This window comes from Excalfactoria chinensis, chromosome 2 (assembly GCF_039878825.1).
Source record: "Excalfactoria chinensis isolate bCotChi1 chromosome 2, bCotChi1.hap2, whole genome shotgun sequence".
Classification (NCBI taxonomy): domain Eukaryota; kingdom Metazoa; phylum Chordata; class Aves; order Galliformes; family Phasianidae; genus Excalfactoria; species Excalfactoria chinensis.
In genome coordinates, this window is record NC_092826.1 from 34298453 (window position 1) to 34586810 (window position 288358).

A 288358-nucleotide genomic window follows, 5' to 3' on the forward strand; every position below is an offset into this window, starting at 1 on the left:
CCGATCATACAGCCACACTGAAACTGTCTGCAAAGAACCTGTGAGCAAGTGCTCTGTGCTGAAAAGATCTCTCATAAGGAAAGCTCTACTGTTTCCAGTTTTTACCAACAGTAGCTATTGTTCACCTATTTCCTGCAGGTGCTTTCAATTTTTCAATTATTTTAAATACAGTTAAGCTTATCTACTTTATTTCTGGAAAGATTAAGTAAGTAAAACCTTCTGAAGGTTGCAGTGTATTTTATATGTTAAATAAACCTGAGTGGTATTTATTTATAACTGAAGATACAAAGTTCATTAGAGAGGATGTAGCAGGTTGACTGGTCAGTGAGTATGTACTGGCCGGCTAAGCCAGAACATGCCAGCCTCAATGCTCTGTGCTAACCAGAAAGCACATGTTATCTGAACACCCCACAGGGATCATCATAGCACTTAGAAGAAGCTGGGAGCTACCGAGGCTGAGGTGGAAGAGGGATTTGAGAGACAAAGGAAAGAAATCTTCAGCAAATTAGGTATCTTGTATTCCACTGCTCCCAGAACATCCTGTTTTGTTTTCCAATGTGCCAAATTCAAGAGATTAGTTTATTAGAAAATGTGAAGGTAAAACAAAGCAAAGTGCCATTTGGGGTAGGCAGCTATGGGTGGTGGCTGATTATAACTTGATTAGAATACTCTGGATCAATTTTGGAAAGCTGCTCAGTCACTCATAGTAAAGCATGTTCCAGCAGGATAACCTATTTATTAAGTGCACTGCTACTTCCGCTCCTATTTGCACATCCTCTAAGAATGATGCCCTAATTTATGAAAAGCATTTCGTTTCTTTCTTTAAAGTGACAGAAAACAAGAAAAAAACAGACACACACGCAAAAAAAAAAATCCAGCACCAGGGCTCCAGATCGACTTTTTTTTTAGTAAAAAAGTTTTAGTAAATGTGATCGTAGGCTAGAAACAAATTTGAAGTTTTGAAGTTCTCGTTACTAAAACTATTAAGTCTCTGGAAAAAGAAGCAGACAGCACACAGGCAGTAAAGTATCTTCTCTTGTTTGTTATTTTTTTTTCTACTATTTTCAGTAATAGGTATGATAGCACATGCTGGTAATAATCAACTAAGCTCCATTCTCCTGCTCACACTGTAATAGGGTTTTTATTTATTATCCAAGATCCTCTAATACTAATGCTGGTTTGTCTTAATATTTACCTGCAGCCAACCTGTGTTTAGCACTAAGTCAGATTTATCGGTTGTTCACAATCCATCTGAAAAGTACTACTTCTAGATTAAGGCTCTTTCAAGGCCAGATTCTGATGATGATTTTGAAAATATATATCATAGGTAACTATTACAGGCATGCAAAGAAACTTTTGCCATGTTCTTCTCAGCTTCTCATGCTACAGGAGTAAAATCCACACACTGGTGCACACTGACATAACAAAAGGCTTCCAAACTGCACTTCAGCAAAGAGCTACATTCCATTTTCACTGTCACTGCTTAGAAAACATTCCAAGTTACATAAGAATCTACAAGTCCATCAATAGGTAATTGTCTTCTATAATACAAACAATATCAAAAATAAAAAAAGATAGGAAAATTCCTCCTTGAGAATTACCTTACCTTAAATATACCCTCCTTTGCTTACAGGTTTATCTGGTGGAAGGATCATTCCAGTCACCATAGTCGTTTATACTCCAATAACTGAGACACTCTATCCTCCCTTTCTTCCCCATCTTCGCAAAACTTCTGCCTCTGGTTTTCTTTAAGAGTTTAGTGAATACTGACAGACAAATTTCTTTAAGAGTTTAGTGAATACTGACATACAAATACAGAGAGGTGGATGTTGCTTCTCTGCATTTCCTGTAACAACATTAAAAACCATACAGATGATCAGCAGATCGTTTGATAAACCAGAAAGCAAACACCAAAAACTTGTGCATCGCCCTCTTTGATCTAAAAGTCAGCTGGCAGAAATATCAACTGACTAGCAAGTTGCTCAGTCAACTTACCACTTAGGAAAAAATTACCATCTGGCCAATCAAAAACCTTAAAATTCTAAATGCCATTGTCTACTATCAGAAATCTTAGACTGTACAAGGCAATTTTTAACATATTAATTTTTAATACATCCTGAAATTTTCCTATATTGAGAATTCTCCAGCACTTTGTACTGCGATGTATTTTCATAAATTCACTTTTTTCCTCTAGCTGGAAAACTGCCTTTCCTTTAATGATTAATTGAAACTATTTATGAGAAATGTACATCGTTCAGTGGATGACTGTAACTCTGTTTGAATGAAAAACATTTGTATAAAATAGCTCAGGATCACCAACAGAATAAAGGCATGTTACCTAAAACTTCAATTAATGTCTTTTTACTTTTTTTTCATAATGGAACATAATGACCTTGTAGAAGAATAACAGATACCTTTATGATACGTTCAGGGATTTTTATAAGAATTTGACAGAAATCATGAATGAAAACAACATGTTCCAGAGCACGTGAGTTAAAATCAGCAAACCACAGCAGCAAGTTTAGCACAGATGATGGTCAATTTAGATTTGTTTTCCGTACCTACGAGAAGTGCAGAATGGTGGGCTAAATTAATGTTTGCTTTAAGCAGGTGTCACATTTTATTTATTTATTTCAAATTAATCATGCCATTTAGCATCTCTCCTCAGTGCTACGGGCCACTTGTATATTTCTGCATCTTTTAGAAACTAGGAAATGAGATACAGAGTCATCCCCTTATGTAATTAGTTCATCGCTGCTTCTACTTATCACCTTGGATGTGCTTCTTTCCATCAAACTGCAGAGTCACGGTTCTGTTGAAGGCATTCGGCCTCAAAACAGCTGTGACAGCATTAATGCGGAAGGATTTATGGAAACTAAACACAAAGGAATAGCAATATCATAATTCGTGTTATGCAGAATGATTTCACTTTATCTGTAGTCTCAATCAGCAGCCAGTTAAGATATTTTGGACTTGAGGTAAATGCAATCCTTGTCAACAGGGAAGGTTTTTTACGTTGTGAGTTAAATGATCCAATTGGAGAAACTCTGACTCACTGCAGCTGCTTAACTTCTGGTTTTGTTCTGATTGTTTTTTTTTTCTCTGCCTTTTTCTTTTCTTTTGCAGATCACTTTACCTTTGCTTTATAAACTTCCTCATTGTTACGCTGTTTTAGTGTCTTGTTTTATCTCCACCTACAAGCACAATATTTATCTTCCTGCGGATTACTGTATTCTATCACCATCTACCAAACATTTAGCTTTAAAAGAAATAAGCAGATTGAAGACTGAGACAAGCCAAACCCACACACATTCACATGCTTGCATTCAGTTTGCTTTCCACTCCATTATCTTTCCTAAACTGACATTTAAAACTTGATCTAATGTGTTACGTTTCAACTGGAATGTAGAAACAGAAGGGATTGTCATATTATTTCTTGCAATGTCACCCCAACAAATTTAAATGAACTGAAGCATTTATGTCTCAAGAATAAGTCATACCAAGCTGTCCCAAACATCTCCGATAGCAAAATATGGACCACATGCTTCCACAATAGGGGAACCAGCACTAATGTTTTCCACTAACTCGATCTGAAAGGCTGTTTATTCCACAGCCATGCTTGATGATCAGTTTAAAGTATGTGATCAGAATTAGGCAAGAACACAAGGAAAGTTCCTCTCATCTCAGCAAGACAGCATCCCCTCATATCTTTTCTCATTTGTTATCTGTGCATTGGAAAGAAAAAGGTTTTCTGATGCTTACAGGAAGCCACCAGAAACCCTTGAACCACAATGTGATGCAGAACGCTGGAGATCAGAACAAAGATACAGCACAGTTCTAAACAGCTGAACCTCCGTGCGTGTGCTTTAATTCTCCAAGAGCCTACTTGGATGCAGGAGGGCACAAGCAGGCACTGACTACATCAGAACCTAAATGCCGGCATCTGCGTACCACTGAAATCACATTTCTGGTGTGATTTACCATCACACCAAAACACTTAAGAAGCATGCCCCAACCCAAAACACTCAGTAACAAGAAACAACCTGATTTCATGTGGGGGAAAAAAAAAAAAAAAAAAAAAAAAAAAAAAAAAAAAAAAGGCTTGTTTACTACAGACTGAAACACTGAAACACTCTTAGGGCTCAGAGACCTGTCTAAGAACACACTCCACACAGGAGTCAAACACAGCCGCCCCCGCCCCTCACAGTAAGACCCCGCCCCCTCCCCGCGCGCTCCCGGCGAAGCCTCGCGAGAGGCTGCCCCGCTTCCATGTTGCCACGTTCAAAACCGCCGGCCACGGGGAGCGTGGCGGACACGCGCAGCCCGCAAGCTGCCGCTCGGCCCGCCCCCTCTGCTTCGCAGCCAATCGGTGCAGGGAGAGGTCACGCCCCGTCGCCCCGAGTGCTTCGCCATTGGCTGGAGGCTGCGAGCGGGAGGGGAGGGGGCGTGCCGGCGCTTGGCTGCGGTGGCTGCCGGAGCTCCCGCACGCAGCGCTCGGACGGCGGTGGCTCCTGACTCATTCCCGGTGTAGCCCCGCCCCGCGTTACCTGACAGGAGGCGCCATGGCCTCCCGCAAGGGCTCCAAGGGCACCGGCGGCGCTCCCGGCCCCGGCTCTAAGCGAGGTGAGTGGGGCTGCGTCTTCTGTAAGTGGGCGCGGTGGGTGGGGGGATGGGGTCCGCCGCTCCGTCCCGGCCTTTCCCCCCTCCTCTGAAGGCGAAACGTGGCCTAGGCGGCTCTGGAGAGGTCCTCTGAATGGATCGGGGCGGGTCTCAGGCGTCGGTGGTCCTATTCCGGAGGCCTGGGGTGGAGCTGAGTTGTCCATTGGGGGATTGCAATGGTGCGTGCGGTCGTCTGTGCTTATTCGGAACATCTTCTTCCACTGCTGCGCTCAGAAGCGGCGGTCTGGGTGTGCTGGGTCTGTTACAGGTGCATCAGCCGACCTGATGGCTCTACAGAGTGCAGCAGGGTAGAACAGTCGTCCTGGAAGCCTGCAAGTAGAAGGCGTTTTGGAGAGAGCTGCACCTTCGACCGTGCTGCACCAAATCTGAGTTAATAAACCGCCCTGCGCTGTGTTGGTGGGTTAGGCAGGGAAAGCCTCGTGTGCACAGGGTTCTTTCAGCACAGCAGTTCGTGCCTGAATGAGGAGAAGGCGGTTTGCTTCCCGAGGCATGGAGAGGAGGTGCTCCTCTGCCGAAGGTTTGAATGCTGTCACTCCATTCTGAGCTTGGCACTCACAGAACCCTGGTGATGGATGGAGTGTGATGAAGATGGTGCTGAAGCAGTCTCTGTTGTTTCTCCTTGAGTACAGCAATAACACAGAAAACAGTATTCACTAAGGGTTGAACTATGTAGGATTAGCTTATCTATCACGTGATGAATTGAGAGAAAAAGATTTCAAGTGCTGTTTAGGCATGAACAAGATGATATACAGTGATAACTGGAGTGGGTGGTTGCTTTTCAATTCATCCTTTTTCAATTCTTGGCATGGGCAATAGGCTCAGCATTACGTTTTTTTTACTTGGAGTGGGGCGACTCGTTGATCATCTGCAGCATTAAGCAAGCAGAAAACATATTTCCAATACTAATGTGTAAAGGTCATGCAGCTCTTGTACAGTTTTGAATACTACAGAGACTAAAGCAGTTCTGTTGTTCTTTTAAATATTGCTTTAAAGATTGGATGATGTTTTCAGAACAGTCTTATCAGGAAATTAAATAAGTATCAAAGCATTCGGTAGGTTTTTTATTTTCAGACTGAGTAAAGTCATATATATATATATTTAATTATTAAAAGCTGTCTGGTTTGTGTAATTGTGCAGGGAATTCTTTATTTACTGTTGTCAGTGAGGGGTGTAGCACTATGAGTAATGTGTTAGGCAGCCTCCTAAGATGTAACCTCTTAAATTTAGACAAATCTTTTGCTAGTTTCAGCTACTACTGGATGAAGTCTTTTGGATAAGAATAGCAATTACAGTTTGAGGCTGATTCCATTTTCATAGGTGGAGCTGAAGAAAGAGGTGGTGAATGGTGAACCCCAGGTGAATAAAAGACCATAGGGAGGAGCAGAATGTTTGCAGCAGGCACAGAGCATTATGCAGTTTTGAGCTGATTGGTAATTGAGACTGTGAGGCATGGAAACCTCAGCCTTGAGGCAGTTCTCTAGTACTCACTTTCACAACAGCTTGTGGGTGAGGATGAGGCTCTTTGCCACGGCATTGCTCATAGCTCTGAAACCACGAAGTTTACAGTGTGTCTTGAAATCTGTGCAGTGCCTGAGTCTGAATGCAGTAATCTGCTTTGAGGTTTCCACATTAGGATGGTAGTGTTATGGATAGATTAGGTCTGATATAGTACTAATTAGAGTGTTCATATAACTGTATTAAGTTTCACTGAGATGTCAGAAATGCAATAAAAGTATCACTTGGTCTTGAATTTAACTCAAATTTCACAAGGCAGGAAATTTGGAAATACCTGGGGCATTAGGAGGTGTCTATAAAGAAGCCTTCCAGTAAGAGTGAGGATCAGCAACATAACTGCTTTCAAAATACAGATGGATGAAAAAGTGTGAGTAATGTTACAGGCCATACTTATTCGTGGAATATAGGGTAGTGCTGCTAAGGCATTTAACTTCATGTGATATGCTGTTATATTTTCTCTTATAGTACTTAAGGGAGTACTTAAATCTAATTCTCGCTGGTCCCATAGTTATGCAGTACTTGGTTCCTGTCTTCTTAATAGTTCAGTGTTTTGGATGGAGGGAAGTTTGACATCAGGACTAAAACCACAATTTCTAATGTATTGCTTCCGTGATGCTAGATTATGTGATGGCGTGTTCAGAATTTTAAGCTCTGTACCTGTTTTGTTTGTAAAATGTGTTTAAATATAATAATTTGCACAGTGCTTGAATGGAAACAGGACCTATATATATACGCTTTTTTTTTTGTTAAAGAAGTCCCTTATTTTTACATCATCCAGGTGTTTCCTCTCCTTAGTTACTTTACCAGTGATTTAGTATCAGTTTTCTGTAATCATACTTAGAATTGCCTCTGGAAGAAGGTGGGAACATATCCCCTCTGGCAGTTGTGATAAAAACTATAAGAAAATCCCTCTAGCTCGTGTTGCTTAGGTTGTGGCAGCTGGCAGCTAAAATGTAAGAAGTCTGTATTCTCTAGAGGAAACTTAACCTTTGTGAGTGCAGCAGAGCTCAAGTGGGAGACTAGTTGTATAGTAAGTCGGACACTGTACCAAAAACACGTTTCTGACTCAAACGTTACCTGCTTCTATAGGTAACTGTATTGTTATTTCCTTGACGCATTAAAAAACAAATTCTCAGGCTTCAAGCTGTAACAGCTTAATCTCTGTAGCAGCAATTAAGACGACCTTTTGACATACCCTACTTTTCCTTGCAAGATCCCAGAAGATGTTTGATTTTTACTTCTCCTTTTTTGAACCATATAGGTTCCTTGTATTTCCAAATGCAAATCTGTTGCCAAGCATTTCACTCCCTTTTATTCATCATTTGGACCTCTGAATGTCCAGAGTCCATTAATCTCATCCTTTCATTGTTTTCTGGATGTATTTTTTACCTTTCTTTTTTTATTATTTGTTTGGTTTCAGTTGACCTGATGTCTTTATCCAAATGCAACTCTGTGTTAATGTTAATTCCCTTTTCAGTTAACAGTATCACTGTTATGAAGACATTTGTACGTATTGATTTTCATGGACTTTGATATTTTATTTAGTCTCTATGCCAAAGACTGCATTATAGTGTGCTTTCTCCGTGAGACTCTTCCTTATAATTCTTTAATCTATCTAAATTGCACAGAAAATTCATCGGCTAAACAGATCACACTTCTTTTTTATTCTGCTCAAGGTTCTTTGCTGTCTGTTTTGGCCATTGTCTTCACAACGTTCCCTCTGAAACCTTAAGTGGCTTTTTCAGTTCAGCACTGTCATCTGTTAGGTCCATCTGTATGAAACTTTCAGTATGCTGTTAGCTGTGGGAAGGTACAGTGACTGACTATGGTCATCACTCTGCAATGGAAAATAATCAATTTGCACACAGTACGCGAGTTGTTTGTCTACACTGGATGATATTTGAATTTCTTGTCTTGTTATGACTGAGTTTTAAAATTGGTACCCAGGTGTACCAGCACTCACATGAAAACACAGTCTTTTACCTTCCCTCTATCTTGTTTTTTCCCTTGAGAAATTATGGAAGATAACTCATCCTGCCTTCTGAGATGCTGCTATGTAATAAAAACATTATTAAAAGTTCTGCCACTTCTGATCTAGTGTAGGTGGAAATCTCAGACTTGCTTTGCTCTGTCTGATGTATATTAGCTGTATGAAGTAAGTCACTGTGGGACAAAAGCTTCTGTTTGTTGTGCTTCAAATATGGAGGAGCTTAGTGCTCTAAATCCATGAAGATGCCTCTCTTGCCCTTCTGGCCACCCCTCATGTGATTTTGCCCAAGGTTCTGTTGGCCTTCTGGGCTGCTGGCTCATGTCTGGCTTTTTGTCCATTGGGACCCCCACGTTCTTCTCAGCAGGGCTGCTCTCGATGAGTTCTTATCCCAGTCTGTTCTCATATCTGGGATTGCCTCTACCCAAGTGCAGCACCTTGTTCTTGGACTTAAATGTGGAACGTGGATAATCTGGTTTGACATGCTGAAGTGATGGTTGGATAATTAAAGACTTATATAAAGAAAAGTTACTAGTAGCAAAAGGCGTGTGTGTTAAAATCATCTTTAATTATGAAGTGAATGAGGTGGTGAGACTTCAGTATTACTGTTTCTTGAAACTGAAAATGCTTTATGGATAACTTTCATAAAACAATAGCAAAGAAACAACTGAACCATTCCTTTTCAGCTGGACCCATTTTAAATCACTTTCATAGCATGTAAAAAGTGTTCCTATGCTGATTCTTACATTGAATTCTTCATTTTAGAGAACTTGTGTGGTGAACTTATTTACCCTGAGAGGTTCTTTCCTGCTGAAGATCACAAACTGGTAATCTGTGTGACAGCCTGCAGCAATATATTTTTTTAACCGCATTGTACAGACGAGCTCTTTGCATGGAAAGTTTTTGAGATATGCTTTGAAGTGTAAATCGTAACTCATAACATTATATGTCTTTAAACAAACTGTAAATGAAGTATGCTGGTATTTATAAACTCAGTTTGAACAGATTGCAGTGCGTGTGGTTCAGCTTCTTAAAGGAAACGAGCTTTACTATCTCCTTCATATGTGATTGCACTGTTACTATGCATGTGCTTAACCAGTATAACAAATGCTACCAAGTTGTTTGAAGACTTCATGTATAAAAACTTCAAAAGCTAGAAGTTTTATAACTATTAAGTAGTGGTTTCCTAATTTTGTAACTTTAATTCCTGAGGTTCTGATTCATTTATAATAAGCAATTACTAAACTTTCTCACTTTACCTCTTTTTTAAAGTAGTGTGTGTTGGTTGTTTTGTTTTGTAGGGGGGGGGCGGGGAGGGGGCTTTTGTTTTTGTTTAAGGAAGTTCAGTTAATGGTTTGTAACTGTGAAACAAATTCTTTCTGCAAGTGAAGGAAACAGTCCTATCTTCTTAAGCAAGGAAGTTTTGAAAATATCATTGCTACTGCAACTGATGTGTTTTAATAACATTGTTTTAAAACTTAGACACACACAAGACTCTATAATGACTGTAGGTTTGAGACACCTACAAATTCTTTTGGACTCCGTAGGAACTGCAGTTGCATTACACCTCTATGATTTAAATATATTTTGAATCAGACTTTAACCTTTGCTAAGTTTCAGACCTTAAAAAGGATTTTAAAATGTGATTTTTGGTTTTTTCCTCTCTATGAACACAGCGCATAGCAGAATTGTAGACTGTAGCCTGGCAGCTAGAGTTTTATTGGGCTATATTTAAAACTCCTTCAAACTATGGAAGAAGTAATTGAGAGAAAACTACATCATCTGGTTTATTTCCTTTGTGTCTTAACTGGGACTCATTGCTAAAACAAATTGATATGACCCACATTACAGAACAGGAAAATGGAACAAGGGAAAAAAAGAAACTAAAATTAATACCAGCATGCTGTATGCAAAGTTAAGAAGTTTCAACTTTATGTAATAGAAACTTTATGTAATGGAAGCCTTTTATAAAGGTCACCACCAGCAGAATTTCTATATTCTGGGCTTAAATACTTCTTGCATTTCCTTCACATTACCTTTCCTGAACTCTGCTCTAAATACAACCAAAGATGTGATACACCTTGTAGGAATATTGGCTACTATATAGGAATATTGGCTACGTTGTACACTTGTAAATCTTTGTTGCTTCTATTTGAATGATCTAATTTAGTTGTCTCCAAATTTTCAATGGGAGAGAGACAATTGATCAAAATATTAAAAATCTTTAATTCTGCTTTTAATTGTACCGATGGCCTAATTTCTTCTAATCACTGTTATAAATAAATACAGCTCAGGTATGTTGAGCCTGTACTGAGATGCTACAGTCTCTTTCTGAGCTTGTACTCTTAACCTTGAGTTGTATTTTAAATATAAAAGAACATTAGGAGTCGACTTGAAAGAGAGAGTAAAATGGGTTTGAAAATGAAACTTGAATCAGTAAGTTAAAAGTTCTGAGCTCAGTTTTGGACTTATATTTTGTGTTTGTATTTGAGGTGTTTTTGAAAAATAGTGTTCAGTGTAGGAAGGTTTTCTTTTCTATTCAAATATATATAGACCAGGTAAATAGATAATAAAATATTTTTGTTACCTTTTATCAAAGATATATATATTTTTTTCTTTTTTCCTGAATTTCTGATTCTCTGGTTCTGCTGATAATAGCTTTGTGGGGAAAAGCTTTAAAAGAAATGCGATGTGATCTGAACTATTCAGTTAGTATGTGGTAGCTGCATTAATTATTGCCTTAGACACATCCTTGTTGGTAGTCAGTATTCATTACCTGACTCAAACTGTAAGCAGTGTCATTACTAGTTACTTTTTTTTTCTCCCCTATGAGGAGAGACTTAGGGAACTGGGTCTGTTTAGCCTTGAGAAAAGAAGGCTGAGAGGGGATTTGATCCAGGTTTATAAATACCTGAGGTGTGGGAGCCATAGTGGTGAGGCTGGTCTCTTTTCAGTAGTGCGTGGGGACAGGACTAGGGGAAATGGGCTGAAACTTCAGCATAGGAAGTTCCACACGGATGTGCGCAAGAACTTCTTTACAGTGAGGGTGATGGAGCACTGGAACAGGCTGCCCAGGGAGGTGGTGGAGTCTCCTTCTCTGGAGATATTCAAGACCCACCTGGACACCTACCTGTGCAACGTGGTGTAGGGAGCCTGCTTTGGCAGGGGGGTTGGACTCAATGATCTCTAGAGGTCCCTTCCAACCCCTACAATTCTGTGATTCTGTGAAGGAGGAGGCAGGGATGCACATCTGTGTGATCAGTTTTAATTGAAGAACTATTCTAAAGAGTCTTTTGAATGTTAGAGTGGAAAAACAAAAGAAAACATGGCCTAAAATTGTCTAGCTTTTGACATTGATAATCATTCTAGAACTTCTAGAGAAGAACAGATTTGGCTTCAGGATTTTTTCTTATTAGCACACATATCTGTATTTATTTTTACCTCTGACTTCAACGTTTATGCATGGTTAAATAGAACTCCCAAGAAAAGTTGCTAACTGCAGCAGCTTTCTATGGTGGCAGACAGCTGGGCTCCCCAAACGTCAGTGAAAAGTGGAGGGTAAGTATTGCAAGTAGAACTCCCTGTTGTGCAATGTTGTCAAAAAGTGCCTTGGAGAAGTTTTAACAAAACTGTACAAGCTCATAGGACATAATTAGTAATTGAGTTTCTTCCTGTATTGAATTTGTGACTGTTTTTTTCTTGGAAAGAAAACCTGCAGTTATTTAAGAAACAAGCAGAAAACCTAAACCCTTTTTCATGGAAGAAACATGAAATAAGAAGTAGATTTATTTCTCAATAATTTTTTTTTGAGTTGTGTATGCCTAAGAAGAAATTACTTAAATATAAAACAATAAGGATTTGTTCGCTGTTCGTAGTAAGATCACGAAGTGGTTGGGATTGGAAGAGGGGACCTTTTAAGATCATGTAGTTCCAACCCCCTGCTGTAGGCAGGGATACCTCCCTCTAGACTTTGTTGCTCACAGCCACAACCAGCCTGGCCTTGAATGCTTCCATAGAGGGGGCATCCACAACCTCATTGGGCAACCTGTTCCAGCATCTCACCACCCTCATAGTAAATAGCTTTTTCTTAATATGTAATCTAAATCTATCCTTCCTCCGGTGTAAAGACACTTCCCCTTGTCCTGTTGCTATGTGTCCTCATGAAAAGTACCTCCTCAGCTTTCCTGTAGGCCCCCTACGGGTCTGGGAAGGCAACTGTAGGATTCCCCCACATCCTTCCATTTTCCAGGCTGAAGAGTTCCAAGTTACTCAGCCTGTCTCTGTAGGGAAGGTGCTCCAGCACAAGATAAATATAACTAAATGGTATTAATAAAAACTAGGAACAAGGTGTGACTTTAATCAGGCAGCTAATGGCCAAAGTCTTGTTTTATATTTGACTTCTTTTTCCCCTGAAGATTAGTTAATTCTTATTCCTTAATAACAAATTGTCTTAGCTTGCAACTTTCCTAAATAACTCCTCCTGTGAATGATAAAGGTAGCTGAAGATATAAAAATGCTAACAGTAACAGCTTTATATTCAGGAATGGACTGACATTTAAGAAATACTGACCATCTCATATTTACAGTTTGATCACTGGGTTCTTCTTTTAGTCTGTTGTTTTTGCATTTTTAATTTTTATTTTTTATTTTATCTTTTATTTTTTACTGTTGCATAGCTTTGATTTCTTTTAATTAAACTCAGCTCTTCACTCAAGATCTTCAGTTGAGGGTTTGGAAAACACGTGGTTCACTTTGAGTTCGATTTTTGTAGTTGCTATTACAGTAAAAACAAATCACACCTACTGCTTATGCTTACCTGTGGTTTCCTATTTCTTTTAATTTCTCTTACTGAATTCTTCTTGTATGTGCTAGTCTGGATGCCCTGTCTTTCTCCAGCTGTGTCCATTTCTGCACTTCTATAAGGAGTTGGTATAGAGCATACAGATAACAAATGAATTTCCCAATGCTTTTGAATAGCAGCACCTTACTCATGTGAGAAGTGGAAGTGTAAATATTTAGAATCTCAAAAGATATCCCATGTCATCTGAATCTGAGATTGGTTAGATTGTATGGTTTACCAACCTAACACTTCTTTTTCACATCGACAGAAGTTTTAGTTTTAACAACGCTGATTATACTCTGTCTCCTCATACCTAAATGGAATTTAAGTTTGCTGATGACATCAAGTTGTAGGGTACAGTCAACACACTGGAGGGATGGGATGCCATCCAGAGGGCCCTAGACAGGCATGAGCAAAGGACTCAGATGAAGTGTGAGGTCTTGCACCTGGGTCAGGGCAACCCTCACTACTAATACAAGCTGGGGGATGAAAGGATCGAGCACAGCCCTGCTGAAAAATACTTTGGGGTACTGGTAGGTGACAAGCTGGACATAAGCCAGAAGTGTGCCCTCACAGCCCAGAAAGCCAACCATATCCTGGACTGCATCAAATGAAGTGCGGCCAGCAGGTCAAAGGAGGTGAACTTTCCCCTCTACTCTTTACTTGTGAGGCCTCACCTGGAGTGATGTGAAGTCCTCAGTACAGAGGAGACATGGACCTGTTGGAGCACATCCAGAGGAAGGCTACACAAATGATGCAAGGGATGAAATACCTCTCCTACGAAGACAGGCTGAGAGAGCTGGGGTTTTTCAGCCTGCAAAAGAAAAGGCTCTGAGGTGACCTCATTGCAGCCATTTAGTATCTACAGGGGAGGTACAGGAAAGAAGGGGACAGACTCTTTAGCAGGGTCTGTGATGACAGAACAAGGGGAAATGGCTTCAAGCTCAAAAAGGGTAGATTTAGGTTGAATATAAATAATAAGTCTTTTAGAGTGAAGGTCAAGAGGCACAGGCACAGGTTGCTCAGGGATGTGGTTGGTGCCCTGTCCCTGGAGACTTTCAAGGCAAGGCTGGATCAGGCCCTGGGCCAAGGTCCTATTTGTCTATTATATATCAATAGTTACAACCTTGGTATACAGGGTGAAGCCTGAAGATTGAAATAAATTTCAACCTCAGTAGAGTACTTGTTATGATGTGAAGATTTGTCAGAGTGTATTAGTTCAATATGTATGTATGCTTATTGAATCTAGATTTTAAAATATTTACACACCAAAAATCATAGTCATAGAATGGTTTGGGTTGAAAGGGACCTTTACGTTCATGTAGTTCCAACTCCACTGCTATAGGTGGGGCTGCAAAATGTGCAAATGTGCATTCATATACATGTATTAAAAACGTGTATAAGTATATATGTTTATATTATGTGCCTGTGTGTATACATAAAAATAGCTCCCCTATCTCACAGAATTGAGATGACAAAGGCATTTTAATAAGATGAGGTATAATAAGAATACAGAGAATGCTGTAAGCTTCTATTTCATAGGTATTTTACTCAAAATACTTACTATAGATCACATTAAAAATAATAGCTGTGTGAAGTAATTAACTGCATTTTATTGTTGAAAATGGTTTGCAAGAATTCTTTTACTTTAAGATGTTAATTGTATTTGAAAAGATAATTTGGCAAAATGTCTAGCAGTACTTGACTTTTCCCTGTACTCAGCACTGGTGAGGCCACAGCTTGAGTATTGTGTTCAGTTTTTGGTCCCTCACTACAAGAAAGACGTTGAGGCCCTGGAACGTGTCCAGAGAAAAGCAACAAAGCTGGTGAGGGGTCTGGAGCACAAGTCTTATGGGGAGCGGCTGAGGGAGCTGGGATTGTTTAGCCTGGAGAAGAGGAGGCTCAGGGGAGACTTCATTGCACTCTACAACTTCCTGAAGGGAGGTTGTGATGAGGAGGGGTTTGGCCTCTTCTCTGAGGCAACAGGACCTGAGGAAATGGCCACAGGTTGTACCAGAAGAGGTTTAGGTTAGACATAAGAAAGAACTTTTTCTGTCAGAGAATGGTCAGGCGCTGGAATGGCTAACCAGGGTGGTGGAGTCGCCATCACTGTCAGTGTTCCAGATGTGTCTGGATGAGGAGCTACGAGATATGGTTTAGTGGTTTGCTGTAGCTACGGTAATGGGAGGATGGTTGGACTGGATGATCTTGTAGGTCCTTTCCAACCTTGTGATTCTATGATTCCTTGAATCAGTTCTTCTAGTGTTTTTGCTTTGAATGGCACAATGTAAAGCTGCGGATACTTGGTTGAAGGTCAGTGTGTGTTTGCCTGCACTTTCTTTACATCTCTTTGAAAAGTGTTAAACTCATTAGTGTTCTGCCTGCAGTTCTTGGGAGTTACATTTGGGATTTAGTTACTGGATCATAGAAACCAAAAAACACGTATGATGGCTTTCCAAGTACTTCGTACCTGTAATGCTTCACTTCTTTATTATTGTATTTTTAAAGAAGGGTGAAAGAGGAAGGACAAAATGCTAAATAGTAAAGCTTTCATCAGGATTGCTGCCGTCAGGACAGGAGTTGATTTCTCCCTCTTCCACCAAAAGGGAGCTGCCTCTTGCTTGAGTGTGAAAAGGGCAGTTTGCTAAAACAGATACAAATTGTATTATTGTGTTGTTAGTTTTTCTTCTTTTCTGGTCCTTGAGAAGAAGGCAGCGTGCTGATCCCTTGTGTTAGTTTTAAACTGAAAAAGTAACATGCATGTTTTCAGAATTTGAAGGAGATGCGATATGAGTTTTGGAAGAAAAAAGGGGAAGAAAGCAAAATCAACACCTTTGGTGCTTTCAATGAATGTGCAGTAGAAATCTTGTCTAGTGTGTGGTGCATTATGCGGAAACAGGCTTTGCTTTGGCAAGATTGACAGAACCCGTTCATTTAGTCTGCTGGAAGCAAATAGCAAGTATTCTGGAGGAACTGTTCTGATCTTAAAATTCCTTGTCAACAACACGCATAATCAATTCAAAGGGACTCTTAGACTCAGCATTACGTTTCAGAAATTGGCTGTCTTTTTGACTGATAAGCCAACTGGAAAAGAGTCAGTCTGCACAGGAGTTTGGGAAGCTTCTAGAGGACTGACAGCGTGGAGAAAGATCCTTGGGTGAGAGCCAGTCTGACAAATGCAAGCAGGCAGGCTTTGTGTCCGGACTTGTGCTCCAGCTTATGCTGGTGGATGTAACGCCCTCAGAGTGCAGGCAGTGAGGCGCTGTGGATGGCAGTAGCGTGCAGCGCAGCGTGCTTGATTTCATTTGCTATGTGTGACGTTGAGAGATTAAGGGGAGGGGAATGGATCAGCTACTAGGGTTCTCTGTTAAGAGGCGCAAGTGAATTTGATTGTCGTCAGAACAGGATTGCCATATGAGTTCTGAAAAGCGTTTGGCAAGTGAAGATAACCGCTCTAAAAATAGATTTTTTGGAGGAGAGTTTTCACTTTGGTCCAGTTTCGGGTTCCAGCTGAGCTAGCTTTACGAAACTCATCAGCTCCTGTTGCAAGACTACAGTAAGGATAAATCGCTTCTTACTCTGCCTTCAGTGTTAACTTTTGGAGATAACAACACACTCACTTGGTGAGAATTGAACATCAGTGTTATGGCTGACAACACAGGTACAATCCTATCTGTTTTTTTGAGCAAACTGAAAATGCATGGTTGCAAATACTGACTCTGTAATCAGCAAAATAAATGGCTTACTGTGGCATGTTGGTACTTTCTAGTCGGTTTACTGTTAGTCTGCATTACTGACTGCCTCTGGTTTGGATTCATTCATTGTTTTCTGAAGTAGAGAATTCTCATGGATTTATGGAGGTTCCTAACTGTAACTTCGTTTCTCTTTGAATAGAGCACAGACAGTTAGCACAAGAGACATTATTCTGTGTGCAGATATCTCACTTGAAAGTTATTTTTGAAGTATGTAAAGTTGCTGAGCACCTTCAAAGCAAGCTAAAGTAAAAGGCAAATGTTTTTAATGTTTTTTGTTTGTTTGTTTTTTTAACATGCTATCCAACCATGACTCTTAATTTGTATGAGTGATACGCAGGGCTTTTAAAAATTTGCCGCTGAGGCATACAGCACAATTTAAGACTTTATGATGTCTGCGTAAAGCCATCTGGTGGTGTAAGCAAAGGCTTGCCAGATATGGAAGGTGACCTACTTTGGCCATGGCTGGCAGCGGGCACAGAGAAGGGACTTGAATGTAGAATTAACTGTCTGGAATGTGCACTAAGCTGGAGGCAGTCTTCTGTAATGGCCTGCAGTTTTTTGTTCTGACTGTGTGTGTTTGGTTGTCTGTTGAGAGCATGCATGAATTTTATGTCGCGTGACTTCCTTAAATGTCAGAGTTACCAGATAAAGTGATAAAGCTGCTGTGGTAGAATTCCCAGCAGATTTTTTTAAGGATTTTGGAAATACTGTGCACAGAAGGAGAGAAAGCAGAGCAGAAACGTGTTTATTTTCACTGTTGTGAAAGATGTTTATATATATAAAATATATCTGTTTTGGAGGAAATTTCGTGAAACAACTCCTAGATTGAAAAAGAAAAGTTACTTTTTTATTATTGCTTTTTTAATTTTTTCTTTTGTTTTCCTGTTCTTCTGCTAACTAAAGCTCTTTTCATTAGCGGTAAATTAGTATGAGATACAGTATGATAATCTTTTCTGCTTTCCTCTCCTAGTACACTGTTTGCTCTAGAACAGAACGGTAACCTGGAGTAATTGAAAATGTTTTTGGCCTAAAGGTTCATTTTTAAAGGTTTTTAAGCACTCAGATACAGCAATAACCACATTCTGCAGTTACATAATTGATTTTAGAATATTACAATTTCCAGTTCAAGGGTGGCTCTCATAATTTTCATACCTATTTGATAACATTTCTGAATGTATTACCATGTACTGCTACCCTCTGTGTTTTCAAGGTATCCATACATCTTCCCATAAGGGAGATGCACATAGCTCAAAAAATTGTGCCTACATAATTGGGTACTATGTATTAGGAAGTGGAACATGCCTGGTGTGAGGCTAAGTTGTCTGTTTCTAAATATGATTGATAGGTTATACCGAGTAAACTGGGTAGTGTAGAAAGCAAGCCAGATATCTAGTATTTGTAATAACAATAATAAAGAAATATATTCTTAAATTAAGTAATGCATCAGTATAAGCTGAAGTGATCCAGTTGTGTTTTTTATAGCTCTCACCCTGGTACATAACAGTATGAATATAATAAAGCTTGTTTATTGCAGCTATGAACCTGATGAAAAGCAGGCTCTGAAAATCCTCCTATATCATATCTATAGCTGGAATAAGCCACCAGTCTTTCATTACTCATCTCTAAAAAGCTACTCCTTATTTATTCTAATGAGGAATCACGGTAATATTCAGGTGTTGGGGGGTATTTTGTATTTATCTGTATGTGGACTAGATCAAAATAGTTGCTTCTAGTAATATTGTTGTAATTTGGGGGAGATTAGGAAGGGTCATACAGAGCTTTTTCTCACTTGAGTCACAGCTATTATTTGTATGTTTTTTAAGGGATATGTTTTTTAACAAAAGATCATTATTTAAATGACTCGACTTGAATGAAGTTTTAATAACTTGAAAAAATTAAGAGAAACGGTGAACTTTGATCTTTGGATTAATTGTGGTGCCAATTCTTGGCCTCTGTACGTGAAACTGGAATGGTTGTTGTTGTTAAAAAGAGTTGAGCACGAACATTTTCATGTATATTTACTTGAGGGCATTTGTTTGATCACCATCATTTGAAGAGTGAAAGAAATATTTTTAATGTGGTCTATTGGCAGTATTCTGGGAGATTTCATTGCTTTCTTTAAGGAGTCCATAAATGCCAGCTGCAGTCTGTTTGTGACTAGGAAATGGATTGCTGGACAAGCAGGACTGAATATGGCTGGATGGGCAAAGGGCAGGGCTTGAAGGGAACAAAAAAGGGCTGGTTGGCCTGAAACTGCAGCCAGTTCTGAAGTGCCAGCCTTGCAGTAGTAAATAACGCGAGGCAGAGGAACAGACCTTGAGCTTTGGCAAAAAGCTGTAGATATCTTTTTAGGTGCACATTTACTACTTCTTTACCTAAAATGATCTGAAACTGGACCAAGCAATTTATGTTTTACATAAACCTCTGCACAGTTCTAAGAAGCTGAAGATGTTTTCAGTTAATACAGAGCCCGAACTTGAAATTTTACAATTGATGAGGTTTAGATTTTTGCTTCTCTGTAGGCTATCTGAATTGCCATGTTGATTTCATAAGTTAACTTAACTTTGCTGTACTAACTAGCTTTGAATCTGTTCGTTGCTCCAGAAGAAACGCTTTTCTTCATTTGTTTCTGCTGGTGGGATTGCCCTCTGGTGGCAGCTTGAGAAGTACTGGCCCAAATGACAAATATCTCAAAAATGTTAAGCTCTGTGCAAACACATACCAAAGAAGAAAAAGGAGGGATTTCCAACTAAATTGTTGAAGCATATTTCGTGTGGTTGCTTTACTATTGGGTTTTGGTGTTTATTTTGGAGGGGGAAGGAGAAGGGATTGTTGTTTGGTGTGTTTGGCCTTTACCACACAGATAATCACAGGGATGTTCATTATAACTCATAGCAAAATGAAACCTCCAAGTCAGAAGAAACCTACAAAATGTATAACTGTATGCTTAATCATAATTTTTTAGCAGTTACACAAATACATTTTTTTTTCTATGTGTGCCTTATTTTAACAGAGAGTAAGCACGGAGGAAACAAGAATGGAAAGAAAGAAGGCCTCTCTGGAAGCTCGTTTTTCACCTGGTTTATGGTAATTGCTTTGCTGGGAGTTTGGACATCAGTAGCAGTTGTCTGGTTTGAACTTGTAGATTATGAAGAAGTTCTAGGTAAGACTTATAAATTTTAATATAATGTAATAAAACTTTTCTAATAATGACTGTGACTTACTTTGTGATGGGTGCAATTTTACCTTTCGGAGTGGAAACCAAAATATTAAACTTCAGTGTAGGTGAAGCAGAGCAGTGCACAGCTAGTTAGCTGAATTGACAGTTGGGGGGGTGCTTGAAAATGACCAACATAAAAATATGCAGTGTAGTTCAAAAAGTAAATTTTAATGCTGAGCTCAATTCTGATGCTAAAATGAGGTTCTCATAAGACTGAAAAAGGCTGTTGAAATACTGCATGCATTTAAAAATTGAAGTAATCTCCCAGGTTTGATCTTTATCTTCTTGTAACGTGTATATAGTAGCTCATTAGGAATTTCATTTTAAGATTTGTTGTTTCAGTTTTCAGTTTTTCTCAGAAACTTAAAGAAGTGATTGGTTGAAAATAGGTGGCTAGTCTTATTATTGGTTCTTTGATGGCCCATGTTAGTAGTAGTATCACATCAAACAACTGTCATTTCATGAATGATCTTTTGAACGACATCAGTTTTAAGTTGACAACATTGTTAATTGTGACTCAGTATGAAAACATTAAGACAGTATTGTTAATGTAATATCTAGGGGTGGGAACTGAAGGGTTCAAATTTCAAGATGTATGTATGTGTGTAGGTAGAATTATTCTTTCTGTCACAGGCCTCAATATGCAGTTTTACAGCTGCTGATTTTGAAAACTGTACAATTTTGCACATCACTTCTTACATTTATATATATATATATTTATTTTTTTTAACATAAACTTATTTAAAGAAAAGTTTCTGGCTTGAAACTTAAGTAGGTCTAGTGATGCAAATAATGGTTTCTGTATTTTTACCATGCATGCAGCCAAAGCAAAGGATTTCCGTTATAACTTGTCAGAGGTACTACAAGGTAGGATACTAGAGAAGTAAGGTTGTTTTACTGTTCCTTGGCTAGAGACTTTGTTTTTGTCTTTAACTTTTAATATGTTACTGTACTTCTATAATGACATGAAACAGTCACTTCTCATCTTTCTCATTCCTCCTGTTTTTGAATATTATATTATTCTTATTTTTGGAATATCATATTTATTCCACTAAACTATTGTATTTAACCAAAAATAAATGAAGATCCTTTCTAAGTGATAGAGTCAGTGCTGTGATGATGGTCTTCTGTCTATTCTCAACCCGAAGCTGAACTTCCTTAAATTTTTCCGTATCATATAAGAGAAATATATTTCATTCATTTTGCTAGCAATCAAGTTCTGCCTCCATTTAGAGAGGACAAAATTCAATAACTAACTGACAAACCACAAAGAGTTAAGAGTCCTTCTGCAGTCAGTGTGCAGAGTTTCTATCTGAAGTTTGGCTTGGATTTTTGAAAATTAATTAGATAGATTAATTAATTACTTACCTGATGATCTTGGGGCACTTCTAATCCTAAACACTGTAATTCTATGCTAAAAACTGTTATTTTAAGTAGAAACCAGATTCTCCTTTTGCTTATATTTCATGCTGGCAGAGTTGTTAACAAATTAAAAGGGAGATGTCTGATGTCACCTATAAAAGGGTAGACAAAGTTTTGCTTACACTGAATGCTATATAGTTGTTCATAAAACTATGAATGTTTATTCCTTTGTCTAGGAAGTAGGTAGCACTGAAGATGAAATTATCTACATATCTATGTTCTGAGAATTTAGAATGACATATAATTTGAAAACAAATTGCAGTTATCGTATTATTTTTGTTTTAATATTTATTTTCCATCCTTAAACATGTTGAACATTTCTTGTGAAGTTACATTTTATTCTGAACAAAACTTGTTGCAAGAAAGTGCTTCATCACCATATCCCATTCAATATTCCAACATCTAAATGGAGCCAACAGGAAAGTTCAAGAGGCACATTTTACTGGGCAGTGTAGTGATGTGAGAAGGAGTAATGGCTTTAAACTAAGAGGGGAGATTTAGATTGGGTATAACGAAAAAATTCTTTACACTGAGGGTAGTGGTGCATTAGAACAGATGTCCAGAGAATTTGTGAAATGCCCCATCCCTTGACATGCTGAAGGCCAGTTTGGATGGGGCTTTGGGCAGCGTGGATCTGTAGTGGTAAGTGGGGTTGGAACTGGATGACCATTAGAATCATAGAATCACAAGATTGGAAAGGACCTATAAGATCATCTAGTCCAACCGTCCTCCCTTTACCATACCTACAGAAAACCCCTAAACCATATCTCCTAGCTCCCTATCCAGATGCTTTAAGGACTCCTTCAACCTAAACCATTTTATGATGTGTTTGTTTTAAATCTATGAGCACTGAAGTTAATGTGTGGGGAAAAGAACTAATCCATATTCAGTCTAAAGTATAGGAAATGAAGACAGGAACTTAAAATATTTGCAATATAAAATGAAAGGTGGTTAAAAAAAGTAGCACTAAATAATCAGTATGGTAGCAGCCTAGCATTGTCAAGTTAACCATCGCACACAGAAAACACTGTTGGAAACAAGTTGCAGAATTCCTAATTCTGTCTCGTTCTTCTCTTTATGTTTTTAGGCAAACTTGGAATATATGATGCTGATGGAGATGGAGATTTTGATGTGGAAGATGCTAAAGTATTGCTAGGCAAGTACAAAATCGGGAGGAAAAATCGACATAATTTATATGTCATATTCATGTTTGTTGTTTTTTCCTAACTGAATAATTTTAATTGATCTGCATTCGTTTTTTTCCTTATGCAAGTTGAAGGAGTGTTTATTCTCCTTATTTATTACTGTTAGTGTAAATCATGTACTTACTTGTAGGACAGTTTTGAAGTTAAGTGGTTGATGCTGCTGTATCCACTGTTACTAGATCATTGTGTTTGTTAATAAATTAATAGGGGAGAGGGCTTAAGATGCTTCAAGAGTTAGAACACTGTTCTTGTAAACATGGTAAGCCAGGTCCATTTTAAAATGAGTGCTAACAAGCCTTTGTATGTGACTGTGAGCACCTGTTTAGCGTATTTTTATACTGTTTTACCACTGTTCTGAGTTCTCCAGGAGTCTGTTTTATTTTCATTTTTGAAATCCTGCATGACTTGAAACATTAGTCTTAAGCACTGGTTTTAAGGAGTATCTGATTAAGTTTCAACTGACAGACATGCTTTGTGGTAGTGCCTTTTTACTTCTGTTTTCTACCATTAGCATCTTCACAATCAAGCATGGGATAAGTACTTATTATAGAAGTGATTTTAGAAAGTTTGTTTTTCTTTAATTGGTTACTTTCAAGTGTAGACCTATTCTGATCACAGAAACAAGTAAAAAGGAGAAAGCAGAGCCTAGCATAGTTAATAATAGCTTGAGCATTATGCAATCTGAGATGTTTCAAACTGGTCAAAGTTATCAGTGTATTAAGATGTTATGTCATACAGTTGGAAGGTCACACTCCATAATAACCAGTTTCTTATCAGTTTATTTTTCCTCATTTGTGTTTGGAGAAATAAGCAAGTCTTTCACGGGCTGTATCTGTTTAATTCCATCACAGCTGAAGAACACTTGTGTAATAAAAATCACTGAACTTGTTTGCAGTGCTGTGAATGTGAGGGGTGTTCTGAATTGCTTCAGAGATACAAATTGGCTATTAATTACAAGTAGTAGATAAAATAACATTTTGCATAATTTAATCCTAACCTTCATTATTTAGGGAAGGTGGATGTTAATTTCTTGTGGGTCATATTAGTTTTATTCAGCCTGCCAGAACCGTGCTGCTGCTTTTTTACATCTGTTTTATGCAATTTGATATAGCTGGGAATTCTGCTAGTACATGATAGTGTTTCTATTACAAGCTTACCTTATCATGTATTTAAACTTTATACTTAAAATGTGACACTAGAAGGTCACGCAGATCAAAAACTGATTTTCATTATTTTTGAACTCTTGCTTAGAAGCAAGATTTCATCTCATTTAAACTTGGGAGTGATTTCAGAAGTACCAAGGAAATTGTAATTTCTAAATTGTTACTGAACATTAACATAAATGTTTACGTTTAGAATTGTATCATCTACTAGAAAAATATAACATTGCTGGAAGCTCCCTGAAACTTACCGTGCTTGTTAGTTAGTATTTAAAAATGTACTAAAACGAACAGCACCATTATTTGTAGAATGCATTTGTTTTTTCAATTGATACAAAATCTGAAAGACTAGATGCCCTCTTGAGGAATTAAGTCATTGGAGTTAGTAAAGAAAAATATTCAGCTGCTTCTGTTTAACTGCATTAGGGTGACTTTCTGTGTAATGAATGCTCATTTCTTTTATTTGTGAGGCTTTTGGTAGTACATGTACTATGTCTGAAGACTTATGACTTTCTTGAATTTTCCTCTGTGTCAGGCTACCATAACAACTTCTCTGCTAAAATTGACTTAAACACAAAACAACAATCTCTTTTAAGTTAGGAATTCTTATGCTTTTTTATTCTCCGTTCTTCAGCTATTACCAGATCTTTGACATCTGCAGTGGTTTAATATTTTCCATTTCCTTCATTTTTCACTATAAATTTAAAGATTTTATTTGCACTTTGTGTTTCAAAGATTGGTTTAGTAGCATTTTCATTTTCTATAAGATTTGGGCACACCTGAGTAGGATCAGCATTTATAATTTTATTTGTTGTATTACTATTTTTTTTTTTTTTGGTGGTTTATTATTTATTTATTTATTTATTTTTCTTTAAACAAGAGGAGCTGTAATGATTAGGATCTGTTTAAGAGATTCTTGCAATTTTGAAGGCTGTGTGTAGGAAGTGTACTCTTCCCTCCCCCAGCCCACTCCAAAAGTAAGAGAGGAGGGAAAAAAGACCTACCTAAAACCTCTCCAGCCAAACAAACTTAAATGTTTATCGAGTTAGTTTTGTTTTTTATTTTTAAATACCCAGAGCTGAAATGCCTATGATTTCCTTATGACAAGGAACCTACCTTGCAAGTTCATCTTAACTAGGAAAGACAAGACAGTTTTTCAGTTTTCAGATAGTCAGGGGGAATGTTATACCTCTTTGCTCACTTTAGTTCTGCGTACAGGAACAGTGGCTTTCTTTTTTTACAAGAAAGGTGCGTGTATAGGGATCACCAACACCTGTCTGAACCCTCAGAGACAATTTTTATACCTCAGTTATTTTTAGTGAATAACAGTCTCCTGAGAATTTCTGATCTGCATACAGTGGTTAGTACAATTTTTGAACCATTCAGGGGGAAGAGATTTGTTGAATCCTAGCTTCCACAATTGAACTTTTCTTCCCCCCCTATCTTACCTATGGGAGAATGAAGAATTTGCAAACAATCATATGAAGATTGCATGTTGAGCAAATCTGTGATGAGGTGGCAGGAGTTGAGATTGGTTTGTTGGTTTTTGGGTGTCTTTTTTCAGGTATGGCTCACTTAATTTAGGATAATTTTCATGTCCTCTCTATTTTTTCCATCTTGTTGAATCTTTAAATGTTGAAGACTGGCATGTGCTCATTATCTTAGAAGAGGTGTGTGCACAAGAAGAAAGGCATATTCTCTTGATAAATAAAGCAGCTGGGTTAGCACTGTTGACTAGATAAAGATTCTGACTGTCTAGATAAGTTGCATTGTTCATACTTCTCCCAGAGTGAAAGTTGTTTCCTGTAAGTTACTGATTTAGCATCACACAGCTGCCTGTTGGGGCAGTTTATTTTTTGTCACTAATTTCAGATACTTTTTACAGTGCTTGTGTATGAGTTTTAGTTTGAAAATCACTTATTCCCAAGTATGTGAATGGAAAACGTAGGCAATTCTTAGCATATCTGCAAGAAGTTAGCTATCTTCATTGAAGACAAAATTAACTCTAATGTGAATTTGTGGTGGTGATATTTCCTTGTTTGTATAGTTCTAAGAGAGGAAAATGAAGATTATGTGTACTAATGTGTTCTTTTCCATAGCTCAGGATGGAGTATTTTTGTATACAGTGGCTTTTAAATCTAAAACAAAATCTTGGATTGATTTAGGATAGAATTAGGAAGAAAGGATTTGGGCTTTGCTATTTTATTGTTGCTGGGGCAAGCGTTTTTGTTTCTAATTTGTAAAATGTTTCCCAGTTGGTTGATCCCTTTTGTGTTCTGATCATTTTCAAAGAGAATGTACTGCTGTAGTCTGTGTTACACTTCATAGAGGCCCAAGAGACTTTGTCTTGAGTTGGGACAATAGGAGCTTCTATATGGTTATCCACCTGTCTACAGAAAAAGCATCTAAAGCCTGTGATTTTAAAATTTTTTTTAAACACCAGTTTTCAAGAGAATAAAGAGATGTTTTATAATTCTGTGTTTATAATTTTGATTTTATTGTTTGTTTGTTTTGTTTTTAATTTGGGTTTTTATTTTTAAAGTAAAATTTCATTCATCACTAAGTAGATTTACTTTGGTAAATACCTTTTGTCTCCTTTTGTCCAAAGTTTGAAAACAAATTAGAATGATGACTGCCTACTATACATAAAGTTTGTAAGTCTATAAAATTTAATTTTTATAGAGTTAAGCCATGGAAGAAGTTGGAGAGGGGTATTTGTAATACCTTGGTTGCTTCCTGGATTCAGTCTATCATTTTAAAACCTTTTGGGCTATCCAGTGAAAAATTAAAGAGAATGGCTGGTCACTCAAGTAAAGGTCTGGACACACAGGTACAAGGATGTGGGGCATCATGGAATTAGAAGTTTCCTCAGAATTATCATTGATATTTTCTCTGTGTGCCGTAAGAAAAATATGTTGCATCACGCTTAACATCTCTGCCATAAGCTTCTCTACCTTGAATGTTTCGTTAACCTGCACTTAATATTGCTTTGTAGTTTGCATGTGCCAGGTGTTCACCTAATTTTTTTGTCTCAACAATCTGTCATCTTAGTCCACTTTTCTGCTGTTCTTTCCAATGCAAACAAAGGTTTGTTCTGGTTAGAAGTGGAGAAAAACATTCCTTTCTCTCCTTCTTTAAAGCTTACTTATTACTGATGTTTATCATTGCTTGATCATTCTGTTGTGCTTTTTCCAGAATGGAAAAGTTGAGATATTATTGTTGTAAAACACTAGATTTTAATAAATAATAGTTAACCTTGACTTTAACCATGACTTTGTATTTGAAGTACTAATTAGATCAATTATCAAATGGCCTAAAATAGCAAGTCCTGGTGTCAAAGTTCAGAAGTGACAAGCTCTGTCTTTGCTGCTCTGGCCATCTGTGTGTCTCTTCTGCTGCTATCTTAAGCCAGCTTTAGACTTTCTATGCAGCAATTCATAAGGATTAAAAAAGAAAAAGAATCAAATCTGTGTTCCATTATATTGGATAGATCTTTTTTTTTATATATTTATTTCTATATATATATAGTCTCTGTATACCCTTCCATTTGGAGTTAATTCCTGAGGATATAGTGTCTGATGTTGAACAAATATAATAGAAAAAATGATTGAGAATCATTTTCCAAAAAACCAAATCAAAAAGCAGCCAAACAAGAAAATCATAAAACCCTCAGCAATCAGTCTAAGTGAAATTAAAATTTAACATAATGCATGATAGAATAACTGTTATGTTTACAGTGTGGCTGTGACAAATGTTGTTTAAATACCGTTTCCTTTTAAACGTTATTCTCAGCTGTCTGATAATGCAAAGCATTCAAATTTCAACATGATGGTTTAAAAAAAAGAACAGAAATTGCATGCGGGAATCATGAGCCTTACTGTTTAAAAACTTTCTAAAAGTAAATGCTACAGTAAGAAAACTGAATATAGGTGGATTTGATTTTAGGATTAGAAAGAAACCAGATGAGAAAGCAAAGCTGCCTTCTGCTTTAAGGTTTTTGCATAGTATCGTGCATGTTTATTGTCCAAATTCTAGCCTATACTTTAAAAAACTGAACTTTCCTAACATCCTTCTATTTCCTAAATAGCTCTCCTGTCAAGACTGCAGTCTGTGACATGAGTTGTCTATCACAGATCCTCTGTTGACAGTTTCCTCTTTCCACCTAACTGCTGTCCTTTTTTTTTCTCTCTTTCCTCTATTCTTGTGTAGGCCTGACCAAAGATGGCAGTAATGAAAATATTGATTCCCTTGAGGAAGTCCTTAATATTTTAGCAGAGGAAAGCTCTGATTGGTTTTATGGCTTTCTCTCATTTCTCTATGATGTATTGACTCCTTTTGAAATACTAGAAGAAGAAGAGAGCGAAGCTGCAGATGATGTTGATGGTACGTCACAGAATGAAGGGGTTCAGGGAAAAAAGACTTGTGTTATTTTGGATTTACAGAACCAATGACTGAGAGACTAATTTGATTGGCTTTCAAAAATGTCCATGAAATCATCAGTCTTAATATGACAGGAATTTCAGGCATTGAGGGGAAACTCCCAAATGGACATTCTAATGATTGTACTAAAGTCAACTGTGCAATACAGTTATGATAGCTGAAAGCTTTTCAGTGACTTTTCCATTTTTGTGACAGGAAGACTAATAACACACAGCTGTGTAAATATGTAGAATAAAACATCTGTCTGCAGTTGTGTAGCTGGTTTCTTTATGTGCTTCAATTTGTGCATTTTGTGCACAAATCCTACAAAACTAAATGTAATAACCTCTACTGTTAACGTTATAACATTTGTCTTTCTACAAAACATTAACTGGAGCGTTTTGTAACAGCTTTAATTGTAAAGTATTCTGGCATGAATGCATTATGTAAATACATATTTGTATGTTAATCCTTAACGTAGACATAACAATGATAATTCTCCTGTGAAATTTAATTTTAATAAATAATTCATCTTATGATTCACTGATTGCTCAGCCAGACACTTTTTACCTGATCAAATAAAAGCACTTTGCTTAAAAGTGCTTGATAGCTTTACAAAGAGATTCAGTTCTTAGCGAACATCATTTTCAGACTGATGTGTCATTTTGTGGTCTATTCCTCCTATCTCTTTTCCAATTAAGGTTTCAGTCCTTATGCCAACTTCCTCCTCCTTTTCGTGTTCTTTTTCTTCTTGCAAGGGCTGTTCTGAATTAAAGTAAATAATAAAATAAAAATAAATAAATAATAAGGTAGACCTCTTGTGGAAGTGGGAAGCTGTGACTGTATATTTCTTATGTAATACTGAATATATTAAAGGTTAATTATAAATTAGAATGTAATGTCTTCTATTCCGTGTTTAATTGAAGAGTGCTGTCTGCTGTCATAAAATTACTGGTATATGAGGGGTAGTTTATAAATGCATTCTGCAATCTGTATCAAATCCTAAAAACTGGAACTGAGCTGTAATTTTGAAACAGGAAGAGTGTACTTAATCAGATTATTATTATTCTTTATTTATGAAGTTATTGTTCAGAGTGTTTTTTGCTACGATTACACTTGTATCTGTTCGCCATATAAAGTTTATACTCTATTGAGCAAGCTGAAATTTCAATGTCTTTTTCAATTGAATGAGTATTCAGTTGCTTTGGCATTGCAATTTTAAAGCTATTTAATTTGCCTGTTTTGAGACTTTACCTTACCATAAAACCATCCAACCAGAAGAAGGTTCTACTCAGTCTTCAAAAAGTAATAAGGTGTTAGAACTTGTTTGTTCTTACTCCTTTTGGTGTAACAATTAAAAATTATCAGTGGTGTGTGTTGATGTCAGAGCTTTCTTGAAGTTCAAGGTAAATTGATTTTAATGAATTGCATAATTTGTTGTGATTGCAAGCAGGACAGGACAGGTGACAGTAGTTTTGATGATTCTTCAATCATGTTTGAAATTAAGAAGAAAATGAAACCTAAACTTTTAGTTTCTTTGATAGTCGTTTACACAGATCTCAGCTGGTAAATTAATTTTCCGACCAAAGTCCAAAAAAGTTCAAAGTAGTTTGGAATTAAAATAATTTTAGAAAGCACAGCTGCTGCTTTTTACCTAGTTTTGGCTTCTAGAACTTTTATTACCAGATTTTAATCCTATTTTAATGTTTTCAATGACAAAAATATACTGTGTAAATGAAAGGAATTTTCCAATTTTTGTAGCTAATGAAGAATGAAAAGTTGGTGATTTACATGAAACTGATAACAGGTTTCATTAGCCACTTTCTTACAGGTCAATTAAATTAAATCGCAAAGAACCACAGAAAGAAATGCCTTTGTCTAAAGCTGTAATCTTCCAATTTGGCCAGTGCTTTTAGAATTATGTAGGATGATTTGTGTTACCCTTTTCCTTGTGCTGGTAAAAGTTTGTTATAAGTGCCAGTCCTCAGAAAAAGCTTACAAGCTTTGAACAAAATACTCCATTAACTTTAGTAGCATAAACTGTTTCTTGCCTTGATATTAATATAAAGAAATTGTAAGGGGGAAAAAAAGACACCTTAATACATGCATGTCTTAGAAGCTGTATAGCTGAGAACACATGGAAAGTTTGAATCCTGTATTTCTGTGACCACCTTAAACAGTATTTAGCTGGAAAGGAAGAGAGGATATTTTACATGCTGGAGGAAAAACATAATGCTCATAGTATATAAAATCACTTAGAAATGAATAAACAGGAAAGCGCTGGCATACCTTTGAAATAATTAGAATAATTCTGATAATAACTTTTGTCTCTGCTATTATGGTGCTTTTTTTTCCCCCCCCAAATATGAGCTTCTTGAGTGCTTTTTCAATATGTTGTTTGAAGGTCAATGAATGAGGCTTACTACCTGTAGCTTTTATTGCATATTAATCTTGCAATACAAGTGGGTCTTTGGTGACTGGCCTTAAAATAAATAAACTTTTTATGAAAGTTTTTCATATGATTTTCAGTTGAATTGAGCGGTAGAAGAATGCAATGAAATGTTAGTAGGATTTTCACGTCAGTTCGTATTAGTTAATGATTAGATGGGAAAAGAAACCACCTGTATGATAAATATGATTTAATAAGCATTTGAGAGCTGCCTGAGGTGGTTGTGGAGTCTGTTTCTATGGAGATATTCAAGACCTGTATGGATGTCTACCTGTGTACCTACCTATTGTAGGGTACCTCCTTTTGCCAGGGGCTGGGCTCAATGATCTCCCGTGATTCTGTGATTTGAAAGCTGTTGTGTTCAGCTGTTACGGACAGATGCATACTATTTTTCTGATTAAATTGCCATCAAATAAGCAGTTACTGTAATGATGGAACAGCAGCATGAAATTCATTAAATGCACTATTTCATGTGGTCAGATGGATGGCTTCTTTCAGATGAACCTTATGAACCTTATAAAAGGCTTGTTGATTTCTAGTAAGAGATGAGAAATCAACAAGTTATGTGACTTCAGAAAATAAACTGCTTTGTGCCCTTTGTTTGTGATTTGAATTTTCCTTCTAAGATCAGGTAGTTAAATAGGTAGAAGGTGGCATGCTCTTGGGAAGGTTACAGCCTTTGGGATGTCTGGCAGTGTGCATGCAGATAATGAGTAGAAGGAATTTATTTTAAGGGTAGGTGTATGATAGCCTTCTTTCAGCTATTTTGTTGGGCAGAAGGCCTTATCTATCCAAATCAGTGTATGCTAAATAATAATTATTATATGTAGATACACATTCAAACGATGATAGCTTTGTCTGACTTTCACTTCTGTAAAAGGAAAAGAGGGGGCGGGGGGAAGAAAAGAGATAGATGTTAGTTTTTGCCTTATAGGTTTATATTTATTCTTTCAGTTCACAGTTGTAACATTTTTGGATAATTTTCTGTATGGTGAGGTAGGCCTTCTGTTTAAAATCAAAAAGCTAGCTAGTGGAGTAGCAAGATTTTATTTTTATTACTTTTTGTTGTTGTTTTTTGTAATGTTCTTAGATTTGACAGGTCCATGGGTGTTATGGGAAGAGTTGGAATGCAAGTCTTAGTAACGCTTGAGCTTGACACTTTCCACTTTGCTGCCCAGGCTTTGTAGAAATGGCAGTAGGGTAGCAAGTTCCTATTTGACAGCTGCTTAGTGCTAAGTATGACCATGAACTTTGTGATGAATGTGACATAACGTTTTCTTTTTAAAATACAAATGGATAATCTACATTTAATCAATTTATAATGCATGTTAGTATAGCTTAAAAGTTTTGTTTTGTTTTGTTTTTTTTTCCGTTTACTTATTGTTTTGAAATTAATTTATAGGAATTTCTGTGTCAAGACTTTTTTGCATAAAAAAATTATCTTAAAATTTTCAGCATCACTAAATGGTTAACATATGCATATGCAGGAAGAAGCTCTCATATGGAATTTGTTCATGAAGAGAAGAAAGTTTTATCATATTTGTAATACCTATAATATATTAAGATTGAAACAATGAATTAAATGAAGATATAAGTTTATCTACAATAATGAACTATTTACAATTAACCACATTGGCAAGATTACTTAAGTAAAACTTACCTTTAGAAGATATGTCTTAGAAGGTAATGGCAACCCTTTCAAATATGCAATTTCTTCATTCCTTTATATGTGTTTAGAAACATCGTTATTTCTTTTATGTTGTCAACATGGGATGTTTATAATGTAGAATTAATTGGAAAACAAAAGGAATTTGAAAACCAGCTCATGAAGATACTTGAAATGCATTTTTAGAATAAAGATCTGTTACTTCAGTTATGTGATTTGTAAAATTCTGCGTATTGGCTTGTATACCCCGAGGCTGTAAGAGCCCCCATCTTTGCTGGTGATTTTACTTAGTTGCCAGGTTTTATCACATGCTCACTGAAATAGCTATTTGACTGGGAAAAGTGAAGTATTGTGATGCATTTCTTGCTTCAGCTGGTTAGATTTCATAAATGAGGTTTTCTGTGCAGTAGTCAATGTGTGTACTTGTATGTGTACGGTCATCCAGTTAGGGTGGAAATGAATATGCCACATGATTTCTGCCTTGTGATTTGTATATAATAGTAAGATTTTGAACATTATTGTTATACATAATCTTTCTGTAAGTGGGTCTATTCATATTATGTTAAAATAGGTTATTTACATCATTATTTCAGGCATTGATAATTCTGTTCAAAGCAGATTTATAGGAATTAAAGCTTGTTTGAATATTTTACAAGTGAGATATTAATGAACAAGGTGTTTTGTAATCTGCTTTTCAGGGTAGCATGTATATTTTCATTTAAAAATCTTTTCAAATGTCTTATATAATGTTTTTAAGTGTGCGAGTCCTTGCAAAATTTTCCACTTTTTCCCTGTGATAACATGCTTGTAAGAATGTTATCTCAGTATCCAGGATCACTTCATTGTGTCATGGTTTTGCAATTTTGTAATTTTGCTATCAGTATTCCACATCATAACATCATGTTAAGCATAGATAATGTACTGTGTACATAGATGAGAGGTTGTTCTTAGATTTAAATACTGGTGTGTGCAGTTTACGTATTAACTGATGCTGTAGTGTAACATAGTCAGAGTCTAGTCTTCTTTCTCTGTGAGGAAGTTGTTTCGGTGTTGCTGAACATCTTGCTTACAGTTCAGAATTAATAAGACCTGAATAACAAATGTGAGTCAGAACACTGTACTTCAGCAACGATGGCAATCCCTGAACTCAGCAAGACCTTCATATCTCAAGTTGAATTTGTGAGGAAACTAATTAGAGTATTTTGTTTGTCTAGCTCAATTTAAAAGAATTTGGGCATAGTGTAAGTGCTCAGTGCTTTGAAAACATGTAAGGGAAATTAGGTGTGACTTCCTTGTCTGTGTAGTGTTTTCCTTGTTTGCTTTTAAGACTAAATATTGAGGTATATTGATGTAGTCCAGGCAATTATGAATTGTTGCTTTTAGGAACCTGAGGTAAATATTCAGATGTCCCATGTAGGCCCCTTATGTGAAGGAGAAGCCTAATGCTGAGACACGAGTATATCTTTACTTGTTTAACAGAACAATGTATAATTTTTATGTATATTTACATTTCTTTAAACTTCAGTTGTTGTTTGGCTAGTAGTTCACATGATTTTTGTTGTTAAAATAGTTGTGTTTATGGGATTTAAGTCACAGTACAGAAGCATGATAATCCAGTTATTTTTGTGACATTGTAAAGACACCAAGGCTACCTATGTTTCATATTTTGGAGAGGCTTTCGCCCAATTTATGTGTGCTTTTTACCAAGTTTCACAAGATGCTGAATGATCTGAATTTCTGTTACATATTTTGGGGAAGTAGGGCAGTCAGCATTTTGTATTTGACTTGGACAGAGCATTAATTTTTTAATAAGTCCTAAGTTTTAAATGATCTTATTAAAGCAGCAAGTAGTTTGACTGAGCTGAAATGACAGCTGTTGTTTGGAATATGAGCAAATCATCATTGTATTACAAAATACATATTTTGCTAATGCTCATATTTCCATTGGATATATTAGCACCCAAACATCTAGAAGAAGAAATGAGAGTAAAATAAACTTAATGTGTATTGTTACTTTTGTGACATCAAAGGTCTAATCTAATCTTTATACGATCTGAAGTTTCTTATTTTGAATTTTATTCATTTTTGCAAAACACAGATCATAATTGTGGGAAAATAAATAAGTTTATATAATGTACATTACGTAGATGCTTGTAGATCCCTTGAGTTAATACATAGTTGAAAAATTGGTCATAATTACATGACACAATGCTTTCCGAGGAGAACTGAAGTAGCTCAAGGAAGCTAAGAACAGCTCAAGTAAGAACAGCTCAAGTAGAGTGCACCTGCTGAATGTGGTACTTTGCTTCAGTTAATTAGCCTTCTATTTCAGCACCTGTTTTGTTCTTACTACAGAAAATGCTTTAGTCTTATTGAGCTAATGGTTGATATTTCTCCGTAGCATTACAGTGTGCTACATAAAGGTAACTTTTTACACGGCAGATTCAACGTTTGTTGAATATCACAGATATGTTCATAACTCATTTCCATTTTACAATAAATCAGGTGAGGAACCAGGAGGGGTAGCCAAGAAAAAAGCTAAAGTGAAAGGTATTTTGAACATTTTTCTGTGTGGAAATTTGTGCAGATGATGTCTGAAATGCATGCATGATGCAAACACAGATTGCAGGTTATAATATCTACTAATATTAGCTGTGTTGATTAAGTGTTGTCTAATGGAGCAACAAACTATTATACCCCCTATTTTGCCACCTATTGTCACTTAATGGCAATGTGAGTGCTTTTCTAACTAGACATTTGTTTTTCTTTTCTTTTTTTTTTTTTTTTAAATTATTTTTTTAACAGCAGTTTTGTTTTTTGGATATTAAGTTTATGTTAAGTTTGTATTCTACGTGTTCTTTAATAAAGTTCTGAAACATACGCAGGTTTTAGTCAGTGTCAGATCTTTGTTATTTTTCATGAATTCATGGTGCTATTACTTTATTGTAGTTGGGCTTGATTTCTTTTAAATTATGGAGTGAATCATAATTCAGTTACTTCATCTCTTTTTTTATGGGAGGAAAATTTAAAATTAGTTGACTTTTCCTTAGATTTGCAGGATCAATTGCAGTGATGGTCTTAAAAGTAGCTTAAAGTAGGATAGCTTACAACTGATGTATGGTGTATCTCTATTCACAATTACATTGCTGTACAAGTAAAAAATAATAGTTCAGAGGTGTTCAGTGCAATAAAGAGACTTTAAAACTTTAAGACTAATGAACTTAAACAAAACTCCAAATTACTAGATGCATTTCAGGTGTTGAACCCTTTTAGGGATGCTCACTTACCTCCACACAGCATGATGATATACAAAAAATAAAGTCTCTTTATTACATTGAAGATGTTTTGAATTTCATGTATGTTGTGGTTTAGGTTTTTTTCCCCATCTGTATGTGAAAAATTCACATTACTTATAATATAAGGTCTCCTTAGAAACAAAATGCATCTGGTGGGTGTAGCTGTCATCCTTACGTGAATACGTCTTAGCATTTTTGCATGCAAGTTTTTTTGTGTTTTTTGTTTTTTTTGGGTTTTTTTTGTTTTGTTTTTTGCATTTGATCCACATTGTGCTTGTTATGACTTACTGGTGAATTGTGTGTTTCCAAGTTCCTAATAAATGTCATTTAACAGCGTATTTCTGTGTTTTGGATTGTTTTCCAAGGGTGCTTGATATGAGAATGAAGGAATGGTGTGATAATTTCTGAATGCTTTATGCCAAAAAAAGGTGCTGGAAGGAAATAGGATGTTCTTCCATTTAGACTGAGCTGTGTGATTCAGTTGTTCGCTTCACAGAAAAGTTATGTAGGTGATAGAGGCAGAGAGAAATGTTACAAGAGACTCTGGTCTCTGTTTAGAAGACTCTAATTTTTCTCAGAAGTCTGAATAAAAATAGAATTATTGTGTTTTATTATAAAATCTTTATTGCTTTTATTTTCCAGTAATGTGGGAGCATTAGTACTTACATTAAATACAATTGAACGCAGAGATTGAATGGAATGATTTCTGAATTCTTTTGAGAGATGGGGAGAAATAAAAAAAAAAGTATTCTGGAGAATGCTGACAATGATTTTCAAAACTGAACAAACTGGAAGTGAATATTAAACATCTCAGTTTTGAGAATGCTGTTCTGACTCTTCAACCAATACATTACCTAGATACTGTGTCACAGCCACGTGTGCTTATTTTCTCTATTTCAATTGTATCACCTGAGATAGAACTCCAAAAATGCACACAAGTAAATAAATCAGTTAAATCAAACCATTGCTGTTAAGACCCCATATGGAAAAGATGTACAAATTGATTTGCTGTTGTTACTTTGATTTCATTGACTGTGGCCAAATGAAGATGGACATCTTTTTTTGAGCTGATGACCAGAATGCTATGTCTTCTACTGAATTATTGTGTACCTGTTTCCCGTATTTCTGAAGTACGTACCTAGGAAACTTTTTTAAGGCTCAGCTTAATCCAAGATAATGTCAGGGATATGATATGGTATGCAATTCTGTTGTAACAACAGTGTCAGTTACTGTTTTTAAAAGTTGATAAAATTGTGGAGAAAATAAACTATGCTGATGTTCTTTGCATTTCTAGACCCTGCTGGAGACACAACATTGCCAAAGATTGAAAATTGATTGGGTCCTTTTCAGACTCGTAGACAAAACTGTTTTTAGCATTCTGCAGCAAGATAATGGAGGCATATTTTTTCCTAGATCAGTGTTTTATTTGGATGCGCTTAAATTAAGCTGAAATTACTGTCTGACTGCATGGTGTGGGATATTGCTAAAAGTCAAAACTAATTTGTTTAAATTGATGTTTGACGTACAAGTGTAATGTGGCAGCTAACAAATATTAAGATGATCAAAGCATTTAGAATTGTTCGTACGGTGTTCTCTGATCTTAGAATGATCTTATTGAACATTTCCTCTTTTTTAATGGAAAAACTAAAAAGTAAAAGAAACAATTGCAGAACCACTCAAGAAATTGAAGGAGAAGGAATCCAAGAAGGAGGAAATGAAAGATGGGGAAGACAAAAAGAAGGCCAGAAAAGGAAAAGATGCTGCTGAGCGAAAGGAGAAGAAAACTGTCGATACGAGTAAATTAAAGAAAGAGTCTGAAAAGGTTAAAAAAGACAGAGGGAAGGAAAAGGAAAAGGTTCTAGACAAAAATGCAAAACCCAAGGAAACACCAAAAAAAGCAGCTGGTGAAAAGGCTGGTACTGCTCAGGTGGGAAAAGAAAAAGAATCAAAAAAGATGGTTAAAAATCCATCTAAAATTTCTGAAAGCTCAGCAAAGGAAGACAAGAAAGAGAAGAAGTAAAGTTCTGATTGTGCTAATTTGGAACAGACTCGAGTATGAGAGATACAGTGTATTTATCAGTGTGGTAAATATGGCAATGAGAAATTAATGCTTTCTGGAAATAAGCGTGAACAAAGGTTATTTTTTTTGAAAACTGTGCTATGTAAACACGAAGCAAAAATGTCTGCTGTGAAACTCAAATGTGTACATATGTTAATATACCTGGCTATTAATGTATGTTGAAAACAGGAATATCCAATTTACGCCAGTTACTTCAAGCAAATTCTAAACCTGATTTATTTTTCTTTCTTTGTATCCATTTATTAAAATGTTGTTTTATTGATTTGGGACTGAAAATGTGTGTCAAATGAAAGTTTAAAAGAAACATTAGGAGGATTATCAGGATACACACAATATGAAAAGTTTGACAAAAACAACCAAGATGAGCATTAATAGGGTGTATTGTCATAAGAATTTAGCAAGTAACTGTAAATTAATTCTCTGCTGAACTTTGCTTCCTGAAGTGGGTGGGGAAGACTGTGTTGTATACAGATACATAATACGTAATCCAACTTCATTTATTATGTATAATTGTTACCTCCATTTTTTTTAACAATTCTGTGATAATATCCTGTTTGTTTCTTCTTTCTTTGCATCTTTTAGATCTGAAAACTTGTTTCATTGTGATTTTTCAGTTAACCCAAGTTTTCCAAGTTGCTGATAATGAATACTTCAAAAATCAGACCTCTTATTTCAGTTTTGATGGCTACTAATGGATTTCTGTTACATTTTAAGAGTAGGGATTTGCTGCTATTATTGTACTCTGGCTTAATTAGAGAACGGTTTGTATCTTTTGCAACTCTTATTATCTTCCAATAACACTTTACAAGTATTCAATACTTCTGTAAGCCATCTCCTGTATTAGTTTGCAGTTATAGCTTCTGTATTCTTATTACCAAGAAATGATTTATCCAGCAGTCTCATTGGAGTAAATGAAGCTAGAAAATGTTTCTTCAGACATCCATTTCCGTATCTTACTGAATCTGTACTTGCTTACAAGCTGATACAAGTAAAGGAATATTTCAAAGTTTTACTAGATAGGCAGTGTTGCCTAGCATGCTGAAATAAGAATTCTTCAATAAAATTGCACAATTTAAACAGAACTTGTAAAGAAATGTGAGAATTTATTATTATGATACTGCAGTATTATTCTAATCTAAAGAAAAAAGCTAAAGAGTGAAGTTGAGCATGATTATATGGTGTAAAATGTTTGAGCATGTTGGTGTGGTGTAAAATTAAAGTCCCAGAGGTTGATTCCTATATTGTGTTCTTCGTTCTGCTTAACTTTTCTGTATCGCTGATGGCAGTACACTTACATCAAACTGTTAATATAGCACATACATGTTTGTAAGATGCTTTTACTCCTACAAGAACAAAAAGTTGTAACAGGGTAAGGTGCAGTCTGATTGATTTTTGAGACAAAAAAGTTTAGAAAGGGGGTGTGTGCGTGCGAAAAGACTTGAAGGCAGATTTTATTGAATGCACTTGCATAATGAGTATTCTTTTTCATGTTTCAGTCAGGATAGAGATGTGTTTATTCATCCTTGATTTATGAGGTTGTAAGAGATATATTTAGTAGTGGAATGCATACTCTAGTATTTTATATGACATGTGAGAAAGTTAACTAAAAGTGAAATGTAAATTCCGGTCTTGACTGCACAGAGGTGGGTTGTTAATTACAGTGCTTTTATATGAAACTTAGTTGACTTAGTTAACTCATGTAATGCAGATTATATTTAAAAAAAAAAAAAAAAAAAGAAAAAAAGAAAAAAAAAAAGTAGAATTAGGTTTTTTGTCTTTGTATTTTTTTTTTAATTATTATTATTTTTTTCATAATTCCATGTTGTATAGAATAATGGAATAAGTACATGTGCTTCTCATGGTGCTAAATAATAAAATCTCTTTCAAATAGACAAAGCTGTGTGGAGGCATATAAGCCTTAATAGAGATATGTTTGACTCTGATAGAGTCATTTTCTCAGTGGCCTTGAGGAAAGATGACTGAGAGGGGATCTAATCCAGGTTAATAAATATCTGAAGTGTGGGGGCCATAGTGGCGAGGCCAGGCTCTTTTCAGTGGTATGTGGAGACAGGACAAGGGGAAATGGACATAAGCTGGAGCATAGGAAGTTCCACACGAATGTGCGCAAGAACTTCTTTACAGTGAGGGTGACGGAGCACTGGAAAAGGCTGCCCAGGGGGGTTGTAGAGTCTCCTTCTCTGGAGATATTCAAGTCCTACTTGGACGCCTACCTGTGCAACCTGGTGTAGGGAGCCTGTTTTGGCAGGGGGGTTGTACATGATGATCTCTAGAGGTGCCTTCCAACCCCTACAATTCTATGATTCTGTGATTATAATATTTCTAAAGCCAAACTGGCTTGAAATAATTCTACTGCACCTAAAGTTACTTTTACTTGGGTGTTAGCAGTGAAGGAATGGTTATTGTACTGTGGTTTCTTATTTATACATCAGAACTTAGAGCTTTTTTTTGTTATTTGTTTTTTTGTTTGTTTGTTTGTTGTTTTATTTTATTTTATTTTTTTTAAGTACAACTCTTTTGAAATTAGCTTGTTTTGGGGAGGCATGTGTGTCTATTTAAGAAAGTGGAGGTGTTCAAGGCCAGGCTGGATGGGGCCCTGGGCAGCCTGGTCTAGTATTAGATATGTAGGTTGGTGGCCCTGCATGGAGCAGGGAGGTTGGAGCTTGATGATCCTGGAGGTCCCTTCCAACCCAAGCCACTCTGTGTTTCTATGATCTAAGATCTCAAATGTGAATCCACAAAAGGCATCATAAGATCATGGGAGAATTCAGTTTTGAAGGTTCCTTAGGAGGTCCTTATTCAAATATCCTGCTCGAAACAGGGTCAACTCAGGGTAAAACCAGCTTACTCTGAGTGTTGCCAAGTGCTGTCTTGAAAAAATCAAAGCATGTGAATGCACATTTCTGCACAGGCTGTTCTGCTGAGTTGACTGTCCTTGTGGAGGAGGGAGTTTTTCCTTGCATTGCATCTCTTATTTCAGTCTTGCTTGAATATTTCCTGGGGAATGATTGAGAGGAGGATTAAGCTAATATCAATACATTATTTCTTGTGGCTGTGTTGTCTTAAAATGTGGCATCATCTTTCCAACTTCTCATTGTAGTTCATGTAACTAGGACTATAAGTTGTAACTAACGAATATCTCATTCTTGTGCAGGCCTTTGTCTGAGTAAGATATGAATAATCTTTCTTTCCATCTCTTACCTTTGTGTTAATCGTTGCTGTTATTGGTTGCTTTTTTTCCCATGGTGTTTGGTCTAGAAAGATTCAGTGGTAGGGGTAGTAAAACACATTGTGGCAAAGCATCATCAGTCATGCTTTTTGTGGAATTACTTAATTGTCAGGAGAAATTAGAGTGACATTGCTATATTTTGAAGAAACTACAATCCTCTTTATCAGATCTTTTAAGTTATGAAAGCATATTCTTATTATGAGCTTCATATCCTGAATTTCAAATTATTTATAAGATATGAAAGTGATCACGTAAAGCAGTTTTTCCCAAGGATTGTGAGGAAAAATCTGATGCCTGTTAATCTTTTGGATACTAAATAGATCTTGACAATAGCACAGCAGTTTGTTTATTTATCCTGAATTAAAGACAGATGCTTAAGTTTTTGTCCATGTTTTTCTCATTGTATGTCTGTCTTTAAACTGTATATTTGTTTATTATCTCAGTATGCTTTGGTCTTTGTGTACACTAAATAACAGTACAGCCCTGCTGTTATGATTGATTGTTTAAACAAATTTACAAGTGTTTAATGTCAGTTGATTTAGTTGCTGCTGATACAATTGAAACAACTTATAAGTCAATCAAACAATAATAATAAAAATGCCTAAAGATAACTTTATAACTGAAAAATGCAGGCCTAAAAGAAAGATCTGTCCCAGAACAGCCAGCATCACCAGTATCCGAGGAGGCCATTCAGCCTGCTGAGCAGTCATTCGTCAGATCAGGTAAGACTTTTCATAAACCACAGAGGAAGCAAAAGAGCCCGTGTTTCAATTGATTTAGTATTCTGTTTCTTCAGTGTACAAACTCATTGTGGTATTTCTTTGGGTAAAAAATCAAATCTTTAATCACTTTTATGTGTTGTTGATACATTGTAACACTTAACTGGAGTGACTGTTAATAACTTTTTGTAAATCAGGAGCCACAGAGTTTATAGCTTACACAAAGTATAGATGCTACTCTCCTCACTTCTCACGATTACTGTTAAAGCATATCACAGGAGAGTGACTTTCTGCTGGTGTATAGTTATGGTCTTCATATGTATTCAACCATGTACACAGTCAGATTAACAGCAGATTGTCCAGATAAAAAATAAAAATTAGATATTGAAATTAGTAGAAATAGTTTTCCTATTTGGGGAAGAGGAAAAAGAAAAATATAGAAGTAGTAGTATGGCAGCTATTCCTTTTAAATATGAATTTTACAGTAAGACTCTTTACAGTTTCTTAAGTAATCTGGCAAGAATAGAAAGGTCTATTGTTTAATTCTAGTAACTTTGCGTTTCTATGTTGTTTTAAACTTAAACTAAAAAATTGAATTGCTTGATAAGATTAATCGAATATTCACTTTTCTACTGAAACTACTAGTGTATAAAAGAGTAAGAACAACTTTTAATATTAGAAAAAAAAATGTCACTTAAATATTTAAAAACCCCTCAAATATTAGTAAAATTTATTAGATTCAAGAGGAATTTAGGGGAAAAAATATTTTAAATGTCAACTTTCAGATATGCAATTTATGTTTTCCTATAATTCACAATATATTTTCACCATATATTGAATATATATATTCACAATATATATTCACCATATATTGAATATATGCCGCTGCCTGCGGCACTGGAGGGCCCGGGTTCGAATCCCCCCTGTGGCGCAGGGGTAGAAGTGCTACTTCGTTACACAGAGGGCTCGAAACCCAGGAGTTGGACTCGATGATCTCTAAGGTCCCTTCCAACTCGCACGATACTATGATACTATGATATGATACTATGATATTTTTTTCCAGTTCCTGGAGGCTTATCATTTTTCATTTTTGTGTATACCAAACAGTAATCCACAAATATGGAGTGTACGGTTAATAAAATGTAATAAAGAATCTGTTTTAAAAGACATGAATTACTTTCCTTAAGTCATTATACCATATATAATTTAGGGATCATTTCCTGTCTCTATCACCCCCATCTTCTTTTACATACATTTTGTTATTTTATTTGAAAATGCATTTGGATTGGTTTTGTGCCATGGAGTTTCTCAGTGCAATTTTTCAGGATATTTATATGAAGGCAACTCAGTACAGAATCCAGTTATGTCATGGGTTGCTGTGTTCGATGATGATTGCTTGTCCCTGGAAATGGTTTCTGATTTATTCTGCTATGCCAGGAGAAGTCCTTGGTGTTGTAATGTTAGTATTTATTTCCCCTTCTAAAACCAACAAAACGCTTCTTCTGCAAATGATATTCTTTTGTCAAAATAGTATGCTAGTGCTGCTACCTAAATCATAGGAAAATAACAGATAAATTCATAGAAGAGAATTCATGGTTTTTACATTCATCTCAAGTTACGAATTATTGCTGTTGGGGAAAAAAAAAAAAAGCAGGAAATCTACTGTAGTATAATTCTTCCAATTCATTTGATGTAGTTGATACAATAATTGCTGTATTGGACAGTAAACAAAATCAAATTATAACTACATGAGTTGCGGAGGTTTATCTGAATTTGTGGAAATAGTTGGAATGGAGTAAGAACTTTATGGAGGCTACTGAAAGCTGCAAGCCTTGCTCTAGTGTTAATAGTTGACATACTTACCTTCACTGTAATTTGTGATCCCTCTAGAGCACAAGGATGTTGATGTAGAACTGGAAGAGGAAATTCAGCCTGTTCTTCATGATGCTCTCCATTCCCAGCCCGGTAATGAATTCACATTTAGAAATCACTGAAGAATTATAACTTGTACTCCTTTTTTGTATTCACTCAAGGTAGTTTTACCTGTGCAAGACGTTCTGATCAAATAGTTTGTGATTTTCCAAGAATATTTTGAAAATTCAGTCAACAAATCTTGAAATGGTAACATTTTAATTCACAGATGTTTGGCAGCAATAGTTCAGGTCAACCAGCGGACAAAAACTTCACAGAAATGCTCTGTACAGTGCAAGAATGGCTAAGCAGGAATTGTTTTTATTTGTGAACAATGAAGACGCTGATCAGTCACTGCAGATACTTAGGATTTATACTAGTGTAAGAGGCAGTCAAGTCGTGTGTCCTCTGTTGTGGAGTAGTAGAAACACATGAAAGTTGTGTTGAAAGCTGAATTTTTTTGATTGTAGTAGAGTTTACCAGTGAATTTGTGTTGTCTAAAAATTTATATGCTTGATTAGGAGAGGGACATGAAGATGTAGATGAAAGCGTAACTGACCAATGGCAAGAGAAGGAAGAAACACATGCGGAAACGTTTGAAGCTCCAGCAACAGATGACGTGCTTAGAGAATTAGAGAATGAAATGACAGAGGACTATGAGATACCAGACTCATTTCAGAAAGGTATTTGAATGATTAAATATATTTAAAAATTAAATGTTCACAAAAATGCAAGCAGACAAATTTAAATGAGTCAAGTGACTTTAATGAGAAATAATTTCTGCTTGCCATAGTCTTGGAAAACACTGGGATGTTTTAAAGATGTTCTGGAATCCAGGTAGCTCTAAATTATAGTGTGCTTACTGCTGTGTTGGCTTTCAGACGATGAAGTTAATCTTTGTTCCAGCAATGCATTTCACCCAAAATAGAAATAGTCCTACAATATCTGAAGTGATATCAGTGAAGAATATCTGAAGATTGAGCTTGCTCCTATACTCAAGGAGTTTCTTACTGATATTCTCAATATACTTCCCATGTAATGTGACACTTTAAGAGAACGTTGTATGTGAGCAATATTCCAAGTCTTGCTAAGAACATGGTATCGTATAAAGAGGATATTCATACCCCACTGCCTTGAGATATCAACAGGGTGTTATAAGCTGTAATATTACAGCAGAATCATATGGTTTGATTCAGAGTTAGGGGAAAGTACGTCTGAATGCTTTTGTCTGAGGTACTGAAAATTGTGCATGTATTTTAAGACCTCTTTTTGAAAAACTCATGTCATGATTGCCATCTGCATGTTCTGATTGCTGAAAATGTGCTGAGATTCTTTCATCACAGCTGAAGTAATTCCTTTCAGTCTTTTACTCTTCCTTGTTTGTTTGTCTTTTGTTCTTCATGGTGTAAGCTAAAGTAGGGAAATTCATTGAATATTCAAATTCCAGTTATTTTAAATCTTGGAGATGATAAATAAGAAGGCAATGTAAATATATTCTTTTTTTCTTTACATTGAATCTTTCATGGAGTCTGATTTTTTCCAACATCAGACTTGACTTTGAGAGATGAAAATTTCTGTAGGGACAGACATCTTTTCTGGAGCAAATATGTTTAGTGTACATGTATTCTCAGTATAACATATACGATTATTATTTCAATCTATTTGAATGTCTTTCTGGTGATAGAATAAATTTATTTACTATTTCTCCTTAGAAATATTACTATTCATGTGCAATATTCTGTTAAAGAATTTCAACAAAAACTGGAATTTATAAATATGTCTATTTCTTAGATGCTGATTTTGTAGAAGATGGTCCTGGAGCAACAGAACCTGAGTCACATGAAGTTCCAGGTATAATGTTCTGTTTCCAAATCCAGTAGTATTAGTTTTGTGATAGAAATGTTAAGAGAAACCAAAATACGAAATGCTAAACTGATTTAGCAATAGATCATTTTCAAAATGTTTATTCTCCAAACTACTGTTTTTGTCTTGTATATTTTTAAATGAGATGACTACATCATATCTGCTATGACAAATGGTTCTTAAAGAGTAGTGTAGAGAACTTGAAGAGTTCATTTGTACTTTATGTATTACTGTCTTGTAATACTCTACATTGCTGAGGTTCTTCTGGACTATTATTTTTGTCTTTAGTCAGGAACTTGTGCTCTCACATGTTTCAAAAGTGTCCAGCTCATAAACTTCTATTCAGAACTATTTGGTGTGTTGCAACAAATCATACTGTCAGAGCCAGTATCTTCCACAGGCTTGGTATGGAACTATCTTTGCACTGCCATTCTTTACAAGCTAATTTATTTTTAAAGCATTCTGAAATGTTACGTGTACTGATATGGTTAGTGTCTAGTCTTCATCATGCTGTGTTTAATCAGGCCTGCATCCTTTTTATGTTGAGGGCCTCAGGTCTGGATGCAGTATTCTACTTGGGGCCTCAAAAGTGCAGAGTAGAGATGGGCAATCACCTCGCTCTGCTGGTCACCGTTCTTGATGCAGTCCAGGATACATTTGGCCTTTCAGACTGCAATCATACACTGCTATCTCTTTTCCAGATTTACATCCTCCAGAACCCATAGATCCTCCTGTACAGGGCTGTTTCTTCTCACTGTTCATATATGTTTGGGATTGCCCTGACCCAGGTTTAGCACCTTGCAGTTTGCCTTGTCAAACCTCATTAGGTTCTTGTGGGCTCACTTCTTGAACTTGTCCAGATCCCTTCAGATGACATCTCTTCCTTCTGTTGTATCAACTACAGTACTTGGTGTCATCCATAAACTTGCTGAAGCTACACTTGATCCTACAGTCTGTGTCATTGACAAAGATGTTAAAGAGCACCAATTCTAAGACAGATCCCTAGGGGACATCACTCGTCTCCAGCCTCTCTCTAGAGAATCCCTATTAACCAGCACTCTGGCTGTAACTGTCCAGTAAAGTCTTTATCCACCAAATAGTCCAGCCTTCAAATCCGTATCTCTCTAGTATAGAGATAAGGATGTGGTGTGGTAATCTTTTCTATTAGTTCATCTGTTGAGATCCATTAGCTGGATATTAAAATTTCTGTGTTATCTGAGAAGCTGTATACAAAGCATTCCATGAATCCAGTCCACAAACGCATAAGTATTTGCTGGAGTAAATAATCAGTGGATTATTATGCTAGGCTGGGTTAGGGAAGATGTGAGTCCTCTCTGGAAGGAAACTGGATATTATTGTCACAAGGAGAAAGCTGAGGTGTTCAGTGATTTCTTTGTCTCAGTCTTCACTGGCAAGGGCGTTAGGTGCACCACCCAAGCTGTAGAAAGCAGAAGAACTGGGTGATGCAAGACCTTCCCAGAGAGAAGATAAGATTTGAGACCATCTAAAGAACCTGAAGGTTCACAAGTCCATGGGACCCAACAAGATCCATCCACAGGTTCTGAGGGAAGTGGTGGACTGAAGTTGCCAAGCTACTGTGAATCATATTTGAAAGGTCATGGCAGTCTGGTGAAGTTCCAGTGACAGGAAAAGAGGAAACGTAACTCCCATTTTCAAGAAGGGTTAAAAAGAAGATCCAAGGAACTGCAGGCCCATCATTCTCAGTTCTGTGCCTAGTAAGGTCATGGAGCAGACCCTCCTGAAGGCTCTACTAAGGCACATGGAAAATAAAGATGAGGTAATTGATGGTAACTAATGTGGCTTAACCAAGAGCAAATCATACCTAACAAATTGGTGGCCTTTTATGGCATTACAGCATCAGTGGATAAAGGAAGAACAACTGACATCTACCTGGATTTATGCAAAGTGTTTGACACTGTCCTGCACAACATCCTGTCACCAGATTGGAGAACAATGGATCTGATGGATGGACCACTCCCTGGATAAGGAATTTACTGGATGGTCGCACACAGAGAGTTGTGGTCAGTGTCTGGATGTCCAAGTGGAGATTGCTGACAAGTAGCATTCCTCAGGGATCATTACTGTGATTTGTGCTGTTTAACGCCTTTGTAGGCGATGTGGACAGTCAGGCCAAGTGCACCCTCAGCAAGTTTCCAGGTGACAGTAAGCTGAGTGGTGCAGTTAATGTACTTAGAGGGAAGGGAAGCTATCTAGGGGGACCTGAACAGGCTTGAGAGGTGGGCCCATGCCAGCTTCATGAACTTCGACAAGACCTCACAAGTACAAGGTCCTGCACCTGGGTTGGGGTGATCTCAATCACAGATACAGGATGGGCAGAGAATGGCTTGAGAGCCCCTGCAGAGAAGGATTTGGGAGTGTCAGTTGATGAAAGACTCAACTTGAGCAGACAACATGCACTTGTAGCTCATAAGGCCAACCATATCATGGATTGCATCAAGAGAAGTGTGACCAACAGGTCAAGGGAGGTGATTCTGTCCCCCTACTCTGTTCTCTTGAGACACCACATGGAATACTGCATCCTGTTCAAGAGCTTTCAGCAAAAGAAGGACATGGAGCTGCTGGAGCAGGTCCGGAGGAATGCCATGAAGATGGTCAGAGGGCTGGAGCACCTCCCCTAGAGGGCAATTGGAGAGCTGGGGCTTTTCAGTCTGGAGAAGGCTCAGATGAGACCTTATCATGGCCTTCCAGGACTAGAAGGGGGCCTAGAGGAAAGCTGGGGAGGGACTTTTTCTAAGAACATGTAGTGACAGGACAAGTGATAATGGTTTCAGACTGGAAGAGGGTAGATTTAGACTAGATATTATGAAAAAATTCTTTACTGTGAGAGTGGTGAGACACTGGAACAGGTTGCACAGTGAGGTTGTGGATGCCCCCTTCCTGGAAGCATTCAAGGCCAGGCTGGTTGGGGCTTTGAGAAATCTGGTTTATTGGGAGATATGCCTGTCTATAGCAGGGAGCTGTAACTGGATGAACTTAAGGGTCCCTTCCAACCCAAACCATTCTATGATTGTCAGCAACCTACATGTATTATAATACAAATATGCCTAAACTTATTATGTTGTGGTGTAGCTCCTGGTTGTGATTTATAATCTAGCTGTAAGTTTCAAATGAATATTGTGATGTTTATTCTTATGTATGTATTTCTGTTGTTTTTGAGCCTAACAGTATGTGACTTTTTAACTTGTGCTATTTAGCTGTTGCATGAAAATTTGACAGGAACATAAAATATCAAATATTTTTATTTAAGGTGACACTGAGCTAACATTAGAAGATGCTGTTGAACACTACACAGGTACAATCTAAGATCATACTTTTTTCAATGATTTTTATCCTCAAAGAAAAGCTGTCCCTTTTCCTTCCCTCCCAGAAGAAATAAAAAAAATATCCACAATACATTAGGTAAAGTTTTACTGTATGTAAGAATGACTGATGGGTATTTTCTTTACAATTTATAGGTCATTTATAATTGATTTCATGACTTGTACAAGAAAATCTTAATTATATGATGAATCATATTGAAGTCTTACATAGTAATTCTAGGAAGTTCCTTATCTTATCCCAGAAAAACTTTAAAATCTTCTGTTTGGGTGAATTCTTTGTATCATGAACTGTAACATAGCATAAAATAGTATCTATTTGATTTTATTTTTTTTTTTCCTGAATGAACTTAATTCTGCACTGTTTATATTTATTTTCTTCAAAATTCAATGAATTTTAATATTGACTTCTTTTCCCCTTTTTGAACAGAGGACAGAGTGCATGGTGTTTATGATGAACATGGTACGACAACAGTTATATTTAACTTTCGTATGTTGAATCATGAACCTTATTTTACCATTATATTATTATGATAGTCTTTCTGTGATAGAAAATGAAATTATTTTGTCCTTAAGTTTTCCTTGCTGTCATATTCATTTTGTAAATCCTGTGATAAGCTATTTTTTGATCTTTGAAACTTCATGTGACCAGTCAGTCAGTCTGTAACAGTGGAACAAATGACTTATAAATTGGTTAAATTCTCTGACTCATCACTTTTGTGCCTACATGGCATAAACATATTGAGAACATCTCGTGCCAGCCCTCCTTTCCCATTTTTCTATAATAAAACCATGGTAAGTCAGCAGTACTTCACTGTATCTGTTAAGCTCAGTATTACCATATTGTACTCATTTTTTTTCGTAGCTAACAACTCAATGGAGATTTACTCCAATTTAGTTTGATTTGGCTAATGATTTGGTAATGATTGCTAGGAGGGTTAGTACCTGCTAAGATAATGAAATTATTCAGTGTGCTAGATGCACGTCAAAGTTCTTAATTTTAAAATACCCTATCACATATCAAAGACTTAAAATAAATGGTCAGCATTTTACCCATTTTCAGACATTATTTGAAGAAAAAATTATTAGCATTTTTAACCTGTTTCTTGTTCAGGGTTATGGAAACTAGCTCTTTATTTAAAGTATTGGAGTGTAGGTGAATTATTTTAGTTGTATAGGATGCTGGCTTTATTGTTGTCATCGTTTTAAGTATTTCATCTGTGTAAGTAGAAATGCAGGAATTTCAGCATTATGTTTACATTTGGTATTTGTTTTATATGTAGAATTCACCATGGTGGGTTCCATTAAGAATTCATTTATCTGTGCAGGCCTCAAGAGTAGAAAAAGCTTTTGAAATCCTTGCAATAAAGAAATAAATTGGATGCCTAACAGCTAAATTATTTTTAGCATAGCCTGCGAATCAACAACACATTTGTCTTTCCTTTTAAGAACCAGAACATGAGAAAGAGACTGAGACTCAAGATACAGGTATAGCCTATTGGTGTATGTATGTTTGCGTGTATATTTGTGTGTATGCATGTATATATTTACATATGTCATATATTAAATATATATGTCTTTGTTTTGTATGTAGTTAAACTGCCCACAAACCTAAGAATAGAAATACAATGAGAGTAGAAGTGCAGAAGTATTAGCCATTTAGGTTGTTGACGATGCTATATTTCATTACTAGCACCAGTCAGTATGAGTGATCTCTGTAAAGGTAAAGACACTTACTAAAATATCCTTTTCAACTCATAAATGTGTTTCTAAATTGACTCTTACTTTGCTCGTTTCTTGTCCTGCACATCAGTTCCTTCATGGTCATTTACTTTAAAAGGTTGTGGGTTTGTTTTTCACGCATCCATGAGATGTAGCTGATAATGCAAAAGAAGAAACTGAAAGACATTCTCAGAAAGACTAAGGAGGTGGTTTTTTTGTTTTTTTTTTAATGTCTTAATCCAAATGACATTTGTTTAGAAGATAGATTTTAAGTACTTATCTAATATATAAAGTAGTTCTTTAGAAAAACAGGAAAGAAAATTTAAGGTATTTCTTCGTTTCCTCAAAATTAATAGAAGTCCATATTTGCCTTTTGAAATTTTATGTTGAGCATCTGTGTGTACGAGCTCTGTTCATTTGTGTTATATGTAAGTTTCATCAGTTTAGAACTTGACTTCATTACTGCTCTGAATTAAATGTTTTTTAGCTGTTGAAGACCTTCCTGAGGAAGTTCACGAAGCCACAGAACCAGGTATATATATTGTTATTGTGGTCTTAAAGTGGTTTTGCTATCCACTTGTTGGTTGGTTTTTGGGGTGGGCTTTTTTTTTTTTCCTTTTTTGTGTTGTTTTGTTTTGCTTTAGAGAGAGAGAAGAACTAACTGCATACTTTTGTCTTTTTGTAGTTAGAGATGAAATTGTTGAAGATTTAGATATTGAGAAAAAACCACCAGGTATGAAATTTTTATGTATAAAGAAATCATGTATTTTCCTTCCATTTATATCTCTTAATATATTTCGTTAAAAAAAGACAAGAAAATGTTCTCTATAAAGTACTTAATGTCAAAAATATCATTAAATATGATGGTCTTTCAAACATGATGTTAATTCAGTTAGCTAGATGGAAGTAATCATTGGTTTATTCTTAGCATAGCTAGGGATTTGCTACTATATTTTATTCGAGTTTTCCATTTCATAAATTCATTGCAATGAAAATCAGAATTAAAATTCCTTTTTGGGAGGAGGGGGCAGAATGAAAGGAGTCATTACTTAAGACAGTCTACACTTATTTTATATGAAATGTGTTCAGGTGTCTTGTGCAACTGGTATTTTAACTTGTTTTTCTTTCAGTTTAACTTCTACTTGTTTGATACTAAAAAGAATGGGTGGTTGGTGAGGAATAGAAGCAAAATTATGAGCATTTTGTGTAACTTTCATATTTAAATTTATTTATGACAGTGGAAAGTAAGCATACAGAAGAAGATAATGTGGTCACTGGACCAGAGGAATCAGGTTTGTATATTATGCTTCATACGAACTTGCTATTCTAAAAAGAATAGATAAATACCATAGAATAGAATTCTACTTTAAAAATATACCCGTAATTTCTCTTGCTGCAGAACTTTTTTCCCTTTAAAGATGTGTGTAACTGTTATTAGAAGCTAACGTGTTGCTTTCTTTATTTTACCTCATTTACTAGTGTCAGTATTTTAAGTGCTTATATAGGAAAGCTCAGTTTTAAAAGTCGAGAGTGCTCTAGCTCAGAATGATTTGTAACAATAGAAACGATCATAGTTGGTTATAGGAGGTTAAAGATTTCCTTGCTATGCTCTGTCTGCCGCCTGGCAATCAGTAGTACATACTCTGGAAAAAGAGCGTAAATGTAAGAAGTAAAGGAGAATATTACCCCAACTTTGAGTAAAACCACTACGGAATTTGTGAGTCAGAGCATAAATTTCCCTCTTTTCAGTTTTTCATACTGCCTGCAGTCAGTATTAGAACTATTATAACTATTATCAATTCTTTTCTGGTAAAACAGACTCCCTCTGTGCATGAATTGGGAGCTGTGTGCAAACTTGAGCCTATTAGCAGTAGCAGCAGTCTGTGACATGTCTAATTTAAACATACATCCTGAATTAAAAGCAACTGAATTTTCAAGTAAAATCCATATTCAAACAGCATACTATGCTGGGATATTTGTGCTTATGACAGTACAATTTCAGAATTCTGTTTTTAAATTTCATTTTAACTCCTTCCTAGAAAAACTGAGCTGAAGAAAATGCGTATCCCACTTCAACAAAAGTATTATGACAGAGTAGTCTTAATAGGTCACTGTTTTGAGCATAAGAGGGAAACTTTCTTGTAATTTAGATTTTCCATAAACATTCAGAGAACTATCCAGTTTCAGTTGTTTCTTCACTTTTCATTTACAGAAGTCCCTGTTCAAACTGAGGATTATTCAAATGATAATCTAGTGGGTAAGTGTTTAAGTGTTTTTCTTATATTTTTTTTTCCACAAAAATAAAATAAAATAAAATAAAAAATTATAGGTGCATGGTAAGTTTTGCAAGCAATTTTTGGTGAGTACTTGAAGGGTAATCTGCGTTCTCATTTTAAGCTTTTAAGTGGTTATGAAGCAATAATTTTTATCTTGTCCTGGATAAATGTTAGTGATGGCAAATTGAGCTTTACAGAAGTATTTAAAGTAAAACTCTGAGTAGTTTTAAAATAAAACTTATTTTAAGTGATTTCAGGGAAAGCTGTACATTTTTGCTGTAAAGGTAAAAATAAAAATAGCAGATTTCAAACTATGTGGGTGCTTCCTTTCTAGAGTAGCTCGTCATGGGTGGTGATGTTACTTCTCTGTATGTCAGTCACATCTACTGAAGTTTGGCAGTGGCTCTTTCTTCAGGCTGGTCTGTGAACAGAGTTAGCTTTGTCGTACTGTCATGTTTTTCTTGACATAACTGGTTTTATGAACAAAATGAACACTTCCAGCTCTTTCATCAGGACAATAATAATTACCAAAACGATTCTTACAGTAACTACCTAGGGAACCTATCTGAGTGGAGGGAGTTGCTTCATTTGAAGCTTGCGTGTTGTTACAGTTGGTCCACGTTTGTGGAGTTAATAGAATCACAGAATTAAGTATTACAAGTCAGTAGTTGGTTCTTTTAACTGTGGCAGTGTCAAGGGCAGTGCTGAGGTCTATCTCTGAGCAGGAAACCACGGGGATCAATCCAGGAGCCCTGAGAGCCGTTTTAGTCCTAGTTAGTCTCAGGCCACAAGTGATATGGGTGGAACACATAGAACAGGAACAGGACACAGGAACAGGTTGACCAGCATGGTTGTGGATGCTTCCTCCCTGGAAGCATTCAGGGCCAGGCTGGATGGGGCTGTGAGCAACCTGGTCTAGAGGGAGGTGTCCCTCCCAATAACAGGGGGTTGTAACTACATGATCTTAAAGGTCCCTTCCAACACAAACCATTCTATGACTGTATGACATGGTTGTTGGGCAGAGCAGTTTTTGACTACCTTTGTGAGTTGGTTAATCTTCGCAGTATACAGAAGCTCTGAATTGGTGTGGTATCCAAGTGATTCTGTGAGAATTTTCTTTCCTAGCAGGGAAGGAAACTTGTATTCTATGCTTAGACGTGCCTAAGGTACCTAGAGAACTGAAAGTGCAGGGGTTCTCCCAGTAATGATTGGAAGCATGGTTGTGTTCATGTTTTAATTTACATGCTGAACATTAGCTGAGATGGTCTGAGATACTTGTTGTAATACATTTCACTGACTTGTCTGTGGGTTCTTTCTAACCTGTTTATCATAACTGCTACTCACTATGTTGAAGTGTTTAAAGCCATAGGTGTTCACTGATAGATATCTAATAATAAATATTTATATTAATATCAAGTATTTTAAACAAGGCTTTTGAACAGCGTAAAGAACAAGCAGTAGTTGTCTTTGACAGGACTGGCAATAAGTTCAGTGAATGCAGTGTAACTTTCATTAGTTTGTTGTGGATCTGTAAAACCAGAAAAGATGCATCTGTTTTCTGGCAGAAAATATGTCTGTCTAGAGTTAAAATAGTAAGTAGGTCCTTATGAGACTATTGGAAACTTCTAACAGTAGAAAATTCTACTGCACAGTGTCAGTTACATTGATATGAGGATATTAAGATGAATTTGTCTTGTATATGCTTTTTCAAAACCAAATTCAAACTCCAGTTATCAGCTTGAAATCTTTGAATTTTGTTTCTGTGGGACATATTTTTGTCAAAATCAATACCAATTTATCCAGTTACTAAATAAGAGTAATTGTTATTGCAGTATCCTGCTCCTGAGTCTTCCTTTGTGAAGTAGAAAAAGAAAATAATCTGTAGAACAAAACTTGCTACAGCCTGCTAACATACTGAAAAGTTGTAAGTAATTTGGTAGCTGTGTGATAGTCACCTTCAAGCCAGAAGAATCATCAAACAACTGATGTATTTTGTAAAAAGCCCATCAACACAATGCAGCAGTCAGTTTATATAACATCTCTGAAAACTGAGAAAAGCAGGGTATACAAGTTAAATAATTTACAGTTACTGAATTTTCCTGCTGTTAAATGTTTCCTTGCCTTCTTCAGATGTGAAAGCTTGCAGGAAAATGTTATTCTCACAACTTTTTCCTCTTAGAAGATGAAATTCACATGTACTAGGGAGTCAAAAGTTTGAGTTTTTTGTTGTCAGAATTCTTTTCTCCTTTGGCAGCTTTTAATATAAATGATTTAGGGATTTTGATCAATTGTTTTCATTTGTGTGTAAATTGCAGTGATTGTGATAGAATGGTAGTTATTGGGATATATTTGAAGGGAAGCATATTACATTTTGGGGGGGAAACTATTACTCTTTGTATTTGAGTTTTTATCCTTCAAGTATGTAGTTCAGATTCAAAATATGTAAGACTTTTCTTTCTCCCATTCAATTGTACACTCTTGTTTATTTTTACCAGCTATTAAAATCCCTTATGTTCAGAAGTTTCCATTTCAAAACACTGACCCTTCCTCATTCCCTGGCTCATTTTTCCACAGTACCTGCCCTTATGATATCAATCAATCAATAAATAAATAAAGAAAAATGGCCGAGATTTTCCTTTATGAGGTAAATGGAGTGCCATATGGTCAGAAAAAAATTATAGCTCAGATAAATATTTGAAAGTGTACGTTTCCCACCTTCTACAGCAACTTTGTGCGGATTCATTATGGTAACACCTAGAAATGATAGCTTACTTCAAGTCTGAAGCAAAGTTGCATTGTTTATTTTTTTTTTTTTAAGTTAAGATTTATTTGATTTTTTTTAATTTATAGTAAGCTGTGTTTTGGTTGGTCCTTTAATATAGATTTCCCCTTATTTTTTCAGATACTTAAAGCTTCAAAAGAAAAGTCCCTACATCAGGAGGACCAGCCCTAACCATACGCTACAAAGGGGAGCAGATGGTTGTCATAGATCTTACGATGTAATTACAGAGCAGTTCAGGGTTTGGGAGCAAACACTAAGATACTGTAAATGGGTTGTAGCCAACTGTCATCTTAGTAAGCTTTTTGGTTTTGTTTTTTTAACACTTGGATGTTTAATTTACATTCCTGTCTTGATTTATTATTATTTTTTTGGGCGGGGGGGAGGGGTCAAGTTTAGTGAATTAATTAGTTTTATTTTTCTTCTGTGTTCATGACAGAGTCGCAACTTTGAACTACATTTCAAATGTGCTGTTCAAACAATTGTTAATATTCTATTTATAATATAGCAGCAAGTACATTTTTTTTCAGATTTTAATATATATCTTTTGTTGTGGATTCATACAGTGTGTACAGAGCATTTTGGTGAAAGGAAACTTAAAATATTATGAATTTTTAGATGCTTTATAATTGCTGATAGAGCATACAGCCTAAACATGTTTTATAACACTAATCAGGCACAAACTAAGCTGTGAATTTTGACTTGTATCTCTTTGCACTGACATTAAGTCAACAGACAATACGTAATGTTCAGGTGATTTAAAAAAGTCTAATATTCAAACTGTGTATGTTTAAATCACAGTAGTAAAAAGATTACTAAATAGCTTTTATTCAGAAACCTTTTGTACGTGAATCAGAACTTTATATGCATTTGATTTCAATGCAGAGCTACGTAATAACTCAGCAGGGAGTCAGTGTAAATTGAAACAAAGCTGAATGACCAGAATCAAGTCGAATTCAGGAAATTTCTCTTATTTTCTTACTAATACATGATTTTAAAGATGGATTTAAGAAACTTTACATTCAGTGAATTATGGAAACTGCTAATTCAAGTTCAGGAAAAATAGGATATCAAAATTTAAGGCCTGCAATTATTAATGTTCTTGTAAACGGTACATGACTGAAATGTAGGCTTTGAGTGATTTTAGTACTGCAGGTGTACTCTTTACCTGTGCTGTGCTGCTGTTCCACAATTACAAAGTCATATTTCATTCTTTGGCAATTTGCTTGTGTTCCTTTTTGGCTCAGGAGTGTTGCTGTGATTTTAAGAAACTGCCGAGTCTAATAAAACAGCTTAGATGAAAAAAAAACGAAGTTAAATTCTGTAACCCTAACAGCGGTTGCCTTTTGGTTGGCAGGGAGATTTAAATTTCTGTGACACTGTTTTGAAGTCAGGTTTTCAGTTGCTTATACTTATAGTTAAAGGGACATCATTATGCTGGTTTATTTTGTTCTGGACTTCAGTAAGATTCCATGTAGGTGAGTGTTGCATCTGATTAATAGGCATAGAAGATGTTCCAAAGTGATTTCTTCTGGGCTTTTCAAGAAAGCAATAATACTCTTAGACTGTGATGTGGTTTAGGGTGGAATGTACTTATAAAGCTACCTGTGATTGTGAATTGCATAGCAATAATTTTTACAAAGCCATATTTTGTGATGAAGTTTGGGAATACTTTTAGAATGGTGAATGGAGGACTTTTTTATATAACAGTGGCAGCCTATTTCTAGCATTATGGGACTGTGAGAGTATATTATGCTGTGATCAGATTTACGTATTTTGTAACTGGGTATGTGTTTTTTACGTGCTTCATGTTTACAAAAATATGCCAAGCTGGGCAAGGTCAAGAGAACTATTAAGGAAAATGTTTGTCATCTGTTTTAATGTTTGGCTTTCAATAAAACACAGAAGATTATCTTTGTCTTTCTAGTGTCATTATTTTTTCCAAAGTGTACCACATATTAACAGCGAGGATAAATATTTGTCTCAGCTAGCAACATGTATCATTCTTCAAGTTAATCATCTGATTATTCTCTTTTAAATACACTTGAAAGTAAAATTTACAAAGAGAAAACATCTAGTGAGCAGAAATAGTTATTTATTTTTAGGTGGTTGTATGTGATAGGACTGAGCGTTACCCTATCTTTTATGGTTGTGTTATATTACTTCTATTGTACTATTCTCTCTCGGGCAACTAGTTTGACTTGAATTTTGCCCATTGTGTATAATTACTATTTGTAACTTAAAATGGGTGAGAAATTATTCTTTAACAAAGATAAATGTGTGGGGCAAGTGTAATGCAACTACCTTACACAGAAAATATTCCTTATTATAATCCATAGTCTAAATTAAAACTCTTAACGATGGTGTTGTGTCTATGCAATGCGTGTACTTCAAAAGAAGCTTGCATTTATTTTTGTCTTCGGTTTGATATTTTAATGTTGAAATAGAAGTAAATAAAGCAGGTAACATCATTATATTTTCACATTGCTGCACTGTTTCTTGCTATATCTCGATCTATAAAACCTTGGATTCAGTTGCATTTCTTTGAAATCACAAGAGTACCAAAAGGAAAGAAAAATTTCAAGTAAAAGCACTATACTACAATATTATTTTAAGCCTTTTTCACCGTCAAAGTAAGGTAAAGGTAATTGTGGAGGGAAGACGGCTATTTGTGTGGAAGATGATACTGATGACATTTCTTAGTTCAGTATGGTGAGGTAACAATATGATTCTTTTTTTCTTTATTTTCAAAAGCAGCAACCCAGAAGGAGAATCTAAAATAAATTAAGATAATTTGAGAGTCTTTATCAAAACTGATGACGGCTCATTTAACAGAATGGAGATTGAAGGAAATCTAAGAGAACTGAGAGAAATTGTTCTGGTACATAAATAGATATAGACAACTACATAGGGGGATTGGAACTAGATGATCTTCAAGGTCCCTTCCAACCCAATCCATTCTGTGATTCTGTTGTATATTGTGTGAGGCTCGCTAAATGTGAAGCTGGCCAAGAAATGGGAGATGAGCATGTTTAAAACAATAAGATCATACCTTATTCTTGCTGTGATGGAAAAGAACTGGCAGAACTCACAAAAATGTCAGATACAAGGGCAGATGGGTCACTAAGTGGCCAAGGGAGAATTGGAAGAGTTCCAGTGAGAGTATGAGTCTTATTAATAACAGAAAGTACACAGGGAAAGTGGGTGGCTAGGTCACATAGTCTGTTGTGGTTTATTATCCTGTAATGATTTCTTTATTTGCTTTGAGTTGGTAGAATAATAGAAATATGAGTATATGCACTATTGTATCTGGAGCTGTTATTACTCTTTTAAAAATACAGTGTTTCTGATGTCATATTGACAGGAAGATAAACCTTTTTATTTACTATCACGTGTGCAAGAAATCTCTATTTTAGCACATCCCAAATAATGCTGTCGTTCACGGGTTGTTAGAGTAATAATATCTTCCAAGCTATTTTGCAATATGCAACTGACACTGTAGTTCTTCATTTCTCATAACAAAGTTAATTCTCACTGTGGCTTGTACTGAATGTTAAAATCAGGTATACTGTCTGCATGTTGTAGTAGCAGTTGGTAACAGTTGTGTACTTGTAGTGAAGAGCTAGACAAGAATTTCCTCTGAGACAAGAAAATAGTTAAAGAAAAGCCATCTGAGCTTTCTTTTATATATTTTGTGACATTTTTATTGGGTATAAGTTGAAAACAATGATAACATCAGAATTACAAGGCAAGACACTTAAAATGTTAAAAGAGTAAGACAAAGAACAAAAGATACTAAATAGTCAGAGAAAGAGGAGAAGAAAAAGCTATCTCTGCATGAGGCTTCCTCATGATGTACAGACACCTGATTTTGTTACAAGTATGCTTTGTTGCCATAGTTCTGTTAACATCTGATCATGAATTCAGTTGTTTACAAAACATGTGGGCTTAGTCTTTTTTTAAAAGTTGAAGTATGACAAAAGCTTCCAAGTGCTTCAGTTATCTGAATATGAGACCTAGGTTTCCAATTTATATGAATGTTTTTCACTTTGTAATTAAACACATGTGAAGCCAATATTCCCAAGGGTTTTTAATTAATAAACAAAATACCTCTTGCAAAATGGTTTGTATTGTGTGTGTAATATTTAAATCTACCAAATATCTAAAGGGGGAATGTTCATGAAATATCCTGTGACAGAAGGAATTATGCAATAACTGAAGCATCTGCAGAGGAAGGCCTTTTATGTAACCACAGTTCAGTCAGTACACTATGCTTACTTCAAAATAATTATTTCTTTAAAATAAATTATTCTGGTTGGCCCAATCTTATTTTGGGTCTGAACTGTAATTATATTTTAACTCTTTCTTATTGTGAACTGTTAAAGTAAATTTACTTCAATGGAATTATATTTTTAATATTCTAGGAAGAGGTGAAACTGAGATTGAGCAAGACAAAATGGAAAAAGGTGAGTCCAAAGCATTCTGCTCTTCTGGGTTCTTCTGACTTGAAATCTCTGCTTTCTGAGATAACTGATTTAAATTAAATTATATGACAGTGATGCTTACTTCTAAATATATCTTATGTCAGGGGTGTCTGACCTTTTGGCTTGCCTGGGCCCCATCAAGTGAAAAGGAATTGTGTAGGGCCACGTATGTGTCAGCTGTTCTGAGTGTACTGTGACCTATTTATTTTCCTGGAAACTAAAACAGATGCAAAGAGCTGGCACTCAACTTGGCCTTCCCGTTGTCCTGGTTTCAGCTAAGACAACGTTGGTAGCACAATGTCAGTTTGGTTACTGCTGAACAGTGGGTGCACTCTGGGGGCCAGGCTGCTTGGTGGGGTGGAGCTGCTGCCTTAATAGCATAGGACAGTCAGTGCTGGCATGGAGAGTTGTGCCAGGTTGTGGAACAGACCTGCCCACCTTACATGCATAAATTGGTTTTGAGTAAGTATACAGCATGCACCTGTTTACAAGTAAATACACAGTCATTTTGAACTTAACAGTCATGTTGTTCCCCTATTACAAAGTTATGGGCTGCTATTAAAAACTTCTACTGTCTCAGAACTGGAAAGCTGCAATGTCATACTCCCAGTGTGACATTCCAGAGGTTGTTGCTATACCATGCAGCTCAGACATCTCTGAATGAGAGGTGAGAGGCTCCCAGAGCCTGCAAGACCCATTCAGTTGGTTGTGCTGCTTGTCTGAGGGAGATAGGAACTACCAGTGGATGACAGCACAGATGGGATGTACTGTCACATAACCTGAATTATTGTAGTTTTATCTGTGTTAGTGGCTGATGAATTACAGGTCTAAGCCAGTGCAGCTGTGATGTAGGGCAGTTGTATCCATCTTTGCGTGCAAAACAAATTCAATGGGGAATAATCTGTAGATGTTTTATAAAGGGAAGGTAGCACTGAAATCAATCTTTTTTGGCTCTGTGTTACACAGTAAGGGTTTTTGTTTGGCTTGGTAAGAATATACAGAGGCAGATTTGGTGGAAAAGTGGGTGATGCTGAGAGCACTGCAAGTCTTTTTCCCACATTGCTTTGCATGACCTCTGTCCTTCAGCTCAAGGTTTGCTCCTCTCCCCAGTTATACCAGCTGACCACAGACAAAAACCTTAAGGGCTGTGCTTGCACCTTTCTCACTCAAGTAAGGCCCTCAGAATAGTGCTTGCCTCAGGTAGTTCCTTCTGAATGAAGGTAAAGGGACTGCAGGTGCCTGCTGCTCCTTTTTTGTTCCTTTCACTTTGTTTTTACCCTGATGTGAGTACTTAGGAATTCAACTTCTCTGATAAGGTTTTGGGGGGGTTGTGTACTTAAGTTTTAAATACAGCTTCTGGCAAACCAGAAGCTGTTTTATTGGCATATTAAGTAAGCCAAATGCAAGCATTGTGTTAAAACAGAAGCTTGCAGTTAGCTGGTTTATTTGGGAAACAATGCTGTGATATCAGCATTTCCAGTCACAAAATAATAGATTTGGTAGAACTACATCTTTTCCCAATTGATAGTAGGTAAAAACATTGGAATAGCTTTATTGACCTATTAGACCTGTAGACTTAGAAGGTATATAATAGTTGTCTAGTAGGGGTGAAAAAGTGTTCACGAGTAAAAATATTATCTCATTAAAGAAAATGAAGATATGCAGAATTGATGTTTTCCAACATTATTAGTCAGAATTGGTAAGACACCGGTGTTACTTGAAAGTATGACAAAACAAAGCCACTTTCCTCTTGAACTCTGTTATGGTTGTTTTTGTTTCTTTATAAACACTTCACAAAATAAATGTTTCTTTTGAACCGTGCTATTGCAGATAACAGGATTGCTCTAGGTGGGAAAGAAAGTCAGCTTTGTTTTCTGTCTGAATTGACTAAACTATGCGTCCTACAGGGAAATCAGACAAGCAACCAAATCTTAAATGAAATTTGGTTACACCTAAACTGGTTATGTTGGATTTCACAACTGTAATGTTGTTTAATTGTTTAATGGAAAGTGTCAAGCTGTAGGTATCAGCCAAAAAAAAACCAACAAAAACAACTGTTTTTAAAAATAATTGTATTGGTTTATTATATATTTCCCTGATGAGATGAAACAGTAAATTTATAAGAGATGGATTTATAAATACCGTGCTGTGGCTGCCTGGTATATGTAGAAAACTTGGATCTAGGGAGTCAGGCACTTAAAAAATCTTATTTGGCTTCTTTGGGAGATTGTTTAAGTGATTCTGACGGAGCTCAGAGATTTATATGCAAGTTTGCATTTGTATCTTAATATTTGTACATACAAGCTCCAAAAGGCCTTCTGTGACAAAAGCTAGTTACAAATTTATCATTAATGGTTCATTTTATGTATGTAACATACACATATATACACATACGCTTATCTTAAGCATTTTTCAGTCCTTTGCTAGTAAAATGTTTCAATTTCTGTAAATTTAAACTTTATCAAATTTATCAAAAAGCTCATTCAAACTTCTACTAAATTTTGCCTTCCTGATATTGAGAAAGGGATGAACTTTCACAGTAAGTTTCCACTACATAAATCTAAGAAAACATCAAGCTGGTCTTTCAGAAGGCTTGATGATGTTCAATGTTTGTTATTGGAGAATTTGTTCCATAACATGCTGTATTGATTTCATTTTTTATCATTTTAATCGATACATGGAAAAAAAAGTTGTACTGCAAACCCTTCTAAGGGTTTTTGTCAGGATGTAAAGGTATAGAAGAATTAAGAAGACTTTATCGTTCCCTACTTGTTCTACTTGTTAGTTACTATCTTCCTTACATTGATTCTGATTAGTCATAAACTTGGATTAAGATCTATATTAAGAGACTGTGTTAATCATGTCTTTCAACTCCTCCACCCTCATATAAAGGCTCTGTGTTTACGTAAATAGTCAAGGTAAACAATATGAAAGAGTACACTGCAGGGTAGCTGATTATCTTAGCTATTTGCCTACCTCTGACAAGGAAGAAATATCCATTATCCAGAATGAAAAATCAGTACTTATTTGTTGCTTATCTTAAAGAATGAAATAAATATTTTTTTCTAGGCTTTCTGCCAGCAGAACATCAGTAGATTTTTAAAGTCCATTTTGCCTTCTAATTTCTGTTAGTCAAAACTCCTCCCGAAAGTTATCTAAAGAAATAAACAAATAAATACACTGTTAGTGTACTACTACTTTGAGTTATCTCTGTTCAATGAAATTGAGAAGGATTGTTTGTCTTCTCTGTGAAAATGTCGTCAGATTTTATATTAAGGAATTGAAAGGCTTGGATGTTTCAGCTGTGCCTGAAAAAATAATTCTTTAAAATATTTCAAAGATACACATCCTGAATAGTACTATATCACAATTGTACTACACCAGTTTCCGTATAGTGTAGGCATAGTTGTATTTTATCACATAGCTAACAAAACCTAAATTTAAGTAAGGAGTTTCGGTTTTCTGCTTAAGCTTGTGTTGGCATGTAATGAATATTTGTTGATACTGATCAAGACTGGATATCCAAACAGAGATTTGGATAAAAACTAAGTTTTAAGCAGTGAATCTGTTTATTTCATGCACTGAACATAATACGTAATTACAAAATAATTTTCAGTTTCCAAAATTGATGAAACATCAAAGTGCAAATGGATGCCATCTGGTTGGAACACTGAGCTATGTTACGTGAGGAACAGAGGTGCACTTAAGCCAGGCATAAGAAAGTCATTCCACATGTGGCTCTGCAAGTGTCACCTGATATTCATCTTGGTTTACTCTAGGATCTACCTTTTGAATAGGATATGTAGGATTCCACTCGTGCCAGTGGAGTTCTAACCTGTGTGACTTGTGGAGTATAGGGTGCTATTCATTTTGCTAAATGTCAACGTTTGCTGCTGGGTAAGATGAAGTATACATTAAGCTCCATTAACAACCTTTACCAGAGCTCATACATTTAACTGACTTCCAACACTGGCAGCTCAAGTTGGATGCAAGCCCCGTTATTAAGGGGCTTACTTCATATTTATTTACTTACCTAGACGTTCAATAATAGCTTGCATCAAATATGAGCTGTTGGCAGAATGTTCAATGTTTCACTTCTATAAAAGTGCACTTTCTGAAGTTCAAAGTGCAGAATAACACTGTGCTAAATTAGAATTATTAAATGTATACACAATATATGCATAGGACATTAGTGTGTGGTCTTGTATAGAAAGTCACTAAATACTGTTTCTGATCGAGTCAAATGGTTGCTTGATCCTCGTCTTTGAATGAAGCCAAATGACTTCATGGTAAAAGTTAGCAGTGAATGGTGGCAATACATGCCGAAAATAAAATTCACATTATTTAATTGTTTCTTATGATATAACTGGCTTTAATTTCAGACTGAAGACCTGTAGAATTCTTGTTACTGCAAGCAAAATTGTTCCATAATAACTGCATTTGAAGATTTATCATAGTAATTCCACAGCTTTATTAGTCCCTAAAATGCCTCAGTTTTTCATTGTCCGATTGCTTTCCCAGATAAGTTGATTACAGATGCTTTGCCTGTTCTACTAGCACAGCTTAGAAAGATCTTTTAATTATTGTAGTGCTGCTGGCTCTAAGCTGTCTAGATGCATTTACTGGATTTTATACCCTTGAAGTTTTCAGTTGTAGAGGCACATAAAATAAGCAGATCATTTACGCTATCTGTAACCCACCTAATGAGTTTCAGAGACACCAGAATAATGACAAGAGATTGTCATCTCATCAGATTATCCTTTTTGGTCACCACAGAGGGACAGTACAACTGCAGAAGCTTATTTGGCTAATGACAAGGGCCAATCATGAGAAAGGAAGACAACTGCATATGCTGACTTTTAATTTTAGGTAGAAGTAGTGGGCCAGCGATGTACATCTTTCAGCCCATAACTGAACCTTTGAACCTTAGGCTAGGGAGGTAGGAGTGGCCAGGAGGAGAAAGCAGAGGAGTTAGTAAAAAAAACAATGTCACAAAATTTATTGAAAAACTTCTGCAGAGACTAATCACCAGGGTTTATTTAATATTTTCTTTTAAGCACCTATCCACGCATTACCAAGAGAGGTATTGCTGATATTATATCACAGCCAGAGTAGGTGTTTAGAAAACAAAACCTTTGCAAACGGCTTTCCTGATCTGATTTTTGACAAATTGAGATGGTGAATTGGTAGGAATAGCCTTTACTACTTGCTCTCTGTTGAAATACCACATGCATGGCATATCTTCAGGATAAAAAATGGTGTGTGAAACATGAAAGATAATTGATAGTATTCAACCTTTTTGTCCCATTCTGGCTAATAATAAAGTACTAACTGTTTTGAGATGTCAGTTTTGATCTGTAAGTTCACCTGTGTTCACTCCTGGATACCAAGGTTTTTCTTACCCTGGCTATTTAGTGATTCAGGTGAACGTGTGAAATGGAGATCTTTTTTTTTCTCTTCTGTGGAGACTAGAAGAGGATTTGTTTAATCCATTATGAAAGTATTATTGTCAATAATTTCTGATGTAGTATTTATACCAGTTTGTTCTGTAACTTAGAGCTAGATGTAATCAATTCTTTGCCATGTAGTAGTCGTCATCGCTCTTTTTTCCTGTTACTCCTTTCCAATTATATTGGTTTGAATGCATTTACCACACTAGAGTAATTAAATTACCTGGCATTTTACACCAATTTCAAGCCTTATGTTCTGCTCAGTTATATAGGATCATGCAGTGTTTGATGTTTTCAAGACTTTTGTCTAGAAAATCTCAAAAAGTCTTGGATTAAGTGTTCAAAAGGATTAAGAAATTATACTTCTATTGTAATGATGTGAATAAAATCTACATCAGAGTTACAAAAAGATTTGCTTGACATGCTGTTTGTTTGGACAATTACTGAAGTGAAAAAGATGGATCTGCTTTAGACAGGGATTTACAGAATTTGAACAAAGTGAATAGAATATTCCATTCTAGATCTTCAGACCTCAGCAAGATTTCCTCTGATACAGTTTCTTCTCTGCGATGAAAGAAATCTTCTGTGAGGTCAGGTACTGAAATGAATCATAGAAAGTCTTGGTCTGGAAGGGACCTTGAAGATCACCTCATTCCAACCTCTCTGCTGCAGGCAAGGTTACCAACCACTAGACCAAGCTGCCCAGGGCCCCATCCAACCTGGCCTTGAACACCTCCAGGGACGGAGGATCCACAAGGGGCAGAGTAGATGGGGACACTCCCTCTTCCAAGATACAGTTGGTTTTCTGAGTCTGCAAGTGCACACTACTGCCTCACATTAAATTTTTCAGCTACCAGGACCCCTAAGTCCTTTTTGGCATGGCTACTCTCAAGGAGTTCTGGATGGTCAAAAGTAGGGATCCTTTACAGAAAAGGATTGTCGCTGTTTTTGGTGATGAAAGTGCCTTTCAATATAAAACAATAGGCATGTTATGGTTTTAGTCTTTGTATATGGGAACCATTATATAGAATACAATATTTCATTGTTCATTTGATAACATCACAGAGTATTAATTAATCACTTTGAAAATATTTTCCATCTGCTGTAGTTTTCTCTTTGCATTGCTTTTTTCTTCCCTCAGTCTTAATAGAGGAGGGATATAATGTGGTTGCTTGTCAGTGCTGCCCATTATTTATTCTCCATTGGAAAGAGGTAGCTCATGATGAGTCTTCTTCCTCGATTGCTGTTAAAGTAGAAACTGTTTGGTTTTTTTCTGGGGGAGTCTTCAGCAGTTGTATGACAGCAATCTTAGGTAGCAAGTGTATGCTTACATTCAAAGCCATTACTGGAAACACTCAGTATTTTTTGCAAGATCACAGTCTGCTAAATATGTAAGAATTATCACCATTTCATTGCTTAACCATATTTGGATCAGCATAGAAGTTGTATGGTTGTGCATTTCTTCATATATATGATGAAATCTGTAAATTATTGAAGAAATGATGCATGTTGTTTTCCTCTGAAATCACATAACTGAATTTCTTTGTAATACTGAGTTTAATATATTGGATCACATCTGCTAAAGGATTATTGCACTAGAAGGAGGCAATGTATAATTTATAAAAATACCCCTGCAGGGAGATAGCAGGCTATCTGCTTAATAGAGAGGAATGCTTGATGGTTATACTGAAAGCTCCCAGGTGAATGCTTTAACATAGGAGTGGAATGAGTAGATGAAAATAATTGCTCATTATATAATGTTTACTGTGTTGCGTTAGTGCCTGGCAGCTGAATAATATTTACGTTAGCAGCTCATTTCCAGCTTTTCATATTGGTCTCCTGCTGGTCTCAAGTTGATATAAAATTGTAGTGAAGATGGGAAAATAAAGCTTCTTGGTAATGGGGGTTGACTAAAAGATTCTTCCCATGTGTCACCAAAACCGGACATGAGAGGAAAGATGTCGTATCTTTGGCAAAAGATTTCTAAGAGTTTGCATTCACTCCTTCTTCTGAGTTTTTTGACTTTACCTCCTTGTGAACCCAGAGCCACTGCAGAAAACACAGTTCTACAGTCAGTAAGTTTCTCCTTGGGTGGGAGAGCTTCTTTCCACTGCCTCACAGAAACCTCACTGCTTTCATGTTTAAGCTTGACAAGGACCAAGTGGCTGGACACTGTCAACACTGAAAGTTAGAAAGGTGACCAACAGCTGTTCTTTCTTACTGAATACAAGATTTCTATACGACTGACCACTTTTAGATAAAGGGTTTTTTTTTTTTCATACTGCAGAAACTGAGAATTGACTGTTTTTTGTTTGTTGTTTCACATAGTTTCTCATATGCACAGCCTCATACTTAGAGAATGGGAACTGAATGCTTGGTGGTGATGTCCAGCTGGATGTCTCCTAGATTATGCAGTCACTGGAACTGAAATGTCTCAGTTTTCTTGCTAACAGCAAATCACATTTTCTGTTAGCATCTGTGAGCTCAACCAACCTAAAAAGTCCTTATGGAGTCTTGCTTTTATTGGCTTTTAAAACCAGTAGTCCTAAGTTCATTCACAGTTACTTTTGAGAAAGTAAGATTTTGGTTTCAAGCTCCCATCACTATTTCTGAGGTGGAACATTTTTAGGAAAAAGAAAAGTTAATTTCTGTCCTAATGATGTTATGTCAGAAGCTTCTGCCCATATCTCTTAGTGTCTCTGGGTCCTGGGGTGGAGGAATCCTTGTTCCCATAATGAGAGCTGGTTCTTGTGAGCTGTGCAGCATTCAAAAGAAAGTTTCTATTAGTTTGATTCCATGATAACTACATTCCTTAAATATGTTATTCTGTGCCTGGCTAGAAATGATTGATTTCAAGTTGTAAGGCACAGTGAAACTTTAAAGTGTTTAGTGGAGCAAACTCAGTGCTTTAGAGTGAACTAAAAAATGGTTTATTCTGAAAGAGAAAGAATAAACTCTTGCCTTTCATTTCTCTTTTTACGTTCCTGCTTGCTAATCCCTTGGAAAACTGCATGTCTTCTATTATAGCAAGGATCAATTGGGGTATAACTATACTAATGTATCTCTTCTTTATTACTTTTACTTTATAGAACCTGAAACATTTTCATATTTAAAGCTTTGTACAATCTTTTGAGTAAGCAAATGAAATTTAGTACGACAGCTTCAACCTTGCTTGAATTTATCTTCCTCTGCCTCCTAATGGCAATAGCATCTAGTTTGTTGTGCATACCAGTGCTACGGACTGGTTTATAAAGGTACTGTAAGAAAAAACTATTTTAATGTGGGGTTCTTATTTACATGCTAATATATCTGAGTTCAGGGTTGCTAATATATCTGAGTTCAGGGTTGAGCATGACAGTAAGTCTTGCACAGAAAGAACTGAAGGTGGTCATCAACTTTTTCCTCACACAGAAGCAGCTCAGACTCAGGGATCTCTTTAGTGCTGTGTTAGTATTGGCTTAGCATTAACAAAGGTGTTAACCTTTCTCTGAGGTGCTTTTTTTTCTACAGATAAAATGATTTGTCTCCTTAAAGCTCAATGTAAGATCAGGGCCTTGTAGAGAAAGTGTCACTAACTGAATCACGAGCACAGCTAACAGCAGCATGGGGCTGTTCTTGCCATCCCCGCACAGTGCACCTGGAGGAAGCAGAATAAAATATAACTTGTCAGAATACTTTGTGGTGTGTATCCAAAATATTTGCTTTGGGATTGCAGCAGTGTTGTGATGTTAATCTGAATGGTGTTTGGCTTCAGCTTTACAAGTACCAGTTATGACATTTGCTGTTTAAAGGGAGATGGACCACGTGATTTTTTTTATTCACTGTTCTGAGTAATGCTGTGATTTTTGCCAACTCCCTTAATTGCTTTAGGTACTTTCATAGATACGTATAGTCACAACTTTATCAGAATATGCAAGTCATTTTTAAATATATTTTTCAAAATGCCATATAAATGTGAAGAAATCACATGGTTCATCCTGTTCTTCCTTTGGAAAAATACTCAACAGCATAAGATGAAAAATGCTCTTATCAAAAACTTGAGCAGAGAGTTATTCAGTCTGAATGACTGACAGTTACTTTTCATACAGGATTTTGTGATTTTAAAAGAGAAGAAATCAGTTCCTTTGCAGTGTATTTTGAAGCTGCCTCCTTTGATACACACTTTAGCGTACAGTGTTAGGTTCTAGTTAAAGCTATTCAGAACAGCTACTCTGAAGTATGACAGGAATAACAAACTGTGTTTTTTTAATTTCTTTCCAGTTAAAAAGAAGAAGAAGCCGAAGCTCTTAAACAAGTTTGATAAAACCATTAAAGCTGAATTAGATGCTGCAGAAAAATTACGTAAGAAAGTAAGTTTTGAATGTTTCACTCAGAGTCTAAATGGTGGGCGTGAATAACAGCTAAATTCAGAAGAAAAAAGAAACAAGAATGGAGAATTAGCTTTAGATTTTGTGTAACTTTCTTTTAAACTTAAATATTTGGTGACCGCTGATACCTCAAGTCTAATTTCTGTCAGATAGTTTATATTTTTTAAATGATGGACATGACCAGTCATGTGTTTGCTCACTTTTAACCATGAAAACATGTGGCTTAACTGTTGAATTCATATTATCAAAAAGTGTTTAAATTAAGCACATGGAAGTGGGTTACATATGTCCTATCATTGAGGTCAGCTCTTACCAGAGAACTTAGAAGCACGTTGGTAGGACTTACTTGGTATGGGTTCATTTGCTTCATGAGCATTAGGTGAAAAACTTTGTCAGAGGTGTTGTTTCTGGTGGACTTCAGCATGCATGATAGGAATGTCTCTGAAGCCATGCATCTTAGAGCACTGGGGCAGGAACATCTGCTTCACACCAGTTGCAAACACCATAACATCAGTCAATTTCAGTAGTTAAAAAAACTTGAACAAAGAGTGTGGGGAACAACTGCAGGTCTTTGTTCTGCCCTTTTTGCTCACTTCAGAGGACAGAACAATGAGGAAATATGCTGCTGTCAGCACAGTGCAGGAAAAAAAAAAGGCATTTTAATCATTGCAGGTATAGATGATGGGTCTTGATTTTTCAGAAGACTGACTGCAGATTTTGATTTACATTGCCATCCATGCAGCCCCACAGGTGCTGCAAAACTGTGGCAGGGCTGCTGTACAGAGAGCACTAATGTCATGCTGCTTCTACTGCTGCTCTTCACTGGGGACCTTGTTTACATTTTGGAATACAAAAATTCAAAACATTTACATGCTTATTTTTATCATTCTGATGAGCTTCTGTTATCAGTTTCCTGACTGTTGTATTTGTCTCACAGTGAGTTGCAAACAATCGTGCTTGTCTTATAGGAAACAGGGTAAATATAGTGACAGCTCATAGAATCATAGAATAGCCTGGGTTGAAAAGGACCACAATGATCATCTGGTTTCAACCCCCCTGCAATGTGCAGGGTCACCAACCACCTGACCAGGCTGCCCAGAGCCACATCCAGCCTGGCCTTAAATGACTCCAGGGATGGGGCATCCACAACCTCCTTGGGCAACCCGTTCCAGTGTGTCACCACTCTCTGAGTGAAAAACTTCCTCCTAAAACTCAGTTGTATGAGATATTTGAGGACAGCAAGGCAGTAATGTATAATAATCACTCATTTGTAAAGCTGTGAGATTTGCGTGTGGCAGCAAGATCTGATGCCAGATTTTGCTAACAGTGCTTAGTTCCTTCTTAAAAGTGCCACTGGTTCTTCTCAACTTCCACTCTAGTTTGCTCATCAGCATCAGCCATGAAATTACTATAGTTGCATGTGAACTTTTTATGGCACAGGGAGGAGACACAAAGCTCATGTGGAGTTCTGAGGGATGTACTTGTTCAAAACATTCAGATGAAACACCCATATACTGATGGCTCTGTCCTATTTTCCAGAGAACCACAGTTATGGTACAGCTGGTCACGTGAGATATCCAGAGATGTAATTTCTACCTATGTGTAAAACCTTTTCCTGTATGTTGCACTCAGTTGGGAATTTGTTATTATCCATAGAATCTTTATATTTTAATATAGGCAGGTTGTTGTCTTCTGAACGTTTTCTTCCACACAGCAAAAACGTTATTAGTTTTAACCATGGGAAGTGAAGTTACCACTTTGTAAGTAATGCCAGTGATTTCTCTTAAACAAGAAAGTAATCCCAACAAAAATATGAGTGAAAATTGTTGATTCACAGTCTGAATTTTGTATATTTTTTTGTTTCAACTTGGGGAAACTAATTTGCTGTTGGGCCGTGCATGATTCAGCATCTTTGTTAGATGCAAATGCTGATAAAGTTCTTTGCCTCCCAGGGAAAAGTTGAAGAAGCTCTAAGAGCCTTTGAAGCTCTGGTGAATCAATATCCAGAAAGTCCACGAGCAAGATATGGAAAAGCACAGGTACACAGATAAGTGAATTAAAAGTCATAAATGTTTTATAAGTGAAGCATGAATGTTTTCTGCCGATAAAACTCTAGATCCCATTCAGATTTCATTTATAACTTTGTAGATTTTTCCTAAGGAAAAACGTTACATGATCTGTCAAACTGTACCCATCCCAGTATTCTATCTTTCCCCAGTTACTTCATAAGCTTTTGTTTGACTTTAGTCTAGTGGGAAGTATTGTCAATAACACAAAAATAAGATGGGAAGTTTCTGTAGATGGTAAAGAATATATAAAGAACAGCAACAACAACAAATCTAGACAAGGAAGCTTAAATAGCTTTATCTTGTGGAGGAAGTTGTTGTGTTTTTTGATGTTCTCCTCTCCACCCTCCTCACACACACACAAAAATAAATAAATAAATAAATAAATAAAAATAAAAATAATAAAAAAAATGCTGTTTTTGAGCCATGTTGAATCCTTGCCACATAGACATAACACAAGAAATAGTGGACTAAAAGAGTTAGGCTTTTAAGACTTACCTATTTAATGAATCTGTTTATTACATCTGAGAAAATGTAATTCCTGTCCTTATAAGCTCACTGCTTTTAGGGAGGAGGGCAGATCATAGAAACCAGTTTTTTAAGAGTTCTCCTCAGTGAGTCACAATGAAGTGGTAGATGATAACTACAGGTTGGTGCAAAAGGATCTACCACTTCAAATAAAGATGAGAAGGACTTTCAGATCAAGATCTGAAGCCACAGTGAGCAGGCATTTTTGGGGTATCATTTTCAGTATCATTCATAGACTCATACAAGTCTTTTTACTAAGCTCTTGCATTGATGTGACCAATGACAGTTTAATTGAATCAAGTGTTTGTAAGATGCAGCTGTTTGGAAAGAGCAAGAAAATCATGGGCTTCACTGACAGATGGATTATTCTGAGGATTTACCTTGTAACAACTTCACAATGGATATTTATGCCAACAAAATACATTTGAATTTGCTATTTCTCATTGCTAACTAAAAGTAATATCTCAGAGAAGGATGAATGTTAAGCCCAGGAGTTCGCTACAGGAGCACTTTGCTTTGTCTGTGAACCGTGAACCAAAATTATGTGCTAATAATGTAGATCCTAGATGTAATAAAGCACGAAGATTCACTTTTCTCCATCTTTTAATAGCTTTAAATGTCAACAGTTTTTCCCTCAAATTAGAGTTTTTAGAAATTCGAGTAATCCTTGCTTTAATTCCTGGAACTACACTTAGGCCAGATGAAAAATGTTCTAAAAAATAGCTGAAATCTTTAAAGCTGAAGAGTAGACAGATCTTAAACCTCCTTATCATGACTTATAGCATATATATTGGTGAGTTTCATCAGATGTTACATTGAAAACGTTAGATTTTTTTCCTTATTTATTTTTTAGTATTCTTTACTCTGCGATTACCTCAAAATAGGAAAAACAAATGTACAACTGAACATATATCAGGAAAATAAACAATCTCAGAATTTATTTTTGAGGTTTTTTTTTTAAAGCAACTGAACAAGTACCAGACTGAGGAACTATTGCTTATGGTATTCTCCATACTCAATATCAAAAGAGCCTGAGGAAAAAGTGTAATGGACAGAAGTGCAAAGATTCCTGATATTAACTGCGTACTACAACAAACAAAGCTGAAGTTGTTTAAATTAATGTGTGATCAATACAACAGCGGGTTGAGCAATAAAAGCTTCTGTTTCATCTGTGCTTGTGATGCATCTACACCTTGCTCTGCTAAATGACTTCAGCCAATAAAAACAGAAGCATTTAGGAAGAATGATTTAATCACATAGACCTGTGTGCTTTTGAATAAATAATACAAAATAATTCATTAAAAAATCATGACTTGAGATACAGCTGTGGAAACAAATTATAAAGATAGCATTCCACAGGTGACATCAGTAGTGGTTCCCACTGGCTTTACTGAAGCTGTTTACTGAAGTGGTAGAAATCTCGTATTATCCTTCAGCCTGCTCCCGAAGTAATTTAAGTAAGAGTAATGTGTGATAGGTATTAAATCAAAATATGCAAGAGTAAAGTAAATTCTTAATTATTTTTCCTAAGACGGTAAGTAAATTGGTCAGAATATATGAAAGAAATATTTGTTGTTGTGTTTTGATCTGTGTGTTTCTGCTAACATGAGACTTAATGTGAAATTGATCTGGCAACAGCTTACATTTCTTCCACGTTGTTAACACAAACTTTTTACTTTGTTTTCAAAAGCAGGAATTGTGGCTTCTGCAAATATTTACCCAAAAAAGCGTGTTAATGTATACAGTGGTCATGACGTTGTATGTTTTAGGTATAAACATTCTTATGCTTTCAAAGTTTGCATGAACGAAGAATTAGTAGTAGTTCTAATCTACCTTATCACAAGACTCAACCAAATACGTTTTTCACTGTTATGTCAATATTATACAAATTAAATATAATTTAAAAATTATTCCCATAATCTAACAGTTGCGTAGGCTGCCTTTAAGGAAAACAAAATTGTTTTAAAAAACAGTGTGTTGTTATGTGTTCTAATAATGGTTTTGTAATTCTCTCTAGTCTGAAGATGACTTAGCTGAGAAAATGAGAAGCAATGAGATGCTGCAAAAAGCCATCAATACCTATGATGAGGTGGTTAGTCTGCCAAATGTCCCTTCAGATCTGATAAAACTGAGCTTGAAACGAGAAGCTGACAGGCAGCAGTTCCTTGGTAAGATTTGAGGATGGTGTAAGAATTCTGGATGTTGTGTGATCACCAAGGATTTAACAGCAAAAATCCAATTGAGTTTTCATTGGAATAGATGAAAAGTCTTTAAAAAGTCTTAAGAACGTTGCTACTGAGCCAGTGTCAGTGTCTGTTGCTTTTATGACAGTAGCGCCTTGCAGCCAGCAGTGCACAAGATGCTAAGCAAGCCTAAGTTAGGAGATGGTTTAAAGAATAAAAAGTATATATATATACTTTATATATATATATATATATATATATATATATATATATATATATATATATATATATATATTGAATAAAAGAAAAGTAAATAGTTTCTCTAATGAGGCTGATGGAAACCTCGGGGAAAGAAATGGCGTACATAAATAAACTTACAGTGAATGTAGAGAAGAACAGAGTTGAGCTGGAGGATAATGTTTTAACTCATAAAGTTTTCCTTCTTTTGACAGTTTGGAAAGTCTTGTTTTTCAGTGAAGGTGCATTGATTGTGTATTGCATAACCTAATATAATAAGAGTATAAAAGTGTATTTATGCAGATTTAGAAAATAAAAAGTGTATGGAAACCGTTAACGTGCTATCTGGAAACTGTTGTTGTATATCTTTGCCATCACAAAATTTCACATTTTGTTATGCTCACATTACTTGAGTTTGCTTGTTATTAATTCTCAGACTGAACTATGAGTGGCAATGACTCTTAGGCCAATAATTACAAAGTATTGTGACTCTCCATATCTGATGTTCTTCATCCAATTTAAAAAATATGTAAATAGAGAAATAAGTAGCTAATAGATTGAAAAACAAAACCACATTTGCCATTTAACAGCAACAACTCAATAAAAGTAGAGTAGAATTATATTTGTTATCTCTTGAAATGACTAACAGCAACCTTTTAAGGCATCAGATCGTCTCAGATGGGTGGCTTATTATACAGGTTGCTTAAGCATCCCTTTCTTGCTTTTAGTCAGTTTGACTTTGCCTACTTGAAATGAAGCACAACAGACTTCAGCGGGAGAAGAGATCTGTTCCCCTGGATTTTTAGTGTCAGCTTGTTTTGATCTTTCTATTCCTCAGTAAGACCTCATTTAGGAAGTTGATGAATCATATATCTAATTTTATACATGTGAAGCATGATTACTTTCAGTGGAACTGCGTAGCATTTCGAAATGTGTTAAGTTACTTCAGTTAATTAAGGCAAAGTTTATTTCGATATGTTTACTGGGTTTTATTAAGTGCTTTGATATCTGTATGAAAGAGCAAAAGGAGCTTAGTGTTAGAGCTACACTGTGAACTGTTGTCCACTAGAGGCTCCCATAACACTGCATGATATGCATTCTGAGCGATTTCCTAAAGTACTCCTTGTACAATGATGCTTGCTGTGGCAACCAAGTGCCTGAATATACTCCTATCTGCATAAGTCTTCTGCCTCATGATCTTTAGTGCAAATGAAACATCTGGGTCTGATTTGTGTTTTCTTAGATGTTGTGCATCTTACTACTATTACTTGTATCCACTGTTGTAATGAAGTATTGTTCAATCAAATTAGGTCGCATGAGAAGTTCCCTGATCACTCTACAGAAATTAGTTCACCTGTTTCCCAGTGATACGTCATTCAAGAATGACCTTGGAGTTGGTTACCTCTTGATAGGAGATAACAGCAACGCCAAGCAAGTGTATGAAGAGGTGAGCATCCATTCCAGCTGAGGAAACAATGATTTACATTCATATGTTCATTTTAAAGATTGCCAGCTTCTAACTTCTTTAGTGGTGAAACATTTTGCATGTCTGGTTTTGAAGGGTTAATGTTAATAATATTTATTTATTTTAGCATCCATTTCCTAAATGTTTTCTAGATTGCATTCAGACTTCCTGATACCGTCATACTAAATGTTTTTTCCACACAAACAGAGAAATGTACTCAATAATCCTGGGTTTCTTATGCTCTCTGATAGGCAGGTTTGGAATATACTGACAACATATGTAGATATTACTTATATCTGGAAAACATGGAAAGCAGAAATAAGCTTGTTTCTTTACAGGAACGCCATCTTTATCCATGTGAATACAGTAGTTGAGTACCTGTAAATCTATTTATCCTTAGCCTTTTTCCAGATTTTCAAAGGCAGCCTAAATGCTGTTTTTCTTTCATGATCCCATGACCCTTGTAGCGTGCCCTGTTTATTGGATTTTTATTGCTGTCTAGCAATAGCAGGCTGGGGGAAGGGTCAGTCCTCCCCTGTGATGCAAGGACCCCATTCACATCTGGAAGCTCTCTAATAGATCTGGAGCTTGATGTAACTGGTATAGCAAGAGCTATCAGAACCTGATCAGAGAATACATTGTTGGTGTTGGCACGCTTGTTCTAGGTCTTGTTTGGTGCACGAGTAGTATAATGATTGACTGGTTACACAGACAGAGGACAAACCAGCAGGATTGATACCTCCTCCTGAGAGCAGAGGCACAGTTTTCAGTCCCCACATCTGGATGTCTGAGGGGTTCTTGTCTCAGATGGTTTCTCAGAGGGGGTGAGAGCATTTAACCCCATGGTTGGAAGCAAGAGCCAAACCCTGATAGCACTGTTTTGTCTGAAGCAATTCTGACAGGCGCAGTTGCTGCCAAACTACTGTTTGCTTTGCTACTCTTGCTGCTCCGTTGGTCTCTCCATAGTACGCTTCTGTTCAGTAAGTTTTGGCCTGCTATCAAAAGTTAGCTAAAGATAGAAAATGATGTTTTTTGGAGATTGGCCATTATTAACTGAACCTGCTTCTCAAACAGAAGGATGTTCAGAAAAACCCCAAAACATACTCATCTGGGGCACAATCTTCCTTTGCAGTGTTTCGGTGCTTTGCTGCAAGCAATGTAGATGTTAGAATTTCTCAGTAGCAATAATCATAGGATTTATTTATAATTGGAAGATGGTAATGAGTTTGTTATGCAGCTACTGTGATATCGCATTTGATAGACTTCAGAAGAAGCTTATATTGCTCTTATTAAGGCTAGATATGCAAAATAAGAACTGGTCTGGTTTCAATATATTGTTTTCCATGCTTCCATAGTCTTCATCCAGTATAATTACTGTGTTTTACAGTTCACTAGTCAGTGAAATAGAACAGATCATAGTGATGTTCTGTCCTTATAAAAGAGCAACAAATAAGTATATTTTAGAAGGATTTGGATATTTTTCTTTTCAGAAATCATGCAGATTTTGCCCATATTCTGACTTTTCCTCAAGCTGAATTCTACTGCTGTCATGCAATTTTTTTTTTTTCTTTTGTTGTAATGAAGTATAAATTTACATGAAGAATTTTAAGAAAGGAGATATAGTCAAAGAAACAGACAGGAGCTTATGTGCACATGCTTTTATTCTTGGTTATACCAATGGCTTCCTTAATGTTTTTGGGTGGATTGCTCTGGGACCATATGGTCTGCTCTTGAGTGCTCCACTCAGCTGTTGCAGTGCATAATTAGGAAGTGACTGACATATAGTTTAAAGCTCTGCCATAGGTACTGAGGCCCTATGCATAGTTAATACAAGTGAGGCAAACTATGATAAGTTGTTCCAGTGACCTCCAGGAGACATCTTATGATTTAAAAAAAAAAACAAAAGCAAACAAAAATACTAGGGCAAATTAGTCATCTGCTAGGAAACAAGACATCGCAAACAAGAGTTTAAACTCAGTGCTGCAGAGTAGATGCCCCCAGTATTTATGAATCCTCTGTTTCAGTTGCCACTGCAAGAATACACTTTATACAAGTATTTTTTTAATGCAATGGGCATAGATGTGTAGGAAAAGAGAGCAGAGCTCAGCTCATTCTCAAAGGAGCATACCTTGGGTTTGACTTTAGGCTCTGCTTCTTGCTGATTCCCATTCCTTTCTTTGTAGTTGTCTAACATGGTATACTTTGGAATCTGCCTGAGGAGCAAAAAGAGCAGTTGGGCTGGGGGAGAACCCAGGCTCCAAGCTTCCTGTTTGTAGCAAATATACTGGATGCTTTGGAAGAGATAATGGCGATCTTTTTTTGCTTCCTTCCATAACATTACAGCCTAAACTCAGTGTTAGCCATGGGCTGAGCAGGCATTACACACTGGACTCTTCACAGGCACTCTGGACTATGCTGGAATTCATCACGCACCATTTCAGACCAGACTAAATAGCTGACATCATCTCTAAAAACTGAATCAGCGCCCAAGGAATCCTAGTGAATGAAAGCTTTCTGCTTCACATTTAATGGCCAGCTTGCTCATTTTCCAATCAATTTTACCTTTCTTTCTTTCTTTCTTTCTTTCTTTCTTTCTTTCTTTCTTTCTTTCTTTCTTTCTTTCTTTCTTTCTTTCTTTCTTTCTTTCTTTCTTTCTTTCTTTCTTTCTTTCTTTCTTTCTTTCTTTCTTTCTTTCTTTCTTTCTTTCTTTCTTTCTTTCTTTCTTTCTTTCTTTCCTTCTTTCCTTCTTTCCTTCTTTCCTTCTTTCCTTCTTTCCTTCTTTCCTTCTTTCCTTCTTTCCTTCTTTCCTTCTTTCCTTCTTTCCTTCCTTCCTTCCTTCCTTCCTTCCTTCCTTCCTTCCTTCCTTCCTTCCTTCCTTCCTTCCTTCCTTCCTTCCTTCCTTCCTTCCTTCCTTCCTTCCTTCCTTCCTTCCTTCCTTCCTTCCTTCCTTCCTTCCTTCCTTCCTTCCTTCCTTCCTTCCTTCCTTCCTTCCTTCCTTCCTTCCTTCCTTCCTTCCTTCCTTCCTTCCTTCCTTCCTTCCTTCCTTCCTTCCTTCCTTCCTTCCTTCCTTCCTTCCTTCCTTCCTTCCTTCCTTCCTTCCTTCCTTTCTCTTTTAATAAGCAGATTTCAATAATGGAAACCAATCAAAATTGTTTCAAAAAATGTGAAGAAACTAATTTTGTCTTTGTAAAGTGTTATGATCAGGTGTTTTTTTTTTCAACAATCTTAAACATGTTCCTTTTACAGTTGGAATTTCCTTAGCAAAGAGTGAGTGAGCTTATAACAATTTTTCTGCCTGCCATTCTGAAACATGTCTGCATGGCGTCAGTGCAGTCACATACAAATACATACAAGCCACCTCTGACTGAACTATCTCAGGTACCAAAAGCAGAATATCCACATTAACACACTACTCTGCCCTGGCTAATTAGCCACTGATAGCCCCAGAGGTTAATTTCTATATTCATGATTAATATTTAATGGGCAATGAGCGGTTTAGTAAAACTTATTTTTAAACATAATTAATATTGCATGCAGCAACAGCAACAGAGTAATACAATTTACATTAAATACTTCCAGTGTAATTTCTGCTGATTGTATCTCTTCACTTCTCTTTAGGGGCTCTGAATGTAGATCATGCCTTAATGCAACCCGGCAGAGTTTAAATGAACTGTAATATGGAAAATTCTCTTCTGTCTTAATTAATCAGATAGCTTTATCCTATAGTTAAAGGAACTGTAACAAAATAATATGACTAATAAATATTTCTGCCAGTCATTTTTATTTCACCCAGCAGGTATAGATCTGTGGAACAGAATGATTCTATGCAGAATGCTGTATGCATAAAGTATAAAACTCTTATGGTGGTATTGTCTTCGTGGTCAACCTGGTCCCTGTTATGAATTGCAGAGTACATTTTTGCTAATGAAGTGCCATATTATAGACTTCAAATAGATTCTCAAAATTATTGTTTCTTCATAATGGTGTTTTTTTTCTGTAAAGTGTATGAAATACTCCTAATTTTAAGCCATAGCATTTATACCCACATAGCACTGATTTTGTTTTTGCTTGGGTGTATTTTGTGTGTAATAATGTTGGAGAAAGCAAAGAAATTGACCCAAAGGACTTGTTACAGGTTTTCTGCTAATTATTTTGATTGAAGAATTAGGTTAGACAGTGGCTAGAAAAAAAGGATAGGGAAGTGGCTATAATGTATGCAGACATTTTATGTGTGGCATGAGCTTAGTAGTTTAAAAAATGGATTTAGAGGAGAAAGACCGTGCATCTGCCCATTGTTCTCTATCAGTCTCTGTCCTTCTGCTGACTTCTAAGCACTTGAACTGGTCCTCACAAACCAAGGATCTGTCCTGACTGGACTTTCCACCCTTATTTTAAGAGGTTTATCAACAGATTTATCTTCACCATGTAATCGATATCATATGAAGTTTCAGATGGTAATGAATATATACGCACAAGGGCTGCTGTGAAAGTAATGCCTTCTGTTTACTACGTTGGCCAACAGCGTTAGAGGTAGATGCTGACAGTATGGCTGCAGAGGTTAAACCTTCCCACTAACATTCTGTTATGTTCTGTTGCCATGTGACACATGGCATCCATAGGAGCAGTCTGACACAATGGTGGAAGTGTGTAGGAAGCAAAGGGGTGAAACTGAATTCTTCTGTGAGGGGAAAAAATGCCACTGACATTCATCTGCACTTATTGAATGTTTATGGGGACCAAAACAATGGATGTGAGCATGGTGAGATGGTGGATGGTGTGGGTTTATGCAGGCTATTGTTCACCGCTGGCAAAAGTACATGGCCTATGTTGAAAGATAGTGCTTTGTACCTGCGAATATGTTCTATCAACCAGTGTTACTGGTTGTGCTGTTTGTATCTCTTGTCATTTCCATGGAAATAAACAGGAGGTATTACTTTCAGAGCAACCGAAATATAATTTATATTTATAGTGTGTTAGAAATGTGGAGCTGGAAAGTAGATCAAGGCATTCTGTGATTGTTTGTTTGTTTTTCACCATGGCACAGACCAAATGCATTTAAATTATCCAGTGTTGTTGGGAGTACATTTTAGAACTCAGGGTAGCCAGCTTCCTGCTTTCTTCCCATGAAATACTCCTTCATACAGTTATCCTCGCTTACAGCTGTCCCTGTACTCACAAATCTTGTACTTGAAATATCGTCTGTGCGTAATGAGAATCAGATTTCTTACTTGTACATGGGTTCTCCTTTTCTGCAGAGTTAACAGTGTTATCACACAGAATCACAGAATGACCCAGGTTGGAAGGGACCTCAAGGATCATGAAACTCCAACCCCCCTGCCTGGCATTTGAGTTATGTTCTAACTCAAATATATCTGAATTTTCTTAAGGATACAATTTCTTTTAGCTCAATTGAGCGCACTAGGTTTTAGAGCGCATCACACAACTGGCAAAGAATGATTTATATATCACCTGGTATGAAAGCACACTGTATCACTTGAGGTACCCAATGGTAATTGCATTACTTTCTGATTGCTTTCTCTTGGCCAAGAAAGTGTAAGCTCTTCCAAGGGAGTTCTTACTGTTGCGTTAAGAATGGTCTTTGCTTTGCCTGGGTTTGTACAGCCCCATTCTTGTGACACAAGCATTATTTCACACCGTGTTTCTATGTAGTCACTTTTCTTCACCGCATAATATGTTCTCTCTTGTCAAGACTAGTCTGCCAGTGTAAACCTAACAAATTTTAAACTCTTCCAGGTATATTTCTACACTGTCCTTCTTGTGATTCTTCTGTAGACTTGTTCAAAGAGCAGCTGCCTTCCTTTATATTAGTCCTGCAATTTAGTATGTTAAAACTCAAGAAAGAAGGCGGAGAAAGAGGCACAAAAAGAAAATGATGCAAGTCAGAGAATCAAACTGGAATAATTTTACATATCAAAGTTCAAACTTTGGTTTATAATATGTTATTTGGGAGAAAGATAGATGTAAATGCATAGAAGTACAGGAAAAGCAAGAATTTATCTGTGCCAGTGATAGAAGAAAGCTGCATCAATAAATAGTAATTTGTACACAAATTTTTTAATCTATATAAATTCATACATGACTGTTTAATTCCTTTGTGCTCTAATAGGTTCTACGCCTGGCTCCAGATGATGGCTTTGCCAAAGTACATTATGGCTTCATCCTGAAGGCTGAAAACAAGATAGCAGAGAGCATACCTTATTTAAAGGTAGTTTTATTCCCACATTTAAAGTAAATATTTTACCAATAGGGGGGAAAAAAAAAGAGAGGAAAATCATAATATACAAAGTCTGTCAAGCTAGAAGCATTCTAATTGCAAATCACAATTTAAGCTGTGCATCGAAGTTATGCTACTATATCACTGCCAGTGAATGGGAAAAACCTGATACACAAAGATTCATCAATTCTTACACATCAAATATGGGTTCTATTAGAACACAACTGTGAGTCTCAAGTTGTTCTGAGGCTTGCAGTATGCTGCAAACTAAACGTTCTTGGAAGATTCAAAGAGTTGAATTGTATACATCTTTGTGCTTGGAAGAAATACCATGAAACAAAAACTTAATTTACAACAATCAGCTATCTAAAATGCTTGTGTACATTTATAGGATTGAAGTCAAGTGTTTGTCTTTGAATACACCTTTGTCTTGGAGTAACTGGGGGAAGAGGACATGGGATTTTTCAAACTGATAACTTTTTTCCATGTTTTTTTACTTTATTCATTCAACCAATGTTCATAGTTATCACAGTAGTTAAATTTTATAGCCAATTTCATAGGTTTTCTCTTGCATAGACTGTATACAGTAATAACCTGAGCTGTTTTAGACGTCCCATTGAAGTTTCTTTTCCACTATCCTATTTATGTTATTATTATTTTTAGGAAGGACTAGAGTCTGGTGACCCTGGCACAGATGATGGACGATTTTACTTTCATTTGGGTGACGCTTTGCAAAGAATAGGAGACAAAGAGGTACATATTTAACATGACCTTGGTTTAACATCTGGCAAATCCAGACAAAACTTTTGAGCATGGGCTCAAACTAAAATACTTGAGTAGTCTGTTTTAAGTAACAGTCCAGCATACATGTGTAGAAATCAAGATAAGCAATAGAAAAAAAAAACACAAAACAAAACCAAAAGCAAAGAGCAATTTGCATGATGGTAGCATCTATTGGCATTCCTTCTTTTGCCTTAGAATTGACCAAAACTTTTGACATTTACATGGAGCTTCCAAAAAGACAAAAATTCAGAATGTGTTTTTTTGTCGGTTTTCTGCTCCCACTACTTGTGATTTTTTCCACCAGAGTCAAAATACAGTGACCTAAGTATATCGCTTTATGCAAGTCCTTTCATAGCACCGATAACAGTATTCTATAAACTGTACCTCTTTCCCATATTTACCAAGAGATTACTGACCCATATTTGATATCAGTAATTGTGAGGAGGATCCTGTTTTGCTAATGCTGGGCTGGACAACCTTGGCTGACTGATATGTCTGACAACTGATGATTTTTCAATTTTTTTTTTCAAAGTGTTTATGCCTTCTGTGTCTTAGAAGAATATCCCCAGAATCAAATGGATCCTAAGCTTTTTCTATTGAATTTTGGTTGATAAGAATTTAATGGCTAACAAGTGTCATATCCTAGGCATATAAGTGGTATGAACTTGGATACCAAAGAGGTCACTTTGCATCGGTCTGGCAGCGCTCTCTCTACAATGTCAAGGGACTGAAAGCTCAGCCATGGTGGACAGCAAGGGAAACAGGTTATACAGAACTGGTAAAGGTGAGGAAGTTTGTCTCTGTTTAATTTGATTTTTTTTTAATAATGACTGTAATCTAAGGGGTGAAGCAGAGAAAATGCTTGTCCTGAGGTCTGAATTACTCTCAGACGGAGTGGAAGATTTAACTGAGATACAATAAATTGAGTTTAGGTGTTTTAAAAATTGAGAACAGGGATGGGATGTCTGAAATTATTACTAAATTCAAAGCTTGTATGGTAGGCAACTGTAATATCTCAATTACAAAATAGCAGCAAATTTTGGCAATGACTGGGACACACGTCATGAAATTTGTCCTTATTCAGGAAAAGCTCTGTTCCTTGCCTCTTTTATAATACTTGGTGTCTTCTTAGGCAGGAGAAGAATACTAGGTGTCTTCTTAGGCTTGTTTCTCCTTTCTGCACAGGAGAAACAAGCGTAAACTCAGAGGGATGGATTTAGCAACAGATAATGACACAGAATTTTAGTTCTTAAAAGTTCTTTTTATTCAATATGAAAATATAGTTTGTTTATTATTCATAACAATAGTTTAGGTTTTCAGTAGTTGCCTACTTTTGGCATTAAAGATCCCTAAGCAGGTCCTTTACAACTCCAAAGTAACAGCAATAGTAATTTTAAAAATTAGGAAGGAAGTACCTTTTGTGTATGTTTTGATTATTAGTGTGTGGTTTCAGCTGTAGACTCATTGAATGGGTTGGAAGGTACCATAAAGATCATGTAGATCCGACTGCCCTGTCATGGGCAGGGTTGCCTCCTGCTAGATCAGGCTGTTCAGGGCCCCATCCAGCCTCACCTCTAGGGATGGTATATCCTTTATTTATGCAGGACAATTTTACACTAATTTTATAAATTCTTCTGCACAACTAATTTAAGTGCTTGTTTGATGAGACAGTTTTGCTCGGTCTTTGTTTCCTTATGCTCAATTATATAACAAGTTAGAAACTTGCCGTGAAATAATTATTTTATTAATAGAAGAGGAAATTAAAAAACAGAGATTACTCCTTTTTGAGGTTCTGATGACAGTATAGATAATGCTGGGAAACTTAGATTGAAAAGTGGTCGTCAACTGTAACCTTGCTCATAGAAAATAAACAATTAGCTTTGTGGACTAGCATAAGGGAAAAATTAATAGTGCACCTATTGGAGACATTCTGGAGGTACAAATAAAAATAGATACTTCGTATATAAAGGTGATGGAGGGACTAGAAATCTGTTATTGTACTCTTGACAAACAGTAAGGAAGGTATATATCACGTCTCCAGTTAAGAGAGTACTTCATTGCGCTAAAAGTTTTTGTTGTTCTCTTAGGTGTTACGTTAGCCATATGTTGAAGATATCCATGCAAGTTGAAATCCAAAATGTAACTTAAATGCGTCAGAAAAAATTGCATTATCATAATTCCCTCGTAACTCAAAAAGTTCTCGAGTTTGTGAAAAAGAGCAGTCTTGATTCCAATAACAATCAGTGCTGCAAGCAAAATTTGAAGTAGTGTTCTTGAAAAGGTAGCAGCAAAATCTTCTGAAGACATCTCCCTTATGGGTGTCTGAAATATTCAAGCTTCTGTACATGTTCTAGTTAATGGGGGGTGGGGGGGCAATTAGGTTTATTTCCCCATTCCACACAGCTAAGCCCAGTTGGCCGTTTCTTGTGCAGAATGTGTGGGAAATGCTTACAAATCCAAATAATAGTAGTTGATGCTGAGAATTGTTTTATGGAGTATGAAGCATTGCAGGCCTGGACACTCTCTCCCTCCATTGGTTGTAAAATGCAAACAGCGTATTTTCAATATCTTGGTAGCTTAACAGTCCTAATGGAGGATTTATTTGTCACTAGCTGAGGCAGTGCTAAAGTCAGGTTCTTTGACATATTCTGACAGCTCTGTCTTTGTTCATTCTGTTAAATGACACAGCTGTAGTCGGTTACATGTTAGAGCACAGACCTTGTTTGATTTTGTTATAAAGGGTCATGAGATTCCTTGGTATTATAGATGGAGATGTGAGTTTTGATGGTGACTTTCTTTTTCCATGGAAAAAACTGTAGAAGAAATTTCTCTTCCAGTACTCTCAGTTTAATAAATCTACTGATGGCATTCTGCTCATATAGCTATACTCAATTAGGATGTGAGGTAAATTATCTGTACTAGTCTAGTCTAGTGTGGGTCTAGTTTACAAATAAAAGAAGAAAAGGCATTTCCAAAGGACAATTCATTGCTACCATGTCCTACCCTGAGGCAATTAGCTTTCCTTTCCAGGTCTTACTTAGCTTTTGCATTATTTGAGGTGTATTTGGAGTGTATCAATATAGCATTATTTTTCTGTTCTGGTAATCAGTGAGAATAATAAATAAAAGTATTGTAATGGTACTGTATCTCAGACACTTTTCACCAGGTTCCCATTTCATGGGAAATGATCTAGGTAACTTTGCCCTTTCCTCATTTTGAGTCTTATGATTTCGGAAAGGACTACAAGGATGCTTTGCCAACAGTGTACTACAGTGAATAGCTTAATGATTAGAGTGGATCTTGTATAGACCATTTTCACTGATTGTTTAGACTTTATTAGTTAAAAGTCTAAAGTGCAGCAAGAATGAAAGTACTGGCAACAGCACATATTTATAATGCTTTCCACAGAGAGACATCTAGGATTAAGTAGTCTGGCTAAAAAAATCTGGACACTTATATTTCGTGGTGAAAATTAACTGAAACATGCATTTAAAGTGTGGCTAGATGCTTAAGAGAGCTTTGTGTTGAAAAGAGCAAGATGATGCTTATGCATGCTGATGTTTAAGCACTGTGAGTGACTGAATGAGTACAAGGAATTATTTTAGATGGCTTTTAAAAACTGGCCATTGCCTGGAGATCATCAGAATTCCCCAAACTGTGATTATTGTGAATGCAATTTTTTTACTCTGTTTCAGTAACAAAGTGAAAGGGATTGGAGACTTACCATTGTTTTACCTTATAGCCCAATGGATTAAAATGCGCATGTGGTCAGTGGTTATGCCTCACATGGGGGGTACTAAACTCTTAATCTCTGTCTGTGGCATTTATGACTATGCCTTGAAAAGTGCTTGACAGCACAGAATCAATATTTTTAATATAGTCACACATAAAAATAAAACAATATTAAGAAATCCCTGTTTAAATTTTGTAATTTCTTTGCCAATAAAATCTACACTATTGCCAGATGTAAAGCAACTGTAAAGTTCCATTATTGTTAGGAACTATATTTAAAAAGCCATATGGAGGTTTATGGGAATCAGCTGTTAAGAAACAAGGACATATGCTCCAAATGCTGCTCACCACCTGATTCTTCACTTGAAAGCAGAAAATTGCACCAAATATAATATGAATCTTTTGTAAACTGAGGCTTGTGTCCTTAACATATTATAGAGCATGAACACATTTAACTTTTTTCTGTTGATACTAGCTCTTGGGTCAGCAGCCTGAAGTCCAAGTCCTCTACTTAGCAACTGTGTTTTAATGGTGTTCTGCATTTGCAGAATCACAGAATTGCAGGGGCTGGAAGGGACCTCAAGAGATCAAGTCCAACCCCTCTGCTAAAGCAGGTACCCTGCAATAGGTTGCATGGGTAGGCATCCAGATGGGTCTTAAGTATCTCCATAGAAGAAGACTCCACAACCTCTCTGGGCAACCTGTTCCAGTGCTCTGTCACCCTTACCATAAGGAAGTTCTTCTGTATATTAATATCGAACTTCATATGTTCAAGTTTTATGCCATTGCTCCTTGTCCTATTACTGTGCACCACCAAGAAGTGTCTGGCCTCATCCATTTGTTCCTGCCATTCAGTGTATGTCTAATAGTCTGTAACATCCGGGAGATCAAGGCTTGGACTCTTGTAACCTTCCCTTCTATCTAGGACTTGCAAATTACTCATACTAAAGCATTATCAGTTTGTTTTATAGATGAAGGTCCAGTTTTTCAAGTGTACTATTGATTTCAGTGGCAGTTATATCTAAAACCATTGAGGAGTTGGCTCAAAATTAATGGTATGTATTCAAATCACTTGGATGCAAAAGTGCTGGGGAAGGAGTTTTAAAGGCAAGGACAATCACAGAACTTTGCAGGCTGACTTTCAGATGGTCACTTGTGAAGAATTAGCAGTGACAAAGCTGCCATTAGGGACAACTCCTTGGACCACCTGTGCTCTTCATGCCCCTTTTAGTCTGCATGGGTGAAAACTTCTTACATTTTTCCAGGCAAAGGATTAGGCATCTGAGGAAACAGAAGTGTCTTTGTGTTATCTTTCAAAGTTCTCCTGTTTTGTTTATCTGTATGGCTGTTAAATGAAGCCTCTATAAATGCAAGTTTTTCATTTATATATATATTTCAGACAAATCAATTTTACAAAGATATTCTTGAAAACATTTCTTCTTAATGTTAGCCATTGGAGGAGAGTTACAGAAATCCATCAGTGGGAGAGAATAGGATGAGTGCAGCAGGAAAATGAGTGTTTTTCACCTTTATTGATGGATGAGAGAATGCAGTTTGCTAGAGAAAAAAAAAAAAATAAAAAGAGAGGGAGTTCAGTAATAAGAGAAGTGCAGTCCTAATTTTCATAGACCTTAACGGGCCTAAAAAGACTGTAGTGAGAGGTAGTCTGTGTATTACAGACAGCACATTCCAGCCATGGCTTTGTTTCCTGAGCCTTTTATGGTACTTTACTGTATGATCTACTTTGCAGGATGCAACTCTTCAGTTTAAACAGGAAAGGCTAATAACCATATGAAATTTATGGCTGAAAAGGGGTAGTTATGTCACCTTATCTGACCTCTGTTACAGAGATATTGGAGTTTTATTTGACTTTATGCACTGTAGAGACATGCTGTGGAAACACATCTTAGCCTGTTTGCTGTGTGAAATCAATTGAAAATGTCTTACAGAAATGCTTTGTTTGGGAGCACAAAATGAAAGCTACTCACCCAAACTAAGGTTTAGCGAGTAAAGTAAGTAGCTGGGAAATTAAAGTCATGTCATTATCGTCTATATCCATTGTCAAGCTGTGAGTTTCTCATTTCTATTACTGTAACATTAAATGGACTTATTAGTGACAGAATGCAAGGTTTTCTAATCTACCTGATTTTTACAAATAGAATGTCCTGAGGCAGCAGAGAAGAGCAGACATGTTAATCCTACAATCTTGTGGGTTTGGTGTCTATGAAGTACAAGGCAGCTTACACATTGTTGTATCCATAAGTTGTCGCCTGTCATTTCAAGTTGTATTTGACCATTTTCAATAGCACCAGAAGGTGTAAGTGCATCTTTGCAGACCTTTCTGAAGGTTTAAATTCACAGCTATCAACAGAACTAGCTTGTTTGCATTTGTCCTCTTGGAACTGAGATGTTCTGTCAGCACTTGGAGTTTCAGTTTATACCGTGGTTTTCCAGTTGCAAGAGCGCTTTAAGGTAACACATGCTACGTTTGAGAAGACCAGTACTCTTTTTAGCTTGCAATATAAAATTATCTGTTAAAGAGTCCTTCGGCAGGTAAAGTCCGGCCTTCTCTGCAAAGAGGCAGGGAACCACTGAAATTGTTAATACAAGTGTAATTGAATCTGAAGAATGCTGTGGAAGTTGTTCCTGCCTTATCGTGACAGAAGGAAATAGGTACATTTAAGGAACCTTGATAATAATGATGAACACGTGTCTGTGTCTGTTTAATTAGAAAGTTAAGAATGGAAGCAAAAAATAAATAAAGAAGTGAAATGCAGCAAGTTCTCAGTGCAGTAACATGACTTTCATAACAGTCCTTAGAAAAAAACTGGAAGCTCATTCGAGATGAGGGGCTTGATGTGATGGATAAAAAAAGAAGCCTCTTCTTGCCTGAAGATGAGAATCTACGAGAAAAAGGAGACTGGAGCCAGTTTACTTTATGGCAACAAGGTAAAACATTTTGTATTTCTCTTTCCCCAGTTTCACTTTCTTAGATTGGTGTAGTGCAAAAAGGAGTTTCTCCTGAATTCTTTGTTTTTTGAAATCACTGCAGGGGAAGGGAGCTAATAGAATAGTGTCTGAGACCCCCATTGACGGATAAAACAAGAATTCTTATTGCCCAAAAGCTCCTCTGACAATCCCTTCAGGGTAATACTCATCTCTTGACTGGGCTGCCAAAATTTTCCATGGTAATGCATAGTACAAATCAGCCTGAAGGAGGACAGGAAAGCAGGAGAAGACATATCCTCAATGTTTTATTGCCTATTAGGTGGGGTCCACTGTTCAGAAATGGCATGGGCAAAAGCATCTGCGCTCTAAAAAGCCTGTTGGTCGCTGTGCAGTGGAAAGTTCGATTACTGGGATGACCTGAATTTCTTAAAAGACTACATACGAAAGAGTATTGTAAGATAAAATATTAATGACCAGGGACTATTAAAATAGTTGGTGAAATGGTATAATATCATTGGCATTATTTGTCTTTTTAACAATTATACCTGAGTGATGTACTTAATCAGTAATAAAAATCTAACCATGTTTTTAGAGTCATGTTTGAATAGGTAGAAAGCCTACTCTTCTGAAATAATTTAAAAGCAAAAGAGTGGCAGGCCGCTTTGACATTACAACATGTAAGCTGGCATTTCTGTTTCATAACTTGAAAAGTGTGATTACAAATCCTGATTTTGGTGTCAGCTTTGTTGCTATTCTGCAAACTAGAAAACAAGGGACTGTTTGTTCATTGCGCTTATTAGTGCTACATCACTTATTTTCACTAGGAAGAAAAAATGAGAATGCTTGTAAAGGTGTTCCAAAGACGTGTGCTTTATTGGAAAGATTCCCAGAAGCTACGGGCTGCCGAAGAGGACAGGTACCTGGCAAACTTCTTCACTTTTGCAAATCCCCTAAGGCTGGGAGCAGGTGATGCTGAGGAATGTGTATAGAAGGACACTTGTTCTTGGTGTATTCAGTGATGCTTCAGACATACAATAAAGTTAACACTGTAAAAGCCTTCAGCAGATACAAGGTAAAATATATCAGCTAAAGCTTTCTCATGGAATTTTTAGTTGAACCAGTTTCTCTTGTGATCGTAGGGAGCTCATGCTGGGTAAGTAATTGTCTACTGTGGGTCAACTGATGGTAATAAATTACTAAACTTGGTCGTAAGTGACCTGTTCTGACACACAGCTAACCCTGCTTTGAGCAAGAGATTGGACTAGATCCTTTCTAACCTGAATTCTTCTATGATTACTCTCAACTGAATAACATGTTACAAAACTAAAGCAGGGAGACAGACTCTCACTGTGATAACCTTTGCATGCTTACCCCAGTCTGGTGGCATTAGATATAACAAGAGTCACCGAACAAAGGCCAAACAGTACATAAAGGAAAGAAACTTTAAATCCGTAGGCTGTGTCCTTGAGTGTCAACAAAATTAGTTTCGTATACCCAATATATACTGATTACTCTGCTACAAATTAACCTCATTAAATAATGCAGAAGATTTCTATGCTAGGGATCAAATATACATCTGCCACTGAATGGCCAAACAGTGGAAAAACTGATTCTGTATTCAGAGTGTTTTTTCCAAAGGAATTATTAAACCTGTAAGCTTTAGCAAGCAAAATGATGGATACAGAAGTTGAAAAGCACAGTGCGTAATCTTAATTCAGAGTTCTTTGAGCAAGTGTCCAGTTCTTCCATTAGACTGTTGCTTTTGTGCAGAAGAACACTGAATAGCCGGTGTTATGACAGTGAATAAGGCTGTTGTTCCATTAGTTTGTTACAGAAGCTGGTTGAAGTGAATCTGTTGAAAGAAATCATTACAATCAGTGTGGTTAACCCCAAGAAAACTGCTTTCTGTGGCATCCACTGCTGAAAACAAATGTATCCCAGAGTGCAAAAAGCTATTTTTGTGTTCATTGTTTTTGGCACCCCGGTGTACCCCAGTAAAATTCCTCAGAGTTTAAGTTTTCAACCATAGTATAACCTGTTTGTAGTTCAGGAATATTTGATGATGTACATGTAATTCTTCTTGAGTGCAACACGTGTGTGTGTGTGTGTGTGTGTGTGTATATATATCACAGATATATCTAAACAGATATGTGGAGGCAAATTATATACATGACAGTAATAATTCTACAATGCAAGTATTTCTAGCATTGTCAAAGTATTTCTGGGGGTTATCAGTAACTTTCCTTCATAGCCAGTATTAGCAGTTATTTGAGTTTCTTCAGAGTCTGACAGGGTAAACAAGCTGATGAATCTCACTGTAGTAGAGGCAGCGGAGCATCTTTGTGTGCCACAGCCACTGGAGCTTATTGCTTGCTGTTGTAAGGTATCTCTGGTAAGCTCAAACCTCAGATGTTGGGAACAGCTAAGGCATCATGGTATACATTCTTTTATGCTCACTTTGTTGTAATTGGAAAGTTGGGAATGTCTTAAAAATAATAGGATTTAGCAAAGCTACCCTGTCTTACCCTGAAAAGGTGCTCCTCATCACTCACACAATATTCATATTTTTCATTGGGCCCTTTTAGAATTACAGCAATAATATCCCTGCTGAGCCTTCCTTTCTGCAGACTGAGCATTCCCATCTCTCTTAGCCTTCCCTTATATTTCAGAGGCCATTGCTTATCTTTGTGACTCTTTGCTAGATTTGCTCAATTGTCTATGTTTATCTTGGAGTGAGTAGCCCAGAACTGAACCCAGCACTGAGGGTGCTGAGTGTAAGGATCACCTCTCTCAACCTGCTTGCAAGGCTCTGCCAAAGGCAGTCCAGGAGGCTCTTGGCCTTCTCTGCTGCTCACATTGTTATAAGCTGTTGTTTACATGGACCCTGAGTTCTTTTTTCTATGAAGTTGTTTTCCAGACAGTTGTTCTATAACTTGTAGTAATGCACAGAGTTATTGCTCTCCAGAGCAGGACTTTTCATTTCTTTGTTGGACATCGTGGGGTTCATGTTTGCTCCAATCTCCAGCTTGTCAAAACCCTTATGAATGGCAGCAAAAATAATTTGGTGTATCAGCCTTTTCTCCTCAATATTCCATCCTTGACAAGAGATGTACACTTTCTCTTCATCTAGGACATTAGTGAAGCATAAACAGTGTTGGACCCAATGGTGAACCCTGGGGTATACCTCTGTTGAGCTGTGGGTGTTATGCTTTGATCACAACTCCTTGAGCCTGTCTGAACTGCCAGTTTTCAGCCTCCTTCACTGTCAGCTTACCTATTTTCCACTTCATCGGTTTGTCAATGCTGATGTTATTGGCAGACAGTGTCAAAAGCCTTACAAAAGTTGAGCTAAACGATACCCACCAATCTCCCCTCATCCATCAAGTTAGACATCTCACTGTAGAAAGCTGGTTAAGCGTGATTTCCCCTTTGTAAATCCATGCAGACTGCTCCCAGCCATCTTTTCCTTCATGTATTTGAAAATGGCTTCCAGGATTACTTGCTCCATCACTAAGATGAAACTGACTGGCCTGCAGTTCCTCAGATACTACTTGTTGCCCACAAGATCACATGAACATTTGCTTACTTATACTCCCTAGGAGCCTCCCCTGCCATAGCCTTTCAGAGATGGAGAGTGGCCTTTAGACATTGTCAGCCAGCTTCTTCAGTACTCCTCATTAAAGCCTGTTAGGGTCTATGGAATGATTTTGAGTTTGTTTAATGTTCCTTAACATGAGGGTAAGCCTTTTCTCCAGTTCTCTTCACTGTTCTCAAGTGCCCGGGATTCCTGTTGGTCAATCAGAACGTTAAAGACTGAGGCAAAAAAGGCATCCAGTGTCTCAACCTTTTCCATGGCCTTTGTCATCAGATCTCCTACCACATTCAGCAAAGGGCCTGTGTTTTTCCGATTCTTCCTTTTATTGCTGATGAACCTATTGAAATCTTTAATTATGCCCTTCAATTTCATCATGTCTTTTGGTATTTTTCCTAGCAGATCCCTGAATAAACCAGTCTGCTCTCCCAAAGCTGTGGGTCATCCTCCAGCTTTTTACCTGTCTCCCTATCCCCATGATCCTGAACTCTATCATCACATGGTTGCTTCAGCCAAGACCAAGTGGCATTCACAATCCCACTGTTATCTGAAAGTGACCACCAACCAGTTGTTCTGGCTAATGCATGTCTTGTGCATCCTGTAGTTCACCGTTTTAGATGATAAGTGTGTCTGCAGGTCTTACATTGGATATGGGATGTTTTTCTACTGGTATGTAGAAGTTTATTAACTTCAGCCTGAAACAAAACAAAAAAATATACACGCACATCACAGTACTGAATACCTTTGGGATGTGAGAATACGCAATTATTGCTAAGACTAACAGAAGGTGATGTCATCATGGAAGAGATGTAATGAAGTCCTGAACTCAGAGCAGTACAGTTGTGAAAATGACCTTGCTGATGGCTTCTCTTTCTTCTTGCAGATCAAATATTCTGTCATGCTTCCAGGAACTCATGTCTGGCCCCACACAGGGCCCACCAATTGTCGGCTAAGGATGCATTTGGGCTTAGTGATACCTAAAGAAGGCTGCAGAATTCGATGTGCCCAGGAAAACAGGTATTGACTGGGGTTTTTGGATGGTTGGCTGCTTTTGTTGTTATTAGTTTTCAACCCTGAAAAGCTGTGTAATGAAATGTGTGTAATGAAAAGGGAAAAAAAGAAAATAGACAAACAAACAAAAGGATGTTTTTACTGACCAGGAGGCACTATGTATTTCTTTAAGCAGGCAACTTGCACCCTTGTTCATGGTACAAACGTATCAATGTCAGTTGTCATGGAGTTATCCAGATCAACCTATGTCCGTGACGGGGGGAAGTAGGCCCGTGGGCTCCCCCACCCCCCAAAAATGTGAAGGGAAGATAAGTAAGGGAGATGGGAGCTGGGCTCAAGGAAACAAACAGAGTAGTGGCAACGATCTAAGGAGGAAAACTTATTTTACTATGATATCAGAATGCAAGATATCACAATTATAATCTAATTGAAACTGAGGCTAATAAATCAAGTAAAATAAGAGAGAAAGAGGTTTCTGAAGACCAAGAAGCCTACTTTGAAATTGAAGGCACCACAGCTTGGAAGCACACCCACACTCGCTGCCAGGCAGTGAGAGAGAGAGCCAGCGTCACTTCCATGATGTATTTCCCTCTCCAACTGTGAGGTCTTCGGGGACATGTAGTTCTTCTCTGTGCTCCACATGATGTTATGACGTGGAATACCAATAGCAAAATTACAACCATGACAGTTGTCTAAAAATGCCAGAAGAATCTTTAGAGACAAAGCTGTTCTTTTCTGTTTTAGAGTGGGAAACTTTGTTTAGAGTGGGAACAACAAAGTGTTGACTTTGAATTCTTTTTGTGGTACTACCATAAGTTAATATTTGTTATGGTGAGTTGAAATGCCACTCCTGTTTGCATGACTGCAATATGTGGCAAAGATCTTTTTCCAGAACATACAAAAATAACTGCAAAAAGAAATTGTTATAATTTTTGAAGATGCAATTATTCAAGTGTTAAAAATGTTACTATAGATGTGTTAGGTTTGTTCCTGACAACATAACAGTCTGACACAGTTAGTGTTAAATAAACTATAAAACCTACACTGCCTAGGTTGTGACAAACATGCTTCCAGCATTCCAGTTCAATATCCAAAACAAGTTTAAGATAGACATTGGGATGACGGTAGAGACACCTACTGGGCTAACGGATTAACAGGAAAATGTGAGTTCTTTTCACTGTGGGACATTATTGTGAATTCAGGTCTATGGTGACTGAAGGGCATTATCACAGGTGGCTATTCTTTGCCTGTGTAAACGAAGTGGTGGTTTTGATTCCCTTCCAATGTAGCAGGTGTTCACAACTCACCACCCGTTATTGTAGCTGACCACTTGTCTTTGCCTTAATCTGAACAGAAGGGATAGTGGTGTGGAAAATGAACTTAACTACCCCCCTTGGTAGCAACAGTCCCTCAACATCAGGGATGTGTCAGAGCAGAGTGGAGAAATGCCTGTTGTTGCTGGTGTGCAGTCAGAGCATTTCAGTCAGTATCTAGGCTTCTGAACTAGGCTCATTTTTATGCATCTGACTTGCTCATTTGAAATGTAAAACTCACATTCAAGAGGTGACTACAGCTTGTGTCAGAATGTGTTAACTTTGGTTGATTTCGGCAAGATCTGTACATTTGAAGACAGGGTTTTCATTTAAAGTATGTCCACTAATAGCAATGAAAAGGTGCTTTTGCATCCCCTTCCCCACAAAAGATGATAGAGGTGAACTACTGTGGAAAGAAATTATGTCAGGAAGAAATCGTCTCTTTAGCATTTTCAGTTTCTCCTCTCCTCATGGATCAGAACATTAGGAAGCTGGTGGCTTCAAACAGGAGAGCTGGCACAAGTATGAAGGTCTGACAGGGCTTTGATACCATCCTTCTTTGGCTTTCTGCCCCACTGCTGCATGCAGTGTAGAGAATTTTTTGCCCATTATGTCACCCAGTGTGTGTTTAGAGGAACAGTGCTACTACGCAACTCATTCGTTGATGGACAGGCAACTTATCTCTATCTAGTACCGCGATTTACTCTGTTACGTGCAGGAGAATCTTTGATTGCTACCAGAAGCTTGTCCACCTCATTGTTATTCATCACAGCTATAGTAATCTGAGGTCACTGAGGCATTTTGAAGTCTGAAGGAAAGACAGTGTAAGTGTAAAGTACAGTGTACAGAAATATATAAATAATATCTAGTTATCAGAAGTCAAACATCTGTCAGACCTGGTTATCAAGCTTTGAAATGAAGATGCAGAATTACAGCCTTAAGCAGAATTCGGTCCAAAATCTCACCTGTGACAGGTGACATAAGAGCTGAGCAGGTGATATAAAACTACCCCAAAGTAGCTTAGCACCATGCCAGAGTAATATTGTTCCTGTGGTCCCACTGTGAAGTGTTTCTCACACCATGAAGACATCTGGAAAATACTTATTTGCATACTAATCATGGATTTTGTAATCTATGCAAAAGAGGCTAATAGTTCTGTCAACTTTATGACTTCTTTGTTATGCAAAACAGCCCATCCCCAGTATGACTGATGCAAATGATAGATACAGCTTGTAGCCTCTGAAGCTATTTCATCTGGATACTTGGAATTTTAATTGTCTTTAACCAGGCTTATACTTTCAGGATACTTAGTGAGGTGTTATTCAAATATTCAAAACAAAAAAATCCAATGATTCTTTACCACATTATGGCATTGAGTTGAGTAATACCAATGTAATTCTAGTGCAGTAGAGAATCAGAGACTTGAGGCCTGTATGACATAAAACATTTTTCTTATTGGATAGCTGACTCAGTAGCAGGAAAATATATGTGATCATACTTAAAACCTGCAAAAGGTAACTATGTGGGCCTTCAAGGCCGATGTCCTTGTGTGAGGCAGTATGAATTTTTCACTGTTATGCTGGTTGCCCACCGTTGCTTAAAATATGTTTAGATTATCATTTCAGTTGAAATGATAATCCTATTTCAATTTCCACTTTCCTTCAGAGCATTGCAGGACGTCCCCATAAATGCTGATAGCTAAGTTTTGCTTTTGTTGACTTTAATGTTCAAAAATACCTTGATGACTTAGGAATCCAGATCTCATTTTTCACTGATTTATTTTTTTTTTTTTTAATGGAAAATTGTTTTCCTTTTGAATGAATGCAGCTGAATGAGCTAAGCAATTTATTTCCATCTTTGATGACAAGATCTTTGCTTCTTTATCATCACTGCTGTTCACAGTTTCTAATTTCCTTTAAGGGCATCAAGCCTCATAAACTGCTTTTCTTGTTGAAAAACTTGATTATGCATTCATAGTAGGATGGCTTTAGGAGGTAACATTGGTTGTTACTGACTTGACTGACTGTTATATCCCTTCAGAGGAGACTCAGTGAATAGTCAAACAAATGCTTCTGTCTTGCTGCAATGTAAAATAAATTTGCTTTGCTTGTACTGCTGCCTAACTTCATGATGGGCAAACCATGTAATACACAACTGGCTACTTGTGTCTATGTGGAGCAGGCAAGATTGTGATCTGAAGGGCAGTGACAGTGTGATAACATTATCTCTAATGTTCTCTGCTCATATGCTGGTTTTTGCAGTATTAAGGCTGTGATTAAGCAGGCATTAAATCTCTTTTCAAAATTATGAATCTGGATCTCAAAAGGCTGGAGAAGTGGGGGAAATGAAGCTTCATGAAGTTCAACAAAAGCTAAGCCCTGCAGTCTGATAACAGATAACACCTTGCAACAGTATAGGCTGGGTGGGGACTGGATAGAAAGCAGCTTTACTGAAAAGGGCTAAGAGTCCTAGTAGGCATGTTGAACATGTGCTCTTGTGGTAGAAGGCTAACCCTCACATTGAACTGCATTAGTAAGTGCGTAGGAATCAGTTTGAGGGGAGCAATTTTTTCCCTCTCTTCTACACTCCAAACACTGCATCTGCAGTACTGTGTCTGGTTTGGGACACTTCTATGCAGGAAAGTAATTGATAAGTTGAAGTGACTTCTGTGGAAGATGAACAAGAAAAAGCTGCTTAAGGGACTGGAGCATGTGACACTAAAGAAGAGGTTCAGAGAGGTGATGCCCATCACTGTAGATATTAAGAACTCCACTAGATGAGAACCTGAGACATCTCATTTGGCCTCAACACTGCATGCAACTTTGCAGTAAGTCTTGCTCTCAGCAGAGGCCTGGAGCAGATGACTTTCTGAAGTTTCTTCCGACCTAAATTGTTCTGTGATTCTATACTTCATAAAACAGAAAGAAATGCAGATTCATAAACCATTGATATTTCCCATCTCCATTTGCTCTTGCTGTGGCTTTTAAATTTGGCCATTTTCTTAATTTTTCAAACAATGGAGGTACTTAAAAATAAGCCGGTTTGTGTAAGTCGTGTTTCCCTTTTTGAGCCTAACAGAGGTACAGATCTTAGAAAGATCCCATTGTTACAACTTGGCTTTACATATAATGATGAACAGTAACTCAGAGTACGTAGGTCCAATTCAGTGATTTCTGCCTTAGTGGTACTTGGCAAGCAGAAGGGGTCTGAGTTATGTGGTCTCATTTCTTCAGTTCAGCATTAACCATATAACATGACTCAGAGAATGCTATATCACTGCGACCTTCCTGTGAAGAAAAATCTTTAGACTCCGCGCTTTGAATGGATTTATGGTCTGAAATTATAAAGCAGGATCAGGACCTATTTGTGTTGTTCTGATTTTCAGAAAAACAAACAAACAAACAAACCCAAGCAGTTTTAAAGTAATTTATTTTCAAGCTATATTGCTCATCATTCCATTAGTTTCCATTACTCAATGAGTGTATATCTGATTAGTAAAGAGGAAGAAGATTACTATACCGGTATTATGCCCCTGAGTTTGATGAATGCTCCCAGCTTTTTGGACTAAACTCATTAACATTAAATAAATAACGAATATTTCAAATGTCTGAATATGTATGTGGGCACATGTGGCCATAACTAGGCAGAGGGAGAGAAAACAATCTCTCAGTAATATGAAGCTCCATTAGACTGATCTTCCTGTAGTTTATTTCAATTAAATCTCTGATAATCCAGTATATTAATATTAGGTACTGAATTCCTGACTGTGCAGCATATAGTGTTTAAATGGTTCTCACATGTAGGAGAACATCTTCAGAGCTGATGTATAGCAGTACTGCACTAACGCGTGTTCTTTTTGTGTTGCAGAACCTGGGAAGAAGGGAAAGTTCTTATTTTCGACGACTCTTTTGAGCACGAAGTGTGGCAGGATGCTGAAAGTTATCGTCTGATATTCATTGTTGATGTGTGGCATCCTGAATTAACAGCACAACAGAGACGAACCCTTCCTGCTATTTAAGGGATTATATCTGGTGTGAAGATCCAGAGGAGCTTTAACCTGTCAGAATATGCAAATAGAAACATGCAGGATTAATTTATGCAGCATATGAAGAATGCTAGCATTGTAAGGGTTATAAGAGATAATAATGACATTCTGCAATCACAGAGGACTTGAGTTTAAAAAACAGGAAAAAAAAAAAAAGCAAAAAAAAAAAAAAAAAAAAAAAGCCATGTTTGTTTCATACTGATATAGCACTGATATGTATTGTTTTTTTCTGGCTGCAAGTCTGAGAATACAAATCTTGTCAGTCAAGGAGCAATATAGGTCTGAATTTTCAAGCTGAGGAATGTGTTTTTACCATGCCTGTGGGATGTGTTCAAAAACAGTCATCTACCTGCCTGGCCATGTTCAGGCACAAGATTTGCAATAATACATCTGGAAAATACCTCCCAGGCTTCTCTCTAGGAAGCAGCAGGTATGGTATTTATAGACACATGCATCCATTCAACTTTGATAATCATTGTGCAGTTGTAACGTTAGCTGCTTTAGGTATAAAACATGTCCCTATGTTATCAACTGTAGATAATGTGAATGGGTTGCGTGTTTTGTTGTTTTTTCTACCTGAGTATTTTTCTAGCACAATTATGAACAGATCTTCTTCAATCAACCACTATTTTTAAAAGTAATGTATATACAAAGTGCATCTCTAGCGATAAGCATATGCTGTACATTGTGCTGTAGCACAACAAAAGTAGCATATGAACAGATTCATTTTGCCAACTGCGGCCTTCTGTTGCCTTCCTGGAAATGCAAACAGAAACTTGCATAATCTGCTTCTTAGTAGAGTGTTGTCCTTCTAAAACAAAATAGTTCTCTTAGCAGGTAAACTTCATTTTTGCTATGTGACTTTGGAAGATGTTGAATGAATATGACTTCTGTAGGCTTGTCTCTTATGGTGCTCTTCAGTTCTTAAGACTGTATGGTGAGCTGCATAAGGATGAGGTCCTTCCAGGTTTCCTGCTAGAATGCAAAGCAAACAGCTTCAGGTTATTAACTTGAATTATCTTTTGCTGCCAGCATCCTACACAGCACTAGAATGGTCCTTTAGTTGACCTAATGGTGCTTTCCTTGTCTTGAAACATATGATGGAATGGAATCCTGAAGCAGTCTTATCACAGTGCAATTTACAGTGTACTCTGTATTTGCTACCCAGAGTTTACTGTATGTTAAAAAAGCCTTATTTTTAATCCTGGATGTTTAAGCAGTTGGCCTGTCTTCTGGTTCCTCACTGTTTGATGGGAGATGGAAAGTGCAGAAGCCTCCACTGTTAACTTCTAAGAACACTAACAAAATAAACCAGATTTTGCACAGATAATGTTTGAAATCAGTTGTTACCTACTCAACTGCAAAGCCAGCGGGGAGTGGATAGGTATACTAAGGATGCTCGGGTCTTCTCAAGCTCCTCAGGAGCAGTGGCATCACTAGTGATGGTTGTGAGAGACAGGTACTAAGCAAGGAGACATTAGGGTTATTGAGTCTTCACAGCTTTGGTCTCGTTGTTTAAAGGACACTGAACAGTTGTTTTATTTGCTTAATGTTCCATGATTTTGTACTGCAGAGACTACATCATGGTACCTAAGTTCTGTAGCTATAAACAGCACGTGCTGCACAATCAGAATGCCGTATTTGCTAGGCAAAATATAGGCAGCAGCCTTGCATTCCCATAAACTGAATGCTTTGCAGACTTTGTATTTCATTAAGTAATCTTGTAGTGCCATGTAACACATGACGATTGCACCATAAGCTGTTGTCAACATTTCTGGAGGTGTGCACTTTGATTTCCTTCCTGTCTATTAAAAAATAGATAGAACACACACTGATAAACCCTCTCTGATCAAGAGTCAGTTTTAGGTAGCAGTGGTAATTAGACTTTAATGTGTTGTCTGTATCATCAATAACACAGAGTACCATCTGCTGTAAGGTGACAGTTCTCTGTGAATAATCGTGGAAACTGAGAAGGATTTGTAAGTTTCACACTTCAGAAAATATAAAAATACTTTTGGAGGCTTTACGAGAATTATGTATAAAACTGAGGAATGTACTTTTTATATTAAGGACTCATAGTACAATAGGAAAAGAAAAGTAATCTTGGTAGTTGTTGAGTTGGGCTGTGCTTTGTATCTCCGTATGCTTATCAAGCAGTACAAATTATAAGCTATTTTGCTATTCTGTAAAATAAAGACATAGTTTGTAATGAAGTAATCGAGAACTGTTTAAACCACAATTAGTGGCTTAGGAGTGCTTTTATTAATATTGCATTTTAGTTTAGTATAGCACAGAGTGAACACTAAAGGAGTGGGAAAAACTTTGGAGCTTTATTTATAAGAATTCATGTTGTTCTGATTGTTCCTTTGAAGTCACAAGCTTTATATAAACAGATTGCAATTGGCAAATAGATCAAAGTTATCTACCCAGAATGTGTGTGTGCCTGAGTGGCACTGTTGATTAAACTGTGTAGTGACATACTGACCGTTTAAGTCTTAAGTGCCTTGAATGTGACAAGGTTTCTTGTGAATAGCTGCTGCAGCACTGAAGTGATTCTGCTCTCTGCCTGCCTGTCAAGGAGTATCTTGATCTGAGAGCATCTCTTTCTGTTAGATTCATTTATTGGATTCGATACATAAATGGTGAGTATATATATAGCAAAACGCAGAAATTAGGCAGTGAATAAGTAGTATGTTATTTTAGTTAGTCCTCTCTGCCATCCAGTATTTCATGTTGAAAAAGCTTTTTACACATTGGAAATACCAATGGATGAAGTGAATGGAAATGCTTTTCAGATTGAGCACTATTGCAGTTTAAATGTTTCATTCTTTAACTGTGTTTACAGAGGGAAATTGCAGCACAGGGCATTTGTAAGGTAGTAAGTACGTACTTGAATGAGCAGTAGTGGGCCATCACAAAGATTCAGTGGCAGTGGAGATAAGTGTATGAACAGAGAAAAACTGCAAACCAAAGTATTTCTTCACTAATGCTGCAGTGTAGTAGGCCACGTCTGCCTTGTTTTGTTTTGTTTTATGTATATTTGATTTACATTATGCTTTAAGCAAGTTTGCTGTGACCAATCCAAATGTCTGAGAGTCTTCATGAGCCTTGTGGGGAAGGTGGAGCTGTGTCCAGTCACAGCTTTCTGTAGCAGGTTATAATGCCATAGGGGACAACCCAAAGGTAAATGGGCTCAATTGTTTGTTTAATGTCCCTGCAAACCTCAGAATGTTTGCTGCCTTTTCTGACTGCTATGCTGCTTTGCTGGGAACATCTGTTGCCTTAAAGTATCTCTACTGTGGAGGCCAGGCCCTGCCCCAGTAACACACTGCTGCAGAGGAAGCTTACTGTGAATGAGACTGTCCTGTACACACACAAGTGGGTACAACCCAGTTGTGTTACTGGGATCTGTAGGGCATCCTTTCTGCCTTGTGCAAGCACAATGGGCTGTGAATGAAGGCAGTGTTTTGTTACTCCATTTATTAGGGATGACCATGTCCAACTGACCTAGGCCACCACTTTCAGAGCATTGCTTATGAATCTGGTGGATGTTCCAGAGCTGTAAGAAAAACTCTTGTGCAACCTTTGAGTTATCATCTCATTTTATACATATATGGTTTATGTGGTTATCTTTGATACGTTGGTGCCAACTACATGTTCTAGTAATTGTCAATGCATGGCAATTAAATTGAAGACAAAAAGCATGTATGGTGGTTGTAACTGTTTTAGGAAATAAAGTCACTGCTCATGCAATTTGATAACAATTTTTCTTTTATTTCTTTAATCTGATTTCCATTGCAATGAAGGGATGGGACTCTTCTTGCAGATAGAGCAAAGAGAGAGATAACAAACTGATCTTTGGCATTTCAGTTTTTCTGTTTGTCCACATTTCCTTCTAGCAGAAGCTTGTACTGAATAATTACTTCTAAGTTTTCCTTTCTCATTTTAACCGTGGCCCGCATCTGCAGTCTGCATTCCCTTCTGGCTACACCTTTCACTGACTGCAGGAGGGGAGGGGAGTAAATGGTTCTGCAGAGCTTTTATTTGCGGTTGGGACCTAAATGAAAAATCTGAATGAACCATTAATCACTGGTGAATGTGTCCGGTGGGTCTCCCTGGCACCCCCTCACACACGCGCACACACGTCTAATGGGTTCCCGAGTCACCTATGGAAAAACACGTCATTAAAATTAAATAATTGCATTCCAAATTGTCTGTATCTGCTGCCCACGCAGCTCATTCCACTTAGCTGACAGCTTTGTAAAGGGTTTCAAAAGTTAGAAACCTTTTTGCTAGATACTGAAATAAGTAGCCCCCCTCCCCCCAAAAAGCAATATGGATGAGGCAATTGCAAAGTGTCATGTTGTATGGCATTATGCTGGCACTGATTTTTTACTTTTTTAATACAAAATCCTTCTGCAGATCTTAAACACACTGTGGATAATGCAGTTTCTGCCCTCTGAGCAACAATGAACAGTGCAGACTTTAAAGATGCTTTAATACACGTTTAACGATAGCTTCTGTAAAACTGAGCGTCCCAGCTGGAGGCTTCAGGAAAAATTCTACTGACACACACTGGTTTCTTTAAAAAGAGAGGGCAGTCCCAACATTTCCAATTTTTTAATGCCAGAAGTCTAAAAAGGAAAGAAAACCCAATTCTTTACATATTAACAGACTCCCGCTGTGTCTTCCTTCACATCCTGTGTCAATAGAAAGGCTGTTCAGCGTTGGCTGCATGGGCAAGTGGCTGGTGGCTCTTGTTACTTGGTCAAGAAAGATGAAGGACGTGTTCTCAAGCGAAACACGTGTGAATGCGTATCGTGTGCTTGGTGGTTTCTGGGTGGGTGGGGTCTGGATGTCTGTGGTCGGCGCATGGGGCTCAGTCCAGGGCCAGCAGTGGCTGGGTGTTCTCACTTTCCCCCAGGTCCTCGTGCTTCAGCATGCCAGCTTCCACCACTGATTGGGACCTGAAAGGGGGAACAGACATGTGCCAGTGAGGTCGGCTGCAGAAACACTCCCTGTCCTGCAGTCCCTACATCATTTTTGCTTTTGGCCATTTTCACCTCAGAATCATAGAGGTTGGAAAAGACCTACAAGATCATCCAGTCCAACCATCCAATAATAACTAACTAACACCAATAGTTCTCATTAAACCACATCCCTCAACGCAACATCCAAACGTTCCTTGAACGTTTAGTCTGCTCCCCAGCCAAGACTACCAGGTAAAAGAGAGTGGAGTGCCCTATGGATAACTGGTCGGGCCTTTAAAGACAGACGTAAAGAAGGCATTCAGAACCTCTGCCTTTTCCTTATCCTCAGTGGTCACATTCCCAGCCTCATCCAGTAAAGAATGGAGATTTTCCTTAGTCCTCCTCTTACTGTTGATGTATTTGTAAACTAGTTTCTTGTTCCTCTTTACCCCAACGGCCAAGCTGAGTTCAAGCTGGGCTTTTGCCTTTCTGATTTTCTCTCTACACATCTTAACAAATTCTCTGTTTTCTTTCTGAGTCTATGCAAGAAATTGGACACGTTCCTTTAAATCTGAATAAACAGTGACTCCCTACTTATTTCAAGTGCTGGCAAAATATTTAGTGCTTAGCTACTACCCATAATGCTGAATGCATACAGCAATGTGAGCTCCTGAGGTACTGTGGGATCTGTTAGCAATTCATGTCCTCCTAGACAACATTGCTCTGCTCCTGCTTTTTTTGCACAAACAAAATAACACACACAAGTTCTCACGGGAACAAGTCTCAGCTCATACTTGTTACAAATCTTGAGACCAGCAAGTACATAAATCACATTTTACTGATGAGGTCTAAGGGGCAGAACTTCCCTGCGTTACCCAAGATCAATGAAGAAACCAGCACTAACGTGACAACAAGGGAGCTTCTGGTGTGCCCACTCCTGACATTTATCTCCTCATCTACACCCTTGAAGGAGAATCTTGTTCAGGGATAGTCCATCTTAAATTCATTTCTGTCTTCAAGGTGGGAAACATAGTTTATCCTTTGCTTCTAATGAGCAAAACAACAGCAACAACAAAACTACAGAACAAATGAGTAAGAAAGTGGAACGTGGGGATTTCTGGCAGCGACAAAAGCTGAATGGGTTTAACCTAATGGGAAAAGTCAAGAGGATTTCATTTTCTGAGGCCAATGTGCTCACATGTTTGCCCACTGAGCTATGGAAGGAGGAACTGATGAGTATGTAGCAGAGATTCATTATCTTCCATTTTCTCTGCTTCAGGCTGAGAATTGCCTCCCAGTTTGTAGTCAGCAATGAGTTTTAGAGCAAAATCACTCTCTGGATCGAGAACTTTTCCAAAGGCAGCAGGAGTGAGTATTTGCTTGTGGCATAATATCACTTTAAAGAGCCAGTTTTGTCATGGATAGCTTTTAGAATTAGGGATAACTTATTACTTTCAGGATGTGCCTGTAGTTCCCGTTTGATCATTATGGTAACCTCAGTTTACGCATCAGCTATTTTATGAGATTAGAGATCACTTCTCTTTTGATAAGCACCATTAATAAATTGCGTCCTGTCGTACTACAGCACTTGATCACCAATGACTACTGTGACTGTGAATAACTTGTATAATTATTTTTCTTATGCCTGAAGCTTTTATGAAAGCATAATCATTTCTTTTCTTTTCTTTTCTTTTCTTTTCTTTTCTTTTCTTTTCTTTTCTTTTCTTTTCTTTTCTTTTCTTTTCTTTTCTTTTCTTTTCTTTTCTCTTCTCTTCTCTTCTCTTCTCTTTTCTTCTCTTTTCTTTTCTTCTCTTTTCTTCTCTTTTCTTCTCTTTTCTTTTTTTTTTTCTTTCTTTCTTTTCTTTTTTTTATAGTCTCTGAGAGAAAAGATGATTTGCAATAGGCCAGAGTTACATAAAGCATTTCAATCTGACCAGGAATTGCATTTTGCTATGGAGACCATGGCAAATACTTTTTGAAGACCAGCTCACTGTATGTATCTAGCACACATTTAGTCTGAGGAAAGCAGCACCTCTCGATGTATATGCAAGTCTACACAATATCAGTATCTTTGTATGTTGGCTCTATATTAAAGGTAGTACTCAATCTAGGTTTGTGTTTTAAAAGCAAAGCTGATCATTTTAACTGTATTGCTATTTTTTTCCTTCACTGATGCACTATCCTGTAATAAAGAAATTCATAGAAGTAAATCTTCCATCTCCTTGTGTATTACTGAACCCTGCAAATGAAAGTTCCCCGTGATCCTTACACTTGCAGGCTAGGGAACCCTCCTAGGTTGTGACCGTTGTGTGTCCTCAGCCACACTGGGGCTGCCTGGCAGGAGTCTGGCCTTGCACAAGGTCCCCTAGTTTGTATCTTTCATGCCAGTAGATGCTACATCTTTTATACTTAGAGCTGAGATGGTGTTAAAGGTGTTAAAGCTTACAAGTTGTCTGCTTTGAACTAGTGGATGCCTACACCCAGATCAGGTTGCTCAGAGCCCTATCCAGCCTGATCTTGGATATCTCCAGGGATGAGGCATCTACCACCTCTCTGGGCAACCTGTTCCAGTGCTTCACTATTCCTTTTGTGGAAAACTTGCATCTAGTCTAAATCTCTACTCTCTTCTAATGATTTTTTATCTGTTGATATCAAGTACAACAGTTTTCATTATTTCTCATGCAATGTTTGCTATGTATCATAGCCACAACTGTCTCAAACTGTGTTACCTTCAGTACTCACATGCCACAGCTTTGGCCCTATAAATGAAATATCTGAATTCAAAACCTTCTGGCTTTCCTCTATTCTCAACCAAATCTTCCAAACAACTAGTCCAGAAGATATTTTGGTCTGGAGTTAAAATCTAATACAACTAGGCAACTGCTTGTATCATACAGATGAGGTCCCTGGGCTGGCAGAGTCTCTGCTCTGCCCATCTTTAACACAATACAAGTAGGGGACCTGGCTCCTGTAAAAATACAAGATCACCATGGGCTGGAAGCCAAGTCTGAAGGAATGAACAGATGAGTCAATGCCCATAAACTTTCCCAGCCTAGTTTCCCAGTCTAGTTAGCCTTGCTTGGGAGAGCAAAATGAAAATGGAAAAAGAAATGAATTCTCAGTCTCACTTCTGAGACATAAGTATCATTTGAGTGTGCTCCATTTAATGCATCAATCAAAGCCTTCATGGTGTTTTTACTGTTCAGCAAGAATATTTGGAATACTGGAAAATCAACACTATCCAGCTGTTTCTCCAGCAAGCCAACCATATATTTCAAGTGACAGCGCTGCATGTTGGTATGTACATCCATATCTTTGAGAGCAGATGGCTTTGTGTGTGTGTGGTCATTTTAATGCTACTCCCTCAAATTCAGTCAAAATAAAACCCTAATAAAACTTGAATGCAGGCTTTCGAGATGCATTGATTTCAGACGGCTCTTGTCAGAATACAGATGAAGTGAATCACTTCATAGGGACTGACGTCTGCTGGGTATCGCTTTTGTTTCCCATAAGAAATAAAACACTGAACCCCTGCTCTGAGGTAATAATAATTGCCAGCACATTGGGACATGATTGCTTTTAAAGGCAGCCCTCAGTTCTCTGATCCCTCACTTTGTGCCTTCCATCACAGCAAGGTGGATGTGCTGCAGCCTACGGGAGCAAGGACACCCTCCATGTGTTCTGTGCTTCCTTTGGAGGCTTTTGTGGAGAGGGAGGGAGGGTGGCTATTTTTTCCCCAAGTGCAGGAAGCTTCCAGCTCTCAGCATGACATGCTGCAGCCGATCAATCAGATCCCATTGTGTGACTCTATTCATCTACCTCTCACCTCCCATCTGCTCATTTCCCACTAATTCCCTTTCCATTTCAGCAGCACCTCAGGGCTGTTCATCTCCCAATTATTCATTCTCTTTATGGAACATGAGAAGCAGAGAAAACACTTTTTTAAAAATCACACCTTTGGGTTTTCATATTGACAAGGTCTGAAGGGCACTTCTCTCTGCCTTCCTCCCTCCTTTTGGTGCAGGGCCCAGCACCCCCAAAGCATGCTCTGCAACACACCCCGGGGACTTGTCTTCATTAGGGGGAAAAATTATTTTTTCTTGCTGTTATAGAAACAATTCAGATGTTTTGACATGAAGTAAGAGTGATAGAAAGTCCTTTTCTGGCTGGTGGGACAGAGCTGAGCTGGCTCAAAGCAATCTGCCTACACAATGGGTCAAGGGGCAAATCAGCACAAATCTCCTGTCCTAATCCTGCTCTCATAGAAACATAGTCATTATGGTTGGAAAAGACCTCTAAGACCATCTAGTTCAACTGTCAACCCATCCCCCCCAATTCCACTAACCCACATCCCTCAGTGCCACATCTATACCATCCTTGAGCGCTTCCAGGGACGGAGTCTCCACCACTTTCCTGGTCAGCCTGTTCCAGTACTTGAAGAATTTATTCCTAATATCCAACCTGGTACAACTTAATTCCACTACTACTCATCCTACCTTCCAGTCCCATGTCACACAGCAAAAGACCAAATAAAGACACTAGGACAGCAGCAGTCAGCACCTATCTACTGCAGATTCAGCAAGAGCTGCTAAAAATATGCAGAATACGATATCCAAGCGAAAGAAATTCAGGCCAAATAGCTAAGAAAATTTAGGAATATTACACACAGCCTGCCCCATCACGCTTTATGTTTTCCCTGCTGATCCTCATCCCTCACACCCACTAAGCATGCCTCCTAGACCAGCAGTTTCCATTCCTTTGGCTCAAGTCCTTCACACCCACCTCATCCCTCACTCTGCCTTTTGCTCCCATCCTGGTGTCCCCTACTCCCATTGTTCCAATGACCCCAGTTCCCAGCACCCCAATCAAGTTTGCTACCAAACCACAGTCCTTTCATTTCAATGAGCCAACAACAGGAGGGTTCAGCCCTATAAGCAGCTCCCAGATCCTACATCACCAGTTTTGTGTCCCTGCAAAATGACAGCAGCCTTGCTGAGGCACTTTTAGACTGGAAACTCAAGCAGAACTACAAGAGGAAAACCCAGAAGGTGGGAGCAGCAGACATTCAGCTGCATGTATGGGGACGATGCAACCTCTTACTGTGACCCTGCCCCAGCAGCACACACTGTGCTGACCCAAAGGGCCCCTTCCTCACCCAGTGCTCATGGCAGACACTGCCAAGCTGATAAGTGGTGATTTACTGTGCTTTCTTCTAGAAGTTTGGTGTGATATGTTTCCTGCCTATTATTCAAGCCCTCATCTGGAGAGAGCCTTTGTTAATTCCTTCCTGAGCTTTTCCGGGAAGTTCATCTGCAAAGCACTTGTGTGCCTCATAACTGCTAATTCATTTGCTATTCTAGCACTGCTTTGAGGATAGATTTTTTTTAATTTCCATTTTGTGAGTGAAGGACAGAAGTGAGTGAGATGAGGGTCCAGGTGTGCCCCTTTCCCGGTGCTGGGGCTCTGATTTTGCAGGGTGCCCAGCATTACGCAGCAGTTCTTGTAACCAAAGCACACCTCCCACTAATGGCAGCTGCAGGTGAGCACTGAATTCTTCTGGAAATTAGACCCAGAGTCTGTATTTTGGCAGGCTGAGAAGCAGCAGCGTGCAATCTCACCATCTGTGTGAGGTCTGATCCAAACCCGCTTCTCCAGGGCTGTGCCAGAGGACTGCTCCTGGTCCCGTTGGCCTCCCCATAAGCAACCCCATTCCCTTGCCTGCTAGGAGTGCTTCCCGGCTCAGCTGCCTCCAGCCCTTTCCATCTGCCTTGCGACTCTCACCACAGTCATTCCAGTTCCCAGCTAAGCTCACTGCTGAGTCTTCATCTCCAGTTCTGCCTGCAGCAGGGAGTATGCAGCCCGGGGACAGTATGCCTACTCCCAACTATGGACGCTGCTGCAGCCTGGCCTAGAGTGGGGCAAGCTGAGATCACAAGTAAAGGCTCTAATTACAAAAGTTCTTTGCACACCATGGCTTAGACAGGAGCTGCACACTGTGGGCTCTGAACCATCAACCAGAGCTGAACAGGTTTATTTGTTCTCGGAGGCCAAGCTAAAGCGTGAGGCAATCCTTGGGGTCATTAAATGCCAAAATTAAATATGTTTCTACAGAGCACATGTGAATTGCCTTTTCAAAGGCTTGTAACTCAGCCAGATGTATATGGATTTCCACAAGGCAGCAAAAGACATGAGCAGTGTAAAACCATTTGTTTTATTAAGTGTCATGTCTCTAATCTAAACTACTAAACTTTAGGCAAATTTATAGCTAGCTGAAGAAATAATTTACAATGCAATATTTTAGGCAGCCTGAATGGCATCAGTTCTGAAGTTCCCACCTCCAGTCTGTGTTTGTGAGCCCTTGCACTGAACACTAGCAACTGAGGGCTGCAAATATATGGAAACCATGCTGCAGATACCCTTGGGGAACAGCTGACTGCCTGTCCTGTCCCAGGGAACCCCAGGGACAGGGGTCACATCCACGTGCCTGTCCACCTCCCATGGAATGTGCTTAATAAACCAGTGAGTATAAATCTCATGCCGTAAGTCTTCCATATTGAGAAACAGAGCAAAAATCTCGCATGGAGTGTTAACCTTTTCTCCCAACAAATGTGGAACAGTGTGTCTCAGCTACAAGCAGAGCACCCAAGTGCCATCCATGGGCAGTGAGAAGCTTTCACACATTTTCATATGGATTTTTATTTGCTGGTATTTTACTGCTCCTGCAGTAAATTGGCGCTGACTGTGAACCAGCATAAAGCATGACCCATAAAAGCAGAAACATATGGCGAAGGCACATTAAGGTCACACCAAGGATAACAGCTAGAAAGGTCTGCCTTGCACAGCCCAGCTGGGCATATGGAGGAACTCGTCTGAATAAATAAAACCCAGCCCCTTTTGGGTCTGAAAACGTTCCACTTGACATTGGTGTGTACCTGTGGTGGAACCTCTCTGTCTGGGAGCAGGATCCTGTTTATGAGAATGAACCATGTGTTTCAGCAAAACTTCTGTTTGAAAATCAGTCCGTTTGATAACCCCACACCAGGCAGCAATAAAAGCAAAGCTTAATCTGTACTTCAAAATCCTTTCATTCTGATCTATGACATAAATCTCTACATATTATGATTTCAACAATGTGTGGTAACGCAACCCAAGTTATTTTCAGCTCTCTTTCCAAAGTGCCTCATATGGGGGTTTTGATGAACCACAGGACAGGTCATTGCATCTTTAGGCGCTCAAAACTACTTTACAGCTAGAAAAGTTAATGGTGTCTTGATGCATTAATTGTGTATTTCACACCCATGTGTTTGTCTTAAAATTCAAAAAGTTTTACCTTAATTCTGGATTTCCTGAGCCTCTAATGTGCTTTACTTGTGATAATAGTAGGAAACTATTCAAGAACTGAGTTTCTTAGCACCATCTCCAGTCACTAAATTGCATCTCCAATGGCACGTGTTCACCATGGTTAGGTGCCCAAATAGATACTGCCTTGCTATTCTCACTCAGCTGGCCAAGACGAAATGCCCTGTTGGCACAGTGATAGTTTGTGAGCAGTCTCTAAGTCCCTAACTGCTGGGCTCAGCGACACTCTATAACTATCCATTAGTCTGCACACCCAGATAAAGCCTCCAGCTGTTCCCAAAAACAACAGCTCATCAACAAAAGCCAGCACGCACACTACAGACAAATGCTTTCCTTTTGTGTGAGCTCCCCATTGGCTGTACCAGCTCAAGGCTGACCATCAGGTCTCACAGGAGGTTTGGCCGCAGCTGAAAGGGAGGTGATTTCCTTCCCCGTGCTCTGAATTTTCACACCATTTGCATTGCTCTCAAATCTCATGGCTCACAAGTGACAGGTGCCCCGCATGGATGCAGAAGTTTAAGACAGGGGAAGGGTCTTTTGCCATTGCACCTCAAACAGTTGTAAAAGGGATATGGCTGAGATCTCAGATTGAACTGATTTTGCTACTACTCTATGAATGCCAGCTTCTGCATTTATTACCTTACTCATTTCAAACTTTTCTGAGCTGGATTTTAATAAACAGATATATTCTGGATGGATTTTGTTATTGTTGTGTGTGTTTTTTTTTCTCTCTCTCCCTGGCCATTAAGACTCATTATCTGGAGTCATCAGCTGTTTTGCTTTGTTTCCCATCTGTTCATGCACTACTTGGATTCTGGGATTCTTCCCAGGGTGTGAGATAATTTCTGCAGATGGGAGTGCAATTTCCAGTGTTTTGAATTCTCCCCAATGGGGTTTCATGTGGCCACTGGTGAAAAAAAAAAAAAAAATGATAGCTGCAATGATTTTGATTAAAGGTTTTCCTTATGACAGAAACTTGTCAAATCTCACCATTTTTAAGATCATGCATCTAGTCAGAGTTGACGGCATTTTCCTTCATGAAGGATTTTCAATGCCTTCTCTATCTATAAAGACCCATTCTCCAAAGTAAGGAAGGACTCTTTTTTTGAAAACAAATCTTGTATGATTTCACATCGCAGGGAGAAAACGCACTTGTCTGTGGCTGGTGAGAAAATAACAACTGCATATCATTGCTGTTAACAGAAGCAGAAACTGGAAACTAATGAGACTCCGAGAGGCAAGTCTAGTCTTGTGTGACCTCTAGTAACCACCTCACATCAGACCTTTAACTTGTGCATCAGGGAGGTTGTCATACCCAAATCTCACAGCTTCAGTAGCTCACTCCTCTGAAGTCAAGCAAACCTCCTCCTCCAATTTCTAGCTAAAGTATACTTCTGTCAGCTTATTCCCACTTGGCCTTGTGCTAAAGGTCTATTCTCCTTGAATAGTTGTTCTCTCTCCTTGGTTTTCATTCTCTGCAGTGTTTCCATTTCAACTTTTGCTCTGGTAAGACAAACATGTCATGTTTTTTATAGTATCTCACCATAAAAACATGCTCTCCACTCTACTAGCCTTCCTCACACATCTCAGGTGAAATTGTTTCCATTTATGTTCATCTGCCTTGGTGACTGAAACCAAAGCAGTGCTGCCAGTCCCAAAGCCAGAGCACGAGCATATCCCTGTTCTAATTCTGTTATCCTCTTACCAACTCTTAGTGCCAGATGCTTTTTTACATGTTACCCTGCCCATAGCAGGTGGGTTAGAACTAGATGATTTTTATGGTTTCTTCTAACCTAAGCCATTCCATGATTATACGATTCTCCTCATCTGTAGGTTGACCAACTTACTTTAGTTTTTAGGTGACAAATTCAGTTCACTTACATCTTAAATTGTCCCCTTCTGCCCCCTCTGGATTCATTTTCTAAAATAAATGAAGTGGGTACTAAGTATCACAATTAGTTAATTCTCTGCTTCCATTTCCTTATATTCTTCTTCCAGTAATTTCTATCTTGATTTTTCAGCATCTCTGACACTCAAGTTGTTAGACACTGTAATTGAAGAATGTTGTGCTCTGGGCTGTGGAGTAGGGTGAACATCTCTCCAGTGCAGAACCCCCTTGGCAGTCTCTCAGAGAGGGATCTTTCCCCAGTTCTGCCAGGTTTCACAGTTAATTAGCCATTTTCTGGTTTGAAATTGCTGTTATTTGAACTGAACTTCAAAGAGGCATTTCTCTGTGGTCACAGTGCAAAACTCCAAGCTCTGCTGGTAGTAGTGGGGCCCTGAGACTATGAATGCTTTAACACAGCAATGGCTCAGGAACATCTCTATCTCAGATGTGCTTGTATCACCTTCCAGCAAGAGACTCTAGACCCAGTAGATGCCACCAGATGGGACAGGTGGTGCCACTCAGCTCCTCACTACTCAGCAGGACTCAGTTTTCTGCATTGTTAACTGCTGGGCTCCTGGACATGTTCCTCAGACGAAAACCCAACATTTCAGCATAGAAACACTTGCAGAATTACCACCTTTACCCAAGACTTTTGTGGTGCACGTGGAGGAAAGATTTTTAATGGAAGTGCAATATTTCTTTTGTAAGGGAAAAAGTGTTAGGGCAATTGTGAGGGAATTATGTTTGAGGAGAAGATTAATGCTAGGAAATCATTTATGCCTTGTTTAAGCCTCCCAGAATTCCCAGCCATGGCCTGTGACTCTCATAGAATCACATAACAATAAAATATCCAGAGTTGGAAGAGACCCACAGGATCAAGTCCAGCTCCTGGCTCCACACAAGACCACCTAAAATCCAGACCATATGACTGAGAGCACTGTCCAATGCTCCTTGAACTTCAGCAGGATTGAGGCCATGACCTCTGCCATGGGGAACCTGTTCCAGTGCACAACCACCCTCTTTGTGAAGAAACTTCTCCTAAAATCCAGCGTGAGCCTCCTCTCTCATTGCATTAGAGCTGTGCAGTCTTAGGTGGCAGGGAGGGATGTTTATAGAAAGGCAATGTGGAAGTCTGCAGACCTGTTACCTGGCCTTTGATATAAATTTGATCTAATATCTAGTCACACAATTTTGCTTTTTAAGTGTAAGTTTTTACCTTCAGTTAGGCTAAAAAGTAATTCCAGGGGAGGAAAAATCAAAGCAAATACTCATAAGAGGAGATCTGGAGAAGTAGTGAACTTTTCACCTCTAACAGTTAGAAATGACCATGGGGTAGAAGATCAGATGGTTCACTTACCCGTTGAGTAACAAAATTAGGCTAAAAGTTAGATCTAGTCTGCCCAGAGGCAACATGACAAATTAGATTCATCCACTTGCCATGTTTGTATTAATGCACTTTTGTATTAGTGAACAGATTATAAGGGAAGACTTTGCCCTGAGGCAGGGTTTTCTGGCACTGAACTCATTTTCAAGCTGAGGATCCCCCCAGGGGCACCATGAGACCCTCACTTGTTTGCAGCCTCGGATGTGATGCTCAGCAAAGATTTGCCTCTATTCTGCAAACAGCTCTTAACACTTCAGAGCTTTTCTTTTTGTGAGGATATATATACTTTAAAACCACATTATATATTTTAATAGTAAGCATCTTTCTAAAATCATCTCCTGACCTTGCAGATGGCCACCTCCCTTTGTGCCATGGCTGCAGTCCTGCAAAGGGTCCTACCCTGTCCCTGCGAGCACTGGGACCCACAGCACTCCACGGCTGTTGCAAGTGTGAGTGCTTTCCATACAAGGCTTTGCATTGCAGCATTTCTTTTTCCTCTGACAATGAAAGACTTTTAAAATTAATTGCATGACATTCTGGCTTGTCTGTGTTGTCAGCTTTGATTTTGCTGTGACAAAATGATGGCCGCTGCCTGTCACATGGAGTGACGCCCTGTGTGTGAGCGCTGTGCTCATCAAGTGGCAGCAGCGAGTTAAAGCCTGACTGCGATCTGCACTGAAAGCAGTTCTGTGGAGTGCAGGGAGAGAGAGATGAGCTGCACGTTGCCCTGACGCACAGATCCAACTGGTCACTGCTCCGTGGCTTTCTGGGGGCAGCTGGTGGCGACCTGCTGTGATGCTCCCAAATCTACAAGCCCCAATGACCTGTATTGTGCATCAGCCTTTCTCACCCCATCCTCCAATTAGTGCAAATTGCCGAAGGGCGATATTTTTGAGAGCTGTCATTTTAAGCATGCCCAACCACCAGACCTAAGAGAAGGGCTGCTGGAAGAGCGGTGTTCCTGCGATGGCGGGGCTGGAAAGGAAGGTGAGAGCAGGAACGGGAGCAGGAGCAGGAGCATGAATTGAGGGCGGCTCTCCTTTAGAGGGCAGTGGTGCTCACTGTACGGGAGCTGCGCTGCGAAGGAGGTAAAACGCTATCAGATGGGGTCAGAGGGCACGAAAGGAACAGCAACACCTAGCAAACAGTACCGCAGTGATGCTGCTGGGTGTGCTGTGCCGTATAGGAGAACGCTTCACACTCATACACTCTGCGCGCTGCTCTGTGCAGGGGCTCATTAATTTCCACTTGTTTTTGTTCCCAGTAATCAGCATTCAGAGAAGTAATTACGGTTCCACGGAGAGCCTTGCTTTCTCCTGATCACAGCCCAGGGTGAACCACTCCTGACCATCAATGTTTGCCAGCTCTGCCACAGCCCCTCTACTCAGCCCTCCCTGCCTGGCCTACCCCCAGTGAGACCACCTAGAGGTAATTCCCAAAGCAGCACCAACCTTTTCATGGGTTTGGGAGAGTCCTCCTGCTCCAGGCTGGAGGATGCGTGCTTCACATGCATGGCGTTGTATGAGGTGTGAGTGTACTCATTCTCATCACTGTAGTCAGGACCGAGCAACGTTCGAGCCCACGTCCCCATGTCGTACGGGGGAAGAGTCCCCCCAAACTCAGAGGGCAGGCATTCCGGGTGTATTAGCTGGTGAAGGCTGTTCAGGTTGTTGCCATGAAGAAAGATCTTTAAAAAATAGAGAAAGGTCAAAGTTAGCATTGCTTTCTTGCTTCATTAAGTACAATAATAGCAGCGCTAATGAAGCGTAGGGTGCCATCAATTCCCACTGCAGTTTCAATTGGAGTTTCTGAAGCACCTTGTGCTGATTGGGGTGGGTGGGAAGGCAGGGATAAGCTTTTGTGTGGGGGGCTAGAGTTATTTTGATGCCATACGCACTTCAGAAAAGCCAAATTCACTTACTTTTGTCACATGACACTGTCAGTTTCTTAAGGAGTGTATTGGAAAAAGTGAAGAGCAGGTCAGAAATGACTGACTTCTGCCATTGGAAGAGGTTACAACTAGCAGGGAGCTAGCGGAGCTGACTGACAAAATGTGAGGAACAGGCCCTCAGCTTTAGGGAGGATCACCCAGACCTGAACCCAAGGACTGGTGCTGCCCAGCATGCATCTGTCTGTGAAGCCATTTTGTGCAGCTTCAACCACATCAGACTTGCTAATGCCACTGTGCACTCCAAGTGACAACACCTATATCCCATCTGTCAAGCAAACCCCAGGTAAGGTATGGGGCCTTCTGAGAGATCATCCAATGATGTCTTTAAGAGCTTAGGTGGACAAATAGCTGAGATGCCTGCAGGACAATATGTTACATTGGTTTGGGTGGTGTGAGCAAACAGGCTTCAGGCACTGACATCTTGTGTAGAAATAAGTGAGTTAGCCCCGTGTTAAAAATGTTTAAGTTTATTCCCACAAAGGAGTTGAGCTGAAGTTTCCTTCTGCAGATGGATTCAGCCAGACCTGGTAATCTCTCCACATCACCACTTCTCTCTGTCCCTGAGCACAGCCCATTAAAAATGATCTGTACTTGTAGTGGTAACTCACTGGTCCCTGGTTGAGTTATTGCTTCAGCCCAGACCATTGCAAAGTGTATGTTTTAATAACAGCCACAGTTCTCTGTGGCCCTATGAGAAATGCAGAGAGATGGAAGCAAAGAAAGGAGGGGGCTGTTCTGCTATTTCTGATCTCCAGCTCCCACCTCCCCCAGCCCCTCGTGATTACCCTTTTTCTTGTCTTGTCTTTGAGGAATGGTTTGATTAGCGTGTACAGGGCATGGATGTACCAGGGCTGGTTGACAAAATGAACTCCTCCAAAGCGAGCAGGAAAGCTGTCCTACAGAAAGAAAGAAATTGAAGACAGTTAATAAATGCAGTGCTTTAGCCGGGCAGTCAATAGGGTGAAAGCCAGAGAAGGAAGACTGTGTCTTTGTCTGGAATAGCAGCTGAGCTCTGGGCTTTCTGGAAACGGGTGGAAGGAGGTGGGAAGAGGGACAAGCCCAGAAATGTTTCATCAGTTTCTTCTCTTAGCAGACCGTCCCTTCTCCCCTCCGCCTCAATTGCTGATGATGTAAGAAGTGGGCTACACCAGACAGTTTGCCCGAATGCTTTCAACTCCATCAAGGCACCTGACTGCTGGGCTGGGAAGGAGGCAGGGCTGAGCACGGGCAGCTTTCTCGTTTCTCATTGTGCAGTGCACGACAAGGCCCCGGTTCCCACGCACTCTGCTGCACACCGCTCACCTTTTCACCCTTCTGCCTCCCTGCCTCCCTCCTGCTAAAATCATCATTACAATGGCTGACCTTTCAGGGTGAGCGAGCAGCGTATTCTGGGGAGGAGGATGGGTGGGAAAAGCTGATAAGTGAAGGTGTAGCGGGAGCACACCATGACGGCTCCATGGAAACTGGCCGAGCCAAGTGCGGCAGTGAGGCTCTGCACAAACAGCTTCCACATTAACATGCAGGTAGCGTCCTCGGGGGAGGTGTGAGCAGCAGCAGCCCACCCGCTCGGGCAGCTTGGCACGCTTAATAGGAGAGGAGGTTGCTGGTGCGCCTTGAAAGGTTACCGTGTATTGTGACGGGCATTTTGTACTGCTGCTCTCCTCTAACAAATGTCAGGCAGTAAGGAAAGACCCCGGGGTCTTTGGCTTTCATTAGTAGTGGGATGACTGCTGCTCCTGCATGCAAGCACACTTCCAAAGCATCTCTGCATGGCAAAGGGAGATCCCGATGGAGCCTTCCCCATCTTTCCTGTGCACCCTGCAGCTCAGCGAATACAACCACGCTATGGCTTTCAGACTCAGGCAGGTTCATCCCCCACAGTTAGCATGGGGCATCATAGGGCTTTTTCTCAGCTTTCTCTGGCGCATCACAGTCAGAGCACAGCTGGTGAGGGTATGGGGAGGATTTGTGAGATGATACTGAAAATCCCCTTATACACCTGCTCAGTGTAGTTTCCACATGGCTTCAAGGTCAAATTATTCCACAGATTTAGCACCCCACCTTCCCCTGCCTCCACCCTTGCCCTGGGTAGATATGAAAGACCATTTATACTCTTCAGACACTGGCTGTGGGTTGCCCTAGCGGTCATACAAAATGCGCCCAGTTAATGCGCGTGAGGGGCTGAAGTCATTAAGTGATACTCTTTTCTTTAGTATTACAGCAGTATAAGCCTCTTACACCTCAAAAATGTCAGTTTAGCTGAAATAATTACAAATCTCAGTATGAAATCCATGTGCCAGTGGGTAGCCAGATCCACAGGCAGGAGCCCTTCCAAGGAGGACAGATGATCTGTAGAGGTGTTAATCCACTGTGAAGATAACTGCACTTCCGCTGTTGCTGGGATATCAGTTAAAATTTTGGAACACAACTCTGATTAATTGGAACTACTGGACTGCTGCAGATTCCCATGACTGCAATTGTGCTGTCTTGAGAAACAGTAATGGAGAATCTGGCCTTTATTCTGAGCCCACCTAGTGTTTGACTGCCAGTGTGGCCATGAAGTGAAGCCAGAAGTGGCTTCCTATTGCACGATAAGCAGAAAGTGTGTTTTCGACAGGACTAAAGCCAAAAATTCCCATCTCATGCAAAGCTCACATAGTCATTTGCTTTCCTCCCACGAGAATGAAAATCTGAAGATGTGAAATTTTTCACAGAATATTTTTAGCATTAAAAAAAAGAACAAAGAGATTGGGGTGCTCATACTTATTAATATTATTCTATATTTATCAAAGTAGTTGATATCCCACAAGCTGTAGCTCTAAGGAAGTTCTGGATTTGTTTGCTCTTTGGGAACTGCCATAGCTGTACCAACTTGCACTATAACAGCACAGGTCAGTATGGTAGATGCAGTCTGGATGTGAAGCAAAGCAAAGGAAAAGTAAGAAATGGGAGGCATGGTAGTGACTTTAAGACACAGAGATTTATATCAAGCCAAAAAAAGAACACTTTGTTTGTTTGTTTGTTTCTTCCTAGGATATACAGTTTATATTAATCCCTATGTTCAGAGAGAAATGACAGTCAGACTTAATTTCCAAGGGGATATATTTTTTTTACAAGTATATATATAAGCCTTAATGATACCACCTTACCCAAAAAAGGTCTGAATGCTGAGAATTAAGAGAACCAGCTGGAGGTTTGAATTGGCAGGCTGCTTCTGCAAAAGGTTGTCAAAAGAAGAACATGTACTTTCTATGTTGAAAATGACATTTCTATCAACCCAACATAGCCTCTTGCATCCATAAACTAGATTCTGTCTAGTACATCAGTATGATAAAGTGTTATAGGAAAGCTGCTTATATAACAGTGTTATTTAAAGGCAACTCTGGTCCTTTCATTCTGAAGATGCACCAGAGGATGCACAAATAATTTTGTAAAGTCAGTACAATAATCAAGAAGTAATGATTAAAATCAAACAAACATTTTTTGTGTGTTTAACTTTCTGCTATTTTTGTTTCTTGCACTGCTAAGCACATTAATCTCAGTTTGACTTTCATCCTTCAGTCCACCCGCATTTGTAGGACTGTCAATTAGTACAAGGATGAAAACATAATTTTTTTTTTTTAACCAAAGAAATTTGATATGGGAATCATCCAGACAATTTGGAATTGCAACAAACCAATTTTGCAGAAGTCCCTAATTAGAGCAGAGCTGTCTTGGAAAGAAAAACTCTCGTCTGGAGGTCTGCCTTGCTCAGCTCTAGGAAGATGTATGAGACCTTTCCCACACCCCACTTAGTGTCTCTGCTGCTCTCCCTGGGGCTAGGTGAAAGTAGCTGAAATTGATTTTCTGCTGGAGAGCTTGTGCTGTTAGGAATTCTCTTTTGATTTCTCACGTCTCCTGATTCTGTGAGAAGGTGTATTTTATAATGAGGTGTATTTTTTGGAGCCTGCTGTGGAAAGGACCCTGGGATCATGGAGCCTTTTCTTAACCTGATTCCTTGTTAAATAGTGAGGATATATTTACATTTTATTCCAATGGCATAAATAAAATATGACACTCAGGAACTGGTCTACTTATTTGTGTACATTATTGGTGTTTCTTTTGAAAACCAGGCTGGACTTAACTCCATGTCAGTCAGAGAAGCAAATTCAGTGTGAATAAACACACTCAGGCCAGCATTAATCTAGCTGGATTACTTAGTGTTACCGGGGAAGAACAAGTGAAAGGGGCTCCCAGTATCTACCTGAGCAGCTAGTTCATCTCAGTGCCAGACCAGGTCTTCTTTCACTGAGACCTGTTGACTAAAGTAAGGAATACATCTGACCTTGTAACAGTGGTGATATCTTTCCAAAATAACATAGACAAACCACAGAGACAAAATTGTCCCAACCCAGAGGTTTTAATAGCTCCTGTTGACTCAGTGAATCTGGTGCTGTAGATGGGACCTAACGTTTGTCTTTTTTGCTTTTATTCAGCCTTAGAAGTTTGTTGGTTTGCTTATTTCAGTAGTTTCCCTAAACATCATCCCCAAAGGAAAGAAATTAATACTTGAGTGCTGAAATCAAGCTGCCATTGATACCCCAAAATCCATACTGACCTCAGTGCATTTTATGTTTCAGGTCAGAAAAGTGTCTCACAGCTGCAGATCAGAAGAAAATGTGGAGAACAGTGATTGCCTTCTCCTCCCAGACTCCTATGCTTGGAAATTTCTGAACTGAAACAAGCCTGGGACTGAAATTTCTCTATACAAAGTGTTCTGCTAAATAGCTCAGGAGAGATAGCTGTGAGGTAAATGAGAGGCCTTTTTTCACTATTTCTGCCTGTTCTTGCCTTCATGACATCTATTTCTTTTGGCAGGAGTAGACCTCAGAAACCTTTAACTGTTTTGTTGTTCTGAACTGCTCGGCTCTGAAAGCTGCAAATCAAGATGATCTTCCAGCATCTCCTCTTACCAATGTGGCAGAAATGCAAAACAGTCTTCAGAATATAAAAATTAGGAACAAATCCAACCTGATACAAATCTAGCTGATCTTTTCAAACTGCATGAATTGACTTCATGGAACAGCTTCATAGAACAACGACCTAAGCTCAAAAAAAAACCAAGCTATTGCATATTTCCAGCTTTGGAACATCTGAATTTTGTGACATAGGCATTTTTTAAACTAGTTCATAGCTTCAACCCTTAGCTATTAGAAAAGTAAACACACATCTTGCTATCCAAATGCCCTTCTTTATTCTAGACCATACTTGCCAGTTTAATGCAAAACGAAATATAATCCCTTTTGAATGAAAATAACATCCCTTAGATTCAGGCAGATTTCAATCATAAACAAAACTGTTTAAACCAAAAGGTCATTCAAACCGAGGATAAAAACAGCATCTTCATTCCTGTGTGCTTACATAATCAGTCCCTGCGGCGGATTAAAGCTCCCACAGACCGTATTAATAGTTCTGGGAGATTTTATTAATAGTTCAATGATAGTTTCTCCCTAGAGAATTTCCGTGTGTGGGTGATTTTAATGGACTGGCACAATGAGGGGAGGATGCTTTCAGCTTTCTAACTCTGTATCCAAATCCAGCCATGGAAACAGGGGCGGTGATTGAAAGTTGTTATTCTCTGATTTTATGAGTGCCAAGTACTGGATAGGATGCCTCTATTAAAAACACACTTGAGAGCATGTTTGAATGAATGTGGTGTAAGGCAAGGCCCTTGGTACAGCCAGCAGGCTGTCTGACAACATGGGTTAGGAGCAAAGGCAGAGTGCCACGCTCCTCCTGTTCCTAATTTTCATGCAGCCCCCAGGATCGAAGTGTTTAGCTGGGGAACCCAGTGGGCAGGAGGAGCTGTGGACTGCAGGATACTGGTGTTGAGCTGCTCCCATCATCTCTAGCATCCCCAGACTGAGCCTGGCTCTGCCTGGGGACCAGGCACAGCTCACACCTCTGTCCAGAGAACTTGAACTGCTCACACCAAAATGATCTCTTTCCTTGGAAGCGTATAGTAGCAAAAGACTGGAGCAAAATCACAGGAAAACATGAGCGTTTAGTTTATTTTTACACCACATACCCACATATGTAAATTAGCATGCTCTGAAGCACTGCAGTCAAGGAAATAGAACTGAAAAACAAACACTAAAATGCATTCTCCCAGACAGTTTTCGTGTTTGTTATCTCTCCCACAACACTCCGCAACTTTTAAAACCCATTCATTTGCAGTGGGTTTCTCCCAGTCATTATTGCACGTTAGTGAGGTCCTACGGAGCATCTGTTCATGGGTGTTGGCAGATGGCACCAATAAATCGGGTTAGAGAACACAGATTTGCTCAGTAAACTTTGATTTGTCCTGATAGAATCATGCTGTCATATCATCTGGTCTAACAAAATAACCTGTAACCTTGGGGCAAAAGGAAGATTTCCTCACTATTTCTTGACAAGAAACTCTTTGCTGAACAAAATGTATGTACAATGTACAATTTCCAATGTACGGAAAATGTCCGAGGAGTAGTTACAGCTCTGGACTGACACCTTAACCTGGTGTTGCTTCTTTGCTTGGCATCTGCCACTGTTGATTTTGGCATTTCACACACAAGTCACGGGCTGATGCTTCTTTCAGGAAAGAAAAGATATATACTGCAAAATAAAGTAGATTCATTCAGGATCTTGTTTGAGATGGTACTAAGAGAAGAGAAGAATTCAAAAGGCGATACAAAAGATATTTATTTATTTATTTATTTATTAGGGAAATAGTGTCCTGGAACATTTTGGAAGTAGCCCATGCATATGTAGCCCAAGTACCACCAAAACCTCTGGACTACGACAGAGATGGGCAAGGGTAGAACAGCAAGTTCCTGGCTGAGCAGCCACACGCTGGGCTGAGATGGTGCAAGTTAGGGCACACACGGGAGGGACACGTTTCTAGAGGCTGTTTTTCATAGTTACCTTAAGAACTTGCTGTGATCATTGAAGCCAACTTAAGCAAGCTGGTCTAATTTGTCCCCATTGTCCTGATTTTGAAGTAAACTCCAGCTTGCAAACACTTCCATACCCAGCTTTCCTCAGCAACTACAAGCTGCATTGTTTCTATTCCTGTTTCTCACTGAACATGTCAGTTTGAAATTAGTTGTGGGGGAAGGGCAAAACAGTGGGAAGATCATCAAAGCTGAAAGTAGTTTAGGGCTTAATTAGAAACTGCAAAACACACTGGGCACAGTGAAAGCCTGGTCTCCAGGCCTGCGGGGCCAATGCACGTGCTGCTCACTGGGGCATGCAACCATGAGTTTGCTGCAGCTCTCGGTGCTCCCTGGGCCTCCACCCCACGGCTGCAGGTGACCTAGCAACTTTGGTGGCTTGAAAGCAGCAGGAGAACAAAGTTCCTATAAAAACGTCAAGTCTTTAAAATTGGGAGTAATTTTTAAAAGTTAATCTCTAAAGAAAATTTATTAATGCCTGAAGATGAGAAGACTCAGGGGTGACCTCATTGTGGCCTTTCAATCCTTCAGTGGATCTTATAAACAGGAGGGAAATCAACTTTTTACATGGATAGATGGTGATAGGTCAAGGAATAACATTTGGAAACCGGAAGAGGGGAGATTTGGATTAGATGTGGGGAAAATTTTTCACTGAGAGGGTGGTAAGGTACTGGCACAGGCTGCCAAGAGATATTGTGGGTACCCCATCCCTGCAGGCACTCAAGGCCAGGTTGGATGGGGCCCTGGGTAGTCTGAACTGGTGCCTGATTTGGTGGTTGGCAACAGTGCCCAAAGAAGGGAGTTAGAACTGGGTGATCTTTGAGGTTCCTTTCAACCCAAGCCACTCTATGACTCTAAGAGTCTATGACTCTGATTAACCACTGTAGCAGAAATCTGAAGTTTTCCTTAGCTGACTTGCACCCATCCCAAAGAGCAGTGGATTTGTGGGACACCGCAGTTTAGAGCATGGGAGTGAAGGCAGAGGAGATGATGCTGAGGCAAATCCGGAAGGATTTGAAAGACTGTTGAAGAGGATGAGTCAAGTGCATGCAGAAAGCCAGACCTGAAAAGGACAATATACAGCGACTTATTTCTTGTCCAGCACTGCTGGGATTTTAAACAAAAAGCACTGTACGGAGTCTGTCTCTTTGTTACATTGAGATGCATCACTGGAGATTCTACACTACGTATGTGAAAGATTTACTTTATACCCATCACCTCTTGCTATACGTGCTCTCCAACAAGATAGCCCTGTGCCAGAACAAAGAGGCCATGAAAGCCAAACTGTCACAGTGAGAAGAAATGCCCACAACATTAGTTAAAGTCAGCCAAAGAAAAGCAATTAAAAAAGGTCTTGTGCCTTTCTTCTCAGGAGACTTACTGACTTTGCAGAAAAAAAAGAACAGTTTATCTTGTCTATGGAAGTGCCAGGGTATTACACAAAAATTATAATCATATTTGTGTTGTGATTGAAACCTGATGATGGAGAAAAGGAGACTTTGTTATTTATAGTGCTGGGCAACCTATTTGGTGTTGAACAGAAGTCGGCTGTATCTTGGCTTAAACAAAACCTGGAATCATCTCAAAGCTTCTGCATGTGCATTCATTCAGAGGCATGTAAAGGAGATTATAAACTGTTATTGTGATGGGATTATAACCTAGCACAGGACAAGAAAAAACTGCTGAAGCAGTTTTTTATTGGCATTAGTTGTCTGACTCAGACAGTGTATGTCAGAGATTATTTCTTTTCCAGTAAATCTAGAAAGAAATTAAAATCCTTTGTGTTGGCTGTTCTGTACTTGAAGGAATATCATAGACTTCTAGTACCTGTTTTCTCAAGGTTATCTGCTGAACAGAAACTAGGTTTCCAACTTTTTTCACTAAGTATTTGAGATCTTACTCTTTTCTTTGAGGTTGGAACCTCATTTTGAAATGGACAATTTCCTTCACCTAGCTCTAAGCACAAACCCTTTTAAAAATAATTTCTATGGTCTCTGCCATCCTTGACAAATGAACCCTGTTGAGTGTACTCTTGGTGAAGACATTTTGCAATTCCTTTCATCTCTTGCAGCAGGAATGCATGTGTGAGAGGGTGGGTGAGGAAGAGTCAGTGACCTACTTTGTTCTTAAGTGGAGACATAATGCTAAATGCCTGTGCCATGTGGAAACTCAACTGTGGGGAGCTTCAACACAAGGCAACTCATGTTTCTTTAGGTTAGTACCTGTCGGCAGCATCTTTGATCCACGTGCAGTCTCTTGTTCTTCCAAACAACAGAAGGCCAGGGGAAAAATAAAAATTACTTCTTATTATTTACATCATTCAATCTCTGTCCTTGTTCTGACATGTCAGTAGGATTACTCAGCTTCTGTTTCTGAAGGGAAGCTTGCTTCATGTGCTTTTGTCCCAGATAGTCACAGGGCTGAATTGACAGGAGCAGACCAATGTGTCAGCTCTGCAATCAAATACAATCTCTTTGTGTCTGCCCTTTTGTGATCTGTTTTGTTATTATTTTTTATTATTCTTTTAAATAATGCAGCAGTGCCTTGGTAATAAGAAACCTAAGCATAGTTGAATGTCCTTGAAATATGTTTTGAGACCAAAAGAGGTATGATTAATACTAAAAATGTGTGTTTTTCATTGTGGAAAAGATACAATTTAGGAAAGCTGCTTTTACAACATCAAGCAGCATTTTAAGTTCCCTGATATTTTTCCACCCTGCCTTTGAGAAACGAGCATGAAGGCCATTTTGCAGAAAAGAGCTTTGTACTATGCAGTGCAAAGAACATGCTGATATTTTCCCCTGTGGTCCTTAGAGTAGGCATTGCTAGCAGCATCACCAACAGCTAAAACTGTCTGATGTGCCATTTGCAACTGTTATAACCTTGCCAGTGTTTTATGTTTTGGACTCAAATATTTCAACAGCGAGCTCAGACAAACTTTCATGGGAACAGTCCGGGGAGATGGAGCGTGGAGAAGTGATTTCTCAGAGGGCTTGTGGGAAAATGTATATTTTTTCTTCACTTCAGTAGTATTTCTGTGATTGCTGAAGGTGGAGATTGAAAGTACGAAGTCTTTGCGCACGGACCTGACCACATTAGGCTTTCCTAGTGCAAGTGGTGTTCGCTGTCCCAGTGAGAATTTGCAGCTATGTGCACACTAGTGCCAGGACTTATTCAGAGGCTGAGATACCTTATAGGGTTGTATAGTTGCAGTGATAATCTCTTTTCTTAAAAGCTGTGATCAGTCACAATCCCTAGAGCTCACTGTCTGCTTCCTCCCAGGAGATCTCCCTCAGCCCTGTTCAGTGGTGAGGCAGAGCCAGCAGTCATTGCTTCCAGAGGTCTGGTAAATCCCAAGTGGAGCCAGGGCCCCACAAAGCTGTGTGGGATACTGCAAAAAAGGTGGGTTTTTTTGTTTTTTTTTTTTCATTTCTGGGTGTGTGACTTTGTCATTTTAGTGTTCTTTTTGTGTTCTTTGCACATAAAGCAGTGCTAAATGACAGACAGTGCTGCTCATCACATCAGCGCTCAGAACTGAAGCTCTTATTGGTCTGGCAGTGTTAAGTGCTGTGTAAACTTTGCATTCTTTGCTAAACAAATTATGTGCTTATACTCTGCAACGTCTCTTGTTTCCACTGTATAACCTCCCTTCACTTCATAGCTTTTATCCCTCACTGCCTTGCTTTGCTGCAACCTTAACTCTGACTTCAAAGCAACTTTAAAGGGTTGCACTAGGAAAATGATTTCTGCTGCCTGTTCAGGCGAAAGAGAAGCAAGGCACTCATCAGTGTAACTTCCCAACCCTTTCATTCTCATCAGCCAAGCATGGATACAAGACTGAAAGCATAATCTCAGTCCTTTGGCTTTTTTGTTATCACCTGCTCCAATAGAGTCCCTAAAAGAGAGGAGTCTGGGGGACAGCAGTTTACTGCCTTAGCATTTGCACTAGGTGTTCCAAAAGGTAATTCGCAGCTATGTTTTAGGCAGTACAATTCCAGTTTTCCAAGACAATAGCGATGGCAATTATGCCATTCTCCTACTGCACTCCTCAAAATAAATAAATAAATAAATAAATAAATAAATAAAAATGTTTTATTTACTTTTTCTAACATCAGTAGCAGCGAAAAAATATACTTCGCTGAATTTCCTATCATTATGGTTAGCAGAAAGGTGTGATCCTATTTCACATCTACCTCTGATTTAAAAAACCTAAATTTTCCACTCTTTCTTCTCAGATTGGATTGGAGTTACACACTAAGTATTGCTACCTGGAACTTTCAATAAATGAGGCTTTTTTTTCCACCCAACAGCTGAGAATATGCTGCGTCATATCTCCAAAGTTCATTAAATTTTCTGGGTAGATACAGGATAGTCCGCCTGCTTGTTTTCCTATGAAGAGTTCCTGCTGAGAACTCCATCCACCTGAAGGTATGCTAAAGTGTATCCTCCTGGTTAAGGTCTAAGTGTTTTATTATTGTTCCCTCCTTGAATATCATGGAATTTTCAGAACAGTGGATGTCATTTACCTTTAGTTCAGCAAGGATTTAGGCATTGGGTTTCATATTTTTCCTTTAGAAGGATTTTGTTTGGAGAATTTGAATACAGTGCATGTGAAACACTTGCAGGATTGTTGAGATTAAAGAGTTGAGCTCAGAAGCACAAAGTCTGCCTTGTGGCCATTCCATAATGTTTTTTCTCTGGGGTTCATACTATAGGCAGAAAGTTATTTATAAATTAGCTGAGTGATGCTAGAGATTGGCTAAGTCTCAAGAACATGGATGATGGTGTCAATCTGTGGGATGCAGCAGGTATCCTGGAGGTTAAGGATTATCAATCCACAGGGATCCTGAGAAGCTGAAAAGAAAATGGGTTTATGGGACCCAAATTAACAAATTCAAAGTGTTTTCTCTTAGCCAGAATAATTCCATGAAACAATACAGAACAACTAGAAAGTAGCTTTGCAAAAGAGGACTTGGACATTCTGGTGGTCAAGTTGAAAGCCAGTGAGTTCTTGTGTCGAAGAAGTATCCTGGTTTGCAATGGCAAGGGTGTAATCAGCAGGTCAAGATGGTGATCCTTCCCTTCTGCACTAGTGAGAACGTTGAGTCCATTCTGGGCTCCCTACTTAAGCATAAGCTGACATACAAGAGACAATGGACATGGGAGGCAGGGGTGGAAAGCCAAACTATTAGGAAAATATTTCATACTGAGGCAGTCAAACACTGGAATGTGTTAGGTGAAAAGGCTGCAGGATCCCAATCTGCAGAGATGTTTCTGTCTCAGCTGGAAATGCCCTAAGAAACCTGACATAAAGTTAGATCTAACTTTGAAGTCTGCCCTGCTTTAAGCCATGAATGGGATCAAATGACCTTCAGAGTCATCTTCCTATGTCAGTTCTCCTATGATTCTGTGGTATTTATATGAGTGGGTCTGCATGCATCCAAAGTTATTTAACTATTCCTGCTCTGAAATTTACTTAGTCTTATTCCTCAGATGTCACTGAGTGATCTGTGGTTACTCAACAATTCAGACTGCAGTTTCGGTTGAAAGCTGAAACATTTTTCCTCTTTAAAATAAGCCACAATTTACTTACAGACTAGTGGGCAGGAAGTTAGGGTTTATTTAAGACATGCTTAGCCACAAAACCCATACTAGAAGCACAAATGGCAGCAATAAACAAAATGAAATTATCAGCTCACACCAGAGCAAAATCTGTATTGCTAACTCCCTGCACTGAACCATTGTTCTAGGGATTATTTCCTTGTTATCAGCAATGTGCTGGGTGAAGACAAGTCATCAGAAAACCTGCATTCTCTCTTAAATGCTATAGTATTTCACACATGCATCAGTGCATATCCATTCCACTTATGTTCATCGACTTAATTAAAATCTCTCTATTATTGAAACCAATAACTGTCTCAGAAAAGTATCGGAGCTTAGGAAAGAGTATTAATTTATGCTGTTCACTGGAGAGCTTTCCAGTAGTGTTAGGTTATTTCTTACCTAAACTGACCGGTTCCTGCTGGAAATCCTGCAATTTGGAAAGAACTTGGAAACTGCAACCAAAGCCAACATCTTTTTGAAAGCATTAATGAGAAATTAATAATACTTTGGAAAACATTGCACATGCTTGACCTCTGGTTCCTTTTATATTTTTCTTTTATTTTAACAGTAACACACTTCTAACATACATGTGCAATAGTGCTTTTGTACATTATATTTTTGCACAAAAATTTGAGATAATACATCTACTGCTTGAGTTGTGAAGGAGGTCCGTTTACGAAAGCCTACTCAGTGTGAAATCTATCACTGAACACATTAATTCTTTGCCAAATGTGATTGTTGAACAAATAATTCTCCCAAGAACAAACAGTAAGGAAATATTGGCTGATGTAATTGAAAAGCCAGGGTGGTCAGATGAAGTCCCTGGTAAATAAGCCACACCCATTTTTAAGAGTAGAAAGGACAACCCAGAAAACCAGGGTAGCTTCACCAAGGGCAAATCTTGTCTGATCTACCTTGTCACATTTTATGACAGCATAATTGTGTTAGTAGACAAGGGAAAAGCCACTGATGTCATCTATCTAAACTTCAGTGGTATCCCTTAAGAGTCTGTACTGGGACAGATGCTGTATGGGAACAGTTAGGTCATAGCCTGAAACAGTGATTAAGCACCTGGGGAGGGAGTGTGGATAGCCCTGGATGCACAGGTGTAAACAATGCAGAAGTGGATCCAGGGTCTGTCCCTTCCTAACCTCATTTTAAGGACTGGTAGCCAGATTGGAAGTGTTTCCACTTGGAGTTTGCTTTCTTTGAGAGTTTTCTAGTGAGACCTGATCTACAGAAGGCAGGTAAGCTGTTTCTTTTTTTATTACTGAATTGTAACAATTACCTTTGTTGGGTGATTCAGAACTGGTTAAAGGTAACTATATCTACTGTCTTCTGTCTGGATGTTTTTGTTTTGTTTTTTTTTTTAATTTTTTTAATCTCTTCATCAAGTATACTGACAATGGGATTGATTGTAAACTCAGCAAGTTTACAGGCAACACCAAGATGTGTGCTGCAATTGATATATCTAAGGGATGGGGTATCATCCAGGTAGACCTAGAAAGGCTTCAGCAGTGGGCCTATATGAATTTCATGAGGATCAAGAAATTTAAGTAAGAAGTCTTGCACTTGTGTTGTGACAAGTCCTGCTGTCAGTACAATCTGGGGATGTAAGGACTGAGCATAGTGTTGCCAGGGAGTACTGATGGAAGGCAAGCTGGACATAAACCAGTACTGTGTGCTTGTAGACCAGAAAGCTAACCAGGTCTTGGGCTGCATCCAAACAAGTATGGTCAGCAGGTTGAGGGAGATGATCCTGCCTCTCTCCTTTGTGCTGGTGAGACCTCACCTGGAGTACTGCACCCAGATGTAGAATAATCAGTACAGGAGAGACGTGGACCTATTGGAGCATATCCAGAGGAGAATCACAAAAATGATCGAAGGGATGGAATACTTCACCTGCCAGGACAGGCTGAGACAAATGTGGCTGTTCAACCTGGAGAAGAGAGGGCTCCAGGGAGACCTGAGAGCAGCCTTTCAGTACCTAAAGGGGAGCTATAAGAAGGAAGGGGGCAGACCTTTAGCAAGGTCTGTTGTGATAGGACAGGGGGAAATGACTTTGAACTGAAAGAAGAGAGATTCCAAGTGGGTATGAGCAAGAAGTGTTTTCCAATAAGGATGGTGAGGCTCTGAAACAGGTTGCTCAGGGAGGTGATGGATGCCCCATCCTTGGAGACACTCAAGGTCAGGCTGGGTGTGGCTCCAAGCACCCGAATGTAGCTTTAGGTGTCCCTGTTCATCACAGTGGAGTTGGAAGAGATCCTTAATGGCCATCTAGTCCAATTAAAACCATTCTAAGATTTAAATTAGAAAACTGGAAACATTAAACAACTTGCCAACGCTAGGATTCTTTCAAACTACAGGAGATATTGGGATTATTTTGCCTTGTACTTTAATATATACCCATAAGCCTCAAGTACTTCTGAAAATGTGACTTAATTTCTATCAGACAAATTCCAAAGTGCTTCAGTTGTTAAAAATATTTTTTCCTATTAACTCAGACAGGGAAGGCTAATTATAAAAGATTATTATTGCAACTCAAGTGCTACTCTCAATGTAAAGTGAAGCATGTCTGGCATATGTTTTTAAACAGACATTACAAAACAATGAAAAATAAAGCAGTGTTTCTGACTGAAAGGAAGTTGGAAAACTGTTTTGACATTTTGAGCCCAATTCACTTCCTAGTAAGATCACAATATGATTTTCCACAGGATTTTTCAAGTATCTACAGAAATGCCTTGAATCTACTTACAGGAAAGCAGTTAGCATTTATAAAGCTAAGAAGGACTTGCCTGAAGCTTGAGGAAGTTGGCTGTTGTCATGATGCTATGGATATTAAAAGAAACTTATAATAATTTTGCAGTTAAGATTGAGGAAGAAAAGCATAAAGCAGTCAGCATGGGGGTGCACAGAGCCCAAGCCCCTGGGGGAATTCAAAGTGGACAAACAACTCATGCAGAATAATATCTGTCACTTGAAAAATATTACTTCACCATGCTGATTCTTACAAGCATCAGCAGAGATATGTAGAGGAAGAAGGAATACATCTTCATGGGAGCGAGTATAAAGAGAAGTCTGCCCATCTGAAGTCCCATGGAATGTGGACTGATTTATTTCTTTTCTTGAGGCCTAGGTGCACTGGTGAAAACAGTATCAGCAAAGAAAAGTCACTGATGATAGAAGTCATTGAAGCTCTGGTCTTACAGAAGTAAACTTTATTTCGTTATAGAATTATGTGGAAAAAAGTGTCACAAGAATAAAAATATGGGGAAAAAGTGTTGGGAGAAAAGTATAATTTATAACAGTACCGTAAGGGGGTAAAAATATCTCAGATTACATCTAGTCACTGGATGGGCAAGCATTGACAGCAACTGAAGAGGAAACAGAAGATGTTCTGAGGGATACGGGAACTCTCAACAGAGCATGGAATAGAGATGAAAGTTGATATTGCCTAGTGTTCATCTACGAAGATAATTTGCCACAGTTCTGGCTACAGTAAGAAAAGCTTAATGTTCTAGGAAGAAATTTAAGTAAAGAATGTGAAGGTAGTGCACTTACAGATGATGTAAAAAGCAGGCAAAAATGTTGAAACATTTCATTTGCATGTGAATGAGCTGCATCTTTTGCGATTTCTCTAATGGGAAACTGAAAGGGCATTAATGCTCTTGGAGATGACCTTATGAAACTGGAGCATCCATTTGAATGTGATCACTATCTCTTTAGGAAATCATTTACTCTTAAAGCCATTGGGTTTGCACTTGAAGTCAGAGGTTTTTGACATGGAAATATAACGTATGTTTGACAGTATAAATAATGAAAAATTATACATAAATTATGTTAGTTCCAGAAGGGCAAGTGTAGAAAAAATCCTGTCCTGGAACCTTCAATTAATTCAGAAAGGACAACAAATTCTGGTATAAACTAAACAAAGATGTAAATCTTACAGAAATATGACTTATCCACTGTTTACGTGGGTTGGCAGTGATAGGAACAAGGGGAAGGTTTAAAACCGAGACAGGGGAGAATTAGGTTGGATATTAGAAGGGAATTTTTCCGTACAAAGAGTGGTGACATACTGGAACAGGTTGCCCAAGGAGGTTGTGGATGGTAGGAAGGGTGAAGGAATCCTTGGAGGCATTCAAGGCCAGTCTTGAATATGGCTCTGGGCAGCTCTGATCTGGTGTTGGTGACCTTGCACATAGCAACTAGATGATCTAGTTTGAGATCCTTTTCAACACAAGCCGTTCTGTAATCTAACAAGATTATAGAGAATGTTTCAGAAATTCTTCCCTCTTTCCTTGTAGAGGATCTATAAGGAAATTTGCACTTAACCAAGCTGCCTGGATCGGCATCTTACAAGCTCTCCTGAGGAAAGACATGCAGAAGGGGTTAGTCACAGGCAGGGCTGTATTTACACTGTGAAATTGCAGTGGCACCAGTGATGCATGGGAGGTCATATGACCTTTGCAGACACAGATGCCTGTGCTTGTCAGCCAGCTGTCATGTTTGCTTTGAACTCAGAGGTGTCTTAAGACAGAGGGAAGCAGCCAAGTTAGATATAGGTTGTGACATGATATTAGCAGTGATAATGGTGGGCAGTAGTCATGTCAATGTGCAGTGGACTCATCCAGGTGTAACTGAGACTGCTGCACTATCTGGATGCAAGCAAAGGAGTAGGTGAAAGAGGCTTTCGCCAGTTTCCCAGATGGAAGAACCAAAGTGCTGTCTGTTAGGTGGATGAAGATGCAGAGGGTAGCCATGCTGGCTGAGGCAGGAAGTGGTAGGAGGAACTGAAAGGACACTGCTATGGCAGAAACTGGTAGTATGGATATTACAGCTTAGTTGTGACAACATGAAGCACCTCAGGAGTTAATTGAGCAATGGTCATTGAGATCCTGAACTGCAATGAAGCCAGTGAACGTGCCTAGGAAGGAGAAGTGATGGGAAAATAGAAAGCTTGTAGGAGAATGTTAAAATGCCTCTTGGTTATAAATAATTGATGATGCCTTCCCCTCTTCTATTGATCTAACGGTAATCAGTTTATCACCACCACTGTTGTTGTATTTCAACAGAAATGTGAATTGTCAGTTTCATTCCATCTCTGTTAAAAGTGGCAGGAATGGCCCCATTTTCCTCGAAGGGAATATAATAAGGTCTCCTATGCCAGTTTAGTAAGAAACAATTATAAGGAAGAGAAGAAAGGAAAGAGAAAAAAAGAAGGAAGAAAATAAAAATTCTTCCTGTTTGCACTGTCACAATTTGAACATTTATCTGGCTTCAGATGTTATATCCAGGAGGTCATAATAGTAAACTATTTGGTCATGAAAAGAGTTCACTTCAACAATAGTGGCTTATGTTGTCGTATCACAGCTCCATAGAGTTTCTCTTACTTTAGTAAACAGGGAGTTATTTTTAATCATGTTTCTCCATTCCTCAAAAAAATTCTTTTGTAAGCTTAGTCTGTCTATTCTTATAAAAAAATAAAAATAAAAAAATAAATGTTATGCCAGAGAAATCATTAAGCAGCCCACACAAAAGTAAAGGTGGTCATACCAGCAATTGCAGTATTAAAGCACAACTGCAATTAAAATGTTCTGGAATGAGATCCTCTACAAGAGAATTTCAAGCAGTCACACAGTTGCTTCTCTTTCTCTGTAAGAGTATCAGCTGTGCTTAACAGCAGTGACAGCCAAGGATAAGCACCACCCTGGTTTATTGTAGGTGTGCAGGACTCAGCTCCCCGTGGCAGGTCTGATTTCCCTCCAAATGGTATCACAGGTCATGCACCTGTGTCAAGTAACCTCATGAGGCCAGCCCTACCCTCTGTGGCAGGACCTGCCCCACACTCAGGGATGCGCACATGTCATGCTATCTTACAGCTTTTCCCTGACTTTTCATTGGGTGCTTTCACTCCGCTAATGCAATTCATTTACCCTTCACATCATCTACACTCTTGTCTTGGCTCAGCTAACTTTGTTGAAGCAAAATCCTGGGCAATAGCTTTCAGTGTTAGTTTTGTCTTCAGTTTTGATAGACTTCCTATATGTGTTTAAAGCTCTAGGTTAAAAGCTTTGTTTCTCCCCACTGCTTTGTAAACTATTCTTCTAAATTAACAGTGCATACCACGGAATTATCTGCTCGTCTTAGTACAACATGAAGGAAGTGTTCCTAGCTGGAAGATGAGGAAAACAGCAGCTTTCTGCCTGTAATAATTCTGTATGATTCTAAAAACTTGCTGACAAAATCCAAAGCCTTGTCTTTGTTGAAACATGGGGAAAAAATATTATGAAGTGGAACTCAACATGTGAAAAGAGAGGTGAACTTCTGAAATGACAAGAGAGGTTATGATCTCATCGCTTCTGCTAACTTCCTTGCAGCTTCTGCTTTCCATCCATTGTGAACCCACAGAATCAGAGGTTGAAAGAGCATTTTCAGTGGAATGGACTGCATAGCAAGAAGGAATGTGTCAGCCATGCACTTTTGCTGTGCCGTGCAAGATTGCATGCCTTGACTCCAGGCGTACTGACATAAGCATTGAGTGAGTAAATTGGTTTGCAATGGTGAGCCAGGGCACTGGAATGAAGGTGGGTATGACTTCATATTTGAAAAAGACTGCAGTAGTTGTATCTATAAGAGATTCAACGCTTTGCATGCACCCCTGAAGAGTCTCCTGTTTCTTTTCTTACTTTGTGGTATCAAACTCTAGGATGCTTTGCTGTTTTGGGGAGATGACCTGACATTTTAATGAAAATTATACTAAATGCTGATTGTATCTTATCCTGAAGGACTTCATTTATCAGTAGATGTCCAAAATAAAATGTTGACAGTTTGCCTTGATACGAAATGGCTAAGGAGAGAATATTCATTGGAAGACATGAAAGGGGATAGAACATGCCTGACAGATAAGTCCCGCAGTGGCTTGACTGTTTGGACATTTGCATGATAATCTACACATTATTTATTTTCACTGAACAATACCTTACATCAGAAACTTTATCTTGATGTCTTTGCAATTTCAGCTTCTTCCCCACTGCAGCTGGCACTCTCGCATGAGGCCATGTTCTGGAGGACATCTCAAGGTATCTTCCTCTTTGAGGTTACCTACTAGCTTTTTCTTCTCTTATCATACTCCCTTTTTTGATTTGCAAAGAAAAAAGATATCCTGCAAAGGATATCGTGCTCTAGGAACTATTTAAGGCGAACCTCTATGTCTTATTACCCTGGTACCCTTATATTTGGCAGATAAATAATCCATGGCATCAAGGAAGGGAGAAAGTACAAGCTTAGGAAATTCCCCACATCCTAAAACTAGCTTTGATCTCTACTTCCTTTTTGTCTATCCTTTGTTCGACCTCATTTTTTGGTGTTAATGGCTGGCTGCTGACACCAGTGCAATCTCTAATTGCTTTTTCTTTTCCTCATGGTTGTTAACAACAAGACCACTAAGGCAGATATTCAGGAGCTCAATATCTTCTATGCTCAAATTTATTATTATTTTTTAAAATCCTTTCGTAAGTGCACAGGAAGATTCTTTTTGAGCTAAATCCAGCTAGCCCAATTCTCTGACAGGTCAAATACAGGCAGTCTGGAATGAGTCTTAAAAATGAGGGGGAAAAAACTGATGTATTCTCAGAATACTCTGTCTTCAATTAATGGCTTCCCGTATCTGTTCTTTTCCTTAAAGATTCTTCCATCTCAAGACATCTGTTCTCTAATGATGATTCATTCATGATTCTTTACACTGGCAATTTATTGATGGAAAAAAAGAATGAACTAAAATGACTAAAATTACAAAGACTATTGATTCTTTGGCAGGCCAGCTTGCCTGCTAGGGAGTAGATTGTGAGGTTTTAGCTTTTCTTCTCCTGTGTAAGGATTCCTTAAAAACACTGGAGAGAGCTCACCAGCTGCAACACTGTTTCTGGAAGTCAGTGGTTGTTATGGTAAGGGAATGAGGATATCATGATATCTTCTGTTGTTTTGGGTTGTTTGTTTGTTTTTTTGAGGGGGTGGTGTTAATTTTGCTTCTTCAGCAGATTTCAGTATTACTGCAGCAAATAGCTAATCATATGTTTCACTGGAAGACTGTTTTTGGGACTTTGAGTCCTGTAGAATAATTTTATACTAAAAAGAGATTATAGGAATTGCAGAAATTTCTGAGAATAGTCAAGTTTTTTCTTATCTGGAGAGCATGAATCAGAATCCCAGATGTTGCAGGACAACATCTTTCTATGTTCTTGATGCTGTTCTAATTATAACTCCATATGTGCTCCAGGAACACTTATATTCACTTGTGCGAGGACGTGTGCTCCAAGAACATTTGTGCTAGATAGGTAAATTTTACATGCACTTCTCAGATACTTGAGAATGCAGAGGTTTCACTGGATTCACCTGCAATACAGACAACAGCAGAAAACAGTAAGTTTTTAAAACTTACTGAAAATAGCAGGGTATTTTATGATCATAGTGGTTACATTGCTTTATGCAATAGATGATTTTGCAAATCATTCTTGGAGCTGAGAGCAGCTGAGCACATTTTGCAGTATGATCTCTACACCCACATAGGAGCAGATCTCCTTGGACTACCTGAGAATTTGACCAGGCTCAGCATTTTGGTGCTGATCATTTACTCAGGACTTATCAGTACACTTACTTGTTTTGTTAACTTCAGTCCTGCAGTACGTGGGCTTTTTGAGTTTAAAGAGGGTTGCATAAAAAGTGATGACTGATTGATGGAAAACAAATTGCAAGGAAAGTGAAAACAACAGCACTTCACTCAGTGCTTGTATTTTGAGTGCTCAGCACTTGTTGTTCTACAACGTTCTCCAGCAGTACTTCAGGATCTCCTAATTTCTATCTAGTATTTAGTAGGGCTTGGAGTACCATTAAAGTGATTTAAAAAAAATAAAAATCAGTCCACAAAAATGTGACATATTGAAGAACCCTTTACTTTTTTTTTTTTTTTTTCATATGCATCTGTCTAGCTGTTAAAGGTAAAATGCTGACTCTGAAGAGGTCATCTGCACTACACTGTCTCTTGAAATGTACAGCACACTCCTTATTATAGCAGTCTTTATTTCTGTAGTTGTCTTTTTCTTGGGGGGGGGATAGCAAAGTATATTTTCTAATAACTTCAGATGGTTGGAATGTAATAAATGCTCTGTTATGCTGTCTACAGCTACTCAAACTATCTTTTATGTGTTGTATTGAGAATGAAAGAGTGAATATAGAAACTGGTAGACATTAAAAAATATCTCCTCTTGTGAAATAGCATACCTTGTCAATAAAGCTTTGGCTTTAGGAAATCAAAACAAAGACGAATAATAACAACAGTAAGTTAAATTATTGAAATCTAATTTGGCCTCTTAGTGAAAACAGCTCAGTGCAGCTCTCCAGGATCCTGGGTGGTTGCAGTGCATTGATAATAGTAGTGAAGAGTTGTGGTCTCTTCTGTTTTTGTATGGTGTTTTGAACTAGGCACAGGCTTCTCTACCACTCGGAATGTGAATATACTTACCATTGGCCAAACCTGTCCAGTGATTTCCCTTTCTGTCGCTTGACCCACAGGGAGAGTCCAAATACTCTTCTCCCCAACCTGGGAACATGATCTGTTCTGTGAAATAAAGACTTCAGACTGGGAAAGCACAGGAAGCATCTTAACAAATGCTTAACTATTCTTATATGGTCATTCAGTTGCCATCAGGCCAGTGGCAAAAGAATGGAGCTAAGTGATCTTTAAGAACATTTGGGGGTTGGAGTCAGTGATCTCTGGAGGTTCCTTCCAATCCCTACAGTTCTATGACTGTGATTCAGTGATTCAGATCCCTTCCAGCTTCAGCCATTCTATGATTCATTTATTGATTTTATCCTAGGTGAGTAAGTAAGAAATGACCTTGCTGATGAGATGACCAAATCAAAACCCTTCTTTTTCACTCATTAATCCTCCTTTAGTGAAGTATGTTCACCTTTACATTCATTGCTATCCAGTTTTTAACCATCCCAAGTGATTTTGTTAAGTATCCAGTTTGTTTCAAGTTGTAATAGTTGAGTCACAACAAGAAAATATATGTATTTCTATTAAATAATGATTTCTGGCAATTTTCAGCCTTTACTTTCTGAATCAGAGGTTGTTAAGGAAAGATGCACAGTGATATGACAAAAAATCCAGAGTAGCGTATATATATACACATCTCATCAGGGCTTCTTAGCTCTGGTTCTAGCCATCAGAGCAGGCACTCATTTTTCAAGCTGGAGCTACCAAGTGCATGAGACACAGCATCTGTCTGTCTTGACTGTAAAGACAAAGCCCATGAAGCCATCATTTACTAGGAAAGTTGTTTATTCTGGAAGTAAACAAAAGATTGATAAGGACTACTCCTATTTTTCTGACAAAAAGCTTTGCAAGAAAAGAATGAGAAACAAACAGTGCCAAAAACAAACAACCAAAAAATAAAAATCAAACAAGCAAATGTGTGATAAGTATTTCCATTTTTTTTTTCTTTTGAACTATGATTTTGTTTTGGTATGTAGCTTCACTATGACATAAAAAGGGAGAGAGAAGCATTCCAAAATGAAATTAAGCTTCTTTGTAAATCAAAATCAAGCTGGATATTTCTGTTTTGGTTTGACCCACAATTGCTATTCCAAGTTCAGTACTGGGACAGCAACTTAGAAAATCAATTTGTTCATCTCAAGTCATTAAGTGGGTAATGAGGCGTTCATGGCCACACTGAACAAAGAAGCTATCCTCCCTCATTAACATTTTCAGCCAGTGGACTCATGGACACAGAGTAACACAACACATTGTACAGTGCAGGTGAAACTTCATCAGATGTTTCATAAATCAGTATTTCACAAATGTCAGAATCCAAGATAATCAACATTATTTACTGTATTAAATATTTCCTAATGGTAAAATCTTATTAAAATAATCTGGACAAAGTGCAAAGACCTACGAGTCTTTTTGTTGAACTTTGCTCCTCATTACACTAATGGGGAAAAAAAAGTGTACCAGAAGGGTGTATACATCACACTGCAAATTGTGTGATTTTGCTGCAGTATGTAGATGTCTCCCATATTTAAATGTTGTGGACATCTTATTATCATCTTTAGTAAGAATTTTAATTAGGCTCACTATAGAATAATACGTTAATAATTAAACTCACGTGCATATATTTTACATGAAAGTGGTGCTACATGCTGCATCCAATTATCATTCAATTTTCAGATCACCTTTATGAGAATAGCATGGAGGGACTTAGATTGGGCTGTCTGGAGTATTTTGTTTGGTATTTTGATATAAGCTCTCTCAATTACCAATTTAGTCATGCTACACAAAAGTGCAGTTAATATTCATACCTATGCGGTTGATAGATACGGTCTCTCCAGAAACTCTTAACACAGTTCAGGCATTTGACTTGAATGCACGTCAAAGTATAAGTACTGTTCCTGCCACTTAGCACAGAGGAGCTGTGGGCTGTTAATTACTACTGCTAAGCAGACATACCTCACCAAACACCTCTGAAACAGGAAAGCAGTTCCATTCTTCCTTTTAGATAAGAGTGAGTGTGAATAGAAATTGAATAGGAAACACTTTTCTAGTTTGAAAGCCAATCTGAAAACATGTGAATATGCAATGCTGGGTGTGACAGAGAGCAGAGCCAGGATCTGCCAAGTTCTGTTACTTGTTGACCCGAATAAATTGGCTGAGGGTTGAAACAATATTTCCAAATTATTTCCCATCTCAATTCTAAAGTCCTTTTAGCCCATTTATAAACACATCTGAAGGACAGAAAGGTACAATTAATATTTGTATTTGATTGCCTTTTCATTGCTGTCATGGAAGAAGCTTCCTCACATCAAGAGCTTTTGCAAAAGAAGTCTGTAATTTTAATTTTGGATGTCTTTAGACAGAAAGATGTTGAAGCTTTTGTTAGTTTCTAAACCAGATTCTGCTGTCACTTTTATATACTTCTAGGAAGTTTGTGGAACTTCTGGAATTCCACAGAATTTAGAGCAGCTTCAAAACTATCACCTGTATGTTTTCTTCTGGCAACTGTTTGTCTATAGAGACAGGAAGAGTCCCTAAGGACCCATCCTTCTTCTGTGTCTGGAAGTACAGACATTATATGACGAGATAGATAGCACAGTTCCTTCTGATTCAGAAATTTAATAAAGTTGGCTTCATCTTGCTCATGTGACAGAGCACACAAGGGGAGAGGAAGATGTCAAGATGCAGGGAATTAGAACATCAGAGAAGAAATTGCCAGAATATTTTTATCCCTGTTTCCCTCCTTTCCCAGAGGAGTATGGCATTGTTCTGGGTGGATGGTTGGTTTAACAATAGTCCTGTATGCAGAAGCAACAAAGGTTTTTTGTGTTATATGTACTATGAACTAACCCTGAAATGAACTGACATTCTTAAATGGGTCTAAATTTTGAAGCTGTTGTTTTAGAGTTGCTTGAGCAATCTCATAATTCCATTGGCAAATAACCTTGGCTGGGAATAAACATACATAAAGTTATTTTTAAATATCCATCATTTTCTGTTGATACCAAAATCACTTGTTAAGACACATACAGAAATGGGATAAAATTTTACTTTTGTAATAAGATTATTGTAAGACTTTGAATGAATTAAAGTGGCTATTATCACTTGAAAATTGAAAAATCTGTTGAGTTAAATTTCTAGTGTAGTAAACACGTACATAAACATCTTCATTTTCCTTCATGTCATGGCTGTTTTACTTTTTGAGAATATTTTCCCTGGAAATCTTCATATATACATAATAATTTTCCAGTCTGTCTTTTAACTAAGGCAAAGAAGATATAAAAACTCTTAAGAAAAATCAAACAGAGCTAAGTAGTTAAACCAGTTATTTGACTTTGTGTTTTCTAACTCAGCATTCTCAAAGATGATTAAATAAGACTTTTTTCCTTAAGCTTCACTAGGAAAAGGAGAATTCATAACCCAGGAAAAGTATTATTGTTTATATTTATATATTATATGACTTGTACACTGGAAGGAAATGAGTCAAAAAGGCAAGTCTAGAGGTACAGAAGTCATGTCTACACCTCTAGACTCTATCTCTGTCTTTAGACTATGCGTGGCCTAACAGTATGTCTACTTGACGTATTTTGGATATGTCATACCATATCCAAAGTAATATTTCTGCCTGGATTCACAGCTGTCTCAAGTCCCTTCTGGTTTTTAGGTTATCTTAGATATCTTGTGTCCTTTTGCTCATAACGACTAGTTATACCACATAACTCCTCTGATTTACTCCCTAATTTCAAGTGCCACGTTCATTCTTCTCAACATTAGAGGTTGCCTTCACTGTGTCCTGTGCATGCATGGGAAGACCTCTAGATTAAAGAAGTACTGAGTTCTTTCACTCTGCATTGTTACTTTCTGAATTAGTAGGCAGAGTTTGCTCTGTGTCTGTTCAGTCACCTTCATGCTAGAAATAATGGGGATTTTAATTACATGATGTTAAACCTCTCTCTCTGATGTATCCATGTATTGGAAGGCTCATCATCAATTCAGAAGTTGATTGAGGAAACCTTGGATAATGAGAGTTTATTAACCCAGGTTAATGAGCCTCAGGCAGAAATGAGGGATTTTGTCCAGCTGAAGTGGAGCATTGAACACAAATCTGGCTGTATGAGCAGAAATCAGCTCTCTTGAGATGTGCCCAGGAAATGACAGAGCATTTGGTAGAAATACCAGCAAGTAGATGTTGAAAGCAGAACATCTGCATTCTCAGGAGCTACATTATTAATCATGTCCTCCGGATCTCTGAGGAGAGGTGAAGATCCTATCAAGTGCAATGACAAAGGGGGTAAGTGGTTGTTGTGTTGCTCAGAGAAACAATGAATATAGGTTTCTCAAGCCCCACTGACCCTTCTGTGAGAGAGTAATTTTGTTGCCCACTACAATACTGACAACACCTCTGCTCCCAGTAAAGTGCTGCCAATCTTTCCCTGGACATCACTTCTAGTCCTAGGTGCAGAGAGCTGCCCCAAAGTAATGGTGCTCCACAGAAGCACTGGGGCATGCAACCATGAGTTTGCTGCAGCTCTCGGTGCTCCCTGGGCCTCCACCCCACGGCTGCAGGTGACCTAGCAACTTTGGTGGCTTGAAAGCAGCAGGAGAACAAAGTTCCTATAAAAACGTCAAGTCTTTAAAATTGGGAGTAATTTTTAAAAGTTAATCTCTAAAGAAAATTTATTAATGCCTGAAGATGAGAAGACTCAGGGGTGACCTCATTGTGGCCTTTCAATCCTTCAGTGGATCTTATAAACAGGAGGGAAATCAACTTTTTACATGGATAGATGGTGATAGGTCAAGGAATAACATTTGGAAACCGGAAGAGGGGAGATTTGGATTAGATGTGGGGAAAATTTTTCACTGAGAGGGTGGTAAGGTACTGGCACAGGCTGCCAAGAGATATTGTGGGTACCCCATCCCTGCAGGCACTCAAGGCCAGGTTGGATGGGGCCCTGGGTAGTCTGAACTGGTGCCTGATTTGGTGGTTGGCAACAGTGCCCAAAGAAGGGAGTTAGAACTGGGTGATCTTTGAGGTTCCTTTCAACCCAAGCCACTCTATGACTCTAAGAGTCTATGACTCTGATTAACCACTGTAGCAGAAATCTGAAGTTTTCCTTAGCTGACTTGCACCCATCCCAAAGAGCAGTGGATTTGTGGGACACCGCAGTTTAGAGCATGGGAGTGAAGGCAGAGGAGATGATGCTGAGGCAAATCCGGAAGGATTTGAAAGACTGTTGAAGAGGATGAGTCAAGTGCATGCAGAAAGCCAGACCTGAAAAGGACAATATACAGCGACTTATTTCTTGTCCAGCACTGCTGGGATTTTAAACAAAAAGCACTGTACGGAGTCTGTCTCTTTGTTACATTGAGATGCATCACTGGAGATTCTACACTACGTATGTGAAAGATTTACTTTATACCCATCACCTCTTGCTATACGTGCTCTCCAACAAGATAGCCCTGTGCCAGAACAAAGAGGCCATGAAAGCCAAACTGTCACAGTGAGAAGAAATGCCCACAACATTAGTTAAAGTCAGCCAAAGAAAAGCAATTAAAAAAGGTCTTGTGCCTTTCTTCTCAGGAGACTTACTGACTTTGCAGAAAAAAAAGAACAGTTTATCTTGTCTATGGAAGTGCCAGGGTATTACACAAAAATTATAATCATATTTGTGTTGTGATTGAAACCTGATGATGGAGAAAAGGAGACTTTGTTATTTATAGTGCTGGGCAACCTATTTGGTGTTGAACAGAAGTCGGCTGTATCTTGGCTTAAACAAAACCTGGAATCATCTCAAAGCTTCTGCATGTGCATTCATTCAGAGGCATGTAAAGGAGATTATAAACTGTTATTGTGATGGGATTATAACCTAGCACAGGACAAGAAAAAACTGCTGAAGCAGTTTTTTATTGGCATTAGTTGTCTGACTCAGACAGTGTATGTCAGAGATTATTTCTTTTCCAGTAAATCTAGAAAGAAATTAAAATCCTTTGTGTTGGCTGTTCTGTACTTGAAGGAATATCATAGACTTCTAGTACCTGTTTTCTCAAGGTTATCTGCTGAACAGAAACTAGGTTTCCAACTTTTTTCACTAAGTATTTGAGATCTTACTCTTTTCTTTGAGGTTGGAACCTCATTTTGAAATGGACAATTTCCTTCACCTAGCTCTAAGCACAAACCCTTTTAAAAATAATTTCTATGGTCTCTGCCATCCTTGACAAATGAACCCTGTTGAGTGTACTCTTGGTGAAGACATTTTGCAATTCCTTTCATCTCTTGCAGCAGGAATGCATGTGTGAGAGGGTGGGTGAGGAAGAGTCAGTGACCTACTTTGTTCTTAAGTGGAGACATAATGCTAAATGCCTGTGCCATGTGGAAACTCAACTGTGGGGAGCTTCAACACAAGGCAACTCATGTTTCTTTAGGTTAGTACCTGTCGGCAGCATCTTTGATCCACGTGCAGTCTCTTGTTCTTCCAAACAACAGAAGGCCAGGGGAAAAATAAAAATTACTTCTTATTATTTACATCATTCAATCTCTGTCCTTGTTCTGACATGTCAGTAGGATTACTCAGCTTCTGTTTCTGAAGGGAAGCTTGCTTCATGTGCTTTTGTCCCAGATAGTCACAGGGCTGAATTGACAGGAGCAGACCAATGTGTCAGCTCTGCAATCAAATACAATCTCTTTGTGTCTGCCCTTTTGTGATCTGTTTTGTTATTATTTTTTATTATTCTTTTAAATAATGCAGCAGTGCCTTGGTAATAAGAAACCTAAGCATAGTTGAATGTCCTTGAAATATGTTTTGAGACCAAAAGAGGTATGATTAATACTAAAAATGTGTGTTTTTCATTGTGGAAAAGATACAATTTAGGAAAGCTGCTTTTACAACATCAAGCAGCATTTTAAGTTCCCTGATATTTTTCCACCCTGCCTTTGAGAAACGAGCATGAAGGCCATTTTGCAGAAAAGAGCTTTGTACTATGCAGTGCAAAGAACATGCTGATATTTTCCCCTGTGGTCCTTAGAGTAGGCATTGCTAGCAGCATCACCAACAGCTAAAACTGTCTGATGTGCCATTTGCAACTGTTATAACCTTGCCAGTGTTTTATGTTTTGGACTCAAATATTTCAACAGCGAGCTCAGACAAACTTTCATGGGAACAGTCCGGGGAGATGGAGCGTGGAGAAGTGATTTCTCAGAGGGCTTGTGGGAAAATGTATATTTTTTCTTCACTTCAGTAGTATTTCTGTGATTGCTGAAGGTGGAGATTGAAAGTACGAAGTCTTTGCGCACGGACCTGACCACATTAGGCTTTCCTAGTGCAAGTGGTGTTCGCTGTCCCAGTGAGAATTTGCAGCTATGTGCACACTAGTGCCAGGACTTATTCAGAGGCTGAGATACCTTATAGGGTTGTATAGTTGCAGTGATAATCTCTTTTCTTAAAAGCTGTGATCAGTCACAATCCCTAGAGCTCACTGTCTGCTTCCTCCCAGGAGATCTCCCTCAGCCCTGTTCAGTGGTGAGGCAGAGCCAGCAGTCATTGCTTCCAGAGGTCTGGTAAATCCCAAGTGGAGCCAGGGCCCCACAAAGCTGTGTGGGATACTGCAAAAAAGGTGGGTTTTTTTGTTTTTTTTTTTTCATTTCTGGGTGTGTGACTTTGTCATTTTAGTGTTCTTTTTGTGTTCTTTGCACATAAAGCAGTGCTAAATGACAGACAGTGCTGCTCATCACATCAGCGCTCAGAACTGAAGCTCTTATTGGTCTGGCAGTGTTAAGTGCTGTGTAAACTTTGCATTCTTTGCTAAACAAATTATGTGCTTATACTCTGCAACGTCTCTTGTTTCCACTGTATAACCTCCCTTCACTTCATAGCTTTTATCCCTCACTGCCTTGCTTTGCTGCAACCTTAACTCTGACTTCAAAGCAACTTTAAAGGGTTGCACTAGGAAAATGATTTCTGCTGCCTGTTCAGGCGAAAGAGAAGCAAGGCACTCATCAGTGTAACTTCCCAACCCTTTCATTCTCATCAGCCAAGCATGGATACAAGACTGAAAGCATAATCTCAGTCCTTTGGCTTTTTTGTTATCACCTGCTCCAATAGAGTCCCTAAAAGAGAGGAGTCTGGGGGACAGCAGTTTACTGCCTTAGCATTTGCACTAGGTGTTCCAAAAGGTAATTCGCAGCTATGTTTTAGGCAGTACAATTCCAGTTTTCCAAGACAATAGCGATGGCAATTATGCCATTCTCCTACTGCACTCCTCAAAATAAATAAATAAATAAATAAATAAATAAATAAAAATGTTTTATTTACTTTTTCTAACATCAGTAGCAGCGAAAAAATATACTTCGCTGAATTTCCTATCATTATGGTTAGCAGAAAGGTGTGATCCTATTTCACATCTACCTCTGATTTAAAAAACCTAAATTTTCCACTCTTTCTTCTCAGATTGGATTGGAGTTACACACTAAGTATTGCTACCTGGAACTTTCAATAAATGAGGCTTTTTTTTCCACCCAACAGCTGAGAATATGCTGCGTCATATCTCCAAAGTTCATTAAATTTTCTGGGTAGATACAGGATAGTCCGCCTGCTTGTTTTCCTATGAAGAGTTCCTGCTGAGAACTCCATCCACCTGAAGGTATGCTAAAGTGTATCCTCCTGGTTAAGGTCTAAGTGTTTTATTATTGTTCCCTCCTTGAATATCATGGAATTTTCAGAACAGTGGATGTCATTTACCTTTAGTTCAGCAAGGATTTAGGCATTGGGTTTCATATTTTTCCTTTAGAAGGATTTTGTTTGGAGAATTTGAATACAGTGCATGTGAAACACTTGCAGGATTGTTGAGATTAAAGAGTTGAGCTCAGAAGCACAAAGTCTGCCTTGTGGCCATTCCATAATGTTTTTTCTCTGGGGTTCATACTATAGGCAGAAAGTTATTTATAAATTAGCTGAGTGATGCTAGAGATTGGCTAAGTCTCAAGAACATGGATGATGGTGTCAATCTGTGGGATGCAGCAGGTATCCTGGAGGTTAAGGATTATCAATCCACAGGGATCCTGAGAAGCTGAAAAGAAAATGGGTTTATGGGACCCAAATTAACAAATTCAAAGTGTTTTCTCTTAGCCAGAATAATTCCATGAAACAATACAGAACAACTAGAAAGTAGCTTTGCAAAAGAGGACTTGGACATTCTGGTGGTCAAGTTGAAAGCCAGTGAGTTCTTGTGTCGAAGAAGTATCCTGGTTTGCAATGGCAAGGGTGTAATCAGCAGGTCAAGATGGTGATCCTTCCCTTCTGCACTAGTGAGAACGTTGAGTCCATTCTGGGCTCCCTACTTAAGCATAAGCTGACATACAAGAGACAATGGACATGGGAGGCAGGGGTGGAAAGCCAAACTATTAGGAAAATATTTCATACTGAGGCAGTCAAACACTGGAATGTGTTAGGTGAAAAGGCTGCAGGATCCCAATCTGCAGAGATGTTTCTGTCTCAGCTGGAAATGCCCTAAGAAACCTGACATAAAGTTAGATCTAACTTTGAAGTCTGCCCTGCTTTAAGCCATGAATGGGATCAAATGACCTTCAGAGTCATCTTCCTATGTCAGTTCTCCTATGATTCTGTGGTATTTATATGAGTGGGTCTGCATGCATCCAAAGTTATTTAACTATTCCTGCTCTGAAATTTACTTAGTCTTATTCCTCAGATGTCACTGAGTGATCTGTGGTTACTCAACAATTCAGACTGCAGTTTCGGTTGAAAGCTGAAACATTTTTCCTCTTTAAAATAAGCCACAATTTACTTACAGACTAGTGGGCAGGAAGTTAGGGTTTATTTAAGACATGCTTAGCCACAAAACCCATACTAGAAGCACAAATGGCAGCAATAAACAAAATGAAATTATCAGCTCACACCAGAGCAAAATCTGTATTGCTAACTCCCTGCACTGAACCATTGTTCTAGGGATTATTTCCTTGTTATCAGCAATGTGCTGGGTGAAGACAAGTCATCAGAAAACCTGCATTCTCTCTTAAATGCTATAGTATTTCACACATGCATCAGTGCATATCCATTCCACTTATGTTCATCGACTTAATTAAAATCTCTCTATTATTGAAACCAATAACTGTCTCAGAAAAGTATCGGAGCTTAGGAAAGAGTATTAATTTATGCTGTTCACTGGAGAGCTTTCCAGTAGTGTTAGGTTATTTCTTACCTAAACTGACCGGTTCCTGCTGGAAATCCTGCAATTTGGAAAGAACTTGGAAACTGCAACCAAAGCCAACATCTTTTTGAAAGCATTAATGAGAAATTAATAATACTTTGGAAAACATTGCACATGCTTGACCTCTGGTTCCTTTTATATTTTTCTTTTATTTTAACAGTAACACACTTCTAACATACATGTGCAATAGTGCTTTTGTACATTATATTTTTGCACAAAAATTTGAGATAATACATCTACTGCTTGAGTTGTGAAGGAGGTCCGTTTACGAAAGCCTACTCAGTGTGAAATCTATCACTGAACACATTAATTCTTTGCCAAATGTGATTGTTGAACAAATAATTCTCCCAAGAACAAACAGTAAGGAAATATTGGCTGATGTAATTGAAAAGCCAGGGTGGTCAGATGAAGTCCCTGGTAAATAAGCCACACCCATTTTTAAGAGTAGAAAGGACAACCCAGAAAACCAGGGTAGCTTCACCAAGGGCAAATCTTGTCTGATCTACCTTGTCACATTTTATGACAGCATAATTGTGTTAGTAGACAAGGGAAAAGCCACTGATGTCATCTATCTAAACTTCAGTGGTATCCCTTAAGAGTCTGTACTGGGACAGATGCTGTATGGGAACAGTTAGGTCATAGCCTGAAACAGTGATTAAGCACCTGGGGAGGGAGTGTGGATAGCCCTGGATGCACAGGTGTAAACAATGCAGAAGTGGATCCAGGGTCTGTCCCTTCCTAACCTCATTTTAAGGACTGGTAGCCAGATTGGAAGTGTTTCCACTTGGAGTTTGCTTTCTTTGAGAGTTTTCTAGTGAGACCTGATCTACAGAAGGCAGGTAAGCTGTTTCTTTTTTTATTACTGAATTGTAACAATTACCTTTGTTGGGTGATTCAGAACTGGTTAAAGGTAACTATATCTACTGTCTTCTGTCTGGATGTTTTTGTTTTGTTTTTTTTTTTAATTTTTTTAATCTCTTCATCAAGTATACTGACAATGGGATTGATTGTAAACTCAGCAAGTTTACAGGCAACACCAAGATGTGTGCTGCAATTGATATATCTAAGGGATGGGGTATCATCCAGGTAGACCTAGAAAGGCTTCAGCAGTGGGCCTATATGAATTTCATGAGGATCAAGAAATTTAAGTAAGAAGTCTTGCACTTGTGTTGTGACAAGTCCTGCTGTCAGTACAATCTGGGGATGTAAGGACTGAGCATAGTGTTGCCAGGGAGTACTGATGGAAGGCAAGCTGGACATAAACCAGTACTGTGTGCTTGTAGACCAGAAAGCTAACCAGGTCTTGGGCTGCATCCAAACAAGTATGGTCAGCAGGTTGAGGGAGATGATCCTGCCTCTCTCCTTTGTGCTGGTGAGACCTCACCTGGAGTACTGCACCCAGATGTAGAATAATCAGTACAGGAGAGACGTGGACCTATTGGAGCATATCCAGAGGAGAATCACAAAAATGATCGAAGGGATGGAATACTTCACCTGCCAGGACAGGCTGAGACAAATGTGGCTGTTCAACCTGGAGAAGAGAGGGCTCCAGGGAGACCTGAGAGCAGCCTTTCAGTACCTAAAGGGGAGCTATAAGAAGGAAGGGGGCAGACCTTTAGCAAGGTCTGTTGTGATAGGACAGGGGGAAATGACTTTGAACTGAAAGAAGAGAGATTCCAAGTGGGTATGAGCAAGAAGTGTTTTCCAATAAGGATGGTGAGGCTCTGAAACAGGTTGCTCAGGGAGGTGATGGATGCCCCATCCTTGGAGACACTCAAGGTCAGGCTGGGTGTGGCTCCAAGCACCCGAATGTAGCTTTAGGTGTCCCTGTTCATCACAGTGGAGTTGGAAGAGATCCTTAATGGCCATCTAGTCCAATTAAAACCATTCTAAGATTTAAATTAGAAAACTGGAAACATTAAACAACTTGCCAACGCTAGGATTCTTTCAAACTACAGGAGATATTGGGATTATTTTGCCTTGTACTTTAATATATACCCATAAGCCTCAAGTACTTCTGAAAATGTGACTTAATTTCTATCAGACAAATTCCAAAGTGCTTCAGTTGTTAAAAATATTTTTTCCTATTAACTCAGACAGGGAAGGCTAATTATAAAAGATTATTATTGCAACTCAAGTGCTACTCTCAATGTAAAGTGAAGCATGTCTGGCATATGTTTTTAAACAGACATTACAAAACAATGAAAAATAAAGCAGTGTTTCTGACTGAAAGGAAGTTGGAAAACTGTTTTGACATTTTGAGCCCAATTCACTTCCTAGTAAGATCACAATATGATTTTCCACAGGATTTTTCAAGTATCTACAGAAATGCCTTGAATCTACTTACAGGAAAGCAGTTAGCATTTATAAAGCTAAGAAGGACTTGCCTGAAGCTTGAGGAAGTTGGCTGTTGTCATGATGCTATGGATATTAAAAGAAACTTATAATAATTTTGCAGTTAAGATTGAGGAAGAAAAGCATAAAGCAGTCAGCATGGGGGTGCACAGAGCCCAAGCCCCTGGGGGAATTCAAAGTGGACAAACAACTCATGCAGAATAATATCTGTCACTTGAAAAATATTACTTCACCATGCTGATTCTTACAAGCATCAGCAGAGATATGTAGAGGAAGAAGGAATACATCTTCATGGGAGCGAGTATAAAGAGAAGTCTGCCCATCTGAAGTCCCATGGAATGTGGACTGATTTATTTCTTTTCTTGAGGCCTAGGTGCACTGGTGAAAACAGTATCAGCAAAGAAAAGTCACTGATGATAGAAGTCATTGAAGCTCTGGTCTTACAGAAGTAAACTTTATTTCGTTATAGAATTATGTGGAAAAAAGTGTCACAAGAATAAAAATATGGGGAAAAAGTGTTGGGAGAAAAGTATAATTTATAACAGTACCGTAAGGGGGTAAAAATATCTCAGATTACATCTAGTCACTGGATGGGCAAGCATTGACAGCAACTGAAGAGGAAACAGAAGATGTTCTGAGGGATACGGGAACTCTCAACAGAGCATGGAATAGAGATGAAAGTTGATATTGCCTAGTGTTCATCTACGAAGATTAATTTGCCACAGTTCTGGCTACAGTAAGAAAAGCTTAATGTTCTAGGAAGAATTTAAGTAAAGAATGTGAAGGTAGTGCACTTACAGATGATGTAAAAAGCAGGCAAAAATGTTGAAACATTTCATTTGCATGTGAATGAGCTGCATCTTTTGCGATTTCTCTAATGGGAAACTGAAAGGGCATTAATGCTCTTGGAGATGACCTTATGAAACTGGAGCATCCATTTGAATGTGATCACTATCTCTTTAGGAAATCATTTACTCTTAAAGCCATTGGGTTGCACTTGAAGTCAGAGGTTTTTGACATGGAAATATAACGTATGTTTGACAGTATAAATAATGAAAAATTATACATAAATTATGTTAGTTCCAGAAGGGCAAGTGTAGAAAAATCCTGTCTGGAACCTTCAATTAATTCAGAAAGGACAACAAATTCTGGTATAAACTAAACAAAGATGTAAATCTTACAGAAATATGACTTATCCACTGTTTACGTGGGTTGGCAGTGATAGGACAAGGGGAATGGTTTAAAACCGAGACAGGGGAGAATTAGGTTGGATATTAGAAGGGAATTTTTCCGTACAAAGAGTGGTGACATACTGGAACAGGTTGCCCAAGGAGGTTGTGGATGGTAGGAAGGGTGAAGGAATCCTTGGAGGCATTCAAGGCCAGTCTGAATATGGCTCTGGGCAGCTCTGATCTGGTGGTTGGTGACCTTGCACATAGCAACTAGATGATCTAGTTGAGATCCTTTTCAACACAAGCCGTTCTGTAATCTAACAAGATTATAGAGAATGTTTCAGAAATTCTTCCCTCTTTCCTTGTAGAGGATCTATAAGGAAATTTGCACTTAACCAAGCTGCCTGGATCGGCATCTTACAAGCTCTCCTGAGGAAAGACATGCAGGAAGGGTTAGTCACAGGCAGGGCTGTATTTACACTGTGAAATTGCAGTGGCACCAGTGATGCATGGGAGGTCATATGACCTTTGCAGACAAGATGCCTGTGCTTGTCAGCCAGCTGTCATGTTTGCTTTGAACTCAGAGGTGTCTTAAGACAGAGGGAAGCAGCAAGTTAGATATAGGTTGTGACATGATATTAGCAGTGATAATGGTGGGCAGTAGTCATGTCAATGTGCAGTGGACTCATCCCAGGTGTAACTGAGACTGCTGCACTATCTGGATGCAAGCAAAGGAGTAGGTGAAAGAGGCTTTCGCCAGTTCCCAGATGGAAGAACCAAAGTGCTGTCTGTTAGGTGGATGAAGATGCAGAGGGTAGCCATGCTGGCTGAGGCAGGATGTGGTAGGAGGAACTGAAAGACACTGCTATGGCAGAACTGGTAGTATGGATATTACAGCTTAGTTGTGACAACATGAAGCACCTCAGGAGTTAATTGAGCAATGGTCATTGAGATCCTGAACTGCAATGAAGCCAGTGAACGTGCCTAGGAAGAGAAGTGATGGGAAAATAGAAAGCTTGTAGGAGAATGTTAAAATGCCTCTTGGTTATAAATAATTGATGATGCCTTCCCCTCTTCTATTGATCTAACGGTAATCAGTTTATCACCACCACTGTTGTTGTATTTCAACAGAAATGTGAATTGTCAGTTTCATTCCATCTCTGTTAAAAGTGGCAGGAATGGCCCCATTTTCCTCGAAGGGAATATAATAAGGTCTCCTATGCCAGTTTAGTAAGAAACAATTATAAGGAAGAGAAGAAAGGAAAGAGAAAAAAAGAAGGAAGAAAATAAAAATTCTTCCTGTTTGCACTGTCACAATTTGAACATTTATCTGGCTTCAGATGTTATATCCAGGAGGTCATAATAGTAAACTATTTGGTCATGAAAAGAGTTCACTTCAACAATAGGTGGCTTATGTTGTCGTATCACAGCTCCATAGAGTTTCTCTTACTTTAGTAAACAGGGAGTTATTTTTAATCATGTTTCTCCATTCCTCAAAAAAATTCTTTTGTAAGCTTAGTCTGTCTATTCTTATAAAAAAATAAAAATAAAAAAATAAATGTTATGCCAGAGAAATCATTAAGCAGCCCACACAAAAGTAAAGGTGGTCATACCAGCAATTGCAGTATTAAAGCACAACTGCAATTAAAATGTTCTGGAATGAGATCCTCTACAAGAGAATTTCAAGCAGTCACACAGTTGCTTCTCTTTCTCTGTAAGAGTATCAGCTGTGCTTAACAGCAGTGACAGCCAAGGATAAGCACCACCCTGGTTTATTGTAGGTGTGCAGGACTCAGCTCCCCGTGGCAGGTCTGATTTCCCTCCAAATGGTATCACAGGTCATGCACCTGTGTCAAGTAACCTCATGAGGCCAGCCCTACCCTCTGTGGCAGGACCTGCCCCACACTCAGGGATGCGCACATGTCATGCTATCTTACAGCTTTTCCCTGACTTTTCATTGGGTGCTTTCACTCCGCTAATGCAATTCATTTACCCTTCACATCATCTACACTCTTGTCTTGGCTCAGCTAACTTTGTTGAAGCAAAATCCTGGGCAATAGCTTTCAGTGTTAGTTTTGTCTTCAGTTTTGATAGACTTCCTATATGTGTTTAAAGCTCTAGGTTAAAAGCTTTGTTTCTCCCCACTGCTTTGTAAACTATTCTTCTAAATTAACAGTGCATACCACGGAATTATCTGCTCGTCTTAGTACAACATGAAGGAAGTGTTCCTAGCTGGAAGATGAGGAAAACAGCAGCTTTCTGCCTGTAATAATTCTGTATGATTCTAAAAACTTGCTGACAAAATCCAAAGCCTTGTCTTTGTTGAAACATGGGGAAAAAATATTATGAAGTGGAACTCAACATGTGAAAAGAGAGGTGAACTTCTGAAATGACAAGAGAGGTTATGATCTCATCGCTTCTGCTAACTTCCTTGCAGCTTCTGCTTTCCATCCATTGTGAACCCACAGAATCAGAGGTTGAAAGAGCATTTTCAGTGGAATGGACTGCATAGCAAGAAGGAATGTGTCAGCCATGCACTTTTGCTGTGCCGTGCAAGATTGCATGCCTTGACTCCAGGCGTACTGACATAAGCATTGAGTGAGTAAATTGGTTTGCAATGGTGAGCCAGGGCACTGGAATGAAGGTGGGTATGACTTCATATTTGAAAAAGACTGCAGTAGTTGTATCTATAAGAGATTCAACGCTTTGCATGCACCCCTGAAGAGTCTCCTGTTTCTTTTCTTACTTTGTGGTATCAAACTCTAGGATGCTTTGCTGTTTTGGGGAGATGACCTGACATTTTAATGAAAATTATACTAAATGCTGATTGTATCTTATCCTGAAGGACTTCATTTATCAGTAGATGTCCAAAATAAAATGTTGACAGTTTGCCTTGATACGAAATGGCTAAGGAGAGAATATTCATTGGAAGACATGAAAGGGGATAGAACATGCCTGACAGATAAGTCCCGCAGTGGCTTGACTGTTTGGACATTTGCATGATAATCTACACATTATTTATTTTCACTGAACAATACCTTACATCAGAAACTTTATCTTGATGTCTTTGCAATTTCAGCTTCTTCCCCACTGCAGCTGGCACTCTCGCATGAGGCCATGTTCTGGAGGACATCTCAAGGTATCTTCCTCTTTGAGGTTACCTACTAGCTTTTTCTTCTCTTATCATACTCCCTTTTTTGATTTGCAAAGAAAAAAGATATCCTGCAAAGGATATCGTGCTCTAGGAACTATTTAAGGCGAACCTCTATGTCTTATTACCCTGGTACCCTTATATTTGGCAGATAAATAATCCATGGCATCAAGGAAGGGAGAAAGTACAAGCTTAGGAAATTCCCCACATCCTAAAACTAGCTTTGATCTCTACTTCCTTTTTGTCTATCCTTTGTTCGACCTCATTTTTTGGTGTTAATGGCTGGCTGCTGACACCAGTGCAATCTCTAATTGCTTTTTCTTTTCCTCATGGTTGTTAACAACAAGACCACTAAGGCAGATATTCAGGAGCTCAATATCTTCTATGCTCAAATTTATTATTATTTTTTAAAATCCTTTCGTAAGTGCACAGGAAGATTCTTTTTGAGCTAAATCCAGCTAGCCCAATTCTCTGACAGGTCAAATACAGGCAGTCTGGAATGAGTCTTAAAAATGAGGGGGAAAAAACTGATGTATTCTCAGAATACTCTGTCTTCAATTAATGGCTTCCCGTATCTGTTCTTTTCCTTAAAGATTCTTCCATCTCAAGACATCTGTTCTCTAATGATGATTCATTCATGATTCTTTACACTGGCAATTTATTGATGGAAAAAAAGAATGAACTAAAATGACTAAAATTACAAAGACTATTGATTCTTTGGCAGGCCAGCTTGCCTGCTAGGGAGTAGATTGTGAGGTTTTAGCTTTTCTTCTCCTGTGTAAGGATTCCTTAAAAACACTGGAGAGAGCTCACCAGCTGCAACACTGTTTCTGGAAGTCAGTGGTTGTTATGGTAAGGGAATGAGGATATCATGATATCTTCTGTTGTTTTGGGTTGTTTGTTTGTTTTTTTGAGGGGGTGGTGTTAATTTTGCTTCTTCAGCAGATTTCAGTATTACTGCAGCAAATAGCTAATCATATGTTTCACTGGAAGACTGTTTTTGGGACTTTGAGTCCTGTAGAATAATTTTATACTAAAAAGAGATTATAGGAATTGCAGAAATTTCTGAGAATAGTCAAGTTTTTTCTTATCTGGAGAGCATGAATCAGAATCCCAGATGTTGCAGGACAACATCTTTCTATGTTCTTGATGCTGTTCTAATTATAACTCCATATGTGCTCCAGGAACACTTATATTCACTTGTGCGAGGACGTGTGCTCCAAGAACATTTGTGCTAGATAGGTAAATTTTACATGCACTTCTCAGATACTTGAGAATGCAGAGGTTTCACTGGATTCACCTGCAATACAGACAACAGCAGAAAACAGTAAGTTTTTAAAACTTACTGAAAATAGCAGGGTATTTTATGATCATAGTGGTTACATTGCTTTATGCAATAGATGATTTTGCAAATCATTCTTGGAGCTGAGAGCAGCTGAGCACATTTTGCAGTATGATCTCTACACCCACATAGGAGCAGATCTCCTTGGACTACCTGAGAATTTGACCAGGCTCAGCATTTTGGTGCTGATCATTTACTCAGGACTTATCAGTACACTTACTTGTTTTGTTAACTTCAGTCCTGCAGTACGTGGGCTTTTTGAGTTTAAAGAGGGTTGCATAAAAAGTGATGACTGATTGATGGAAAACAAATTGCAAGGAAAGTGAAAACAACAGCACTTCACTCAGTGCTTGTATTTTGAGTGCTCAGCACTTGTTGTTCTACAACGTTCTCCAGCAGTACTTCAGGATCTCCTAATTTCTATCTAGTATTTAGTAGGGCTTGGAGTACCATTAAAGTGATTTAAAAAAAATAAAAATCAGTCCACAAAAATGTGACATATTGAAGAACCCTTTACTTTTTTTTTTTTTTTTTCATATGCATCTGTCTAGCTGTTAAAGGTAAAATGCTGACTCTGAAGAGGTCATCTGCACTACACTGTCTCTTGAAATGTACAGCACACTCCTTATTATAGCAGTCTTTATTTCTGTAGTTGTCTTTTTCTTGGGGGGGGGATAGCAAAGTATATTTTCTAATAACTTCAGATGGTTGGAATGTAATAAATGCTCTGTTATGCTGTCTACAGCTACTCAAACTATCTTTTATGTGTTGTATTGAGAATGAAAGAGTGAATATAGAAACTGGTAGACATTAAAAAATATCTCCTCTTGTGAAATAGCATACCTTGTCAATAAAGCTTTGGCTTTAGGAAATCAAAACAAAGACGAATAATAACAACAGTAAGTTAAATTATTGAAATCTAATTTGGCCTCTTAGTGAAAACAGCTCAGTGCAGCTCTCCAGGATCCTGGGTGGTTGCAGTGCATTGATAATAGTAGTGAAGAGTTGTGGTCTCTTCTGTTTTTGTATGGTGTTTTGAACTAGGCACAGGCTTCTCTACCACTCGGAATGTGAATATACTTACCATTGGCCAAACCTGTCCAGTGATTTCCCTTTCTGTCGCTTGACCCACAGGGAGAGTCCAAATACTCTTCTCCCCAACCTGGGAACATGATCTGTTCTGTGAAATAAAGACTTCAGACTGGGAAAGCACAGGAAGCATCTTAACAAATGCTTAACTATTCTTATATGGTCATTCAGTTGCCATCAGGCCAGTGGCAAAAGAATGGAGCTAAGTGATCTTTAAGAACATTTGGGGGTTGGAGTCAGTGATCTCTGGAGGTTCCTTCCAATCCCTACAGTTCTATGACTGTGATTCAGTGATTCAGATCCCTTCCAGCTTCAGCCATTCTATGATTCATTTATTGATTTTATCCTAGGTGAGTAAGTAAGAAATGACCTTGCTGATGAGATGACCAAATCAAAACCCTTCTTTTTCACTCATTAATCCTCCTTTAGTGAAGTATGTTCACCTTTACATTCATTGCTATCCAGTTTTTAACCATCCCAAGTGATTTTGTTAAGTATCCAGTTTGTTTCAAGTTGTAATAGTTGAGTCACAACAAGAAAATATATGTATTTCTATTAAATAATGATTTCTGGCAATTTTCAGCCTTTACTTTCTGAATCAGAGGTTGTTAAGGAAAGATGCACAGTGATATGACAAAAAATCCAGAGTAGCGTATATATATACACATCTCATCAGGGCTTCTTAGCTCTGGTTCTAGCCATCAGAGCAGGCACTCATTTTTCAAGCTGGAGCTACCAAGTGCATGAGACACAGCATCTGTCTGTCTTGACTGTAAAGACAAAGCCCATGAAGCCATCATTTACTAGGAAAGTTGTTTATTCTGGAAGTAAACAAAAGATTGATAAGGACTACTCCTATTTTTCTGACAAAAAGCTTTGCAAGAAAAGAATGAGAAACAAACAGTGCCAAAAACAAACAACCAAAAAATAAAAATCAAACAAGCAAATGTGTGATAAGTATTTCCATTTTTTTTTTCTTTTGAACTATGATTTTGTTTTGGTATGTAGCTTCACTATGACATAAAAAGGGAGAGAGAAGCATTCCAAAATGAAATTAAGCTTCTTTGTAAATCAAAATCAAGCTGGATATTTCTGTTTTGGTTTGACCCACAATTGCTATTCCAAGTTCAGTACTGGGACAGCAACTTAGAAAATCAATTTGTTCATCTCAAGTCATTAAGTGGGTAATGAGGCGTTCATGGCCACACTGAACAAAGAAGCTATCCTCCCTCATTAACATTTTCAGCCAGTGGACTCATGGACACAGAGTAACACAACACATTGTACAGTGCAGGTGAAACTTCATCAGATGTTTCATAAATCAGTATTTCACAAATGTCAGAATCCAAGATAATCAACATTATTTACTGTATTAAATATTTCCTAATGGTAAAATCTTATTAAAATAATCTGGACAAAGTGCAAAGACCTACGAGTCTTTTTGTTGAACTTTGCTCCTCATTACACTAATGGGGAAAAAAAAGTGTACCAGAAGGGTGTATACATCACACTGCAAATTGTGTGATTTTGCTGCAGTATGTAGATGTCTCCCATATTTAAATGTTGTGGACATCTTATTATCATCTTTAGTAAGAATTTTAATTAGGCTCACTATAGAATAATACGTTAATAATTAAACTCACGTGCATATATTTTACATGAAAGTGGTGCTACATGCTGCATCCAATTATCATTCAATTTTCAGATCACCTTTATGAGAATAGCATGGAGGGACTTAGATTGGGCTGTCTGGAGTATTTTGTTTGGTATTTTGATATAAGCTCTCTCAATTACCAATTTAGTCATGCTACACAAAAGTGCAGTTAATATTCATACCTATGCGGTTGATAGATACGGTCTCTCCAGAAACTCTTAACACAGTTCAGGCATTTGACTTGAATGCACGTCAAAGTATAAGTACTGTTCCTGCCACTTAGCACAGAGGAGCTGTGGGCTGTTAATTACTACTGCTAAGCAGACATACCTCACCAAACACCTCTGAAACAGGAAAGCAGTTCCATTCTTCCTTTTAGATAAGAGTGAGTGTGAATAGAAATTGAATAGGAAACACTTTTCTAGTTTGAAAGCCAATCTGAAAACATGTGAATATGCAATGCTGGGTGTGACAGAGAGCAGAGCCAGGATCTGCCAAGTTCTGTTACTTGTTGACCCGAATAAATTGGCTGAGGGTTGAAACAATATTTCCAAATTATTTCCCATCTCAATTCTAAAGTCCTTTTAGCCCATTTATAAACACATCTGAAGGACAGAAAGGTACAATTAATATTTGTATTTGATTGCCTTTTCATTGCTGTCATGGAAGAAGCTTCCTCACATCAAGAGCTTTTGCAAAAGAAGTCTGTAATTTTAATTTTGGATGTCTTTAGACAGAAAGATGTTGAAGCTTTTGTTAGTTTCTAAACCAGATTCTGCTGTCACTTTTATATACTTCTAGGAAGTTTGTGGAACTTCTGGAATTCCACAGAATTTAGAGCAGCTTCAAAACTATCACCTGTATGTTTTCTTCTGGCAACTGTTTGTCTATAGAGACAGGAAGAGTCCCTAAGGACCCATCCTTCTTCTGTGTCTGGAAGTACAGACATTATATGACGAGATAGATAGCACAGTTCCTTCTGATTCAGAAATTTAATAAAGTTGGCTTCATCTTGCTCATGTGACAGAGCACACAAGGGGAGAGGAAGATGTCAAGATGCAGGGAATTAGAACATCAGAGAAGAAATTGCCAGAATATTTTTATCCCTGTTTCCCTCCTTTCCCAGAGGAGTATGGCATTGTTCTGGGTGGATGGTTGGTTTAACAATAGTCCTGTATGCAGAAGCAACAAAGGTTTTTTGTGTTATATGTACTATGAACTAACCCTGAAATGAACTGACATTCTTAAATGGGTCTAAATTTTGAAGCTGTTGTTTTAGAGTTGCTTGAGCAATCTCATAATTCCATTGGCAAATAACCTTGGCTGGGAATAAACATACATAAAGTTATTTTTAAATATCCATCATTTTCTGTTGATACCAAAATCACTTGTTAAGACACATACAGAAATGGGATAAAATTTTACTTTTGTAATAAGATTATTGTAAGACTTTGAATGAATTAAAGTGGCTATTATCACTTGAAAATTGAAAAATCTGTTGAGTTAAATTTCTAGTGTAGTAAACACGTACATAAACATCTTCATTTTCCTTCATGTCATGGCTGTTTTACTTTTTGAGAATATTTTCCCTGGAAATCTTCATATATACATAATAATTTTCCAGTCTGTCTTTTAACTAAGGCAAAGAAGATATAAAAACTCTTAAGAAAAATCAAACAGAGCTAAGTAGTTAAACCAGTTATTTGACTTTGTGTTTTCTAACTCAGCATTCTCAAAGATGATTAAATAAGACTTTTTTCCTTAAGCTTCACTAGGAAAAGGAGAATTCATAACCCAGGAAAAGTATTATTGTTTATATTTATATATTATATGACTTGTACACTGGAAGGAAATGAGTCAAAAAGGCAAGTCTAGAGGTACAGAAGTCATGTCTACACCTCTAGACTCTATCTCTGTCTTTAGACTATGCGTGGCCTAACAGTATGTCTACTTGACGTATTTTGGATATGTCATACCATATCCAAAGTAATATTTCTGCCTGGATTCACAGCTGTCTCAAGTCCCTTCTGGTTTTTAGGTTATCTTAGATATCTTGTGTCCTTTTGCTCATAACGACTAGTTATACCACATAACTCCTCTGATTTACTCCCTAATTTCAAGTGCCACGTTCATTCTTCTCAACATTAGAGGTTGCCTTCACTGTGTCCTGTGCATGCATGGGAAGACCTCTAGATTAAAGAAGTACTGAGTTCTTTCACTCTGCATTGTTACTTTCTGAATTAGTAGGCAGAGTTTGCTCTGTGTCTGTTCAGTCACCTTCATGCTAGAAATAATGGGGATTTTAATTACATGATGTTAAACCTCTCTCTCTGATGTATCCATGTATTGGAAGGCTCATCATCAATTCAGAAGTTGATTGAGGAAACCTTGGATAATGAGAGTTTATTAACCCAGGTTAATGAGCCTCAGGCAGAAATGAGGGATTTTGTCCAGCTGAAGTGGAGCATTGAACACAAATCTGGCTGTATGAGCAGAAATCAGCTCTCTTGAGATGTGCCCAGGAAATGACAGAGCATTTGGTAGAAATACCAGCAAGTAGATGTTGAAAGCAGAACATCTGCATTCTCAGGAGCTACATTATTAATCATGTCCTCCGGATCTCTGAGGAGAGGTGAAGATCCTATCAAGTGCAATGACAAAGGGGGTAAGTGGTTGTTGTGTTGCTCAGAGAAACAATGAATATAGGTTTCTCAAGCCCCACTGACCCTTCTGTGAGAGAGTAATTTTGTTGCCCACTACAATACTGACAACACCTCTGCTCCCAGTAAAGTGCTGCCAATCTTTCCCTGGACATCACTTCTAGTCCTAGGTGCAGAGAGCTGCCCCAAAGTAATGGTGCTCCACAGAAGCAAGAGATTATCTGCCTCTCTTTGGAGTCAACTCTCCAATAAAACATTTTAAATTGTTTCAGAAGCATTTGCTCATTTGCAAGTAACTGTAATTCCTTGCTAGAAAGACAAGAACTATCCAACAGAGAAAAATATGTTCCTTACTGTCAGTAAAAAGTAAAAGAATGAAACTTCAGTGATAAAAACACTCCTATTTACTGTACTGTATGCATTGTAGCTATCTACAGTTCAAAAGTGTGAGAACAGTAGTCTTCTAGATTCCTACTTTTGTATCTGATTCTCTGTGATTACAAACTCTGAGAGGAGCAAATCGTTTGAAATGATTCAATAGGATGAAATTCTTGGTCCTAAATTCAGGAAAAGACTTGCCCTTGTTGCCAGTTCTGAGAGCTCATGTAAGTGATGCATCTGCTCTTCAGACATTGCTGTTAGCAAAATTCAAATGGATCCCAAATCTTTAAACCAGCATATGATAAGAGAAAATAGCCCAAAAGAAAATTGCCTTTGAGTTCCTGAACCTAAAATAGGATGTTTCATATTTTGTTAATATCTTGTGCATCTATTCCAAATCATAGCTCATGAAATTGATTATCTTACCCCTTCACTGTTGAGTATCTTATCTGTATTGAAAGAAGAGGAAAAAAAGAACTGCTTAAAATATAAAGTGTTACAAAGCACATGCAACTTTTGAAACCAAAACATCTGCAAAATGACCAAGTGGACGGTACATGGCCTGAAGAATGTTGGGTGTGTTTTGACATATGTAAAATTATAAATATATGATTCAGTGAAAATAATGGTAAATATACCAGAAATATATCTGAGAGATGTTTGGGAAGGTCTACTTTAAAGTCTCATTAAAGAAAGAGCTCTACTGAATACAAGGTTAATACATACAGATGACAAACTGTCACTCTGACTCTGCTGGGTCCCAGGTAAAATTGTATCTGCACAGAAAAGTTCTCACTGCTTGTTTTTTTCCATATTTTCTATGCGAATATTACTATTACAAAATCTCATAGGTGGATTCATGAGGATATGCCAATTTCACATGATAGCAGAATCCACAGGGACTTGGTTTCCTGGCAAGCATGAACTGGGAAGGACTGGAGGTTATGCAGTGATCCCAGTCATATAGTATGGAGGAATCCTTCTGGTAACTGAGTAATTTAATCAGAGTTTACTGTTTTTACCTCCAAGATTTCTTGTGGATGTAGTAAAAAGATCCTTTTGGATTCACGTAATACTCGAGAGAATGAAAAAGGCAGACATGCCTTGTCTTACAAAACATTATTTTCCACATTTTAGTTTATCAACAAGGCCTATCATCTAGGTCCTGTAAGAGGCCATGTCTACAAATAATTAAATCTGACTGAGCGCTTAATGGCACTTTGAAGCTTCCTGTAGGCCACCTGCCTGGCACACATGCCTGTGGTGCTACAAAGGCAGGTTCCTTTGCTGAAGGATATTGCGGTGTTGTGGTAGACCCTTGTGTCTAGTCCCCATACCAAACTAGGATCCTTCTCAAAGGACCCAAAGTAAGCCACATAGTCATCCCCACACAACCTCTTGCTGTTAACCTCTGTCCTTTTTGATCTAAAAGCTTTGAATTCTCATTGTAACTTCTTCAGCTGTACCACAGCTCTCCTCACTCCAGAAATGACTTCTGCTGCTATGACTAACTCCAGATATCCATCCCAGATAAGACTTTCCCAGTACTTCCCAGTGTGTGTCAGTCTGTATAGTCTCTCTGCCCTAGGAGGTCATTTTGGAGTCCCTTCAGTACACTTCACAACTCCAGATGTGCTCAGTTATTTCAGTCTCCTGTCCCAAATATCCTTCCAATCTTTGTAATGTCCCTGCACCTCCACTGCAGGATCTTCTGCTACCTCTCTCTACTCTATTGTCAGGACTCCTAAACTCTAATCTCCTAACAGTGAAGGATGCTCTGTTCTGGACCCATCATCTTTTTTTATGCAGCACCTACTTACATCCACACTTGCTGCCACAGCTGGCTGAGCCCATCTCTCCTCTGTCCTCTACTTCCCTCACATAGGGAAAGAGCCAGCTCTTGCTTCTTGTTGTTCACAGTGAAGTGTTTTAATTTTACACAGAGTATGGAAGAAAAAAAAGTCATCTATTTCAGAAAGCACAGATATATTTACCCCTTATATCCTTAATCTTATTCTGTAACTAGGTCTGGAATTTAACTTTTTATAGGATTTGAAAAATAAAGCCTGAGAAAATAGCTTATCTCTGTTTCAACCTTTCTCTTTCTCTCTAGTGCTGTGTTTGAATGGAAAGTGTTGGAAGGTGAAAGGACACTAAGATCCAAAGGACAGAGCTGGAGGTTACTTGATCATCTCTGTAAATAATTGCAGTACCATTGACTGAGTGCCCCAAAGCCAAATCTCCTGCTGACAGATTTTTGCGTCAGCAACATTTCTATTGTTTAGTGGATGGAGACTTTAAAATCATCACAGGTTGAATATAAGGCAGAGTACAAAACAAACTGACTGCCAATTCTTGATGACACAGAGTTACTTTCCCCCAAATTCAGGTATTTTTTTCCTTTTCATTCACGTCAGGAGCATTACCTCCATGACCTTATCAGATCTTCCTCTAACACATAGCAGAGTGTTGGTTGTTTCATTTTCTCTGTAGTATTTTTCCCCATTGAGACTTCTCATAGCAATCCAAATGCAGGAGGTTACTTCATTAATCACTTTATTAGCCCTCTTTTCACCTTTGAAAAAGACACTTAATTCTCCTCCATTTATAGTGCATTAAATTCCTACAAGACTCTGTGAAAAGACAGCAATGGGTCAACACTCCTTATTAATCTTTTTTAATGATAAAATAGCTGGACGAGAAGACAAAAAGACAACCTGCATAACAAAATTATGCAAGGTGCCTCAGTTAGACCTTTTCTTATTGAAAAGCTTGTTCCAGTACAGGAACATATCTGTTTCCTTGCAACTTGTGCTTTCCTAGTACATTTATCTCCCAGCCTTGCTCTGCTGTCAGTGATAAAAAGGTGAACAAAACCAAGGCACAGGGGAACATTCAGCAGTACAAGTACGCTGTGAATTTGAAAAGCTACCGAGTAAAACCAGGCAAGTGGGAGACCTTGTTTTGCAGCCATAAAAATTTTTAAAGCTTTTCAAGAAAAGAAAGAAACAAACAAACAAAATTAAGCATGGTAAAAATCTGGTCACTACTGTTTAGCAAAAGCTACTAAATTTTGACTATGTGGTTGCTGCAAACTACCCAGTAAATCAGCAAAGCATGACACACATCTTCTAGGAAGCCTTCAAACCCTTCCTAATATAGTTCAGATAGTGACAGATCTATTGCGCTTCTGGAGGAGATGCTCTGCTAGTTGATTGCACACATCACTAAGAAGAGACCTATTTCCTGGTCTGAAGGGTCTTTTAACAGCTAGATTAAGGGCTTTCTAATATCAGTGCAAGTGTCTTCTGAATTTAAGGTCTTCAAATCAAATTGTGCCCATTTTGAAAGAGATAAGATGAGGTGTTTTGATTTGTTTTTTGGTTTTTTGCTTTTTTCCCACAGAAGTCTGGAAGCACCATTGACACCAGACTCCTTCTCACTCATCACTGCTTCATGTGCATTCAGGAGTGTGCAAGTGGAAGCAAAATTAAGCTTTCCACCTCCTTGCTGGCTTGAATATACAGTGCTAGGAAAACAATAACAGAGCATCTCGTTCCCAGGGTAAGATTTGTTTCTCTGATTCAGATTAAAAGAATATTATTTATTATCTATTAAGACCCTCATACTTTTGACCTCATCTCTCGCCCCTCCAAAAAACAAGCAAACAAACAAAACAAAATAGAAGACCAAACTCCCATATTCACTGTGCAAAAATATATAACAAGAGTCTTTGTACCTCTTGTACAATGTAGAGAATTCTTCAGACGGCATCCACAGGAAGAGGGAGATGATTTTTAGAAATAACTATTTTAGCTGAAAATTAACACATTGCATATGGACTTATTGAGAAGGGAAAGGTTTTGCTCACAAAACCTTGCTTAGTACACCTGATACTATGCACTACTTGGCTAAGAGAGGTTGTTCCTCCCCATCCATTGCCTGCCCTCCTTCTGCCTCAAATGTAGTCATCTTATTGTCATCACAGCCTTATCCAATGCAGCTTTCTCTTCTATCAAGTCAGGTCATAAGTAGGACTTGCAAGGGTACAAAAGTAAATGAAAACCTCCCAATCCATGCAGCTACAAAAGCAGCACTGATTATTATGATTTTCAAAGATGTCCTTAAAGTTCAAGCTGCTGTTCCTGTGATATTAGATTGAAATGCTGACTTTCATTAAAACAGGAACAGAAATCCAGCTCTCGTGGCTGTGGAAAAAAAAGTTTAAAGACATCGAATGTACCTTAGGGACTCAAAACCTACAGTACAAATGCAAAATATATATATATACATATTTAAATTTTCATTTTCTACTTAAATCTTTTAGAAAAGAAAAAATATATACAGTATTTTGAGACTAGTGAGATAGAAGAGAGCAGGGAGGTGTGCTTTGGGGATGTTTTCAGAGGAAGTCTGCAACAGGGCCATGGAGCAACTGCTCTGACTGACAGCTCTCTCTTGCCCAGAACAGAGGACCTGCTGTGTGGTTTCCATGTGCTGCCTAAGGAGAGGCAGGTGGCACACAGTGGCAGCAACAGTTTTTTTGGATAAAACTTCCTCTCTTTGAGCCCTGTGGTTTGTGCAGGTCTCCTGAGAAGATGCTGAAAGAGGTGGGAAAGGATACGTGATTTTCTGCCAGAGCATTGCTGGGGATTCCAAGGATCTTTTCCCTCTGTTTCCTGCGGACACTCACTCCCCTGGGCACTGAAACAATAGTGCCACACTCCAGTCTTCAGTTCACAATCGCTGTCAATGCTTCATCTGGCATTAGGACTTGGAGTGTTCTCTTGAGAGGGTATAGGAAAAGGCTTTGTGGCTACTCACTGTCTTTTCCTCCCACCAGTACACAGACCAGCATGTGACGAGAATCAGACCTTCAGTAGAGCAGCCCCTGCCTGAACACCCCTGGTTTGGACCAGACCTCCACGCTGTACTCTGTTACAGACACCACCAGGATGGCAGCAGTGTCACTGAGGAGCAGGTGATGAACCAGTGGGAAGGACTGAATGCTCTGTGCTTTTGATTCAACAGACACTGTGGTAGTTATGCTTAGATAAGCACAGAAATACAATCAGCTTTCCACTAAATTTCAGAATTTACCACATTTTTATTTATTTATTTATTTGCCAGGATCTCATTTGCTTGAATATGTTTATTTTTATACTTCAGGCAAATATTTCTGCCTCCTGTGAACTTTTATGTAAATCAATGGAGGCATTTGGCAAGCCACATCAAAACTGCAGCTTTACATATCACTGAAGCAGAAAATAAATGGAAATAATTACTGATGTCTCCAAGTACAGATTTGTTTCAAAATGAAACATGTAGCTTAAAAAAGGTGGGTTGTATATCTAATGATTTCCTGTTAGCTTATGCAGCATTGTCTCAGACGTTCTAGTTTCATTTGGGTTTATGCTTTCTCCCCCTTTTTAGGGAGGTCAGAGAGGGATGGTGGCTGTTTGTTTACTCCTTTTGAGCATATTGAGCAGAATCCATTCTTTACTTATTGAGTAAGCCCAGAAAATGATACTTGTAAATCTCATACTAGGAACTGAAAATCAGCTGGGGTTTAGAGAAAAATGGTATACACTGTAGTGCCAATAGCATCACTGTGGTGCCACTGACTGAGCAAATTGCAGTTTTATATGATAGACTTGATCAATATTCACAGGGGTCAATACTAATCTGTTTTCATGTGTTTTGGTTTATGCCTGTAATGCATATCCTGATGTTACTGAGTTGTACTGCCAAGAGGGAAACCAAGCTCTACAGTATATAGGACCGTTCCTGAGCCATCACCATAGTCCAGAATTCTGACATTAGCTGCATCCAAAGAGAAAATTTAGAAGCACTCTTTGGAATCTTGGTAACAAATGTTTTATAACTGTTACCATGACGGTACTTGAGGTACACTCAGGACAGATGGAAATGTTGTTAATTGTAATGCAGAAGATGATCACACAGTTCCTACCGCAATTCCAGCTGGACCATGCCCTCTCTCTAGACCAAGTGTCCAGGGAAGGAGGAACAGATGTTTCTTCACCCACTGCTCTCAGCCTTCAGTTATTCTCAACCTTCAGAGTTGGGTGCGATTTCTCTCTTAAGTCAATCTCTCCAGATTTCTCTCTGATTAACTTGTCCCCAGGACGTCATGTGGTGTACATGTGATGTCCTTCAAGACAAGGACTTTCAGATCTACAGCACACAGCAGGAAGAGCTGCCTTTTTCTATTTGTCCCAGACCTGGTTTCTTACACCTTCATTTGATACCTCCTAGTCCCCATGCTAGTGACAACTGACTGTGAATGCTTCTTACTCTAGGTTGCATTCCTGTATTTCCTTCACCATCAGATTTTTAACAGGGCTTGATGTTTTGTCTTTCATGTTCTTCACCAGTTTAGACATTGCTAAGGAGGAAGTGAACTGGTTATGTGGGGAAGCTATGTGTGTGTGTGAAGAACTGGTTCACATCCCACCTCTGCTCTCTCACTGGTAGAACTTTTGGGCACCATCAACCCCCAGAGAATAGCTCTATTTCATGGTATCACAAGTGTGTGGAAAATCTAGGAGCTTGATTTGGTCTCTGCTGTCTTAAAGCCTGGAAACAAAGGACATGTTTCCATAAAGTCATTCATCAGTACTTACTGTGCTAGTACCTACCTACCTCCATGTGCTAAACAGGCACATCTTACACAGAAATGTAAGCTTATGCAGATTTGGTGCATATTCACAAAACATCATTATGCACAGCATTTGTAGAGATCCCTGTCATACCACAGGGAGACCATGCAGCAGAGAACCGTACTACTGGGAGATCAGCACTAAGACCAACAGCACCACTAAGATGGCTGCCAAACTGGCTCTTTGGCATCTTGAGACAGAGAAGAATTTGCTTTGTAAATCTGTTTGTAGCCATCTCTAGAGTGAAAAATATCAGTCCAGTTTCCAGATTTCAGTTATTCAAACCCTGCTGTTAACATCAAGATTACGGGGAGGAGGTTGAAAGTTTGCTTTTGTAACACATAGATTTTGAACATACCTTCAAAATTTGCGCTTGTATGGGATTCACACTCCATTTGGAAATGCTACAGTTTCAGCAAATTGGGAAGACTCACTTTGACTAATATTTATAAATATCTAAAGGGAGCTGGGAGGCAAATGGGTGAGGCCAGGTGTGTACATCAGTGGGGTGTAGTTACAGGACAAGGGGCAGTGGCCTAAAACTTGAACACAGGCAGTTCTGTACTAACATGCAGAAGTACTTCTTTATGGTAAGGGTGACAGAGCACTGGAACAGGTTGCCCAGAGACATTGTGGAGTCTCCTTCTGTGGAGATATTCAAGACCTGTCTGGACACAAATCATTTGAGAAGTGGAAGAACACCAAGAATGTGCCACATGTGGTGAATAAAAAGTAAAGGCAAAAAAAGAAAGAAAGAAAGAAAGAAAGAAAGAAAGAAAGAAAGAAAGAAAGAAAGAAAGAAAGAAAGAAAGAAAGAAAGAAAGAAAGAAAGAAAGAAAGAAAGAAAGAAAGAAAGAAAGAAAGAAAGAAAGAAAGAAAGAAAGAAAGAAAGAAAGAAAGAAAGAAAGAAAGAAAGAAAGAAAGAAAGAAAGAAAGAAAGAAAGAAAGAAAGAAAGAAAGAAAGAAAGAAAGAAAGAAAGAAAGAAAGAAAGAAAGAAAGAAAGAAAGAAAGAAAGAAAGAAAGAAAGGAAGAAAGGAAGAAAGAAAGGAGGGAAGGAGGGAAGGAGGGAAGGAGGGAAGGAGGGAAGGAGGGAAGGAGGGAAGGAGGGAAGGAGGGAAGGAGGGAAGGAAGGAAGGAAGGAAGGAAGGAAGGAAGGAAGGAAGGAAGGAAGGAAGGAAGGAAGGAAGGAAGGAAGGAAGGAAGGAAGGAAGGAAGGAAGGAAGGAAGGAAGGAAGGAAGGAAGGAAGGAAGGAAGGAAGGAAGGAAGGAAGGAAGGAAGGAAGGAAGGAAGGAAGGAAGGAAGGAAGTGAAATTGCATGTTTGCTTTAGTAAAGCAAAGTACTAGAAATATCCTTCCAGAACTGTCTACTGACAGGAAGCTGACCAATGTTTGAAAAAATATATGGCACTGTTCTGCTTCATGAAGTGTTATGACATGGCAATATACCAACACTTTCAGCTTGTAAAGCTCTGCTATGCATTCACAATTGGAGAAATGCGGGGGAATCTGTGATCTTGTGGCTGAGGGGACAGAAAGAGAGATGAAAAGAAAAAAGATGAATCATTTTAAAGTTTGCAGCATTTAACATACACAAACAATCTTTTGAAATGTGTGAAGGGTACAAGATCTGGTTCACGTGCAACAACAGTTGATTGGCAAAGAAATCAGAAGAGTTCAAAGTCTTCACCTGTAGCGTATCTTCCAAGGCTCAGTCTCTGCTGAGGTTGAAAGGGTTCTCAAAAGGATGCAGTGTACACAAAAATCAAAAGATGTTTCACATTCAGTGAAATGTTCCTGCCAGGAGTTATTCCACATCTTCTTTTAGTGTGCCAACCAGAACAGATTCAAAGAGGTTGGACTTGAAAACACAGCCTTCAGACTCTGTAGAGAGGAGTTATGAGGCTGCTGTCTGTGCTTGGAAAAGCACCCCAAGTATACAAAATGAGGGAGGCAATGATTTTTGCCGTTACCATGATCGTGTTAGTACTGTTGGTGAGATATCTGGGGATTCACTGTGCTGAAATCCTTGATTACTTTCCCCTTTTCATGCCAGTGCTGTGTGTTCTTTATTGTATTTCCTGACTCATTCAAGGCAACCTGTGGAGAGCCTGTATCTGAGATACTGATGCTGAAAGAAAATCACAGCTGGACAAGTGACTACATGCAAGTACATTTATATCAGGTATTTATTTTGATCAATGCCCATGCTCAACTAAGCATCCAGTTATAAAGGCAGATTTCTGAGAATCACATTCTGAAGTGAATCCAGAAATTATGCTACGTAAAATTTCCAATTACAAAATTGACAGAAAACTAATTTGCAAAATCACCTGTAAGAACACACGATTATTTTCTTCTTTTTCTTTTTCTTCCAGTCTCAACCTGAAATCTTCCAGATCTGCTTCTGAGTTTTCCTTAAGAAAAGGAATGTCCTACCCCACTACAAATAGTCTTTTTCATTTTTTCCCTATATCCACACAAGACTGAGTATCCTTAAATCCTTAGTATCAGATACCTAATTAATTTTCTGAAGCTAATGACAGCATTCATTAATTCATTAGTTTAACAAATGGACTTGAATATTCCTTAGAATATCTTTGAAACCAACAACCTCAAAATGGTGTAAGCAAAGTAAAATGCTTCACACAGATTTGTTTCAAAATGAAACATGTAGCTTAAAGGAGGTGGGCTGTATATCTAATGATTTCCTGTTAGCTTCCCTCTCCAGCAATACTCAAACAAGCGTTACATCTAAACAAAGACAAATCTAAGTTATTTCTGTGACCTATTAAGGCAGTTCAATAGAATTTATTTGCCTTCCTTATTCCACAAACAGGAGACCTAGCCCTTTAAGTGCTGTTGTTCCAGTTTTAGAGGAGAGAGACTATAAAATGGGGGTGCTTCATTAAAATACCATAGCTGGCACCTCTCAGAGGCACAGGAAAAGAATATTCACTGAGTAAGTAACACATTATAAATTATAATTGAGATTCAATTCTCCCAGGGAGAAGGGAAGGTAACTTGTCATTTGAAGTGTTGTGAGTTTCTGAAAATGGACCAGGAGTTTAGAGGGTATAATGATATCATTAAGAAATGCCCTTGCAAAGCAAGCAAAATTATACTGTGCTGTTTCTTGAAAACCACAGGAACTCTTTATTGTTCTGTCAGCAGCAGTTCAAAGAGCTCTGTGACCCCATTAACATTCACTCAGGCATGTATAGCAAATTGGAGGGGTGAAGTTTCTCGAATAGTTAATTATATTTTGTGTTTGAATACCTATCGCTGCTAGCCATGTGGGCCCAGTGTCAGAATTGCACACCTTGCGCACCTGGTTTTCCTCATGGCTTATTTTATCTTTCAGTACTTGGAAGAGAAAGCAATATCAAAGGTGGAGAAAGGCAGAGAGGAAGGAAAGTGAAGAAAAGCTAGATAAGGGCTAGCTGGTTTGATGGACAAACCTGATCTTGCATTCAGCAGAAATCTCTCTTAAATGATCAGAAGACCCTTCAAACCCACATATCCATGGTAGGGTCTAGGTAGGAATATTTGGAATATGTAATTAATACATAATTATAGCTTATGCTATAATTACTTAGAGAAACCAAATTTCTCCCATTTTCAACAGGAGGAAGATCTTCTGGCCAACCAATTTGTTTATTTCTGTGTGAAAAGTTGTGGGCTTCTCCTAAAAAATGCTGATATTTCATAGAAAAGCTTAATTGAAGAAATTCAGAACCTCAACAGAACCACAATTTGACTGTTCTGCTCACATTTGTTTGTCAGTCCAGTTGTCCACAAGGCTCTTTCACACATGATGCCAACTGTGCACAGTCTCTATGCTGTGGTGACTACTGACTCATCTTAAGCAAGAGAGTAGCCAGCAGGAGGAAACATGATTTTTAGGCATTGCTTATTGGTTGGAGAAAAAAAGCTTTCTCTTTTCAATTGAAATTGCTCAGAGTTTCCCTTCTAATACTGAAGGTTGAATCTTTTGCATGTTAAAATGATTGCATTTTTTCAGAGAGAGAGGAAGGGGGGAAGGAGATATTCTCTCCAAAGTTAAGAGGAAGCATGCACATTGATTAATTAAGTCCAAAGTATTATCTGTACCAATTCATTAATTTCAGCAACAGTACATATTCAGGAAACATTTTCTCTTTAGGACCTCACAGCTGTCCTCACACTTAGCACTGAGTTTGCTAAATACCAAATGAAGGAAAAGAGCATCACAAGGAGGTAAGTTCTGTCTGTGCTATACTGAGATATTACTTCCTGAGAAATTCTTTAATTCAGGTTCTTTCTCTTTGTTAATGAAACCAAATAAAGTCAGGGTTGTCAGTGGCACTCTTCATGAAACTTCTCCCAGATGTTAAGAGTAGGACTCTGTCACTGCTGAAGATTTGTCTATGCACGTCAGCATTTCAACTGACTCAAAAGGAAACTCTTCATAGCACTGAGCATATGCGCTACTGAGCAGACTCCTATGCACAGCTGCTTTTAGATTCTCTTGTAACAAAGAAAAATATTACATATATTACTCTTTTTTATTTTCTTTTTTTTAAGGTTTATTAAAAATTTTGCTGTTATCCTCCATAATCCTTAAACAGCAATAAAGTATTTTGCTCATCAAATATATGTTCACACTTCTGCCTCACTTCTGAAAAAAATGCCAATTTGATGACATTCTAAATGTTGCTGCTATTTGAACAATATTTGCATTGTAATTATAATTTTGCTAGCTACGCTTTTTCTGAGCCATATTTCCATTGCATGTATATTAGAGTTGATCAGAAAGCCTCCTTTGAAATGGAAATTATTTTTATTACACTTTAGCCATGCTTTAAACTTATTCTACCACAAATGGTTCAAAATAGCGCTCAGAGAGAAAAGCAGAGTGCACATGCAGATGATCTAGTATGTGTCTAGCAGAAAGATGCAAAAAAAATATATCCTAAGAGAGTTTTGGAAGGTTTGAATTACAGAGCAGTACAGCTGCTGAAGGGATTTGCCCAGAAATGCTTTTTTCCCTCAGAAAATACCAATTTGTCAACATCAAAGCTTGGTAGAGGGCAAGGGGTAGAGAGGAGGGAAGAAGGAAGTTGGGAGTTCCAATGAATTTTTTACTGTTTTCATCTTTTCCTTGGAAGACTGTAGTGTTCGAGGGGTCTCAGTTTGAATCAAGGAACCCCTGCTATTCAGGAGTGCTTGTTTCAAGTATGAAGCTCTACTCAGTTAAGAAGAGAAATAAAATATTTGAGAACAAACTAGATTTCAGGATTTCTGGACAAAAAGTTCCATTTGATGTACAAGATTTCCAAAAATTATTCATATGTCGAGGAACATATCATCCCCCAAGACTGCAGAAATTATCAAATGAGAAATTATTTCCTGCTAAGATGCAACAAGGCTGGAATTACCGTCTCTACTAAGGCAATGGCAAATTGACATCTGTTGGAATTTCAACTCAAGTTAATGAAAACTCTCTAGCTGAAAACTCTCTTCTAGCCATACTTCATAACCAGTGCTGAGGATTTGATAAGCTCTTTTGTATAGGTGGAGATATAAATAATAGGCTTGGCTTTAAATGGATTTACTATGTGTTGTAGAAACGTCTTTTCTCTGCTTATAGCTGGAAAAAGCAACTCTAGACAGTTACAGAAGTTTAAAATGTTCCTGCCTGCAACTCTCTGCTGCCAAACTTGCACCAGAAATTATTACATTCCCTAGGGTGGCAGAATGGAAACACAAAGTCCTGTGTCTCACTGGGGCCAAGTCGTTGACTCTTGCACTGCAGCAGCCAGAGACCCTTGGCCATTCTCACTGATACAGCATCTCTGAAAGGCTGTGTTAAAAAAGGGATTGAAAGCCTGTGGTGTAAGAGCACAAATGATCTCACACTGCTGCAGATACATTCTCACAGACCGTGGATTTTACTCCAGCTAGTTAGAAACAGCACAGATAATCTCCAGGAAAGCAAAGTCCTGATCTATCTGAGCTCAGGGCATAATTCATGCCACATATCACAGTTTCCAGTCATACTGTCATTTCACCTCTTGCACTGGCTTCTGTTTCCCTACCCACATGTGCCTCCATCACCACTCCACGTGTCATATAAAATAGTACCCATTCCAACTCTCTTTACATTTAGCTTTCAGCGAAATGTTACTACTGCATCTTAGGAATTGGACTCAATGATGCTTATGTGTTCATTCCATGTGTTCTATTTTATGATTATTTCTGATCTAGTTTTGTGTATGTGTCACATTTATATTTAAAAAGTCAACAACAACACTGAGTATAATTTCTTATAAGAAGGTGTCTGTGGTAAGCACTCTTTTCAGGATGCTTTCACTCAGAAACAGCTTTTGGTATTGTAAAAGAAGTAAAGGAAAGTTACAGCAGCACCACTCCTGAATTTCCATGATAACAAAGAGGAGGGGGATAATATAAATTAATGCATGTGAATTTGCCTGTTTTAGTGCTTTATATGAGGAAAAAAGATTTCAGAAATACATACGACCAAGACTCAAGATCAAATATAAAAAGCTTTTGCACAAATTCATGCAAAGTTTTGAGGCATGACTAGGTCAACTCTGGTTGCTTGTTTCCTGGCTGCCAGTAAGAAACATATTTTTTTCCAGCAGACCTATTGCAACACATAATATTGCAAACTTTTCTGTCTCCTTTCCAGAACTGATAGAGTATTTGCCTCCTATCTCACTCTTAATACAAACTCCATGAGACCTTTACTAAAATATAAAACTTATATCTAAAAAAAGTCTTTCCTATTAACTCACAGGCTCCTGGAGCTGTCCCAGTTGCAGCTTATCCTCACCCAGAGCCAAAAGCCCAAAAGCCTCCAGCTGGCAAACATAGCTGTGCTGATCAATTTTACTAAGTAGTTAATTCCAGTTTTCATGTGACAAATAGGCACCTACTGCCCACTGTACTCTACTTCTTCCTTGTTTCTGCCAACTCCCTAGAGACGATGGGCACACAAAGAGCACAGGCCTTCTCTTGCAGAGAGTAAAGTCTGTTTATCTACCTTTATTTTACGTATAATGAGCCAGTCCCTTTTCTGATCTCATAAAATTTCAAAGGCACACTTACTGACAGCTCAGAGAGTACTCACTCTGCATATCACAACAGCTGTTGGAGACAGATAACATGAGCATTTCTGGAATGACTCAAGCTGACCTTGTTTCAATGGATACTAAGTGCTCATTATTAGCTGTGACTTCATGCTCAGCAGTCCAGCAAAGGTCTTTAAAGGTCTTTAACATGAAGGTCTTTAATATTGAAGAAAAAAAGAACATATTTTGAAACTTTTGAGAAAGCATTTAATGGAAAAATATATATGTATATGCTTTTAATGTGCTTGTATTGCAAATGGTTTAATCCAAATACTTGTGTAAATATGTGCACATATTTCTTACAAGTAGTGGATTTCAAATCAAGCTTTTTGGTAAAATGTTTGGGAAGCTGAGAATCTTACAACATCTCCTGATGTTGTAGCCATTTTCCAGATGATGAACATCACTGGATGTTGGTGCTGATTAGGTGACAGGAAAATCCTGCTTTTGTACAATTTTTGAAGGAATTGTTTGTTCTCTGGTCACTACCAGAAACAGTTGTTCATGTCTAAGGGTCCAGTCTAGAATATCTCTTTTTCCTTCAGTTTTTGCTCTCCTAGGAAAGATAATGGCAAGGCCTTTGTGTAAAATTCAAAATGTAAAGATTTCCTTCATTTTTTACGAGTATCTAAATTCTGAATTTAAAAACTAAAACCAGTCTACCTTGATGTAAATATTGTACTGAACTGACAAGGGAAGGCAAAAAAGGCTGATTCTCAGCTCCATAAATCATTATTACTCTGCAGACATGCAACAAGTCCTGACTAGTAATCCCTCACAAGAAACTGAGAAGATGAATGAGTGATGTCTGAGTCTGCAGTCAATGAGAAATACTGTTTTACAATCTACCTTGATTTTTGCACTAGATGTTAAGTTCATTTACTTGTACTTCTCTGGGCAAGTGTATACAACTCTTATGTCTGATTTTACTTGCCCAGCATCATTTTCTGAGAATTTGAGCTGCTCTACCATCAGCAGGCAACAACAGAGAGCTCTGCATCTTTCCCTTAATATAAGCTGTTACGAATACCTGACAAGACATAACAGCATTGTAGGTTTATAGCAAAGATGGATTTCTCCCTACACTACAGGTTTCTGTAGAAGACAAAACTGGAATAAACATTTTAGGGTGTTCTTCAGCTTGTTATAGTGTAGATTCCCACTCTAAACTGTCATGTAACAGCAGTGCTATGATTAGAAACTCTATGGAAGACAGGATGTCTTACACTTCCTGTGTAAGGTCCCTCAGAGCTTGCTTCCTTCACTCCATTCATAAAGAATTCAACTGGAAGTACAAAGGCCATCTCTGAGATCACACCTCCCTCAGCTTTCCATGTATAAATGTGTTGCTCCAGGGCTGGTGAAGGAAAGATCAAGCTTGCAGAGGAGAGGGTCTGGCAAAGTGTCCAAGTATATGGTCATTGCCTGGGCTTTGTTTAGATCCCCAGTTAGACAACATCAAAGACTTGGTCATGCCTGTTAAACATGACATGCTGATCTGAAATACTATTCCATAATCTCAGCATGGTTTCAACTTCAAATAAACAAGAACTGGTAACAAATTAGAAGGAATTCAAGCAATTCTTGCCATTCATAATGAAATGGAACATTACGTATTTTAATATTTCAGTTGGAACTTTGTTTAAAAAGGAAGCATATTTACAATTTATTTTGCAGAACATTAAAAAAACCACATATATTGAAACAAATATATTTTAACATAATACTTCTGTCTTGACAAAATAACATCGTTCTAAGAGGAAAAAAAAGTCACTGAAAAAACTTATATTGGCTCTAGCATTTAGAAAAACAAACAAAAAACACTTTTGCCATGATACTGGACTACACTTTTTTCCAATAAGTGCTACATTCTAGCCTGCACTTCAGTGCATTTTGTACTTTATTCCTTCTGAAGCACAGCATGAAAAATATTTGGTTGTACAAAACAGTGTTGAGAGACAAGCATTCTCTGAGCTACCTGACATGAAGTTTCTCAGTATACATATTTACAGTAGGAGGGAAACAACTTTACATTTAAAAAAAATTGCACCCTATATTAAAGATTGAAAAGCACCACATAATTCTAAGCATGCTACATTGTCCCTAATCTGTTATCTCATTTCAGATTTCAAAGTGAGATAATATCCAGTAATGCCCAAACAAAACTTTTAGCATAACTATCCGATTTGATTTCCATGTCAGGTCAGTGCTATTCTAGATAAATAGAACTTAAGTATTAATTTTCTAAGAGAAGTTTTGGAAGTTTTCCCTTGTTTGGTTTTTTGTTTGTTTGTTTGTTTCTTCTTTTTGTTTCAGAATCCTGTCAGTACCAATACCTAATTAAAGTGTTCTTAAATTAAAATAATCTCATTTTCTTTCATTTCCCTCCATTTTCACACACAGTATTATAAACGATATTATAAAAAGTATTCAGTTTTCACTGCATGATGATGAACTGAAGATAATCTTAAAAATAACTGTAATAATAAAAGAACTTTAATTAGTCTCCTGGTGGGTGTTGTTGGTCATAGCCTCTGCCAGGCTGTTAGAAATGAATATCTGGGGTCAGATCCCTGTTTGCTGTTGATACAGTTATTAATGACTGTGATTGTGAAATTTGAATCAAAGTGTTATTGAATATGAAAATAAAGATCACTCCTGCAGTGATTCATCAGTGTCACTGAATAGAGGTAGGGCTGTTTTAACAGTCATGGCCTTTACATACATTATTGCAATGCCATGTTACAGAATTAGCAAAGAAAAATAATAGCAAACAATGAAGATGTCCAGGATATAACCACAAACATAACCATTCATCCTACTAATTTCACTATCTTTTCAGGCTTGGGGCAAGTCAGCCTTTTTGTTAGGCATCTGATTTCTGCTGTAAGCTACTCAGTTGAGTCCTAGTAGCCTTCTGGCTTTGTTTTCATCAAAGGTGAGATCATAGCTTGTGCTGGATGTTTAGAAAGTTTGAGGGTATTTCTGGACACTGCTGGAGAACTTGCTGCCTTTCAACTCAGAAGATTATCTGTGGGGTTCTGCCTGAATGCATGTGAGCAGGTACACAAGCTGCAGGATATAGCTGTGCCATTGTGTAAGGCAGAAGAAACAACATTTCTCTATCTACTCTAAAACCATAAGCCCTGTCTGGAGGCAAAGCAACTACATACTCCAAGCAAAACATAAAGAGATTTTTTATATTTCAAAAATCAATCAATCAATAAATAAAACTCTGGACTTCAGTACACATCTAGGCTACATTCAATGAAACACTTGCAGTTCAGTTTTGATCCCCTCAGTACATGAAAATCATCGAGGTCCTAAAAAGTGTCCAGAGAAGGGCAACAAAGCTTTGAAGGATCTGAAGCATGAGTCTTTTGGGGATTGGCTGAAAGGGCTGGGATTGTTCAGCCTGGAGAAGTGGATCAGGGGAAAACCTCATTGCTCTTCACATCTGCTTGAGAGGAGGTTGTGGTAAGATGGAGGTTGGACTCTTCTCCCACGTAACTTATGACAGGGCAAGAGAGTATGACCTTAAGTTAGACTGAGAGGATTCAGGACTCTCAGAAAGAGTAGTGAAACATTAGAAAAGGCTGTCCAGGAAGGCAGTGGATTCACTGTCCCTGGACGTGTTCAAAAAATGCGTAGATGTAGCACTGAGGGACATGGGTTAGTGGGAATGGTTGTGAAGGACTGATGGGTAGACTAGATAATCTCAGAGGTCTTTTCCAACCTAAATGATTCTATGATTCTACAGTCCTATGATCATAAGGAACTGCCACATAAAGTTCCACCCTAATTCTCTTATTTACCAGAGGCTTTCAAGCCAGTGGTCAGTAGCAAACAAGGAAATTTAAACAGAGCAAAAAGAAATTCAAATAGTGTAATGAGAAAGACCAAGTGACAGTGTAACCAAGTACTATTAGTGGATCTGTATTTCACAAAAGAGTGGACTGAGATATTGAATCAAATGAGAGTATCACAAAGCTATGGGAAAATGGTTCAGTTCTAGCATTCAAATTACAGACAGGCTAGAACTTCCTGACTTAGACAGCAACATGTGGACACACAGGCTCAACCCCACAAAAAATTGTTTTCCTTCCATCAACTTGACATACGTGGGATAAAATATGGCTCAAAATCTCTTCATAGGAAGGAGGATTTGAATATCCATTTAATCTGCCTGTCTGAGCATCTGTGTGTGCACAGTGATGTGAGACATAATAAGGAACTGAAACAACCTTGATCTGTTTCAGATATGATCAAAATTCATGAGAGCATAACTTGACCATTTTACTTTCAATGAACTCCAGTGCAACTCCTTTTGTGACTCCTTTTTCTGCATCTAGGTCTTGCCTCCATTTCAACTGCGTTTTAAATAAATTTTACATTAGTTTCATGTCAGCTCATTTTCAAATAATAATGAAACAAAGTGTTTCTGAAACTACTTCAACAACAAACATAAGAGCCAACATTTTTTTTTTAGAAAAGAATCCTGTCACTTGCTATATTTGTCATAGAGTCAAAGAATATCCTGAGCTGGAAGGGACCCGCAAGGATCAACTTGTGCAGGAAAACCAAGCATGAATGACATCCTCCCAAACCTTATAAACTGGAGTGCAACATTCACAACTCCTACAACTAGCTAATCCTACCAGTTCCTAGAGAAAAAAGATACTTGTGCATTTCATAGAAAGTTATATTTCTGCTTAACTTGCAGAAGGCAGTAACATGACTTCAAATGAGAAATGAAATACGTAGCCATCAGATAAAGAAAGTCAACTTTGTTAAACTTCCCAGCACAGGTTGTCAGGCTAATGATATAAGGTTGGTACTGATGTTTTTAGTCCTTGATACTTCCAGAAACATACTGTTGCCAACAACTGCAAATAACCTGGGGGCTTCTCCATCTGGGAGTGATGAAGAAACACCTGTGAACAAGCACAGTAGGGAAAAGTGCATCTGAAAGGAATAGCTCTCTTTTCCACTGCTCAGAGCCAAAGCTGGCATGCTGTGGACATGTCCCCTCATTCCCATTCAATAGAGAGACAGACTGCAGTGCCTTGTGCAGAAACTGGATGTGGTAAAGTCTGGACTGGCCTATTGATAGAGAGTTGGCAGTACAACAGATTGGATGAACACAAGAACATCTTGCTGACATTTGATTCCCTTATGAATTTCATGGGCTTTCTCTTCCTTCTAAGTGGAGGTTTTTTTTTAAACCACTTAATGTTATTCTGTAAAGGAATGCAGAAGAAGTGATAGCAGCATCAGAAGATAAGATACTGTCCTTCTCTTTCAGGGACTAATTGCACAGCTTGACTTTCTAATTTGCTAGAATTGCAGAAAATTCCCTACAAAGGAGAACATAGCATAGAAATTACTGGCAGATTTTTCTGCCTTATTTCTGAATAATAGCATAAAGTAAAGAAAATCATGATCTAATTATAGGCAATTTGTTAGTCAAAAAAATAGTTGAACAAATTGTTCTTTCTAGTGTATTTTTAAAATCTAAAATACACACACCAGGGAAGATTATTGTGGAGGTATTATCACTGCAGGATACCTAAAAAGTACTAAAAATAAAATGGAAACACAATCATTTATAAAATCTTGCCTTTTAGATATGCAGCTATGTGAAATGCCTGGTCTAAGTCGGAGTCAGACCTGCTTCAAGCAAAGGGTTTGGAAGAAATGATCTTCAGAGGTCCTTCCAACCTGAGTAGTTCTGAGGTTGTATCAAATGTCCACTATTAATAAGGTGATGTTAAACTACTTCAAGTCTAAAAATCCAACTCAGTTCTAACAGAGGAGATGGACTTACAATCAAGTGGAAATGGCTGAAGTTCACCCTGAGCACCACAGCCCATGCCTATCTTCTGGTTGTTCCATCAGGTTCCAGTTATTTTGCCCTCACTTTCTCCCTAACTCTGAAACAGCCCATGGTTTTAATTTTCTCCCATTTATTTGCAAGCACCAAGTGGATGCACAGCCCCTGCATCTAAACTGTAATGTGACAGAATCCTGTATGGTAAATTAAGGCAGTCAGAATGAAAGCACAATGGGGAGCCCGTCCTCCCTCTTCCTCATTTCTCTCTGACTCAAACACATCTATGCAAGCAATACAACAACACACTTCCAGCTGCTGAGGGAACTGCTCTCTTCCTCTCCCTCGCCCTCCCCCTGCATGCAGTTTTGCTTGCATGTGAGCTGCACGCTCCAGAAGGCAGATGTTGATGAATTTTAATCCCCTTGATTTCTCCAGTGGATTGAACCCCAAATCTCTAAACATCCTTCTTAATGCTGCAGTAAGTAACACATATCTTTTGGTTACAATGATTTACAGCTAGAAAGAAAGGAAAAGAACAAACAAACAAACAAACAAAAAAGGCAAGCAAAGGACAATGAAAATGAAACATCTGAAAAACAATCTATGCTGCAAGTGAATTGAATACAAGCGTTTTAGATTACTGTCTCCCACAGCCTCTGCACCCTGCCCAGTGCTGGGGCATGTACCTCTGGCTGCAGTAACAAAAAATGCAGACACATGGTGCCCTCCACCTACCTGCAAGCCTTCAATGGCCAGCTTGAGGATAGATGGTGTAAGCTTGGAGGCTTGCTTGAAGGAGAAGTTGCTCCAATCTATAATCAAAATGAAGCCATTTATCTGAAGTTCCTGATCTTCGATGAGCACTTCCAAGGACAGTAGGATTGCCCGAAGGATATCTATGAAGGAGTTCCTAAAGACAAAGCATTAAAAAAAAAAAAAGAAAGAAAGAAAAAAGAAAGAAACCAAATCAATGGTGGCAGTTATCTTCAAACCTCCAGATAGTCAGCTTTGCTGCAGATGGGGTGTGTGTGAAGGATGGAAAATCAACCTTTTTCTAGTGAAATACTTTTTGAAAAGAAAGTTATTTCAGAGGTGTTACTAAAGTGCTCCAGATCTGAAGCTCACATTCCTCTGCTTGATGTGATAAGTTCTGTTCACCGCTGGACAAAATAAACCATGAATTAAATCTTTTTTATTCTTCTGGCATACCTTACAATAGAATTTAGTTAAGCTACTTTGGGAAAATATTTGTCTGCGGTGAAGTGAAAGAGATTCAGGCTATCAATTTAAATCCCTGCTCCTTTGGATATACTCTACCAGTTTTTTCATTAGTTTTTACTCTTTCCACTTCAAAGAGGAATATCTAAAAAAAAGAAAATAAGTCCATACAATACTAATATAAATTGTGTGGTTACAAATAGACTGCCTAGTTTTCTACTCACGTAGCAGGAATGATCCCAGTCTTTGCACAACAAGGCCTATCTGGAACAGGTTGCCTAGTGAAGTTGTGAATGCCCCTGCCTGAGGCATTCAAGGCCAGGCTGGATGGGACTTTGAGCAGTGTGGTCTAGAGGGAGGTGTCCCTGCCCATAGCTGGGGGTTAGAACGACATGATCTTAAAGGTCCCTTCCAACCCAAACCATTCTATGATTCTATGATTCATGACCCTTCTAACTCTAACGCTGTATAATTATTTCAGTAATGCTTCATGAAAACAGCACATATAAAGCATTTTTTTTACTATCCACTCAAAATAACAGTGAAATATTTGAATGATAAAAATCTTCCTTTCAGAGCCTGTGCTTAGGAATTCAGATCTTTATTTAGCTGTCTCTTATTACTACTGGGTTATCAAAAAATTACCCACCCATATTTCCCCATGCTTTCAGTAGAAATTTCTTGCCTGGGAAATACTTTATCCATTTTCCTCAACATGTCACTAACCTGGTTGTTCCCTGCCTAGATCCCTTCCACCTCCCCATATTTGCAGCTTTAAGACACCATGAATGACATAAAGTCAACACAAAGGCTCTTTTTCAGATGAGTACAAGGAGACATGGAAGTGGCACAGAAGTCCTCCAGGTGGGCAGTTGCTGGCCTGCTGTTTGCTGAATGCAGGGGCTGGATAGAAATCAGACAGAGTGCCACTTGAGGCTGAAGCCCTCTGCTCCTTAATCTTAAGGCTTTGAGACAGATCATTCAGCTGTGTGACAGATTTGCATCCAAATCATTTTCTATGCATGAGCACAGAACCACTTTCTATTAGTCCATCTCTTTTGTTCCTTGCTTAATGTTCCCTTCGCTTTTCCAGCTCCTTCCCCACCCCCTTCCAGTTTAACTCCTTCACAAGAAAGTAAAAGAGTTAAAAAAAAAAAAAAAAAGTTAAATAAATTACTATTACACAAAAGGAAATGTATAAGGTGCTCTAAAGATTCAGCATGAAGCCTGCTGAAGTGAGCCATTAATGAGTTACAAAAGATTTGCACATGCCCCTGAATTACAAAAGGAAGAAAGAAGGGAAAGGTCCTATCTGCTTTGGTTGAATGGGAAGGTGCCACAAAAGAGGCTCTTGGAATATCCTGTGGAAAATGGAAAGTTAGCCCAACAGAAGCTAGTGATATGGCACAATAATGTAAAACAAAACTGAGAATGGCTTAGCAGAGGGATTTGGTGGGGAGATTAGCCAAAGGCATAACATGAAAATAAATAAGAAGAAATTACTTAATTATAAGAGGTGTAAGCAGGCTGTGAGAGAATCAAAAGGCTCGGTGGAGTACCAGGGTGCAGTGGGAACATTTAAAGGGGATAAAGACATTGCAGGGAAATTAAATGGTCTATTTGCATCTTTCTGCCACCAGCCTGTTTGAAGGAATACCTGGAAAATAAAGGTGAGGAACTGCTGGTAAATAAGTCAAATAAGACACACTGCAAGGATCTCTGAGAAGATAACATCAGTGATGGTTTTTGATCTTACTCACTCTAAAACAGTTCAGCACAGGCTGTGTTTCAAACATTTAAATCAATTGGATTACTCAGATAGTTGAAAATATAAACTTGCAGAAATACTGGCAGGTGAAACTGTTAGGATTGCCTGAATCATAGAATCACAGAATGGCCTTGTTTGGAACGGACCTCAGATTGCAACAAGTTCCAAACTTTTGCCGTAGGCAGGGTTGCCAACTGCTACATCAAGTACTAGATCAGATTGTGTAGGGCTCCATACAACCTGGCCTTAAACATCTATGGGGACAGAGCATCCACAACCTCTCTGAGCACTCTGTGCTGGCATCACATCACTCTCTCAGTAAAAAAACTTCCCCTGGCATCTAACCTAAATCTTCCTTCCTTTACTTTAAAACTGTTCCCCCTCATCCAATCACTATCTACCTATGTAAAAAAAAGTTGATCAGCCTCATTTATAAACTCCCTTCAAACAGTGGAAGGCTACAGTGTGGCCCCTTCATAGCCTGCTCATCTCCAGTCGAAGCTCTAGCCCTCCGATCATTTTCACGGCCCTCCTCTGGACCCTCTTCAAGAGCTCTGCATCTTTTGTGCTGGGGGCCCAAGACTTAACCAAGATGGGGCCTCATGAGATCATGCGACAAGTCAGGTAAAAGACTATGACTTGCTTTGTTCCCTCTCCACAATAAATCACCTATGGAGAGCAGAAATGCCTCCTTAGCTTCTAGCTGTGGGACAAGTTGTCACTGTGCTGCCAGGAGTATTTCTACTGGGACTGAAAAGCATGAGAGGAATTGGAAAGAAGAAGCAGAAAAATATGGGCAGGTTACCTCAAATTATCTAAGCTAACCAAAACTGAAGTATCTGTAAGGAAAGATTTAGAAAGGGAGATATGAACACTGAATATCGTAGAATCATAGAATCTTTTTAATTGGAAAGGACCCTTAAACACCATTTAGTCCAATTCACCTGCAGTGAACAGGGGCACCTGCATCTAGATCAGGTGCTCAGAGACAGTTCCAGCCTGACCTTGAATTGATGCTGGTGGAGAAGGAAATAAATACTTTGAATTGTTCCCATAAACAGTCAAAATATGGCGTGCATGGAAGAATCCTTGGAATCTAGTCAGTGTTGGCTTTTGAAGTCAATTTATGAATTGGTTCATAACAAGTCCCTGTAGCTACCCCACCTTTCCATCAGTGAAAGGAGATGGTAGTCAGTCCAAGCACTGTGGGACTTGATCTTTATATGTGATGGACTTTTGATGAGAAAAAAGTTCCATGTATGAGCTGTACAGGACTCGTTAGCCACTGATTGGAGAATAAGTAGGAAGAATAACTGCATAATGAAGAATCATGAATAAACTTGGTGACTCACTTGACTGATTGTGCACCAGAGAAGATGAACAGCTGAGCAGAGGAGCTCACAGCTGTCTCATGCTGAAAAGCACTTGTCTCATCTGTGTGAGATGTGAATATTGTATATGAGCTCAAAAATTAGCAAGACTTGTCAAAGATTTACAAAGAAAATGGATTACATTCACAGCAAATGTTCATAACAAATAATTTGACCAGCCAAGGGTAACTTTCTCTGTAGAACAATTCAAAGCTATTTGAAAACATTAGCTGCAAAAACGTGAATAATTTCCTGGTTCCCAACATGAGAAATTCTATACTCAACAATATGAGATTTTTTTTCTTATACTGTAGGTCACAACCCCTTTCTTTGTCATATGAATAACAGATTTTTTATTTTTCAATGGATGTAGAAATATGTGAATGTGAAATTCCTATTGAGTGAAACTCCTGTTTTTTAGTGAACAGATAGTGTCAGTGTGAGCCTATAAATAAGGTTCCCAAATAACTGTGTATCCAGGATGAGAGTCTGGATAGAGAAGTGTAATGATCCTTTTTCTGTGGAAGATCTTAGTCCAGCAATGTACTGTGTGCAAAGAATGGAATAGATTAAGATGCGACCTGCACTATGTTTAACAGTGCTAGAAATTCACTGCTTAGTGTATAACTGAATGGAGGCCAGTCACCCACAGAAATCTGGCTGGCTTTGAATCCATCCTTGGAGTGAGTTGGATGCCTCTGCCATTGCCAATGAAGGAGAAATGGAGAAGTTTTCAGGAAAATAAGTTTATTCTTTTATCATCCAAAAATTGCCTCTTAGTTGCTTTCTTTAAAATACGGACAAATTCACCATGTTTCATTTCTGCCTGAGGTTCTTCTATGTAAGTACTATGAGGTGTTTTGCCTACACCTTCTACTTCAGTTGAACTCCATAGCAACCAATAAACCCTGAAATGCACGCTTTGCATTCAAGCCTGTGTTACAAATCTCCTCCTACATACACTCATTCATACTGTGGGCTCACTTGCCAGATGAATACTTTGTCCCTGATGTTAATGTGACTGTGCAACGACCCTTCCTTATGTGCACCTCAGCTGAGAAACAGGGACTTTCACAGCCTCTGTACTTTGTGACTGGGAGTGCAGAGGGTGAAATTCTTCAGACCCCTGGCACAACCAGCTTTGACCAAAGGGACCTACATAGGGAAAATGAGAAGTGACATTCACTCTTCCCTTTGCTTGCTGGGTAAAAAGCTGGCACTGCGTCACAATAATCTGCAGATTCTTAAATCTCTTACACTACCACCTCTAAACATGTTCACAAAAACAATATTACAGAGCAACTGCAGTAATATGAATGGATAATCTCAAATACAATTTTCCCTGGAGTGACCATTAGAAGATGACAAAGAGTGCATTTGTGGTGATTCTGGGCTAGTGATATCCACTGCTGGGGATTTAGGAGATGACACGTGAGAACAAACTGATATCACAGCTCAGGATACTGTCTCAGACTATTCTGGTTTTATCAGTGTTGTGAGGACGCTGTTTCTTCAAAACATAATTGTAGTAATGATGAAACATCAAGAATGCTGTCACATGAATAGCTTATGGGTAGAAGCTTTAGGATTGATGGCTTGAGTTGTTTACTTTATTCTGTGTGATTGCATAGCCTTTTCTTATTGCCTCCCAGCACTACAATCCATTCTTGAATTACACTAAGCTATTTGCTCAATTTCTTGCATCGTTGTGTTCCACAAGTTAATTTTTCATTACAGAAAAGGAAAGGACTTCCTTTTGAACATTATGAAGCTACTGTCTAACTGCAGAAAGCAATTATACAGCTTCTTTGTTCTATTATTATAAGAAGGTACAAATGACATTACTGATTAAGTGTCTATTGAATCACTTTCTCTCTCTATAATTCTACGTATATTTGCACTACTTCTTTAAAATCTTTCCATTTTAAATAGTCCTGGACATTTTGTTCTGTCCTGATGTGATTACCTCACTCATTCATAACTCTAATGAATTTCTTCTACTGCTCTTTTCTGGGGGGATGCTGCATTTTTTATATTCCCTTGTTTTGAGATAATGCAATGTAAATTGAATTCAGCATCCAAGGTGAGTTTGGAATATCATACATAAAAGAATGTTATCTTTTCCTATTTATTCTCTGTCTCATTCTTAATTCAGCCTAACATCTTATTAACTTTTCTGACCACCACTGCACGGTAAGTACACTTCTTAATTGTGCTGTCCATAATGACTTGATGTTTTTCTTAAAAGGTTAACAGTAATTGAAAACCCAGAAGAAGCTGCATATAGATAAGAGAGAATGAAGGATCTGCATACAAGATGTGGCCACATATTAAATGCAATGCTCTTACACTGACTTAGACTTCATTGGGTTTTATATTTTCTTCATAATAAATTTTGTTTTTCTAGATTATTCCCATTGTTTTTCCACAATTTTTGCTAATCTTTACTAGCCTACAACATTTCATTTATTTTTTAATTTATTTTGATCACTTCACCATTTGTCTATGCCTGGAAAAAATATTATTGCAGGGTATCATTTTGCCACTTACAAATCCTGTTATCTGCATGAAATTTCAAGGCCACTTTTACATTCAAGGCAAGAAATCACTGGAATATCTGTTAGTGTTACTAAAAATATTTTTATACTACTCTTCTCCAGAAGATTTTTGATAAGCTAACTAAATGGCATGTTTACTTACTTTACCTCAGACAATTCCAACAAAATTATTTAATTGGCCCTTTGGTTTGCAAGCAGTCACACAGCAGACCTCAATGAGGACTAGATCAAACAGTAGAGGTAGAATCAAATAATGCTGCTCACCAATGCATATATATTCTGAAAGTACTGAGTTCAGAATTACAAAGGTTATATAGGGTACTGGTTAGGCTATGGTTGGACTTGATGATCTTCAAGGTCTTTTCCAACCTGGGTAATTCTATGATTCTATGATATTATTGTGCATGCATGTTCAAACACTGAGTACTTGTGGTGTATTTATCAATCCAGAGACCTCTGAATAATGTAGCAGAATGCCTGAAAGTTCATTCAGGCACTTGCTTCCTTCTCTGTGTTGAAAAGCTTTAGTTATTCAGCTGAGAAGCAGACTCCTGCTCTGTGCTTGAGTCTGCAGGTAATGAAGTTTCAGCTGATCACCACAGTCTAATGAACACGAAAGATACGTACCATGTCACCTCCCTCCTTCTAGTGCCTAACCTGAAATCACCATGAAGCCTAAGGTCAAGGGATGGTCCACCTCCATCTCCTATCATTAGAGTTGCAGGTAGCATTAATTTGGCATGCTTGACAAATGAGAATCAAAACATGCCTGAGAGAACTGCTTGTATTTTGAAAAATATGCTGTTGGTGGGTCCCATTTTGAAGATAGATTTGACTCTACAGGACAAACACAATGGAAGAAATTGCAGGAAAACTGTATAATCAAGAGTGTTGACATGGTCAGGAGCAGACTGTAGTAGGCTGAATCAACCCAGTAGGAAGAACAGAGCTGTCCTCATAATGGTGAATAGTGAGTTAACTGAGAGTGAAAGAGGGGTAGAGCTCTATGCATGACATTCCAGACACTGTTTGTGACAGTGGCATTCATTCAGCATTATGGCCCTAACAAATGTACAGCATCAAGAAGAAATATAAAAATACAGCAGACATCCCAATGGACCTTTTTAAGAGAGTGTGACATGCTCCTTGGCCTATGTGAAATGAATGCACGCAGAGAAAGGCTGTAGCTGACTGCAGCAGTGGCACATCTTGAAATGATTCACGGGAAGATGGTGGGAAAGGTTTATGAATCTTCAACTGAAAGAACATGCCTTATAAATGGATATGTCCACATTTACAGAGTAGTTGTGGTATCACCAGATGGTGTCATGGAGAACTAGAATGACCACGTTTTATTTCTCCTTTCAGGAGGAATTAAATAGAATAGCAGTGCTAATGAAAGCAAAGAAACAATTTGTAAACAAAACGATTGGGAACATTAAATTTCCAGATTTAACAATCTTTCCCCTGTAAAAATAACATTTTATATGTCATAGTATAGAGGATGATGCAAAAGAATCACGTTACTAAAAGGCTTGGAACTCCTCAGTCTAAAACAGTGAGAACAGACTGATGAAGCCATGTGGGACACCATCATGGAATGAAAATAATCAAAGCTGAATCTCTTCAGAGATACTGGTTAATGTCCAGATATGAGAAGAAAAAGTTGCAAAAAGTAGACTCACAAGCCTATTTTAGTAAACTCTTCAAATTTAATGGTTATTAAATCAGGAAAAGGTATACACCCATGTTCATGCTGTACCCAAATCTAGGCAGAGAAAATAGCAGACTTTAAAAATATGTACAAAAGAGATGTCAATCACGAAAAGTTATAAATTATTTTAGTTGAAGCTCCTGAGGGCCAATAAAAGACAGACATGAAAATATTCAAAGAATTTCTTATAATCAAATGAAAAGATGTGTCGAGAACTACATATCAAAGAGGCTTCCCACTGGAACAATAGACAACTTTGATAATGCTGACAAGACAGAGGAACCTGATATTGTTGATGCAGAGATGATCATTGGAGAACTCACAATATATGCTATAAAGATTCATAAGACAACAGTCCAGAAAAGAAGTTATTTGCAGATCTCCTCAAAAGAAAAGGAAATAATGAAAAAAATAATAATAAAAAAATGCAATAATGACTTAACCAAGGAGAGAAGGATGACTAGGAAAAAAAAAAAATGAAATAGAGACGGTAGTGAAAAGTGCTGTTGGACAGAAAGAAACTGCTTTGCAGTTTCAGACCAAGAAAAACAGGCAGTTTTCATCCTAGCCACTTTTGAGTGAATTATACTTCATGCAACATCATTGGAGAAAGTCAAGAAATTAATGGTAATCTTCATTCCCCATAAGAGCACAAATATTTATTTGTTTGTTTGTTTGTTTGTTTGTTTATTTCCAGAAATCCACTGAAAAGACAAACAAGATGTAGTTGTAGAAGACTCCAGACTTCATCAAATCTTTAACAAGATATAAAATGTGATGCAATCCAACCAAGAATGATGAGTCAAATTAAAGGTTACCAGTGGAATTAGAAAAAGAAAGATGTGTCTTCTTACTAACATTTTCCAGATTTGTCACAAACTTCACTGGGCATCAGACCTCCTGTGACAAAAGCATCTGACAGTAGTTATTCTGGGTGAACTGAATTCCATTGACACAGCTCTTCATTTTGACAACCAAGAAAATAGATGACATAACCCAATGAATCTTTTGACTAATAAGTAGAAATCAAAGGTTGTGGAAAACATTGGTCTGGATCACAGCACACTGTAGGAGAAAACTTAGGAGATAGTATTGAAATCAACTATACAGACAGTATGAAAGATATGAGTGATAACTGCCACTGTAAGAACACCAGTGAGTGAGGCATTTCTCCTTTTGAAGGGGAAATACTGAAATCAAGTATATTCAGCTCTTTAATGGTCTTTTACTAGGTGTTATTTTGCATGAATGACAGTAATAGAGCAAAAGAGTTCAGCCTAAAGGAAGACAAAGATCTTTACCAGTGGATTTTACTGCTACTATAAAAATTAATGGTGGTGAGTATAACAAAAAATTGTTATAACAAAAGAGGCACAGCCACATCCTGCTTTACAAGTGAGGAAGTTAGCTGTCTTTGGGTGTATGGGATTTCTCTGACACCTCAAAGATGCAAAATATGGCTTTCTGAGAGAATTTCAAGGAAAAAAAGAAAGAAGTTGGGCTTAGAATGCCTCTCTACCACACATTAAGCCTAGTGGACATTTTTTCCAAATCTACAATGTGAACAAATTAATGAGACTGACCCAGTTCATTCAGAAATACAACTATGTTCAGACTGACTTTCTCAAAACAGATGAAGTTACCATGGAACAAAAATGTGAAATTCCATCTTGCAGAGAAAAATTAGAAGCAGTCACAGATCCTTTTACCTTTTCTCAAAATGACCACTGTGCAAGATCAGAAGACAAAATGGGCTGTAATCAATTTTGAGTTATGAGTTCAAATATCATAATCACAAAAGGAAAAATAAAGTAAATTTTAAAACTCACATCAGTCCTCTGTGATTTCTTAGTACATAGTGTCCTCGTAATGCACTTGGGTACATTATTCCCTCAATAAAAATAGATCAACAAACAAACAAATAATTAATTAAGGCAATCTACCTGGAGTACTTACTCAGTAGTTTTACTTCATATTTTAGCAGGGTTTTACTTATTCCACCATCTAGTAGTCTAGTAGCAGGAGACATTTTCCTGGATGGGATGGAATGTGTCTTTGTGTTGTCAATTGATAGCTGCAGTGTACAGTAGCTGTTTAATTTGAGATCTCGAAGAAATGAGAAATGAGATTGTGAAGCCTTGCATTGGTGGAGAAAGGAAGGCCAGCTTGAGTTTCTTTTGTCTTATGACGTTTCCTATGTGTGATGCCAGTATGTTTTTTTCTGTATATGCCAGCACCTATCTGTAGGGTACAGATTAGTGCTGCAGGTACTGTGGGGTTTTTGCCTTGGAAAAGTAATATGACATTATTATTTTGGCAGACTATCAAATTCTCTCTAGAATTTCCAGTGGAAAAAAATATGTATTGTTTACAGACGATTAAAATTCAGTTGAACTGAAACAGAATTACACGCTAATTGCAACACTAGGGATTCTGAAAGAAAAGTTTAACTGATTTCTTACCACAGAAGGCATTAGCAACCTCCTAAATTGTTCTAACTTCTGTACAATTGAATATACAATACACATGGATGAAGAAATTTGATTAAGGCACAACTCTGCACTATTCCAATACAAATAACTACACATACAGCAAAATGTGTAACAAGTACAGAAAATAACAGATAATTTTTTTGTGATTTTGTGATGTCCTGCCTGACTTCTTTTTGGAAGGAGGCCATCTCTGGAGCCAGATGACTTGAACAACCAGGATCTCTACTAAAAACATGAAGAGTAACAATCGTAGACAACAGGAAAAGAATCAGTAGATACCATCACAACAAGTCTAGTAACATGGTCTTGAGAAAAATCCAGAAGGAAAATTTCAGTCCTAAAGGTATGTGTGGAAATCTTGAACAAAGAAATCATCCCTGAGCCTGTACTTCCTCTTCTTTTCTGAAAAACAGTTGCATACAGTACAAGCTTATTTCTAAAGAAACACATTGTATTTTTTCATCTCTTCCTTCCCATTAAAAACAACAAACATACAAAATTTTATAAAAATAGAAAGTCACAATTAGTCTTCATGGAGATCTAATTGGTTGTCATCTTGATGTTAAGAAAGTCAGGGAGTGGGCGTTGCCATTGACATACTCTGTTTCACCAGAAGAAATGCAACTCAAAGTCTATTTTTAAATGAGCAAAGCCTACTTTTCAGGATATGGCACAGTACATATTTGTACCATAACCGATAATTAGAAAATTTAATATATTGAAGCTGCAATTTGATATTATAACAAAATTGCAGGGCTTGTTAATAAACTACATCAGGTGACATTTTTTTCCTCTGTTATTATAGAACCATAGAATCATAGAATTAGAGAATTGCTCGGGTTGGAAAAGACCTTAAAGATCAAGTCCAAATGCAAGCTAACCATATTTCCCTAACTCTAGCAAATCTGCACTAAATCATGTCCCTGAGCACCACATCCAAATGGTTTTTAAATACATCCAGGGATAGTGACTCAGCCACCTCCCTGGGGAGACTACTCCAGTGCTTAACAACCTTTTCTGTAAGGAAGTTTTTCCTCATCCCAACCTAAGCCTCCCCTGGCACAACTTAGTACATTTCCCCTCATCCTATCACCTGACACCAGTGAGAAGAGTCCAGCCCTGCTCTCACTGCAATCACTTATCAGGTATTTGAAGAGAGCAATAGTCTCCCCTCAGCCTCCTCTTTCCCAGACTAAACAGCCCAATTTCTTTCAGTCTCTCCTTGTAGGGCAGATTCTCCAAGCCCTTCACAAGCCTTGTTGCCCTTCTTTGGACCTGCTCCAGAACCTCTATGCCCTTTCTATACTGAGGTGCCCAAAACTGAACACAGTACTCAAGGTGAGGCCTCACCAATGCCGAGTACAGGAGCAGGATTTCTTTCCTAGCCCTGCTCACCATACCATTCCTGGTACAAGCCAGGATGCCATTGGCCTTCTTGGCCACCTGGGCACACTGCTGACTCATATTCAGCTGATTGTCCATCAGAACACCAAGGCCCCTTTCCATCAGGCAGCTTTCTAGCCACTCCTCCCCAAGCCTGTAGGGTTGCCTGAGGTTGTTGTGACCAAAATGCAGTACCTGACACTAGGCCCTACTGAAACTCATACAGTCAGCCTTGGACCATCAACCCAGTCTATCCAGGTCCCCCTGCAGTGCCTTTCTACCCTCCAACAGACCAACACTCCCGCCTGACTTGGTGTAGTCTGCAAACTTACTGAGGGTGTACTCAGTCCCCTCATCAAGAACATTAATGAAGATGTTAAACAGAAGCGGCCCCGGCACTGAGCCCAGGGGGATGCCACTCATGACCAGCTGCCAACTGGATTTAACTCCACTGACTGCAACTCTTTGGTTTTACAGCCAGTATTTCACCCAGCAGAGCATATACCCATCCAAACCATGGACAGACAGCCTCCCCACAAGGATGTCGTGGGAGACAGTGTCAACAGCTCTACAGAAGTCCAAGAAGACCACACTGACAGTCTTATTATCATCCACTAAGCAGGTCACCTTGCCATAGAATGAAGTCAGATTTGTCAAACAGGATCTACCATTCACAAACCCATGCTGACTAGGCCTGATCTCCTGGTTGACCTTTAATTGATCAACGATGGCCCCCGAGATTATCCATTTTATAACCTTCCCTTGCACCAAGGTGATAACGATAGGTCTGTAGCTACATTTGCCAGTCTCCAGTCCACCAGGACATCCCTTGTTATCCAAGACTATTGAAGGATGATGGCAAGTGGCTTGGCAACCGCATCCTAGTTTTTGAAGTCAAAAATTAATCAGAGAAGAATCATTCCTATACATCTAATCAGTCTTAACAGCAGTAGAATTCATCTGTTTAAAGGCAGATGTACTGCATATATCTCTTTAGCCAATCATTTGACTTGACAAAAATGCAACTAAGAAAATCCTATGGCAATCTCACAGACAAAGAGCAAGTGATGAAGCCTTTGCAAAATGAACCTGATGTGCTGTGGTTTGTTTCACTTGGAAATGAAAAAATGAACAATCTCAAACTAAACCAAAATCAAAAACCACATATGCACACAAGCAGAGTGCTTCCAGCCATTCTGTGTTTTTGTGGTGTTGTTTTTTTTTTCCCTAATCTGCCAGAAATCATCATTCTTCCATTATGTTTCATTGAGCTCATTCAGCTTTGGCTGATATTTTGCAATCATAGAATGAACTGGGTTGAAAAGGTCCACAATGATCATCTAATTTCAATCCCCCTGCTATGTGCAGGGTCACCAGCCACTAGACCAGGCTGCCCAGAGCCGCATCCAGCAATGTTAGCATTAGCTACAGTGCTTAAAAGTCAAGTAAATGCTCCGCTTTCGTTTCTGCAAGAGGAGTATATTAGCTCATAAGGTATGTAATCAAATATCTAGTACAAAGAACATGAACAGTCTCAGTGCCTCATTTTGTTTCCATAGTTGAATTCATTTGGGTTTCTCACATACATGTTTGCATATCCATTGGTGAATCAGGTATCATAAAAAATGTTTGCTTTCTCACTGTTTGGAAATGCATGAACTCTTTAATAGACATGTTTTTTGGGAAAAATAAAAAAAAAAAATAAAATAGGTCAATCATGCTTTATTCTAACTCATTTTCTTGAATGTTAAAGTCAGAAACCAGTATTTAAGTTCACCTATTCTGACCCAGTCATGTGCACAAGTTTTACTGAGGGCCCTACAGCAGGATTAAAGACATGAATTAGGCTATTTTACATACCATGAAAAAAAAAAAGTAAAAAAAGAAAAGAAACTTTATGACACAATAGACACAATACACTGATGGAAGAACAAATCAAGATGGGCCCTTCTGTATGCAGGGCATTGATGAAAGCCTTCCTCCCCTCTGCATGGCCACAGCCCTTCATTTCTGTCCTTTCCCACTCACCCATTCTCTTGGAGGACACAGCTATAAATCACACCTGCTTTGTGGTAATGGAGGTGATTTGAGAGGTAATTCATCTGAAATTGCTCTGATTCATTCAGTTCAGTTACTTGTGACTCTAGCAAGTCCTGTTTCAGCACTTCAAAGAAGAGAGTGATCAAAGAAAGGATAGGACTAGTAAAAATGAGTGCCTGTGACTGCAGATTTGGTCCTGAAGCCTTGGCTGACTGCTAGCATGATTTCTCACTATGTTTTTTTTTCTTCCTGTTATCCTGTCTTGCCCGCAAGGAAGCAACTGTAGACATTTATACACAGCCTAGGCCAAGTTTAGGCAGTAGCCAAAATATTTATTTTCCTCCATGTCTTTGGAAGAAGGGGAGTTTCTTCAGTGAGAAAAAAAAGCAGCCAAATGGCTTGTCCTATTCTCCATGGTAAGAGCTGGGTCAGACCTGAAGTCTATCTGCAGTTGGAAGCTAGTTCCAGTTTCCTTCTGTATCTTTCTGGAATCATGATTAGGGAAGTTGTGTGACCCAATAGAAAGACTGAGTTATTTCTTCCAGGTCACCAATTAAGTGCTTGACCTTCCTTCCCTGGAAGTCATTCCATCAGGCCCAGAATGCATTCCTTGACTGGGATGCAGCCAGCTGCAGGCTGTCTGATAGGACAGAGCTTTGGCAGAGAGGGATTTGGAAGAGTCCTCAGAAGTGCTGCTTTAACTTCAGTGTCTTACCCTTGGTCCCACCTGAGCTGTGTTGTGTACCATGTCTTGACATGGACTCTGATGGTCCGTACCCTCACCTGGGGACTAACCTCCCACTTGACCTTGACCCATCCCTACAGCCCTGCCCAGCCCTTCCAAGACGTATCAGACCCTAGTTTCCCTCACCAGCTCCAACCCAGATCCATATCCACGGAGCTATGTCCAGCCTTGGCCTGTCCCCAGGGAGATGTTCAGTGCCCAGCTCCTGGCTGGGGCAGCAGGACAGGACAGGCAGCCAGGCCCTACCTGAGTCCCTGTGACTCCCTGCTGCTTCCAGCCCCCGGGGAGATCCCTTATTCATTTAAGGAACGAAGTCAGTGCTGCTTTTCTCTTCTCCATGCTGATATTCTAGAGACCTGACGGCAAAAGATGCACAAATTCACATGCAAGACTGATTTGATTGTTAGTGAGCACAAATTGACCAGTACTGATTCAATTTCTTTCTAAATACATCGTGCCGTAAGCACTCAACCAGCTCAACAGCTATGGTTCATGTTGACCAAGCAAGAGCTTTGGTGAAGCTATGTTTAAAGTCTGTGCATGTAACTGCTTGCATTTTATCACATTTGACAATTGTCTATAGGTTACCTTTCTGCTTTATATGTTAATATAACCTTTGCTATTCAAAGCTTGTTTCTAACTGGCTCTGGTATAGCTGAATGAGGCAGCATATTAAACTCCTTAAAGTTCAAACCCATCCTTTAAGAAAGCATTTCTGATGTGGTAGGTCTGAAAGTATTTCTGTTGTGTTAGGTCCAAAAGTATTCAAGAAGCATATTTAAAATCTCAGAGACTACATACTCATCTATGCCAGAAACATTCCCCAGTGTAGTTCACAGTTAAGATGATGGTAGCTTTGCAGTGACTGTCTTTGGCTGTAGGAATGAAGTTGGCCCAGAAAAAAAGCTCTGAAGATTCTCTTTGTGCTGTTCTCTTCAGTGGCAGCCAACAGAACAGGCCATGGGTTTCTTATGTTGGCTGGAGCATGCTATCCACGAACATGTAGCCACCATTATGGCTGCATGAAACATTTCATGCAACAGCCAGACTCAGTTCTTCAGAAATACCCTCCCACAGAAAACCCCAATACCTACAAAAGCAAAACAGACATGAAAGACCCATTCTCACCATCCTCATCTGCATACTCCTCCTGGCAGACTACTTGCTCACTGATAGATTCCTCAATTCTTAGAACTTCTTTTACTGCGATCATGACAGAAAATCCTTATTGGAGGACTAATTCTAGATTGTCTGTATACCTAAAGATATAGGCACAGCAACCCCAACACAGAAGAAGAATACTCACATTATTTAGTAATTTCAAACAGTTTCTAATTTATCAAGAAGACTCCAACATACACAACTGGAGCTCTGCAGCTGTGTTCCTTCAGCATAACATGAATGGGAAGTAGGAATGGGATGTACAGCTCCGGTATAAGAAACATTGATACTGGAACATAATTAAACACCAAATGCATCCATTTTCAAGTATAATAAAGGCATAAAACACCCAACTTGTACTCAGAATCCCAGAAGGGCAAAACTGCTTTCACAACATCTTTTATATACAGGGTAGACCATTGTACTTTATATACTAGAGCTTACTGATATAATCTTTATGTTTTTAAACTGCAAGATAGCTCAAAGCATCTTCAGTGTTTATCCTCTTCAGCAGCTTTTTCTAGAGGCAAATTAAGCCTAGAAATAAGGGATAAAAAGTGACCTGATGGCATCTCATACATGTCCTGAAATGTGTTGCCAGTAATCCTGGTTTGTCTGACTTCTTCAGTAAAAAATAAAGTAGTAAAGAGTTCACAGACTGCTTCACTTACTTATTCAGGTCCTGAACCATTTTAATCACTACACAATGTTTTCTAATCATCAGAGATTTTGTTCTGGTTTTCTGAAGTTTACTTAATTTGCTTTTGTTCTACATTCCTATCCCCAGTGTCAATAACTTACCAATACTGCTTCACTGAAGTAAACTTTTATTTATAAAGGGAAGATTTCATCCCATTTCTACTTACTTCCTTCAGCTTTTCTTACATTGTTCTATTTTCCAGATTTCTTGCACTGTTATTAATGTCCTGGTTTAGCTCTTATTGCATGCTGTGCTAGATCACAGTTCTGTTGAGTGGAGTACTGGCTGGTGGTGTCTGCAGACAGCTTTTTAGACACTGCTTTCTCAGTGGCATTACCTTACTGTACTATTCCTTTTGTAGTCCAAAATTTCCCTCAAATTCTTTTCCTGTGTAGTCAGTATTATCTTCACTTATCAACCATGGACACCTTTTGTAACAAACCAAGAGGTGAGAGAATTCCAGTAGAGCCAAATGTGTCAGTCACTACCAAACCATCCACCAATCACCAGTAATTCTCTCTAAACCATGTCTCTCAAAAAACATCTAAACATTCCTTGAACACCTCCAGGGCCAGTGACTTCATCACTTCCCTCGGCAGCCCATTCCAGCACCTGACCACTCTTTAGGACAACCTGAATCTCCCCGGGTGCAACTTGAGGCCATTGCCTTTAGTCCACATGTACCTCTGCATGTATTTTATCAGAGAATAAGATGTTGGAGAAAAAGAAAGAAAAAAGGAAAAGAAAAAAGGAAAAGAAAAAAGCAAAAAGCAGCTGCATTGTACACAAGTTGCCCCTTTTCCCAGACTTGCAAATTTTTTTCTTTTATTAAAACAGAATTTAAAGCTTCATCAGAGTGAAACTGAATTTAGATTGCATTAGCCAGCTAAAAGTGATGTACATATAAATTAATACTGAAGAAGCGGAATGATTTTCTACTGTCTCCCCCTAGGTCAGAGTTTATTCCTCCCCCTTTATTATTGCAGTGTTCAAATGAATTTTGTAATGCATTTGAAAGCAGAATTTTTCAGCAGCCTTTTCTCTTTCTATACAAATCACACTTCTGCTTTTTGTATGTGCACAGCAGAGGATAGGATTATCCCTGCAAAAACAAGGCAATACATTCTTGTTCAGAAACCTCAGAGAGCTTCAGCAGCTTAGAGGATCACAGGTCCAGGATAACAGGGAAGGATGGAGATTCTTTAGGTAAGGTTAAGATTTGGGTGTGGAATTTCCTGGTCAGAACTTATACATAAGCAATGCAGTATGTTAATATACATCCCAACATTCAGAATATAGGCACCACATATACCATGTAGATTGATTTGTGCATATTTAGCATATAAGACTGGGGAGTTTGGCCAAGCTGACAGTGGCCCAAGCTGTTATCCAAGAACCTCCATAAATTAGAAAACATCTCAGCTGTGGTCAGACAAAATCTCTATGAAGAGAGGGTGGTATGCATAGAGAGGTGTAGGCCCTGGATTCTGTGCTGTTCAGCCAGCCTGACTGCTCCTGCTCTATGTTCTTCTGCACTTCTGAATTTACTCCTGCATCTCTTCACTTGTTGTTTCAAAAACACGGTAGCTCTTTCACTTGTCACCACTGAACTTCTGCCATGGACTTCAAGGAATTATTGTTCAGTACATCTTGATATTTCGTAAAATCAAGTTAATGCTAAATTCAAAGAAAAACATCTTAAATAAACAGTTTTACTTAGGATGACATATAAATCAATAGCATAGAATTTTCAATCAAATCCTGAATTTCAGTTCTCTGAAGATTTGTCATGGGATATTATGCACTTTATCCACATCCATTTTCCAAATAGACTGTTATTGATCTCTGTAGCGATATAACGCTGTTTGATGCTGTGATTTAAAGCACGTGAATGCAAGATAAGTGGCACCCTATATGTTAATGTGTACACTGACCTGTTGTCCACTACGTGTCTGCAGTGAAAAAGTAATTCCACCTTTCGCTTTGTAGAAAGATGCTTACATTTTACCTTTCTCTTAAAAATGAGTTTTTGTCGATGCAAGTTTGCTCAGCACGAACAGAAAACAGGCAGTAACAGAGAAAGTAGTTCCAGCAGGAAGCTAACTAGCTTCTTCTGCCCTCTGTCCCCCACTACAAAAAGAAATTCCAAGATGCATCCAGAACTGCAAGTATCATGGCCTTGGAGCAAGTTATAGCAGCTTTTTTTTTTTTTTTTTTTTTTTTTTTCTATATAGTTGTTGTACTTATTAAAAACAACAACTGTGTGAGTTCAAGCAGAACTGAAGATAAGACTTTCATCTTCCCCAAGGATTGATTCCATTTTCTTCTCTTTAGCTGTCATGCCTCCTGTCCTGGCATATTAATTATACTGCTCCACCTGTTTTATGGGCTTAACCATGTTGAAAGAAGTCAAATATCTTGCACTGAAGAGTTTTAGCAATTAGAGTTTAAAGCTGATTCATTGGAATGGCTTTAATTCATTTAACCTCAGAGAATGATGTGGAACTGTGTCAGGGGAGGACCAGGTTGGATGTCAGGAAAAGGTTCTTCGCCAGAGAGTGGCTGGGCTCTGGAATAACACCACAGGCTGGTGGTCACTGCAGCGACGTTCCAGCTTTCAAGGAGTGTTTGAATAATGCACTTAAACATAGGGCTTGAATTTTGGGTGGTTTTGTTTGGAGCCCTGAGTTGGACTCAGTGATCACCGTGGGTCTTTTCCAACTCTGGATATTCTGTGTTTATATTGTTCTGTGATTCTATGATTCAATATTCTCCATCTTTCATCTCAGCCTCCACCTTTCTTCATTCTGTTAGATTTTTAGATGCCTGTGGCAGGCACTTCTTTCATGAAATAATCAAGAGCATCCCAACTATGCATGGGCAGGGCACTCATAACAGTGCAGCTTTAGGATCTGACATCTTCCACATCCTTCACCAAAGCAGACAAACACCCTCAACATGGCAAATGTGGTGGCAGGGCAAGAATTACCCTCACATGCTGCTCAGCATTCCCTATACCCCCATGCACATCCTGATTGAATTCATGTTATCAGCTGTAATTCCTCTAGAACTGCACAGACTAGCATCAGCAGCTCCCAAGCACCCCCAGGGCTACTTTGAAGCTGCTAAAAGTGGAAGATGCTTGCTTGGCACCTACCAGTTTGTGGTGAAAAAAGTGATTATTTTATTGTAAAATGCAATTGATACAGGGGGTCTTAGTTCAGAGGAAAGAACCTAAGATAAATAATTATCTGGAGAAAGTTCTATGGATGACATATATAGTTCACGCAGAAACATGAGTCATTTTCTAGAGACAAGGTATACAGAATCCTCCCCAAGTATTTGAAGTTCCTCCTTTCTGCCACCCAGACATAAACCCTCACACAAAATGTTATTCTTCTCAGACAGACAGGGAAGGAAGGATTGTTTATGCTCACGTTTTTGTTGCATGTGTGTGTATTTGTGTGTATTTTTTCTTAATCATCTGTCTCCTGTGGCTTAAAAAGCTTGGGGATTAGGTTTGGCTTTCTTCATCAGAGGGAAGTGGCACAGAGTGATCTTCCAGTTGGTGCTTCATTTCCTTTTGTTATCCCTTACACCATCTACAATTGTCTGTCTCACTCGCTGGAACTAGTGCTTTTCAATCAGTTTTCATCTGCACACCATTCATTCACCTTTTCTCTCCACTCAGTTTGCGTCAGATTGCCCTAGCTCATTCCACTAGTTTTATTCCTTTCAGTCAGGCTTGTCTTGTTCTTCAGCATATGTCTTGTAACTTTCCCAGCTGTTGTTTTTCTTCTTCTTTTTAAGACATTTTCTCTCTCTTTCTTGATTTCCTTCTCAGCCCTATCCAGGACTGTCATTTTTGTATGTCATCCTTCTGTCACTCATACAGGCTACAAACTGCTTTCCCAGACTCAGCTTCTACAATAAACTGTAAAAACTGAATTAATTTGCTGACCTTGAGTAAATTAAAACATTTCATGGCAGATCCTGTTTTGCTCTTCTTTGTCCAATATTTAATTTATACATTAGTTGCTCCTTGAAATTAGTATTCTTATTGTAACTCCTTTCTCTGTTATCCCAAATTCTGCTACCATTTCAGACAAGCTTAGTAATGTAGTAATGCAACATTAATTATTTTTAATATATTGCATTTCCAGGCACCTCTCAACACAAAGTCAGCATCCCTTAACCAGACACAAAGACATGCTGTGTACAAATTATTCTGGTGTTAGGGTTGATCATATTTCAGCAGTAATCTCAAATAATAAACATCTATGAGGCTGAGTTATTGCCACAGTTTGTCTGTGACCATAAATCAGTTCTAAATGATGTTTATTCCATCATATTCTAGTAAGTACCTGAGACTATCCTTGAAATATATTGGAATAATCAGCCTCAGAGACATTCATTCATTCAAACAGGATCTGCTGATGATAACATCTGTGCAGCTACACCATTTATGAACATTCTCAACAAGGATGTCATTTTAAAATATTTATAGCTGTTGTTTTACCACTATGTCAGAGTATTTCCTTGCCCATCAGCCTATCTCAATACACTTTTCTACTGAATGGTAGGTATCTTGCATTTGAAACTCCTTGGTTAATAAAAGAGAATTTATGGCTAGCAGCTGACTTGGGAATGCATGCTGTAAACAAAGCGGTTTTCCCTTCTGGCTTCCTTACAGATTATTTGAAGCTATTTGACAGCATCTAAGACTTGACAGTCCAGCTATGAAAAAAAATTAATTACCATTTTGCTGTAAAAGGCAGTGGGCAGTCTTCCAGCCCTTTCCCCCGAGGCTCTACTAACAAAGGGTCAATATGTAACTTGTGTCATGAACAGAGATAGCCCTCATAATGGCTCTTTAGACAAAACTAAATTTTACTCTGTCTGAAAAACCTTGAAGGAAATATCTTTACTTGGAATATCAATGAATGCCTGCTGCTGAATTCTTCACCTAAAGCCACCATTTCTCAGATGTATGAGCAAGATATATCAAAAGACAGCAGCCAGCCTAGGAACAGTTGTGGTTGCAAGAGAAACGTTTCCTCAATCTAACAGATGAAAACACATTTTTATCTGGATTCTTTAAAAGGTTCAGTTTCTCACAATGTGCATCAGGGGGGTGAGGGCTTAGGTTTGGTGAGACTGAGGAAGTGAGAAGCTGTGAGGAAGAACACTTGTAATCTAGAACATGGCATATGCATTTATGAGAAATGCTTGTTCAAGTCCCATCACATTTACATGCATATGCAAATGTATTTATTTTACAAACTGATTTTTTATATTGTAAGCTAGTCCATCAAACAAGTTTCTGGCAAGATCAATTTGACATGTTTACCTATCTTTAATACTCCATGATTTCTATTTACAAATATCTTTCTCTGTAAGATGTGATATATGTGAAGTGTGTATGAGCTCTGGGTGAGTTCACTTGCAGATAGATTATTTTGCACCTCTGAACAAAGTGAATTATGGCCCTCTCCTGCAAAGATTCACAGTAACGTCTCAACTTTTTTTTCCTCTCCCTCAAAGTGAGACTAATCTGATCTTTCATTTATGTCCATCTGATCATCTTCATTTATTCAATATCACTGAATTCTTTCATTCTGTATCATATTTTAACATTAAAGAACAGATTCAGAAGTTACTACATGGGTTTTAGAGAGAAAGTAAAGACATTATCTTTAAGAAAACTTTCTAATAAAATAAAATAAAATAAAATAAAATAAAATAAAATAAAATAAAATAAAATAAAATAAAATAAAATAAAATAAAATAAAAGACAAGGAGCAAAACCAAACCAGTGCAACATGTACTAAATGAAAGAAAGCCTGGCACAATGGTAGGTTGCAGGCCGTGAGTTATGGATTAGAATTATCAATCCTAGTGCTTTTTCCTAGCTACCGAGGAGGTTTCAGTCAAATCAAGAACCACTAATTTTTTCAGCTATGTAGAAGAAAAAATAAAATTCTTGCCAGTGAGCCTTGCAGATGTCACAAAAAACATGCAACAGTAATCGAGGAGAACAAGTTTAGCTCTGCAGAAGAGTGTGAATCACATGCTAGACTGTATGCCCATTATAGATGAGAACATACAACACATTTACCAGTGTTTTGTTTTTGTTTTTTTATTTTTATTTTGGGAAACAGTGACTTGAGAGCAAATTAGAGCTGAATGTGAGCTCTTAATGTGACTGAGTAGCTAAGATAACTGGCAATTTTATATCTAAAAGGAGAGAACTACCAAAGAGAAATGTGACATTGTGTTACCACATTATGTTTTCTTTCTAATCACTTAATCCATCTGCTCATAAGCAACAATGCTAAGATGGTAGGAAAGGTTTACAAAAGAATGATGCAGAATATATATAGAAAGAAAAGAAAAGAAAAGAAAAGAAAAGAAAAGAAAAGAAAAGAAAAGAAAAGAAAAGAAAAGAAAAGAAAAGAAAAGAAAAGAAAAGAAAAGAAAAGAAAAGAAAAGAAAAGAAAAGAAAAGAAAAGAAAAGAAAAGAAAAGAAGAGAAAAGAAGAGAAAAGAAGAGAAAAGAAGAGAAAAGAAGAGAAAAGAAGAGAAAAGAAAAGAAAAGAAAAGAAAAGAAAAGAAAAGAAAAGAAAAGAAAAGAAAAGAAAAGAAAAGAAAAGAAAAGAAAAGAAAAGAAAAGAAAAGAAAAGAAAAGAAAAGAAAAGAAAAAGGAAAATATCTCTAATTCTGAGATAACATAAATTCCAACTGTTTAACCTTTGGCAGCACCAATATTTTTCAAATTGTTGAATTAATGTGGTACTTTACAGAACATTATCTTTGTTGTGTTGACTTCTTACAAGCATCTTCTTTCCTTGTGAACAATACAATGGATGTTTTGCCCTCGAGGAAAAGGGACTTAGCTGTTTTACTTACACCGTGATCAAAAGTGAACGCAATGACTGCTACTATAGTGCAACTAAGGTACTATCTTGTTGCCTGAGAGTTACTTCCCAAAAATGCGGCAGCATTCTCAGTGAATTCAAAAGTAGGTTAAAAGATGACATATTTAGGACACTAATTTGAAAACATGGTGGTCCCATTAAATTAACTCAGTACAGCAGCTGGAAGTTGAAGCTGGAAAAAAACACTTGTTCTGGAACTTTTGCCAACAGCATTCTCAACTTTCCCAGAACAGGTTCTGGTGGATGAGGTTAATCATATGAATTCATTTTGTTGAGGGATCAGAAATCTGAACCCAACTCTACATAATACTTTGCCATGGTTTCACTATTATTGCTATTGGTATTACACATAATGACATCATGTAGAATCCCTTAATGCAACCAGCAGAGCCACAGTACTGTCCAAAAAAGCTTTAGTTTTTTTACTCTCCATTAGAAACTAAATCATTTCTATTACTTCAGGATACCTGCTTATTCATCCTTCTTTTCTAGCCCAATTGCTAAAGGAAGTGCTCTATGGTTGGAAGAAAGTGAAGTTCATGATTCAGAAAGACCGGAGTTAAACTCTGTTCCCATTGCACTCAGTATGACTTTCACCACCAGCTTCAGACATAGAATTCACCAAATATTTTCTTCATGTGAAACTGTATTTCTGTACATCTATTTACTGCATTTTTTCATGAAAAGAAAATTAAAAGCACTTCTGAACACTTTTTTTGTGAGGAGATGAAAGATTTCCTCAGAAAACAAGGTAAGCAGGCACACATGTACTGATCTCTAGTAGTTTCTGTAACATAAGTGCAAAGCTTTAATCTATTGAGTTCTAAGGATGAAAGACACTTTTGTGGACAGCTTAGGACAAGCCAAACTCTTGCCTGGAACTTTTCAGAATTTTTGAAGCTCAAATCTTGAATCTGAATTTAGATATTTGGTGTGATTTTTATTGAAAATCAACAGACATAGCACTAAACACAGCAATCATAAAAGCTGATTAAACTGCTCCCTTTCACCCTGATGACATGGAATATGGAATTAAATAACTTCTGACAAAGAGGAGAATGCAAACCTGATATCTGGAGAATATCACCTTTTCTCTGTATTTTTATCACTTCAAATAGGTGAAAAATGACTAATTGTGTCAACGTTTAAGAACATCATCTTTTAGTAATGGCTGGTAGATATCTTTGCTTATACTCTGTAAAGAAATGTCCTGAACAGAAAATATGCTTTACAGAATCTTCCATTCATCAGATTAACAAGTATAAACTAACCAGAGTGCTTAGATATGATGATGCTGTTTGGAGATATAACAGAGGCTGTAATTCCTGCTATAATTAAAACCACAAATTCATCTGTGTATAAGTCTGGAGATGATAGGATAAACATGGTCAGAACAGCTATGAATATGTTTTGCTTTCTGGCAACTTGTTAAGCTAATCTATGATATTACTGAAGTAATTATATAATAGGCACTAATGTATTTATAGCAAGACAACACTATCTTACTAAAATCTGAAAATATTTGTGAAAAAAAAAATAATAATAAAAGCTATTTTGATACCCTGATATACTCTTGGTTCTTAATGGTGTTAAATCTGAAGAATGAGAGGTGATCAGGTTGGACAAAAGTTTTAGTGAAATGAACTCATGGTTACAAGATATTTCACAAAAAATGACCTTTCTGCTTTAAATGTGATCACAAACATTCATTTATGAGTTGAGTGTAAATGTGCGCAAAAAGATAAGGACACTATCTACATTTACCTACTCTGATCCCAGTTGGCTGCAAAAAGCAGAAGAATCTTCCTGCCACAATGGTCACGATTTTCCAGTACTCCTGGGAACCCATCAGTCAGAGCCCGTTTGATTCCTGGATCATCAGCCTTGAAATTTTTGAACATATCCAGATTTAATTGGCGGTACTGGAAGTACTGAGCCAACAGTCTGAAGGCCTCCATTTGGTGAAACTTCCTGGCTCGGAGAAATCTCAAGATGAAAGCGTCATCTGTACGTAAAAACCCGATGTCAGGCCTCGTGATGATCATGTCCCTGACTTGCTGGATATCCTGGTGCAAAATGTCTGGGTTTTCATTCAATTCCAGGCGGGCTTTCTCTATAGTCTCTGGACTAAGTCCAGCTTGTAAATGGGTCATCGCTGCAAAAATCTCTTTTCCAAATCCTTGACTTCAGATATTTTAGTAGGAGAAGTGCTGATCCCATTCAATTAATGGTCTGCTGTGACCACGAGCCATTCAAAGTTTTTTGTTTACAAGCTGATACCTAATAAATAAAACTGAAGGTTTTTTCTTATTCCTGTACAAAGAGTTCATATGCGGTATGATTCATCCAAAGGAATGTGTTGTTTATTCCACCACTTTCTAAAAGAAAAAGCAAATAGATTTTTTTTAAAAGACTAAACATGTACATAAAGCTTACATAAACACATTTTTGAAATTCAAATAGCAATGAAATTGTTTTGTAGGTTCATTTGTAAGAGGATAGCAGCAAAATAATGTCAGAATGAGTACAGCTAATATAAGACAATCACTGATATCCTGAATGCATCTGTCAGTAAGGCACTCATATTAATTGACAATTATATGACATACCATTTTAGCACTAAAATACTGTTTGCAAAGTTGACATATAGAGGTGTAGGAGTTCCAGCTTTCCATAACTTCAAGCCCAGAATGACCACAGTAAAATTAATAGTAATTTCTTTCAACCATTAAGAGAAGCAACATTTCAGCTTCTTAAACTTGCACGTTTGCATACCTGCAAAATATGAAAAGTTGCTTTGATTGTTTTTATCACCTATTCTGTCAGCCTGTAGCTTTCCTTGAATGAGACCCGGAGTTATTCATGAAACTGCCATAAAAATAAAATAGAACTCCACCAACACCAGGGGTGTTTTCTGCTTGGTAAAACCACATCAAAATATTTCCCATTGAGACTTAGAATATCTTCATGGTAAATTTCCCATGTATAAAGTGTTTGATGTATCTAATCTGACAGAGTTGGTGTTTTAGTTGCATTTGATGCCAAACACTCGTCTTCAGAACCTTGTAGTTCAAACACCTAGTTCTGAATTTTGTTTTTATTCTTGTACTTTACCTTGAATTTGTTTTTACGAGTATTAGAAGAAGAGCTGTTTAAGCTGTTATGTATGAGCAAAACGATGCAGTGAGTCCCTTACATTTCAGTGACATAATTAGCAAGAGGCTGTCAACGAAGTCTGTGTAGTTACACTTGTGTGAAATAAGATCAAGGTCTGTTCCTCTGTGAAATGTGCGTGAAGGAAGATCAAGATCCATCCAATACTTTAGGCATCACAAAAACAGACAAGCAAACAGAAAAAATGCCACTGCCTAACTCGTTTATGTCTCTCAATAATTTCTGGAAAAGGAAAAAAAAGAAAAAGAGAAAGAAAAATTGGATTTAAAAATTAAAAGGGAATTCTTGAGTGAAAGATACTCTTTATTGTATCTGAAGAAAGCTGTTTGGAAAATCATGAATTATTTATAATGCAAACACTGTTTTATTCTACTACTCCCCTGGGTTCAGCATTCTCATATCAAACCAAAGGGACAGCAGCAGCCAGGGCACTTCTTAGTCAGAGGTGCTCAAGGTTACACTGCAGGTCCTTGAAGTTAATCAGCACAGGGGAAACCCAAGTCCTCTGTTCAATAGGCTTCCCTGTCATTGAAATAAACTACATTTTAAATACCATAGCTACAGCCCCAGAATCCTTAAATTTGAGTACAGTGTTTCTGCATATTTGCTTACAGGACATGTATGGCGAAGGATAAGAAAAATTCCCCCAAATACTTTCATTTGACAGCAACAGACATGCAACATATCAGTGGGTGATACAAAAGAGAGTTTGTTAAGCAGCTTCTTTCTCTATTCACTATAGAGCTGAAGACACACAGAGCTACCTGCAGGATAGAGCGTCCAATGATTCATTATCAACCTGAGAAAAAGTAGGAAAAGGCAGAGACAGGAAGAAAGAAGGCTGCCTGCCTTTTACAAGCCTATACAGATTGTGAAAGACTCCAGAGAAACATGCCCTGAAGTCCTGAGGGGCTAATCTATGGATGCAGGTTGCTAAACTGCTACATAAATATGGATTGCACTAAAGCTGGGTTGCACACACACACACAAAAAGGATGTTTTCCTTTTGCCTTTATGAGCACAAATTAGGATAACTCTGCTGGTATTAACAGAATTCTGCTGATGTAAAATTGATGTAGAGCATGGGAAAATCAGGCCAATTTTCTGTGCTTATATCTCAAATTAATGGTGGCATTAGCATTTTACTGCATAAATCATGCTCTGCTTTAGAATCATCTCCACAGAGCTAGTTAGGTGTACTTAAGCGTGACACTGTCACTGGGGTAGTGCAGTGCCCAAAGGCACCTGCTTGTGCTCGAGGGTGCTTGGCAGAGGAGAGGTGGAAGAAGGGAGATGATGCGGGGGCTGTGTCAGCTCAGGCTCAGCCAGTATGAATTTGAATGTGAATTTGGAACCACTGTGACTTGTGGCACTTAAATGTGACCTCACTAGTTTCACAGTTTTTGTGACAGTATATAGGAGGAAAATCATGCCTTGCTGATCTCCTTTTCAGACTCCCACTTCCACCAAGACTCTTCTTTGGAAATGAGGAAAATTACTGAAAGGTTAACTGCAACCTGCTCCAGAAGGAAACAGAGATAGACCAAGGAGAAAAAGTTCAGCCCTTCCGATTTCCTCATAGGGTTCCCAAGCATTTTGTGTCAAAAATGATGTTGTTAGCAGCAACTTTTCTACTGTTTCTACTTTACTTAAATGCACCAGCACCCTACACCCCAAGAACAAACCCGAGGTGAAAGAGTTATGGTCCTTTCTTGTCAAACTTTGTTGCCAAAAAAAACCCAAGATTCTACAACTTCAGTCCAACAGAAGAAATATTTTTAAATGTATTTCAGAGATTTCATGTAGTGAGTTGAACTACAGCATCTATAGATTATCCTCATTATCAGCTGAAACAACCTTTGAGCTAAAATGCTTTACTGGCACGATGTTATATATTTCAAAATAATCCAAAATGTATACGAATATCATTCTTTCTGTCTGAATGACAGCACAGATTGTGAGTTAGTAGTTCTGTCTAGCACCCTTGACTTCAAGGTGCTTGATTTATAACAATGAGTGACTTGGTGCTCCCTTTGTTTACCCTGAGAATAAATTTAATGTTCTGTAACTACCCAGTTTAATTGTTACTGTACTTTCTCAAACAGTACTGATTTATCCTGATTCCCAAAGGTATAGCAGAGGTGTCTTGTCTTCTCCATTTTCATCCCCTCCCACACATGGCAGTTTCTTCTTCTCATCTGGTGTTTTGTATACTCCTATCCATCTGCCAGTTTTTCAGATGTTTACATCTTTGTTCTGCTTTTTTTCCCCCTTTTCTTCCCCCTCAAATGAATCACAGATTCATAGAATGATTTGGGTTGGAAAGGACATTAAAAATCATCCATATTTGTTGTAATCACAACAGCTGTTTTCTGTGTTGTGACTCTTAGTTCCCAAGGTACTATTTGCTCTCTAAATGTCTTACAATAAATCATTCTTCCAAAGGAACAAGTCTCAGCTTTAAACAAGGAAAGATAATTAACAGAATTTGAAATGCAGCTTAATGCAGTAAAAACAAGGGAAAACTTCACCAAAATTGTGGTGACACATACCATTTCAGTGTATTTGTTTTCAAGAGATTGACAAGGAACAAAAAGCGTGCTTAGGTTGAAGAAAATATTGTAAATTTGTTATGATTTTCAGATAAACAGTTTATAATTTTTGCCTGACTCTCAGAAACATCTTACTTAATAAAAAAAACCCACAATAATTATTAACTAAAATTAAGGTAATGTATTAAGAATGTATCTTCATAACACTATCCATTCAAAGGTCTTAACATGCTCTAGTACTCTAGTGCTCTTCAGGATCAGCATTCAACACTTATTTGCCCTATATCACCTGGATAACTGGCCAAAACTGTACGTAATGGTGATGATGCTTATCCGAACCATTTTGTTCTTGCCCACTTTGCCCACAACATCATTTGCCTCTCGAAATATTGCACTTATATCCATTTGGCTCTTCTCCATCCATTTCAATCATCCATTTTTAGAACTTCTGTCCATTCCATCCAAAGATATGCACCAGGTGAATGTTCATTTCTATAGCTTTCAAATGGGGAAGGCACTGACCTTTGATCCTCACCTGGTGTTAATAGTCACCACTATTACGACTTGTCTCATTATGTAATTCCTAATTCCTAACATTCATACACACACTAGATGATAAAGTCATGCCAGAAAAGAGTGGGCTGAGAGGGTGGGAAAATGGTAAGATCGAATGATTTTATTTCAATGTGTGGGAGTAATCTCATTAAATTGCTTAAAAAAAAAAAAAAAAAAAAAAGATGTTAAACTATGGAAAACATCTTTGAGCTGTATTCTGCTTAGCAGGTATTATTCCCCAGGGCAGGATAGACCCATAGCTGAGCTCATAGAAGTGGCACTTCTTTGGCACTTTGTAGTCTTGGGTAGTTTTAGTAGGAATCCAAACTGTAGATTGGGTGCTCAGACATAAAAAGGGCTGTACCCTGGCTACACGAATTAATTTCAAAAAAGGAATGAGAAAATCTGACTCTCTCTTGTCCTTGACTGCAGGATCTTGGCATCTGCCTCAGCTAGTTGTGAAAAGTAATGCCCTGAGTGATTTGCCTGAAGTCATTGCAGACACATTTCACAGAGCTGGGAATAGAGCATATGTCCCTTGAGCTGCAAGCATACATGTTAACATCTGGGCAATCTCTCCACTCTATGAATAATGTTCCACACCATGAAAAAAAATGTGAAACCTTTTTTTGCACACTAAGAAATGAGGAGGTAGACTGCAATGCTCACTGTTTTCCCAGTGTAAGGAGAAACTTTAGTAACACAATCTGAACCCAAAATGAATATAATCTCTTTAGGTGTTTCCAAGAGCAGCCACTGCTTCCCAAACTCATAGTCTGACGGCTGCTCGAATTATTCACACCTCTTGCTTCCCTGTGGGATGCAATTCTCCCAGTGAATTAGAATAGATAAAATGTTGCAGACCTTCCTACCTGAAGGCCTACTACTCCTGTGTACCTTGGCTAGGGAACTGTTGCTTCTCTTCAATATGAAAATAGGAGATGTTTGTGACTCTAACAGCTATGTGGGGAATTTGATCGTTCTCACTCCTTCCTGGGTTACGATCTCCTTGCTGAAGAGCAAAACCTAACATTTCCTTTAGCTCAGTGAAGGCAATACATCACACAACCCTATTTCCCTCATATTACCGACTTCTTGTCAGCTTGAGTCAGTTACAGGTTACCCTTGGGCCACATCTATCTGTCCAATAGTGGTAATTTAGCCATGGTTCAGCACAAAACATGGCAGCAACTCAGCTGATCCTTGTAGAACTGCTTGCCTGTAGGAAAGGCACACTTGCAACACTGGCCTGCAGCCGTCCTGCTGATGCTACAAAATGATGGGCATCAGGAGGGACAGACAAGATTGTCCAATAGATATGGAATAGATTGCCTCACTATTTTCTGACACAAAATAGAAAACTTATTGTCAACATGCTGAGGATGGGAACTCAGAGAACTTGTAAATAATAATAATAAAAAAAGATAAGCAAATTAGTGGTGAATTAAATAAGATTGATTTAATCTATTTCCAGAACACAATTTTAAAGCCTTATAATTTCACCAACTACAGATAAACTGCTAATCCCTATGGGAATGTGACATCTGACCTGCAGCATGTCAAAAATTATCAGGCTGCTTGGAAATTCCATGTTAGTCATGAACTGGAAGTGTCACCATAAAAAAAAAAAAAAAAAAAAAAAAAAAGCATCCTGGTCATTACTGAGAAAGAAATCACTTTGTCTGATTGTATAGAATCTTCTTTCAGCAGAAATGATCAACAGCGTGTAAAACATGAAATCTAATCCCCAAGCATGATAATTAAGATATGAGGAGAAATTGATAGCGTGGGATGATAATCCTGGTGCCTGAAAACTCCTTAATGCACTGTAGAAATAGTATTATGACATCTGTATAAAGATATACAGAAGAAGGGAAAAAAAAATAGTCAGGACATTTAGTTCTACAACTGTAACAATGTGAAGTTTATCAAATTGCATGGGAGTTTCGCTATACCTTATAAAAGTTATGTTCCTTTACAAATATTAAGTTCCACAGCTGTGTATTATTGCCCCGTCAGTAGCAAACTTAGTTCTTCTTTACACACTGTGACTGAGAACGGCATCTGCCATTCTGTAAGGTGGCAGAAAGAGGAAAGGAAGAGAGGAGGAAAGGAGAGAAAAGAATGTGGGAAAATGAATGGAAGGAAGGAAGAAAGGACAGATGGAAGGCAGAAAGGAAGGAAGAAAGAAATTGAGGGAAGGAAAGATGTAACTGAGGGGGCAGGGAGGGAAGAGACAAAGGGGGATTTCTGCACCCAAGGATCCATGTAATTTTACTATGCTTTTTTTCCAACATATCTACTCAAGCAGTAAAAACATGTGGATCTGCACATTTCTTCTAACACTGTCAAAATAAAGTTTAATGCAATTTGATAATACCTTGTGCATTCGAACATACTAAAATTAAGAAGTTTATTTCTACAAATCCTATTAATAAAAAAGAGCTTTTAGAAATTCTTAGGCAAAATCCTAAAAGCAGTAATAATATCAACATGTAAAGGAATTATATATATCTGCCATTAACTATGTGAAATACTGCCCAGTGAACTTTCCCTTCCATAAAAGAGTGATGTTCCTACTTTTTTCTTATTATCTGATTGTCCCATTATGCTTGTTTATGTGCTATATGCCACATCTGTGGGCTAGGAGGGAAAATAATACTAATTTGCCAAATATTAGCAGAAGTACTTCAGTAACTCCTCACTTACATAAAAAAAACATGTGCTTATGCTCCTTAGTTTGCAGCGAATGCTCTCTGTCTTTCTATGAGGCTGATAACCTGTATTCTCACTGACAGGGCCCTCTTTAGAAATACAAGGAAGCTGTTGTTACATATTTTGTTGCAACGCTTTCCATGTTCAAAGCACAGAGTTTACGGAATTATGGCTTGTTGTGATGGGGCTGATTCTGCAGTCCCTCTACTGCCAACTGCACTGCTTACTCCTACTCTGTAGCTCTCTGTGCTACTCGGCATAAGAGAATCTGGGTCTCTGCACCAGACATGGTCAGAAATGATGAAATAGTAAGGCAAGCATGGCAAGGTTTTAGAACAAGTTACGTTACTGTTTTGCATATATCTTACAAGAGTCTAATCTTTAGAAAAATTCTCAATACCTTGCAAAGCTGGATGAGCCAACAAAATTCTTAAGATAATCAGCGACATCATATAGCAGATACTTAACAGACCTGATTGTGCTGACAACATGAGCTGTCCATGCAAACTTCATCGTGGGGTACAGACTGCAAAGCAGGGAAAGATCTGTGTGGTCATCTGATTTATCACTACACAAAAAAATGAAAATCCTTACCTTTGCTATGCAATACTTGACATAATACTGTTACATAATCTGTCATTTAGATGTTGGCATTGCATTAACTTTTCTTACTGGAGAAAATCCGCGTTATCATCTGATTACTCACAAAGCACATGAAAGCAGCCTTTCTGTAATTTAATTTTTCTTTCCAAATACAATCCAGTCACTGTTTAGTGATGGACAACAACTAGCCATCTGCCCCTTAACTTCATTATTCCTGGAGCTTGTTTAGATTTAGGAATCAACATTTTTAAACTGAAAGCTCTCTTCTTCCTATGACCTTCTTCAACCCCCCTTCACCCTCACCAGGATTATACCACTGCAGACACAATTAAAGTCAAATCAGTAGCATGCATGGGGATTCTCCAGCAGTTATTTGCTTTGTATTTATTTTCTGCATTTAACCCTCCTTGAAAACACTTGCTGCTTGCAAAACCAAAACTTAGTTCTTGACTCCCTCCAGCAAAGGGTCCATGGGGTAAGCATGATTCACCCTACTTCTTCACTGCAGACATTATTCATCACTGTTTGTCTCTGGTAAAGCTGAACATTTGACTAATCCTGAACATTCTCCCTTCTTATAGTCTCTCATCCCCTCCTGGTTTGAATGTACCTGGTCAAAACAGGGATCAATTTGTTGAGAAGCAACAATCTCTGCTTGTACTTCTATCCCTCTGTACTTAGTTAGGGTCTCAGCAAATTAACTCCCAGTTTTAACCCTTCTCTCTCCATTCCTCTCACTACTCATCTGCTCTGAAATTGAATGTAGTCTTTCCCTTCCATCTTGTACTCTTTCCCCTGCTTGATCAGTTTCTGGGGAGTTAAGTTCTTTTTTTTTCCCCTAGTTCTCATATCCTGCTCCAGAGCTGCTAATGAAGAAGCAGGGCAGGAGGGGAAGATGGGTATGAAAGAAAGGAAACAGAAATATGGGCTGGGAGGAAAGGAGGCAGGGAAGCAAAGCAGGGAGGAGAGTAGATCGGAGAGGCAGAAAGCAAGAAGGCAGAAAGCAGAAAGGCAGGGCAATAAGGACAGGAGGCAAAAGAGACAGTGTAGGTGGGAGTCAGGAGAGGAAAGGGAGGTAAGGGAAGTAGGGCAGGCAGGGCAGGGCAGGTATCACGCAGGGAGGAGATGCAGAGCAGATAGGGAACAAGGGAGGGAGGAAGAGAGGCAGGACAGGCAGATGAGGGAGATGGAGGAGGCAGGGAACAGGGAGTCAGGGCAGGCAAGGGAGGCAAGCTGTGGAGGCAGGAGACAAGGAGATGGCAGTGAGCAGTGGAAATGAGGCAGGCAGGCAGAGGAAAAACAGGCAGTAAAGGCAGGAGAGGCAGGAAGCAGGAGGCAGGGCAGGCAAGGAAAACGACAGATCGAGAGGCAGGCAGGGTGTAGGGCAGGTAGGCAGCAGGCAGGAGCAGGGCAGGGCCGGGAAGGGAGCAGGCAGGGAGAGGCCCCGGCCCGCAGCGCGGCGGGGCTACGGCCGGAGCTGTCCGCCCAGCGGTGCTGAAAAGCCGCAGCCCGGGCCCGGAGGCGCGGGGGAGGGACGGGAGCGCGGAGAGCCGCCCTGCCGCAACCCGAGAAAAGACAAATCCAAATACCTGCACAGAGCCAGGCAGCCTGCCTCGGGGCGGCGGGGGGCTGCGTGGGATGTTTGGGGTTTTTTTTCCCCCTGTAGGTGTCCTTGCCGTTGAGCTGGGTGGGTGAGAAAGATCTCCCGGCTCCTAGGTTCAGGCTCAGATCTCTCTAGAAAACTGTGAATGAGCGAGCGCCAGCTCCACGGGGCTATGATTTTTTTTTTTTTTTTTTTTTTTTTTTTTTTTTTTGGTAGGAGGCGTGTGCACCAAAGCCTGGGTCCTTCCACTCGGAGGCTGCCGTCCCCCTGGGTCCTAAGCCCTCCTGCCGCCTGCCCGACTGCCTCCCGGCGCTCCTGGCTCTCCCATGCTGCGGGATCGGTGCGCCGCAACCGCCGGGGGAGTGGTGACAAAGGAGCCGCGGGCTGCTGACAGTCGGGGAAGCAACAGCACAGCCCGTCACCGAGAGCTTAGTGCGGGCTTTCACCTGGTGGCATGGTCCTCGCTGACGTTATTTCTCGCATCGCCTCTTTCGAGACAAACTGTGGGAGAGCACAACCTCCTGCGGCATTTACAGCAGCCACAGAAAGGGTAATCTTCATACATTATAGATGGTCTGTCTTAACGAACATGGCAGCCTGGGTTTGTAAGAGTTCTTCTGGGTCAGACTACAGGTACACCTAGCTCAGGACACTAATAGCAGCCACAGAGAATGTCTAGTGAAGAATGTAAGGACAGGATAAGTGCTCTCTCAGCCCCTCTCCCAAACACTTTTAAGCTCAAGGACTTTCCCCATCAATACTGTGTCTGTGTTTTCAGGACAATTTTCTTGTCCTTGAGCTTTCTCAGTCTCTTCTAGAACAGCTATACATTTCTAAACCACTATTTCAAGATAACTTTACAAGGATTTGTAAGCTTTGTCTAGTCCTGTAGAAATTACAAGAAATAATTTCTTTCAGTTGGTTCTGAATATTTATTTCTGTATGAGTCTCTTAAGAGCTACACTAGGAAGCTGTACTTGAAAGACTTTAATGCCCTTAGCAAATGAAATTTACATTCTACTGCTCATATAAACACAGTTAGACCAGTCAAAGGTAACTGTGAAATGCATTTCTTCCTGTGCTTCTTCTGTATACAATTCCTGGAAAGCAGTGACTTAAGACAACTGACTCTTGGTCTTTTTGCTTTGGACAAATCTCCTGTGTGAGTTACTGAAGGATCCCACGTAGTGAAACACTGGGTGATAATGAGCAATGATGATAAAAATATGGATCAACCTCTTCATAAGAAATGACTAAGCATAGTAGAATTCTTCAGTAGGCAAAAAAATAGATGAGTAACTGTGGTTATAATGTTTTCATCATTTAATAAGGGTGAACAGCATAAGGAAGATAAATAAGAATGATATCTCACTATCTCTTTCCATTCAAGGAATAGGAAAAAGGAAACGTACTATATCTAGTTTGAATCCAACCAAAGGACATTATACACACACACACACACACACACACACACACATATATAAAACATAAGTGCTTAGTGAATTTGTAGAACTCATTTCCACAGAAATTTAGGCTTCAAAGAAGTGCTGAACATATCCTTGGAAGAAAAATGCATTACAGGTTATTTAACATGAACTTCTAGCTCAGCAAGGCCATGCTACACAAATATTCAGAGGCTGGGCTAGCATTCAGAAAGAATGCTTATAACCTTGCCCTGCTCTTATTCCTTGCCTTAGTCTTCCCCTGCTGATCACTGCTGGCACTAGTCTAGATAGACCTTTGGTCTGACCCTGTAATGGCTTGTCTTGGATTCTAATGGACAAAGAAAGCTTTGAGACTGTGAAAGTGGCAGGAGCATTGTCAGCTTTGTGTTGCCTTGAAAGAGGAAAAGCCTGTGGTTTTGTTCTATTTGAAAGAGTGTGCATCCAGTCAGAATTACTTGCTTTTTCAGGGAAAATCCACAATATTCTTGACCAAAGGCAAAAATAATTTGTTGGGAATATCTCTAGTGCCTTTAGAATGAACTGTGTGCCCAGTCATTGATTTAATCCTGAGCATGTTTAAAACTGGCATATGAGGCATTTGCATTCTGTGACTCAATCACACTGACTGCAAGAGGTGAAGCAGCAACTCAAAGGCAGATAGCTCAAAACTCCCACCATAGCATTTGTCCCAGCACTTGAGGAGAGACCATTTCTAGTCCCAGGGAAGTCAGTTAGTAAATAGTCTCAGTAGATCATTATTTTCTGCTTAGACATCTGTTTGAAATAAAAATATTGTTCTGTTTCCATAGTCCTTTTGCAAGATTCCACCTTTGAACATATGATAAAGATAAGTGTACAAGCTACTGTAACTATGGAGTACTTCCCTGGGAACTGCTAATAATATTAAGTGGAATGAGCATGAGTCTATAAACCAACTGCCTTAGGCAGTCAAATGTATTGGCTCTTAAGTGTCAAATTTGATGTATGTATATTTGGGGATTTAATGTTTTTATTTGGTTTGTTAGCTGAAGGTTTATTTTTTCCTTTGTTAGTATTGATGTTAGGTGGCCAGATCCTGCTGATCCACTGGATTACAGACATGTAGCAGAATGCTATGGAAGAAGCAAATCTCTAAACATACTACCTTGTATCTATCCCACTACAAATATTCTCAGTTCCTTTCTCATCAGTGCTTCGTCACTTTCTCATTACCTTCTTTCTGCAAAGACTATTCTGTACTTGAAAGTATACTTAAGATCTCAGTTCTTTGCACTGTCTCCATCACTACACTTCAACTGAAATTACATCCCAGTGAATAAGTATGCTGAAGGTAGAAACTGTTCAGTTTCATGAAGTTTTCTTGGATATAAGGAACTCCATTTCTGAAGTGCATAGATTGGAGCCATATAAAACCCTGATTTGCAGAGCTGAATATGCAGAGCAATGGAAAGAAAAATGCACCAGTAATCATAGTTTAGTACTGAAGGCATTGGAAGTGACTGAATACCCAGAGGAAATAGATCAATTTACACAGGGGAGGATATTTTATGCAGCCTCTTCAGAAAGTGAAACAGTACTTTGATATTAAATTTATTCTAGCCTGGTCTTCTCTGTCATCACAGATATCGATTCTCTGTTTTAATGAAGAGCAGTGAAATAACAAACTTTGAAAGGAAATGTATGTTTTCAGCACTACCAAAAAGTATCTGTGAACATGAACTGAAAAGGAAACCATAGTAGAGTTAGAGTTGCTCCATGCTCTAGGTGAGACAGATAGTTTCTACCGGATCTTCTCTGTTTATAGCAAAATGTTTTGTATCTCTGAATTAAATGAAAACATTTAGTTATTCAGAATCTTATAGGATTAGTGTTTGTGAATAGTGGGGAAGGGGAAGTGATCGTCCATATAATTCAGTATATCTAGTATATCTAATCTATCTATTGTAATTTATGCTTCTATTATTATTTCTCCAATATTTAAAATATTCTTTTAATCATGTGAGTAAGGAGTTTGAGAAGTAATGCAATAAACAATGTCCCTGTATCTTTAAATTTTCTTCTGTGAAGAATTTGCTGCAAGTTTCTAAAATTAAGTCAATTTTAATAATTAATTAGGAGCTCATTCTTTTTCCCTAATCTACAATTACCATCTGGTTTTATTTCCTTTGAAAGTAACTGCATTGAAGGCCCCAGTAGGTAAAAAAATAATAATGCTAAAACTGCTTAGACCCAATAAATCATTATTCTTAAGGGAGAAGTAACTCTTATATCACAGTTCAGAAGGATTCATGTTGTAAGTCCTCCCAGATTTCCTGAACCTTTAAAATATTTAAAAATTCATACCCAGAAATGCAGAACATATGCAAATGGATTGTTTTTATGATTTATTTAGTAAGGAGGGTCCAGGTTTTGCCTTTTTACATCTGATGGAGAAAATTTACTCTTTTGCAGTTCACGTGCAATTGCCGTGTCTAGATAGCATACAAATGGAACATGGACCCTGAACACATTGGGGGGGGAGCAGAAATGATCCCCAACTTCATGGAATTCTGGGAACTGACCAGCAGATCCAGCACCTGGAGGCCAACATCAGAAGTCTGGTAAAGCCTAGCTCTCAGAGCTGAAACCCCCATCAGCTATCACCTATGGTCTAGATCCCACAGCAAGCTTACTTTTGGTTTGTAAAGTTCCTGGTGTGGTTCCAGGCCGAGGAGCTTGGTAGTAAAGATCAAACAGCAGTCATAAAACTACAAGTATATCTCTGGAGGCCCTTAGGAGCTGGACATGATGACTTCAGACCCAGATTTGCTGTTTAAGTCAGGTACAGATTTGACCTCATGTCTGTAGTTGGTTTAACTTGGCAACACAGACTTATGCTGACTTTAGTGGAATTCCTGTAACTTAAATCACCTGAGGACCTACTACAAATTGACTTTAGTTACTCACAATGTCAGTACTACTTTATCTAAACAATAATGACACTGTCTGTCAAAACCATTGCATATCATCTTTCAGAAGGAAATAAAATATGAGAAGTCATATTTTTCATAGATAGTACCTAAATAATATAATACAACCTTTAAGGAATAGCTGATTTATTCCTGGTCCAGGAGTAAGATGACTTAGGGGCTGCCACATGTGACAAAAAAAAAAAGCTCATAAAGAGGCAGGAGATTCATGAAGAAGATGAGCCCAGCAAGAAAATTTTTGGTGGTCTGATATGGAAGTTGTGTGAAATGCCTGGCTGCTTCCTGGTGCTTTGCTATGCTGGGATCATTTTGAAGATAAATGCTTGGGTTTGAATCCTAACATGCTGGTCTCTGATATGGTTTTCTAAGTGCTTGATATTTCTATGCAGTTTATTGTTAATTCTCCCGTGTGTTAAATGTAGGGTTCTGTAACTTCACAAGATCTGTTATGTGTTTTTCTCAAGCTGCAACATGTTTCTATGCATCCGTCCAAAATGACTTTAACTGTTGAGCTCAAAGTGCAAGACAATATCTTCTGAAGTGATTAAAAATAATAATAATAACAATAAAAGGATTCAAAGGATGGGAATTTGAGATGAAGGGGGTGCTTAATACGATACTAACATCTGATTACTTAGTGATGATTTATTTCTGGAATGAATGATGTACATAAACACAAGCAGCTTTGGATAGGAATAACATAAATCAGAAACAGTAATAATGACTGTGAGCTGTTGTATGTGTAAACAAGCATATGTGCAATATAAATTCAATTATGTGAATGTCACTGAGGATATGGAATAATTTCACATTTGTGACTCTGCATGGCTGCAGAGATTGCTGGAATTAAAAACAGATGGAGGACACGATCTTGTTCTGGGTAGCTGAAGTCTATCTGTTGAAAACTGAAACATGTGAATGTCTGTGCAAATATATACAAAAATAGAGACAAGCACCATGGCTGTAATCTTCGACAACTATAAATCGACAACTCCACTGACTTTAGGGAAGGTGTACCAGCTTACACCAGCCAGCACGGGGGTAAGTGTGTGTATGTAAAACAGCTATTACATCTGTCAGCAGTCAGACATTGATATTACCAATTCATACGAGAAAGTAAAGGATGCAACAATCTGCTGAAACTGCTCCACAGTATAGTTTTGTCCCTCCTGGGATGGAGCACTGGAATCAGGGCCTAAACAACATCAACATCATCTTGCAAACACTGGGTTTGCTTTAATGTCATCAGGGAGCCCCAGCACAATCCGCCTGGAATATATATCAAGCAGAGGGGCATACAGCAATCATGTACTTTTTAACAGGCGGGAGGCTTTTCGGTTGTCATAGCCAGTGAGCCCCTAGGGAGGTGAGGCTGCTGCCATCCTGATTCCCAATATATGCTGATTCAGTCATTAAAATGTGCATTCATCTTCCTTCTCCTAAGACCTAGCTGTGCACAGCAGGTTTAACTAAATTGCCAATAAAAAAGCCTCTTAAATCATCTGTAGCCCTGACTGGCAGCCTCACAAGAAGATGCAGGAACCGATCCTAAGGCAAACTGAGTCTGTTCAGCAGCAGCTCTGCACTTCTGTGTGTACCAGCTAGCTATTTTTTATTTTTATTTTTATTTTATTTTTATTTTTATTTTTTAATCATTAATGAGCAAATACATTGAATCTGGATGGAGGATAGGCAAGGGAAAAGGGAGAAAAACAGTTGGGAAGGAGAAGGTGAAACCAGTGGGAAATTATCATTACCTCCTCTGTGCCCATGCCCTCTCTGCTGTAGGATAAAAGGAACAACCCCTTCCCTTAAATGCCCCTAGCTGGAGGGCAGGGAAAACAGCTAATCAGCTTGTTCTCATGCAGCATGAAACTGCAGGAGGGCAGGCTGGAGAAGTGCCAAGAGCTGTCACTTCACATGTCCTGAGAAATCCTTCCCCTTTGGCTGTGATTTTAATGGCTTTGGGATACGTGTGCATATGTTTGTGTGTGAGAAAATGTCACTCTTCCATGTCTCACGTATACTATTGCATCTATGTTTCTCTGTGTGTATACATAAAAGGTGGCTTCAGTAATTCTTTGCATAAGTGTTAAAAAGGAGGATGGATTCTAGCAGCAAGTCAGATATTGTTGGGGTCTCTGCCACAGCTGCCACATCACCTCTGGAGAGGCACTAATGCCTAGAAACTCTTTAATTAGGTGTCCAAACTCAGTTACTGCTTAGCTAACTGGGTAGAGCCTGCCTTGCTTCCCCCTTTGAGGTAGATTATAATTTAAGAATTTAGAAATAGACATTAAATTGAATTGGTCCTCACCATTTGTTGATATCTCGTTGCAGAACAGTCTTGCTGAGTCTTGCCACTGAACTCTATGAGAGACCAACCTGCATCACCCTTCAGGAGGTGTCAAAAACTCTGCAAGGGTCAATAACCAGATGACGGAGTGGCTCTACATGGGCACTTCTGTGGCACGGAGTTGCTGCCTTTCTTGCTTTCACTGGACTTTTTTTTTCCTGTGGAATCACAGCATAATGTGAAGAGATGGCAAGTATTTACATGTCCTAGATTTTACTGAAAACAGTGTGTTTCTCAGCATCTCTGAAAAACTACAAATATAGAACATGAGGAGCAATTGCTGGGCATGTAGGACTCCAAATATATTGAAAAACAAATCTCTCCTTAAAATCCAAACTAATCTCCATAATTATGTATGGCTGTGAGAGCTGGAAAACATTAAAAATTTAAAAAGAAATGCAATGTCTTCAAAAAGAACTGCTCAAGGAGTTCAGATAGAGCTAGCTAGCAAAGAGTTACAAATTGCCAGCTGGTAATTTGTCTCCAGCAGACTTTAATTTGTCTCTAGCAGACTCAAAAGGCAGACAAATACTTTAGCTCCAAAAAGGGGCTCCACTATAAAGCACAGAGAAGGAGACAACAGGTAAGATGTATGCGTGCAGAAGAGCCCTCATAAAGAACAATTGTCAGCACAATTGGTATCCAAGTGATGAAAGCATGAATAGTTGACAGCGTTTAGTGGAAAAATTATTTTGCCTCTTTTGCACCATCTTTGGTGTGAAAAGACTTCTCCGTATTTGGAGAACTTACTTCTGCACGACAGAAATTTGCACCATATTTGTGAATGCCCTGTTCAGTTTGATGGCAATTTTCTTGGCACACCCAGGTTTGTGATCAGACAAATCTCAAACTACAATGGCAGATCACTGTAAAGGATGCAGAAGCTACAAAAGAAAAAAGAAACATCCTTCAGTATTTCTTTTTATTTTCTACACAATTACAGTTCTGTGCCAGGTTTTCTTTAAAAAAAAAAAAAAAAAAGAAGAAGAAGAAGAAGAAGAAGTCACTGACACCCAGAAGTTGAAATGAATAGGTATTTTTCTATAAAGAATTGATAACTTGTTAAAAATAGCATGTTCCCTAGTGAGCAATTGATTTAAACCAAGAACTCTGTGTCTGGCTGTTACAGAACAAATCAGGGGCTGAGGACTTTCTGTGTGTCCATTTGTGGAAGAATGTACATAGAGGATTCTAAAAAATCTGAGCTCCCCCTTACAGCAAGATTGTTTTCTCTATAATTTTACTAAATATCTTTTCTGATAGTTGTAAAGCTTTTATAATCTCTATCCAATATATATATATATATATGTATATATATATATTATCTTTTCTCAACTTTGCCATTCTATGATCCTAAAAAAAAACAAAAAACCCAGTGTTTATTTATATACAGTGATCAAATTTCTAGCTAGTTTTATTATTTTTATGCTAGAAGACTCAAGGCACAGCATAGCCCTGTGTAAGGAGCCAGTGTAAGGAGCCAAGGCCCACAGGCAAGGTAATGATGTTGCGTGGCCTTTGCATTCACACAGAAGAAAATTCATGTCTCCAGCTTCATGAAAGTCCCAGTAGCTGATTTGACATCTGTTCCCATCTGAAATTGTCCTTTTCAGAAATGAGAGATGAATGATAGTTCACAGGATTTCTGATGAGTGTCTCACACAGGGACACAAATGCAACCCTGGCTCTGCTGTATATACTAGGAAAGATATTTTCCAGTTGCATTTGCTTTTTTCATGACCACTGTTCATTGGTGGTTCATAATCCTCCAATAATCAGCAGGTGCCCCGAGGTCTTCTTCCTTCTCTGTCATTTTCAAGTGGAACTCCCAATTTGCAGAAGTTCATGTTACAAGCTCGTTAAGTGCATGACTTTGCACATTATGCAATTAAGTTTTATCCCATTCCTAATACTCTACTCTCAAGGTCATTTAGGTTTTCCTGTACAGTACTATATTCTGCCTCTCTGTTGAGCTTTGTGTAATCACCAAACTTCATTAGTACACTCAAACTTTTTATCCTAGAGTCATTAATGAAGATGTTATAAAATCAATCCCAAAGGTTTAAGGATTTCCACTGATAGCAGTTCTTTCTAAATCAATTGTTGTTCCTTTTCTTTTGCTGATTCCAAACTCATATGCCTTGTAAATATCTTAATATTATCTCCATAAATAATTTCCTGAAGAGTCAGTAGTTAGCTACAATGCAGATAGATAAGATTTGGTTTTGCGTTTGGCAGTGTTTGTGTATCTGTCTTTTAGATTCTTACATTCATTGGTATCAAAGTCACCTGACAAATCTACCATTAATAAATGCATTTAGGATTTTATCCTGGTTTCTACTTAATGTTTTGCATTAAAATACGCACTTCTTCAAAATCTGTGTTCAATTTACATTTTATTCAGATTAAATGACTGATTCTGGATTATTTCCCTCCCCCTTTCTTATATACAACTATTGCATTTGCTGCTCTCTTGTCAAATAGTATCTCTCTATGTTTCATTAAAAATTCAGAATGTTTTTCAGATCACAGTTTGTAAATTACCTTGTTTCTGAAAAAGTACATTGAGTATCCCTACACCCTAGATGTGGTTATTTCTGTCTCTAGGCATCCATTCACTTCCATTAGCCACCAAGACTTTTCTTCCATCACATCAACATCATCTTTCTTGCTGGAAAATGAATCAAATTATTAGTTTGAATTTGGAGTCATAAGAATATTCTGTTTCATGTTTAGCCCATCTCAATACACAGTGGACTCATTTCCTTACTTATTTGTATGACAAGAAATTTCCACCATTTGTTTTAATTTTCTTTGCAAGTCTAATTTTGATTCCCTTTTGTCAATTCATACAACCTGTGCAATATATTTTATAAAAAGCATGATTTACAGTACTATGCCAGCTCCAAATGGTACACAATGCTTCCATCCACTGTTATCTCTCATGCACTTTCTCCAGTACATTATTTTTTTTAACAGTCCTCAGCGGGATCAATGGTTTGTACTGCCTTTTCCATGCAGTCTGAAATACAAAGACATATTATTGCCTGTTCTCAGAAACAACTGTAGGATCATTGGCACAGCAGAGAGCAGGTTAGTGCAGATTCCCCAGTTCTTCATGTGTCAGCTCGTGGCCTCCATAGGGGGGCAGAGCAAGCAAGCGTTTCTGGATCAGGATGCGATGCCACCAGGGTGCTCAGCAACATTGTTCAACAACCTTTCATAATATGCACTGCTGCATCTGAGCTTTGTAACATCTACCCCAGAGCCAACATTTTTCACTTTGCTGGTTTGGTGTTAGAATATGTAAGGCAGGAGTATCACTGCAGCGCAGGAGAACATCTCATCTACAAATATTGCTACATTTGCATTTGGAAAATGCAGGGGAAACCCAATGGTGTGACTCATTTAATGCAATAAAATTAAACCCCCGGTTTATATTCAGGGCACAGAGGGATGACTGAACATATGCCATGAATGTATAAAATTGCCACCTCTCCGCAGAGTAATCCTAAAATATGGGATATGAACATACTTGCTACTAATTTAGCTTGCTTCCTCTGACTTTAAAGCTTAATGAAAGAGCAACATCACAGATGGGAAAACAAAATGGCTGGGAAAACAAAAATGTCTGTCTATTCCCATATCCTGTTACCTGGTACACCCTGATGTAGTGCATGAGTTCTTGATATAGTCATGATAAATGTTGTTATCTTACATTGTAATGTCTGTTGTTACTATTGCTGATAAAAACTGGAGAATCCTTCAGTACTTACACCATAGTCCTGACACAGAGGAAGTCTTTAGCTTATTCCTATTTATCTCACATATATGCTCACTGAAAAAAAAAAAAAACAACAACAAAAAAAAAAAAAAAAAAAAAACCACTGCTTTTATTGCCTTAAATATCTTGCTCCACAGCCTGAGGACAGTAATATTAGACTAGAGCACAGAAATCTTATAGGTCCTAATTCACCAATATACCTTTGGAATCATCAAAAGTAGTTGTAAAAGAGGAGGAGAATATTGCTAGGACAATTCTTTGAGAACTCAGTTACACATAACCTTTTTGAAAGCCAGTGTTTTAATTCCTGGAGAATCACTTGTCTAAATCACATGTTGTGTCTTAAGTGACATCATGCAAAAAAAAAAATAAATAAAAATTGAGATACAGCCAAGATATTTTCTAATACTTGAAAATGAAATAAGAATTGCTCAGCCTTGAAGCAAGGCAGCCATTCATAAGTTTATTTTTTCCATCTTTAAATCTGAATTGTACTTGGCTACAGGATCTGGCAACTCTCTGCTGCTTCATATCACCCCAGCTCACCTGGCAGAACAGAATAAGGTATCTGACACCAGTGCTGTCAAACTGAAGCTATGCTGAGAGGACAGTGATGAACATTAGCTTGAGTCTATCGAGCTAGTGTTTGACGAGCATCAGATAAAGAACAGAAATGAGAAGAAGTAGGAATTATAAACTGAAATTAAAGACTACATTATGTATTGTCTAATTCTTTATGTAATCAAAATGAAGTTGTTACTAGATGATCATTCCTAAATCAGCTCTTTTGCACATGCCTACATACCCATAACTAGCTTGTCTCCTTGAATTACTGGCACCAGTGGGCAGTGACATAACTCTTGTAGGAGGAATAGGGTTCTGAGAAAATAATATTTCTGCACAAAACCAATAATCCTTTGACATATACATCCCTATGCCCCATTAACTATTCTAGTGACTGATCTTCAGATATGTATGCAGGCTCACAGTATCATTCCTTAGGTGAAAAATCTTTGCCTCAACAATATAAGCACAGCTGACACTGTAATTGCTCAGTGAGTGATTTTTAAAGTCTTTTAATGATGCCGAATCAAGTCCAATTTCCTTCAGAGAAAGGCTGCTCATTGATACCCCTTGGAAGATATTTTCGTGATGTTTAGAAGTAGATTGTGGATCAATACTGTTGTACTGCATGTGAATATTTAGTTCACCACATAGTGCAATTATCCATGAGTGTAAATGCACACAGCCAGCAATCACTGCCTGACTGAACATGTGTTAATTGGAAGTCAGAATGTTCTAAAACAACCAACAGTACTGGCTCCTTAGACAGTCACTAGATTGGGTGATAGATTGCCTTCTTGTTGTGGATGTCTTTATGTTGTGGATGCATCTAGTTTAGAGGATTTTGTTCCCTACTTCCAGCTTGAGGTATTGTTCACACTTCATGTGCTACAGAACACAACATCTCTCATCTGCTTCCTCCAGTAAATGTAAGTACAATGGCTATGTGTCATTGTGTTCCACCTCCTTCCTTTCTGACTTTACCTACCTGGAGTTCTGCAGGATTGCACTCCCATAAAATGCCATCTGATGATGACATCCTGACACTTGCAGGACAGAGCACAGGATGCCTTAAAAAAATAAAATAGGAAGGTATGTGTGTTGTGTTAAAGCAGACTGACAACAAAATTTTCACTGTGTTATTTATGTTAAGTACCTACAGGAAGACAAGTATGTATTAAATAACAATATGTTTTCTATAATAATTCATGATGCATTGCAAAGCTATGAGGAAGCTTCCTGTGTGAGCTAAAGGAAGTCAGCTAGACACAATGAAAAACTTCTTCCTGCAAAAGTGAGAAAAAAAAGAAAGCTTGAATTCAGGAAATGCTTTGAACGTTAGAAATAGCTACCCATTTGCTAGGCTTCGAATACTGTTACATTTATTATGGAATGAGGAGGAAGTCAACCTAGCAGATTTGTCAGAAAAATTAAACAGCCACAGATGACAGAGTATGTCTGCGTGGGCTGAAGCTACCACTTTTCTAGTGTGGGATATGCCTAACAGATTTTAGCAACTAAAATTTGCTAAAACATCTGCTGAAAGGGCATATGCCAGTTAACTTGAATCAGTATTTGACTTATAAGCAAGATGTGATTAGAGACATACAGGTCAGGTGTGTCTTTCCCAGATTTAGTCTCTTGGTTTTTGAATTTTGGACAAGAAACCCCAGCTGTCAGGGTCCTGATTACACTCTTCATCTTATAGAAGACTATGTGTCTGAATTAAAGACTCTAATTAGCTGAAAACAAAGCTGGCTCCTTTGCTAATAAGTACTGTTAAGACAAAAGGAAGAAGCAAGGTTCTACCCTGCAAGGTGCTTTCAAGCTGAGGCTTTTTGTTCTGGCTCTGCCTGGGCTACATTACAGCTCTTTACTCAGCCCAATACATTCATGATCCTGATCCTGATTCTGACCAACTGACTTGAATTCCTGGCTTGACCCTGGACCAGTCTTATAAGAGTGGACTTGTAGGGTGATCGCTACACTAAAGCTGACCCTGACCACTGTATCTGGACCTGATCTTGACCCTGGCTGTATAAACTTCCTGATGTCTTGTGGTAGAGGTCACAGGCCCTGCCTATTTTGCTGTCACCCTCTACTCCCAGATCTCTTGTGAAGCAGCCTGCCCTCATTGCTCCCTGACATGTGGAAAATGTAAACCCACATTCATTTCTGCAGTGAATAGGTGGCTAAAAGATTCTTCTTGGCTGTAAGCCAATCCCAAAGTATTCTAGGTATCACTATCTCTTATCACTAATACATATATATGTATATATATAGCCATAACCTCTCAGTCTATAATCTGTGATTATGGTTGCAGATGGTGCAATACTCAAACTTCTCAGTTCTTTCTGGACTAAGGCATCATTTGTCATGTACCTAATCTGCTGGCATCCACAGATTGGCTGCGAGTACATTTTATATCATCTAAGTCTTTGATGCAGACCATCATATGGGCATCAAGATCACCTCCTGAGATACTATGCTAATTTTTAGATCTTCAGCTGGAAACTGGGCTTTTGATCACTAGCCTTTGAACCTGGTGATTTGTCTGATTTTAACCCATCTAACAGTACAACTAACAATCCTTTTCTTCCAGTCTATACTGTTTCAGCTTCCAAAGTATGCTGGTGGATCACACCAAAAGTCTTAAAGAATTCAGAATATGTCACATTCTTTGGTCTTCACTCATCTACATGGCAAGGGCTATGCCATGCCATGCTACTATGCCAACCAAATCATAGAATCACAGAATCATAGAGTCAAACTCCAGAGAGTTATTTTATTCTCCTTGTGAACTGTTATAGAGTTGCTCACTTATGCAATTGCTCTTTTCTCCACAGTGCCCTATCTCTGTTACTGTCTCATAGGCATGTATTTATGCTCCCACATTTGAGTCCAGCCAGCCACAGTTTCTCTAAAATGCAGACACTGTTTATCAGCTTTGAATTAGTTTTCACCATGAGCAACTTTTAGTCTTTCAAATTTTGATGTATAGAGCCTGGTTTGTGCCTTAAACCTCATAACATGAAACCACAATGCTACTCTCCTTAGTAAACTGGGAAATTCTTCCTGTCTCTTGTTTCTGTGATTGTGTTACAAGAGCCTGTGTTCTTCTCCAGGTTTGTCCTGAGACTCTTTACTGTTGTCATTTTTTAAGACTTTTTAAAAAGGTCTGTCATTTCTTTTTGAACATGCTTGGAAAATGAGATGCCTGCAGTACATTTATACTCCAGTAGACTGCTGAGAGTGTTTGTTGCACAAAGTAGGTTGAATTCTACAACACATAAAAAGGTTCATCATAATAGGTACATGCTGAAGGACTGAGCTGAGTCACAGTCCAGTCCATAACGCCTACTGGAACAGTCTTTGATTAATCTAAGCATCAAAAAATCATGGGTTGTGCGTGAGAGATGCCCTGTTCCCTCCAGAACACATCCCAGGAAAAATCTAGCTTGCATGCTGTGCTGCCGGTCAGGGAAATGGGACCCTGGAGTGAAACAATGAGTAATCCAAGCTGACAGGCTAGTGACCTGCTGACCCTTAGATAAAGAGCTCATTGTTGATGCTGTTAATACAGAGAAAAGAGTGATTCAAAGCTTCTTAAGCATTTCCAGTGGATGGTCGGTCTATTGGGGAGCAAGACCTCTTGATTGACATCTCTTAGTGAGTAAAGAGAAAAGAGTATGTTGGCCAAGTGTCATTTGTATTTCTGTCATTGGACACTGAAGGCATACTTTGCTGTGTTTTGCTCAAGGCCTCCATTAAGTGTTAGAAATAAGTAATAACATACCACTGTTTATTCTTTTGGGGTCAAATGGAGTCAGAGAACTGCAGAGTTTACTCTTGATGAGGACTCATAGTTGTCTGGTATTGCTGAGGTTTGGACTTATTAATTGTAAAGGAAAATTGTAAATGGAAAAAAGTGGAAGTGTTCCTGGACAGTGTTTCTCATGAGAAAACTCTTGAGTAGAGTTCTCCATGCCATTTTCCTTCTGAAAACATTGTGATAGTTTTTATTAATGCAAAGATGGCTTTTGCTGAAGCTGTAGAACCTCATCAACATAGCTGGTGAACCTCAGTTCTCCTGGCTCTTGCAATCAAGCCTGTAGCTGATCTTTCAGAAAGAGATAGCATTTCTTTGGAGAATAGCATGCAAGCCATTCTGTGAGGCTAGTGATAATCTTCAAATTCCATGCTCTGGCAAAACTGAATATATAACCAACACCAAATAGCAAACAAAATCTACTGCAGCTGTGGTAGCGGAACAGACGAAAAAGTGTTACAGCAAAACACAGGGATACTTCAGACTATGACAGTCAAACTATTGCTAGGAGTAACAATTTGCTAAAAATATTATATAATAGACTTTTACAATTAATATTATCACTGGATTTCCCAAATATAGGTGATGTTCTTTTCAGTCAAGCACATTCAGTTTCTGTCTTATTTCTTGTATTCAGTGATTCATAAATACTGATTCAGAGAGATGTGAAATGCCTGATAATTTTTTCTATTCTGCATTTGGAATTAAGCAGGAGCATGTTTCCATCCCACATGATAAGCTGGGAAAAGGACATGTATGTGACAAATGAGAACAAGAAATCTGCTAAAGAAATCTAGATAACGTAAATTGAAGAAGGAGTAGGTAAGGAACATCCTGAGCACAGTAATGAGTATACAATAGGAATAATGTAGCATTAACAAAGATTGAAGAATTATTGGTCCAATCCTCACATTTCAAAGGGGGTTGGAGACTTCAGCATCTGAACAATTTGATCTAGCACTCGATCTAGCAGTTGGCAACCCTACCAGTGGCAGGGGGATTGGAACTTGATGATTCTTGAGGTCCCTTCCAACCCTGGCCATTTGACGATTTGGTGATTTGATGATTTGCAGTCTGGTTAGAGTATTATCACCATGCAAAGCAATTAAATTCATTCAAACCAATACACATGATGAATCAGCAAGTTTTAAAGAAAATCTAAGTATTTTAACAGAACAAGATAAAACAACAACACCAACAAAGACTAGTCATTTCTCTTTTTTTTCCTTTTTTTTTCTCTTTGTCAAAAATTAAGAGGCTGATTTTCTGACGAGAGCCTCATGCTGAGTATCACAAAACAATGCCATGTAACATCTTGACAAAAACTTTGCACATGAGACCCCCCGGTTACAGAGCAGTGTTATGATGCAATGCTTTATTACCTGTCCATGCCTCAGGGAGACATCTCTTTGAATAGACCTGCTATTTCTGTCTGGCCCATGTAGGTATGGGAAAGGAGATGAGAAAATAAAGAGGATCTATGCAGGTCATCAGAGAAGCCTGTGACTCAGCTCAGCACTGTCTCTTTGCACTGACAATACTCTGCTTGCATGCATATTTATTCGAACTGCATACCTTGATTTGTCAAACAAGGCTCTTGTCCAAGTGCCATTAGAGCTGGAATCTTACCTCAGGATTACTTTTCTTAATTACTATGACACCTGCTCCAAGAGCATAACCCTTAGATCTGACTCAGCTCCTCTTGTTTGAACTGTTTTTCTTACCAGACCAGGCACTGAACTTGAGATTAATTTTCAGTGGAACAGAGAATTCTTCAAAATAGATATATGGTAGGCAGCAGTTCAAGGTTGACAGCACATTTAGACATGGCAGAAATGCAAGATTCTTATAAATGACAAAGTCACGCAAATGGTGCTGCTTACTCAGGAAGAAAACTTCCCAAACATAGACCAGAAGTCAGCTATAGTTTTCTGAGGTTCTACAGAGCCAGTGATATTTTTGGAAGGTGAGAGGCAACTCTGGAGACATTGACATTGTGTTAAATTCCAAATGGAAGTACAGTGAGAGTACAGCCGCATACAAGGTCTGCTTCAACTATGTGCCTTAAGCAACAGACCCCAAAATTCGAAACCACAACTCACTCTAAAAATAGTGCCTAATACCCACATTTCTCAAATGTCTGTGGAACTATTTGACTAAGACTTACCCTTTATATGTTCTGTTAAAATCCAGTGTTGATATAACAGAGTTGTGTTGATATAACCTCTAGATCTATTCTTGGAAGAACATAACTCCATACACGTTTTTCTGAAGAGCATGGAAAAATATGTGAGAAATTGACAGTGTATTCACAAAAGGGAAAAGCAGATTTTTAAATAAAACTTGGTGTCAAGCTTTCAACTCAGAAAATAAAAATTTTTGTGTGAGATACCATTAAAAAACTCTTCAGCACCACTTAGTACAATGTCACCTGATCAAATGAACTGCATGAAATGAACACTGCAAAAATTGGACCAGATAACCATCAGTTCAGGACTGCTTCTCTCTGTTATATCCCACTACTTTCTTGACATTGTCATGGCACAACATGAAAATGAATTGGACAAAGAAGTGTTTGTTCTTTTCCTATCTGCCACAAAAGGCTTTGTGTTGTTAAAGACAGAACATACCATGTGTTAGCATGTCATTCTCCATCTGATGCCTGTCCAATAGCCTCATTCACTGCAGTGAATGGGCAGATGTACCTGCGTATATCTGCAGTGTATCTTTGTCAAATAGATTTCACAAGGATGTGTTTGCAAATACTGGACTGACCAAAGTTAGCTGTCAGCATAAGGCAATATCTGATGTGTAATTCAAAATATTCAAGTATACACACTGTAGCAAAAGCTGTGAAGTTGAGGAATATTCATTAGATAGAGAAATAACTGGATGAAACGTTTAGATTGGAGAATCATAGAATGGTCTGAAAAGGACCTCAAAGATCATCTAGTTTAACCCCCCTTCCATGGGCTATCACTAGACCAGGCTGCCCATAGCATCCAGCCTGGCCTTGATTGCCTCCAGAGATGGGGCATCCACAGCCTCTCTGGGCAAAGACAAAACACATTTATGAAATCCTAGGTGTCTCTGCCTCTGCCTTGAATACATGAGTACAGCAAAACTTCATCAGCAATGGCAGCTTTTAGGAGTAGACAGCTTCTAGTAAGCAGACTAGAAATTTCTGTCTTACACTAAACATATAAGCTGATAACAGCTTTAGGCCAACTATCGTCAGTTTTCTTCCACATTAAACATTGTCAGTAAATCCCAGTGTGAGCAGTTTCCTGCTAAATCAGGTTAACACCAAAGTGACTATAAGAAGTTGTCATAACTATATCATTATATACCTGTAACTATATCACCATAGCCAAATAACCAGGCACTATGCTATGTATTATACAATAGTGCAGCTCATTCAATACAAATTTGCTTGATGCACAGAAAAGTACAGAATACAGATGTGCATAGTACTACATAAAAACCCATGCAACAGTTCAGACACTTAAAACTATATACACATTTAAGTTGAGATAAATTGCAATGCTCTGAACATTGCTTATCATGTCCTCAGTCACCATGAATGATAAATGAAGAAAAGTTACTATCATTCTTCCAACATCTGTGGCAAAGGACATTCTGAAATGTTATGCTAAAATATCATTGTGCTGTGCTGTTTTCAGCACAGTGTATTATTACTGGTAACCTCACAGCCTGGGGAAAGGAAATGATTCATCACAGGCTGCTCCAAAGAACCTCCTGATTGCTTATAGATGTGATGAACACACTGCTCCCTGGGTTTCAGAGTGGCTTCTGTGAACGGTAAGACCTTCACAGGTCACAAGCTCTTAGGTCACAGCACCTTGTACCAAAGGTAAAGAAGGACTGTACAGACAAGTGATGTTTACAAGACAACATTTGTTTGTATTCATTAATATATTAAACTGCTTATGTTGAGACAAGTTTGTTTTCTTCTTAGTTAAAACTTCTTACTATACTTTGATATCTTGATAGCATTAAATCAATTTAATTTCATTATGCACACTGATTAGAATGATGTGGGAGAAAAAAAGAAGAGAGTTTTCAATTTTTGAATTGTTTTTATACTGTTTTTGTTTGACATTTGTGGTTGATGAATTTGGTCGCTAATTTGGACTGATTTGTAACACAAAGATGAGATCTGTTTTTTCATACTGGTTATTTGCAGTGTCTATATGTTCCAGGAGAAAGAGAGTCAGATTACTTTATGTTACCACATCATCATTTATCTCTCATTAGAGAAATTATTCAGTCATTAATTATTATGGAAATATCACTTTTATGGGGAGGTTATCAGAAGGAGTAATTGGAGCATGCTTCATGCCGTAAATTTAGTACACTGCGAATCAGTTGTTATATATATTAACCTTTAAAATAATCTTTAGTACTTAGCAATAGCAGAAGAGGTGCAAGACAAGCTCAGTGAATTACTGTATAAGTGGGAAGAGTTGATACTTGAGGCAAAGGTCACTTATCCCAGACAGCCACTAATCCCCAGGAAGTACCCTGTGCTGAGACTGCTAAGATAGTCATTAAATTTTAAGACACGAGAACAGTTTCCACTTTTGGTTTAAGTAAGTCTTGCATCCTGAACACACTGAAGAATGGATGCTCAATCTCACATAACAACACTAACAATTCTTGTTGGTTTTTCATTTACGTACTGCTGGATAGAGCTAGCTGGATACCACTGACACTTGAGGGACCTATGTGTCAAGTACAAAGATTTGCACCATTCTGGAAAGACTAATATATATTTGCTCAAAGGATGTAAAGCATTTGAGTAAGAATCAGTTATAAGTTTTGATCCAGAGATTATCTTTAATGCTTTGTAGATTTGTTCCGAGAGTTCATTACTAAACATCTGAAGAGCGAGAATCAATAAATGAAGAAAGAGAAATTTAACAGGTATCAGCCTTTATTTGAATGAAAAAAGACAGTACAGAGGATTGTACAATACCTGCTTTGCTTTGTCTGCATGCACAACTTTTGCTCTGCTTATTATACTGCCTTTATCTTGACTCACAAATTTTCTCACTTTTACTTTGCTGATTTTCTTCTTCCATTCTGCAGTGTGGGGCTGAGCTGTCCCACAACACTATGTCAAAGGTCTATTGAAGTCAATGTGAATTTTACAACCATATTTCATAAATAGAGCTTTGCAGTAAATATAATAATCTTTATTGATCAATTTTACCTCAGAAAGTACTTAGAAAATGCTGAAACGATCCACAGTAGGATAAGGTTTGAGGAAGGCTAAACACGTTTCAAAAAGAAAAGCATCAACTAAAAGAGGTAAGACGGTAAGTATATAAAATAACAAAATATAGAATGAAAGACAGAATTTTTATATTAGTATGCCATTTAGATTACCACAAAGACAAGAAGTAACTTATCCACGGTGAAAGGCAACAGACATAGAATGCATAAGTGCTCTGTTTTATACCATCTACAATTAACCTGTGACATTCTTTGCCACAGGCTACTACTAAAGGAAGCAGCCCAGTAAATTCCAGGATGGAGAGCAGCCTAAGATGACAACTTGATAAGGACTATCAGTCCCTGGGCTTCAGGCTATAAGCCAGGACCAGCTGAGTCTCAGGGATAAGTTCTTCTTTTGTAGCCAAATGCAGAGAACAAGGAGGAAGCTATGGTCAAAGGGCCAATGCTACACCAGGAGAGCTGCTGCTTTGTAATAATATCATGATTTTTGTCTTGGGTTTTACAGATCTGGAGGATATGATTTGATATTTATTGGGAAATACTGTCCTAAGATGTCAGTATGCCTGTTATGCCTGTTTAGCACTTGTGTGATTCATATTCCTATAAATCACCAGAAAGATAGGAATATTTTTAGCTTTTTATTTATCTCAGGCAGTAGAACAATTGAAGATTTTGCATTAAAAAGGAAAGTTTGCTGTGTATTATAAGTTACTTTGGGCTTGTATGTTTTAATCTAGATGCAAAAAATATTTTAAAGCAATGTAGAGTAGTGGTTAAAAAGATGAGGCCTTGGGTAGCCTAAATTACATTCTCTGCTCTGAGTCAAAACTCCTGTCTGAACTCAGAGATGTGATCTAATTTCTATGCATCTGAACTTCTCCACACCTGCAGAATGGATCTGTCTAATGAAGACGCTGCAACATTAAATTATTAAGTGTGTTCCGTGCTCCAGGTATGAAAACATATTATGTAAATGCAGGGTGCTATTACTGAGCTTTGTTCTGAATCTCCTACAAACAAGTCAGATTTCTCTGTCACCTCGCATCAAATAAATGCAACTATATTGTAACATTGTAGCTGGGAACGCTTATCTGAGTGAAATTCCTTTAGAGAGTTGTTGCCTGGCTCCCTAGATAATCTGGCACACTTAGCCAGCTTTATAGCTGGAATTGTGGTGGACTGCTCCTTGAAGTTTCAGGTCTGTTTGAATTTTGTGCACACTTAGCTTTTGCTCTCTCTTATTCTCTGTCTCTCAGATCACATACCCATGGTTCTTAAGAATTACTGGGCCATATTGTCACACTGCTCAAGGCAGCACCATGGATGTTGGCTGAGCTCAGCCCAGGAGCCACATTTCGCCCTGTCTTCCTATTCCTACCAACAGCCAACACAGCTCCTTCATAGTGAGATTTTAGCAGCACACATCAAGTTAATGTGTTCTGCAACTTGTCTATTCTTAATTATGGAAAAAGGAACTGAAATAATAACTCTCCATGTTCCTCAGCAGATCTGGTTACACCTTGTTGCTGTGCACTCAGAGTCCATACAGGTTTTTTTTTTCTCCTTAAAGAGAACTCTGTCATTTGGCAGGAGCTGGATTTTGCTGGAGGGTGCATCTGAACAAACAAGAAGAAGCTCAAAGGCATGGCACTGTGTCTGGGAGCCAGCTTACTTCTGTCCACCTAGGCTCGCTGCAGGGGAAAAGCTAGGATGAAGGTTGTGTGCAAGAGATAATTGGAATAAATGCTCCCAGCAACAGTACCATTGGGAACAGATTGTGTATAAAGCACAAACACAGGGACACTTGAGGCAATGCATGTTGTGACATTATGCCTGCAACTGCAGAGCACTATGCTGTTCCCTTTGAGCAATGCCACCTCCTTGTGTCTTGGATCAGGCCCAGGAGAAGAATCTCTCCCACAGTATATGAAAGAAACAACAAAACGTGCTGAAAACAACCTCAATACAAGAACTGCCTCCTGCTTGTGGTACACATTATGATCCAGAATATGCTTTTTTCTATTTTCCAGGTTCCTGTCTTCATTTCTATAAAAATAAATTAAAGAATCATAATAAATATCAATGCAGTTAGTGTGAATTTTAGATGTCTGACTTGTGATGTAAGCACCAGTTACGAAGTTCTGACTTCAGCCTCAATTACAAGCTCCATGTTTGATGGCCCTAACGTCACATACATTCTGCTTATCACAATAGAGTCATAATGAAGGAATCCCAACACAACCTCCTTATTTAACAGGTTTAGCCTTAGCCTGAACAGTGTTGCTACAGGGGGAAAATAGCTCAAATTCTCTTAAAGCATTTGCTTAGACGGTGAGTGAGCTGGAAGTACTGTTGATGTTATGAAGGGGAGGACAGGATAGATTCCCTCATCTATTTTACACAGCTGACAAACACTAATGCACTTCAGCCTCTTCTCAGCTGGCCCGGGTTCAGATGACCAACACAGTAATGAAAGTCTCCATATCCCATTAGCCAATCTCAGGCCAGCCATAGTTCATTGAAGAAATGTCTTCTCTGAGCTGAGATGGATGGCTTCCTCTGTAATGAAAACAGAGTGAGAAGGAAGGCTGTGTGAGGAAGACTTGTTTCCATTTCACCCCTACGCAGGGGGGATGATCCTATGGGGAGAGGGGGATTTTTGTTAAGTATCTGGTACCTTTGTTTCATATAACAAAGGAAAGACAAATGGTAGCGCATTCATAATTCTAGCACCAGTCTTGACATAATAGAACAAAATGGTGCCTCAGGATTCCTGTGTACCAAGCAGATGGGCCATCCATTATTTTCCTTCAGGTCAGGGGTCATCCTAAAACGAGAGTCAGCAATCATTTTGCAGGGTACAACAAAACCATTTTTTTGCCTGCTTCTTAATCCCAGAAAGCACTACTGTCCTCTACTTTTGTCCACATACATTATCATTTTTGTCTATTATCTGCATCCCTAGAGATGTAATAGTCTTTTCTTCAGTGTGGCTTGATCTGGAGCAGCTGTAAGCTTTGCTGCAGGCAGTGTCTGACAACCGCTTGCCTCTTGGTCAGTGTCAGTTCCCTGGGGGAGGGCAAGCATTCACTTCATTATTAGGAGTGTGGAAAAAATCCTATATTCATTTAGATCCAGAATAAATACGTAATATTTGGAACAAAGGACCTATGTTCCAGTCCAGCTGGCAGTGCTTTTACCACTGCCATTCTTCAAGACCAGCTCCTGCTTAACGCATGCATTAAGGTCATTTATTTAAAAATAATGGAATGTGTTGCAAAAGCCTTTTTTCCACTGTCAGTCTAAATTTCAACTTCCAGCATCTCTCATTGATTCTGGAGTACTAAGAGCTCGTATGGAATTGCACTTTTGTGCAAATAAAGACTGTTCAACTACAGAACTCAGGAGAAGAAAGCGGTAGCAAAGAACAAGCTCAGTGTTTTTGGTTTTTATTTTCCAAAAAACAGGTCCAAGTCTAATTCTGTCATATGACATTATGCTCTGCCTCAGGTGTAAGGTGAATGTAAATTTTGTCAATAAATTACCTCTTCCATTACTGGCGTAAAAATGGATGTCAATAAAAGGCTTTATTGTTAGCTTATTACGGGGCATCCTAGCACTTTACATGATTACTCAAGGCAACAAGGTGCCCTTCAAACCTGTTCACATGCTTTTTGCTGTAGTTGCTGTGCACAGCTGTTCTCTCCTATTTGAGGTACAGAAGAAATGGGCTCTGAACCAGATGGCTTCTCTTTGTTTCAAAGAGGAGCTAACCCTGAAAACGTTCAGTACTGCACAGATTTAGGCCCTGTTCATGGTACTGGACATGACCATTGGCTTCAACAGGACAAAGATCTCACTGGTAATAATGCAGCTACAGTTTAAGTCAGAAGGACTCCAAGCTTCATGGATTCCAAAATGACAGAGCACATGGAGGATGTTTCTTCAAAGACTGCATGAAAAGGCTAACCAAGATGAAAGTGAAATGTACTTCAAGGGCAAAACCAAAGGACTATGAAGCATTTGATACAGACATCCAAGGATTCTGGCTGAGATTCATCTGAGGAAATGGTACCATCTAAAACCTAAGAATGAATTCTGAATTAACGCATCCAAAGGGTGATTCATCCTTACTTCCTTATTTTAGATGACTAAATTATCCTTATCCTTATCCCTATCTTTACCCTTATCCTTTCATCCTTATCCCTGCCCATCCTTATCATAACTTAAGTTGGAATAAAACCTATGATTTTTTATTTTTTTTTAGCTGGCTAACATTAAGCCGACTTCTGAATCAACTTCCTTTGACTTTTTAGAGAAGCACTGTGAAATAAATTAATTATCGTGTAGGAAGGTTGTTTTTCTTGCACTACTATTTTTAAATAGAAATATTCTGTTAACAGAAGCACTAATTAGGAAAAACAAACCCCCCAAAAATATTTGATAATATCTTTAAAATTTCTATGGGGCTGCAGGTATTCTGGATTTACTGTAAAAAGAATATTTTTTCCATATACTTTAAAATATATATTTGTCATTAACAGGGCCAACAGTAAATGAAGTTAGGTTGCTAAAAAAGTATTTTATGCCGACAAACGGCATACTAGATTCAATCATGTAGATCTTCTCTCTTTTCTAATTATTTTATTATAAGTTGGGAAGAGCTGAGGACTGAGAAGAGGGTGAGACTTTGAAAAGGACAAGAAAATATCATGAGAAGGCGTCTGTGAAACAAACAGCATCTTCTCTGTTCCTAGCCATTTTCCACACTACACATTGCCCTTGAGTAGAAATTTTTGCTTAGATTTGGAATGGAATAAGCCATGTTTTTTGTGCATCAAACAGACAAAAAGGAAAATATTACTTTGTCCATCATACCACGGGTCAAAACTCTGACAAAAAGTTAGTAAAGGTAACTAAGCTTTTCTGTTATATCTAGCACTGTTTAGTTCTAAGGACAACAATAAAGGTTTTACAGAAATTGTCCTGAAAAACAATTGCTCATTGAGAACTTTCTCTGAAATTACAATGGCCAAAAAATGAAACATATGCTGTGATTTATCTCATATTTCCTTGTCTAATTACGTGAACTTGGGCTTATCCCAGTTGAGAAACAAGAAGTGTATTCCCTCCAGAGGACATAATTTTGAATTTACAATCAATAAACATCAGTGAGTGATTATCAGGTCATAAAGAAGTTTCCAAAGAAAAAAAAAATTTCAGATGTCCCCCATATCTCAGATATTTCCAAGGAAAGAAATCTGTACTGGTCTTCAGAAAGATATGTGACCTCTGATTGTTTGCACTACATTTACAGAGGTGACCAGGCAGCTGAGATACAATCTATTTAGTGTCATTTCTAAAAGCGCTCTGCATGGTTAGGTCCCCATCCTGTTCCTGACTACCATTTAAGTCAGACAGTCTCAGTAATCAAATCAGCTTTATGATTCTACTTGGAGGTTTCCCAAACTGGATTTCTGTACCTCAGCAGTTTTTGTCTTTTTGTTGTTGGTTGTTTATGATGAAATATCCTGAAGATTCTGTAAGATCTGATATAGCTGGTCAGACCAAATGTCCTGTGTAACTAAGGACAACAGGAGATGAATCAATCCTTCTATACCTTTCTTTCTCAAATGTAAGTTCCAAGTCATCTTAAAGATAATTTTGGGGTAAATTCTTAAATCTACAAGGTGAGGATTAGTAGTTAAAAGTAACTGAAATCAGACTTGCCATTTCTTCATCATTTTCAGCTGCTCTCCTTCAGTGCACATCCTTCACTCTAATTACTGTTAATAGAAGCTGTTTTTGCTGTCTGAGGAAGTCTGAATTAGTTGTTTTTCATTCAGCAGAGATGAAGATGTGTGTGACTAAATAAAACCCTGCCATTCTGAATGCCCAGCATACAACACTAATTGGACTGCCATCTTGACAATACAGCAAGGGCATGGAGGGGGTAATTTTGTCTTTCTTTTGTACATGAAGGTCAAGAACACTTGCAGCTGCTTTGCTCTGCAAAACACAAGAGTGGTTTCCTTCCCTCTTCCTGCTTCTGTCCTTTTCCCCTTCATCTTCTATTTTCAACAGCAAGACAAGGGGGAAAAAAAAAAAAAAAAAAAAAAAAAGTCAGGAGAGGAAATTTGGAAAGGAACGAAAAGAACTCTTTCAATAAAGAAATTTACCTACAGTGTATTGTACCCCTGGGGGAAATAAAGCTCAGGCCAAATAGCTGCAGCTCTGAAGGTACATGGTCTTAAATTGTTGGCACTTGTTTCTGCTATCTAAATTTCAGGGTTCATCCAGTTGCTGAGTTACAGCAGTAACGTGCCAGCAAAGATGTAGTGGCTGTTGAGGTGGGCTGCTGTAGCAACTGGGAGAGGCTAAGACCCATCTGGAGACTGCTCTTGTGGCTCAGAGCTGACAGGCAGTAAGTTACTATGCCACTGTAAGTCAGTCATACGTCTAAATCCTATTTCAGTGCAATATTTACATTTTGTCTGGATATTTGTTTCAACATCAACTTTCTCTTTCTTTTTTCTTTTTTATTTATTTATTTATTTATTTTATTTCAGTTTGAAAGGTTGGTGTATCAATTTAGTCTATGTCTACAAAAGCTCATGATAAACAGAACAAAGGTTGCTTATACAAATCTTAGCTCTCGTTTAACTGAATTGATGTGCGGTCTTGCTTGAAATTAAATAAGTCAGCTTGCTGAAAGAGATAAAATCTATGACAATATGTCTGTACCTCCCTTGGAAGCATAGGAGCACTCCGCTAGTGTGAAATTATAAAGAACACTGCATCGTTTCCTTATTTTCCAGCTTAACATGTATTTTCAGTATTACCTAGGAGTTCTCCAGAACAATGCACATATAATGTATTTACCTGCTTTTTTGCTGTTGTTTTTCCACATAGATTTGCTTATTATTATTATTATCTTTTCCTTCAGCCTCTTTCTCTCTAATTTTTTATGGAAGAAAATAAGCTTTACTATCAGTAGTCCTATTTTTCTTTGATAAAAGGTTACCTATTGTTAATGTCTTGACTGAGTTCTTAATGAAAAATAAATAAATAAATAAAAAATCTAATAAACCAGACATAACTATTATTACCAGAAAGATAATAATGTTTTGGCTGGCTCCTCTGTAAACTGATAACTTCCTATAATATGAAATACTCCACGAATCTGTATCCCTTTCCCTCAGATGCCCTTAATTAGAAATAAATAACCAATATTATATGAAAAATGAAGCATTCTGAGCATTTTGAATAATGTAGTCATTATGTTTAACTGTCTCATTTCTTCACTCTTCATAGTTTTTGTGTCATATAATGGCCTAAATCGTGGCCTCAAAACAATGACATCCTTTCTTCATTCAGATTCCCTTCATCTCCATGCAAAGCATCCTAAAGAGCCTTTGTCTCACTCTCAGCTCTGAAGACTGTCCTGAAGGTCACATCTCACATCCCTCACCCAGACCCTACCAGGCACAATGCATGGAAGGTCTGGTTCTTGTAGAATTTCCTCAGTCCTGACTGGAAGTACCTTCTTAAACTGACCATGTAAAGAAGTAAACATAGGTTTGCAACACTGTGGAATCAGGAAGAGCCAAGGCACAGGTTCAACCTATGGCTGTGAAAGTCTGTACTATTTCATATCACCCCCCGACTCATATGTCTGTAACCCATGAGAGCTGCAGTCTCCTTACAGTAATCAAATGCTTTACAAGGTGACACAGATGACGGGATATCCCATATTTACAAAGGGATGAAGATTCCCTGCAGTTCCCTTGTTTTGGTTTTGGAGTGGAAGAAGGAAAGCAAGCTACACAGTCTTGACTTTGCTCTTAGATTCAAGGATGACTTTGTTTTTAGGGTCAGAAAATGACTTTTGGTCTTATTCAATTTAATACAGATCTTATTTGGGGACAAGAAAGAATACAATGAACACACTGTTCTTTGGTCAACTATGTAATTCACTACACTAAAGGATTATTTAGTCTTTCTTCTTTCCAACCACCTTCTATCACCTTAAAGTCACCTTTGGCTTACAGTCCTGCAGCATACCCAGAGATCTTAAGAACATCTGCATTTATTGCACTGGCTTTACCAGCTCAGTGGAGCCCAGATGATCAGATGATGTTCCTACAAGCTTCTGGCCATCATCTTTTTTCCTTTTTCTTTTTCTCTTCCTTTTTCTTTTTTTCCCAGAAAGATTAAAAACATTGTATTTTGCTGGGGACTGCATTAACAGAGAGAGCTGTTTTGATATTTTATCTGAAAAAACATCCACAATCAGAGCATCACTTTACAATGTAGAAATTATCACAAGCAAGTCTATACCAAAACAATTGTTGAATTGATAAAGATGTTTGTTTTTTTTCCCAAACATCATTATATTGTTTGTTTCATTTGTATGCATACTACTACTGAATTCAAATGCTCATATACAACTATTTATCAGAAAATGAAAATGTGGATCTCTGTGCTGCACAGTGAAATGATACAAGAATATAATAACTAGTGTTGTCACCATTATGCTACTAATGCAGAGGGATAAAGCCCATGATGTACTTTGTTATAATCAGGTAAGTGGTTCTTTTTTCCTAAATCAATCTGAAATCTTATCGCCCTTATATCATTTTCAGTCAAAATGAGAAAGTGTATGATTTGGACTATGGTACCCAGGAAGGAAATGAACATACAACTTTTTTGCAGTTTTGACATCCATGTTGCCTACTTGGAAAAGCACCTGCTTCAAGAAGCACTGTGAAGAAAAGGACAAATGTATGTGGTCAGATGTCATTATTTTGTTACTAATTTTGTAGAACCAGACAAAATTCTCTTGGTAGAAAGACTTCATGGAAAAAAGAGTGTGCTTTAAAGAAGGTATTACATACTACCTTTGTCAACTCTGATTACCCTTAGTGAAATGAATCACAGAATTGTAGAGGTTGGAAGGGACCTCTAGAGATCATAAAGTCCAACCCTCCTGCAAAGCAGCCCCCCTACAGCTGGCTGCATAGGGAGGCATCAAGACCAGGCAGGTCTTGAATATCTCCAGAGAAGGAGAATCCACAACCTCCCTGGGCAGCCTGTTCCAGTGCTCCATCACCCTCACTGTGAAGAAGTTCCTTCAGATATTGGTCATATTTGTGTGGAACTTCCTATGCCCCAGTTTATGGCTGTTTCCTCTCGACCTGTCCCCACAGACCACTGAGAAGAGGTTGACCATGTCCCTTTGACTCCCATATTTAAGATAATTATAAACATTAATCAGGTCCCCTCTGAGTCTTCTTTTCTCAAGGCTAAACAGACCCAGTTCACTCAGCCTTTCCTCATAGGGGAGATACTCCAGGCCCTTTATCATCTTTGTGGCCCACCACCGGACTCTATCAAGGAGATCCCTGTCTTTTTCGTACTGGGGAGCCCAGAACTGGATATAGTACTTCAGGTGAGGCCTGACTAGGGCAAAGTAGAGGGGGAGGATCAGCTCCCTCAACCTGCTGGCCATACTCTTTTTAATGCACCCCAGGTCCCATTGGCCATCTTGGCCACCAGGGCACACTTCTGGCTCATGGCCAGTCTTCTGTCCATCAAGGCACCCAGGTCCTTCTCCGCAGAGCTCATCTCCAGCAAGTCATCCCCCCACCTGTACTGATACTTGTGGTTATTCCTTCCCAGGCTCAACACTCTCCACTTGCTTTTGTTAAGCCTCATCTGGCTTATTGCTGCCCAGCTCTCCAGTCTGTCCAGCTCTTGCTGAATGGCAGAACAGCCTTCTGGTGTGTCAGCAGCTCCTACCAGGAAGCATCTCAGCCACTCGCTCCCTCTGCTACAGTATGAGGGAGAGAATTAGAAAGGTAAAAGTATGAGAATTCATGCAGTAAGATAAAGACACTTTACTAGGTAAAGCAAAAGCCATGTGCACAAGCAAAACTAGACAGAGAATTGGTTTGCTGCTTTCCACTGGCAGGCAGATGTTCAACCACTTCCAGGGAAGCAGGGCCCATCACGTGTAATGGTTTATTGGGAAGATAAATGATATCAATCTGTCCTCTCCTTCTTCCCTCTTTAACTCAGCTTTTCTTATTCCACATCATGTCCTATAGTGTGGGATATTCCTTTAGTCACTGAAGTAAGCTGTCCAGGCTTTGTCCCCTCCCAGCTGCTCACGTACAACCAACCTGATCACTGACAGGTCAACATGAGGAGCAGAAGAGGCCTTGACTTAGTGCAAGCGCTGCTCTGAAACCACTAAGATATCTGTGTGTTACCCAAAGTATGGCATCATACATGCCTCCGTGAAGAAAATAAACTCCATCCCCCCCAAAAATCAGGACAATCAGTCTGGATTTAATCATGTCTAGAGCAAGCATTTATTTTCCAATACCATCAAATGAATTTCAGCATGAATTATTTGACTACATTGATTTTGGAGCAGAAAAGTATTCCACATTCCCAGGTCCAGATGACTCTAATTGCAAAGTTCTAGCCCCACCTCAGATTATGTGGCAGACCCTTCCACTATCCCATACTCTGTTTTTCTCAAAAAACAAACAAACAAACAAACAAACAAAAACAAAAAAAGCTTGGTTTGTAAAAGAATAGAGGTGCAAGCTACATCCAGGACCTTAGTTTGTTCAGTTTAAAAAGGCCAGAATCACCTTGGATACTCATCTGCAAAACTAGATGCAACCTTTAATGAGTCAGTTTATCCAGTTAGAATCCCCTTGTCATTGAATGATTCTAGATTCTTTTCTGCATCAGCATACTTTAAAGTTGAAAATGTTATATATATTGTTATATGTGCTTTCACGGGTTTTAGGTCACTTATGTTAAAAAGGACTTGCAAGTATTCAGTAGCATACCAAAAAAAGAAGGCTCTTGAGGCAAGCTTAAGAGAGATCCTATCAGCAAGTAGGTCTTACCTGTCTTCTGATTCCATGCTCTGGCTTTTACTATCTCAGTTTCTGCCTCTACTACTACCATCACCCACCAATCCCTGGAGCTAGTAGAGGCTAATCCACCTGCTCCATGTTCCTTCTCACCAGCTAGATGTACAAAGTACCACTGGGAAAATGATGCTTTCATGCTACAGAAACCAGCAAACCAGAAGTAAAGCAAGGCACAGCTGCTGCCTTGATAAACCCCAGCCTGAACTCCAAGCTGAGGCCTCAGCCACAGGCTGCAGAGCAAAGCTGGAGCAACAAAAGTGAATTGCTCAAGGGAAAGCAAAAGTTTGAACATGAAGCAAATGAAGCATGAAAAACGAAGCAGTGAACCAAGCAATTATTCACCACTACAAGAAAATCCATTAAAGAAAAACAAAGCCATTTACAATAGTGCAGCTGAGGGAGGTAGAGATGAAAGCATGGAAAACAATCCCCCCTGAAAAGCTATCTTGAAATTCTCGGACTGAGGAAGAAAAGTAGAAGGGGAGTGGAGGGGAAGAATAGGGATGGGGGAAGAAGAAAATATCAAAATGCAAATTAGCAAGATTTGTTAATGGCTTGATTCCAAAATATGCAAGAAAAGAACACTAAGAAAGGTCTATTGCCTTTCTGGGCATGGTGCCACCTCATCACACATGAGGAGAGAATCCCAGATGACTGAGATGGGTTACCAACAGATCATAGAAATAGTAAAATAACTGTTGAAAAACAAAAAACAAAAACAACAACAAAAAATCTGGGGGGGAGGGAGGGGAGGGAAGAGGGGAGAGGGAGAGGGCTGGCGTTCCTCTAATCAGCTTCAGGCTATTGTCTATTCATTATTCTGTAATTCTGCAACTGGATTCACTGGCAACAGCTATAACCGAGGTGTGCATTTGCTGTGGCGCTCCTCAGTTACTCAGTAAAATTCTGAACATGATAATGTTACAAAGTGTTGTCTTTGAAAAGAACCTGCTGCCTACATCATTGTCACCAGTGCCACCAAAGACAGCTACAGGCACATCCAGTTTTCTAGAAGTGAGAAACGTTATCAATAGATTAGGATTGATAGGTTAGATGTTATAAAAAAAATTTTTGCAAGATGATTGTCATGTAGTCTCAGAGAACAGTTGAAGTCACTATCTCTGGAGATGTTCAAGAAACATACAGATCTTGCAAATGGTTTAGTTGGAATGGTGGTGATGGGTTGATGGACTAGATGATCTTAGAGGTCTTTTTCAAAATCTTTAATAATTTAATGACTCTATCAAATGCCACTGACTGCTCTTCACGACAACCTGTGATTCACATAAAGTGAAAGCAAAATCTATATTTGGAGCCAGCTATTGGTTGTGAAATCATTTAAATTTTTATTTGAACATAGGACTTCGCCTTCTACTGACCAATGGAGGGACATGGTTGAAAACTTCTTTTACCAGCATAACTTACCTAAAATATGTGCAAACCCAACTAAAGAAACAGATCAAAGAGATCTGAAATGCATGAAGCACTCAGACATTCTAACAACTGTTTTTTTTAAAAATAGAGATTTTAACTTCTGCCTTCACTAATTCAGATTTTTAGATTAATTCTCCTTTTTTAATTCTCTTTGGTTGTCACACGTGCTGCTTCTATTCAGGGTGTTTCTCCTGCAAGCCTTTCCAGCTCTTTCTCTGATACACTTCCAGCAGAGCATTTAGATACTCATTTTTTTGTGTTAGTAAAAATGTTTGGTGTTGCTGGCCAGAGGCAAATTCTGTAGAGGAGCATATCCATGCAGAACAGGGCTTTTTTAGCATTTGTGGTATATCACATTTGGCCACAGATTCTTGACACAGCCTACTGCTGCATCTCTGGAGCAGACAACAACATAAAAAGTGCTGTGTTGGAGTGGACAAGGTGCATAGTCCATCTGACGTGGTATCATGTATTCAACAGGGAAAGCCTGGATGCTACCAAGGAAATATCTGTGGGGACTACATCCTCAGAAGAATCTTCAAGGAGCCTTGGATGCGTCTACATCCTTATCCTGTTCCCTAGAATCAAACATTTTATCATTTGTGGGTTTTTTTGTTTTTTTGTTTTTTTGTTTTTTTTTTTTTTAATTTGGTTAAAGAAGCTTTGGACCATCATTCTTTGTGGTATGAATTTAAATATTTCAGAGAATCATAAAGATATGGGGGAAAAAAATGATTATGGTTGTCAGGAACACAAAGTTTTGAAGCTGCTGTTGATGATATCACTCTTCTCCTAGACAGGAGAAAAAGGGAAACAGCCTGCACTGTCAAACTGGCTTCAGCTTCTTCAGCCCAGACTGAGCAAAGTTGTTGGGTTTAAGCTACTGCTTGTACTCTCTTAGTAGGGGTAGTCTATGCATTTGTTGGACTTTTCCTTAAAACTCAGCCTGTTACTGTACATGTATCTTGCCTATGTCCCACAGTTAACAGTAATTGACAGAATTTAGTCCACTGGGTAGGTGTAAATAGTTACACACAGTTAATGTTTCAATCATTCTTACATTTGTAAGACCAAAGAGACACTGCCTAACACCAACCATAAATATATGTATTTACACTAGTATAACATTTACTCTAACACACTCAGATTAAAAAATAATAATAATCGTGTACGCATACAATATCAGCCATTAAGTATTGTTTGATTTTCTAACTATTTTAAGATGCAAGTAAATGTACCTATTATTTACAAGAAAGAAATCAATTCACATAGCTGAAGTCCAATGTATCTGTTTTGATATTGATTCTTGTTAAGACATAACTCAATAGAGTACTTAGGAACTAGATTCAATATTTCTTTCAAAAGTATTTCATCACTTGGATTTCACTGAATTTGCTCAGTGATATTACAATCGTATATGTCCTGAGAGATGCTGCAATAGGAATATCATCTTAGTTTATAAAGCTAACAGGAGATGAACATTATTAACCACAAAAAGAAGGAGCCTATGAGACTAGCCATGTCCATCAGAAGTACCATTTGATTTGAATACAGAATATGGCATTTGTATTTTAGAAGTTATGATGTTAAAAAACACACTATATATTCATGAATTACAAGGTTGTACAGAATTCCCTGAACAAAATGGCTGGCCCCATAGAAACAACATGTGCTGGAACAGGAGCTCCATAACCTGCAGCAGGAGTCCAAATTGTGAGCAATTCAGTGATGATATAACAAAGTTTGCTCTGCCCTTCTCTGACAAGGCTGGGTAAGAGACAGCGAGCTCAGCATGATGCTTAGGAATCTGCCTTCACTTGGCTGCACATGTATTGCCTCCCATGTGACTAGAGAGCACTACAATTTTCTGTCTTTCAGTTAAATCTTTGCTCGATCAAGGATTCTAGGGGACCTGTATATCCTTATTATTGTCTCCTAAATCCTGAGGTGGGCAGAGCAATACCCATGCTGATGTCTGCAGCATTGCATCAGCATCTCCAGCAAATGAAGCATAAAGGAGAATACTGCTGGAAGGACTCCAAGTTACTTTGTGGGTCAACAAAGCACAAGAAGAACTGAAATTAGATGGGCTGCAAAAGTGTGCCAGGGGTCAAAGCAGCAGTTTTGAGTGGCTGGGACTTTGCTTTTCTTCCCACACAATTTTTCTCTGTTTCTCTCCTGTTTCTTGAAATTAATTGGTTGCCTTAGACTCAAGGCTCTCTTATATTTAGGTCAGTACAAGCACAGAGGATTTCAGATGAACAGTCTAGAAAGAGAAATGATGATGTGATCCCACACTCAGCTCATATCGTCCTGGCTATGAGACTTTCAAGTCATCTTTTTTTACTTCTTCTTTGCAAAGAAAACTGTTTCCTCATTTCCTCCTCCTCCCAAGCAAGAACGCTCCTTTCTTACCCTATTCTGCGAAGTGACAACAAAGGTAAGGGGAGAAACACATCTAACCCATGAACACACTCTCAAGCAGCATTTGAAGTTTCTTTGTATGTGTGTTAGAATTACATCACTTTCTTAAATTGCTTTAAAACTTTATAAAGCCTTGAAAGGAACTTTGCTGTCCCTTTCAGATAGGTTCTTTCTTCCACAGTCTCTTCAGGACTGTGCAAGAAATGTCCACTTCTGCACTCCCCAGAGCAATACTTTTTATGTGGCTACTTTCTGGATGCAGCATACTATGTAAATTCATAAATTCTCAACACCTAAAATCCACATAACCAAAATGGTTGAAAATTACCTTTTTGTTTGTTTGTTTGTTTGTTTGTTTTAATGGCTCACATAAAACTGTTTATCTGCAGGGGTTATTATATTTCAGGACAAAGTCAATTAACCCAGGCAACCAAGGTGTGGCAAAATACATTGAACCACAACAGCCACTCATACCTAAAACCAGTTCCTTCACAGTGAGTAACAGCCAGAAATTTCATAAGTCAAGTTAGCTCTTCACAAAAGGGCAAATCCAAAGTAGTAAAGTAGGAACTAAAGCGCTGAATTAGGAGCTAAAAATGGCCAGGACGCACCTTAACAGAATAAAAATTAGCTTTGTCAATTATAAAAATAATAATAATAATAACCCATGAAGAATGATTTCGTGGCACTAGCTGTAGCATAAATGTCAATGTGTTATTCCTGACATCAGCAAATACCAGTAAATTCATGGCAGACAATGAAAAGAAAATGTTTGATGCTTCACCTCCTGGACCCATAGGCCAGAATGTAAGTGTGAATTTCCTTTGGACATCTCCTTGAGAAATGCTCAGTTGTGGGAAGAAGAACATGGGCTGTTCTCTGTTCTCTCTTAAATAAACAAAGCATGTGTGGGTTTGGCTTGTTTAACTTGATTTCATCTTGTGCTTTACTTGACAGTGTTTGTTGTGCCTGGGGAGGTATTTAGTATTTTATAAACTGTCTGATATACAAAATAATAATAATAAAAAAATAAAATAAAATACGATACAATGCGATACAATACAATACAATACAAGAAAACAACCTTGTTTAACCTTGTTTTATCCCCATATTATGAACAGATTGGCTTCAGGGACTGTTCTGTGAGTCGAGAAATTAGCCAGCCAGACCTATTTACAGCATGTGCCATGGTCAGTGTCCCAGAGTCTGAACTCACACTTGTCTTTCCTGCAAGACCACAGAGCCAGAAGTTATCTGTACTTGGATTTGTCATTTGAAAAAAAGCCAAAACTGAGGCAGTAAAACATGACCTTCAGACATGACCTTAATCCATTCCTGCAGTTAAAATTGTGCAAAATTAAACTCTTTCATTTAGAACACCTTTACTCCAAAGTAATTCTTGTTCTTCTCTGGAATACAAAGCCCTGAAATAGTTCATCCTAGCTAGCCAACTCACAAAAAACACAGTCACATTTTTAATCTCTGCTGCTCTGTTTCTTACGAAAACAAAGAGCAGCCACCAACTGCTACCACAAACTCAAATATTCTCTCATGCCTGGATTTCTGTAAATATTTAAAATTCAGCAAGACATCATTCCAGTGCTATTCTAGTACTTGAGTTGTCCTGCAGGAGCTGCAGTGTGTCTTCAGTTAATGCTTGTGCTGATTTATCTATGAATGCACTGATTTACAAAGGATGACTTAGTAGTCGACTTGAAGCACAGCAAACCTTTAGACCCACAGATCTCTGAATCTAGACAGTTTTCCAATTTATATCCTAAATATCCTGTAAGCTTCTATATCTATGCTGAATGTGTCTATTCTAAACAAAAATTCCATTTATATCCTCTGTCTGGAAGACCCTCAGAACTACCAGAGCACTAAACACAGAGCCTTAAAATGGAAGTGGAAGGAAAAGAGTCTCATTTCTGTTATTCATTGGAATTAGATAGCTCAGTTCACCAAAATTAGTCTGCATTATTTTGTCCAGTCTCTTGACAGGCACTGAAGGCAGACCAGAGAGAGGAGGCTTGATTATTTTCTTCCAGATTTTTGGCTACCTGCAGCTGTCCAAGCTCAGAGACTAGATTTTGGGTGCTTAAGACACCAAGGGCTGGGGCCTCATTGACACAGGTCTCTGCATCTGTAGCCATTTGGTACTCTACTCAAACCTCAATTATTGTGTTCAGTTTTGGGCCCTCACTACAATAAAGACACTGAGGCCCTTTAGTGTGTCCAGATAAGGGCAGTGAAGCTGGTGAAGGGAATGGAGCACAAGTCTTACGGAAAGTGTCTGAGGGAACTGGGATTGTTTAGTCTGGAAAAGAGGAGGCTCAGAGGAATCATTATTGCTCTCTATAACTTTCTGAAAGGAGGTTGTAGCAAGGTGGGGATCAACCTCTTCTCACAGTTAACACCATTAGGATGAGAGGTAGTGTCCTCAAGTTGCTCTATAGGAGGTTCAGGTTGAATATTAGGAAAAATTTCCTCTCTGAAAGAGTGGTGAGACATTGGAACAGTTTGCCCTGGGAGCTGGAAGAGTCTGCATCCCTGGAGATGTTCAGTGGACTGATGGTTGTACTGGGTGATCTTATGATTCCGTGATTCTAATTTCAGACCTAAGAGGACTTTAGGCCAGCACCCAATCCCACATGGAAGGCCACCTGTCTACTACTGGGTAAACAGAAGGAGAAGGTAGGCAAGGGTACCTGCTGTCCATCTGTGGTACCACTGTTGGGATACTGAAATGACAGGCATAATGCTGACTGTGGGCAGCACAGTCTGGCTTGCCTGATTCTACTTCTTTTATAGAGATGAGCTGGTTGAGATCACAGGGAATGCATTATTTTGGAAATCAGTTTCTTGTCATTCCCTAGGAAACATATTGGAATTTCTAGCCTGAGAATAGTTTTAAATCTTCATCTTTCATTCTACTTCCAGGAAGTAAATCACTTTCCCTGGTGACATTTTTGAAGTTCACCCTTCAACTCCGCTTGATGTCATAACACCACTAGTACATATTATCTTATACTAATGAACTCTCCAAAAAACTTGGCATTGTTACTTACTTGCCTACTTATTACAGAAAGAATAAAGGACTGAAGATGCTTTGCTATTAACTCAGAGCCCTCTATTCCCTTAGATTTATACTTTAACTATCTATCTCTATTCACTTCAAATGCTCTTTACACACTGCAGTGTCAAGAACAGATTATCACTTTTTTACTGATCTCCATTTCTCAGTTGCCTGTCACTGTGTGTGTTGTAGAATCAGCAGCTGTATGCACATCAGCAGCTACTTTTGCAGAATAAGCTGTGGTATATTCTGCATGTGAAATCAGATAAATGGCCAAATCCCTCAAATATTTTGTTTTGGAGAAGGGCTACAATGCCATTTAGAGCAAAAGTATTACTTCATTATCAGTTTCACAGCATGTTCCCCAGCTCCAGATTTTCTGGTTGTGGGATCACAATTCATTTGTTCACTCCAAGGGAAATGCTCATTTTGTATCATGCCTGCTATATGTAATACCATGCTACTACACAACACTGTTAGAGCCTGAAGCTATCCAGCTGTCGGGGAAAGGAGCTATCCTGGCAGGGCAACCTGGCTGCTGTCTGCCACCCAGGAGCCTTGTGCTTGTGTCAGGCTCTTGCTCAAGACTCACCCTGACTTCAGATCCTTGGTCAGATCTGAAGACAAGCAGCCAAATGGCAGTTTATCCTCTGGCAGCTGACGTTAGAGAGTGCCCTCTGTAGAAATGCAACCAGTATTCATTGTTCCACTGGTACTGGAGAGCATTTGAATTCCAAGGAAGAATTAGGGCCCCCAGACTCCTAACCAAAGTGTAAAGCAGAAGACAAACTACCGATAAAATCAGCAGATGGTAAAAGGGAGATAATAATGAGCAGTGTCACAAGTAATGGTTGCAGCTCAGCAGCCGCCACAACATTATTGAGTGTTTGTTGTGGAGGGCTTGGTGTGACAGCGAGCCCTTCCCAGAAGGAGCCGTCAGCTCCCTGCAGGTCAGATGGTGCCTCCTATGGCTGAGTCCTACCTGTGCCCCATAGCATATATTTCTTCCATCTCCCTTGACCTCTGTGACTACTTATAGATCAGAGACTGCTGTTCCAGGATTTCTGTAACCTCTGGCAGCATTTAAAAATGTGGACCTAGAAACTCTCCTCTGTTAAGTACGGAAGTCAAAGGTGCAAGGATTTTGGGATAAGAATGCAGTGCTAATTTCAGACACATAAAAGAACAGAAGAGAAAATCAATACGTCTAAACACACAAAAGAAAACCTGAAGAGAAAAAATAATTCCCCAGCCACTATATGGATATGACAAACTGTAGAGCAGGACTGGAATACAAAGCCTAAAAGAATTACTAGCTGGAGTTCTGTCAAAATTGTTCCCATAGGCATTTTCTGGGTCTTTCTCTTTTTCAGCTCTTAAACAGGCATTGACAAAGGGAAGTACAAAACACTTAGAGCAGTATTTTGCTATCTACAGTCTTCTTTTCTTCTCAAGCTACACAAGAAAAGTGAATTTGTATATCTTAATAGGATTAACATCATAAGATTTCAAGCCATACTTTCTTTATTTAATTCAAATGAGATGGGTCAGTTCCTAACAGTATTCGAGATGGGATTATCAGAAGTCCCCAGTGCTGGCCTAATTCCTCACTTATTCAAGTCACTGGAAAGTTCTGTGAAAAAAATTAGAAGTTAAGCAAACCTCTTGTATCAGAAACCAATAAGAGTTGTGGTTTTAAAGGCAAGTCCTTTCTTGGACTATCTCTGCTTCATTCACTTACTTTTCATCACAAATCCGGTGCTGATACACTGACATGAGATCCAGAACTAAATCCTCCATCAAGAAGTAAAGAAGAAACCAACTTCTTACGTTGGTCTCATCCCAGTATCAACTTATGTCAGTGTTTGGGATCTTAGAAGGTCTTATGTCACATCAGGTTTAGAAACCAGTTAGTAGACAGAAACCATCTGTTACAGGAACACTGCCTTTTCTGTGGTTGCCATCACAGTATCCCTACTAAATCAAGTCACTCACAAAATATTCGTGTTTCAAAATGAGAGACAGACAAAACTGCAATCCTGGGGCCACTGAATGAGTCTGGAAATCCCAGAAGAGATTGGGTTGCTACTGGAGGGCATTGCGTTTTCATCCTACTGTAAGCAGTTGTTTATTTCTGTCTTGTTTTGTTCTTTTTTGTTTGATTGTTTATTTTGCATGGAACCTCAGAGTAGTGTCAGAATTTGACAGTATCCCCTTGTTCTGACTATACTGAACTGCCAGTGGGTGAGGATTCACACATGTGCGGGCAAGCAGAAATCCCCACTTCTGCATACAGACACTGTACTATATGTGAAAACTGCTGGCTTTGAGATTGAATTCCCTGCCCACCAAAAATGAAAGGCAAATCTGGTCAGTCTGCCTGAAACATTAACTCAGGCCAGAAACATTAACAACATTAAGTTTGTGGTGGATTGCGATCACAACTTTTGGAACAGGGGCCTACAACCAGATTGCTAAAGAAGGAAAACCAGAGTCCAGCTGTGCCCCTTACAACAAGAAAACAGTGTGCAATGTGCAACATAGTTACCTGAAAACTATGTTTGGTCATAACTTTTACAAAAAAACCTGATGCATCCAAGTTGTAACCATTGGTCTGTTTTGGGTGTTCATACTTTCTGAGTGTGGGATGGACCTTCTAAACTAGACTCTCAAAGAGCGTTTACATTGTCTCCCCTGATCTCCTAATCCTTTCCTTCTCTGAGACACTCCCCCAGTGATCCATGATCTCCTTCTGTTTATGATAGGCAGACAGCTAATCATCTTATCACAAAGGCTGTAGAGAAAAAGGCATTTATAAATCACTAATATGTGTTGTTAATACCTTATCCAGGTACCTGTTTCCCAGCATGAATATGACACATCAGCAATAAGACTGAAGGTAACCAAAAGAGAGAATTCTTTCACATTCTGTTTTTACATATATTTTTAAATGTCACTGTGATTGTTTTCTGTTTGTTTTTGTTGTTGTTTTGTTTTGTTTTTTGTTTTTGTTTTTTATGATGCTTTCTTTACCACTTAGCCTTCCATGTCCATCCTTTCATCACAGGACTCTTTAAGCAGTATTAGAAAAATATCTCTCCTTTAGACTGTCTTCCTAGGTCAGTGAAACTCAGAAGTTCCTGTCATGGAATCATAGAATCATAGAATCACAAAAAGGCCTGGATTGACAGGACCTCAAAGATCATCTAGTTTCAGTCCTCCCTTCTGTGGTCAGCGTCACCAACCACCAGACCAGGCTGCCCAGAGCCACATCCAGCCTGGCTTCAAATGCCCCCGGGGATGGGGCATCCACAACCTCCTTGGGCAACCTGTTCCAGTGCATCACCCCCCTCCATGCAAAAACTTTCCTCCTGATATCTAACCTAAACCTCCTGTGTCTCAGTTTAAAACCATTCCCCCTTATCCTATCACTATCCACCCTCATAAACAGTCATTCCCCCTCATATATATGCACTCTTCAAGTACTGGAAGGCCACAATGAGGTCTTTCTTGGGCCTTCTATTTTTCAAGCTAAAAAAGTCCAGTTCCCTCAACCTTTCCTCATAGGAGAAGTGCTCCAGCCCTCTGATAGTCTTAGTGGCCCTCCTCTGGACACACTCCAAGAGTTCTGCATCCTTCCTGCCCCAGGCCTGGAGGCAGTAATTCAGAGCGGATTGAGTAGAGGGGACAGTCACCTCCCTTTTCCTTCTGGCCACCCCTTTTTTTTAATGCAGCTTATAGTTGGCCTTCCAGGCTGCATCACGCACTGCTGGCTCATGTCCAGCTTCTCATCTACCAGGAATCCCAAGTCCTTCTTTTCAGGGCTGCTCTCAAGGATTTCTTCCCCCAAGTCTGTACCCACAGCTTCCAACAAATTCTTGTACCCACCCATTTCTGTCTTGTGTGGATGTCTGCATTGGGTGACTGGTGGAATCCACCATAGAATCTAGCAAAGCTCTACAAACTGCTATGAAGGCCCCCTACTCATCCACTGAAAGGCCTTGTTTTTTCTGCTGTAAAGGGTGCTGTGACTTCACCTACTCCTTGTCCCTGTACACATACTGTTTCTCACAGTATGGTGAGTCAGCAGTGCCCTCCCAACCCAGCTGAGATGAAGCAGAACAAGTGACCTTGGATGTGCTGATAGCAGCAAAAGGAATAATCATCAGCATCATAGCTCAAGGGCATTCTGATCCTAGTATGTGACTCAAATGCAGAAATTAGACAGATTTAAATACATATATTTCTTCAAGTGCACTTAAAGCTTTGTCCTCTTTTGTGTTGACTTCTCTTTGTCCTTTCTTTTAAGAGCTGGTTCTCACTTCTCCCCTGAATCATCTGTATGTTTTCACACTGGGGAGTTCTAAGATAGCTGCGTTCTATACTGCTCACACTCCAGATTGACTTTTCTCCACCTTGCAAAAGATGCTGTGATTTTATTCACACTTTCTGATCTTGGATGAATGCATCAGACATCTGTTCAAAAACATATTTTACATGGGCCCAGATCATGATGCTTTCCTCATTTTGTGCAGCCCTTGGTGGTGTTTGAAGAGTAAAACCTAATGCTAGAACAGGATATAGGCATCTAACTCAATTTTTATGATCTAAAACCTGAAAAATACCTCTCAGTTGCCTAGCACCTATGTTTCTGCCAAAGTTATTTCCTGCTGCTAGACATGGAGAACTAACTAATTTAGAGGGTAACAAAAAGATCCATCAAAATGCCTGAGTACTGTGGTGTTTAGTGCTGCAGTGACTAAAGTATCAGAGCTCATCTCAGGTGCAGAATTCACAGAGCTGAGTTACTTACATCAGCTCTGATATTTCAGGTATTGAAAAAAGTGATGGAAGTACACTTTACCGAGGTAATTTTAGTAAACAGTGGGCTACATAAACACTGGTCATTGTGAATCAAAGGATGGTCATTTTCAATTCTTTTCTTTTCCCTGCAACAATCTGACACTTCCTCTCTCATAATGAAATTGGAGCCAATGCTTTTGAATATCTTCAACAGTGACATTGACAGCAGGGTAAATACACCCTCAGAAAGTTCACTGGTGACATTAAGCTGTGAGGTGCAGTCAACACACCAGAGGGATGGGATGGCATTCAGAGGAACCTAAACTGGCTTGAACAGTGGGTCCAGGTGAACCTCATGAGGTTCAACAAATCCTTGCACCTGGGTTGAGGCAACCCCCATTACCAATATAAAATGATGGATAAAAGGATTGAGAGTGGTCTTGCTGGAAAAGACCTGGGGGTACTGATGAATGGAAAGCTGGATATGAGCCAGCCATGTGCACTCACAGCCCAGAAAGCCAACCATATCCTGGACTGCATCAGAAGAAACATGACAGGAGGTGATCCTGTGCTGGTGAGCCTCATCTGGAGTACTGCATCCAAGTGTGGAGTCCTCAGTACAGTAAAGACATGGGCTTATTGGAGTGCATCCAGAGGAGGGCCAAACAAATAATGTATGGAATTGAGAACCTCTCCTACAAGGAAAGGGCTGAGGCTGTTCAGCCTGGAGAAAAGAAGGCTCCAAGGTGGCCTGATAGCAGCCTTTCAGTATTTACAGAAGAGCTACAGGAAAGAAGGGGGCAGACTCTTCAGCAGGATCCATGGTGATAGAACAAGCTTCAAGGTCAGGGAGGGTAGATTTAGGTTAGGTATGAGGAAAAAAATCTTTTATGGTGAGGGTGGTGAGGCACTGGAACAGGTTACCTTTTGTTGTGGTTGATGCCCCATCCCTGGAAACTTTCAAGGCAAGGCTGGATAAAGCCTTGGGCAACCTGATCTAGCTGTGTATGTCCCTGCTCATTGCAGGAGATTTAGACTAGATGATCTTCAGAAGTCCTTTTCAACTCTAAGGATTCCGTGATTCTAAATTATTGGATCACTAGAAAATATAATAAGACATTCATGATGTGACTGTCTTTCAGTCAAAGCTCTTCCAATCTGAACATCATAAATAAATAGCCTTTGTGCTAGTACTGGAAGCAGCGGAAATACTCCACAGTCTGGATTTTAGAACACTCAGCTGGGAAGAAGTCCTAGAGGTACAGACCTGCTCCACTGAATTTTACACAAAATCATACACTGAATGTAAAAAATAATGCACTGTTGCCAAGAAGGAAGGTGAGAACATCACTGTCTAGGTAGACTACAGCATGGTAATTTGACTGAATACCTAGAGAAATGTTTTGATCTGGTATTCATCTCCACAGATAGAAAAGATTTGAGAATCAGACACTGTAACCTCTTCAAGCTAAGCAACAATCTGCTTATCCACTGCTGAGAGAGCTGGCATTAACTGCTTTCATGCTTTGGATATTTACCATGCAGCTATCAAATGTCAGTCAGGGTGCCAAAATCTGCCTCAGGCCTTTCCTACAGCTCAACATCACACAGAAACCTATTTCATTTAAATTCTGCCAGACTCCAAATGGAATTCTTTGAGGAATTTAATCAGTTCCCAGAAACCTTTGTGTGGTTCATAACCTGTTGTTTTTCATCAGCCGTTTATTTATTAGCACTTGAAAAAATAATATTAGCAATTGTAGAAATTTAATATAGCGTCAGTGGTTTACAGGCTGGTTCAGCCCCATTCTGTGACTAGCAAGGCAGTAGAACACACGAGCCCACACTCTTGGAAAGGGAGAAGGATATAAGGGAAAAGGGTAAGAAGACGAGCCTAAAGACAAAACAGCAGCAATGATCTGAGGAGAAACAAACTAGTTTACTAAATAAGATACTGAAATGTAAGATAACACAATATAATACAATATTATTGGAATTGAAGCTAATAAATCAAATAAATTGAGAGAGAATGTCTGAAAAACAAAAGTCTTACACTAAGTAAGCCAAGACAATATGGCACCAGCAACAGAGATGAGCCAGAAGGTGGAAAAAAGGGCTGCCTCATGACCTACAAACAGCTTTTATCTTTCCGTCTGAGTGGAAAACGGTAACAGAACAGCAAACAGTCCACAATAAAATGTAGTTCTTCTTCTCTTCTAGGACAGATACCAAGAACTATCTACAGACTCCACAGAACTGGAGCATTAACTCTTTAATGTACTCCATGATGTTATGATGTGGAATACCAATAACAAAAAATCATAAAACTGTGACACATCAACAGTTCTATTTTTCACCCAGAAAAAGAGTCATATAATCAATAAGAAATCTTTACAGCTGGATGCGGTAAATTTTAAGAAGATTTATAAATTAACATACCAAGAAAAAACTCATTGTTTCTCTTAAGAAAGATTTATTGCTGCAATGGAAATTTCAAGAATTCCTACCCCTAAGATACAAAATCTTCAGTGGATCTAAATCCTCAGATTGGATGCAAAGATACGGCTAGATGAAAGTGATTAAAAACAGGATGCAGAAGAATTCTAATGACTGTTCTAATGATGTGACAAGTTATCCCCATGTTATTTATTATTGTTCTTAAAATGTGAGTCCTCTTCTTCCTTGGATTCCTCTAAGAAAATACATACCAAAATCAGTTCTTGGGAGAAAAACAACAACAACAACAAAAAACATAATAATGTCATGTGTGTAATAAGCTGGAGGCAATGGCAGAGTTGCATGAAGGTAGTTTTTTAAGTACTCTTTGTGGAGATATGTAGCACTGTGGTTTAGAGAAAAGTGTCCTTGTGCATGAATTAGAGGAAGAGACTGAAAGAGCAGGATTCTGTCTGGGATCATCTCCAGTTATCATTTCAATTAAAGGAAAAGTAATATGAGAAGCAGCACAATAAAATGTTGTTCTCATGTTATAACAGGTTTGACAGGTCTTATTGCAGTGTGTCCTGAATGAAGAGTTTGTTCAGTCAGCAGCTCAAATGCATATTCTGGCAGCAAGAATGGACACAAGCACAAGTGAAAGATTAGTGTAGGTGTCATTTAGAGCTGTTGCAAATCATTAGTCATCTTCACAGAGTAAGACTGGAGGTGATACCCTACTCATAACATGTCAGCAAAAGGTGACAGAAAGTCCTTTCTGACTTGACAAGGGCACTTGACAGTGCTTTTCCTTATCAGGGTTGACCACTAAGTTGATACAGGAACTTTATGACTGAAAATAGCCATTAAACAAGGAGCAGTTTTAGTTTTCTACTGCAGTTACTACAGTACAACTGATAGATTCTCTTGAGGGATGCTTTAACTAGCACCCACAGAGCCAACATCATAAGGGATGACGTTTTCAAACCATGTTAATTGAAAGCAATATTTGGAAGTAATAATATGGTGGAAAAACATAGTGAGAATTGGCAAAATATTCCTTCACAGAAGCTCTGTAACCCTCCCTGGAAATGGACGCCATGGATTTTGACAAAACACAAGAAATCATACAAGCACAGAGCACTCAGGAGAACATAGAGAGGGGATTCATTACTTGATCTCGCTGTATAGGGAACACAATATTTGTGGATGGGAAATTATTACATATCATGAAGTGATTTGTATTTTCCCACATTTTATACTTATTACTTGCACCTATTTAATGAACATGTAGATACTAGATGCTGCCCTGTTGTATAATTCTACTCTCCTACAAGTGAAACTAATTCCCAATGACTTGAGTGCAAACAGAACTGAAATATTTCCTGTTTCAGAAAGTGCTGCACAGTGTGTGTACTGAAGATCTGTAGTTTTTTAGAAATTCAAGGGTTATTGGACCAGATTGAAGGGCCTCATTTATTCCAACCTTCAAGTGGAACTTTCTACTAGATACTGTAGTTTCTGCCTGAATAATGTAGTTTCCTTTTCTGGTGTTTTGTTTGAAGTGTTTGTATATGCTAAGAGTTTGTATTTGTAAAGACAAAGTTTTGTCCAAGCAAATACATGAGCATTTCTAAAGGATTTCAGGGGACTATACCTGGTACTAGGACTGAATTAGTCTTCCTTTCACTATCTCTTTGTAAGAAGCTGTCTCTTCACTAAGATGCTTATTCTGCACTCTGATCGTGCCCTCTTACTTGAATCTCTAGGCTTATAGTTTTTTCCCCCTAAATTCTCACATGTTCACTCTCTGCCATTTTTTCTAATGACCCTAAAATGCCTCTTCTGTCTCAAATACTGAGACAGTATTCTTCCTCCTTGTTGTTTATTTTGTGTGGTTGGTTGATTGGTTGGGTGTTGTTGTTCCTTTTGTCTTAAAACTGGTATTTCATGTTTGTTTGTTTGTTTTTCAGGATATCAATTGATCCCAGCAATGGCATTTCTACTTTTTCTCCTGCAGTGGAGAATGCTCATTCATTCTTTGAAAAAAGGCTGAAATCCAATCTTGCCTTGTCTCACATAAGATGTCCTGTGATGTACTGAGCCCTTTCTAAAGAAGACATGATTTTAGATTACTTATGTTCCAGATGGACTTGTTGATTTGGGAATTACTGTTATTTCCCTTCTGGTCTTTCTTCACTGATGACAGGCCATGGACCTCACCTTGCTGGTGTCTAGAGAGCTGGTTGGTGGTGCTGTGCACCTCATGGACTGTGAGCCAGGGGATAGTTTGATAACTGCCTTGCGCTTCTATTTCATGGAGAGCTCAGACTCTCAGGGACAAGAGGTTAATTGGAACAGATGGTATTTCAGAAATTGTATGATGCCCAGAGATCACATCTTTCCCTTTCTAAGCCTTTTCTATGGTGTTGGACTGCATGATCTCTCTTGTTTTTCTCACACTGAGCTCCTTTTCATCTTTTGAATTACTGCAAACAATGGCAATCTTTACAAATACTACAAGCCTTCTTTTTTATATGAGCCATTCTTCCCTCTAGGGATACTAGTGATCTGAGCTGAAGCAAGAAGTAATTAAGGCCATTTTTAAGAGCTGTATTTCCCACTGTATAGCCTTAGCAAAAGTTGTGTCTAATTTATACTTTTGTGGTGTGCTCATGCTCTCTGCTGTTTCTGACCTCTTCCTTTGAAAGACTCTTGTATAACTTCAAAGAGCTTTCAGATTTACTTTAAGTGTCCCCAAAAGGGATGATGTAAAAACTTCTTGACTTCAGACCATTCTGCCTCTCGCAGACTGGGAAACAAACAGAGACTTCCCATATCTCTGGAAATCTGCTCTTTGCTGGTTTGAAAGGATGCAGCAGAAGTGCCTCTGAGACTACATACAGAATTATGTCCCAATACTACTTCTGTTAGTGGGAATGAGAAAAAACGTGAAGGGCTCCCCCTCCTCCCAGTGATTCATGTCCCAGAGCTCATTATTATGAACAGCAGATAAAGAGGTAAGAGATGGAAACTAAATCTGAAATCATAAACTCATTAACAGACATCTATGACCATCTCCCACATGGCCATGAATGTGGGCCATCAGGTATTTCTGAATAGCTGTTGAGGTCTGAAGTGTACCACAGGGAGAACAAAAGTTTCTTCACTGAGTACACCTCCTCAGCAGCCTTGTGATGTGGTCGAAGTTATACAAAGGAGTAGGTGTAAGCAAAAGAATGGAGCTGAAAAACACTTGTGGTCTTTCTCTCTTAGGAAAAGGCTTAGGTGTTGGCCAAACCACCTGTCTCTGTTCATAAAGGTTCAAATACTGCAGTGCATATTATTTGTGACCTTGCTAGAAATCAGTGAAATCATTCAGTAGTTGAGTTTGGGGTTTATCTATTGCTGTGAAATCTAAGCCAAGATACACCCTGTGTAAAACTGGAAGAATTTCCTGTGGTGTGATCTGTCCTATCCATATGTGAATACACCATCTCACTACATCTCTTCCAGCTGTTCCATAGGAAACTATATCATATCAAAGCTTATCTCCAAGCAAGTCTGGAAGTTTGTTAGTGTGGAAGGTTTTCTTAATGTATGGCTGGGTGTGATAGAAAACCATGAAGGTTTAAGACAAATTTCTCAGCCCATCAGGACAGACATAACAAATGACTGTTTTTTGGCATTACTGCCCTGGTGTAAGCTAGCGCCTTAATAAAGTTAGTAGAACTATTCTGCTGACTTTAATGATTGTAAGAACAAGAACCTTATAGTCTATTCATCTTGTGACCTGATTGCCACATTTTCTTGGAAACCTTCTGGACTTGTGCAAACCCTGAAGTTTCTTGGAAACCCCAGGACTCTTTCCAAGGATCATTTATATGTGTCACCTTAATCAGTTTATCATATGCCTAGAAACAGAACCTAGTCATGGGTAATAATACGGGTCCTTCAGTTAGGAGTCATAAGACAAAAAATTTAATTTAGATTAGAAAAAGATAGATAAAGATCATATAAAATCAGGGAAAGCAAGCAAGCAAGAAAACAAACAAAACACCTTATAAAATCAGAACTCCTGTATCAGATAACTAAGATGTTAGGAAAAAGCTAACCTTAATTTTGAAATATTTTACTAAAGTCTCACAGATTGAAGACATGCACATGGTCAGAAAAATTACAAACCAACTGTGCTCATAAGGATATCTGTCCTGTTTTAGGCTGGGATAAAGGTAATTTTCTTCCTAGCAGCTGGCATGGTGCTGTGTTTTGGATTTAGACTGAGAATAATGTTGATAATACACTTATGCCTTAGTTGTTGCTTAGCAGTGCTCACATTAAATCATGAACTTTTCATCTTCTCATAATTGTAGAACTGACTGTCAGAAGAAGACTTTTGAACTTTGAGGAGTCTTCCATGTTGGGTGTTCCAGCTCAGGGTTAGATAAAGGTTCAGTCCTGGAGAGCTCAAAGGGTTCTCACTTGGAATTGCTATTTCTAGAATTGTGCAATTATTGACTTTTCATCTGTAATTTTCCATGATTCAAGCATTATTTATTTATTTATTTATTTATTTATTGGCTATGATTCAGATTGTGCAACCCCCCTTAATACATCATTGTGTCTTCATCAGATGGCCATGTCACAGGAACTAAGGATATGGCCAGGGAAGGACTAACCATCCCATGCCTGAAGGATACTGATAAGTGGAGAATGATGCAGGGTCTGGCTCCACCACACACACTCTGTAGATGATATAGTAATGATGTCCTGAGAGCTCTTCTCTGAGTCATAAACCGGACATGTAGACAATAACAGAATGGTGCCATGCCTAGGAAGAGCTTCTCCACCATTGGAAAACAACTCCATATCTAACATTTGAAGCAGAAAAGAAAACCTGGGTCCCATTCATGGCTTTATGTCAGAGGAATCCCATTTCACACTTCACTAAAATTCCCAGTCAACATCACTATTTCACACACCTAAATAAAACAAGTATGCCTAAACAAAATAAATACAGAAAAGAGACTCTCCCACACAGGAGATTATGAAAATCTAGAGCCTTGTATCATTTAAAAAGCAGAGTAGTGGTATGTGTTTCTGTCAGAGAAGATCATCGACACAGCACAACCAAGGAGATTTTACATTTTTTTAATATACTAATAAAATTTCAATTTATTCACAAATATTTTCTTAGAGAACTTGCACTGTCAGAGGAACTGTTCCAGAGAGCTTTTGCAGAAGACTATCATCATTAAAATGAAAATAATCACAGACTGAAATAGAAGATATCTGGTTGCCTGCTACCCCTAATAACACCAATTGTTAGGCTGGATGCCTTGGGACGCAGTCTAATCAGTGAGACTATGCTACTGATCTGGGATCTATAATATACAGTCAAGAATTTAGAGAAGCTAACACTATGTCTTTTCATGAAGGACTATAGTTTCTGAAGTACTTTCTATGTTTTATGAAATCATAGAATCACAGAATGGTTTGGGTTGGATGGTATATTTAAAGGTCATCTTGTTCCAAGTGCCCTTCCATGAAGACTGAACACCTTGCACCAGATCAGACTTCTGAAAGTTTTGCTGGATCCTACCACCAGGCAGCACAATGATGAGAATCAGTTGAAGCCTCTTCTGATGATGTCAACAGACATAAACCAGGATTATTGAAAAAGGTTCCTTAATATCTTACTGTCGTTTAGTATCTCTTAGCACTATCCTTTTTCTTGACACTTCCCTCTCCTTGCATTGAAAGTTCTAATGCGAACACTCAAAGTAAATTGGGAAAAAAATCTAAAGTTCCCCTTCTAGGAATTATTCAAGGCTTCTTAATATTGTGCAATATTCCTTATGTCTTTTTCCAAAAATCTGTGTACTCCAGTTGCAAAGTAATCTGTGGCATCAGGATAGGAAAAGAAGGAAAAGTGAAATATATTAAAAAAAAACGAAAAAGCTTGAGGAAAATTCCTCAGATGTGAAAGAGTATTTGTGTATAATTCAGCATACATTCTATTTTTATTATAGGGATAAAATATCAAGACCCAATAGTCTCCAATACCAAGAAAAAGCCTTGATCCAAGAGTAAAAGGTTGATGCATCCTTTCCAAAACTGTTGATGTTCAAGTTCCGTTGATATATTTCTTCTACTAAGAACAGTCCACAAAATGCAAAGTCAGTGAAATTTTGGATATGTGGTGGAAAGAAAAGCAAAAACTGTGTTCTTACAAATTCTTGTCTCTATTCTTTGTATTCCTTGAAAATCTCTTAGAAGATAAGTAAATTATATACACCAGTGAAAGATCTGTTACAGCATTGAGTCTGACAGTTGTTACAGAAAGTAGTTTACTGTTGTGAAGGCATTAATACATCAATATTATGGCTTTTTCTTCTTATGAAAGGTTTTATTTTGTAAAGCAGTAGATGAGGAAGAGGCTTCCTGTAGTTATTTAAAGTAAAAGCCTGGAGGGATTTTAAACTCAGTCAAAAAGAATATTCAAACTGCAAACTCCTGGAGCTGAACGAAACTGCATCATTAATGGTATATTTTGGAGTTGATTTTTACAGATGTGGTCAACGCTCAGAGATGTGCAATGCTTTAGAATACCCTATTCTATCTGAGAGTTGTGTTTGTGGTATTGCAAAGACTGCAAAGCCATTGAATTAGGGAACAGAAAGGGAAACCATTTCTCTGGCCAGCAGATCTTTCAGCATCTTCATTTTTGGCAAGTGTTCTTGTAAGGAACCTCTTATGTCTCGGCGCATCTTCATAAGCCTAATGCCATCAGAGATGGGTGATACACACAGCCCAGTTCATTACTGACGTGTGAAGTTAGTGGACTCAGGAGGATGGTGGCAAATTAGAAGAAAAGCCACTTTAAGGCATATTGTTTCACACCATCTAAAGGGAGCTACTAAATGTCATAGTAGATGGGTGGACCAACCAGCCAAAGCCAAATACTGCTACTTATCTTTAAGATTGTTATGGTCATACCAGATCCTGTATCCCTACAAGGAGTCTTTGGATTGAGGAGTTCTGAAGGCCAGCTGGAAAAAAGCACAATGCTATATTTTCAAACATTTTCAGAAAGTTAAGGAAATGGTCTAAAAGAAAGTATATATTATGCAAATTGCAAGCAGAATGGAAACTAGTGAAGACCACGTGATGTTTGCTTTAATAACAGATGAAAATAAAACCAGGAAAAAAAAAGATTGAAAGGTCATAAACATCCAAACCTAGAGCCCTAAGACAGTTCCCATGAACAAAATAATATGTTTTCTCATGAACAGACTCCTCTCATGTGTCTTTACCTCTAGAAAGCTTTTCCTAGTGTTACACTGACTTTGTCTTGCTGCAGGGTTAGTATGTTCTACGTCCTGCTCACTGTGGGCCTGGACAGCAGAGCATTCTCTTCTTCACTAGAATTGAACATATCTTAGGGCTGTTATTACTTTATATACTTTTCCCACTCCACTTTTTTTCTTCTTTTCCTGTGGGTAAACAATCCCAGTCATTTTAATCTTTCCCATAGGTCATGACCTTCAATAATTACAAAGAAAACTTTAGTGAGCTTTGGGAACATTTGTCTCAAATGAGTTCTCATTCTGCAAATCAGAGATGAAAAACTCGTGAATGTGTGACTGCAGCTGCAAATGGGCTTTCTAAAGGAAGAGGCCAGAATGTGTTGAATGGAAAACAACCAGAAAGCTGAAAAACTTGTTCTCATGTTCTGGGAAACAGGACATTACCCTATGCTCTGTCAGCATAGCAAGATGGCAGAAACATATACACTACCAGTAGAAGTAACAAACAGCTCACAATTCAGTTAACTGTTCAGACTGAGAGAAGGTAAAAAATAATTATTGTTTCAAATAAAATTTTCAATTAAATAATAATAATAAATATCTGCTTTTTATTCCATTGCTATTCCAGTTAAATATTTGAAATATTTTTGTTTCTCACAGTTGAGGTTGCTCGCTGCTAGGATGTGTTCCCATGACATTAAGTGATGAGAAAGACTTATCTTTGCTCAATATTAACAAAATAATGAGATAGCATTTCTTTTGTGTAATGCATGGTGGCATCTCCCTCTGGTACTGTGATTTATTATACCCACTCTACATTTTGCAAAATGATGCATGTTGCCAAGAATCTTTAATGAAAAGTGATACCTGGAGAAATATTCCCCCAGAATAAAGAGTATAAAAGGCCACTGAATGGCCTTTCCACATCTATGGTGATGCATGAGAAGGTTTCTCCAACACGATGAAGCATGGAGTTACATTTTCCTTATGTACATTATGATAAGATTTAGCTTTTCAGAAGTCCACAGATACTTAATATCTGTTTCCCATAGAATGAGAAACCTGAAGACAGTTCCTTTATATGAGATGTCAAGGGTGCTAAAATTTACTTAGTCAAGTTTAGGAAAGAGAGACCAATGATCATTGCCATGGCACAAGGTACCTGTAATGCCTTGCTTAAGGGCCTTGAAGAGGCAATATTTTTTTCAGTACAAGAAGATAGGTTTTTTAGACAGGAGTGGAGGAATTCTTTTATATGCTTAAGATTTTAAACTGAATGCAATCTACCTGTTCTAAATTCCAGTGCAAAATTGCTGGCTGATAGAGGGATTGAACCTCAGAAAGCCCATTCCACTCCTGAACTTTGCCTGTGGGCTCAAGCCCTCAACTCCATGCTCTCATGTATGATCCCTGCTGAACTGCCCCCTAATGTAAGCCAGTTTCCCTCCATATAAAGTAAAATATAGCCTGCTACATAGATATACAGCCATGTAACTAAACAAAACAAAAATCAGTCTACGTTCTATAGTTATCTGTCAGTGTTTAAGAAATGACTATTGTACTTCTTAAATTGATAGACCTTGTAACAACTAGATAGCTAAGTAGTGAGACTCAAGAAGTCAACATGCAATTGAAGGATATTATTTGACTATTTGCTGTTTTTCTCTTCTGTGTTTGGGAAAACAATGAAATATAGTAAGCAGTGGGGGAAGCAAACAAACACCTTTTTTAGCCTTAATATGATATTACTTCAATTACAGTATATTTTTCTCATCTGCATTTCTCCAGGAACATGCTAATCCACCTGTTTCAAGCAATCATCTGAGCTGTGAAACTCTATTGTTAACACATGCAAAGTCTGTGAGATGTTTCAACATTGGTCTCTACATACTACTGCTTTCCTATAACGAGTGAAGTTGAATGCAAATTATAGGGCTACCATATTTGATGGAAGGTACAAAGTGAGAATGAGTTTTCCTGCCTCTGCTCAAAGGTTGACAGGTGCAGTTAGATAAACTTAAAGGTTTTATACCAAGTAAAATTAATGTTGTGTGATACATGTGATGAAATACCTTGTGTCTTGACAAAATATGAAGAAAAGACACCCTTTCCTAGCAGGAAAGCATTTGCAACTTCTAAGAGGAGAGGAGAAATCCCTTGGTACCCATAGATTACAGGCAATGGAATTTTCTTTGATCTGAACTAATGTCTATACCTGCTTTCCTCTAAATTAAGTGATCCAGCTTGGTGCATTCACACTGAAATGATGTGGTACAAACAAGGCCAAACTCCCTTCCTGGGCAATATTGTGTTAGGCAATATTTTCAGCCTTGATTTATATAACTGTCTTGAGCTAGGCATAGCTTATTAACAAGTATCAGGAAAAAATTCTTTGATGAATAAAAGCAAAGAATCTGTGCACTGGAAAATGGGGTTTTTCACTGTTGTTTCTCTGAAAGGTTTCCAACCACACTATCTTTTATTTATCACTGCTTCATTGTACTCAATGTATGGACTCACATCAAGGTTATTTAAAATGGTTTGTATGTTTTGTGTTTGTGTAGGATTGTTAGTGTAGCTTTTTCTCTGCTTAAAGGTGCAATTTCATATCCCATTACATTTACTTTGCAGTGCAATAAAGTAAATTTTCCTGTCCTCCAGTGATTTCCTGGTCTTCATTCAGAATTCCCACGCCAAATGTAATATAGCAGGTTTATTTCAATCATAAAGTGAATATACACAGGGTGATTTCTGCTGTGTAGAGGCTTTATTCATCTTATGGGAAAGCTAATGCATATAACACTAAAATATGAATGCAATGCAGTATCTAAAGATATATATCCTCAGGAGGCAATTTATCTGAAGAGCCGTTTTTCTGGTGTTCATTCATTTGTGTGAAGGTGGTATTCCCAGACTGAAAATGAAGCAAATGAAGGGACTTCCCTCGTGCAAAGTGATGGATGATGATTTTGTTGCTACTGTCAAGAGATGTATTAGACTAGGTTTCTCATTCTGAAGATGCTAGATGAAATGGGATTAATTTCATGACCATTTGGGAGACTGAATTTCCATTCTTAATTATAAAATGATGCCCTATTATAATTTTCTCTGAGGTACCCTGATGATTGAAGCTGGGTTACTTGACTCAGGGACACAAAGATGTTCCAGAAGGACCAAAGGCAAAACTATAGGCAGATGATTTACATAGCAGAATGTACCATACTGTAAAAAAAATACATTTCATTACAGAAACACAAGACAGACTGCCACACCAACTCTCCTCCTCCCTTCTCCTCCAGATAAGAATGGATTTTTATGAAACAGCTGGAGTGCCATGATCCAAAAATATAACAAACCTGAGAAACTATGTAATAAATTTTTCCAGGTATTTTCCTTGATGAGTGACCGTGCATTTTTCCAGCCTTTCAAATAAACATGTGCTTATAGGAAATATTCTACATACAGCATCACTCATTTTTCTGTTCAAGACAGCTGATTTGCCTTGCCAATATGTTAAGCCTTTGCTCGGGAAAGGAGTGATGCCCAGAAATTCTCTAAGTCAGGAAAGACACAAATGTGGAATTTGCCTAAGTACAGTATCACTTTAGAGACACTACACCACCCTTTAATCCTAAATAGACTCCAGTTGCAATTCCAGCATGCCCACAAATCCAGTGCTGCCCCTGCCAGGACTCTGGGGACTTAAAATAATGTGAGACACACTGTCCAAACAGAACTGAGTACAGTTCTTACATACAGTGATGAGATGGAACCAGTGTTGGTACTGCAGGGGCAGTGTTGTAACCCCTGATGGAAAGTTCAGCTCCATGGCATTGCTGTGCCATTACACTGCATTGGTACCATCAGAAACATATTCAGCCTAAGTGCTATTCCCTGATGAGAATCACTGGCCACAATTCATAAGTGTGTCCTGACTGGCAGTTATTCTGTGGTATTGAGGTATGGGTTTTTTTAATCAGCACTAGTTTCTGTAACAGGATTACCTGAGTAGTAAGTGGTGGTTGTGCTGACATATCAGAAGTAAATTAATGTAACTTATCACACTGAGTTTCTCTCTAGTGTAACACGATGAGATGCAAGGACTAGCTGATATAAATTGATACTCTGGCCTGGATTTTCATGAAATTAATGGATATGGCTATATTCCCCTGAAACAGTGATAGATGGGGTTAGGTTTTGTTGATGGCCTCTGATGCATGATGCTACAGTTCATTAATATAAACAAATCCATGTCACCCAGTACCCTTGACTCTGGTACGTGAGACTGGGTTTCTACCTTTTGGACACAAGGAAAATACACAGTCACTCTTCTTAGTTGTTCAGTGATAAGTGATGCTGTATTTCTCTGCATTCCCTGTGTTTCGGGGAAACTCATTCTCACGCATCACTATGTATTAAGAACTTGCAGATTTTTTATACCACAGTAAAACACTGCAACATGCACAAAGAGCTATCAGCAAAAATGAGGTTGTTCCATCATCTGCATCAGTAACACTGGCTCACAAGTAACACCTTTCATCAAGCAAGCCACTGTCATACAAGGCTAAATAATAAAAGTAATGGTCATTTTATTAATCATTTTCCTGCACTTTAGCATCTTTCTTTAATATACAGAAATAATACAATTTTCATCTCAGGTTAGAAGGGGAGCCCTACCATTATTAGTTATTCTTTCTAGTCCTCAGCCTTATTCATCATTCGCTATTGGTAAATCTCTGTCATTCGGAATGATTTACACTATCAAATACATTCTGACTGTTTTTATATCACAGAAAAAGCATGCACTGAATGACACAGGTTTCAAGGGGGGAAAAAAAGAAGAATATTAGTGGCAATAAGCTGTTTTTTGTTGTGTTTTGGTTTTGTTTTTTTTTTTCCCCATCTCACACATAAATCAGTTCTTCAAAAGACATTTTACTTCATTCAAATTCTATTAGGGAATCAAATTCTCAGACATCACTGGGTATTAGAGAAACCCAGATCTGTGTGTTTCTTTCCACGTAAAGAGTCAACATACATACATGACAGCAGTGCAATTTAAGTTTCAGCTGTTGTGATCTTTGCTCTCTAGATCTGCCTCAATTGCACTGAATGTTGGAATTGCTTGGTGAAAAGATAAGGAAAAGTGAAAAAAGTTAAGTAGTAAAAATTCCTGTATATAGGTATACCAAAAATGCTCAGGTGGCCTTTGAAGATCTCCTTGGAGGAGACTTCATAACCCCAATGGGCAACCTGTGTCAATGCCCTGCCATCTGCACAGCACAGAAGTGCTTCCTGAGGTTCAAATGGAACTTCCTGTGTTCCAGTTTGCGTCCATGCCCTCTAGTCCTGGAACTTAGCACCTCCTTTTTGCCTGGCTCCATCCTTCTTGTACTGTCCCTGCATGCTTTGTTACACACCGAGGAAATACCCCTGAAGCTCCTCTTCTCCAGGCTGAGCAGTCCCAAGTCTTCTCAAAGGAGAGGTGTTTCAGTCCCTCGGTAATACTGGTGGCCATTCATTGGGCTCTTTTCAGTAAGTCCATGCGCTCTTGTACTGGGTAGCCCAGAATTGGACACAGTGCTCCAGATGTGGCCTCACCAATGATGAATAGAGAAGGAAAGATCACGTCCCCCAGTACCTGGCAACATTCCACCTAATGCAGCCCAGGATACCATTAGCCTTCCTTACTGCAAGGGCATATTGCTGACTCATGTTTGACTTGGCATCTACTAATATGTCTATGTCTTTTTTTAAAGTTGTTTTTCAGATTGTTCTGGTGCCTTGAGCTGTCCCACCCCACATGCACAACTTTGCACTTCTACTTGTTGAACTTAATGTGTATGTTAGACCATTTCTCCAGCATGTCCCCATCCATCTGGATGACAGCACAGCCCTCTGGTGTAGCAGACACTCCTCCCGGTTTTGTGTCTTTGGCAACTTGCTGAGGGTCCACTCTGCCCAGTCATCCAGCTCATTAATGAAGATATTGAACAGTGTTCACAGTTGAGGCACACCAATAGTTACTGGCCTCCAACTAGACTTTACATGACTGACCACCACTCTCCAGGCCTATCTGCTCAGCTAGTTTTTGATCCACCTCACTGTTCACTCATCAGTAGCTTTTATACGAGGATCTTATGGGGGATAGTGTGAAAGTCCCCACTGAAGTCCAGGTACACAATGTTCATTGCTCTTCTCCCATCTTCTAGGCATGTCACTTAAGTTTATCGTATTAGTAAACCATAATTTGCTCTTGTAGATCCCAGTAATTGATGGGATGACTTCCCTTCAGTAAAGCCATGCTAACTAGTGATGATTATTTATCTGTGCGACCTATTGTAGGGAACCTGCTTTAGCAGGGCTTTAGACTCAAAGATTTCTTGAGGTCCCTTCCAAACCCTGCAATTCTATGATTCTGTGATTTATAGATGGTAATATCCAGGGTATTTACAAATATTTTAAAATGGCAATACCCAGGTTCTTACCATTATTAAGGTTTATTATGGATTTAGTCTAGAGTAAAAGTTTTTGAAGAAACTTTTGTGGTTGCAACTCAAACTGACTGCCCCTTTGTTCCTTAGGGTCTTGATCTTACAACTATCTGATAGTGAAATGTTTGTGCTCTGTCTCAGCCTTTTAACAACGTAAATGTGAAAGTCATGCTCCTACAGTTCTTCCACTTGGGCCTCTTCATACAAGGAATATTTTAATATTTAATCTAATATTTATACTAACAGTAGATGATATTTCAGTTTATATTAGTCCATGAGAAGCCTCTGAGTTAAAAAATGCTGCACAGAGTAGATGCCCCTATCCCTTTTACTATTACCTCAACTTTATAAGAAATCCATGTTTCTCTGGCTGCCGGTCCACATGAGGCCCAGGGACTCATGTGAAGGAGATGCCTCCAGTGTAACATGCAATTGCACCACTGACATTCTTTGATGCTTGCTGAATGTTGGTGGAGACCAAATGATGGATGTGAGCACAGTGAAGTGGTGGGTGGTGCCTTTCAGCAGCAGCAATGGCAATAATGGGTCACCTCCACTGGTGCAGGCTTTTACAAGTGTGACATGCAGGCTCTTGTTCATCACTGGGGAAAACGCCAAGATCATGGCGGTGACAGTGTTAGAAAATATACAGTGTAGCTGAGAATTTGCTCTATCAAACAGTGTTATTTTGCTTTTTGTATCTGTTGTAGTTTCTATGGGATTAAGTAGGAGGCATTAATTTCAGAGCAATCTACATCATTTCACTTGTGTTTTCTCATCATTTCTTCAGAAAAGCCCAGCTTTATAAAGTATATGCTATGGAAAATAATTATTTATCATCGTTTATCTTGGAGTAACACAGATTCATGTTTCAATTTACAGTTTGAATATGTTATGTTAGGGAAACTCCATGTCTTTGGATATAGAAAAGGATTCACATGATTCTAACCAAAGCAGTCAGCCAATTGCAGTTCCCTTCAGCCAGGAAATCACTAGCATCGTGCTATTTTAAGCTGTGCAAGACTATGGTTATTCATTCATTTCATAACCCAGTAACCTCAGACTCACCTACATGCAGATATTCTCCCACCTGCACTATTCTATTGCAGAAGCGAACTCTGTGCGTTTCTGCATTTTACTTCCTTACATCTCAGTTTTTGTTGTGTGTTTTAGCATTCACCACATTCGATGTGGAAGGGACACAAGCTTCAGCATTGTTCTCAGGTGAAACAGACATGATACATCACCTTACATTAGGGAAATTCAGTTTGCTGCAATAGCTCTAAATCAAGAAATCCATATATAAGATGATTCATGAAACAGAGTCTTCCTGGAACAAACAGCCCCATGGATTTTCTTGATTAAGTATGATGAATGATCTTCTGGTTTTTCTATCTGCAATGATCTGTGAGACCTGGCATCATAAAAGAAAAACAGGATGCATCAGGCTGAGCTTCTTAAAAGACAGTGATAAATAAGATTTCTTCCATGTTATACGAATTGTAGAGTAGGTTTTATTGCTGTGAAAGAATTCCGTGTGTTTCTTTCACTGCCACATAAAGAGCCATGTTAAACTACATTTCTTGATTTTAGAAAGCCCGCAGTAGGCCAGGAGAAAGAGATGACCTCTGTCAGCTGTCACTGTCCCATGTGCTGCCGTGCACTCCACGGGACGCAGCGAGCTCCGCTGGGCTCGCAGGAGCCCTGCATGGCTCCATTCGCCTGGCTGTGCTGACCTCTGCTGGTGCTTCGCCGAGGAAGGACGCTCATATACGCACCTAGTCGAAGTAAGCTGTTTTGCTCTATTTTTAACGTTTGGAGCTGTGCTTGCCATGTAATGATTTGGTCATCTGAGTCATTTGCCGTGCCCTCGCAGTCTCTAGAGTTCTCCCATCACTCCCATGTTGCCCTTCCAAGTGTTATCAGAGTAGCTTTACTATCTGGAATGGATTCACTGTGTAAGTGGGCATTTTCAGTAGCACAAAATTTCAAAAGAATGAGATTCATCCCTGCCTGATGGTTTCCATCTGGAAAAATATTCCAAAACTCTACATCAGTGCAGACATCATATCCAGAATTTTCCAAGGTCCATGTTCAGAATGATTCCTGACATTTTCTCTTCAGGTGCATGCAGAATTTCCTTTCACTGCATGAAAAAGAATTCTTGATGTTTCGCTGGGAATTCCACATTCATGAGGTTTGAATGAAGCCAGAGCAAGGAGTGCAAGCATAACTCCAGAAAGGACTAACACAGAGACTTCTCTATGGGTCTAGTCTGATCCCTATGGAAGTGGCCCAATCCAGGGCAAAACACAGCAGGGAGCTGTACGCAGCTAGGTCAGCAAAAGCTCTGAAGGATGGAACACATGGAGTCTCACATTTCTCCCTTCTGAATTAGGTGTTCCGAGTCATTCTTGTGCATACATTTCCTATAGGTGCCTCCTGTGCAACCTAGCAATTTCTTTCTTCACCTGGGAAATAAATACTTGTTTCACTTCAGTGCAACTCAGTGGGGAGGTAGGTGTTGGCTCTTCACACCTTTTTGGTCAAGGTTGTTCAGCAGCACAAAGACAAACTCAAGATTCACTGAGCAAAATAAAGCAATACCTAGTAATCTAGTGATTATCTATAAGTTAATGCCCACATTTTTTAATGAATTTAGTGCTTCAGGACTTGGCCCCTAATTAACATCATTGTCCTTTGCTACCTTTGAATGTTCTGCCTTATTTTTAGTTATTCTCTTAGGTCCTTTCTTTACAAGGAAGCAAGGAGTGTTATTAAATGTTCACTTCTCCAAAGAAAATACCTTTTTTTTTTTTTCCTTTTTATTATTAATTATAGCATAAGAGTAGAATTACAACCCAAACACCAATAATTATCAAATAACATTTGTATAATGATCTGTTGCTAAATTATAACCTTGTTTGTCTTTTGCCTTCAAAATTGCTCTTTCACTTCAGTTTCCCAGAAGGAATGATCTTTCCCCCACCCCTCATTTTAAGTGGCCATCCCTTTATTCATTTGTCATATGAATAAGAAGGCTGAATCAATTAATCAAAGGCTTGCAGAGCAATGTAATGGTTGGTTAGACTTCACTTTCAATGTAGAGTTCAGCCTTAAATTTTGAAGTATTGTTTTCTTTCTATGAAAACTAACCTTGAAGCTGACAAATAACATTTTTCTTTTAATTTTCTCTTGGTATTGGCCTTATTCTGGATCAAACTGAAAGGCTGCAATAAAAATCATGACTGTAACCTCACTTTTGAGGCTTGGCCGTTAAAACATGATACTACTGCAGGCTTTTGGTTTTGTACTCATAATTTAGTGCAAGGGTAAGGGAAGGGCAGAAAAGAAGAAAACTTCTAGAAAGGTTAATTAATGGTTATGTAAATAGCAAATCCTTGGCCCAGCTGTGCACTAATGTTTTATTACAATGGTTTATTGCGTGTCATAGTAAGGTATAGGTCTGGAAAATGGTAGTGAGCCAGCTCCTTATCAGATTCCTGGTTATAGACTTTATGAGATCTTGAGAAATTTTATCAGGAAAGAGTAATGTAAAGTGAGGTGGACTTTGCTGGCAGATTGTGCTAAACACTGGAGATATAGTTTGCATGTGAGAAGATGGAAAACTAAAATGGAGTCTAGGTTATTAGAGATAACCAATGACATGGAAAACTTCTTCAAACAGTAGGAGACTTCTTTGATTACCTCAATGAACTCAGTACTTGAGAACTACATGTTTACCCATAAAAAGACCAGAAAGCAATCTTAAGCAGCATCCCCTTTCCAAATACCTGAATCTGTGCTAACTTCCCTAAAAATCTCATTAGACGTAAATCATGCACTTGGTCTCAAGCAACAGCAGTTTACACTTAGAACTAGAAAAGCAAAATGTTTTGTTCCTGAAGTCCATTTTGAGAGCAGCATTTGTCAAATAATTCAAATAACTGTATTTTCATAGTTTTCTGGTGTCTGCAGACAGTTTTCATGTGTTGTTATCAAAGGCTAAATAATATGTCACAGAGAGGATGGGATCTACAGACCAGTCATGATAGTACAGTCTAAAACCAGGTGTACCTATTATTTCTATACTTTCAGATGATATGAACTTATATTTAACCAATAGTGTTTACCAACATGCCATAATACACAGTTGTAAGGTAGAATAATACAGAAGATGGTAATAATACAAGAAAGATTGTGATAGATATCCAAAAGGTTATCTACAGGAAAAACTTGCCTGCTTCAGCCTGCTTGGAAAATACTGAGGCTAGCTATCCAATCTCCACAAAGGAGTAATCTCAAAGAGATACTGCCTTAGTGGTGCTCAGCCCTTAAATGAAGTCTAGGAGAGGTGGACTCAAGCTCCACCCCTTCTGGGAGCACAGCTGAATTATCTTCACCTGTTCTCCCACAGCTGACTTGACACTTGTCTCAGCTGATTAATCAGAGGTTCAGGCTGTGATTACCAGTTTCCCATACAACAGTAAAAGCAAGAATGGTCTTTACGCTCATTTGCTTTCTGAATTTGAAAGGAAATGATTTTTCATTCCTTAGTAAAGGTAGTAACAGACAGGCTTATAACAGCTTATAACAGTTCACTGATATGTATGTTGGTGGTTGACTGACAAATGTAGGACTACAAGAACATGAACTGAATCATAATTCCTGAGTTGTTTCTAAGAAACATGTAAACAGAAAATGTCAAGGTGAGTGTTGTGCAAGGAACAAAGAAATGCTATAAAATCAAACCCATTTGGAAAGTATTTGAAGGAGAGGTTATCGTTCTGCCTTAAGACTGGATCAAGCACTCAGTCATTCATGACAGATGTCCATCAAATCAATTTGAAAACACTTTCCTTCATGCATAGTCCATAACCGCTAAATCTGCTCTAGGGTTTAAGCATTGTAAAGGTTTTCCTAAAATTTCTAAAGCTTCCTTGCTGTATTCAGGCATACTACTTCTTCTCCCTACCTACCTCAGAGATGAAGAAAAGATATTCCATTTTTTACTTTTTTTACCAAAATTTTGTATTTTCAAAGCTGTTATAATATTCTCTTTGCTTTCTTACATCACATCATCTTTTCTTTTTTAGACTTAATTTTTCACAGACTTCTGCACTTTTGTTGCTTTCTCCCATTAGTCCAGACTTCCCTTGAAGTACCATACTTGAAAACTGAATACAGAGCTATACATGAAGTTATATTACAGGAAGAATCCATAGTTCCTACATCTTATAGAGTTCTATCCTGTTGGCAGTGTTTGCCTTTTCTGTGATGTATGCACTAATTCTTATGACCAGTAACTTCAATTACAAGAGCAAGACAAGTTAGAACAAAAACTTGTCAAATTCCTTGGTTACAAATGCATTTTTTTACTTAAAAAAACAAACAAACAAACAAACAAACAAACAAAAAAACAGAGTTGTGATGTGTTAGTGATACAAGCTTTGGAAATCAAAATTACATGTTTGACTAACTTTTTTAATGCTAAGGGCTAACTAGAGGAGTCACATTCCCTTTGAGAACACACTGCCCACAAAACATCCAGAATTTAGACCTCTACCTGATTATCTCTTAACACAGTGCAAGAAAAGTAACATCATTTTTAAAGCCTCTGAATAGTTTGAGATACACTGAAATTAGTAACAAAAGCCTCTGAGAACAGGCTTGTAATCAGCGCCTAACTGTGGAGCTAAACCAATACGAGAGGAGAGTAATATGACTGGTTTCATTTATCTGACTGATGCACATCTTCACTGCAAAAGGACTGTGTTGCAAGAAGCAGAGGCCAGTTGGCTGGGCTGGCTGCTGCCTGCACAGCTGCAGACTTAAGCATGGGCCAGTCCAATGGCACCTGTGTCTGTGCTCCTGGGCTATGTGTGGCCATGACTTCTCATCATGACTTTGGAGGGAAGGAGGAACTTTCATTCAGAAATTTGTGCTGAATCATTTGCACCTTTCATGTGTGTCTTTCTTTTTGGCTCTTAGATGCACACACAGATAGGCTCTAAGATCAGTTCTCCTGAAAGTGTTCAGGCTGCCCCTTGTGCAACTCAAACACTACGTCAGAAATTCCAGAGCCATACAGACAGCTGGCTTGCCCTCTGACTGCATCCCAGAGTGAATAGGGAGAGAAGACTGGCTTATTCCTGAGTCTCATCTCTGCTTGTCTGAGTTGGGTCTGTCCTCAGAAAAAATGAGATCTCAACTCACGATCACAAGTGGACAGAAATCAAAGGATGGATGTACCCATTCTGTAAGCACGGGGGAGATCAGCACAAACCAGCATCCCCTCTTCCGCACACCAAATGGGGCGAGATACTGGTGAGTAAATAAATATCATTTTGCTCAAAGGCCCTCTGAATTTCATACAGTGGTTACCAGTACCACAACACCAAAGAATTTTTCACTGCACTCTGCATTCCTGTCCCCAAGGAAACTCTCTGAAGACTACCTTAAATGCCTCAAATACCAGTTCAGTGCTCAGGCACCATCTGGAAGCAATGACTGAGTAGAGGCCAAGGTGCTGATGCACCAAATTAACACGGCACCCAGGTGCTGACATGTTAGCTCCCTGTCAGCCTTTGCTTTTCCGCCACGTGGGTTTTGGCAATGAGGACACTACTGTCTCAGGGCTGAGAGCTGCTGCTGTGCTGACACGTTTGCTGGAGCTGGGTGAGAAGTGCTCAAAGTTGAAAATATGTGACAAAAAAAGGATGTGTGACCATTTTTACACCTTAGCAGAACTATTTTATTTATTCATTTATTTATTTATTTATTTTGCCTTGGTTTTCATGAGTTTTCAACAGTACTGCTAAAAATTGTTCTCGTTTTCCTTTTCTGTAATATATTCAATTTCTAGCTCTTTTTCAGCCTTGCTTTTGCCAGTTTTCTTAGCTTTGTTCTTCTTAAAGCATGCATTTTCTTCTTTAGTGTTTGTTTTATTTATTCCCTCTTTTTGTTTCATCCGAATGCCAGGGATTTTTTGTTTAGTATTTTTTCTTTCTATTTATTTGTTTATTATATTTTATTCAGTTTTCATTTTTCACTGGCTCTCCTCTTGTTTCATCTCAGTCTTCCCCTCCTCCTTTCCATCACCATATTTACATTTCTCTTTCAAGCCCCTTTCTATAGCCCTCCTCGCTTAATCCCTGGACACACTCTCCAACCCCCATATCAGTCCTTTTTCTACTTATAACCTTTTGTCCTTTTACTGTTTTTCCCTTCCCATGCACATTTTCTCCCCCTTCTCACATCCAGATGTTTTTCCCTCTCTATCTCCAGCTGTGCGAATAAATGACTTTTTTGTTTGTTTCAAGGAAGTTCAGTAAATCTTGAACCCACATTTTCCAGAAAACCAAAACAGCATAAATGATTATTTTGGGTGAATGTTTCATGCAAAGCAAACTGAAAAGCACGGATAAGTTTAATCTTGTAAAAATTGTTAGAAAAGAAGTATTGAAGTAAAAATTTGCAAATCAAATAATGGACTGAGCGGAACAAAAAACAAAGCATTTCAGCTTATGATGATAGAAGTGAGGGTACAGGAATTGGCATTCTACTTCTTCTTTTGGCAGGAATAAAGCTTTCCTTTTCCCAAGCAGGGAGCATCAGCTGTAATTTCTTGGGTATCCCTGTCCTTGACTTCCTGGAAGAGAAATTAATGCATATCCCTATTGGATCAAAAATGTAATCTTGGGTTACAAAGCATGGAAGCTTCTTGCTATCAACAGCAATCTCTTGGAAAGGAGGCAAAATGTATTTCTTGCCAATGTTCTCTAGCACTTGAATCCACAAAGGCCAAGTGCAGATCTCAGATGAGACCTGCAAAGTGAGAAACAGCTGCTCCAAGCATCCAGACCGCTCTCAGATACATACTGTGACTTCTGCTGATTTGGGTGGGAGCAACATCTGTGTACCTGGAAGAAGAATCTGGCCAAGCACAAGTCTGAATGCCGTGCTTTTTCTGCCCATTGTGCCCAGATTGCAATTAGCAAAAATATTTTGAGGCAGAGGAGGGGAAAGGAGGGAAAACTACCAATGGGAAGATATGCCTAGTTCATAAATCCCAACACACTGAAACACACATTAGACTCCTGCTTTCTTTTTAACCAGCCTCTACGTAAAGTTCACTCAGTCCTGAATTTGCTGAACTGTTCAGCTGATGTCTACCCTGAAGTAATGAATTGGCAGGCCTATTTCTAACAGTGATTAATGAAGCTTTTCAGAGGCAACCCATTATTTGATACGAAGTTAAAACAGTGGTTCATCATTAATCACTACAAGACATAGGCTCGCAGATTCATAATTCTCAGCAAGCCCATTTCATTAAGGGTTCCACTCTTTCTTTTGTTAACTCAGGGCTCCCCTGTCTTCCCACCCCTCAAAGGTCCCTTTCTGGTGCACCATTCCTTGCTTTGTTTGAATGAAGCCACACAATCTAGGGGATGTTTTTCAGACTCTGCGGCCTTCCAAAACTGTATTACCTTCTTTTAGATTTCAAAATTTACTATTCCCATAGAAAAATGTCTCCAATTATCAAATATGAGCCAACATTGGCACCCAGTGGCTGAACAGATTAATCACAGATACACATTCCCTGGAGCCCACCTTTCCTATTCTTCAGGCAGTTTTTCCTCATAGGTACATTCAGAGTTCTTATGCAGTGTTGCGACTCTTGGCCATCTTGTCAAGGCCACCTGGACGTAGCTATGAACTAGTTAAGGTAGGGAATGAGAAAGAAAGCCCACACTGTGCTTCCCTCACCCCTCTGTCAGGGCCCACTGAAGACAATCCATTTATGTTACCCGATGGTACAAACATCACTGAATTGCATGGGACATGTAGCCCTCTTCTGACTTCCATGAGGTTATAGCACCCATTTGATGCTGTTCAGCACCCTGCAGACATAGCAGCTCTGCACCTACAGGTTTCACCTGCTAAGAGAAGGGCTGCTCCTCAGCTCACAAATCCTGCCCCAATTGCAAGAAACTCCAACTGGTGTGACTGGTGGCATCAGGAAAAGTCATATCAAGCAGATGCTTCTTGGGACTGAGATCCCTACTCACACACAGAAGTTCATTGGCTCACAGAATTGAATACATCCATACATAAAAAGGAAAGAATAAATTTGAGAAATAACATTCCAAGCAAAGCAGTGCTAAAAAATAAAAATAAAATAAAAAAATCCCTCAAGCACAAATACATAATTTGGAAGAGTATATCATAAATAAAAGTAAAGCTCTGTATGAAGAAAAGCCATGATAATTTACATTTTATTCTGAGAAAGTTGCTTCGCAGTGAGCACTTTCCATACTGCAACAGTCACTAAGCTGTGTAGCAGCTTGGGCAATGAAAGGCACTTCCTAAATACACTTCCTGTGCACATTGAAGAGGGCTGCTGTGATCACGATCAGTTATAGAAAGAAAACAGCTAGCATAAGAGAAACCAGTGTCTGTTCTGCCTGTCTGTGACCTTGTAGCTTTATTGGAGAGCTTTCCTGGTTCTTGTATGAGTCTGAACTCAGAGAACAGTGACCCAGTGTCCCACCAAAAAAAAAAGAAAGAAAGAAAAAGAGTCCTCTTGCTGGTTAAGCTCTGAGTAGCAGATCTGGGAGAGCCCTGCAGGAATGCTAGGAATGTGCTGGTTATGGCCACTCAGCTGGTGATGTTTTCTGTGAACAACCTCCTGCTGCCTGAGACACTGTCCGGAACAGAAACGTGTGATGCCAAATGTTTGGGTACAAGCAATGATTTGCACTCAGAGTTCAAATGATGGGCTGGTGCCAGTGTTTGGACAGAAGGCACTATGTGTATATAAGCCTGACTGTGAGTATGGACATAAGGAAACATTTCTGCTTTTCAGAAGTGCCCAAAACACCAAAGCCTTGCCTTTAAACCACCAAAAAGATTGTTGTGCGCACAGGACTTTACTCACCTCAGCCTTCTCCTACATGGCTGCTTTCAGGGTGCTGCTGTGCTTGTCTCAGTGCCTCTCCAGCTTGGAGTAGCACTTCAGTAGCACAGTGGCACTGCCAGCTGTGATGCTCCCCATGTAGTACTGGCAGCCTCTCACTGGGAAATCAGCCTGCACTCCCAAATACAGAAAGTTCTCGAACTCCACCATTTTTATTGCTGGTGATTTGGAACAATGGCTGCTACAGCTGGAGGTCAAGGATCTGTGGCTCATCAGTGCTGGTGTATTTGCTTTGAAGAGATTCCTCCCTTAATGTTCCAAGCCCTTGCTGAAGTCAGGGGGAAGGTTTCTCTCCCCTCCCCCCCATCCCTTTATTTTCACAGGCCTTGCTCATGAACCGGTTGGAAATGCTCAGTGGGAATATGTGCTCTGTAAACAGTTTCTTCTTCTGCCTGCCTCAGCTGCACAGCCAGGAATGTGGGATTTATGCAGCCAGAAAAAGACTATTCAAAGGAAGTCTGTCTCTTTAGCACTGGCAGTTAAAATATTCAGCTGGGCCGAAGTGGATTTCTCTGTCCCCTTGGCATTTATGCAATCTACATGAGATAATGAAGGAAAATCAGGCACGATCTGAAGACTGCCACAGCCCA

General features: G+C 38.6%; 2 protein-coding genes and 1 long non-coding RNA gene across 9 annotated transcripts; 2 read left to right on the top strand and 1 right to left on the bottom strand.

The window, feature by feature from the left end:
• Positions 1–4313: 4313 nt before the first annotated feature.
• ASPH (aspartate beta-hydroxylase) lies at positions 4314–100143 on the top strand. Of its 6 annotated transcripts, none has more exons than XM_072328555.1 (27): positions 4314–4623; positions 19791–19940; positions 20820–20864; positions 22507–22575; positions 41574–41663; positions 43551–43625; positions 44093–44254; positions 45363–45422; positions 48724–48768; positions 49224–49256; positions 50243–50281; positions 51003–51047; positions 51201–51248; positions 51754–51807; positions 52728–52772; positions 59995–60036; positions 69765–69853; positions 71824–71910; positions 74483–74633; positions 76196–76332; positions 82478–82576; positions 83249–83338; positions 84015–84152; positions 89914–90049; positions 90874–90965; positions 94525–94658; positions 99833–100143. In XM_072328555.1, the coding sequence occupies exons 1-27, from the start codon at positions 4563–4565 to the stop codon at positions 99981–99983; spliced, it is 2367 nt and encodes a 788-aa protein (XP_072184656.1). In that variant the 5' UTR covers positions 4314–4562; the 3' UTR covers positions 99984–100143. The 6 variants fall into 6 exon arrangements, with proteins under 6 accessions (XP_072184656.1, XP_072184654.1, XP_072184657.1 ...); XM_072328552.1 differs by lacking the exon at positions 4314–4623 and adding an exon at positions 16372–16683; XM_072328553.1 differs by lacking the exon at positions 20820–20864 and having other exon boundaries at positions 4430–4623.
• A 3616-nt stretch (positions 100144–103759) lies between these two features.
• CLVS1 (clavesin 1) lies at positions 103760–218878 on the bottom strand. Of its 2 annotated transcripts, XM_072328559.1 has the most exons (7): positions 218635–218795; positions 216843–216968; positions 209211–209824; positions 184096–184270; positions 118348–118458; positions 117063–117298; positions 103760–104977 (listed from the first exon to the last, which is right to left on the bottom strand). In XM_072328559.1, the coding sequence occupies exons 3-7, from the start codon at positions 209597–209599 to the stop codon at positions 104890–104892; spliced, it is 999 nt and encodes a 332-aa protein (XP_072184660.1). In that variant the 5' UTR covers positions 209600–209824; positions 216843–216968; positions 218635–218795; the 3' UTR covers positions 103760–104889. The 2 variants fall into 2 exon arrangements, with proteins under 2 accessions (XP_072184660.1, XP_072184659.1); XM_072328558.1 differs by lacking the exon at positions 216843–216968 and having other exon boundaries at positions 218635–218878.
• Positions 218180–223930, top strand: LOC140248117 (uncharacterized). The gene is made up of 3 exons (XR_011902806.1): positions 218180–218433; positions 218865–219198; positions 222545–223930. It is a non-coding gene; the product is annotated as an uncharacterized lncRNA (long non-coding RNA).
• Positions 223931–288358: the final 64428 nt, after the last annotated feature.

Coding starts and splice junctions, on each gene's coding strand:
- CLVS1 (XM_072328558.1), bottom strand. CDS start 209,599: ATGACCCATTTACAAGCTGGACTTAGTCCAGAGACTATAGAGAAAGCC. Junction 184,271..209,210: donor GCCAACTGGGATCAGAGTAG/GTAAATGTAGAT, acceptor CTTTGTCTTTAG/GAACTCCTTCATAGATATCC. Junction 118,459..184,095: donor TGGCCATTGAAGGCTTGCAG/GTAGGTGGAGGG, acceptor TTCTTTCTGTAG/GACAGCTTTCCTGCTCGCTT.
- ASPH (XM_072328555.1), top strand. CDS start 4,563: ATGGCCTCCCGCAAGGGCTCCAAGGGCACCGGCGGCGCTCCCGGCCCC. Junction 60,037..69,764: donor GCAAGACAAAATGGAAAAAG/GTGAGTCCAAAG, acceptor ATTTCTTTCCAG/TTAAAAAGAAGAAGAAGCCG. Junction 74,634..76,195: donor TGACAGGCAGCAGTTCCTTG/GTAAGATTTGAG, acceptor CAATCAAATTAG/GTCGCATGAGAAGTTCCCTG.